Source organism: Pleurodeles waltl, chromosome 3_1 (assembly GCF_031143425.1).
Source record: "Pleurodeles waltl isolate 20211129_DDA chromosome 3_1, aPleWal1.hap1.20221129, whole genome shotgun sequence".
Taxonomy (NCBI): Eukaryota; Metazoa; Chordata; class Amphibia; order Caudata; family Salamandridae; genus Pleurodeles; species Pleurodeles waltl.
Genome location: NC_090440.1, coordinates 934,528,821 through 934,817,178, shown reverse-complemented (window position 1 = coordinate 934,817,178; position 288,358 = coordinate 934,528,821). Strand labels below are relative to the sequence as shown.

The 288,358-nt window shown below is 44.4% G+C and overlaps 1 protein-coding gene across 2 annotated transcripts; it reads left to right on the top strand.

Moving 5' to 3' along the window:
* Nucleotides 1-85,652: 85,652 nt before the first annotated feature.
* On the top strand, nucleotides 85,653-237,728 carry MTFR1L (mitochondrial fission regulator 1 like). Of its 2 annotated transcripts, none has more exons than XM_069223945.1 (8): nucleotides 85,653-85,787; nucleotides 123,093-123,248; nucleotides 145,408-145,506; nucleotides 151,805-151,909; nucleotides 203,106-203,215; nucleotides 215,998-216,200; nucleotides 228,513-228,828; nucleotides 237,311-237,728. In XM_069223945.1, exons 3-8 carry the CDS (start codon nucleotides 145,492-145,494, stop codon nucleotides 237,435-237,437), a joined length of 876 nt encoding a protein of 291 aa, XP_069080046.1. In that variant the 5' UTR covers nucleotides 85,653-85,787; nucleotides 123,093-123,248; nucleotides 145,408-145,491; the 3' UTR covers nucleotides 237,438-237,728. The 2 variants fall into 2 exon arrangements, with proteins under 2 accessions (XP_069080046.1, XP_069080047.1); XM_069223946.1 differs by having other exon boundaries at nucleotides 85,662-85,787; nucleotides 123,164-123,248; nucleotides 237,311-237,576.
* The last annotated feature ends 50,630 nt before the right edge of the window (nucleotides 237,729-288,358 follow it).

Genomic DNA, 288,358 nt, shown 5'->3' with positions numbered 1-288,358 from the left:
GGCCATCCACCCCTGCAGATCTAGTTTCATCAAACTTGAGTCTGGGCTGTCTAGGATCCGTTTTGCCAATTTCGAGGATGCCACACTTCAGTGAGATGAACCAGTAGCAGGAGGGCACCCCACACCCACCAATGCCATTGTCCAGGAGCGAGGTCTTGGACAGGGGGTGCAAGCTAAAGTCCCAAATCTCAACAACCGCAGGTGTAAGTTCACCAAGTGGTGCCACAGGCCAGAGCGTCGACCACCGATGGGCGGTGTAAAAAACACTGTACAAATTTGAATAGGCAGGGGCCAGTGAAGTGGAGGCTAAGGAAATGAACACCAGCAGGAGGGTTATTGCATAAGTTGGTCAGCGGCGTAGAAAAAGTCAAAGGGCCCCCAGTATACCTGCGGTGCGGGCATCTAGATGACCAGGGCTGGGGGTCAGGGAACCACAGTCATTCTGGATATGGCATGGCCAGGAGGGTCCTGACGATGCCACCAGATGGAGAGAAGAGGGCACAGCCCAGCAAAGCAAAAGTCACGGGACTGCACGTCCAGGCAGAGTTAAAAGGCTGGACCACCGCTATGGCACCCCCGGAACACCCGCAGGGGAAAGCTGGGAAGAGAAGATGCAGGGCGCTATGTCCACTCACCGTGCTTCTCAGTGTGAGGCAGGGAAGAGCCTCCAGGCTCCAACGCAGGGGTCCAGCACCTTACGACTTTCTGCACGGTCCTCTGCAAAGGCCACCACCACATGGTCCACAGCAGCCGGCCATCAGGCCCAGTCCACCAGTGGGCCTGACCGGTGAGGCCACGGACAGTGCAGGCCAGCTATATTCTCTCAGAGTTGGGATGCACTGCAGTGCAGGCTCATGTGGCACCCCATTGCCGGCTGCAGGATGTTCTCAGCAGGGCTGCAGTGGGTCTAGCGCCTAGCGACAAGTGGCACGCTCCCCCACAAAGGCCGCCATGGGCATTACCACACCGGCCACGGCAGCCATTTCCAGGCCCAGACCACCAGGTGGCATGGGGCCTGGCCGACGAGGCCACAGGCAGTGCTGGCCAGTGTAGTGCTCTCGGAGTCAGGAAGCGCCGCCGTGTGGGATTGTGTGGTACCCTGCCACCGGGAGTAGGATGTCCTTGGCAGGCAGGGGCCCCACGACAGATGCAAGCAAAGGCCGGGGTCCTTCCGGCCAGTGCCAGTGAGGACTTAGTAGGCACCCCCTGTGTTGTCCAGATTCCACCACAGCGGCGGCTATCAGCAGCGCTGGGCATGTCAGTGTTTCCAGCCACAGTAGGCCCACAGGGCAGTCCAGGCCACAAACCGCCAGGAGCCCAAAGTGCGGTATGTTCTGGGGTCTGGGGCTCCAAAACTGCAGACTCTGGAAGGTTCTGTCTCAAACAGCCTTAGCGCAATGTTCACAATGTGAATGAGGCGAGGAAGGCAGCGATTTACACATTCATTGGTCTGCCGGAGCCTCACAGGATGTCAACCTTCTTGGCGGCAGTCGTGGCCACGTCCCCCGAGACTTGGAATTATTTCTGATTTTGCATTTCTCTTATTGAGAGCCTTCATGGCATTGACTCTGCACAGCTTTATTTTTAAGTTTGTAGTAAACTCTTTCACTTTTATTGATCTAGAACTCAGTTATTAAGTGGGCCCATTTATTAAAATTAGTGTTTCCTGACATTTTGATGCATTAGGCGGTGCATTAAAGTGGGCACATATATACCTGCCAACTCACATGGTGGCACAGTGTGTCACATAATATAGGCTTACTTCACACGGTCTCCCGATGAAGACCGATATCACACGGCATATTCCAGATTGGGCGATCTTCCACACAAATGAGCTTATTCGTGCAGGAAAAAAGCACCACTGGCGGTCGCAGGATTACTGGCAGGGTTTAGAAAGTATGTAAGATACACTTTTGGTGCCAGAAACAGTCCGTGTGGGTTCCTGCTTCAGTGTAAAGGCAGCAGCTGAGCGCTACCAATGACAGTGCGAGTTAGGGCTTAGAAATACATTTGCTGGTCCCTCCTTGGTTATTCAGAAGCCTCACTGTCCTAAGTCTAGACAACAGATCTGCATCCTCCCCATGTTCTCCACCCTAGCATAGTGCGCAGCACGCCTCTAGTCAGTCAGAGAGTGACAGGAGAAACAAGCAGCAGCGTGTCATTTGCTGCAGCAGCACTCTGCACAGGCCTCAGGCTCACTGACAGTAGTAAGTTATTTAAAAAGTATTTCAAAATGTGAAAAATGTTTGTCTGAATTGGGCACATTTATTTAAATGTACATAATCATTATCCAGCGCTCTTGAGCCAAGGAGCCTTCTTAGAAAACGACGTACACTACACACTGACGGTACTAACTGAGCGCTCTTTAAACTGAAGAATTGAGGCACCATGCACATGCAGGTAGCTACGGTACATGTGGACGACGTGTCCTTGTGGTTTAAGTACACTGAACTGGATACATGCACAGGATCCATTTTAGGACATCCTCATTCCTCACTCCTCATCCTTACTTCTCATCCCTGCTTCTCATCCATCACACATCATCCCTACTTCTCATCCAGCATCCCTACTTCTCATCCATCACCTCTGCTTCTCTTCCATCATCCCTTCTTCTCATCCATCATCCATCATCCCTACTTCTTATCCATCATCCCTATTTCTTATCCATCACCCCTACTTCTAATCCATTATACATCATCCCTCCTTCTCATCCCTCATCCCTGCTTCTCATCCCTACTATTCATCCATCATCCCTACTTCTCATCCATCATCCCTACTTCTTATCCACCATCCCCATTTCTCATCCATCATCCTTAATTCTCCTCCGCCATCCCTACTTTTCATCCCTCATCCCTGCTTTTCATCCATACTTCTCATCCATCTTTCATCATTCTTACTCATCATACCTCATCCATCATCCCTATTCCTCATCCATCATCCCTACTCCTCATTCCTCATCCCTCAGTTATACCAACACATTTTCAGTTTTGTGAAACACACCTTCACACTGATTTGTTGGCAACAGCCAATCATAGTTATGAGAGAGGCCTGCATTCTATTTCACTGACAAACAGCCTTCTCATTGCATGTGCTGGCTAAAGACAGAGGACAGGAAATGCAACTATGTGTTTGTTTCCAGTGAATTCAAGGCTATACAACATTTAGGGGGTCATTACAACATTGGCGGTAAAAGCCGCTTACCGCCGTGCAGAAGACAGCCAACACACCGCCACGGCTGCGGAATTCTGCCACAGCTATTATGACCCACAGCTCGGAATCCGACAAAATCCAGACACCCACACAAGACCACCACACCAAAGGTCAGTGATAAACTGGCGAAAACAAAACCTCCACCGTCACGCCAACAGAAATACGCCCACACTATCACGACCCACGAATCCACGTGGCGGTCTTTCAACCGCGGTATTCCATTGGCGGTACACACCGCCGCGCTCAAAATACACACACATTTACAAAACACAGCCACATTGGACAATTCGAAATACACACACCTGATACACATACACACACCACTCCCACACACCCATTACAATATAAAACACACACCCACAAACCCCTACGGCCACCATTACAGAGAGAAGGCCAGAGAGAGAGAAACCACCATCCACAAACTAGCAGCCACAGGCACTCAACACCATCACCCACACTACTTCCACGCACAAAACACCACTCACCACTACACATCACCACACTTATCACCACATACACCACCCCACACATCACCTACACCACCCCATGGCACGGCAAAGACACCCCAGGTTCTCTGAGGAGGAGCTCAGGGTCATGGTGGAGGAAATCGTCCGGGTAGAGCCACAGCTATTTGGAGCACAGATGCAGCACACCTCAATTGCAAGGAAGATGGAGCTATGGACAAGAATAGTCGACAGGGTCAACGCAGTGGGACAGCACCCAAGAAATCGGGACGACATCAGGAAGAGGTGGAACGACCTACGAGGGAAGGTGCGTTCTGTGATCTCAAGACACCACATCGCGGTACAGCAGACTGACGGCAGACCCCTACCTCCTTCCCCACAACTAACAACATGGGAGGAGCAGGTCTTGGAGATTCTGCATCCTGAGGGCCTCGCAGGAGTCGGTGGAGGAATGGACTCTGGTAAGTCAAATCTTAACTTTCATATGCCCCAACCTACCTGCATGCTATCACAGACCCCGACCCTCGCCCCCTCCCCTATCACTCCAACTCCTCACAAATGTCCCAACATCACAAAACACATATCCCAACACCAAGCCCTGCATGCAGCAACAAACCACCCATCACTAAATCACTAAAGCATGCCCACTGCACATACCCATACACCCCCCTCAACCATCTTCACACAACCCCCCACACAGGAATGCTAGCACTGGGGTACACGTTCACCCACCTATTGCACACCATGACATACACAGATGCAATAATCATGCTTTTACACCCTGCAGGACCACTACCCAACGTCACCATACAGGAGGGTCCGGACATCTCCACCCCACCCACTGAAGAGGCCCACACTGATGACAGCAGCTCTGTCCAACTGGATCCAGATGAGCAGCCCGGACCATCGTGGGCCTCAGGACAGTCGGTTCCCCACACCCAGTCACAGGCCACCACAGAGCTTCCACCCTCTGGTAACACCAGCACAGCACCCACCCAGCGGGCCCATACCTCCTTCCCCAGGACACGTCAATCAGCTGTGTGTCCACCACTACAGGGATCCCAGGATAACCCACCACCCCAACAACAATAGGGACCTGGGGGCAGTGGTAGTGGGCACACGGTCCAGGGGACGGAGGCCCAGGAACACAGGGGAACTGGGAGGGCTGCTGTGCGACAGGGGGCGGACAGGCCAAGGGAACCCACTCTCCACGAGGCCCTCTCATCCATCATGGGAGCATACCACCACTCCCAGGAGACGATGGCAACGGTACTGGCCAAGTTTCAGGAGACCCAGTGCATGCAGGAGGAACAGAATTTGGGGTTCAGGGAGGAACTCAGAACCATCAGCTCCGCCCTGGGCACCATCGTAGGGGTGCTGAAGGAAATACTTAACACCATGAGGGACACTGTGGCACTACAAGGGGCCCCTGACACTAGCATGGACGATGAACTGCCCACCACCTCCGCCGGCGCTAGTGGACAGGAGGTAACGCCACAGGACCACCACACCAGCACCCCACCCCCTGCAGATGGAGAACCACCCCGCAAACGGTCCCTGAGATCCAGGAAAAGGACAGAGCACGATGCCAAGACCCCCGCCAAGAAATGAGACCACCCTGATTGTCATCCCACTGTCCCACTTTGTAACCCTGTCCATATTTAAACTGCCCCAGCTCCACTTCCTATGCCCATATGGGCAATGCACCTGTGAGACTACTAGACTGGACTCTGCCATGGACATTCCTCTGGCATCACCCCTCACCATTTAACTTCCCCCTCCAATATTTTGTATTTAAATAAACACCCTTGAATCACAAAACAATCTGGAGTCAGTCTGTGATTTCGAAAATGTGTATTAGCAATTACAGTGGCAAAATGCTCTTTCAAATGTAATGTCAACATACCTATGTCACACATCTCAAGTCTATGAGGAATGTAAGCAGATGACACACGTTGGAAACCACACCTGTGGAACCGTAAGGGAAACGTACAACTCAGTTACCATATACTGGTAGAAATTGACAGACAGGATAGAGGTAGAAGTGTGAAAGTACTTGTAGTAGGCAGGAATGTGTTCTCACCTGTGTGTCACTGGAAATATTGCTGGATAACTGAGTCCCTGTTGTCAATGTCTTCTTCCTCTGCTTTCTCCTCATCACTGTCCACAGGCTCCACAGCTGCCACAACACCGTCATCTGGACCATCCTCCTGCAGAAAAGGCACCTGTCGTCACAAAGCCAAGTTGTGAAGCATACAGCAGGCCACGATGATCTGGCACACCTTCTTTGGTGAGTAGAATAGGGAACCACCTGTCATATGGAGGCACCTGAGTCTCGCCTTCAGGAGGCCGAAGGTCCGTTCGATCACCCTCCTAGTCCGGCCATGTGCCTCATTGTAGCGTTCCTCTGCCCTTGTCCTGGGATTCCTCACTGGGGTCAGTAGCCATGACAGGTTGGGGTAACCAGAGTCCCCTAATAGCCACACCCGGTGCCTCTGGAGTTGACCCATCACATAAGGGATGCTGCTATTCTGCAGGATGTAGGCGTCATGCACTGAACCAGGGAACATAACATTTACCTGGGAGATGTACTGGTCTGCCAAACATACCATCTGTACATTCATCGAATGATAACTCTTCTGGTTCCTGTACACCTGTTCACTCCTGTGGGGGGGGGGGAACCAGAGCTACATGGGTCCCATCAATGGCACCGATGATGTTGGGGATATGTTCAAGGGCATAGAAGTCACCTTTAACTGTAGCCAAATCCTCCACCTGAGGGAAAACGATGTAGCTCCGCATGTGTTTCAGAAGTGCAGACAACACTCTGGACAACACGTTGGAAAACATAGGCTGGGACATCCCTGATGCCATGGCCACTGTTGTTTGAAATGACCCACTTGCAAGGAAATGGAGCACTGATAGCACCTGCACTTGAGGGGGGACCCCTGTGGGATGGCGAATTGCTGACATCAGGTCAGGCTCCAACTGGGCACACAGTTCCTGGATAGTGGCACGGTCAAACCTGTAGGTGATGATCAAATGTCTTTCCTCCTTTGTCGACAGGTCCACCAGCGGTCGGTACACCGGAGGACTCCGCCATCTCCTCACATGTCCCAGCAGACGGTGCCTAGGAATGACAACAGCGACCACAGAGTCAAACAACTCAGAGGTATGTACCCACAGTCTACACAGAACACCATTCATGCACAAAATCTGTCCTGTATTTGTTTTGTGCGACAAGGCCTAGGTCTGGGTGACGCAGTTGGTAATTAGGGCATGTGGGCCCCTGAAATGGTGGCTGCCTGACCTGTAAGGTGGGACAAGGGGATATGAGGTAACTGCGCTGGCGTTGTACACCGTCGCGGTAGGCGGTCGAAGACTGCGGCGCAATGCTGCATTGGTTAACATTGGACCCTATGGGTCCCAGGAGCCAATGACGAAGTACGCCGGCGGTGATGTTACGCACCGCCGCGGACGTGACCGCCACGGACGTGACCGCCATTTTCTATCTGGTCAATCACTCGATACCTGATCTTCGACAGGAGAGGACCTACACTGCAAGTGCTGCTGTGACCTCGGTCTGGAAGAGACAATGGCTCGTGCGTCTGGGGAAAGGGCCCCTGCCTTCACTGCAGAGGAGTTGGAGAAGCTCGTGGACGGGGTCCTCCCCCAGTACACGCTACTCTACGGTCCTCCAGACCAACAGGTAAGTACACAGGGAGCATGTTGTATGGGCTATGCCTGTGTGGAGAGGGCTGGTTGTAAGAATGAAGGGGGCACAGTTCTGCATGCATGATGGAATGTGAATGCATGTGCCACATGGCAAGGGTAGGGATGTGGGCCACTCACTTAGATGGTGCAATTGTTAATGACTTCTCTTCTTCCCCTGTACATGTCATGTAGGTCAGCGCCCACCAGAAGAAGGATATTTGGCGTGCCATCGCCAAGGACGTCCGGACCCTGGGGGTCCACCACAGACGGAGCACCCATTGCCAGAAGAGATGGGAGGACATTTGCCGCTGGAGCAAGAAGACGGCGGAGGCTCAGCTGGGGATGGCCTCCCAACGTGGGAGGGTTGCCCGTCGAACCATGACCCCCCTGATGTTCCGGATCCTGGTGGTGGCCTACCCTGAGTTGGATGGACGCTTGAGGGCATCACAGCAGACACAAGGGGGTGAGTACAACATCATTCAGCGGACTTTGCGCGCAGTGAAGGTGTCTGGGTGGGGGAGGGGGGCTGTGGGTTTCCCTAGGCCAGGGCGAGTTCCGTTGGCTAGGCCCCTCCGTAATGCAGGTCATGTGGCACCCCAGCCCACCTCTGTAGAGTGCCAAGTACAGGTATTCATGCGCCTGTGTCATCTATGTGTGCAGATGTCGTCCATAGCCTTGTAGGCCATATCCCAGGAATTGCATCTGTAGAGCCCAACAGCGCGACGTAGTGCTGCTGTGTCTGTATTGTCCGCCAACGGTAGCAGTAAGCCATGCACTCAACCTGTCTTTCTTCTGTCCCCCCCCCCTTTTTGTGGTCTCCCTGTTGTTGTGTGCATCAGCATCATCAGGCGGAGGTACAGTGGCACCGGAGCACGAGGGAGCTGCATCCCACATGGCCATGGAGGGACACACCACGGACTCAGAATACACCAGTGGGACGGAGGGCGAGGGGAGCACCACGGCGGTCACAGGATCTGCAACCAGCGACACAGACTCGTCCTCCAATGGGAGATCCCTTGTGGTGGCGGCAACATCTGTGCCCCCCACTTCTACAGGTACAGCCGCCACCCCCCCACTACCAGCACTGCCCTCCCAGCAGCCCCTCAGCGTGTGCCCGCTTACCCAGGAGGGTGGGAATCACCTTCGCCCCAGGCACTTCAGCCCCTGCCCCTGTCACCTCTGCTGCCCTCAGTGAGGAGGCCATTGACCTCCTCAGGTCCCTCACTGTTGGGCAGTCTACCATTTTGAATGCCATCCAGGGTGTAGAAAGGGAATTGCAACACACTAATGCCTTCCTGGAGGGCATTCATTCTGGTCAGGCTGCCCTTCATCGAACCCTGCAAACTCTGGCCTCAGCACTGATGACAGCCATTGTCCCCGTCTCTAGCCTCCCCCCTCCAACTTCCTCCACCCCGACCCAATCCCCTGTACCTCTGCCTATCCCAAGCATACCATCAGACCAGCCTGCACACACCTCACCACACAAGGGAAGCTCAGGCAAACATAAGCACCACACATCCCACAGGCACTCACGCAAGCATCACACACATACAGACACACCAACATCCACTGCCTCCACTGTGTCCCCCTCCTCCTCGTCTCCCTCCTCCCTCCCAATCTCGTCTACACTCACACCTGCATGCACTACCACTACAGCCACTACGTCCCGCACCAGCACACCCACCACCACACCCCGCTCACGTGCACTCACCACTCCCACTACCATTTACACATCCCCTGTGTCCTCTCCCAGTGTGTCTGTGAAGTCCCCTCCGAAGATACACAAATGCAGGCACACACCCACCCAACAGCCATCCACCTCACGACAGCCTCCAGCCCATGCACCTGCACCCAAATCCACAAAACTTACACCTCCTACAACCACCACCTTTTCCTGGCCCCCCTTAACCTATTTCCCACCACCACCACCCCCTCCAACTCATAGGTCCCGTACTAGCACCTCAGCCAAGAAATCTCCGGGACCAGTGGTGCCTGTTGTTACAGGTATGTGGAGTGCACCGGCCACCAGGCCAGCCAGTGTGGCACGGAGCCAGTGCACAGCCAGTCCCCCCCCTGTGAAGCACCAGAAGTTGGACAGTGCCCAGCGGGAGAGGGGGAAGACTCCAGCTAGCAAAGCCCGGGGGAGTGTCGACTCAGCTGTGACTCCTCCCAAGGTAGGGGAAGGGGCAGAAGAAATCTCCAAAGTCTGGGAGGAGCAGCACGGCGGAGAGGACCGCCATCATCCCGCTGCCCAAGAGGCCACCGCCAGCCCCATCGTCACTGGCCAGGAGGCCACCGCCAGAGTCACTGCCCAAGAGGCTAGCCCCATCGTCACTGGCCAGGAGGCCACCGCCAGAGTCACTGCCCAAGACCGCCAGAGTCCCTGCCCAAGAGGCCAGCCCCATCGTCACTGGCCAGGAGGCCACCGCCAGAGTCACTGCCTAAGAGGCCAGCCCCATCGTCACTGGCCAGGAGGCCACCGCCAGAGTCACTTCCCAGGAGGCCAGCCCCATCGTCACTGGCGATGAGGCCACCGCCAGCCACAGCCCAGCTGGCCAGGAGGGCCCCGCAAGCCACAGCCCAGCTGACCCATGAAGGACCGCCAGCCACAGCCCTGCTGGGCAATTAAGGACCACCTTGGCAAGCACTGCTGAACAGGCCAGGAACCGCTGAACAGGGCAAAGACCGCCATGGAATGCACCGCTGAACAGGTCTAACACTGGCAACACAAGCACCGCTGAACAGGTCTGACACTGGCAAGGCAAGCACCGCTGAACAGGCCAGGGACCGCTGAACAGGGCAAAGACCGCCATGGAATGCACAGCTGAACAGGTCTGACACTGGCAAGGCAAGCACCGCTGAACAGGCCAGGGACCGCTGAACAGGGCAAAGACCGCCATGGAATGCACCGCTAGCCCATTTGCGGCAGGGGCAGTGACGCAATTGGGACCGTCACGGGGTGTGTGCTGCACTCTGGGCACCAGTCCCCCTCCAGCACCAGTGGAGACTGTTATCCACTTGAGAGACTGTGGCTTTGCACTCCCCAGGTTTGAACAGTGGGCAACCCACCCACTGTAGAGACTTGAGAGACTGTGGCTTTGCACTCCCCAGGATGGAACAGTGGGCAACCCACCCACTGTAGAGACTTGAGAGACTGTGGCTTTGCACTCCCCAGGATAAAGCAGTGGGCAACCCACCCACTGTAGAGACTTGAGAGACTGTGGCTTTGCACTCCCCAGGATGGTACAGTGGGAAACCCACCCACTGTATAGACTTGAGAGACTGTGGCTTTGCACTCCCCAGGATGGAACAGTGGGCAACCCACCCACTGTAGAGACTTGAGAGACTGTGGCTTTGCACTCCCCAGGATAAAGCAGTGGGCAACCCACCCACTGTAGAGACTTGAGAGACTGTGGCTTTGCACTCCCCAGGATGGAACAGTGGGCAACCCACCCACTGTAGAGACTTGAGAGACTGTGGCTTTGCACTCCCCATGATGGTACAGTGGGCAACCCACCCACTGTATAGACTTGAGAGACTGTGGCTTTGCACTCCCCAGGATGGTACAGTGGGCAACCCACCCACTGTAGAGACTTGAGAGACTGTGGCTTTGCACTCCCCAGGATACATCAATGGGCATGGAGCCCCCTTGTGGATCTGGCGTGGTGCATTCATCCGGCTGAGGTGCCCCCCCCTTCCCTTCCCCCTGAGGTGCCTGTTGTATTTCTATCTGATGCCCCAGCAGTGTTCTCTCCATTTTGATCAGGTATCTTGTGTGGGCCTCGCCCATGCATTTTGGGCCCAGTGGTCTACGGACAATGAATGGTGCATTACCTGCACTACTAATCGTGGTGTATATTTTGTTTAATATGTATATATATCTGTATATATTTGCTGACTGTATTTTGATATATTACAATGGTTCCACTAATTTCCTTTTGTCTTTGCATTCTTCCACAGGGGTTTGGGGGGGGTTACTGTAATGTATAGATAAGCATTGGTGTGTGTGTTGTAGTGGGTGAGGGTCGGGGTTGGGGTTGGGATGTTGGTTGTGTGTGTCCCTGTGTTTTTGCCTCCCCCATCCCCTATGTCGTAGGTGCAGTACTCACTGTGCTCTTCGCCGCCGGCGTTGATGATCCTCGAATAGGAGCAGGAAGACCATCGCTGGCAGAATATGGAGTTCCGGCTCCATGGTGTCCTGATTCCTCATGGGATGTGTAGAGGTGAGCGTTTTCCCTTTGAAATGGCTGTTTACGCCGTGTTTTTATCCGCGGTGAATCCGCCCCGGAAAAGGTGGCGGATTGGTAGGTTGTGATACTGTGGGCGGTACATTGTATTCCGCCTGTCTGTTGGCGGTGACCGCCACGCTGTTTGTCTGTACCGCCATGGCGGTCTAAGTGTTAAAGTGGCTGTCTTTGTTGGCGGTTTCCGCCACGGTCATAATTCAAATTTTTTTACCGCCGGCCTGTTGGCGGTGTTACCGCCGCTTTAACACCGTCCGCCAGGGTTGTAATGACCCCCTTAATTTTATTTAACTAAGTGTTTTTCTGTTGCACAGACCTCTGCAGAAAGTTCTGCTGGTTTGGGAAATATAGGGAGCCCACAGCTTGGACCATAAATCAACTCTTGGAGAAAGGGTTATACAGTTCATCTACAGTTCAACCGAAAACCTATCTAGTTTCAGTTTCATATGTAGAAAGAAAATGTTTAAAATCAACTCCGGTGACTGCAATCCAATGCATCCAAACCTTTTCTGGTTTCATTTTTATTTGTAACAAACAAAATGTTTAAATCTGAGGCTGCTTTTATGGCTGAGAGCTGTTTTTTTCTTTTCTGAAACCAGAAAGGTTTTCTGAACTGCAGATGAACTGTATAACCCTTTCTCCAAGAGCTGATTTATGGCATTTCCCTTACAGAAACTGTGAAAGCTCCATGCAGCTGCTCTTTTTCAGGAGGATGGTCAGTCAGTAGCACACATTAAATGCAGCATTTCTTGCCTCGTGCTGTTTGACAGACAAAGTGCCATTTAACAAGGTTAAGTAGGTTCAAAAGAACACTGTGAGACTGCTCGTCTTCATTTTTATTTGGAGCTTTTTTTTGGAAAAGCAGGAATTAGCCCAACAAACATGCAATTTAAAAAAACACTACCCTGAGCAATATTACCTTCATTAGTTAGGAAGATATTTTAGTTTCACGTTAGCAGTGCCACTCTGTAAAGGCATCACTATCAGCGTCAAAGTTAAGTGAAATACGTAGGTATTCACATCATGTACTTTCCCACTTATGTGTGACAGTAATATAATGTACCCTTTCAGGGAATTGTTTTATATAATTGCCACTCCAAGCATGACTTCTTATCTATTGTTTGGGAACATACCTGCGTCAGGGGTCCTACCAGATCTGTATAAATACATCTCACACAGACAAGATTATCAGAGAGAATCCTACCAGATGCCATCAACGCTATCTATACTACACATCGCCCTGATGCAGACCCAGCCTTTGTGTCCCCACAGAGTCTGAGCTAGAGACCTCATTCCAAGGTAACAAGGGTTGGGGGGGCTCTTCTCATGGACATGGTACTGGCAGATTAGGTTTATCACACGTTGCTCTCTTTAGGTTAGAGATTAGGTTCATATTTCATATATCATGTTGTTGCGAGGCGGTGGGGGTCTTTGTATTCATGACTCATTTTTGCAATTCTGTTTCTTGCATTGTTCATTATCCTAATTATTGCAGCCCATACAACTTACAGTAGATTGCAGGCTTGTTAATAAAACCTATTGAAATCTTCACTGCATCTCCTTCATTGCCTGTGTGTGACTGAGACCTATTGCTCACGTCAGAAAAGGGTAATCGCTGTTTAACCACGACTCCCTTGACTCTTGAGTCCATGCATAAAGGCTGCCACAAATCACCTTTTAATGTTTGGGTTTTTGGTGAGATATTGCTTGTGAACCAGGAGAGTTGGCCAACAGTTGTGTCTTGTTGTAGGATTAGCCTAGTCACCTACATACAAAAGTGCTGTCATCCTTAAACCAGCAGTCTTGCCTAGAGCAAGAGTCCAACTACAACATGGCACCACCAGAGATGGTGTTTAGGCACTAATTTATGGATACCCTGAGTATCACTGTCTCACACACAACAGGTACCCTAAGGACCATTATAAGTAGTCCTGGGGATAATCCTCCTCAGCTGAACAATGTCCACCTAACTAGGCTGTAGGTTGTTTGAGTTCAAACTCTTAAAAGGACTTTATACCCATTTGGTGTTCCATCTCTCTACTAATTTCACAATTTGGCTAACGCCATAGACATTCCTGAGAATGCCAGACAAGCATTAACATTACACCTAGTAGCGCACGGCTTAATAGAAGAAGGCGGGGATATCACATTCATCGTAGAATCTAGTGAAGCTTATCAAACAGAAACATTTTACTCCTGGACTACCCTTCCTCAAGAAGACCCTAGATCATTCACATTCCACACATACAGAATTGCGAACGTACCACAACGGCACCACGCATATCAAGATCTTGAAATACCGATTACTTATCAAGAACACCACAACTGGTTTAATGGCGCCCTACCACACGTAATACAACCCACGAGATTAGGTTCCTTAGGTAATGACGGACCAACGTGGCCCATGTTTGCCACATATATACCTCACTCTGATGTACAAAACATGCAGGCAGCTGATCTGCACAATCTATAGATTGAGCTCGTAACACTATATAGACGACTTTTTCAGTTCGTAATGTGAACTTTGAACACAACACCAGCGCGTTCAGCACCACCAGCACCCGCTGGATACCAATTGGCTACTACTGGGATTAATGCACAAACAGTACATTCTATCATGGGCAAGGTGCCCATGGAATAAGAGAAAATCCTGTTCTGGATAACCCAGAAAACTAATCAGCTGGAAGCTGTATTCCCCCATATGGGACCACAGGAAAAACATAGAATTCTCACAATGTGCTTGCCCTTCAGAATGGTTCCCTCAGTGGATTACTGTGCCACATGGGGTACAGTCTTTGCTGCTATTTATACTACCATACATGGTACCCCAACATTTGCCAATTTAGCCGAAGTGTTAAATCCAGAAAGAGCACAGGGCTGCTCCAGCCCTAGATTTGGAGATGAAATTAATGCGTGACTTTGTCACACTCTTCCCAATAATACGCAGTAACATAAAAGGGGAAGTGGTAGAGTTGGCTATACGCCAGCGGCTGCGAGAGATTCCACACTTGGAACAGGAGAAACAGGTACTGAAAATTATTTCTCATACCTATACCAGTATAGGATGGGATAGTTTGGGAGCCAAGCCAAAGAAACCTGAAACACATGGTACCACCCCTAAGGAAGGTATCAAACAAATACAGGAGGGTTCTAAAAAGCACTGGGATAAACAAAAGTAAATTAAAGACAGACGAAGTCCGAGGGCAGACTCTCCACACCCGGAGAACTCCGAAAGGAGATATAGGGGGTAATTCTGACCCTGGCGGTCACCGACCGCCAGGGCCAACGACCGCGGAAGCACCGCCAACAGGCTGGCGGTGCTTCCTGGGCCATTCTGACCGCGGCGGTAAAGCCGCGGTCAGAAAAGGGGAAACGGCGGTTTCCCGCCGGTTTACCCCTGGCCCAGGGAATCCTCCATGGCAGCGCTGCTTGCAGTGCCGCCATGGGGATTCCGACCCCCTTCCCGCCATCCCGTTCCTGGCGGTTTTTACCGCCTGGAACAGGATGGCCGGAACGGGTGTCGTGGGGCCCCCTAACAGGGCCCCATAATAATTTTCAGTGTCTGCTTTGCAGACACTGAAAATCGCGACGGGTGCCACTGCACCCGTCGCACCCCAGCAACTCCGCCGGCTCCATTCGGAGCCGGCTTCATCGTTGCTGGGTCTTTCCCACTGGGCCGGCGGGGGCCTTTTGGCGGTCGGAATGACCGCCATTATCTCGGAAATAGAGAAAATAAAAAAGCTCCTGACAGATATACTGGATCATGTCCCTCTCGTTTCTTTCAGGATGCACCGGATAGACATAAGGAGAGAGTGGGCCGATCAGATCAATGTCCTGACTATGAGAGACAGAAGAAAGACTCACCACGGTCTTCAGACAAAAAAGAAGAGTCAAGTCCCCCCAACAAAAGCCACAGTTTAAAAAGAAAAAGTTGGCAGCACTGTCAATTAAAAATGCTATTAAACTTGAGAACATTGCTAAAGAACAAGACGTGGGCTGCGACCCTGCTAGACAGTGTGACAGAAGTCACAGTATTTCGCCAGAGTCTTAAAGATCATGCAGATGCAACAGAAACTAGTGACTTTATTGCAGTTGAGACTGTGGAAGGGTGCGTTCTCCCACCCGACAGGGTTTATGATTTAAATATCCAGATTGAGGGAGACATAGAGCGCACTGTTAGTGATATATTCTGGGATGAACTTAGTTGTGATATCCTACTGGCCAAAAGGGACTGGCCACCTAAGCACATCCGTAAGCTCCCATATGGGAATGATGTAATTTGCCTTCTTTCTCTAATCTTGTTCCAGAAGTGGTAAAACAAGCCTACACTGTCAACTGGGCTTTAGCGCAGGCACCTGTGCTATACCGCAATCATGTAGGTTGGGACAGGGATTCTCCTTCCTATGTAATACTTGTTAAGTGTACACCCCAGCCTCAGCCACAAAATCCTGTTATACACAAAGCTAAAGCTCCGGTAAGGGAGATCCTCACTCAGCTCGGGTACCAGGGAGTAATTGAGCCCTGTGTCTCAGCAATGAATAACCCGTTATTCCTCGTTGAAAAACCTGACCATTCTTACAGAATAATCTTAGATTACAGACACTTAAACAGTCATAAATGCACATACTCCATACAATATTCACACAGCATAGCACTAATTAACAAAATAGTGTGTAAAAAATACAAATCAACCTTGGATATCTCCAGAGCCTTTTCTGCCAAAACTTAGCACACGAACGTCGGGACCTGAGTGCGTTCTCATTTGGCTCACAAATACGCCTCTGTTGTTTGCCCCAAAGCTACAAGAACAGCCAAGAGCTGTTCTTAGCCCGTGTAACATCAATATCGCATGATATTGAGCCTGAGGCTTTGCCCTATGTGGATGACATTTATTTCACAGATGACTACCTCAACATTAATCTTTCCAGGGTCGATCGGATCGTTCTCGGATTCGCAGCCCTTGGTTACAAATTTAATTTTAGGAAATCTTAAATAGCCTTTCTCAGTGAATTGTTGCTGGGATATGGCAGGAGCCTGGCCACGCACTTTATAGAAAAATTTGCTCAACTCCAGCCACCAAATACTATCAAGAAACTACAGTCTTTAATTGGTTTCTTCAATTTTGGCAGAACATACCTTCCTGGCTATGCACAATGCATCAAGCCACTTTATGACTAAATACGCCCCGATTTTTCTAGCAGACACTGGACAGTAGAACAAACATGCATCCTTAGAGGATTGCAATAGGACATGCTAGAAGCAAAACACTTACACACTTGTGACAACAAAACAAATTTGGTCATTAGAATAATTGCTGGTGCCATTGGGTTCACTTATGTCACCTTTAACGAGAGCAACACAGTGCCCATAGCATATAAATCACATTTATACTCCAATGCAGAACAACGTTTTGCACCCAGAGAAAAAATTCTAACTGCTGTATAGATGGCTGTCTTTTAGGAGAGGCCACTTGCCCAAGGGAAACACATTATTGTCGTTATCCCGGTGCCAGTCTTTGAGGCCGTCACCAAAGCAAGCGTTCCTAACGCTAAAGCATTACATCCACGCTGGATTCAATAGGCAATCTCCCTGACTGCCACCGATGTTGATTACATTTTTGATCCAAAACTTCAAACGAAAGAATTTCTCCAATACGAGCAGGAGTACCCCTCACCTCTAGACATCTTACCACTTGACAGATACCATACTGTCATTTACACTGATGGTTTAGCACAACCCGCTGTACGTACTAAACATCGGTACTCAGCCGCTTGCAGTATGTTCCATCCTCACAATACCTACAAGCAGACCCTGGGGAATTCCACAGCTCAGCTGGCTGAACTTAAAGCCCTTATCCTAGTGCTAGAACATACAGAATCAGGAAAGCCCACGTTGATTGTCTGTGATTCGTACTACTGTGTCCAGTCCTACAGTGATTACTTTAATCATTGGCAACTGAATGAGTTCAGAGACTCAAAGGGGAACACCATAAAACACTGAACTCCGTTGGAGACGGTGGCTGATCTGAAGGATAAGCTATTGGGTGTTCATGTAGTCTGTACATTGGGCCGCAAACGTGTAGGTGTACACGTTATTGGCAACACTTTGGCTGATGAAGCGGCCAAATCTGCAGTAGTTACAGCTTCTGTTGTCGCAGTGACTTGTTCCCCTTGTTGGATAATGAAATATTGGCTGCCGTGAAAGCTTTGGCTGAAGGCAAGCTTCTCCAAAAAGTATACCCTACAAAATACTCATACCACATCAGTGCACAGAATGTTGCCTATGCAACACTTTCTGGGGTTGGAGATCAGGTGATCCCCAACCAAGACCTGAGATTAGATGTAATAAAAGCAGCAGATGAGGGTGGTGATTCTGCACATGCTGATGTTGCAGCCACAATAACCCTCTTACAGAAATGCTTCTGGTGGCCAGGTCTATACAAACAAACCAAGCAATATGTCCTTTGTTGTGACATTTGCCATCAGATAAAGGGCTCAAAAATCAAACGCCCACCGCAGACATCACTTTTAGTGTCCCACATGCCACTACAATGTGTGTACCTGGACCATTGTGATCCCCTTCAACTGGAGGTGCATACAGATACATCTTAGTCGCTGTAGATTCTTGTTCTAGATTTCTGTGGGTATGGCCCCATTGGTCGGCTGATGCTCGAACTGTTATAAAAGACCTGCTGATGTTTATCTGTACATATGCGGTTGCAGCATTCCATTTGGACCAGGGCCCTGCCTATGCCTCTAAGGTATTCAGAGACACCATGAGGACGATAGATGTTGAACTCCATTACTCCTCACCCTACTATCCTGAGGGAAATTCGGTCGTGGAGAGGAGGGATGGAGATCTAAAGCAGTCCTTAACAGCTAGAGTATTAGGTTCTGGCTGCAGTTGGCTTCATCATCTATATGAAGTCAAGAGAGCACTGAATAATCTGCCAAGACGGTTCTTGGGAGGATGCACTCCTTATGAGGTTCTCTTTGGGATACCTATGTATGTCCCAGATCTTGATGGCCCTGGTTTAGTGGCAGCAGATACACCTTTTGCATAAATGAACACCTCACTGTTTTATAGGCGCTTCAGCAACTTTGTTGTGATGTCATCTGCCTGTGCTGCCACCTTTTGAATAAGGGATTTGCCAACAACTTCTTCTGGCTGGATTCCTAGAGTTGGGGATCTGGTTCATGAGAAGATTGTTGTCAAGAAGTATCCCCACACCAGCAAAATTCACCAATTGGCAGCAGTGGCGGCCGGCAGCTTTAGGAGGGAGGGGCGGGCGGGGCACACACACACACACACACTCATTCTTTCACACACAGACACACACGCACGCACATTCATTAACAACACTCATACCATTCAAACATGCACGCATGCACCAAACATTCATTTTAAAACATCACACACACTCATTCTTTCACACAAGCACGCACATCCATTAACAACTTTCATACCATTCAAACATGCACGCATGCACCAAACATTCATTTTAAAAGATCGCACACACTCGTTCTTTCACACACACACGCACGCACATCCATTAACAACACTCATAACTCTCAAACATGCATGCGCGCACAAAACATTCAATTTAAAACATCACACACATACACACACACTTACATTCAGCCTCCAGGTCCCAGGAGGGTTGGGACTGCTGCCTTCCCTGAGATCAGCCAATGAGGGAAGGCAGCAGTTCCAGCCTCGTCACAGAGTGGGATGGGGTCAGTGAGACTGCTGACCCGACCCCACTCTGTGACAAAGTGTCACTGTTTGACACTCACCCTGGGCGCTTCAGGGCTTAAACCTGAAGTGCCCAGGGCGAGTGTCAATGGGTGACGCTTTCCTCGTCACCCAGGGGAGGGCCTTGAGGCACCTTTGCTGAGCCGAGAAGGTCACGCTCATAGGAGCTGTGACCTCCTCAGCCCAGCAAAGTTCAGCTCAGGCAGCCAGGAGTCTGCGCAAATCACGCATGTCTCACTCCTGGCTGTCTGAGCTGAAAATGAAGAATTTCTGTCAGGCTGGCCTTTGTTCAGCCTGACAGACACTCTTCATGAGGGGCAAAAGGTGGGGGGGCGTGGCCCCTCCGCCCTAAAGGACGGACTGCCACTGATTGGCAGTCCTTAATGAACATTACCGAGGAAGAACTGGATGCAATGGTTCAGGCTGGTACCTATCATTCTTCACTTTCCAGTCTCGGCGGGTGGTTATGGTGGCCAGTAGACATGAATCGGTGTCAGGCGCGTTTTGTGAATTCCTCAGGGGGCTTCAATAATAGGCAGCAGGACCCTTGCTTTGTCTCAGGTCAACATTCGGGTAAAGTTACTACATACGGTGTGGGTAAGCTATGCCAACAGTGGTTACAGACTAACACCTTAGTAGCAGTTAAAGAACATCTTAATACTTTTTCTGAAGATATAGATTTGCAGGACTTCATTTTAGGTCCAAAAAAGCCACGCTCTAAAAAATTAATCTATCCCATATATAATGAGATATCAAAGCTTTCTCAACTGGGAGCTACTGCACATTTAAGGCAGATAGATAAGGAAAATGTGGAAAAGGTTTTAGCTGTTGTCGATAACGGCATGAACACTCTGTCCAACAGGATATATTCCCTTAACAACATAGTGTCATCTGCAATAGATATCATTCAGAATGACATGTCCTCTTTACATCATGGACAAAGTAAACTGCGTTCCATCATGCAGTTAGGTTGGACACTACAGATTTTGAAAAATGGCCGCATTCCATGGAAATACATTAACAGTAGTGACCTGTTTGCTGCTTTTAGCTTATCCAGGGAACAATAGACAATGCCTTAAAGGGAGGCAAGTTTCACCATACTTCACATAGAAAAGTTACAAAAGTTGCCTTTCAGGGTTGCAGAAAGTCCATGAACAGTATGGCTCTTGCATGGCATTATAAATCTGCCCATTTCCAACTTTTTTGGGGGGAAATGCTTGAAACATTTTGCCGTGGGCAGATACGAGTGGTTAGGCGATACCTATATTAAAGATGAGTGGAAGTTGCCCTTTGAATATAAATGTTTGAACGGCGAAACAGAGGTCTTTATCAGCGGAAGTGAATGTGAGACTTCTGTTAGTTATTCAATGAATTGCAAACAGGTGTCCCTTCATTGCCTTTGCAATGCGGGGGTCATGAACTTTGCTTGTTTTCTGAAGGGTACGCCTGTCTCTTTGATTCGTGCAGCATTTCATCTACTTTTGAATGGAAGTTATGTGGACCTGAATGAACAAAGCTGTTGCGGTATGAGACCAGGAATTGCCTAATAGATTTCAGTCTATAAGATTGTAACATGTTGCAGACATGTTTTATTCCGCCCCACACAACAGATAAGGGTTGCAGAAATGTGGACTCACATTGATACTACTAATGTACATTATGACAATCTGAGCAGACTAAAGGTGCTACTGTTCCAGGAACAAGTTTTGTTGACATCAGCTAGAGAAATGTATGCTCTCCAGATAGCAAGATCATCAGCTGAGATACAATCCCTATTAAATACCAACTTCCCAAACACTTTGGAGTGCTAGTATCCAGAATATTCAACGCTTCAAGCACCACAGGCATTGTGCACTTCTTTAAGGCTGTCGGTCTGGATTCGTGTCCATCTTCCAGACTGTCGTCTGAGTCATTCCTTCGGCCATCCATTCACTCTTTTCCAGTGTACTGCTGCTATTATTCCTGATAGGCAGTGGTTGTGCTTTCCCAGCTAAGCAGAGTGATGGAGCTACTACCACCAGCCCAGTTGTGCAGAGATCACATGGTACAGTTTTTTGGTGCTCCATTGCTGGAAGAATTGGAGCATTATTGGTCACTGTCATTCCGAACAGTCCTAAGGTGTGTGCAACCAGTCTTTCATTGCACCTGGTGCCTGTTCAAACATCTACCTTCGGTATGTCTTGCTGTTCTGCCAGTACCTCCTGTGGACCAAGAACTGCTGATCTTCCCGATGAGCGTTCATTCACGATCGTGCCCCATGAGGCTGAGGCTGATTCGCAAGGCCACTTACAAGCTGCCCTTGGTGGACTATCTGGCACCTTCAGGCACTTTGGATAGTGCTGCCCTTGCAGGAGATCCTGCATCTGGGGCTGCTGTGCACTACCGCTCCGTGGATCCGAATGCCAATCCTGTCATCAATCTGACATCTGATGATGTGGTTTCTTTCTTCCCTGAATGCCCTTCCTTTTGATGGCTTCAAAGACATTAATCAACATCATGAATATTGTTAAATAAATCTAACCGTTGGCTTATTCTAAAGTTTCAAAGTTTGCCAACATTGCATTTAACTTTGGCCTGCTGTGCTTGTCATGGTCGAAATTTTGTCTCTTTGTATGTTTTAGCTATTTTTAACACGTTTTTAGTTAGATTTTAGTTATGTCTTAATATGATTTTAGCTTGTTTTAGTCCAGCGCATTTTAGCTTGGGTTGATTCACTTTCTCTGGCATCATCATGATGGCATCGACAATGGGGAAGGTGTAGTGGTTCCTATTTAGTTTTAATGGGAATCAGGAGTTTAGCTTAGCATTCTTGCTTGAAGGCCTGTGCCCCTGTCACCTACTGGCTTTTAACCTACTTGGCTTGCTCTGTTTTTACACATTTATTCAATTATTTCTTCCAAAATGGCTGCTATGTTTATAGTTAGGAAGATATTTTAGTTTCATGTTATCAGTGCCACTCTGTGCAGGCGTCACTATCAGCGTCAAAGATAAGTGATATACGTAGGTATTCACATTATGTACTTTCCCACTTATGTGTGACAGTAACATAATGTGCCCTTTCAGGGAATTGTTCATATAATTGCCACCACAAGCATGACTTCTTCTCTATTGTCTGGGAACACACCTGCAACAGGGGTCCTACCAGATCTGTATAACTACATCTCACTCAGAAGAGATTATCAGAGGGATTCCTACCAGATGCCATTAATGCTAGCTATGCTACACGTCGCCTTGATGCAGACCCAGCCTTTGTGTCCCCACGGAGTCTGATCTAGAGACCTCATTCCAAGGTAACAAGGGTTGGGGTGCTCTTCTCATGAACATGGTACTGGCAGATTAGGTTTATTGCACCTATCTCTCTTTAGGTTAGAGATTAGGTGCATCATGTTAGGGGATTAGGACCTATTTGACATCTATTTCATATTTCATGTTATTGCAAGATGGTGGGGTTCTTTATATTCATGACTCTCATTTTTACAATTCTGTTTCTTGCATTGTTCATTATCCTAATCATTGCAGCCCATGCAACTTACAGTAGATTGCAGTCTTATTAATAAAACCTATTGAAAACTTCACTGCATCTCCTTCATTGGCTGTGTGTGACTGAGACTTATTGCTCATGTGAGAAAAGGGTCATCTCCGTTTAACAACGACTCCCCTGAGATGTTGCGCTCCTGAGTCTATGTGTAAAGGCTGCCACAAATCACTTTTTACTGTTTGGGTTTTTGGTGAGGTACTGCTTGTGAGCCGGAAGGGTTGGGCCGACAGTTGGGACTTGTTGTAGGATTGGCCTAGTCACCTACATACAAAAGTGCTGTCATCCTTCAACAAGCAGACTTGCCTAGAGCAAGAGTCCAACTAAGACAAAGCTATATTTTAGCCTTTGAATTGTTACAGATGGCCATGAGTCCCGTCTCTCACTTTCTGTTCAAGATTTGGAAATCAGGGAGGTCTCACAAATGGGAACCATACACATGAGGAGAGGCATACTACAGTAAAAAGATTTGCATGCTTGCCATAATGCTCCTTTTCATGCCCTATCAATCCAAATCCCATCAACAATCAACTGTATAAAAACAAGATTATTTTTGTGAATGTACATGATTAGATGCAGTCAGAGGTCATTAGACAATTAAGGGATAGTAAGAGAGGATGACTTTTGGAGTGTGACCAATATCTTTTTAACTTTATTTCAGTTTGGCGCAGAATGTCGGTAGCAGAGAGTACTACAGAAGGATATTTGTCCAGTTCTGAAATCTCGATTGATGGTGAAGATAGGTGTCCTATGCCAAAAAAGAGAAAGAGTAGCCAGGAAGGAAGTGATCAGGCTATTAAGACAAGGAGGTTGGATGGCACAACAAAATACAATTTAATGTGAAAAGAGCACATCTTGTCACAAACCACTGTGAGGTTGAGTCTAGACAGTGCTTGAGCTGTCTCTTCTGAGACATGCTGTGTAAGTACTTTGTGGCTTTACAACCAGCCTACTGCATGTTTGTTTTAGTGCCCTTTAAAAATCCTTGCTATCAAGTAGGTATTTGTTCCCATTTATCCCTCCTTTTCCTTGTTTGTTACCTCCCATGGAGCAGGTCCGCAGGACTTGTACTCTTCCACTTTCCATTTCGGCTTCTTCCTGCGCACTATTTTTTTCGTTTTTGGGTGCAGCATGGAAAGGCTCTCTGGTCACACAGTTGCTCCTCCTGCCTTTCTACTTGAGTACGATTGAAAACAGGCATGTAAATCTTGTCTCAGCACCTACTTTCATGTTTCACCATCACGCAACAACAAAGCAGACATCCTCACAGAGAGGAAGCTGCTTTGAGCAAACATCAATAAGGTCACTTTAAGCCACATTTGCATTCGTTGGGCTCAAGCAACTGACGGGAGCCTTTTATCACAGTGCTTAAGAGCAAACATTCATGCTTAATTAATGTAACTTTTACATATATCAGACCAGCTTTGAATTACCTCGAAAAAATTTTCATGTTGCCTATTTTGTTCTGTCATTTATCAGCAGACAAATCTTCATTGATTGAAAAGTGGATGGCGGAGTGAATGAATCCTTGTCTAAACAAGCATTTGCAATGCAACGGGTCTAGAGCTGATAGCGTTGTAAACTCCTAACCCGACTTTTGACCTATCGGCAAAAGTGAATTTATGTACGTAACCCGAAAAAGTGCAATTAACTGTGTAAAGCGATTGACTTCTGCCATCGAAATCGCGCTAGGAAAATAGAGAAAAAGTAGCCCACGAGCCGGACAGAGAACAGCGAGCCTCGCATGTTTTCTGTACTTCGTCGAAGCGCTCGAGGAGAGCTAACCACCGGAAAAGGCATGACGTATGCATGCCTTCGACTAATGAAAGCAAGCAGATTTTAATAGGCAAGCCCACGAACCAATGAAAAACACTGACCTGACGTCGACAGGGCTCCTAGCCCTTTTCTAATACCTAAAGTGTCTCGCTGCGATACGCATGCGCAAGCGCATGCGACGCAGGCTCGACCCTAAAAATAGTTATCCGCTTTGGCAAAGGCCCGCCCCCGCAGGGGGCATTAGGGGCCGGCGCATTAACTGCCGCCGGGGACCCCGAAATGGAAACAAGGATTCAAAGCCGCCTCAGCGGCAAAACAGCAAAAGGACAGCATCCGGTATTCCCCCTCAGGGAGAGGGAAGAGCCCCCAGGGTCATCGGGCCAATGGGGGTACGACATGAGCAAGGATAAACAACAAACCCTCCAATGGGAGGACACCGCCCCGCCCGCAGCTTGGAGGGCGGACCAAAACTACTCTGCTGCCCATGCAGAAATCACATGTGGGCCACGAGGGACAGCGCCAAAGATGGCAGGGCACAAAAATGGACAGACAAGGTAGCGAGTTGAGCCTAACAGCTCAAAGAGGTTACCCCCCTCCCGATCAGAGTAAAGAACCAACAAAAATGGATGACCCCAAAAAGCAGCATGGAGGATGGCCTCAACTACAATAGGTGTCAGAATTATGACAAGCAAATGACAAGGACTTGATTGATTTACAACAGAGGTGACGTCATGCAGCAATGTTATGATCCTGGAGAAATGATGTATGTATGACCTATCAACTATGAGTGATGACCTGTCTCCAAAGTATGATTTGCAATCATAACGAAAGCAATGCGTGACACTCAAAATGATTTATGACATGTAATAATTTATGGCCTTGGCATTTTGATTTATGACTGAACAAAGGGAGTGGTGAGGTCATAAGGTTGTGTCGCAAAAGTCTATGCAAGTAATAAAACTGCGGCCCATTATTCCCAATAGAATGCAAACACACTCGGCTTTTGTGTTTTTATTCATAAATGTATTTGGAAATAACAGTAATTGGAGTTGGCCAAGTGCGGGGTTAGTGAAAAGGTAGCAGAAGTTAATTGAGGGCACTGTTGTTAATATTAAACACTTTGGTGTGTGGGAAACAACATTAATTATGTTTTTTTTATACTTCAGAATCACGCGAGGGAGCATTTGAATAATGGGAGTGATTTACAGCATACTCCAGAAGCCCATCGGCACTGGGGACGACTTTAACTTTCCGTTTACTGTTTAATTGCCAATCCATGTTTTCATCCTGATGGACTCCTCTGTCGGGGTTTCTGAAAGGCAGGGGGGGCATGCTTAGTGGACAAGGGGCCACTGCACCCTCTCCCTGCAACAGACTAAGCTCCTCACCCTTGAAATAACCCTCACTTCAGCAAGTTTTCCATATGTGCCGCACACATCCTAATTAGCAATATATACGAACCCCAGAGCCAGATATACACTGCACTCGACACACACACCGCTCATATAATGCCCTCGGGATTGTTAAAGGTTAGCTCCACAGATTCCCTCAAACACATTCCTAAACTTGAATAGAGCAAATGTAGCACTTTCCTCAACAACACGGTATGTAATTATTTCAGGCTCCCATTCCTTCGCGTTTCCTTCCTCCCAGCAAGCGTCTGCAGGACAGACAATTAGCACCTCCTCACATGAAAGCTCCTCTTGTGTCGCTGTTTCTGCCTCTTCTTGATCAAACACAGTGACAGACCACAGAGGAAAGTAATATGAAGGTGAGAATTGGAGTCATTGAGACACTCCGAAGATCACTACACCTTCCAGAGACCAGAGTGCATCTTTTGTAGCTGGCTCTGTCCTCTGCTCCCTCCCTTCCATTGTCAGTGTCCACGTGTTCCATTACACAAGGACACATTCATTTTATGTAGGCACAGGGATATTAAGTTAGCTTTTTTGCAGAGGCCGCCCTCGAAGGGGGGCATCGAGTGCCAGTCCCATAACATCCGCCTTGGACCCGCAAGGACCGATTTGAGCAGTTGGTGGCCCGATAGCGGCCACATTGAAGGTAGCGCCACCCTCAACCCCCCCCCCCCACACACACCTGCGGCATCTCCCCACAAGGGGGAAGCGGGCTAAGGTAGGCGCAAAGGTCAAGGGCCAATAGGGGACCGAGAATTCTTTAAACCCCCCCCCCCAATAGGGGGAGTGGGGTATAATTGGGGATTATAAAGCGCACTCTCCCCTCCACTGGTTGCATTATTATGAATGGGGACAGTGCGTGTTTTGTTGGAGGACATTGAAACCCACCCACCCACTCCAGGACAGCAGCATTTGTTGCAATGCTAGCAAAAGGGGGGTAAATGGACAGAAATGGAGTATAACCATTGCTAAGGCAGGCACACATCGTAAGATGGTGTGCCAAGGAAAGGCCTGGGGATGCCTTATAGCAGGGTGAATGTAGCCGTCAGGGGGAGTAAGCTGAACACGGCACTCGCAGCCCAGACCCGCCGGACGGATGGCAGAGCGCAAAAGGACACAAGTGAAAACCAGAGGCTACCTCCCTCACAAACATGGTTAACCAACAGTATTTCGAGAACCCCACTCCAAAGCAGCATATAGGATTGCCTAACGAAGAAATTTCCAGAAAACAGGACAATCAGAGGCCAGGAATGGAAGGAAATGTAACAGCAGTGTATGATGGTTAATGACAGATCAATCACGATTGATTTAAGACAGTTTTGACAATGATTTATGATACCCGGGACTAATTTCTGACCATGTGTCAATGTTTATGATGCCTCTGTGACATATGACAATCAGTGGTTGAGCTGGCGATCTTGCATGTGTGAATGAATAATTGCGCCTTTTTATATTCCATAAACAATTGCATTGTTTGGTTATTTGCTATATATTTGCATATGACAAATATCAGGCGGTATACCAGAATGGGACTGGAGTGATCCAGGTGCGGGAGTTATGTGTGTCACAGTTTTATATAGCGCCAACCTGACCCTAAAGTATTTGGAGCGCTTTACACAAGCACCAATTAGATTACACATTCTCACCAGGTATTTCAGCTTTATACCCTTGTATCCTGCTTTTAGACGTTCTAGAGTTTAGCCATGCATGGACTTGTGGCCAGCTGAGATGGGCGTTTATCTTACAGACATCAGGTATGGCTCCATGTGGGATGGGATTACATTTTAAACGTTTATAGCTATATTTATATATTTCAAATTGTATTACCGTTTATCCACATTTAAAATTTAATGAGAAAAAAAGAAGGTTGCATCTACTATAATCCACATTAATTTTATTGTGAAGAATGACCCTGTGCATCGTCAATATGGCAGTAGTCTGGGAGCCTCCCCTCCAATGAGAGTCCAGCAGCTGTTAGTGCTACAAGCTGCCACCAGCACCCACAAAGTACTGTAGATAGTATGAGCACCTCATGACCTGAAGTTTCTCACAGACCCCTTGGGTCCTTTCCACACCAGGCCACCGGCCGCCTAACAGGTAGGCGCCCGTACAGCAGTGGAATACTCCAGGGATAGAGGGTGGGATACAAGCCTTGATCCCCTGGGAATGTTTTCCTGAGCTAAGCTGTGCAGTTCTCCATTTCTGCGAGGCCCACATATAGAGGTTCAGCCTGAAGCAGGCAGTAGCTGGAAGCAGGGATTCCCGGGTGCAGTCTTGCAGTAATTCCTATGGGGCTATGGTTTCCAGTTAACATCTTGATATTTGAAATCAACCCTTGCAAAGAAATAAACCACAATACGAAAGGTGCTGCATGCCATACCAATGGCAGAGTGTGCGCAATAAAAGTGACAACTAACAATAACTCCACCACCCTATTCTGGGCAGTGTCTATTCAAGAGCACCAGCCCCTTGTAGTGGGGACTGGAAGAGAGAGGGAGGGCTCAGACCTTCTGCGAAGGTTTTGTTCTTTTTAAAGCTACAAGTCGATGTGCGAAGCTGAAGACCTTCAAGGACACTTTTGTTTTTTAACACAAACTTTATTGGCATTTTGATGAGAATTCCATTACCATTGTACTAGACAGGTATGTTGGTGTACATAAAAGTGGGAGGAACCTGTATTACTTATTATCGGGCAGTTAAATGGATCAGACCAACATCAGCACAGTACAACATTGTCATAAAATAAAAAGCCAACCCTCACCCACCCACATTGCCAACTAGCTTCTGCCAACTGATTTAGTAACAAAACCAATGTGTGTATCAAGTCCAATTTAATCCGCAGAAAAATAAAAAAAAAGTGGAGGCCTGTATAATTAATAATTATTCGTGTTGAGGACTGTATGAGGCTGTCTAAGTGCTAATAACTAAGCTGGGAGGGGTGTAGGAAAGTACCATCTTGCCTGGCATGTTACCCCCATTTTTACTTCTGTGTCAGTTTGTTCTTGCCTGTCTCACTGGGATCCTGCTAGCCAGGACCCCAGTGCTCATAGTTTGTGGCCTAAATGTGTCCCCTGTGTGGTGCCTAACTGTGTCACTGAGGCTCTTCTAACCAGAACCTCAGTGCTTATGCTCTCTCTGCTTTTAAAATTGTCACTACAGGCTAGTGACCATTTTTACCAATTCTGATTGGCACACTGGAAGACCCTTATAGTTCCCTAGTAAATGGTACCTAGGTACCTGGGTTTCCAGGAGATCCCGATGGGCTGCAGCATTTCTTTTGCCACCCATAGGGAGCTCAGACAATTATTACACAGGACTGCCACTGCAGCCTGAGTGAAATAACGCCCACGTTATTTCACAGACATTTTATACTGCACTTAAGTAACTTATAAGTCACCTATATGCCTAACCCTCACTTAGTGACGGTTAGGTGCAAAGTTACTAAGTGTGAGGGCACCCTGGCACTAGCCAAGGTGCCCCCACATTGTTCAGGGCAATTTCCTCGGACTTTGTGAGTGCGGGGACACCATTACACACGTGCACTACATATAGGTCAATACCTATATGTAGCTTCACCATGGTAACTTCGAATATGGCCATGTAACATGTCTAAGATCATGGAAATGTCCCCCCATGCCAAATCTGGTATTGGGGTGCCAATACCATGCATCCCTGGGGCTCCAGCATGGACCCCTGGTACTGCCATACTAGCTCTCTGGGGTTTTCACTGCAGCTACCGCTGCTGCCAACCCACAGACAGGTTTCTGCTCTCCTGGGGTCTGGGCAGCCCAGTCCCAGGAAGGCAGAACAAAGGATTTCCTCTGAGAGAGGGTGTTACACACTCTCCCTTTAGAAATAGGTGTTAAGGGCTGGGGAGGAGTAGCCTCCCCCAGCCTCTGGAAATGCTTCTTTGAAGGGCACAGATGGTGCCCTCCTTGCATAAGCCAGTCTACACCGGTTAAGGGATCCCCCAGCCCCTGCTCTGGCGCGAGACCGGTCAAAGGAAAGGGGAGTGACCACTCCCCTGTCCATCACCACCCCAGGGGTGGTGCCAGAGCTCCTCCAGTGTGTCCCAGACCTCTGCCATCTTGAATGCAGAGGTGTGAGGGCACAATGGAGGCCTCTGAGTGGCCAGTGCCACCAAGTGATGTCAGAGACCCCTCCTGATAGGTGCTTAACTGGTTAGGTGGCCAATCCTCCTCTGAGAGCTATTTAGGGTCTCTCCTGTGGGTTTCTCTTCAGATAACGAATGCAAGAGCTCACCAGAGTTCCTCTGCATCTCTCTCTTCGACTTCTGCCAAGGATCGACCGCTGACTGCTTCAGGACGCCTGCAAAACCACAACAAAGTAGCAAGACGACTACCAGCAACATTGTAGCGCCTAATCCTGCCGGCTTTCTCGACTGTTTCCTGGTGGTGCATGCTCTGAGGGCTGTCTGCCTTCACCCTGCACTGGAAGCCAAGAATAAATCTCCCGTGGGTCAACGGAATCTTCCCCCTGCTAATGCAGGCACCAAACTTCTGCTTCACCGGTCCTCTGGGTCCCCTCTCATCTTGACGAGCGTGGTCCCTGGAACACAGTAGCTGGATCCTTACAGTCCAGTGGTCCTTCTGTCCAAATTTGGTGGAGGTAAGTCCTTGCCTTCCCACGCGTTACAGTAATCCTGTGTACTTCATTAACTGCAGCTGCTAGGGCTTCTGTGCACTTTTGCAAGGAATCCTTCGTGCACAGCATAGCCCAGATCCCCAGCACTCCGTCCTGCATTGCTCAACTCGCTGAGTTGACCATCGACTTCGTGGGACCCTCCTTTGAGACGACCGCCGTGCTCAGATTTCTTGAATGCCTGTTCAAGTGCTTCTGCGGGTGCTGCCTGCTTGTGCGTGGGCTCTCTGTGCTGCTGAGTGTCCCCTTTGTCTCCTCCTCCAAGGGGTGACCTCCTGGTCCTTCCTGGGCCTGGGCAGCACCAGTTTTCTTCAACAGCAACCTTTGCAGCTAGCAAGGCTTGTTTGCGGTCTTTCTGGGTGGAAACAACTCTGCATCCTCCAGCACGCCGTGGGACATTTTCTGTGCAAAGAAGAAGTTCCTGGTATCTTCCGTCGTTGCAGAATCTTCAGCTTCTTCCACCCGGAGGCAGCCATTTTGCACCTTCATCGGGGGTTTAGAGGGCTCCTGCCCCCCCTGGACTCTTTCGTGACTCTTGGGCTTGGTCCCCTTCCTTTACAGGTCCTCAGGTCCAGGAATCCGTCTTCAGTGCTTTGCAGTCAATTGTTGTCTTTGCAGAATCTCCTATCACGACTTTAGTGTGTTTCTGGGGAAGTAGGGTCACTTTACTCCTACTTTTCAGGGTCTTGGGGTGGGGCTCTTGTACACCCTTAGTGTTTTCTAACACCCCCAGCGACCCTCTACACACTACACTAGGCCTATTTTTGGCCTATTATCAGTAAAATAAAGTACCTTTATTTTTAGTAACACTGAGTATTGTGATTCTTATGATATAGTGCTATTTGATATACATGGTATAGTAGGAGCTTTGCATGTCTCCTAGTTCAGCCTAAACTGCTCTGCTATCGCTACCTTTATCAGCCTAAGCTGCTAGAACACTACTAATCTACTAATAAGGGATAACTGGACCTGGCACAAGGTGTAAATACCACCAGGTACCCACATTAAGCCAGGGCAGCCTCCTACATTGGTGGTGTAGCGGTGGGATAAGTACTTGTAACTGCTTTACCACTTTGTCATTGGTGCTTTTCACAAGAAAAACATATACCAAATACTTCAGAATATACACAGTTAACCTAAACAGTTTAACTTTCTTTCTATAAACTTTCTAAAAAGTTTCTGAAAAGTTTTCAAAAGTTTGAAAAAGTTTTTCTCTTTTCTCTAAAAGTTTCTAAACTTTTTTCTCTCTGTCCTAAACCCTTTCTAACAGTCATGTCTGCAGTAGAACTTACTCCCACAGTTGTCCAGGCAACCTATGGTAGTTTAAACTTTAAAAGTTGGCCCATCCCAGGATCAGGAGGTAAAGGAGGGAGGTACCCAGCAAGACTCAGAGGAGTCCCCTGAGGATGCTGGGGCGGGTTCATCCAAAGACCTGCCAGCTAACAGGCCATCTAGGGACACTGGTAGAGAGTCACACACTAGTAGGGCACCTTTCACTCCAAAAGGCCAGGTTACTAGAGTCCAGCCAGTTAGAAACAGGTCACACTCTGCCAATTCCCACATTTCGTCTGTGTCTCAGAATTCTCAAGCCTCCCACCCTGAGGATAACACTATTGAAAGGGAACTCAGAAAGCTGAGGTTGGAAGAGGCCAGGCTGAAGCTAAGACAGCAGCAGCTGGCCTTAGACAGGGAATCTCTAGATGTAGAGTGGGAAAGGCAGAGGTTGGGGTTAGTTCCCCATGGTGGTAGAAGCAGTGTTTTTGATAGCAATCCTGTGAGAGAACAAGATTCCAGAAACCTGCATAAGATAGTCCCCCCTTTCAAGGAGGTAGATGACATTAACAAGTGGTTTGCTGCACTTGAGAGGGCTTGTATGGTACAGTTGGTCCCTCAAAGGCAGTGGTTTGCTATCTTGTGGCTATCTTTCACTGGTAAGGGTAGGGATAGGCTTTTTACTGTCAGAGACAGTGATGCTAATAATTACAAAGTTTTGAAAGATGCACTCTTGGATGGATTTGGCTTAACCACTGAACAATACAGGATAAAGTTCAGAGACACCAGAAAAGAGCCCTCTCAAGACTGGACAGACTTTGTAGACTGTTCAGTGAAGGCCTTGGAGAGTTGGTTACATGGCATAAGGTGACTGACTATGATTTAAGATTATTTTGACAATTTGAATTGACTAACAATATTCCAAATAGTTATGGTGATTACCTGTATCTTCATACTTAGGACTTTCTGTTATTGGACATGTTTGAGCCATGATTTAAGTTTGTCATGAATAGTTTGAATGGATTTATAATCCTTGAGATATTTATACTTGTTATGTATGACATGTCATCTATATCTATACTTAGTTGACTACACAAGCCTGGAACACTGATGCTTATCGCTATCCCGATGGGGCCCATTCTTTAATACAAGGAGGGTAAGGATTCATCCTCTGAATTGAGAGGAGTCTGTTTGATTTATATTTCACTGTGTGATACACTGCACATTAGTGTTTCTCACCGGAATGAGCTCACTGTGCACATGGTTATATTTGTATTTTGAGTCTTTTTTTTGCTCTTTGTAGGTTTTTGTGGTACGAAGAAATCCCGTATTGGGTTATAACATGTGGATTAGGAACGTTTTTTGGTCCTGACGAATCGCACCGATCTTAACAGACATTTTTTGCGAGAAACATGTTGACCCCGATGATAGAAGTATAGTTAGTTCTGTACTCTAACTCTCCACATTCCCCTAATTCAGGGACTGAAAGTTTTGTTTCTGAGGGTGGACTAGACATTACTTCTAATCCTTACCCACACTCTGTTTTTAATCATGACAGGGGTCTGGGTTGATTAAATACGATATTTCCAGACCTCTAGCCATTTTTATTTTCACATACCCATATACCAATCCTACATACTAGCACTCAGCTACCGGCATTCTTTACACTCAAAAGATCTCCAGCCAAGAGCCCCCACGAGGGGCCCGTCAGGCATTGCAGTGCCGGCCTGACGAGGAGCAAAAGCCTGATGATGAAGCATGTCACCATTTGGTGAGTGAGGGCTCTTGTTCTAATAAGAGCAGACACATAGACTCTATTACTTACTGTTTACATTTGTACTAGCCTATTGGCTGGAACTGTGTACTTTTGTTTTTTTGACTGACTATGAAAGCCTGTATAATCTAATCGTGAGAGAGCATATTTTGAACAATTGTGTGTCTGATTTGTTGCACCAGTACTTGGTAGACTCAGATCTGACCTCTCCCCAAGAATTGAGAAAGAAGGCAGACAAATGGGTCAGAACAAGAGTGAACAGAAAAGTTAATTCAGAGGGTGACAAGGATGGCAAGGAGAAGGATGGTAAGTCTTCAAGGGTGGGGATAAAAATAAAAAAACATTCTGAGTCTTCATCAGGCCCACAAAAATCCTCTGGGGTGGTGGGTCCAAATCCTCTTCCCACAATCAAAAGAAGCCATGGTGTTACTTATGTAAAAGTAAAGGCCATTTGGCAAGTGATTCCACTTGTCCAAAGAAAAACACCAAGGCTCCCACTACCACAACCCCAAGTGCAACCTCTAGTGCCCCTAGTAATAGCAGTGGTGGTGGGAAGTCTTCTACAAATAGCTAATCTAAAGGTGTAGCTGTGCTCACCATTCGTAGTGTAGTTGGGGTTGGTCTTGTTAGGGAGACCACAGAGGCTGTTTTAGTCTCTGATGGTGGTATTGACTTTGCCACCTTGGTTGCTTGTCCCCTTAATATGGGTAAGTACAAGCAACTTCCCCTAATAAATGGTATTGAGGTTGAGGCCTACAGGGACACAGGAGCCAGTGTCACTATGGTGATTGAGAAACTGGTTCAACCAGATCAACACCTACTTGGTCAGCAGTACCAAGTGACTGATGCTCACAATAACACACTTAGCCACCCCATGGCTGTTGTGAATCTCAACTGGGGGGGGGGGTTACCGGTCCAAAGAAAGTTGTGTTAGCCACTGAATTACATGTAGATTGCTTACTAGGCAATGATTTGGAGACATCAGCTTGGGCTGAAGTGGAGTTGGAGGCTCATGCAGCAATGCTGGGCATTCCTGGGCATATTTTTGCTTTGACAAGGGCTGAGGCCAAGAAGCAAAAAGGACAGGGAAACTTGGATCCTGGAACAATGGACCAAGTGCTCACAAAAACTAGGGGTAGTTAGGGTAAATCCTTACCCACTATTCCTCCCTCTCCAGAAGATTCCCCTTTTGAGGAAGATGAATCCTCTCCCTATGCAGAACCTACACCAGATGAGCTGGCAGCAGACACTGCTGAGCTTTTGGGTGCAGGGGGGCCTGCTAGGAAAGAGCTGAGTGTGGCACAGCAGACCTGTCCCACACTAGAGGGTTTGAGACAGCAAGCTGTCAAACAGCAGAATGGGGATGTCACTGATAGCCATAAGGTGTATTGGGAAGACAACCTCCTTTATACTGAGTCAAGGGACCCTAAACCTGGAACTGCCAGGAGATTGGTTATCCCTTTGCAGTATAGGGAGTTTCCTCTGACCTTGGCACATGACATTCCTTTGGCTGGGCATTTGGGCCAGAGTAAAACTTGGGACAGGCTTGTTCCATTGTTTCACTGGCCTCATATGTCAGATGACACTAAAGAGTTTTGTCGCTCTTGTGTGACCTGCCAAGCCAGTGGCAAGACTGGTGGCACACCTAAGGCCCCCTTAATTCCACTTCCTGTGGTTGGGGTGCCATTTGAAAGGGTAGGGGTTGACATAGTTGGCCCCCTTGTCACTCCAACAGCTTCAAGCAATAGGTTGATCCTTGTGGTAATGGACTATGCCACTAGGTATCCTGAAGCAATTCCCTTGAGGACCACTACAGCTCCTGCAGTGGCAAAGGCCCTCCTGGGAATCTTTTCCAAGGTGGGCTTCCCTAACTAAGTGATGTCAGGCAGAGGTAGTAACTTCATGTCTGCATAACTCAAAGCTATGTAGAAGGAGTGTGGTGTAACTTACAAGTTCACTACTTCTTATCATCCACAAACAAATGGTCTGGTTGAGAGGTTCAATAAAACTCTCAAAGGTATGATTATGGGACTCCCTGAAAAACTCAGAAGGTGATGGGATGTCCTGTTGCCATGCCTCCTTTTTGCTTAGAGGGAGGTACCCCAAAAAGGAGTGGGCTTTAGCCCCTTTGAACTCCTCTTTGGGCACCCTGTGAGAGGTCCCCTTGCACTTGTGAAGGAGGGTTGGGAACAAACATTTTACTTGTGTGTCAGTTTGTTTTTGCCTGTCTCACTGGGATCCTGCTAGCCAGGACCCCAGTGTTCATAGTTTGTGGCCTGAATGTGTGGTGCCTAACTGTGTCACTGAGGCTTTGCTAACCAGAACCTCAGTGCTTATGCTCTCTCTGCTTTTAAAATTGTCACTGAAGGCTAGTGACCATTTTTACCAATTCTGATTGGCACAATGGAACACCCTTATAATTCCCTAGTATATGGTACCTAGATACCCAGGGTATTGAGGTTCCAGGAGATCCCTATGGGCCGCAGCATTTCTTTTGCCACCCATAGGGAGCTCAGACAATTATTACACAGGACTGCCACTGCAGCCTTAGTGAAATAACGTCCACGTTATTTCACAGCCATATTACACTGCACTTAAGTAACTTATAAGTCACCTATGTGTCTAACCCTCACTTACTGAAGGTTAGGTGTAAAGTTACTAAGTGTGAGGGCACCCTGGCACTAGCCAAGGTGTCCCCACATTGTTCAGGGCAATGTCCCCGGACTTTGTGAGTGTAGGGACACCATTACACGTGTTCACTACATATAGGTCAATACCTACATGTAGCTTCACAATGGTAACTCCCAATATGGCCATGTAACATGTCTAAGATCATGGAATTGTCCCCCCCATGCCAAATCTGGTATTGGGGTGCCAATCCATGCATCCACGGGGCTCCAGCGTAGACCCCGGGTGCTGCCAAACTAGCTCTCTGGGGTTTTCACTGCAGCTACTGCTGCTGCCAACCCACAGACAGGTTTCTACCCTCCTGTGGTATGGGCAGCCCAGTCTGAGGAAGGCAGAACAAAGGATTTCCTCTGAGAGAGGGTGTTACATCCTCTCCCTTTGGAAATAGGTGTTAAGGGCTGGGGAGGAGTAGCCTCCCCCAGTCTCTGGAAATACTTTGAAGGGCACAGATGGTGCCCTCCTTGAAAAATCCAGTCTACACCAGTTCAGGGATCCCCCAGCCCCTGCTCTGGCACAAAACCGGACAAAGGAAAGGGGAGTGACCACTCCCCTGTCAATCACCACCCCAGGGGTGGTGCCCAGAGCTCCTCCAGTGTGTTCCAGACCTCTGCCATCTTGAATGCAGAGGTGTGAGGGCACAATGGAGGCCTCTGAGTTGCCAGTACCAGCAGGTGACGTCAAAGACCCCTCCTGATAGGTGCTTACCTGGTTAGGTGGCCAATCCTCCTCTGAGGGCTATTTAGGGTCTCTCCTGTGGGTTTCTCTTCAAACAATGAATACAAGAGCTCACCAGAGTTCCTCTGCATCTCTCTCTTCGACGTCTGCCAAGGATCGACCGCTGACTGCTCCAGGACGCCTGCAAAACCGCAACAAAGTAGCAAGACGACTACCAGCAACATTGTAGCGCCTAATCCTGCTGGCTTTCTCAACTGTTTCCTGGTGGAGCATGCACTGAGGGCTATCTGCTTTCACCCTGCACTGGAAGCCAAGAAAAAATCTCCCGTGGGTCAACTGAATCGTCCCCCTGCTAACGCAGGCACCAAACATCTACTTCACCGGTCCTCTGGGTCCCTTCTCATCTCGACGAGCGTGGTCCCTGGAACACATGAGCTGGATCCAAAAGACCCCGACAGACCAGTGGTCCTTCTGTCCACATTTGGTGGAGGTAAGTCCTTGCCTCCCCATGCCAGACAGTAATCCTGTGTACTGCGTGAACTGCAGCTGCTAGGGCTTCTGTGCACTTTTGCAAGGAATCCTTTGTGCACAGCATAGCCCAGGGCCCCAGCACTCCGTCCTGCATTGCTCAACTCGCTGAGTTGACCACCGGCTTCGTGGGACCCTCCTTTGTAGTGTTGAGACGACTGCCGTGCTCAGATTTCTTGAACGCCTCTTCAAATTCTTCTGCGGGTGCTGCCTGCTTCTACGTCGGCTCTCTGTGCTGCTGAGTGCCCCCTCTGTCTCCTCCTCCAAGGGGCGACCTCCTGGTCCTTCCTGGGCCCGGGCAGCACCCATTTTCTTCAGCCGCGACCTTTGCAGCTAGCAAGGCTTGTTTGTGGTCTTTCTGGGTGGAAGCAACTCTGCATCTTTCAGCACACAGTGGGACATCTTCTGTGCAAAGGAGACGTTCCTGGCATCTTCCGTTTTTGCAGAATCTTCAGCTTCTTCCACCCGGAGGCAGCCATTTTGCACCTTCATCCAGGGTTTAGTGGGCTCCTGCCCCCCCTGGACACTTTTGTGACTCTTGGGCTTGGTCCCCTTCCTTTACAGGTCCTCAGGTCCAGGAATCCATCTTCAGATCTTTGCAGTCAGTTGTTGTCTTTGCAGAATCTACTATCACGCCTTTAGTGTGTTTCTGGGGAAGTAGGGTCACTTTACTCCTACTTTTCAGGGTCTTGCGCTGGGGTATCTTGGACACCCTTAGTGTTTTCTAACACTCCCAGCGGCCCTCTACACACTACACTAGGCCTGGGGACCCTAAGTGGTTCGCATTTCACTTTCTTAGTATATGGTTTGTGTTGCCCCTAGGCATATTGCATCCTATTGTATTCTACAGTGTTTGCACTACTTTTCTAACTGTTTACTTACCTGATTCTGGTTTGTGTGTATAGTTTGTGTATTTTACTGACCTTCTAAGGGGGTATATCCTCTGAGATATTTTTGGCACATTGTCACTAAAATAAAGTACCTTTATTTTTAGTAACACTGAGTATTGTGATTCTTATGATATAGTGCTATATGATATAAATGGTATAGTAGGAGCTTTGCATGTGTCCTAGTTAAGCCTAAGCTGCTCTGCTATAGCTACCTCTATCCGCCTAAGCTGCTAGAACACTACTAATCTACTAGTAAGGGATAACTGGACCTGGCACAAGGTGTAAGTACCATCAGGTACTCACTATAAGCCAGGCCAGCCTCCTACAAGGGGGAGGGTGGGGACTTCCTGAATCTGTAAGTTTAAAAAACTGAGGATCTAAGGTCTCCACTTGCCTAGAAGACTTTGCTAATAGCACTGCTAGTGTCAGTATTCCGACCAGTTCGTCTCACTCTGTGTTCTAAATGTCTTCAACAATGTGTCCCATTCCAATGATATCGGTTTCTTTCGTAGCCATCTGTATTCTTCGCGTTGGAGTGCCAAACTATCGGCTTGGCCCCAGCCCTGTACTTCTTCTCTCCAGGAGGTAATGGATGGAGCATGGGGTGATTTCTAACGACTTGTTAACTGTTACTTCACTAAGAGCTTAGCAAGATCCACAAAGCGTGAAGTCACTTTAGAGCCTCGTGGTCTAGGATATAGTCCTAATAGAAAGTAATCAGGTGCTAGCTCTATAACCACACCTTTGATATCTGCTAAAGGTGCTCCTATTGCAGACCAGTACTGTGAGAAGGAAGGGCATGCCGAGATCATATGAAGGAGGTCAGCATCTGGAGTATGACATCGAGGATAGTGAGCCGATGCCGTGGGATAAATCATGTAAAGTCTGTGAGGTGTGAGATATGCATGATGAAAGAGGAAAAATTGTATCAGTTTGAATCTAGAATTGCAGGAAACTTTTTTTGCATATCGAAGTAGGAAGGCCCATTCCTTAGGTGTGATGTCCCTTCCAATATCAGCTGCCCATTTTGTTTTGAGCAAATCTAAAGATGTGTTGAGATGTGCAGGGAGTCCCAGATATAGACATCTGACTAGATGCCTACTGTGTCCCATCGTAAGAGCCTGTAGGAATTCATGTGTTACCAGTTTCTGAGCCATCCAGAGCCCAGTAGCTGGGCACATAGGCTAGTATTTTAGCATGGGTCAGAAGAAGAGCCTCAGGCAGTCCATGAGCCTTCACAAAGTCAGAATGTGGCATTAACATGCCATCTTCAAACAGATCTCCCGATGAATGGCCTACTTGTTGCTCCCAGACACAGAGCATGGCAACAGTAATAGTCCATGAGAGGTGGGAGCCTGCAAAGTGGCACATTTGGGGCATATGGGACTGATGAGGCTATGTATGGCACTGTTAGCTTCCAGTATGCTAGAGCAATAGCCAATCTACAATTTTAGAGTGAGAGACACTTCTCTCTGGGTTGCAGAACAAGCCCTTCCTGGGTGGAGGTGCTAACACCCTCTCCCTCAGGAATGTGCACTGCCCTGCCAGCGAGTCTCAAAGGGCTACTGCCTTTGAAACTTCACCCCAAGGCCTGCTGCCAGCAGCAGATGGCCGCCTCTGTTGCGAACCCCCACTTTTGGCGGGAGCAATGGCGGGAAATTCAGACAAAGGACAGGAGGAATGGCCCTAACTGGCATGCACCACCCCTAAGATGTTGCATGCAAGGTGCACCCTCCATTTCATTTTCCTCCATCTTGTTTGGAAGGAAAATAACCAATCAGGTGTAGGGAAGTGGCCCCTGCCCCTACGAAGTGGTCACTTAGTCGGTGTAGCCACCCTAAGGTAGATGACCCATTGGTCACTACCAGGTTCCCCCCAAAATGCCCACTAAAGACAGTATTTAGAGGGTATCCCTAGACCAAGAAATCAGATTTGATGGACAGAAGACCAGCACATAGAAGATCCAAGGCACGAAAACTGTTGACCTGCTGCATCAAAGAAAAGATGCCAAACCCTGCCTGCTGCACTCGGGACCCAAAAATCGCCGCTGAGGAGATGCTAGACAACTGGGAAAACTCTAAAGAACCCCAGAGGACCTCCAGGCTTCACAAATCACCAGAGAACTTCCTCCAGAGTGGTGGTAGCACTCTAAAACCACAAGGAACCAACAAGACAGTGAGGTCTGCTTCACTGACCAGCTGCTAACTCTGGATCCGGATGCCGCAGTTGGATGAAACTTCACACCAAAGACTGCAAGAACAAACCCTGCTATTGTGCAAAGTTTGGCTGCACTGCAGCCTCTAGCGGCTGAATCATATTAAAACCCTGGGTACTGGTCACCTAACTAAGGGCATCAAGGAAAACAGACCACATGGGACTAAAAAAGGAGCAGGACGAAGCACTAGTCGAGGGACTTCAGAAACAACCTGGGTCTTCTGCCAGAGTACCTCCGGTGTCCTGCAAACGACCCCTGAACTGACCTACCTCCTGCTTCTGTGGGCATCCTTGCGCACAGCTCCTGGCTCACCGATTTGCTCTGCACTTGCCGCCCTGTACCCTACACCGAGGAACTAGCTGTGCCCTAAGAGTCCCCCACCCCTTGCCACATCAACACTCTAAAGGGACCCCCAGCATTCACCTTTAAACTTACCTGTGGAGAACTTTTCCAAGTGGTCCCTCGCAGTGGCCCTGCACCAACTCCAGAGACCTTCTCCCGCTGCTCAAGTCGGGTTCGGGAGCCGCACAAACTTCTCCAGGCTAGCACAGTGTGCCCATCCATGACCTCGAACAAGCTGCAAAAGAAGATTTTGGTAAAACTACGGTGTGATTTCATATGTATTTTTAAAAGTTATCCTCCATTGATTCCCATGCTGCGTAATTACGCACAAAAAGACTATTTTTCTTAAACTTCACAAATTCATATCTCAAAAAGTACTTGATCACTTTTGATGATCTTAGTCTTAAAAATTACATAAAAATCTGAAGTATTTTTATAAATTGGTCTCGATTTACTCCTTTGAGTGTTGAGTTTCAAGATTGATGCTGTGAGTACAACAAATGCTTGCACTTCTCCAAGATTGGCCTGACTGCTCGACCAAGCTACCTTAAAAATTAGAGCATTAGGTGATCTAGATCTTACCCCTGTAAACCAATGTGTGGTTGGCTGGACTCCCTGCCTAGCTTGACACACTACATAGAGGGCTAGCCTCCTACAGTAACCTACAAAAATAGTCAGATGAGCAGGTGAGTGCTTTGCTTCTTGCAATGCTGATACCTGGAGATAAGCTAAGATAATCAACAATGGTTCATTGTAGACTTGTTCAAAGCACCATTCTTTGATTACTTAGTGGATGCAACCGCTATCCACCGAAGATATATAAATCAAACAAATATATACAATCTTAAACACTGAATGGCTTGGGTAAAGAGTTCATAACCCAACCATAGTAAGTGAAAATAAGTACAATTTATTTACAGAATTTCACAGGTAAGATCTGTAATAATTATAAGTGATAGAGTGCTCACAAATGTGAAAAGATGTCAATGTAAATCAAGAGTGAAAATGCATCAGAATAAAAGAACCTATGATTCACTACTGCTTGAGCGATTTCTAGACAGACTTGGGTTTGAAGGATAGAGTATATATAACATCTGTAGTCAATGATGTTTTGACCTCTGGACAATATGAGGCCATCTTCAGTACATCAAAATAAGGTTGAGCACTAATTATACAGGTCAAGCCTCTGATGAGAAGAGGGATGGCGCCAATCCAGGAAAAAACAAGGAACTACTGTTAAGTAGAAGCAAGCCGAAGAAAATCTATGGAGTTCTCCAGGGTAACAGGAATCGCTTCTGGACCCAGACTGGATCAGAGTTGAATCAACAAGGTAAATCAGAGACGCCCACTCATGAGTGTGAAGTATCTGACAACACTGAATTACGTGGTTGCTCACCAGATTGAATCTGGATGCGGCTGCTGCCGGAATAAGGAGTGCTGAGTGCTCAATGCACGCACTCAGGGAGATTTAACCTAGGAGTGGCAGCTGCCGGTGCAAGGGATGCTGTGTACCAATTGCAAGCACTCCTCAAATAATTCCTCACTCACCGTGGAGATAAGCATTGTTTAGGCAAAGTTTAAGCACTTAGGACCTCATTATGACTTCGGCGGACGGAAAAGCCCGTCTGCTGAAGTTCCAACGGGTAGGTTGCCTCCAGTGTGGCAGCCTCCCAGCTGGGCCCATTACGAGTGTCGCACTGGGTCAGCAGGCGAAATCTCAGTTTCCGTGCGCTGGCCAAGCGGGAAACGGCCTACAGCATTGTCTCCGGGCTTGTAATAAAGCTGGCAGCAATGCTGCAGTGCATAGGGTGCTCCAGCATCCATTGCAATGTTCACTGTCTGAAAAGCAGACAGTGATCATTGCGACAGTGCTGGCCAAGGGGGGGGGGGCTGCAGTGCCCATGCCAAGTGCATTGGCAATGCAGGGTCCCCTTGGGCCTCATGCCACCATCTTCCCCAGCCTTTACATGGTGTTGTTGTTGCCATGAAATCGCTGCAGGAGAAGGGGGTTGTAATCTCCAGGACAGCACTGCCCTGGCGGATTAGGACCGCCACGACCTCAGGGACAACTAATCCTGGCAGTGCTGGCGGTCAGTACACCACCAGACCTGTAATGATACCCTTAGTTTTCAGAAAGAGAAAGAAAAGAATAACTTAACTGGAGCTGCATTATTGAAAAAAGAGGCTAAAATGTCAGTGTTTTCTGATGTTATGGATTATTTGCACCATTCAGGATTGGATAATAATCTCATGTGGTTTTTAGTTCTTATTATTACTCCTGTTGGGATTTGCAGTTCTGATTGTACTTTGGTATGACCAGCTGTGTAAAAAGTAAAGAAATACACAGCATGATATTTGCTTTTGGGTCCTGCACAGACTTGCAAACCAATCATAAATGTGTCCTACTACCTTCCTTCTTGGACACACTAGTGTTTTGAGACTGCCCTTTTCTACCAGACTGTTCATTCCTAATTAACGTTCACACACAGAACACTTGCAAAGTGAATCATGTCAGACACTCCCATAAGGGGGGACAAATCAATTTGCACAATTCTTGCAAGTGGGGGAAGCAAGGAGTGTCAGCTGCTGGTCTAAAACACAACTCATTATTGCCCCACCTTCCTGAATCTGTTATAGTCAGAAGAATGGAAACATTGGTTGCATATGGAAGCATCAAAGTGGTCAGATCTTTAGACATAATTCTTCAGGATACAACACCTCCCCAACAACAATGTTTAAAAGGCATTTTTTTAAAACAGAATATGTCCTCTTTGGTTTGGCTATATTAATGTTTCTGACTTTGCCACATAAATGTCTCACTTTTTTATACTTGCTCCTATTGCAAGCTGAGTGCAAATTACTCTTACTTGTATTTTCTACCTCATTTTACCCCCAGCTACAAGCTGGGGAAAAAACAGAGCATGCACTGATGCAATAAAAAATGCAGAAATATTATGTACTCTTGTTATTGTCGATAGTAATCAATCTTTGGTGTTTTACTGCCCAAATTAATTCAATAGCCAAAGAGTAAGAGAGCCCCAAATTAAATTTAAAAGGCGATGGCAATAGAATGGTCAGCCATTCTGCATCTTGCAGGTCTGCCCTACAATTGTGGAACGTGTCCTACTGACTAATAAACACATGCACTGTGTGATGCAAGTTCTCACTCTTTCAGCCCTTTATGAGCTCTAATAGATATGCCTGTCAGTGGCTGGAAGGAAGGCACGGAGGCACTCTAGGAGTCCAGGATAATGCAACTTTGTGTGCATGCTCAGCAATAGAGATAGAAATATAGTCACCTGTTATTAAACAGCCCTGAACGTGGGGGTGAAAGCCATGGTGGTGTCCTCTACTGGGAATAGGTGACGCTGCGAGGACCTGCGGTGCCCCACCGCGTTCAGATCGGCGGTCCGTGTCCTGGATGGCTGTTTCTGCTGTGGGCCGCGTTTTGAGCCACGTTTCGGGCTGCTACCTATTTTTCGGTCCACATCGCAACCAGTACATCTTTCTTTAGGTGCTAATTCGTGCTGCGCCCGCTTTTTGCCCCTTTAATCTCTCTTACCTTTCCTTTTTTTCTTGTTTTCTCTTTCTTTATGGTTTTCCTATAGCCATCTTTTCGTCTTCTCAGGAGTCTGTGTTTTCTTCCCTACATGCTTTGCTTCCTCTTTACACCATGGCTATTTTTCCATTCACTCAAATGTGGCTTTTCCCAATTCAAGATGGTGTCTTCTGAACTTCCTGCGTGTCACTTCCTGTTTGCCAGTATATAAGCACAGTTGGTCTTCTGTTCCTTGCGTTGCAAACACTTCTGTTTTGGTGGTGCTCCTCGCTCCTGTATCCGGTGATTTTTTGGACTTCTGTTTTTTCTTGTCTGTGGTTTTTGCTGTTTCCAGTTCGTATTACGCTTCTTTTTTTTAACCTTTTTTTCAGGAGTGCCTTGCTTTTGAGGTTTTTCCCAGGATTGTTTTTTTTCCTCTGGGACTTCTTCTGGAGGTCATGGTCTGCCTTGTGTTACTCTATCAGCAGCACTGTGGCTACTGGAAAGGGTCGCCCTTACCTTGGTCAGGCAAGAACCAGCACCTCGAGATTGACAGACAATTGCGGTAAGAAGCATTCATATCGTAACAGATTGCAACGCCAAAAGATTCCGCTTTGCCCTGGAACCATTGACGTCCTACCTGATGATGTTGTGGAAACTGCACAGTCTATGCTTCATACTATACAACAACAGACACAGGAATTACAACAACTGCGTACTGAGAACACAGCTCTGAGGCAAGCATTGGTGTCAAGGTCCAGTGATGTACCTGCTATATCTGTCTCCACGCCTCGTTATTCTGGAGATCCAAACAAGTTTAAGGAATTTCTGGACTCCTTAATGGTATACTTTGCATTTCAACCCTCTCAGTTTACCCAGGATAAGACCAAGGTTGGTTAGCTGATAAGCTCTTTGTCTGGCGCAGCCCTAGCTTGGGCAACCCCTTTGGTAGCTGCCAATGATCCGATAATATCCAATTATTCAGACTTTCTGCAAACCTTTAAACAGATCTTTGAACGACCTGGATTGGAAGCTGCTGCCAAAGAGGCGTTATGTGAGATACAACAAGGAAATCAGGATGTTCTGACTTACATAACCCGATTTAAACAACTAGCGGCTGAAACCACATGGGCTGAACGCACCTTTGTGACACTTTTTCGTCTAGGGTTACGAGACAAAATAAAAGATGAACTGGTGCATTCTACTCCAGTAGAATCATTAAAGGCACTGATGGACCTGGCCCTTAATACTGAGTACCATTTATGGGAACATAGATTAGAGAAACGAAGATCCAGGGTCCAGTCTCCGACAGTGGCTATTCACCCGTCTACACGTCGTCATGAAGAAAACCGAGCAGAATACTCCGCAACTACGAAGGAAGAACCAAATGCAAAAAGACGTTGCCCGTGGTCCATTATCAGAAGCAGAACGAGAGAACCAATGATGTAAAGGCTTATGTCTTTCTTGTGGCAGTGCAGGTCATTTCATTTGAATGTGTCCTATCCGCCCCCTCAGACCTTCGGGAAACGCCACCTCCCGCCCTCTGTGAGAAGGAAGGGGACGGGAGGTATTGAAATTCCTTCAATCTGCTCTCCAGAGAAGACAACTCTGCTCTTTTTATCATGTCAGTGATTCTTCAGTGCCCGAACCAGGAAGAACAAGCCTTTGCGTTATTGGACTGTGGAGCCAGTGGTATGTTTTTAGATGAGAAATGGGCTAAAGAAAAAGGAATACCTTGTGTTCCTAAAGAAATCCCAGAACACGTCCAAACGGTAGATGGTTCTCCTCTAACTTGTGGACCAGTGGTTGATACCACACCCAACCTTTGCCTGCAATTCAGAAAACATAAGGAACATATGGCCTTCAACCTGACATCTTCCCCAAACCATACTATGATTTTGGGTATCCCTTGGCTGGCAAGACATAATCCATATATAAACTGGGAGACACGGACTATCTCACTTTCCTCTAATTTTTGTCAGTTGCATTGTTATTCTACTAACTCCATTTGGTCACCAAAAGGGTCCATGTTTTCCTCCAACGAAGCAAGCAGTACTATTAATGTGATTCAAGGAGTACCCAGATGCTATCAGGGGTACTCTGACGTATAACAGAAACCTCAAAGACCCATTTTGCCTCCTCATAGGGACTATGACTGCTCTATTCCTTTGATACCTGGGGAAGTGGTCCCATTTGGAAGAATGTATTCCTTATAAGAACAGGAAAAGAAGGTACTCAAGGAATACATAGAGGAAACCCTGCAAAGTGGATTGATTGCTCCCTCTTCATTACTAGCTGGCTCTTTTCTTTGTACCTAAGAAGATTAAAGATCTCCGCCCATGTATAGACTTTCGAGTGTTAAATAAGATTACCATCAAGGATAGGTATTCCTTACCCCTTATTAAGGATGTTCTGGAAGCAGTCCAAGGAGCTACAATATTCACTAAGCCAGACCTAAGGGATGCCTATCATCTCTTACGAATTAATGAAGGTGACGAATGGAAGACTCCTTTTCATACCCCGTTGAGACACTTTGAATATTGTCTCATGCCTTTTGGTCTTACCAACGCACCTTTCATATTCCAAAGATTTATGGATTAGGTTTTCTCTGATCTTTTGAACCAGAGTGTCGTAGTCTATTTAGATGACATTCTAATATATTCTCGAAGTCCCGAACAACACACTAAACATGTTCTTCAAGTTTTGGAAAACCTGCGAAAAAATAATTTGTACTGTAAACCGGAGAAGTGTGAGTTTAACAAGACTGAAGTTCAATATCTAGGTTTTTGTATCAATTCAGTTGGAATCGGCATGGACCCTGAAAAGGTACAAGCCATATTAGATTGGGCTTCTCCTACTTTTGTCAAAGAAACACAGTGCTTCTTAGGGTTGTCCAATTTCTATTGGCAATTTATAAAGGACTTTGACCAACAACAAGGATGTATAACTCACACCATCAAAACAGAAGGCCTAAAGAAGGGGTTCATTTGGACAGAAGAAGCAGAAAGGGCTTTTCAGATTCTAAAGCATGCCACTACTAAGAAATTTATTGTGGTTACGGACGCTTCAGATCGAGCCATTGGAGACTTGTTACTTCAAAAACGAGACAATGCTAACCTTGAACATCCAATCTTTTACCAATCCCACGTGTTATCCGACGCAGAAGGAAACTATTCTGTATTGGAAAGAGAATTACTGGCATTAAAGGCTGCCTCCAAGGAATGGAGGCATTTCCTAATGGGTTCTCAGGAGACTTTTGAAGTATGAACTGATCATCGCAATCTACAGTGCCTCCGCAGTTTTCAATGCTGGAACAGTCGTCAAGCCAGGTGGGCTTTCTTTTTTAGTCAATAGGATTTAATTGTTACTTACTTTCCCGGATCTGAAAATATTGTGGCAGATGCTTTATCCCGGCGATATCCAGAGAGCAATATTTCTATTTCTCCACACATCATTGAGCCATGTTGCATTGTGGGACTAGTTCAATCTTTTCTTGACTGGGTGAAGACCGAGTATCAGAACGTATCCATGGAAGAATAGAACACTTTAAGTCCCCACTTAAAAAAGCATCAGGAATATTACTTTAATAAAAACACCATATTTTTGCCTACTGAGAAGGTTCTGACAGAAGCTTTGCAAATGTGTCATGACTATCCTATTGCTGGACATCGCGGAATTAAGAACACACAGGAACTACTCCTTCGATCTTTTTGGTGGCCCACGTTAAAGTCCGATGCCGAAACATATGTAAGATCTTGCCCAATGTGTGCTCAAACTAAAGCACTTCGGACTAAGCTTGCAGGTCTATTGATGCCCCTACCAGTATCATCCGTTCCATGGCATACGGTAACCACAGATTTTATATGTTCTTTGCCATCTTCTGCAAGTTATCAGGTGATAATGGGTACAGTGGACTCCTTTACTAAGATAGCTCATGTTTCAGCCCTCAAGAAATTACCCACCACTAAAGAAATGAGTCACGTCTTTATACAAGATATCTTTTGATTACATGGTCTTCCTCAAGTAATTATTTCTGATCGAAGACCTCAATATGTATCCCGTTTTTGGAGAGAGTTTTGTAAATTTTTACATATTGATGTGGCCCTATCTTCCGGTTTCCATCCGCAGACTAATTGTCAAACAGAACGCCTTAACCAAGGACTCCAACAAAATTTGCACTGTTTTTGTAATGCGACTCAGAATAATTGGTCTTCTTACCTAACATTGTCTGAGTTTTCTTATAACAATACAGTCCATTGTGCAACTAAGTCTACAGCTTTCTTTTGCACTTATGGTTTCCACCCTACTGCTTTTCCTAATGTCCCTCCTAAGGACTCCCCTGTTCCTGCAGTTACCTCATTTGTTCGTCATCTCCATCAGGCCCAGAACCTGCTACGTGCCAATCTCTTGGCCACAAAACGATATATGAAGAAGGTAGCTGATGCTCGGCGTACTGCTGCTCCATCTTTTCAGCCCGGGGGCAAGGTCTGGCTTTCCTCTAAATTTCTCCCTTTTCCCTTATCTGAGAACAAGTTCAAACCTCGTTACTATGGGCCTTTTTGTGTTTTGCATGTGATTTTTCCAGTCTCTGTTCTACTTCACCTGCCATTGACTTGGAAAGTGCATCCTGTCTTTCACGTATCCCAACTCAAGCCTTTTGTTTCAGATCCCTACCAGAGAACTGCCCATGGTCCTCCTCTTTTGGTTGATGGTCATTCTGAGAATGAAGTACAGGAGATATGCGATTTGTTGTTTGCCAGTATATAAGCACAGTTGGTCTTCTGTTTCTCGCGATGCAAACACTTCCGTTTTGGTGGTGCTCCTCGCTCCTGTATCTGGTGATTTTTTGGACTTCTCCTGTTTTATCTTGTCTGCAGTATTTGCTGTTTCCAGTTCATATTATGCTTCTTTTTTTTAACCTTTTTTTCAGGAGTGCCTTGCTTCTGAGGTTTTTCCCAGGATTGGGTTTTTTCCTCTGGGACTCCTTCTGGAGGTCCCGGTCTGCCTGGTGTTACTCTATCAGCAGCACAGTGGCTACTAGAAAGGGTCGCCCTTACCTTGGTCAGTCCAGAACCAGCAAGAGACCAGGTGGTTCCTCGAGACTGACAGACAATCGCGTTAAGAAGCATTCAGATTGTGACAGGATATGCCTTTGGTGTTTATTTATTTTATTAAGCTGATCTTGGAGTGGTCAAGTATTGTCTAGTTTGTAGGCAGAGTCAGGGGTTACAATCCGGCAGAGTTTTTACAGGCCTGGCCTGTATTTTTAATTCCAGGCTGGGACAACATATTGGGAAAACAAGTGAATTCCAGTATTTTTCAATTCTGACACACAAACTTAAAAAAGCAAACCCATAAAGAAATCAGTTAAAAAGTATTTGAGTGCTAAATAGTTTCACTATGATGGATAGAGCAAACAAATGTCTAATTACCATGCTACTAAAGAATCCTGAAAATTTGATACAAATTATTTTTAACCCACTAGCTCTCATCTGTTTTAGAAGAGCAAACTATAAACAAATGGACATTATTTCGTTCTTAGAAAGGTGGCAACCCTAACTGAGATACAGGGAGAATAGAATTGCCCATGGTCGAACAGTATGGTAAAATATGAGACCTGAGAATGCACCATGCTGGCACTTGCTCCAAAGGCTATAAATATACCGTGAGTATAAAATGAGGCCATGCACAGTTCACCCCCTCTTCCTGGAAATATCCAGTCCATATTTTAACCGTACACTTACTGGCAGCTTTTACATTGATTCTAACTACTCCCAATCCTGCCCATTTTGAGATTAGAGAGTTTATTTCCAGCAGATTTAGATGAAGTGTTAATGTCAAGTTCAGATGTCAAGTATTCTAGTTGGATGACTAAAACGTAACCACTGGACCACATCTAGTTCTGTTGTCTATCCACCCCAGTGACTTTCCCATGTTGTTAGGGGACTTGTCAAGGATATTTTTTTATTACTAATAATAGCTCTCCCTACCTATATAACCTTGTTTTAAAGTTCTGCCAATATGTTCACATAGTCGCACAAACATGAGTAAACTGCAAAAACTTTTCTTTTGGTCCCTTTGCAGTCAGTGATTACTTGTCAGTACCAAGGTGGATACGGATATTTACCATTGGTGTTTCAGGGCAAAATACTATTTCATTAAATAGTGTTAAAAAAATGTTCATCTTGAAAACTTGTCTCTCACAAGTGGCAAAAGCAAATAAACATAGCTGACTCTAGCAGGTGGTAAATTATATTGGAATTCAAATACAGCATACATAGTAATCACAGTTGATAATATGCATGCCTAAACACCCGATTCAGTTGGGTGACTCAAGATTTGTGTGAAGCCAAAAATAGATTTATTTTATCTGCCTCCCACCTGAAATTGCATTCGCTTCAATGGAAGTCAATGGAAAGTCTCCCGATGTTTTCGTCTGCAAACGCTCCCTCTTTCCTTTAGCCAAATGCTGGCAACTATGCACAATAAGCAATTTCTGGCAGAGTTATATACTTTAAGATGGCCTTGTTCAAGGGAGTAGAATATAGGATAAAACCCCACAAATGAAATTCATGACTCATAGCCCTCAGCTTCACAACAAACATCTTCTAATGTCTTCACACAAGCAAATGTTCTCTGCGCATGGAAGATATCCTGTAAAATGATAATGTAAAGTTTGGCCACCCTTTATGGTATTCTTAGAAACATAATGCAGACCCCTGTTGCGCTGGGTGGGGGTAACTCACCCTTCAGTGGGGGCACAAGCTCTGGAAGTAGGGATGCGGTGTTGCTGCAGCACCCCCAAAACATCCATGCTGGAGTTCAGAAGGTAAATGAGCAATAAAAATGACTTTCAATTGTGTTTTTGTCTTCTCAGTTTTGTTGTGCTTCAGAGACAGAGGTCAAATTTCAGGTTATGCCTTCTGGCAAATTGCTGCCTACTCTTGTAACATTGAAATTGGTGTTTACTTTCTCTGGCTGCAAAGTGAGAGAATTTTGTAAAGTGAACTCAGTGACAATCTTGCAAGGGTACAGTGAGCGTGAGTGTGTAACGCACAACAAACTTTAAATTCCTCTAAATAAACTATGCAAATATATATCAGCAGGTAGGGAAGAACAAATGAAATGCACTTTTGTAGTTCGCAAAAATGTTAATAGGATCAAAAAAATCACTACACTTTTACTTGGTATTGCGGAAATAATAAATATGTGCAAAACTCGATTTCCCCTCATTTTCATTTGAGCGCTTCATTTTATTACTAAATCTATACATCTAAGCAAATTTAGTGGCAATTTCAACAGAATGTGTACTGTCTGCAGGTGTGCCATGCCCATTGGGATGAAAGGGCATTAGCCACCCCCCCCAACCCGAATCGGGATTCTATGTCAGGACCGGAGGCTCAGATTATGCTTCTCTTTCCATGCTTTATTTTAACAGCAGCCAATGAAAACTATGGAAAGTAAAAAACTACATAACCCAACACAAGTAATATCACTTGATGAACCATAGAGGAGGAAGCCTATAAAGTGTTACATCACACCCAGCCACTCCTCTTTCTTTGCTGCTTCACAGCCAGATAAGTGCTATTTTCTTTCTTGTTTTTGGTAATAACGTGTTTGGAGCGGGCTTTTCCCCTCCTTGTAAAGCGTTCTTTATAGATCGCTTTTCTAATAGTGTGGAGCGGGAGCAGGGGAGCTAGGACTCGCGCTTCCAGCGCAGTCCTATATTTATGCCGGATGAAAGGTCTTATCTTTTGATTTATTGTTTTATTGCTCGCGCTCTGCATGAGCGCGTTATTCGAGGCAGCGCTGTCCCTGCGCTCCTCATTAGAGTCTGTTTGCCCTTCAGAGCACACCACGTGTGTTCCCTTCTCCGTAGCCTGCTTTTAACTCGAGCCCGGTTGTGTTTTGGCGGGCCGAGTAAGAGATTTGTTTTCCCTAGGGGGCCTGCCTCCAGCGCTCGGACAGGAGCGCTTTCTGCACTTTGTTAATTTAACGCTCGTCGAGAGCGTTTTATTGGATTTAGAATTACGCTAGTCCGGAGCGTTTAAATTGGATTTCCTTCCCACGCTTGTCGAGAGCTATTATTAGGGGCTCTGCCACTTATTGACATTAGCACAGCTGCGCTATATAATCAGAATTTTACTTCACCGGCTAAGCTCCCATCTACGCCCCAGTGCCTGGACACTGGGGTTGGAATAATTTCCTACTCAGGCTGGGCCTGATTTCAAGGGTTGTTAACCCCTGCAGAGCAGCTCCCTCAACTTCCTAATTTTGACTGTTTGCTCTGCCCTGATTTATTACTTTATTGATTATACTGCTCCTTTGGAGCCTCATTTCTGCTGATTTTATCAGTATGGCTGGCTATGATGACCAAGCCGAAGATTTATTACTACCTGGATGATACTGCTGGTACTTTTGACCAGGACCTAGTCTATGCTCTTGACGCAGGAGTGCGTAATTCAGTCAATCAGGCTTTAGCTCAGGCCATTCAACCCATCAAGCACCACCTATTGGGCTTGGTGGATCAACAGAGCTGGGTGGCCCTGGGGGGTGCTCACCCCACTGGGGAACCTTCCTTTGCGGCGAGCTCTCAGGCTCCCAAGTAAACTTAAAATCCGCATGCTGCGGACTTTGAATCCCTTTTAAGGAACATGGCAAGGGAACACAAAAGAAGACTGTTAGTGACCCAGCTTCTTCTTCTTCTTCTGAGCACTCCTCCAACCAGGGTGATGCTCCCCCTCGTAAACGCAAGAAGAAAGCTCACCACAAGGAGATTCCTACCCCTAAGGTGCTGACTTTCGAGCCAGAGGACATCGTACACCCCAGATCCTCTCTATGGTTACAACCCCCTGAGCTGGCAGATTATGTAGAAGCCCATATCAGACACGGCTTCGATAAAGACATTCGTTCTAGACTGAGATCCGAGTGTCCCAAACCTGATTTCCCTTCCAAAGTTACCGAGACTCCAGAGTTGGATCCTACTCTAGTAACTTTCCTCAAAAAATCTGCGAAGGATCCTAAGAAGGGTAGTGATCGTGCCTGGCGCGGATGCCAGGATAAGCTATTAGACATTTCCGGACCTCTAACTAAGATTCTGGAATTGGCTTTTCAAGCCAAAGAGTCGGGTGAGCCTATTAACCCGGACATTCTGGTAGGCTGGGCTCAGAGAGCTCTTTGTTTTTTGGGCAATGCCAATTGCGCCATTTCTTCGGAACGTCGCAGATCTGTTTTGATGAAGCTAGACCCCAAGCTGGCGGACCTCGCTGCCTCTGAATCAGGCCCCATGGCCCAAGGTCTACTTTTTGGATCTCCATTTATGAAGGAACTTTCCAAGTTCGTATCCACTTACGCCAGTCTGGACAAGGCACAAGGTTCCATCCGGAGAGTGCTACGTCCACTTTTTCGTGGGGCCGGACGCTATAGAGGGCGTGCATTCGGCCGCTTCAATCAGCAAGGCCCCCATCGTGGCTCCTACCAGCAAGGAAGAGGAGGTTTTCAAGATTACGACTCCTCCTCCTCTACCTTCTACCCGTCAAGACCGAGGTACGGTCGGGGCAGATTCCGCAGGGGGAGATCCAAAGGACAACAATCTTTCTCCCAGGAGTCGGGAGCCACAGGTGAGCTTGATTGTGTATTCAGATGTAATGCTGGGGGGCAGAACTCAGAACTTTTTGGAGGCTTGGCGCCTGATTTCCTCAGATGCTTGGGTCTTAGAGACCTTACAAGGGTTCAAGCTAGAATTTTACGAGTCCCCGTATCAGCAGTGCCTTCCCAGGCAAGTGTATTTTTCCAGTCAAGATCACAGTCTCTTTTCCGCAGAAATTTCGGCTCTGATCAAGAAGGGCGCCGTAGTCAAGGCTCCCCATCACCCTTCAGCTTTTGTCAGCCCAGTGTTTCTAGTAGACAAGAAGGGTGGCGGCTCCCGCCTAGTGCTAAACTTAAAAGACTTCAATGGGTTTTTGGTGTATCGCCATTTCAAAATGGAGGGTATCCATTTGTTGAGAGACGTTCTCCAGGAGGGGGACTAGTTAGCCCGTCTAGATCGAAAGGACGCCTATCTGACCATTCCTATTTTTCCTCCGCATCGGAGGTTCCTTCAGTTCTATTGGGAGACCGAGTATTACGAGTACAAAGTTCTCCCCTCTGGCCTGTCCTCTGCCCCTTGGTGTTTCACGAAGGTAATGCGACCAGTCGTAGAGTTCCTTCGCTCCCAAGGGGTCAGATTAATAATTTACCTGGACGACATCCTGATCATGGCTCAGGATCGAGACCTTCTGTTGTCTCATCTGGAATGCTCGGTGTCTCTACTTCAGAGGCTGGGGTTCATAATCAATGCCCAGAAGTCCATTCTGGTTCCCGCTCGGCGGATAGATTTCCTAGGCTTCCGGATAGACTCAATGCAGTCTCTACTTATTCTTCCCCCCGGGAAGATTCACTCGATCAAGAGAGAATTGAGATCTCTATTATCCAGACAGACTGTCTCATTGAGAGCGATTGCTCGCATGGTGGACCTGCTTTCTTCTTCGATTCAGGCGATATTTCCGGGTCCTTTGCATTACCGAGCCCTTCAACGCTTGAAGATATCTCATCTTCAAAAAGGCCTAAGTTATGCAGATCAGGTTCCCCTGTCAGAGGAGTCTCGTGCGGAGTTGCATTGGTGGATGGAGCATATGGAAGCCTGGAACGGCAGGGCCATATTCAGCTTTTATCCGAACGTAGTGATAGAGTCCGACGCCAGTCGTTGGGGCTGGGGAGCCCGATGCGGCTCAGTATCTACAGGAGGCAGATGGTCCAGCACGGAGTTGAGTCTCCACATCAATTGCTTGGAACTCCTTGCCGGATCATTTGCAATCAAGAGTCTCTCTCCCACCAGAGCAAATTGTTGTATTCTCCTTCGCATGGACAACATCTCGCATGTGAGATATGTCAACAAGCTGGGGGGAACTCGATCCCGCATTCTGGTGGAGATTGCCAAGGAGTTCTGGCACTTCTGCCTTCAGCACAGGATTTCAGTGGTGGCGGAATATCTTCCTGGAGCCAACAACTTAGTGGCCGACTGGAACTCTCGTCACCTGAGAGACTTCAGCAATTGGAGGTTGCATCCCAGAGTTTTCAGAACTCTTTCTGCGAAGTGGGGTCCCTTTTCTATCGATCTGTTTGCGTCTCGCCTCAACCGGCAGATGAAACGTTTTTTCAGTTGGAGACCAGATCCAAAAGCATCAAAGACGGATGCGTTTCTTCAGGACTGGTCTCAAGAACAGAGTTACGCGTTTCCTCCATTCTTGATGATACCCAGGGTCATGGCCCATATCAGGCGTCAACAAGCGGAGTTAGTTCTGGTAACCCCCCATTTGGAGATCCCAGGCATGGTTCCCAGTGGCAATGGAGCTGAGTTGCGATCATCCGATTCTTCTTCCTTTCCGGGAGAATCTTCTCCAGGACTCTCAGGGGTTGTTACACCCTTTAATCCTGTCGGGTCAACTATCATTGATGGCTTGGCGTCTTTCAGGGAAAGATGGAGCATCCCAGGTCTTTCGCAAGAATCTTCAGAGTTCATTGCGGGTTCCTGGTCCTCCAATACTCACAAAAGATATGCTTCGGCTTGGAAGCAATGGAGTACTTGGTGTAGTTCTAGGAGTGCAGATCCTTCTTCAGCAGGTTGCTGTCTGGTCCTAAATTTCCTTTCTTCCCTGGCAGCGTCAGGTCTAGCATATTGTTCCATCAATAACTATAGGTCTGCTATTTCAGCAGGACATTTACCAGTGGAAGGTAAACCCATCTGAGAGGTCACCTTTAGTGTGTAAGTTAATGAGGGGTATTAGATTGGCTAACCCCCCTCGTCCCCGTTATTCGTCCCTATGGGATGTGAATATTGTCCTTCGTTTTTTAGAATCCTGGCCTTCTAATAGGTTTTTGTCTAGGAAACAGTTGTCAGCTAAACTCACCATGCTGTTATGTCTAATTTCGTGTAAGAAAGTTTCAGATGTTAGAGCTCTGGATTTGGCCGGGAGAGTTTTTTCTCATGAGGGAGTATCTTTTTCCATTTCGCGTAGAACTAAGTGCAATCTGAAGACTGTGTCTTATCCCTGTTTTGTGGACAACCCCAAACTTTGTGTGGTGCAGTGTCTTAGAGCTTACGAGGTGAGTACAGAAGAATTTCGTTCTGATATGGGGGGGCAGTTACTCATTTCTTTAGTTAAATCTTATCATCCTGTTTCCTCAACCACTCTCGCTAGATGGATGCGTTGGTTGCTGAGTGAAGCAGGTATTGATATTTCTAAGTTTGGGGCACATTCTGCCAGAGGAGCTATGGCTTCTAAGTCTTTGGCTTTGGGTTCTCGTTTAGAGGACATTTTAAAGGCAGCAGATTGGTCTTCCCCTTCGACATTTAAAACGTTTTACTATAAACCTATTGTCGATATTGCATCTGTGGTTGTGAATCAGCTTTGAACAAGCATAATCTGAGCCTCCGGTCCTGACATAGAATAAAACAATTTCTAGCAGTCGCGCTAAGAATTTTTCAATTCTATTAAGGACACGGAAATACCCGAGACAATCTTACCATTGGATTTGGGCTATGTAGATTACAAGTCCTTGTGCATGGAGGAGTGATGACAGAAAGAGGAGTTTTCTAGCTGCTGCAGCTGTATACAATAAACTGTTGATTGTCCTTGCAGCTCCTCAATCCTTTGAACCAGCAAAGTTCCAGTGTTGTTTTGACAGTTTCTTCTCTTCGGGGCACACAAGGAAAGAATGGGCTTAGCTTTTGCTACCTCTGGCCAGGGGTCTCCAACAAGTGGATCTCTGGTTACCAGTAACTTGGTAAGGTTGTCTTGGAGTAGCTTGCTTGTCAGCGCAGTTCAGGAGTCTGCTCTCCGTCTATTGATTCACCTGAAAAACTCGCACCTGATTATGTGAGGCTTCCAAAAGGTACAGTGCAGGAGCAGCATACAGCACACACTCTTATTAAATTAACAATGTCCAACTGCTTCCTGGTAAGAAGCCTGAAAACAATTAAATTCTTCCCAGCAAACTCTTTGATGTGTTTTTCTATTCTTTCTTTGCCTACTTTTTTCCATTATATCTTCCTCTCTTCATCTCTTCCATCCTTCCTGTCCCTTTCTTTCTCTTTTTTCCTTGTGCCTCTGTCTTCTTTCTCATTCATTCCCTTTCTAGCTACTCTTTTCTGGGTCTCCTTTCTTTCTTTTCTTTGTTGTTTCTATTGTTCTTACGTTCATTCTCTCCTTCAATCCTTTTTTGTACTTTCTCTCCTTTGTTTCTTTTTTGCTTTCTTTTCTTCATTCTCACTTTCACTATTTTCATTGCTCCTTCATTTCTGTATTTCTTGTTTCTTTCTTACTTTGTTTTTTCTTTCCTTCTTTATTTCCTTCTTCCATCCCTTCTTTCCTTTCCTTCTCACAGTTCTATTTCTTCACTTTGTATCCTTACTTCTTTTATTACTTTTTTCATTCATTTCTACCCTTATTTCCTCTCTTTCTTTTATTCCTTCCTCTCCTCGCCTTCCTGCACTCCACCCATCCTTCCTTTCCCTCTTTTATTGCTTGTATCAACAATATCAATCCTTCAGAATGTATGACAATTAATGGCCCTAGTTCAAAATGTAACGTGTTTAATAAAATTGTGCTTTAGTTGTGAGTGTACAGTGGATTACTTGGGCATTTTATCCTAGGCCTATAAAACCCATGCTTATTAAACCTATACTGTCCCTGCCACTAGTAATTCTTAATCTTGAGTCATTAAGGCTGGGTGTGTTTCTGCCCAACAACCAATGGACTTCTGCACGATTAACTAGAGGAGTAGGGTCTTTTGAATCCTATTTTACATAATCAGAGCAGTGTCATCTAATTTATTTCATGAGAGAGGCTATAAACCCTATTGAAACACACCAGTCAGTGACAGTTCACAAGTAAAAACAACAAGACAAAACTGTTTCACCCACAGGTCAACTTTCTAGAGACAGCTCTTGTGGTATTAGCGCCCTGTGCCAATTACATTAGGACTCAGTACTCTAAAAGGGCAGAGGCTAAGTTGTGTGTCTTTTAAGTACCCTTGTCTTATCCATGTTAGGGTGTAGCTCAGAAAGCTTTCCATTGATCAGAATTAGCTCCCACTGGTGAAAAGGTTGGAGACCTTTATGCTACACTACCCCACCACCAGGCTGCAGGAATCAGCGCTTGGTTTTAGCATCATTGATGTACATGTGACGCCTCAACATACACCTGCTTCATGAGTCTTAATCACAAATGTATGGTGGGGCCATGCATCTTCTGATCCATGCCAGCACCACCTGCATTTCCACCTGTAGCAGTTATCTCCTCAGTGCCTGTTTAGAGATCCCTGGCAGCATCTTAGCAGACTGTGTACCATCTTTTGTTGGGTTCCTGTGCCAACCTGTTTCCTGACACCAAATTTCCATCATCTTCATTTTTTGTCTTCCTGGTGCAGCTTCTTTCTGGTGCTTCTGTAATTGTACCTAACACATTGCTGAATCTCTATGGAGATCATTATGATGGAATAGGCCTGGCGGCTGCTTGTTGCTGGAGGAAGGCCTTCTAAATTGGGGACTGCAGTGACTTCCCAGTCTTTTACGTCTTCTGTTATCTTGTTTCACTCCTTGTACTGATTGCAGAGCACTTGCCATCTACTAGAGTGCTTCTGCTCCTCCTATTTCTCACTTTGAGACCTGCTGCCTTTGGCCCATGACTGTTTTTAACACCTTGGCTGTATACCATCTTGTCTAATAATAGACATACTGTATTTTCAACTAGCAGGATTTGCCTCTCCTTCAGTGTGAAAATGAGTTGAACAGCAGAAGTTTAGACAGGCTCTAGCTGATGTATTTGAGACACTTCGAAACGTCTATGGAGCTTGTTGCCATAAACCAACACTAATCTTAGTCACATGTCCACCTCATCCCACATGAGTGCTCTCATGTTGGTGGTAAACTGTTTTGGGAAGTTGACTCAAGTCTGAGTTCCAAACAGAAAATAAGTATTTCGCACTGTCCTTTTATGGTGGGACTCCTAATATAGCTGGTATTCGTGGGGGGAGTACAGGGAAAAATATATGTTAAAAAGGCAGAAGAAAACCCTCCATTCTGTCACTTGATGCAGTGTCATTACATTTATTCTTGAACTATTGACTCAAAGTTTAAACTCATTTTTTTCAACCTAGGAAGTTAAATGAAACCCTTTGTGGCTAATAAGTCCTATTAAAGACTTTTGGGCTTATTTACAAGCATCGTAGCGCAGGGCAGCACAGCAAGGGACCTTGTTGTGCTGGCCTACGCCAATTCGAAAGGGCAGAAATGCACCATATTTACAAGATAAGGTGTGTTTCTGTCCTTTCCCTGGACTGGCGCACAAATTGCTGCATAGCGTCAACGCAGGCACCCTTGCACCATAGTGCAAAGGTGTCTGCATTGTCAGCAGGATTGTTTTTGTGCAGGAAGGGACACCTTCTGGCACAAAAACAATCCAGAGAGGCATTATCCTCTTTCTACATGGAATGAGGAAACAACGAGGAGAAATAAAGATATTTCTCCTCTTTGCGCCTGCCCTGGGGAAATGTACAGTTTTGACGCATTCCCAGGTTTAAAGATTCTTGTAAGTCTGGGAATGCATCAAAACCCATGGGTGTTGCATGGAAACTCCCACCGCAATACTCATGGTATGCCTCCCTGATGCAGTATAAGGCAACGCAGCGACTTGCCCTGCGTTGCCTTACACCGTATGTATAAGGCCATCAAAAGCCATGCAAAGTGGCTTTGCATGGCCCTGTAGATATGGGTCTGCGCCATGTGCCACGGTGAGTCACAAAAAGTGAGCTTGTAAATAAGCCTATATATATATATATATATCCAGGAAAGAAGTGACTCAAACAGATGATCTCACTAAAGAACAAAAATATATTTAGAAATATATACATACATATATATATACATCTTCATATGGAGTCACCCATCATGTTTCTGTCCGTATACTATAAGTAGGCCAAATAGACGATGAAGATGTATTGTTAACTAAATAAGAAGCAAAAGAGCTATTATATCTCCAGGGTACCCCTGGATTTCCCACAAGTACATGGATAAAAACAAGATGAGTAATCCCATATGAGGTATGATTATCTGTATAATTATCTGTATAAGTAATAATTGAGTTAAAGTATTAGTAAAAAATTAAACATTGAAAAATCATAATTGAACTATTCAGATATGTGTATATATATAGAAGGAAATCTGTTAGTATAATTTGTGGTATGGGTGCAGAAAATAACATGTAGGAATTGTGGGTTTAAGAGTGTTATATTAATTTTAGTTACACTGGTTATTGCAAGAATTATTTTTAAGATGGCTGCCACTGTTTCTGGTAGTACTTGTAGTCCACTTTTTATGTTTATTATGTGTATTATGTTAGTTATAATGGAAAGGGAAAAGGGTTTCTGAATGTCTCTGTGATCAAGGGAGCAGAGTCTCCTGAAACGCGTTGGAGAATATAATTTTTGTCTTTTTCTGTGCTTTTCTGCCTGATTAAAGAACACTGGGACTGTAGCAAGTAAGTGGCTGCGACACTGTCTTCTTTTTTAAGAAGTATCTTGGATGATATATATATATATATATATATATATATATGTTAAAATAAAGGAGCAATACACCAAATCTTGAGGAACGCCACATGTCCACATGTGATGGGCAGGGATACAGAGAAAAAGGAACAAAGCTAGACTCACTGTGTTCTGCCTGTCAACAGGAGCGGAAATGACATTACACCATTTGACTGGCAGTGACATCACACACATGTTGACAATCAATGTCATCATACGAGTGACTGTATGATCCACCCTTCACTATTCAGGAACCACCTATTCACTGGCCAAAGGCAGGCCAGAGACAGCAAAGTGGATATAAAGAAAATACATCTGGACTTTTGGAGCTGTGTTTACTTTCCTATCCTGACAATGCTTTCACGAACCCTGAAACCAGTAGTAGCAATGCCAGTGCTAGGGGTATCAAATGGCAAGCCAATTGTAGCAGCTTCTACTAGTGGTTGCCTCTGATTAAGATCAATGTGTGCTGTGAAGGCACCATGGACATCTGCATCTGTCCACTTTCTGATTTTTATGTCACTAGTACCAAAATATTTCCAAATGTGGGTTACAGTTCACGTTCTGGTAGTGACCAAGCAAATCAAAACCATGAATAATTGATGGGAGATTGACATAAGGGTTTTCCCGTAGCACCATAGAGCACAGCTTCAGCAGTCAATGTAGTATAGAGCACTGGCATGAAGGATCGTTCATACTGACAGCAAGAGGGTTTTCTCCTGTAATAACATCCTATCTACAAACAATTAAAAGGTAGTCTCTGCTGCCAAATGCAGTATGAGCAAAACAACGCTTAAAGGAATATTTGTATACTGCATTATTTGCTAGCATTTTTCAAAAATATTATTTTGGGGTAGATTCTTAAATATCTAATAAAAGTTGTTTTTGAAGGTTGAGACCAATGCAACTTGCTCAGTGTATTTAATAATGCACCAATGATTGACCCTGACACAAGAGCCTCAAATTCAAATCCTGCTCAGTCAGCTAACTCCATGTGTTTAAAATGCAGTATTTTCCATCCATTCTTTAACCACTCATTCAGAAAAACCCTTATCCTCTGTAAAGATAGTATAACTCACACCACTGTTAGGGGTCCTTAGTGCATCATTGACCAAATATTGCCCAGAAAAGGGCCACCCTTATTATGCAGTGTGTCACAAGAGTAAAAGGAGCTCCCACAAGTCATTTCCACCCTAGCTCTGAAGATGGCCCTCCCACAGTTTGAAGTGTTAGCCCCCCCACCGAACTATGGGTCTAATAGTGCCCCTGTTTGTAAAGGACAGTGACGTACAGCACCAGGCTTTAGTAGTATATCTGTGACAATGTGCTTCAAAATGCACCACCAGCTACATACAATGCACGTACTGTTTCTGAATAAATTTGCTACACCGGTTATCTGTCTCGCTTGGATTTTTCAGAGTCCATATAACTGCAGTAATGTAACATTGATGGCAGCACGCCATTCTGAAAATTGATCCAGGGCCACTGAACCTGGGGTCAGCATTGAGCTATGGCCTATGAATGTGAGACAGAGTCAAGGGGGAACTCATCACATACTTCAAGGGGGCACCATAATTTCGAGTCTCAAAGTCAGGTCAACATCCTGTGATTCAAGGCAAATCACTTCATCACCCTGAGAGAGCGTAGCCTACATAACCTATATTAAAATGAAACGTCTATATATTAATGTGTGACGATGCTGAATAGAAAACTATAATAATAGAGATTTGCTTAAACGCGCACCTGAATTATGACCACGAAGAATGGCCACCAATGTATACGCAAACTAATAATGATGAATAAAATGTTTATGTTATGATCAGTTAAGCTTATATTAACATCCATACTGTTGAATCTGTATCGAAAATCTTTATAGGCCTTAAGTTAGCGTGAGCTGCAGTTTAGCTGCCGGGCTCTCATATTAAATGCATTTTTCTGTTTTTCCAGTGTGCTGACTCGCAAGGGGCCATGACCCTGCAAATGTTCTTTTCTTCAAAACTTGGAAGATGAATGTAACCATGTTAAATCCGTTCCCAAGCGCATGTTCGGTGCCTTGGTTTAAAAGTTATGAGTAAATTGAAAAAAATGTAGATTAATGAAATGTACAAGTTCACTTAGACCGATGGACAATGAATCTGCTGACCTTAAAGACGTACTAAGGAATGAAGTAACGCCGGATGTGCCACCTCCGAAGACGTCAATTATGAAGACCAATCAAAGACCCGTGAATTAATGTGAGGTGACAATTGGGATTACCAAATGTTAAATTTGATAGGTTAAAGATAGTGGGGTATAGTAAATGTCCAATAGAATTTTGGGGGAATGTACTATGAAAAAGGGATAAAAACTCATGTCACAGAAAGGTTGAGAGAATTAGTTAGGGAATGCTATTGATTTTATCCAGAAACTCTGTCACTCTGTTTGGTGAATTGAGACTTATTAGAAATCATCCTTGCACTTAGACTGCCCATTTACACTTTTCCTCCTTATGAGGAAAGTGTCCCTTATTCGCCCTTAGCTTAAATCCTGACTGATGGAGATTTGATTGATGTCCTGAAGACGAAGACTGAGCCTGTGCGCTGACCTAATCCTTGGAAGGTAATTATGACAATGCAATTGTAATTTGTCTATTTGCTTTTCCTTTCTAGGTACCAACTGCTTGCTTTTGACAGGGACCATAGCTAGATGTTTTCCAAATTGGTGTTCTAAATTGTTTTGCATGAAGCCCAACATGCCAATGCTAATTAGTGGTTAGGACAGGTGATCATCAAATTGACGCAAACAGACAAACGACCGAGTCAATGCTTTGTTGAACTACGTGATATCAATACTCTGCTATATTCTGATCTATGTTCACACCGCGTTATATTCTAATGTTTATGATTTTTGCCGTATTGAAATCTTATCAAAGTTGCCATATCGTATCTATGCTGTTGTGTTTCTTAGCTTTGAGATTGACGCATTTAGGGCCAGATGTAGCATTGTTCCAAATTGCGAGTTGCAATTTGCGAGTCCCAGCGACTCGCAAATTGCAACTCGCAATTTGGAATGCAGAAAGGTGTCTCAGACACCTTCTGCGAGTCGCTATGGGGTCGCAAAGACCCACCTCATTAATATTAATGAGGTGGGTTGCAATTTGCGACCCCATAGCGATTCAGGGCACTCACGGGGATGGTGGCCTGCTGGGAACAGCAGACCACCATGTCCGTGACTGCTTTTAAATAAAGCAGTTTTTTTTTTCAAAGTGCAACCCGTTTTCCTTAAAGGAAAACGAGCAGCACTTTGAAAAAAATCCCGAAACCTTTAGTTTCGGTATTTTTTAGGGCAGGTAGTGGTCCATTGGACGACTGCCTGCTCTGAAAAATTATTTTTAATGCCAGACACAAAGGGGACCCCTTCCCGTTTGCGACTGGGTTACCATCCACTTCAAGTGGATGGTAACTGCGAGTCCATTTGCGACCGCATTCGCGGTCGCAAATGGAATTACATCGCATTGCGAGTCGCAAATAGGAAGGGGAACACCCCTTCCTATTTGTGAGTCGGAAATGCATTTTGCGAGTCGGTTCCGACTCGCAAAATGCATTTCTACATTGCAAAGTGGCTTTAGCGACTCGCAAATGGCGATTTTAGACGTTTGCGAGTCGCTAAACCTTTGCTACATCTGGCCCTTAATCTTAGATTGTAACTAATAGAGAATAAAACCCATAAAATTCTATTAACTGGTGTGGTTATTTATGGCTGAAAGGCCATGGTTGCATCGCCAATTTGATTAATGGCTCTGCCTAAAGTGAAATGTATTGCTGTGATAAATATTGATGACATTATTGATATATTGATTGATATATAGATTAGCTATCTCGTCCTACGGTGTCCCTCAACTGGGTCAAAAGATTCATTGGCCTAAAACGAGTCCTAATGTGTAATAAATTAACATAAAAGGACGCGTTAACAGTTCTGGTAGCAAAGCAGCGGTTTAGTCCTTTGGGGCCCTAGGACGGAGAATCATTGTTTAATTTATTTTTCTGTGATAATGCAAATTGGAGGTATGATGTGTTTCTAAATTCACCATGACTTTCCCGGGATCTCGGAGCCTGCCTAAGTGAGTTAGGGATGTTCTCGGCATCATAATGTGTGTGGTATAGGGTTTTGCGTTTGCTCAGCTTATGCCTTTCTGCAGGTGATCAGTGAGGTTTGTGTGTATCTAGGCCAGGTAAATGTTGTTTTAGTAGGAGTGGGCGTACTCCACGGTATGAGAGTAGGGAAGTCGGCGTACTTCACATGAGTGTGGCGCTTTGTGCTAAAAAATTATCCACGTGGTTGGTTGTTTTGTACGAAGCCATCGTGGTCTAAGACTCCGGAGTATGTTGACAAGTGTAGGAGACACTTGGGTTTATGTTGTAATCTGTACGGTTTAATAGGTCAATCGGGCGTGGTTGGCAAGTCAGGTTTGAGTCAAAAACCGTATGTGTGAAACCTTCGATGGAGATTTGGCAAGTTCTAAAGTGCACTAGGACGAACCATTGACAAGTCGAGAGTAGAATTTGCGGGTAGAATTCTGCTTGCGTATGCGGGAGCTGAGAAGGAGAGAGTAGCGGCCGAGGCTTCAAGTGAAATCTCTGTAAAGTTCTGAAGCGAATGTGTTCCCATTCCTGTAGTAAACCGGCAGATTTGTGTTGTTATTAAAGGTGCTCGCAATAATATTGCATTCGTTTGTGTGGATTCAGTGAGGGGCGGACGAGCCGCAAGACTTTGTCAGCTGCAGTGTGTGAGTGTGACGTCAGTGGTGCCGTGCTGAGATAGGTCAGTTGTCGAGAGGGGTCGCACACAGATTGGCTGCCGTCCGTGAGAGGCAATAGGTTGAGAAAGGTGGGTGAAGAGTGTCCTGGGAACTAAGTCACTTTCTGATTAAATACAAATAAGAGGAAACCGTAAAAAATTAATTTTGTCAAGGCATTTAAGAGCGCTCTGAAAGGAGACGCATATATTATGGAAACTGATGGGGAGCCTGCACCGCCTGAGGGTACTCCAGCTTACATGGTTATGGAGGAGAAGGGTGTTGCGCCTTGTTTATGGATGAAACAGTGGCGCAAATTAACAGAGAAAGAGGGATGTTTAGCGTTCCCAGAACATGGGACGTTCAATCCGAAGGTATTAGAGAATTTAAGGTGGATGTTAAGTACACAAAAACCACCTCCGAGGCCAGCTCAATATGAGGCTCTGGCGATTTGGGATTTGATGGCTCTTAAACATAGACAGGAAAGGTTCCAGAGAAGGCTGAAAAGGGCAGAAAAATCTTATGCAGAAGCTAGGTGGGATAACGAGAACAAAATGTGGAGACGGGGAATCGTTGACGGATTAAAGTTGTTCCCAGCAATAGCTCAGGGAGAGGAGTCACAGGGAAAGAAAGCCTCCTGTAAAACAGATAAGGACTCTAGTAAGCCTAAAGAGAATAAGAGACCTTGGGAAGAGGAAGATGATTCAGACGATGAAGAATTCATGGACCGATTATTACATGATCGCCCGCCACCTTATGCGGTGAGCAACAGTGTTCCAAGCACTAGCGTGGGTCCTGGGAACCAGACGCAGGAGAAGGGAACTACTGATACGGTACAGACTAGTGATATTGCTTCGATACAGAATGGTGTCACTGTACCCACTGCGCCAGACATGCAGATACAGTTGCAACCTCCACTGCAGATACAGAGAATCTATCCAGACATCCCAGTACTTGAGACTACTACAAATCTGATAGTGCCGCCAGACCCGATATATACAAAATCAAGGTTAGTGCAGATTGAGTCAACTCCGAAATTACTGTCCCAGCCGCAACCAAAACTGATACCAGGGTACAACCCAGTAGCTGGTCCACCATTAGTACCGGTCCCGGGTACTTTGGAACAGACTTATGGAGTTACTGCTCCATGGAGTTTGGGACCAGGTCAGACACCTGCTGCAATATCATTACCAATCACTGTTGGTCCTCCGGTGCCATTATATGCACAGGGCAAAACTGGCGTATGTGAACAGGGAGTAATGACCCAAGATGCAATAAGAGGAGGGTCTACAGGAACTCCCCAGATAATGGCCCCAGGAGAACAAGCAGTTGAAAAGCCGAGAGCACCCTTGGAAGCAATGCGTCAGGCAGGGTTAGGGGTCTTAACTCCACAGACAATAAGTACGAACACTTCACAGTCGCCAATGATACATGCAGGGAACATTTCACTGCAGGGTTTTACAGTGCAACAGCTGAATGAATGGCTAGAAAAGACTTATACTTCACAAAAGACTACAGTGACTGCAGTGGAACCGGAAAAGGTAGGGCAAGATGATTACCTAAATTTTGTAAGACTGGGAGTGGAAGCTGCTGAACTAGTGGACAGGCCCATGGGGGTAAACATTGGAGTCATACACTGAAGCAGAACTGAGGTTCCTGTGCCCCAAGATTACCAAAGAAGTCGGCAAGGTGCATCAGAGATTAGCAAACCTGGCAGACAAATACAATATTGACATTGAGAGCACTAAACATTTGAAAAGAAGCTACAGATTAGACTTTGATTCAAAAGATTTTGAGCACATGAGGTCTGCCGGAATGAAGGCACATTTAAAAGAACTATTGCAAAGTGCGCAAATTTGGGGTGCATTAGAAAAATGGGAAGGCAGATGGGCAAAGAAAAGAGATAAGGAAAAAGGTGACAGTCCAGGGTCAGGTCAGACCAAAGCCTCACCGATACAGAATCGGTAAAAATACTACCCATGAGAGAAACAGCTGGTGGTGTTTTAGTCCACGTGCCGCGGACCAGAGGAGACATCCTATCTTTTACTAATGATTATCCTAGATTGAGGGAGAAACCAATCGAGTGGTATCAGCAAACAGACAGATTCGTAAAACTTGCAAAGTGTCTCTGGGAAGACTTGAATACCTTGTTTGAGATCATTGTTCCGCCTGATTTAAGGCTTGAGTGTAAGAGAGGGGTAGACTGGGCGACAAAGGAGCCGGCAAGAGATAAGGTGACCAGAGCTCCCTCTGAGGAGGTGATGAAGTACTATCATAAAGTGATTGAGTTTTTGAAGCAAAAGGTGTCGCCGAAAGTGACTGATTGGCGGAAAATTTACCGGACATCACAAGAGGTTAAGGAATCTATGCATGCTTATTATGAGAGGTTGTTAAAGGCATTCAAACATTACAGTGGTACTGAGGCCATCGAGCCAAAGGACATGAACCATCTTGTGTTCAGATTTGTTGAAGGGCTGAGACCAGAGGTCAGTCAGATGATTAAGAATCATTTGATTTGTTGGCAAGCAAAGCCGATTGATGAGGTGTTGCAATATGCAAAATATTGTAGCGACGAGATTGAGCTGAAGCAGAAAAAGCTGAAGGAAAAAGTGATGGTGATGCAGATAAGGGCTGCACAGGCAGGAATACAGGGAAATGGAATTCAACAGATGATACAGCAGCAGCCGCAAATGAATGGTGTGTTTCAGGCGCAACCGAGAGGTCGTGGCCGAGGGTTTGTGAATCGCGGTCCAGACTTGAATACCGTTGTGGTTCAAAATGATGCACAAGGGATGAAAAAGATGTCACCATGTCACGCGCGCGGGGGTGTGGGGCACTGGAAACGGGAGTGGCCAAATGTGATGCAGGATGGTGTCGTTCAACAAAGCACTAATGTCGGTACATTGAAAAATGTAAGAGGTCCAAAACTGAGACATCAAAATCCGAATTTTCAAAATAACCTGGTACAGATGCCAGGGGTACAGCCCATGCAGCAGATGCAAATGCCGCGTGTTCAGCCAGTACAAGTGCAACAAGTACAACAGCAGATTCCCATTGTACCTAGACAGCAAATGCAATTACCAATGGCTCCGATGGGACAGCAGCAGGTGATGCTTCCTCAACAGGTCACAGGTCAGGTAATGAGTCAAAATAATACAGTACAGCAATTCCCATTACGAGGTGAAAATGGCATGAATGAAGAGTGGTCGGATGACAGCTCAGATAGTGAAGAGTGCAGGCTTGCAGCATCCCTAGAGGTAGACCAGAGGGGTCCCTATGTGGAGGGGAAGGTAATGGGTTACAAAGTCTCGTTTTTAGTCGATACCGGAGCTACACGCTCTACGGTCAGGAATGCGGAGGTTCCGAAACTACCACTTTCGGGGTGTACCATAATGGTAGTCGGAGTAGCAAACCAGTACCTGACAAATCCGATTACAGATCCAGTGGAAGTTGAGATGGGCAATTTCCAGGGACTGCATAGGTTTGTAGTCTGTGATTCAAGTCCGGTATCCCTATTGGGAAGGGACTTACTGTGCAAGACAAAAGGTTCGATTACCTGTTCCAATGACGGAATTAAAGTACAGACAAATAGTGATGATGAAGGAGATGAAGGTCAGTTCTCAGAGGAAGAGACAGGGACGGCAAATGAGGATTATCCTTTGATTACTTTGTTTCAGGTGCTTACAATGATTGACCTACCTGTCGAGTTACAGGGAACTGTGACAGAGAAAGTGTGGGATTTGACAGGAAAGGAAGTGGGACTGATAAAAGGTGTGGAACCAGTTAAAGTACAAGTGAAGCCAAATGCAGTGTTTCCCCAGGTGCCACAATATCATATGGCACAAGATGTTCTTATTGAAGTGTCACAAATAATTGCAGATTTTCTGAAACAGGGAGTCCTAAAAGAAGTTTTGAGCAGTCCATGTAACTCTCCGATAATGGGTCTGAAAAAGCCCTGTGGGAAAGTCAGAATTGTGCAAGATTTGAGGAAAATAAACGAGATTGTGGTAAAATGTTGCCCCATAGTGCCAAATCCAGCAGTAATCATGTTTCAGGTTCCGTGTGATGCTGAGTGGTTCACCGTTATAGACCTGTCACAAGCCTTCTTTTCGATACCTCTTCACGAAGACAGCCAATTTTTGTTCAGTATTAAATTCCTGGATAAGATGTACAGTTGGTGCAGAATTCCTCAAGGGTTTTCTGAGTCACCGTCCATCTTCAATCAGATATTGAAAAAGGATTTGGAATCCTTAGTACTGCCTTTTAACTCGACTCTAGTGCAGTACATCGATGACTTACTGATTGCATCCAAGACAATGGATAGCTGTAAATATGACACAATTGCCTTACTGAATCATTTGGGGAAAAACGGACATATGGTGTCACCTAAGAAGCTGCAATACTGTCAGAAAGAGGCGAAATACTTAGGACATCTGATTGAAAGAGGGTCCAGGAGAATATTGAAAGAAAGAATAACAGCCATTCTGCAAATGAACCCTCCAACGACAAAAAGGGATGTCAGAATGTTTTGGGGTATGGTGGGCTACTGTCGCCAGTGGATACCCAACTTCTCGATTATCTCAAAAACTTTGATAAGGCTAACAGGTAAAGAGATCAAGGATGAGCCATATACCGTAGCCTTGTCAAAAGAAGAGCTTGAGTCATTCATGGAATTGAGAGAGTGCATGTGCAGGGCACCAGCATTAGGTATGCCTGATTATACGAAGCCTTTTCTACTATTTTGTCATGAACGTGATGCTTGTTCTTTGTCTGTTTTGATACAGGTCCATGGAGGTGCAAATCACTCTGTAGCGTATTTTTCAGCTACCCTGGACCCCGTCCCAGCAGCCTTACCAGGTTGTTTGCGCGCATTAGCAGCAGTTGGTCAGAGCCTTACGCAATGTGAAGGCATAGTGATGGGATTCCCCCTAACAGTTATGGTTCCACATTCAGTTGAAATTCTGTTGACTCGAACCAAAACCCAGCACATGACAAATGCTCGACTTGCCAAATATGAGACAATTATACTGGGGTCACCAAATGTTTCTCTGAAACGATGTACTGTGTTAAACCCGGCAACTCTACTTCCTGCTGAGAGTACTGAAGTCAATAATAAAGAAGAATTTGAACATGATTGTCTTGAGGTAACGGAATTATGTACCAAACCACGACCTGATATTAAAGATACACAGTTAAAGGAAAATGATTGCATTATGTTTGTGGATGGGTCTTGTTTGAGAGATTCCATTGGAACACTGAGAGCTGGTTACGCTGTATGCACTATAGCTGGTATCATTGAAGCTTCCTGGCTCGAGAAGGTGTTTTCTGCACAAGTGGCAGAGTTAATTGCCCTTACTAAGGCATGCCACGCAGCTGTGAATCTGAGAGTCACTATCTATAAAGACAGCTGATACGGATTTGGAATTGTACATGATTTTGGCCAACTGTGGTCGCAGAGAGGTTTCATGACCTCTTCTGGTTCTCCTGTGAAAAATGGTGAACAAATAAAAGATTTGTTACATGCGATTCAGTTACCTCTTGAAATTGCCGTGGTGAAATGCAATGCTCACGTTAAGTCACAAGACTTTGGCCCTCATTCCAACCCTGGATGTCGTCGGAAGCACCGCCAACAGGCTGGTGGTGCTTCATTTGGCATTCCGAGCCGCGGTCGCCCAGCCGGGTCCGGCGGTTTCCCGCCAGATTTCCCCCGGCTGGGAGAATCCTCCATGGCGGCGCTGCAAGCAGCGCCGCCATGGGGATTCCGACCCCCTTCCCGCCAGCCTGTTTCTGGCGGTTTTTACCGCCAGGAACAGGATGGCAGGAACGGGTGTCGTGGGGCCCCTGGGGGCCCCTGCACTGCCCATGCCACTGGCATGGGCAGTGCAGGGGCCCCCTAACAGGGCCCCAGCATGATTTTCACTGTCTGCATAGCAGACAGTGAAAATCGCGATGGGTGCAACTGCACCCGTCGCACCCCTGCAACACCGCCGGCTCTATTCGGAGCCGGCTTCTGTGTTGCAGGGCCTTTCCCGCTGGGCCGGCGGGTGCTCCCTTGGCGGGCGCCCGCCGGCCCAGCGGGAAAGTCAGAATGGCCTCCGCGGTCTTTTGACCGCGGAGCGGCCAAGTGGCGGTTCACGCCAGGCGGGCGGCGCCCGCCGCCCGCCGGGGTTGGAATGACCCCCTTTGTGTCCATGGGAAACGGTTATGCAGATCAAGTCGCAAGGTTTTGCGCATTGAACTGTATATCGTTCAAGGAACAGTGGGAATTGTTACCGCAAACTGAAAATGACACATGTTTGAACTTTGCATTGAGGGTGGTTGACACCCTAGATGAGCTAAAGACATTACAGGGTCGTGCTAGCAAAGAAGAAAAACGCTCCTGGCAAAGAATGCAATGTGTACAGAGGGCTGACGACTTGTGGGTCTCAGTGGAGGGGAAATTAGTTTTGCTAAACAGCCTTCTGTCACAGTTCGCAAGGTTATATCATGGACAGGCTCACCTTGGGAGAGATGCAATGATCAGGTCATTCAAAATCGATTGGTTTAACCCAAAGTTCAGACATGCAGCAGAGGTAACCTGTCACAGGTGCATCATCTGTCGACAGATGAATACTGGAAAAGGGACTGTGGTAACTTTGAGCCACATTGGGAGAGCTGGTGGTCCATTCAGCAAAATGCAAATGGATTTCATTGAGATGCCTGTTTGTGGAGGATTGAAGTACGTGCTGGTGATTGTGTGTGTTTTCAGTCACTGGATTGAAGCCTACCCCACACGTAGAAATGACAGTCTCACAGTTGCAAAGTTGCTACTTAGGGAACTAATACCAAGGTTCGGGTTTCTGGTCTCTATAGAATTAGATAGGGGCAGACACTTCGACAATGAGGTGATTAAACTTCTGTGTGCCGCAATAGACATCGAACAAAAGCTGCATTGTAGCTACCGCCCTGAAGCATCAGGACTAGTAGAGCAAATGAATGGTACTCTGAAATCAAGAATGGCAAAGATGTGCGCAGCTACCAATATGAAATGGCCAGATGCATTGGCCTTAGTGCTGATGTCAATGAGGAACACCCCTGATAAGAAGACAGGACTGTCCCCCCATGAGATCCTCATCGGCAGAGCTATGAGGTTGCCAGCAGTACCTGCAAATGCTCTAGTGAATATCACAGAGGATATGGTGTTGGACTACTGCAAAGGTTTGGCTGATGTGATTCGCTCTTTCTCTCACCAGGTAGAGGCTAACACATTGCCACCGATTGGAGATCCAGGTCACACCCTACAGGCCGGTGACTGGGTGGTTGTCAAGAAGCACATGAGAAAGTCGTGTTTGGAGCTGCGCTGGAAAGGGACGTATCAAGTAATCTTGACAACAACTACTGCTGTGAAATGTGCAGGCGTTCCAAATTGGATACATGCCAGTCACACAAAGAAGGTAACATGCCCAACTGACGAGGAACTTGAAGTTTCCGGCATACAGTTCCAGGAAGAGAAGTCTCAGGGCCAGAAAGCAGCCAAGAAGGAACTGAGACTGCAGGAGAGCCCACTGAGAACAGCCTCGTCCCTCAAACAGTGAATGAGTTCGAGAGAGGTGACAGAGTGCCTATCTCAGTAGAGGCGGCAGGAGAACTAAGTCAAGGAGAGGTTCTCCCAGAAGTAGACGGATTTGGGTCAGAACTCGAACCCGTTACAGATCAAGAAGAAGAAGAAGAAGATGGGGAAATAATAGAAAGAGATCAGAGTGTACCAACATTCCCTGAGCCAGTTGTAAGTCCATCAAGTGAAAACACCATATTACAAGAGGAGGGTGTTGTCCAGCGTCCTGAAAAGACAAATCGGAAGAAGACGCATAAGGGTGATAACTGGCCAGAGAAACCAGTTCTAAGGATAAGAAGCATACCAGGTGAAACAATAACAGAAGAAACTGATACATCCCGAATGGAAGATCTAAGTGAAGGAGAACATCAAGGTGAACGCAAATTGAAAAGAAAGAGAGTCGCAAACAGAAGATATACAGGTCCTGAATGCTACAACATCTGAATGGCAACAAGAATTCCTAGCATTCTGTTTTGATTGAGAAGTACCAGGTCAATACTACAGCACCTGAATTAACTCAAAGAAAAGACTTTGTTGAAAATCAAAACTGAAAACCAAGAGAAAGAGACTTATAAATTACCGAATGTGACATTAGAACCTGATTTGACTTTGAGAAATCTGATTGTGACAAGCTGCTAACCTGATTTGACAAAGGGGTCCTGGAGCGAGTGAAAACGTTGTAAAATACACGCGAAGAGCAAGAGAGAAAAAGAGTTCTATATCATCCTTGAGTTGATTGTTATTCTGCTATCTGATTCTATACAGATATGGCTTATAATAGAGATAGTAACAAGAAAAGTAAGGTGTGTGGCTGGTTAAGCCTTATAATAGGTATTGTGTGTGCAATAATAATTGTGGGAGTGATCGTGGAAATGCCGTGGTTAGATAAGAAGACTAGTAACGCTACTTCAAAACCTGAAACTACAACACTAACACCGTGGGAGAGGTTTGAGCAGGATGCAAGACATTTGCATGAGGGAACTAATTCAAAAGGGGAACTTTCTACTAATGTCTTCTATCGCTTGCTGAATGAGTATGTCGAGACCATGGATGCCAAAGACTGTTATGTGTGTACCAAGATTCCTTCATCTGTGCAAGAAGGGGTTACCTATCATAGCCTTCCTCTAACATACAGGATTAGCTGTAGTTTGCTACTAACCAGATTCTATAATCAAGAGCATGTGCAATACTTTTATTCAAATCTGGACATTGTGTTTTCCTTTGTGCCTGTGACTGAGTTCTTGAACAAGTTAGCTAAAGAGCATGACATAAAAATAGTTAGAGGTTTCTTCGAACCGACGCTTACATTTGGAACTGCTTATGCACATCGCAACAATCTGACCTGTTTGCTGTCACCTGTAGAGAAAAGCTTCTTAGATCACACTGATGATAGACGCAAAGCATTGAAAGAAAGATTAGAAAAAGGATTAGAAAAACACACATATGCAAATGATTATGCTTACACCGCAATCAAAACGCAAGGCAAATTAGCTATAGATGCATTACATGTAGGTAGGCTTTGTATATATAGGCCGAAATCCAAGCAGGACAATTTGTTTGTGGGAACGAGTGAATGTAGACATGTGTTTTTGTTTCAGAGTAAATGGACATTTATGTTGAATGGACAGGATCCAGCAATCCCTGGGATCTATTATATCTGTGGACTTAGGGCCAGATGTAGCAAACGGCAAAATTTGCCGTTTGCGACTCGCTAAACGCGTATCCCAATGCAGAAATGCATTTTGCGAGTTGTTACCGACTCGCAAAATGCATTTCAGACTCGCAAATAGGAAGGGGTGTTCCCTTCCTATTTGCGAGTCGCATTGGGATGCAATACCATTTGCGACCGCATATGCGGTCGCAAATGGCATCGCAGTTACCATCCACTTCAAGTGGATGGTAACCCAATCGCAAATTGGAAGGGGTCCCCATGGGACCCCTTCCAGTTTGTGACTGGACCCCAAAATATTTTTTCAGGGCAGGGAGTGGTCCAAAGGACCACTCCCTGCCCTGAAAAAAAGCCGAAACTAAAGGTTTCGGTTTTTTTGAAGTGCAGCTCGTTTTCCTGTTAGGAAAACGGGCTACACTTAAAAAAAAAAAAAAAACTGCTTTATTGAAAAGCAGGTCGCAAACATGGAGGTCTGCTGACGACAGCAGGCCTCCATGTTTGCGAGTGCCTATACTCGCAATGGGGCCGCAATTTGCGACCCACCTCATGAATATTCATGAGGTGGGTCATTGCGACCCCATTGCGAGTCGCAGTCGGTGTCTGAGACACCGTACTGCATAGCAATTTGCGACTTGCAAATTGCGAGTCGCAGGGACTCGCAATTTCAAGTCGCAAATTGCCGACTTGCTACATCTGGCCCTTAATGCTTATTACCGTCTCTCTAAGGGATGGTATGGGACATGTTATTTGGGAATAGTTTTCCCAAAGATTTACCAGATTGATGACTTGAAGCAAATACCTAAAACGTCTGAATTACAACATGCTAGACAAAAACGTGAATCAGTGGCTGCTGTCATTGGTGATATATTTGGAGCTATAATCCCTTCAGTAGGGGTTATCTTGAATTCTATGAAGATTCAAAAGTTGTCTACTATTGTAGATAACATGCTGACAAATTTTACAGGGGCTATACTTCTGATGGATACTGAACTTGCTGCAGAAAGAGCTATGACTCTTCAAAATCGGCTTGCTTTAGACATTCTTTTAGCAAAGAATGGAGGGGTCTGCAAGATGCTCAATGAGCGTCATTGTTACTCATTCATTCCAGACAATAGTATAAAGATTAGAGGTATGCTTACTAACCTAACTAGAGATAGTGCAGATTTGAAGGAATTGAAGGAACTTGGAGTGTGGGAGAAATTCGGAAAAAGGAGTTGCTAGAGTGGGAAGCTGGTTTACCAATATTTGGAACGGGGTACTTGCAAAAATACTAGGGGGTCTATTAATTGTTCTGGCCTGTCTATTACGATTTTATGACAAGACCGGAGGCTCCTATTATGCGTTTCTTCTCTTGCTTTATTAATACAGCAGCAGTCAAGAAGAACTACAAATCCCATAAGGCTAACACAGACAGCCAATGGGATTGAAAAAGTAGTAGAAGACATCACAACCAATAGGAATGACCCCATGCCATTGTGATGTCACTTGACTGCAAGCAGCCCTCTTTTCTTGCTGCTGCAGTCAAGATAAGTTCAAAAACAAATTCCTCTCATGACGCTACTTTATTTCAAACTGTTTGTTTATAATTATTAATTTAACTGTGTTCCGCTTTCATATTTTGTTGTCGGCATGTTGCCGCATTGATTTAACAGCGTGCTTCTCTCGCGCTCGCGTTCCCTTCTCGGAACCCAGGTAGCAACGTCGGTTGCTCCTGGGCCGAGAATCTGAACAGTTTTGTGCGCGCCTTGCGCATGGCATTCTAAACGCGTTTCCTCGCGTCTGGGAAATAACCGTCATTCGGTTTTTTCCTGATGCGAGGAATAAACTCCTCATTACCGCTCCTACCTTGCTCTGCAGTTTGTCCGACGGCTGCTTCAGCTATTTCCCCAGCTTCTGTCAGTCCTGAGTAACTCGTTCCTCAGCCCCGCCCAGGGGGAGGAGGAGTTTTTTCTGCTCCAACTTTGGTTTATTCCTCTGTTAACCCTCGGTAGCCTGGGTTTTAGCCCTATTTGTTATTTAGGCATATTTTTTCTACCTATTGCTTGAGATCTTTTTCCCTATATTTAAATAATATATATTTTCTTTATAATGGAACCTAATACCTCTCCAATGGAACAGAGTGTCCCCAGTGTAGAGGAAATAAGGAATGAACTTCGTAATTTTATTAAAAGTTCTGTTCAGCAGGCAATGGCGTCATCGATTCAAAAACTTGGAATCAAATTTTTCTAACTTATTAGCTAAATCTCCGGCCCAGACTGCGGGGGAATGCAGTCAACGCCTGCCAGTCAACCCCTCGGGTTTGACTCAAAAGGAGAGTGTGTTTAACGCACACATGACAGTGGACGCGGTTCCTCCTACGGCTCCTGCCAAGGAGTATAATAATATGGCTTCCATACTCTCTCTAAAAAGAAAATCTAAACAACATAATATACCCCCTTCTATTCCCACGGCCTCTGCTCCAGATACTGATGAGGACATGCCAGACGCTGATTCAGACTACTACGTTTCTGATAAAGACGATGATGATTCTTTTAAGGCTCCCACTCCAAAGAAACCTAAAGTTCCCTCTGTCTCCCCCCTCTTGGATGCAGAAGGTTTTCCTATGTTCGATCGCTCCCACATTCTACATCCCAACTCTACAGAATGGTTCCCAGCTGAACATGTTGGCTGTTATGTGGCTCAAACGTTATTCTCCCCCCTTGATAAACAAACCAGAGCCAAACTGAAATCAGGATGTCCACGTCCAGTGCTTCCGCACAAGGCAACCACTACTCCAGCCATTGACCAGCAGATGTTAACCTTTTTTACTAAGCAAGGCAATGACCCTCACAAAGGGGTAGATAAAGCATGGTCGTCCTGCCAGGACAAGTTTCTCGATGTAATTGGCCCATTAACAAGAATCTTTGACATGGTGGAGGCGGCCAGACTGGATGGTACCTTTTTAGACCCAGAGGAGCTTTCCTTGTGGGTCCAACGTTGTTTTTGCCTTTTAGGGACCTCAGCAAGTATGTAGCCACTTTTACCTCCTTGGATAAAGCACAACAATCCATGAGGAAGATGTTCAACCAATGGGTTTTTGCCAGGGCCGGTAGAGGCAGGGGCCGCTTTACCGGCTGTGGTTTTTCCAATCAAGGCTCCAGAGCTTACTATAATTCCTACCAACAAGACTTCAGACCTCAATTCTACCCCCAGCGTGGCAGAGGTTATCGTGCCAGGTCCTTCAGACACCCTAGAGCCTCCAACCCTACAGGTAAGCCCTCAAGTTGGTCTCCTTCCAACAGGGGGTCGTATTTTCCATTTTCTTTCAAATTGGTTAACAATTACGGCAGATGTGTGGGTTCTAAACACGGTACAGGGTTACAACATAGAGCTTTACTCTACTCCAGTGCAAACATTCCCCCCCCCTTTCCCCATTTTTCTGCAGAAATGAACGAGTTGATATCTGCCGAGGTAAGCTCTCTCTTGCAAAAACAAGAGATTTCAATCACTCGTCCTCATCCCTTGGGTTTTACCAGCCCAATTTTCCTAGTTCAAAAGAAAAACAAAAAGATGCGTCCGGTCATCAACCTAAAACATTTCAATCGGTTTGTGGTATACCGACATTTCAAAATGGAGACAATTCTTCATCTCAGAGATATACTTCTCCAAAACGACTGGATGGTCAGACTGGATCTTCAGGACGCTTACTTAGTGGTTCCCGTACATCCGGATTCCAGAAAATTCCTTCAGTTCCTATGGTTAGATCAAACGTATCACTTTACCTCTCTACCCTTCGGTCTATCGTCTGCCCCTTGTTGTTTCACCAAGCTTCTCAAGCCTGTAGTTGCTTATCTAAGGGCTCAGGGTATAAGGCTCCTAATCTACTTAGACGACATCCTCATTTTGAATCAGTCTCCTCAAACTCTGCTACTCCATTTGCAGATGGCTTGCTCTCTCTTAGAGGACCTAGGTTTCATAATAAACAGAGAAAAATCTCTCCTAACTCCCTCCCAAGTCCTAGAATTCTTGGGTTTCCAGATCAATTCCATTTCGGCTACTCTTCTTCTTCCTACAACGAAAATAAAATCCATAAAGTCGGAAATTCTACAGATTCTTCGCACCTCTCTCATCTCTCTCAGAACATTAGCTCGAATAGTAGGTCTGCTTTCCTCTTCCATCCAAGCAATCTTTCCAGGTCCCCTTCATTACCGCTCACTTCAAAGGCTAAAGATCCAACACTTGAGGAAAGGGCTGTCTTATTCCGACCTCGTTCCCTTAGATCTCGAATCTCACACAGAGCTTCAGTGGTGGATAGACCATTTAGACGCTTGGAACGGGAAAAGTATATTTCCTTCAGCCCCAGATCTTGTGTTAGAATCCGATGCAAGTCATCTAGGCTGGGGGCCCGGTGTGGTCCCATCTCGACTGGGGGTACATGGTCTATCGAGGAGTCCAAATTGCACATCAATTGTTTAGAGATGCTTGCCGGCTCCTTTGCAATCAGAAGCCTGGCAAAACACAAGGTACATTGTGCAATTCTTCTCAGAATGGACAATGTATCCGCAGTCAGGTACATAAATCATCTCGGAGGTACAAGGTCCAAACCTCTGGCGGATTTGGCCAAGAGTTTTTGGGAATTTTGCCTTTCAAACCATCTTTCGGTTCATTCAGAATACCTTCCGGGGGTCCTCAATTCAGTGGCAGACTGGCATTCTCGTCATCTTCGAGATTCCAGCGATTGGAAACTTCATCCTTCAATTTTCCACAGGATACAATCATTATGGGGTCCGCTCTCCATAGACCTATTTGCGTCCCGACTCAACACACAGCTTCCTCGATTTTACAGCTGGCGTCCAGATCTATTAGCCTTAGCATCAGATGCTTTCTTACAAGATTGGTCTCATTCGCTCAATTACGCCTTTCCCCCTTTTATCATGATCAACAGAGTCTTAGCACAAGCCAGACGTCAACAGGCTTCTCTTATTCTCATAGTTCCGTTTTGGCAATCCCAGGTATGGTTCCCTATCTTACTGGAACTCTCAGTGTATTTTCCCCTGCTAATTCAGCCCTTCCCAGACTTACTTTTAGACCCTCTTCATCGTCCTCACCCCCTCATTACGGACAATCTCCTTATTCTATCCGCCTGGAAGATTTCAGGAATTCCCAACCTTTCCCTCTCATTTCGTCAGAAGCTTCTCAATACATCGCAAATTCCTGGGCCCCTGGCACCAAGAAAGCCTACAAGGCAGCCTGGTCTTTATGGGACGGCTGGTGTTTGGGAAGGCACATTAATCCCTTTTCAACAGATATAATATTTATAGTCAATTTCTTGGCCGCAGAAGCCAGCAAAGGCAAAGCTTTCCGTACTATCAACCTTTACAGGTCAGCTATTTCCTCTAACCATACACATGTCAATGGGAAACCGGTCGGCGAACACCCACTGGTATGCCGATTACTAAAGGGAGTAAAATTTTCCAAACCTCCTCTACCGAAGTACAATAAATTGTGGGATGTTAATTTTGTTCTAAAATATTTGAACTCTTTGCCAGACAACTCAATTTTATCACTAAAAATGTTATCTGCCAAATTAACAATGTTATTATGTTTAATTTCTATTAAACGTCTATCGGATGTTAAAGCATTGGACGTCTCCAACTGCCAATTCACTCCTTCGGGGGTGTTGTTCTCGGTTGTTCGACGTACCAAGACCAACTTATCGTCAGTTTTTTATCCTTATTTCCCTCAACATCCGAAATTATGTGTAGGCCAATGTCTCAAAGTTTATGAACAAAAAACTGCAGAGTTGAGAACATCCTCTTCCCAACTTCTTATCTCTTTCAGGAAACCTCATAACCCGGTTTCTTCGGCTACTTTAGAGCGTTGGGTTAGATGGATCATGTCTTTAGCGGGCATAGATATTTCCAGATTTGGAGCTCACTCTGCCAGAGGGGCTATGGCTTCCAAGGCCTTCTGGGCAGGTTCTCGTTTGGAGGATATTCTCAAATCTGCAGACTGGTCCAATGATAATACCTTTCGAGTTTTTTATTGCAAACCTGTTGATAATGTTTTGTTGAATGTAATTAATATGCTTTAAACTCGCATAATAGGAGCCTCCGGTCTTGTCATAAAATGTAGATTTTCCTAGTTTATGACGGAAAGTCTTAATTTTATTAAAGACACGGAGGCGAGTATTATCCCACCTCTGGATTAAACTTTGTTTTGTCTCCCTCCCTTTCTTCCAGCGCCAGTTTCGGCTACGCAACCAACATCCTAATTGGACCTCCTGGCATCATGTGGAGTTCCCACTCACTTCAAGTTTGGAATCGAATCCCTCGGATTTAATGTAACATCCCTTCCTTTACAGGATACTTGACTTTTGTTCTGACGTTTTTGCTTTTCTTATGGCATTGTTTATCCTTTGTTCTCTATTCCCGTTATTCTTCAATGATTGACTCTATTCGCAAGAAAAGAGGGCTGCTTGCAGTCAAGTGACATCACAATGACATGGGGTCATTCCTATTGGTTGTGATATTCTTATACTACTTTTTCAATCCCATTGGCTGTCTGTGTTAGACTTATGGGATTTGTAGTTCTTCATGACTGCTGCTGTATTAATAAAGCAAGAGAAGAAACGCATAATACTCGCCTCCGTGTCTTTAATAGAATTAAGACTTTCCGTCATAAACTAGGAAAATCTACATTATGGGGGGCATGCAAAATTAATGATAAAATTAAAAGAAATTGGACCAAAAGAACCAGGAGAAACGAAGAAAGTGAGAGAGAGAAAATGTTCAATGAAATTTGGGAAAGCTCACATAAGGGACAAGATGTTGAAATGCGTATTATGCGTAAAGTGAAAAATTAAAAATGAAAGGTTAAAGGAAAGGTTTGTGTGATGACGAGAGTCATCAGAGTAGGGACTGAGAAAGCTTACCCTACATAACCTATATTAAAATGAAACGTCTATACATTAATGTGTGACGATGCTGCATAGAAAACTATAATAATAGAGATTTGCTTAAACGCGCACCTGAATTATGACCAATGTTCCCTGTAAGGCGCGAGCGCGCGCGCACCTTTCCTTCCCCCATCGCGCAGGCCCCTTCGGCAAGCGCGCACGTTAATAAATAAGCCTTTTAGAGCGATATACGTGCTCCCCTAAGGCAGATAATGCTCATATTTGAATCTGGATTGAAGTGAATGAAAACAGCGTTTAAATGCCGCGGGGAGTGTTTTAAACATCATTTGGCGTACTTTAGCATACAAGCGAGCAAGTGATATTTATGTTGAAAATTAATGGTTAATGAGCTAGGAAATGCTTCAGAACGGTAGGAAATGTGCTGTTATCAACATTTCCATCATTGTCATACTTCATAGTTGTTTATATGCATTATCACTTTCTCAGCTCAAATAAGCCTTTTAGAGCGATAGTCGTGCTCTCCTATTGCAGAAAATACTCATATTTGAATCTGGATTGAAGTCAATGAAAACAGCGTTTAAAGGCCGCGGGAGTGTTTTAAACATCATTTGGCGTACTTTAGCATACAAGCGAGCAAGTGATATTTATGTTGAAAATTAATGGTTAATGAGCTAGGAAATGCTTCAGAACAGTAGGAAATGTGCTGTTATCAACTTTTCCATCATTGTCATACTTCATAGTTGTTTATATGCATTATCACCTTCTCAGCTCAAATAAGCCTTTTAGAGCGATAGTCGTGCTCTCCTATTGCAGAAAATGCTCATATTTGAATCTGGATTGAAGTCAATGAAAACAGCGTTTAAAGGCCGCGGGGAGTGTTTTAAACATAATTTGGCGTACTTTAGCATACACGCAAGCAAGTGATATTTATGTTGAAAATTAATGGTTAATGAGCTAGGAAATGCTTCAGAACAGTAGGAAATGTGATGTTATGAACTTTTCCATCATTGTCATACTTCATAGTTGTTTATATGCATTATCACTTTCTCAGCTCAAATAAGCCTTTTAGAGCGATAGTCGTGCTCTCCTATTGCAGAAAATGCTCATATTTGAATCTGGATTGAAGTCAATGAAAACAGCGTTTAAAGGCTGCGGGCAATGTTCATCTGTTTTCTCTAACTGGGGTGTAGGTGGCACTTAACAGGTCATGTCCTTGGGGTGTGCAACCAGGTCACAAAACTGCCTTGATGCCCTATTGCATGGAGCAATGATATCCCTTTTTTGCTTTAGTGGTATGGAGAGGCTAATGCCAAAGATCTTGGCTAGTTATGCGCTGCGTGCGCGTGAATGGTCAATTTCTTGGCGTACGTATCCTTGGCTGCAGCGCACAGAGACAGCACACTGCCGCACACAGTGGAAAAAAATTAGAGGGAACATTGATTATGACCACGAAGAATGGCCACCAATGTATACACAAACTAATAATGATGAATAAAATGTTTATGTTATGATCAATTAAGCTCATATTAACATCCATACTGTTGAATCTGTATCGAAAATCTTTATAGGCCTTAAGTTAGTGTGAGCTGCAGTTTAGCTGCCTGGCTCTCATATTAAATGCATTTTTCTGTTTTTCCAGTATGCTGACTCGCAAGGGGCTATGACTCTGCAAATGTTCTTTTCTTCAAAACTTGGAAGATGACTGTAACCATGTTAAATCCGTTCCCAAGCGCATGTTCGGTGCCTTGGTTTAAAAGTTATGAGTAAATTGAAACAAATGTAGATTAATGAAATGTACAAGGTCACTTAGACCGATGGACAATGAATCTGCTGACCCAAAAGACGTGCCAAAGAATGAAGTAACGCCAGATGTGCCACCGCCGAAGACGTCAATTATGAAGACCAATCAAAGACCCGTGAATTAATGTGAGGTGACAATTGGGATTACCAAATGTTAAATTTGATAGGTTAAAGATAGTGGGGTATAGTAAATGTCCAATAGAATTTTGGGGGAATGTTCTATGAAAAAGGGATAAAAACTCATGTCACAGAAAGGTTGAGAGAATTAGTTAGGGAATGCTATTGATTTTATCCAGAAACTCTGTCACTCTGTTTGGTGAATTGAGACTTATTAGAAATCATCCTTGCACTTAGACTGCCCATTTACACTTTTCCTCCTTATGAGGAAAGTGTCCCTTATTCGCCCTTAGCTTAAATCCTGACTGATGGAGATTTGATTGATGTCCTGAAGACGAAGACTGAGCCTGTGCGCTGACCTAATCCTTGGAGGGTAATTATGACAATGCAATTGTAATTTGTCTATTTGCTTTTCCTTTCTAGGTACCAACTGCTTGCTTTTGACAGGGACCATAGCTAGATGTTTTCCAAATTGGTGTTCTAAATTGTTTTGCATGAAGCCCAACATGCCAATGCTAATTAGTGGTTAGGACAAGTGATCATCAAATTGACGCAAACAGACAAACGACCGAGTCAATGCTTTGTTGAACTGACGTGATATCAATACTCTGCTATATTCTGATCTATGTTCACACCGTGTTATATTCTAATGTTTATGATTTTTACCTTATTGAAATCTTATCAAAGTTGCCATATCGTATCTGTGCTGTTGTGTTTCTTAGCTTTGAGATTTATGCATTTAATCTTAGATTGTAACTAATAGAGAATAAAACCCATGATATTCTATTAACTGGTGTGGTTATTTATGGCTGAAAGGCCATGGTTGCGTCGCCAATTTGATTAATGACTCTGACTAAAGTGAAATTTATTCTTGTGATAAATATTGATGACATTATTGATATATTGATTGATATATTGATTAGCTATCTCGTCCTACTGTGTTTCTCAACTGGGTCAAAAGATTCATTGGCCTAAAACGAGTCCTAATGTGTAATAAATTAACATAAAAGGACGCGTTAACAACCCCATTCCTAACAACAAAAAACATGAATGTGTTATATAACCGGTGCACGCACATATGGGTTGAGATCGCGCTATAAAAAAATGCAACAAAAAAACAGGAGCTCGTGAAGAACAGACGTTTTTAAAGAACGGCCCATTATCAGAGGCAATTAGGTCATAATTCTGTAAGCACAACTGGAAAAGTAAAGGAAAGTCTCACAAAATTAAATTTAGCCCTTGTGATTCCTACTTATGCTGTCCTCCTTATTTGGAAACGTTTCAGATGTCAAGTAGCGCAAATTCACTACTGCCTCATGGGGGCGCTGTTCATAATGCATTTTTTTGTCTAGCTTCGGCGCTGGCGTTCCTTCCTCACTTCCGGGTTTCATCTCCATTGGGCGCGTCAGCAGAGCTCGCAGTGCAAGCAAACTCTGCATATTGACCAATCAGGGAAGGAAAAAAATGAAACTTGCAGTTTTTCGCCATTCAGCTGACCCAGTAAGGGTACAGCGTTTGTGAATGGCTGCAGGGCAAGCAAGGAGAAAGTGACAACATGAAAGGCAAGTTAGTTACCAACAAACAACTTCTACGGTTGCAGTCCCCAAGTTAGGTAAGTGGCAATTAGAATGGCTTTCGTTTCAGTGGTATTAATTTGTAGAGGGGCTGCGTGTAACTGAAATAAGCAAGAATAGGGCTCTGCACTGGTGATGCGTTGGACATGTGAATGAATCAATTTAAAGGGACCTGACAGCAAAAATAGTTTGACATGGGGATCGTGCTCCACCCCATGCTAGGGACGTAAACAGTCCCCAGTAATGTACATTTCAGTTTCAAACAATAGAAGCTTAAGAAGGGTATTGAGTCATATTTTTATAATAGTTTAACATTACTGTTTTCTTCGACGTATAATGAAGCGTATTAATTATTTCAAGGGACAATGCCAAAAAGACACATAATACGTGGAAATAATTGTCTCTCTTTCTGCTAACCCTAAGGGGGAAAGATCTTTTCTGTGGTTATACCACAGCACAACAATGTTTGTTTTTATGTTACTGCCTCTTTCGAGAGGCCACCCGTTAGTCTCCGTTGCTCGCGACAAGATTTCAAAATGAATACAAATGCGTTGGTTTCGTGAACTTTAATGGAAAGGCTCAGTTAAACCACATTTCCCCGTGAAGGGACCCTCATACCGACTTTGGCAGTTTAAAAAACGTGTTTTAGTGAGAGTCACACGTGTTATATTCACTCAGCCGGGTGTTTTTTAGTTGTATTAGGTCTGACGTTATCCAATACCCCTTTGTTATACAATATACTCGCAGGGACCTTGTACGTGCCACTATTCAGGTGGGAGACTCCCGATTTTTTTAAGCCAAAATGAGTGTATTGCCTTTGAAAACTCTCCCAATATCCTCTTATAGTAAAATGATAGCATGCGTGGGGGCTTTAAGCCACCCCTCCATTGGTCGTTTGGTCTTTTTCCTATTAACGAGGGAATGCTGGTTTCGCCAGCGATAAAGGTTTGCAAAAACCATGACAAGACAGAAGCACTGACAAACCATGGCAGCCAATGTCAAACCTATTGGCTGTACCAGAGCCTATTTCATTTTCTGTTATTGTGCTTGTTTTGCTTTCAGAATTACAAATCTGCATAGGACAAAGGGGTTTGAGGAGTTATTCCCATTACCGAGGACCTTGAAATCTCCATCACGTTTCCTAAAATGTTCTGGGTCCTCGCCCGGTAACATTTTAAACATAAAATAACACTTCTATAATACTTATTCACGTGTTGATTTGTTATTCTAATATCATGTCTGGATTAATAAAACCCATTTTAATTTCTGCTATAATATGTGTATTTAATAAGGTTGCCAGTATGGTGTTGGCTCTCTGCCTTTAGTCTTTGCTTGCTTGATTTCTTTTGCTATGGTTTTAGTTAAAAAAAATTGTGAGAGCTACTGGACCGTCACCAATATTTTTTTAAACAAAAAACACATTGTAGAAGAAAAAACAAAATATTTTTACCGTCTCAAAACGCATTGCCATCGTAGTCCTTGGCATTGAAGGGAGCTACTTTGGGTGCTTATGAGCCTCTTGTGAAAGAGCAGAATGCTGTCACTCGCATGAGGGGGCGATAGTCCATGGCTGAAGTGCATTTGCTAAGGCTGTCAGTCTTTTATGGGAAACGTCTAGTACACTCTATGTCCCCCCCCCCCCTTTAAGAGATGTCTAGCAGGGTCATCTGTTAAATGGTGCACTTTAATGCCCATTTTCTAAATACTCTTGTTAAATTGAAATATACATTGATGTAATTATAGAGGAGGAGCGAGTGAAGTACACATTTCTAACCATGTCCCAGAGTCATTCTTTTGTACCAGAAAGTCCTTTCCATGCTGAAGAGAGACGTGACCAAGCCATAGACTAAAACTAAAGGAGTACATTACAATGTTCATAAACAAATAAGGTACATTTAAGTAAATCCTCCACAAAAGGTATAGCCTCTCCGACTGTTGTGTAGTGAACAATAGCTGCATTCCTGCACCCTTCCACTCACACACACTGGACGATTTAGTCATCCTTTTGATATTAGCAGGTAAACAAATGTAAAGTGTGTGAAGAGTAGACAGTGCGATCTAGTGATTAAGTTTAAAAGGTCAGCATGATGAAAAGTGTTTGAATCTCGGCTTCCTTGCTTGACTTTTTTGGGTGTTTTTTTGTTTCTCTTTTTAAGAGCGCTTAGATGCAAATAATTTTTTGTGTGGTATACAAGAAATTATATTAAACTACAATATTCTTTTATGAAGCGTCACGGTGTGCATGAGAAGACGCATTCGTTGAGTGGTTTGACTCAGTCTCTTTTATTTTTAGACAATTACTAGATATTTTGAGTTTGTTACTTGTCACTTTAACATTATGTTAGCATGTCACATGCCTTTATTTTGGTCGCAGTGGCTTATACATCAGTTAAAGGAGCGTTTTTGTATTTTTCTCACATTGATATTAATATGGAGTCATCACTTTTATCGTGGAAACTTGGCAGTCCATGTAGAATAATGTTTCCACAAATAACATTTGCTAGTAAGTTAAATCAAAAGTACTAATATATACTGCCTTGTGAATTCTTTTTGCAAAACATGAAATTAGTGGAGGCTCTGGAATTTGATAACCTATAAGCTCTATTCGGTTTATATAAATAGAACAATTGTTAGTAGATGAATCACTCCAAAGATTATACTGACAGTTTTAGCACATCACAGAGACTTTTGCCACTCTGCCACTAATTTCAGTCCACCTGCTGACAGTGAAGGGCACTGCACCTTCTATAGTGGTCCCTGATGTCCTCTTCTCAGATGATAATGAGCTCCACAGCCTGTCACGCCAAGAATATAGCTCACTTAGTGGTGGACACGGCACTAAAATCTGACAGAGTATGTGAAAAACAAGAAAAAATCAAGAAGCGGCTTGTTTAAAAATGTCACTGTTTTATTGTTTGTTAAAAAGCTTGGATCTAAACAGTCTGCCGTATTCCCCTACTATTTCTAATGCCTTACCTTTTCAGCAGTATATTTGTTGACTTTCATTGTAATTTCAGCATTTTGACAGTGGGATAAGTCATATGGCACATGAAAGTTAATATCACTGCTCGAGGAAACATATTACTGTTAAGGGGAGGTATATTAAATTGTTTAATAACTGCTGTTAAACAAAAATATCCTGGGAATCTAAGCCTAATTGGCACACACTACTCTAAAAGGAAGATGTATTTTACGTTCCCTGACACAGTCCCAGACAAGTGTTTGCCTCCAGGAGTCAAGTATGTGACATACACATGGATTTTTGAACTCTTGCTAGTTTAGCCACGTTTTCAATCCTCAAAAATGAAATATCCTGCATTTATAATGGAAGAATACATTTTCATACTTTTCAGACGGGGTACTGCTTAAAACGCAAAACCAAATACGTTTTGAGGAATTTATGAGACAGCATGTTAGCTGTCTGATGGTTTAATAGCTAAGCGGATCTTGGTTGAATTGTTGGCACTGTTCAGCACATGAGACCACTAGATGTCTCTGAGCAGTTAATGATATGGTTTGACTTTTTTCTTTATTATTATTTTTTATACATTTTTGGTAACGGGCAGAATAATAGACATATTGACTCCATCTGTGCTCAGTAGGACCAATTCTTCACCAAGTTGAATTGCTTTGCTCAGTTGGAATATTGAGTACATCGAAATACATGGGTCCGAACTGCAGTAGGACAGAAATATTGGTGGTGGTCCTGTGTGCTATCCATAAAACTACTGGTAGCTGTGATTATATCTTGGGTGGAGCTTTGGGGAGTCTTTGCAGTTAATTTCCCCAATCCGAATTTGTATTATTGTAACCCTCCCCCCACCCTTCAGCTGAAGACTTGTCGAAAAGCTCTGCCTTTATTACTACACAGTAGCCACTTAGTAGTGGCCAGTGATTGCTTTAATGCTCCTTAGGATATGTTGACTCCTTCTTTTTTTAGGCCAGGTCCTCAGCTTATTAAAAAAAAACATGGGAAAATAGGAAGGATTTTTGAGAACTTTTGACTTTTTGCTATTCCTAGCTTTTTATAAGCTAAAAATAAGATGGTAATGTTCTACATGGAGTTTACAAATGGCTCATTTAGATTTGACAATTATTCCATGAGCCACGATTTGTAAGCTGAAGCGATAGATGTAGGTCTTTTGTAGACTGTAAACTATTGAGTGCTCACTCACTACGTTAACGTCAGTACACACCCTTGAGAGGTTCAGAATATTGCTGAATGTGTTTATGATATTCAGCAATTTGCTCTTTTGATGCTCACTTTATGCCACATAGAAATGCATGTTTAACATGCTGGTTGAACCTTGTATATCACATCTATTGCCCCGTACTCCCTTTCTGTGTGGGTCTCCCTTTTAACATTTTATGTTACTGCTTTTATATATCCTAGAGCAAACAATGTGAACGTTTTTTATTTAATGACTGTTGCACAGCTTAACCTGAGTACGATATAGTACAATTAATTACATTGTGTTTGCTTGTTTTGTAATTTGACATCTACCTCTAGTACCTAAAACCAATTAGCTTTGTAGCCTACGCTTGTTTAAGAGCTGTCTTTGGCGTGAAGTAGCAATGACCCTGCTCCTTTCTCCTCTGGTTGCAACCACATTGTTCACAGACACTGCTCAGTATGTCCTATTCTTCTTGATAGGCAAGAGGCGGTTCCTGCGTTGTTGGATTATAGCACACTAGCACAAAACTACCGTGTTTCATTAGGGAAAGCAAACATTTCTTTTGAAGCTAAAGGTTTTGTTTTGTAGCTCAGTGCTTCATTACGCAGAGGTCCACCTGTGAAGAAAGACCCTTATTGTATTATTGTTTTAGTAAACCTCGGTCGTTTGTATAATTTTGTACTAGTAGATTAACAATAAATATGAAACCCTGGCTTCTTAGCCTAATAGGCACGTATTTCCCCTTTTGTACAAAAAAGAAAGTTAACTAACATTCTCAAAGCATTTTACAATGTCGCCACACAATTTTCCATAATAACATTTAGTTTAATAAATACATATGTAATATATGACAAGTGAGATTTTTCAGAGCTAGAGGAATGCACTCTTAATTCATGATCACTGACTCATGCTTCACAATTTGAGATCAGAAAGCATGGTGTTTCAGGTGACTAGATATGCTTTTGTTTTTCCTCTGTTGTTGACATTTTCATCTTTATGTGTATCTTACCTCCACCAATGCTGAATGCACACTACGAGTTCTTTTATGGTATATTCTTCAAGTACTACAGGAAGAACAGGCTCGCAATTATATACTGTACATAAATGTTCTATGTCTTTTTTCTTTTTTTACTATGTAACAATCTATTCGGTTTGTTTTTTTGTAAACAGTAAAAAGCATAAGTGCATTCAACACAGAATAATTTGAAGGTATTCACCTGCGATGACCCATTACAGGTGTAATCTGATTGGAACTCCTTTGTCTATTATCAGTAATGTTACAGGATTTAGTAGGATTTATTCTTGATGACAGACCTGTTCTTCATGTACACACAAGTGATTTACTGGGGAATGTTTATTTTTAGCTGAGACAACGTTGAGGAATCGAATTTTTTGTGTATGTATCCGAATTCAAAATGCAATGCTGTCACTAGTCCTTTCAGTGCTAGATTATCCAAATTCTCTCCTGCCAGGAATAAAGAGCATTAATAATGTCCCTTTCAAGGTAGCCCTCCACGCAGAAGAAAAGTTAGTTAGAGGAAGGAAAAAACTCACTATAATATTCACATTCTGATAGCATTACAGTTTTTCAGTTGATGCCAAAAGTATGTAAGAAATGTCTTGCCAAGTCAAGCTGTGCACCTTGAGTCATCCAACTGTCTGAAACAAAAATCATAATGGTGTCTTCCTCCTTTAGTAGGTGGGAGCCGGCCTGATGACGCATGTGCGTGTAGGTCAACGCCCACCTTTTCTGCTGGGGTTTCACAGCATCTGGAAGAAACATTTTGCAACCCTAGTAGGTCCCAAAGGCGGACCTCTTTTCTTTACCAGTGCTTGTTGTTTATATTACATAACACGTGCATGAACCTTAAATAGAACCAAGAAGAAATCTTATCCCGACATATTTGTGTGTTTCAACTGGTTTAATGCGTGGTTTAATTTTCCTTTGGTCTTTTAGTGATTAATTGAGCCAAACTATCACTTGAGACCGAGAGTCCTTGTTTCCATCTGAATAAAGCCTCATCCCTTAAATTTGTAATTTCATGCAAAGCACCCAGAAACTTTTTTGATGTTCGGAGTTAAATGGCATTTGCTGTAGTACTTAAGTAAGCATTATTTTAAGTTATTATGGTAACGTTATTCGGATACTAGGTCTCTTCAGTGCAAAACTATGTCTGCTCCTTTGTCCTTCAGTGGCGATCTTGCTCATGAGGGACAAAGGAGCAGCGAACACTCAGTTCCTGTACCTTACATTATGAAACTGTCTGTGGTCTATATTAATCCCATGTTCTCTCTACACCCCACAAGACTTTCCCATAGACAGTTTTACTTCTTTCTGTTCTTCCCTCTTTGTTACTGTTTTTGCAGGTCTGTCTTGATAGTTCAGCTGCCTATATTATGTATTGTTACCAGCTCTTAAAATGTACACAGAGTTTGCCTTAGCTATAACAAAGAGGGTGGGGGAGTGTCTCACCTCAGGGTATTGCCGGTTTGACTTATTCCTTTTTCCAGTAAGCGTTTCTGTTGAAATGCAGAAGGGGCTTGTCACTTCATCTTGTTTCTTTCTGTTGAAATCTTTGAGCAAGATTCTTTCTTTTATAGCTCCATTTGAATTACAGAAATAGGTAATTATAGCCCTGGTGCTTTTCGGGTTGGATTGTTGCAATACCCTTTACACAGGCATTTATCAACAATCTTTGAGTAAGCTACAAATCATACAAAACACAGTAGCTCACCTTTTAGCAGAAATTTCTAAGTTTAGGTCTGTGTCACATGTACAGTTGGAATTACACTGGCTTCTATTAGGAAACGAGTAGCTTTTAAGGCCTCATGCACAGCCCACAAAACCCTTCACAATATAGGCCCTGAGTACCTTAGGAAGAAATACAGATGTACACGTTGAGGAGGACAGTCCGCTAGGCCACCTCCATTAGAGTTGAAGTACTCAAAATAATCGAGGTCTCTTGGGGTGGTAGAAGTTTTGTTTATTCAACATGTAAACTTTGGAATAGAATGCCTCAGCATCTTAGAGTCCAGTCCAATTATACCCATTTTAGAAAGCAGCTTAAAACGTGGCTTTTTTTCGGCCACATTGATTGATTAGGGCTGTTACAGTGGTACTTCTAGCCAGACATTAGCTCCAAGACGCCTCTGGGCAGTCGCACCCTCTATAAGCAATTAACATTATATCTGAAAAGTACACTGTCATCGCACTGTTTATCAGATTCATATTTTTTTTATCTCCTAAACACATTCTATAGAGAAAGTAATTCTTTTTTGCTACTTTTCCTCCGATATTGCCCAATAGTGTATTCTTTATTGCGATAAACATTTGTGCATGCAGTATATGTAAACATCATGTGTTAATGCCAACGTTTGTGTGTTGATATATTTAAGCTCTATTTATTGGCTTTGCCAATGCTTTTTTGGTCTGTGTTTTTTTTTCTTTTTAGTGTTGTATGTGGCACCCTCTACTTTCTGTTTCTCTGCTTCTCATCTAGCAGCTCGCTTCACTTCTCCTGTTCTAGTTTATTTTTGGCCTTACATTGTTAAGTGCCTCTCTCTTAACCGATAATGTCCCCTTGTCATGGGCCGTCCCGACGCATTGTAATCTCTGCAGCCACCCAGTTATCCAGGTGGTCAACGGTCCTGCCTCTTATTGAGGCCTACTACTTAGTACTATAAATTGAGTTGTATTGTAGAATTTGTATTGCACTATGAACCTCTGCTGTTGTGCTACACTGGAGGGGGAGTACGTGGTTTGCAGTGTATTTTTTGTTGTTGTTTTGATCCTGAGTGTAAATTGTTTTCATGCCATGCGTCAGTGACAGGAGGTGCTTTTATCTTGTCTTGTTGTGCAGTGCCTACTAGCATGATAAAGGAGGGGTGTGAGAGATAAGTACTCAAATACTAATTATAGCTAGGCCTAAAACATGGCAACAACATAGCACTGAGCGAGCCAGAGTGGAAGTGGACTTCTGTGTACATGTATATAAGAATGGGATGGTAAACGAGAAGGCCTGTAATCCATATGACGTGCAAAGCAGAGATGCTCTCACGTGAGTAAAAGGATACCAGATGGGGGTTGGTAGTGCACTATAGCCAAGCACCTTTAAAAAAATAATAATAATACTCCATCTTTCTGTTACAAACACACCTCGTGAATTGATAAAGAAGAGGAGTCAAGGTTGGCATCCTGTTAAAAAATGACACGGTCTACACACATTTACCTACCCCTAGGCGGAAGGAAGACAAACGTTTTGCGCAGGAGTTTGCAACATAATCCTTTCTTATGCTTCCAAAGGCTGACCACTTGTTCGGTGACTGCTCAGACCCTAGGCAGACCTACCTATGAGAGGGTGAGAGACTAAGCGCTTAGCAGGTTTTTGACCTGAAAGCACAAGAACGAATCCCATATTTGAGGAAATATAACTTCCTTTTTGGCACACAACGAAATGGATTGTCCGTGTTTTTAGCATTGTGCTTACCATCTGCTACTGATCGTGGCCTGCTAGTGATGTAAACAGCAGGTGTCACAATTCCCCAAATTAATGGTACTCATATTTTTGACCTCAGAAATACGAGACTCGGCCCAAGTCAGGTTCCATAGACACCATTGCACACATAGGTCAGCTTAGCTACCATGCAAGTGTGAATACCTTGCTCCGGCTTTTTGTGTGTGTACAGCCTCCACCAACTTCCATACACAAAAAACAAACACGCACACAGCCCACACACTGCACCTTGCATATACACACAGGCCTGGTTGGGTCTCCTAATATTACGCTAGAATGAAACGGTTGCAGGGAGGTATTACTCCTTGGGAACTTTCGTTTTCCTTCTCATCAGAACATTACTTGACCATGCTTATTAACCTCGACGTGGAAGGAAATGCCCCTCGGCGATTGTCTTGACAACCACAGAAGCGGCGGACACATTTTCCGGTTCCGGCAGACTTGTGTATTTTGACTGTGATTACTGCTTTGACGTAACCTTCCTGCCGCAGAGTCTGCGGAGAAAGCGTGGCACGAGTGGATGTAGTTTGATACAGCGTCTGTACTTCCGCCGCCGCCTCCCTGGGTTTCTGCCCACATATTCATAATGCACTGCACACGGTCCTTCTGCTTACTGGAACGTGCTCACTCGGCTTGCTGCATCGTGCCACACCGGCGGGCTTATTCACAGCAATAGGGGACCAGAGCACTGGTCTTCCTGCCCACCCTGTCGTAACTGGATCTGGTTTGGAACAACTGGTCTCGTAAAATTGTTGATAGTGGTAGATTTATCGCCTCCTCATCGAGCCTTTACCTTTTCACGAGACGTACTCGTGTTTCTTGTGCAGAAGAGAGGGCATGCTGCATTAATTCTTGCAATTCAGGGCTGACTGTGTCTTCGTTTTGCTGCTAGGTGCTCCCGTTGCATTTCGGTTTTAACTCTGCAGTGCTTGTTTGTTAGCAAACCAAGTGGGTCACAAGCAATCGAGCAAACGGGAGAATGGAAGTGTGGTTTCAGCAGCATGCTTTTAATCTCAACGCACGTCATCCATTTTTTCCCCCTCATTTGTTCTCACGTAAGCAAAATTACTAATTCGAAGCTCTGCTTTCATTTTCTTTAGAAAATCGTCATTATGTATCGGTGCTTATGTACTTTCCATATAAAAAGGGAGTCTTACATAACGCGCATAGCGCTTATAAACACTGCAATTAAAACAAAAATGTTTTGTGGAAGATCTATTCATTTTTCCAGTATATTTTTATTGATTTTCAACATTGAAGATAATCAAGACCAAGTGCATATTTGACTAAAGTACTGTCAATATCAATCACAGTTTAACATTATAGGTAGCTTAACCACCAGGACTAGCTGCCAGTAAACACCACTCTTACCCAAGAACCCACAAAAATGTCACGAGTTCCAGCCAACAATATTTCTAAAGCAAACGGTTGTCCATATGAGGTCCCATTTCCAAGTATCAGTCCTCTTGTGGCCTTCTCACTCTTGCTCCCATCCAACATCCAGGTCCAGTCAGATAGCCACATTAATGACAATAAGCCTAACACTGATACATTTTGTGTATGGAACAGTGCTGATGAGCCTTTAGACTTGTCTTCCACCAAGGCTTTTCATCAAATCAGATTGAGGCCATTCCCCTCATTATTAAGGTTGAAGCGTTCCATCCCTTCGAGTTTTCAGTGACACCAATATGAGATGGTGGGTCTATTTTTTTTTATTTTTTAAATTGGGTCAAATACTGGCCAGCTCTGCTGCATATAAGTTGTGCCAACGAAGTGCATCAGCCTCTCCTCCCCCGAACTAGGAGATCTAAGGCCCATTAAAAGTATGTGAGGCTTCTCCAGCATTTGGGTAGCCACCTTTTAAGGCACTGAATACCTCCTCTCCAATGTCGCCATACATGAGCAATATCTCTCAATACCCACAACCTGAGCCACAGCTGGGACTCTGAGGGTAACCTGCATTATCTGGCATGAGTATAAAATAGTCTTGAGACGGAACTCCTTATTCTGAATACATCCCTACTTTTAGCAAAATTGCTCTACAGTTTCCAATTCAGTATCTAGTATACCCCAACCATAAGTTAGTTCAATTTGTTTGTTTGAAACCTTGGTCAACTTTGTGTTCACTTTAAAAGCACAGAGCAGACATTTGAAATAAAGTCTCTGGTACCTTAGAACGTGGCCAAGAACTTCTCAAAGTGAGTGTATTTCCTGGTTGTAACTGCCTGCATAGTCAAATGCAGGACCCGATATCTAAACTGCTTGTAGTGCAGTCGTACCCTGACATTTAAATAAAAAGAATGCTACGCTGGTCAAAGGATTTAATCACATCACTGGTGAACACATCAAAGCTAGTCCTAGATCTAGCTTCCCTCCATTTGTCAAAAGGACCTATAAAATCGGCAAGGCAGAAACTGTATGTGAAAGTGTTTTGGAGGGTAATGTGGTCAGCACGTGCCCTGCTGCCATTTCAATCTATTCACTGAGTGTGTTCTTCATCAGGGTACTCAGAAAAGCATTGACGGATCTTTAAACCCTGTGTCACTACACTACGTCCCAAAGCATCCTCCACATTACAGTCTGGTTGATGTTATCCAAGTTAGTCCTGGGCCATTCCTCCAGAACCAGAAACTGCACTGTTAGTTATAACACAATATCAGGCAAGTAGATGGCACCTGAGCGACTTACCTTTTTGCAAAACGTTGTAGTGGTAGTCTGTGAAAGAGGCTCACCTGGCAAGGTGGCAGGAGTCCCCTGTAGGTGTTTGGCCTGTTTACAGCAGCATCAGCCTAGACGAAAATAAAAACAAGACTAATATTAGGCAAGGAAAAGGCACAAAGAAACAAAGTTTATAGGACACGTTAGGGGAAACAAGACACAGGAATCACACATGTGTGATGCCCAAAACATAGCGTGGAAATCGGGAGGTGTGTTCCAGGAGGTAAGGAAGAAGCAGGAAAGTGCAATGTCGGAAGGAAGGAGACTCCACTGAAAACACCAGGGTGGGGCCCGTCTTACACTATGAGTCTGTAACTGGGCTTGCAGAATTTCCACATAGATTCCTATTCATCATTGGTGCAACTGTCACTGTTTATATCTCCAAACAGTTAGGCTTTCACTGCTTAGCCTAAAGACTGCTGCCGTTTTCAGAGGTCCTTCCTTTCTTACAGAGCTACAGGGGCTCTTCTCTTCATCCTGCTTTTGCTTCTTCGGAAGCACAGAGTGCCTACAAATGTACTACTGTTCGAGAACTAAATGGTCCTTGTGGCCCTCACTGATTTTCTTTTTTTGTTTTTGTTCCTTATTAGGTATTTATTTCCTGCTCCATTACACATCACTTCAAGTCTCTTCCCTCTTCTCTTGTTTTGATTCTCTAGTGAATAATGACGTGGAGTAGCAGATATCTATTTTTTTTTTCAGCTTCTACCTCCTCTCACCGCATACAAATATAGAATTGGGGTATCATGCTACATTGTGGGTTGTACTGGGTTATTTTTGTTCATCTGACAGACTCACATTTCACTTGTTGACTTGGTCATTATCTATTTAAAATTCAAGTACAAAGGGCATGGCAAGATGGCCGTTTGGATCTGTAATGCGATCAGCCTCCCCATATCTGAGGACGAGGTTCATTTGGGTAGGTGATATCAGCTGTAGCTTGGATTGGCAAATGAACAAATTCATCATTTTTGAGGAGGTACATATTTTTGGTCGACTACCCCCTTCCTCCCCACTCCGTTCCCCTCACAGAGAGAGGAAATTATTATTCAGATTTCTAAAGAGGGGAATGATCACTACCTGGAATCAATACACTGACCTTTGTCAATGCTGAATACGGATGTAAAAGTGCATATCAGAGTTCTAGCAAACATACTTTTGTGGGTGGTAGTTTCATTTATCCATGAAGACCAACAGGGTTTATACCAGGTAGGAGTACAGTTAGACAAAAATGAACATCATGTGCTCATTGAAGACCTCCAGGGAACAGTATGCTCTGGCAAACTTAAATATACAGCTCGTCTTTGATACTGTGAGCTGGAACTATACATGCTTAGTTATGGGACAAATGTTTTTTGGTTCTATCTTTTTTAGGTTGGGTCAGACTTTTGTATGCTAAACCTCAGGCTGGGCTGCGCACATGGGGCTTGATTTCAGATTCCTGGATGTTGGAAAGAGGAACCTGTCACAGTTGTCTGTCGTTTTCTTTTGTAGTGAAGCCCTTGGCCTTGTACGCTGAAAGAAGTATTGAAGCACTGGGGCTTTCAGATTGGGACTGCGACACACACCGTGTGAATGTATGCCCATGATGCATTAGTTTGTTTAATAGATCCTGTCCAGTCAGTGCTCCTTCTATTCTCTAAATGAGAAATTGTAGAGGAATTTCTGGATTAAAAACGAACTAGGATAAATCAAGAATCTTTCCTTTGTGTGCAATGGCTTGGCACATAGTTGCCTCCCTCCCTGATCTGGGGATGGACGAGGAAACCACGAAGATTAGATACGTAGGGATTCAGGTTATAGTTGATCCCACGGCTCAATACACTTGAGAGAGTCCTTAAGGGACTTAAACACTCTGACATTTTGGGGGCCTCTTCACCGGTCTATAATGGGTAGAATATCACTGACAAAGATAATATTTCTTCAATGCTCTGTTTCGTGCTGCAGAATTCTGTGTTTTGGGAGCTCGATGGAAGAATGTGCTCTGCCTGACCGTTTTTTATACTATGCAGCAAAGCAGCTGCAGCAGGATGTACACTGGTTTGATGGTTTTAAAAACCGGTTAGACCCTCTTGGCGACCTCTCATGCGCAATGCAAATTATCAAAAGTCCTCTTGATGTCTACAACATCTCCAATGTTATCCTATAAGATAAGTAGGGACGATCTGGCAAAGGGTTGTAATCTCTATATGCAAAAGACATCTGTTCGCATTAGACATTTCACAGTGATCTTTTAAGCCTTTCAGAGATGTGACTAGAGACATCTTGATTGTCAGATGGAGGGAGGAGAACTGCCGCACAGTAGGTGACTTGTTTCTAAATGACAGCTTTCTGTCCTTTGAGTAGGCACTAAGAGCATTCCAGCAGTTCTCTAGTACGCTCGGTTGGCTTACAACACCAAGTAAATTTGGAACACATTCCTGGAAGTTCCGCCAAAAACAAATGTTATGACAGATCTCAAATATGCCTGCTAGTAGGCAGTCGTCTAGCTCACAGGAGGCAGTTGATCACAAAACCATGTGCAGCTTTAGTGCAGGATGGTGGGAAGACGGAAAGTAGTTGCACGAGAAATGGACTGAGGATTGCCTGAAACTGTAGCCGCTTGCTGAATCGGACTGTTGAAAGTTTACAATCAGGTTAAACGAATCTCTCCTAATCCACGTTATAAATCAGCGCAGTTTATTTACATAAATCTTACCCCCTAAGAAATTTACATTAATGTATCCTTGCAGACAGCTTTTTTTTGCAATAGGTGTAATTCACAGAGTGCAGACTTCCTGCACATGACATGGAAACATCCCATGTCCTGAATTGCTGGGTTTTGGGATGAAATGGTGGAAAGATTTTGCATGCGATGGGCACACTGCTCAAGATATCCATAAAACAATGTTTATTGAGGATATTTCCTAGTGGAAAAGACAGCGTTGTTCTCTGCTAGGTGTCCGAGCAAAACTGCACGCAGCAATCAATCCCTGTGCCCCAGACTTCACCACGTGGAAGAAAGATTTGATGGAATGGGCCATAAAAGACGAACATCATATAAAGACCTCAAGAAAAGGTGACAAGTCGACTGAAGAGCATTCTGAATGGGCAGAAATATTAGCCAAATTAATTGATCCTCCGAGTAGTAGATCACCTCAAAAGAAGTATGTGACTATCGGAGCACGATGAAGTGGGTTATTACCACTGTAAATTATTCCTTTGTTTGAATATAAACTAGATGATGCGTAGATGTCAAGAACCTCTGTAAATGGTGTAATGTTAGCAATGCTCCAACTGTACTGATGGATGTTTTTGGCAAAACTCGCTAAAAAGAATAAAAAAAATAAAATCGAGAACAAAAAGGGATGGGCTGCATGCTTGAGCTTTAATTAATCGCAGCCGCTAGTAAGTTCTCTGGGCCAATTCCGCTCTGTATGTTTTTTTTGTTTTTGTTTTTGTTTTTGTTTTTTTGCTCAGTGTCCCATGATACCATATGGTTTGCCCCCAGACAGACAGTTTATCCTGGACTGTGTTACCATGCCCATCTTTAAAAGACCACGTTAACCCCAAGGCCTCATCAAAGAGGTACGGCTGGAGTCCTAAGGCACAGTAAGCAACTGGAGCTGCTCCAAAGTGACCTTACCGGACATATGTAATTTGCAGTGTATAAAATGTTATGATTTTATAGCCCTTCCACTTATTCTGGCATGCTTGCTGACTGCTAAAAGAAATCATTTCACCTTTTATCTACAACACCTCAAGGAAACTATGTTCATTGGAAGGTATTCCCATTTGGTGCATTTATCAGGAGAAATATTACAAACACGACCACTTTCGTCATTAGCACATTTCTTTTACTTGAAGACGAGTTTCCTGCTGATAACAAAAATTATATACATTTATATATCTCACTGATGTCATAAGTCTTGTGTCACTTAAAACACATGGCAGCCAGGAGCAAGGCCGGGTGCAGCTCCCTACTTAGCTCTGTGGAACCCACAATCATTTAGACACCTCTTTTGCTCGCTCCAGTCTCACAGTTGGAATATGCCATGTGTAGATCACAGCAGAGCATCAGCAAGGTTTGCTTGATTCCTCCATCTCTCTCAGGCACAATGGTCCCAGCACGGCTTGAGGGGAGGGAAGCGCTACATGAAGAAATCCCATGGTAGAACAGCCGGATGCTACAGGGGAGCTAGAGGTGACAGACCTGTAAACATCAGTCCTCCTGGCCTAAAGCTGTGATTGCTCTCTGTGCACCACCTGGGACTTATCCCATACATGATGGAGTGATGGTGGTTCCTCCTGTCCAGCACCTGGGCCAAGGGATCCATAACAGACTTTGGAGATGCAGAGAGATTTTCCTGACCAGACACAATGGCGTGGAAACCTGGTATCGGTTCCCTTGTGAGTTCATGCCAACAGCCAGCTGGAGAGCTAAACAAAGTGCTTCAGTGGCAGCAATCAATTTTGTTTCTATTTATCTCTTTCTAAAGAGAATTTCAAACATATTGTTTTACAGTTCTCAACCATCAGCATAATTTATATTAAACATGTATCCTATGTGTCTACACAAGGATGGGCAAGGCATAGTAGAACTATCTCTGCAGAGTACTATAAACTCAATCTAATCATTGGCGACTGTAGTTTCAGTGTTGAAACCCTCTGCCTCTAAACAAACGCAATCACACGCCCTTCCTACCATCCGCTTCCATTCGGGGCCTACTGTGGCTCATTATAGGCCAGAACCTAATCTCATCCTCACCCAGGAACATTGATAGAGTTATGTAGGATACTAAACTAATCCAACCATTCTTGAATGGCTCTCAGGGGTGAGCATATAGTGTGAATTATTTGTGAGTGGGTAAGTGAAGCAGGTAATCAATGTCACCATTAATAATTCTCACATATTGCTCTGTGTTCTAGATATTATTGTATTTGCTATCTTTGTGAAGAAAGTGTCAGGTGATAGTGGGAGACATATTGAGGGGGTACCCTACAAGTCAGAAACTGTCTGTGTGCTGCTGTCTAGTGGTCGTTCAGCCCACTGAGGTGAAGAGCATTTATGGGGATTTCGGGGATTCAGCCTTGTTTCCTAAATCTTGTTCATACACTATTAGTGTGATCATAATTCCCTCAAAGACTCTAGCTATATTCATCTTACCCTTACTCCTCTTTGCATTTTTGGATAGCAGCACACCTTTATTCCTCTTATTTTAGCAGCTAAGTTTTCCAGCAGCTAATGGTAATTTTTGCAGCTATTTTCCATCTCCTGGTTATTTGACATTTGGCCAGCACCAACACTGGATCTATAAACTTATTTGTTACTTTATTTTTTTGGGATGGGGGAATATTCCCAATATACAGCTGTTGGGCCTCTAGGTGAATTATCTACCTGTGGTTGTTGCAACGTATTGTGTTACTTCCATTAAGAACTGTGCCAGGGAGCACAACCAAACCATACGGAATGGGCCTGCTCCCTCCTTATTACATTGAGGGCATTGCTTCTCGGCACAGGAAAAATATATCTAATATATATTTTGTTTTGGGTGATGAGGTGCTTTGATATATGCTGAATGTATTTACTTAAAGTGAATGTGCTTGAATCGGTGCTCCGAGATACTAGAGGGGCTTTTTTTTTTTCCTGAGGACACCAACCCACTCTTCCCTGCTAATAGGTCTATTCATATCCTTAGCCCATCGCTCTCTCAAGCTATATATTGTAATTAAGACCTAACTTGCACGTGTTCGATGTAATTGTGTGAGTGTTATGTGTTTACCATCAATTGTGTATTTCAATTCCACACTTAGATGCACAATTACCTACATTCTGTATATGTCTTAGTCATTATCAGAGACCTGTGAAGGAGAAAAGTTCCCAGGGATAACTCAGTCATCCATCATCTCTTGGAAATCATGTAGCATGCTTTCCTCTATAGAGGTCCCATATTGTTTGTATGTCTTTAGACAGGGGTGTGGAATTTAATAAAATATCTACTTGTCCATGGGACAGGTTGCTTCTTTAATCTACTTGCCCTGTAAAAACAAATCTACTTGTCCCTTTGGTGTCATGTAGTGCTGCAACACATTTTGGCAGCAATCTCAAAATGTAAGAGCTCTGATATCAGCCTCTCTGATTATGCTAGGGCTACTACTATGGTAGGGCTTGAATACTTACAAATTAAATCCCTACTATAGCAATTTCTTTATTTTGTCACCTTTCTGCACATCTACATACTGGGGCTGGATGAAGCAGTAAGCAATATTTCCAGGTCTGGAATGCATTTAGTCTGCAAACCTACTAATTAGCATGTTTTAAGGATTTTCACCAGCTGTTCTCTAATCTTTTCCCATAATGAGATAGGTTGAAAATTTACTCCTGACAATGGCAGAAGTAGAAGTTCTTCCATGGTTAGGAAAAAAGTAGTTGGAAGGAAAGTGAACTTGTAAACGCTCAATGGATATGCACATGAGCAAATCTACATGTGTGCATTTGCTCATGCTAAAATACAGTTCACAAATATTTTCTAGGAATACAATTTCTTGGTCTATTTCTGTAAGTTCTTGTGAATTAAAGAAAGCCACTAATTCAAAGACATATACCATGGGTGCACTTTTGTGAATTTCTTTAAGAACAGGGTCCCTAACTAGGTCTGGCGTTTAAAGAATAAAAAAAAACAAAAAAAATTCTATTTCTTGCTTTATCGGCTGGCTTTTTTTTTTTTTTTTTTTTTGAGTGACCACATTCTGCTCTCCTACAAGGAGCATGTTGGCATACAAAGTTGTTTTCTTCAGCGCCAGGAACTACTGTGGTATTCAGTGATGTAACTAAACTGGAGGGGGCTCCCCTGCAAAGAACATGGAGGCCCTTCCTCCCCCCGACTCACTCAGGGCTGGTGCTGTGCCTTTATTACACTACTGGTGGCAATGTGTGCTTTTTGAGACCAAAAACTTTTTATTTTTTATTTTTGCCAGTGTTTGTTACAATGGTGAGGGCTTGGCAGCTCCCACAACAATAACGTTTTACAAAAGCCATGTCAAGAGACACATTGACAAAACCAAAAGACTCACAAAAAATGTCAGATTGGTTGGCTATGCCAGTGCTTGTTCATTTTTATGCTTCCCATAATCTTGCTGAAAATGGCTACACTGATTTTCCATTAGAAATATTTTTTGGAAATACTAGCATGCATCAACACATTTTACTAAATGACGCTTCAAAAAAGAGCACCTAAAATTTTTATAACTTTTTTTTTTTCCTACTAGCAGTTTTTTCTAAACATTTTATTTTAAAAATAGAATAATCCCTCTTGCTTACAAGCTTCTGCAAACATTTTCATCTAATCTGAAAGCATTCTGGGAGCGTCATACTTAGCCGCTTATTGTTAAACTTTTCAAATGTGCATGTACACTTTTTTTTTTTTCTTCTTTTTTCGTTTTGTTTTGTGGAACCACTGTCAGTAGTGCAGTGTGAACTTAAAACGTTTATTTACATAGCTCACCCTAATGACGAAGGCTTTTCATTAATGAACCACAAATACAAGTTCGAACAGCATTGTTACCTCAACTGCAGACAGTTCCCTTCTCTGTAAATTGGCAGCCAACGGGTTTGTGCTGTAGGGGGTTGGGCCTACTTGTCTCAAGGACAAAATAAACATGAACACTTGTTGCCCTTCACCCCAAACGATATGTCCCAGGTGTCTGGCGAAAGGAAATCCACATCCCTGCTTTATACCATCAGATCTTTATGCCTTTCCCACAGTGTGCATGTTGCAAGGCCGGCATACACTCAGTCAAAGTCTGGGGCATAGGGTACTTGCCCTGCAAGTCTGTTGTTGATATATTGTTCAGCAGTGTTTCATCACCCTCCACTATCTTAGTGTTGCTGCAAACCCCTCATCTGAGCCATAACAGGGTTGTAGTCAATTCTCGTAGAGTGGGCTCATGTTGCAGTATCCCTCTGGTCCCAGCAATCTTCTCTGCCACCCATCTAAGGAACAACTGCAGTTACACAGCCAGGTAATAAGCTTCCATATCTGGAGCTGACATGCCTCCTTCCGGGGTTGGAAGCTGCAACTTGACCAGAGCCACCCTATGCCTGTCTAATGAACATAATGAATCAATCAGTATGGTATCCAACTCCCTATACCAACCTATAGGTGTGATGATAGGAATTGTGCTAAAAAGATGGAGCTATTGGGGAAGAGCCATCATTTTTTTTTTTTTTTTTTTGTGTGCAATTGTCATTCAGCTGCCTATATCGGCAGAGCCCTCCAGAACTGCACGATTTTTTGAAATTTCAAGATTGCCTGTTTCATGCAGTCAAAAATGTCAGTTTGATATCATGTTGGACCTGGCTTTTTGACAGGGTCATCCCCAAACTTTTTGCCTCCTTCCTCCTATTTTTTTTCTGACCTGTTGTTGTTGGCTTTTGACCTCTGGGCACTTTACCACTGCTAACCAGTGGTAAAGTGCATATGCTCTCTGTGTAAATGGTACTATTGATTGGTTTATCCATGATTGGCTATTTAATTTACTTATAAGTCCCTAGTAGAGTGCACTATATGTGCCTAGGGCCTGTAGATTAAATGCTGCTAGTGGGCCTGCAGCACTGGTTGTGCCACCCACTTCAGTAGCCCCTTAACCCTGTCTCAGGCCTGCCATTGCAAGGCCTATGTGTGCAGTTTCACTGCCACTTCGACTAGGCATTTAAAAGTACTTGCCAACCTTAGAACTCCCCTTTTTCTACATATAAGTCATCCCTAAGGTGTGCCCTAGGTAACCCCTAGAGCAGGGTGCTGTGTAGGTAAAAGGCAGGACATGTACCTGTGTAGTTATATGTCCTGGTAGTGTAAAACTCCTAAATTCGTTTTTACACTACTGTGAGGCCTGCTCCCTTCATAGGCTAACATTGGGGCTGCCCTCATACACTGTTGAAGTGGCAGCTGCTGATCTGAAAGGAGCAGGAAGGTCATTTTTAGTATGGCCAGAATGGTAATATAAAATCCTGCTGACTGGTGAAGTCGGATTTAATATTACTTTTCTAGAAATGCCAATTTTAGAAAGTGAGCATTTCTTTGCACTAAAATCTTGTTGTGCCCTTCAATCCACGTCTGGCTAGGTTTAGTTGACAGCTCCTTGTGCATTCACTCAGACACACCCCAAACACAGGGTACTCAGCCTCACTTGCATACATCTGCATTTTGAATGGGTCTTCCTGGGCTGGGAGGGTGGAGGGCCTGCCCTCACACAAAGGACTGCTGGGACTCTGGCAGACAGGATTGAACTGAAAGGGGGCTTGGTGCATTTCTTAGACACTCTTTGAAGTCACCCCCACTTCAAAGGCACAACTTAGTATAAAAGAGGGCCTCTGCCCTACCTCATCAGACACTTGCTGGAGAAGAAACCTGAACCAGAAACTACATCCTGCCAAGAAGAACTGCCTGGCTGCTTAAAGGTCTTACCTGTCTGCTTTCTACAAAGGACTGCTGCCTTGCTGTTGGCCTGCTGCCTTGCTGAACTCTTGCCTGGTTGTGAAAGTGCTCTCCAAGGGCTTGGATAGAGCTTGCCTCCTGTTCCCTGAAGTCTCAGGACCAAAAAGACTTCTCTTTTTCACTTGGACGCTCCGTGCGGCGAAACTTTAGACGCACAGCTTGTTCCGCGGCAAGAAAAACGCCGCACACCAACGCTGATCGACGCAACGCCTTCGGGACGACCGAAACTTTGACGCACGGCCTCGCAAGGACAATGCCGCCCGACTTCCAAGGAGAAATCGACGCAACGCCTGCCGTGAGATCGAAACTTCGACGCGCAGCCCCGCAGAACGACGCGCAGCCGGAAAACAAGCAGGAAAATCCACGCACAGACCCGGGACATCTGGTAATCCCCGCGATCCACAGAAAGAGACTGTCCGCGCGCCGCAAAACGACGCACGACTTCCCCACATGAAAAATAACAATGCAAGTCCGTGTGTGCTGGGGAGAAATCGACATGCACACCAGTTTTCCACATATCTCTTCTCCTGTGGCCCTCTGAGGAGATTTTCCACCAGAAACCAGGTACTTTGTGCTTGAAAGAGACTTTGTTTGCTTTTTAAAGACTTAAGACACTTTATATCACTTTTCAGTGATATCTTTACAAATTCATATTGCAACTTTGATCTTTTTGACCAGAAAATACCCAGATAAATATTATATATTTTTCTAAACACTGTGTGGTGTATTTTTGTGGTGTTATATTATGGTGTTGTATGATTGCACAAATGCTTTACACATTGCCTTCTAAGTTAAGCCTGACTGCTCGTGCCAAGCTACCAGAGGGTGGGCACAGGATAATCTTGGATTGTGTGTGACTTACCCTGACTAGAGTGAGGGCTTTTGCTTGGACAGGGGGTAACCTGACTGCCAACCAAAAAACCCATTTCTAACAGATATGTATACTGCAACCCCAGATGTCTAGCAGTTGTTGGTTCCCCTGATAGCCTTGCAAGGTCCTCTAGTATGGCTTCTTTGTGGAATGCGCTAGATTTACTCCAATTCACCTGAAGCCCAGAAAGATACCCAGATTTAACAGCATTTTGAAAAGAGAAACGTATTACTGGCTGGCGCTAGCAGAAAAAGTCTTTCCCCCCCCCCCCTTTTTTTCTTTTTTTTGCACTCCGACTCACTAGCATACTAAGGGGAAATGTTGCTGTTTTTATTTAATTTTTTTTAAACGTTGACAGGTGGCACCTTTTCAAATCTTACTGCATTTATTAGAAATGTACAGGATGGTAGAAAGAGTGAGGAAAGAGACCATTACAAGTCCTCCACAAGGAACACCAATAGATACTCGTTTGCAGCAAAGTTCGCTCGACATGGAGGGATGCCAGGGGTGTGGTTGTACCACCAGGCGGGTTGAAGCCTAATTATCCACAACTTCACACCACCTTTCCTATAAGTGGATGGAAAAACATGACCACGGCAGACGCAAGCAGCCTGTCGAAACCCTTACCAATAGTTTCAGGCGACAAGGAGGGTGAGTATGTTGGAAAGAAGAAATTGTTGCCGCTCAGTAAGGCAGCTTTGAAAATGGAGTCAATAAGCAGAAGCAATCTTTAGCTATAATCCTTTGATATTTCACAGAAGTAAACAAAGGTTTGACTTGGAAAACTTGCACATTACTGTAGCCTGGATATTTATAACACAGCCAGTCTCCAACCAGCAGTATTATGCTCAATATATACTGGGATCTCTGCAAGAAATTAGTGTATACCCATGAGTTCTGTACTCTCACCAATACAGTCTGCTTTCACATCAGCCCCTCAACCCCCCCCCCCCCCCCCCCCCCCCCCCCACCGCTAGCCAGAAGAAGTAATCTCACTCTAAGACCATGGCCAAGACTTTTGGGACCAACTTAAAGAGCAGCTTAGAGTCTAAAGATCAGAATGAATTAACAAAGTCCACATTTAAGACTATCCTGAAGGAGATTAAAGACATAAAGAGAGCCCAAAGTGAACAGGCCCAGAAGATGGAAGCCTTGACAAGGAAAGTGGAGGTACTGGACGAAAGGCTAGGGGCTGTCTTCAAGAATCGCCAGAAAATAGAAAGTAGGCTAACCAGGCTATAGGAGCAGCTTGGCCCATAAATATGAGGATCCTGATAATAGAACAGGCTCCTCCAGTATCTGCATATTTGGAGTCCTGGTGGTTATTGAAATGGGTACCGCAGATATGAGTAGTCCGGCTATTGACTTAATAATTTAAATGAACAGCTCTGAAAATGAGAATACTACTCCTGGTCTGTCAATCGCCAGAGAGCATAGAGCCCTAGCCAATGCAAAAGAAATCAAGTCCATAACGTCAATTGCCTACTTCCAGGACTTATAGGATCAAAGAGGTGGTTTTGCATATTGCTCCACAAAGGAGGGAAATAACATCTGAGTATGGTTTTACATTTGTCATGTTTTCTGACCTTGCTTGGGGATAAGGAAAGAATACAGAGTGAGTTGCTGTCTTTACTTCCAGAATTTAGGGGTCCTTATTAATATATCTACATTAAAGGCTTTGTGCATAAAAATTATTTGGCAGGAAGGCTTTGGGACTTTTCAGAGCTATCTGATGCAAAATAGTTTGTTTTACAACCGAAAGCTCATAACAAGGGATTTAAGTTACAGGAAATGATGTCATTGGGAAGTTAACTTGTGAGATTCCAGTTTAAAAACCAAGGACTCGGAATGGCAGCGTGAAGTGGGCCATAGCCGGATTTCTAGAATGCAGACATCTGAGGGAGGAGCTTCTTCCATCCAGACCGGTGCTCGAGGTAGACAAAGGATGAGGGGAGGAGAGTTGGGTGGAGAGTTGAGAACATTGCGGTGGATGAGGGCATTGCAGGGGAATGTAGGGAGGACTTTCAGTTAGAAAGCCCATAAGACTAAATGTTGCAGATTAATATTGTTACTCTGAACGTCAAGTGACTAAACTGTAGAACAAAGTTGAAAAGGATTAAGCAAGGAAAAAACAGTTTCAAGACTTATATTACACGTTTACAATTTACTAGAGTTACTGGTAAGAATAGATCACTATATGAAAGATTCAGATGTGTACACTTTTGCAGATCAGTAGAGGCAAATATTAACTTAGTCGCCATGCTCTTATCTGGAGCTAACTGCCAATAGGACTTAGGGGGAGAGTATCTGGGTCAGGGTAGAGGGCTTATTGTTGAAAATATGAACTTTATATGGCCGTTACTCTACCATATATGGAGAACTCAGATATTCCTTTTTACATTACCCTTCAACAATACAGTAGTAGGGGACTTTAATGGCATTCATCTATATCCAGTGATGCAGCTAATAACTCAGGCCATGCTCAAACCACCAAAGTTAGGAAAGCCATAGATTTACTGAAGGCCATTCTATCCCTTGTTGACCCTTGGAGATGGCAAACCCCACACCTTAGAGCATACAATTTCTTATCCCCGGTACACAAGCAATAGTTATAATTGACTTCTTCTTAGTAAGTAGGGAAATACCTCCGAGGTCAGTAGTAGGGTTCTATCCTGTTTGGGTTTCTGATCATGCACCCCTCACACAGACAGTAGCCAAAACTGATTCCACACCACGTTATTTATAGATGATCCTTTCCCAAGTTTGTACTTCTCAAAAAAGCATATATCATGAGAATTAAGGAGTTTGTCAAAGGATTCAATAATATAAATAATGGCATGCTAGTGTGGTGTAGGACACTTTAAAAGCAGATATTAAAGTATTCACACGAGCATATATTTATAATAGATGGCAGAACTGACAGGAACAAGAAATATGTCCTAAATCTAAGCTAACCTCGTTGAAGCGTAAACATGCCCTCCAAGCAGCAAACATGGATAACCGGTAGCAACATTTTTGGCACAAGGTAAAAAGTATCTTAGCAATCAGCAACAAAAAATTAAAACACCTGATCCAGAGTTGTACATTTTTAAGAATGTAACCTCATGATAAAATCTGTCCACTTTTGGCAGAACAAACTAAATCACGATAAGCAAATCAACGAGTATTGGAAATACGCAGGGGAGTGGGTGCTCACTTACTATATGAATTCCGCAGGTATTTTAGCTAACTCTATACTTCTTCTGTGACAAAGGTTAATGATAGGAATACTAACCAACTCCTGACTCTGATCTGGCTGCCTAAGCTCTCCCACTTTCAGCCAGCAGAGATTAAATTGCAAGAACTCACTGACTCCATTTAGGGGAAATCTGTTAGGAAAGCTACAAGTATGGACTCCATTCTCAACAAATTATGTACGTCTAATTTCAGAAATATCAACACTTTTTTGAGCTGATTATAACCAGCATGAGGGGAGGCCCTCTACCTGGTTCATAGTTACAAACACGTATTGTATTATTATTTTTTATATATATATATATATATATATATATATATATATATATATATATTTTTTTTTTTTGTAATGAGGATGAGGACCCCACTTGTGTGGAATGTTATAGGTCAATTTCCTTGTTACGTACTGACTATAAACTCTATGTGCACATTAAAGTCACAAGCAATCAGCAATTTTGTTACCCTGTGGCAGTATGGATTTATTGCTGGGTGGAACACTACTTCCTATACCAGTGTAGCTGCAGTTCCAATTGATTGGGTGGAAATTACACATAGCCCTACAAACTGACAAAGCTTTTGACAGGGTGCAGTGACCGTTTCCTTGGGCCGTTAGGGCACCATGAAGCTGTAATTAAATAGTTGCAGGCTATTTACTGGTACCTAGCTGGGATGGTGACTGCTCACAGGACCTCTTCTAGTATATTTGTAGTTACTAGTGGGACTTTGTTGGGTTATCCTTGGTTACTTTCCCTATATTCCTTTATATATTGAACCCTTTCTGAGATTGCTTATTGAACACCCTGATATTATACCTATTAGAAGTTCTTGGTTGGAAGCTAAGTATATGGTTTAATTGGATGATGTATTAGATATTGTAGGCGATTCAAGCACCAGTCCCCCCTCTATCAAAGAGCTAGTTATTAAATATGGAAAGGTATTTAGATACAAGCTTGATTCTGAAAAGATCGAGATATTAAGTATAGGGTCCTATTTTACTCCGACTGTACTTAAAGTGAATAGCTTGAATTACCTTGGAATTAGACATATAACTGACTATAAGGCTCCAAAAGAAGCTAATTCTGGGAGAATATTGAGAGGTCTCCTTTTTACTAGGTCTCGGCTAGACAGCGTGTGTGCTATCTCTTCGAGACTATTGTAAACTTAGAGTGTGCTTTGAGCTGGCCCGTTGCTTACCGTTTGTTGGCTAGCATGGCACTCATCTTTACAGCCTTGTAATTGGTCACTGCAGGTCTAGCATCATTTCCGTTACTTTCTGTGGAGCAGGGACCAAGCACTGATTGATTCACCTTAATCATTTCCAGTACGCTATTTTTTTTCTTTTCTAGGGCCCTACAAACAGAAGGTGTGTGACTGACAAAAACGTTCCCAGAATGGAAAACAATAGTGCAAATTTTATTTTGTTTGGTTAACTTGTTTCTTTAATTTTGCCAGGTCTTTTCTCACTTTGCATTCATGTTTTGTTTTTGCTCGTGGGCAGTCTTCTCATCTGTGGGCTCTCTTCTCAGAAGATGATTATTATCTTGTCCCAAATATTGCAAAGTGACATTGTTTGTTTTCTTTCTTACGTGTAATTTCACAAATTATGCTTTAACACATAACCATGCAGCACACCCCAGTCCAATCCACTCCGCCCCAGTCCACCCCAGATCACCCATACTCAAATCCAAACTACTCACCCCAATTCACTCCAATCCACACTCCAATCCTCCCAACCTACCCCACTCAGATCTGCCACACTCCAGTCTAAAGCAACCTGCACTGCTCCAATCCAAAACCATTTGCCCCACACCAAAAACATCTGCCCCCTCCAATCCAAAACAATCTGCCTTACATCAATCCTAAATAGTCTGCCCTACTCCTATTCAAAACAATCTGCCCACTCCAATATAAACATCCTCACCCACTCTAGTCCAAAACAATCTATCCCACTCCAGTCCGCCCCACACTAATCCAAAACAATCTGCCACAGTCCAGTCTGAAACAACCTGCCCGCTCCAGTCCAAAACAATCTGCCCCATTCCAATATACTCCACCTCCATCCAAACCCATCAGCCTCACTCCAATCAAAACAAGTCTGCCTCACAGCAATCCAAAGCAATGTGCACCACTAAAATCCAAAACTATCTGCCTCACACCCTCCAAAACTATCTGCCTCACACCCTCCAAAACTATCTGCCTCACACCCTCCAAAACTATCTGCCTCACACCCTCCAAAACTATCTGCCTCACACCCTCCAAAACTATCTGCCTCACACCAATCCAAAACTATCTGCCTCACACCAATCCAAAACTATCTGCCTCACACCAATCCAAAACTATCTGCCTCACACCAATCCAAAACTATCTGCCTCACACCAATCCAAAACTATCTGCCTCACACCAATCCAAAACTATCTGCCTCACACCAATCCAAAACTATCTGCCTCACACCAATCCAAAACAGTCAGCCCCACTCCAATCTGCCCGACTCAATCCATAACAGTATACTCAAATCCAAAACAATCTCCTGCGCTCCATACCAAAACAATCTGCCTCGCTCCATACCAAAACAATCTGCCTCGCTCCATACCAAAACAATCTGCCTCGCTCCATACCAAAACAATCTGCCTCGCTCCATACCAAAACAATCCATCTCATTCCAATCCAGCTCACTCCAATCCAATCCACCCCACTACATCCCAATTCACCCCACCCCAGTCCACCCCACACCAATCCAATCCACCCCAGACTAATCTACACCACTTCAGTCCAGTCCCCCTCAAACCAGTCCAGTCACCCCTCTGCACTGCAATACAATCTACCCCACTCCAGTCCATTCCACCCCATTCCAATCCAACCCACTCCAGTCCAAATCACCACATTCCTTTCCAATCCAACCATCCCTCTCCAGTCCAACCATCCCACACAAATCCATTCCAGTACAGTCCTACCCAATCCCATCTACTCACTCCAGTCCACCCACCCTACTCTAATCCATCCCACTCCAGTTCCACAATATTCCACCCCAGTCCAGTCCAGCTTAATCCATCCTAATCTAGTCCAGTCCACCCCATGCTAAACTACCTTAATCCGATCTACACCAGTCCAATCCATCCCTCTCCAATCCGATTCACCCCATATAGATCCAGTTCATCCCACTCAGTTCCACACCACTCAATCCACTTCACCCACTTCAGTCCACCCCACCTCAATCCAGTCCATGTCATGCAACTCACACCATCCACGCCGCCCCACTCCAATCCACCTCAATACAATCTAGTCCAGTCCAACCCACCCCAGTTCATTCAACCCCACTCCAGTTCTAGCCCTGTCCACCCCGTGCTCGCCCTGTCATCCCCACCCCAATCCCATAAATCCACCCCACCCCAATCCCATAAATCCACCCCACCCCAAACCCATAAATCCACCCCACCCCAAACCCATAAATCCATTCCAACCCACCACAATCCAATTCACCCCACCCAGTCCTATCAGTCCACCCACCCCAATATAATATAATCCACCCTTCTCCAATCCACTTCACCCATTTCAATCTACCCCATTCCATTTCAATCTACCCCACTCCAATCCACCCCAGTCCACTCAATCCACTCCACTTTACCCTAACCCCGTCAACTCTGCTCCAGTCCAATCCAGCCCACTACCTAAATCCACTCCACTGAACTCAACTTCACCCTACACCACTCCACTGTACAACTCTGTAGCTCTGACTCCACTCCTCTACTCCACTGTACTCCAACAGAACCACTCCACGACACTACTCCCCCACTCCACTGACACTTCCCACCACTAACTTTTAGACATACCGAACAGCGGCCACAGTGGTGTAGAACATGGCAAAACACATTGCCAAGCCAGAAACTCTTGTATAGGCGAGACATATTGACTTTGCCAGTGCTTATTAAATAAGTGGGTGGTGGTCCCCATCTCTATTCTTTACAGTATTAGCATTATTAAAATGACCATGCTGTCCATACTTCTGTAGTTGTTCAGGGCATCACCCATTTATCTCCCACCTATAATCTTCAAACAATTAGATGCTATCATCACTTCCTTCATAAGGTAATGGTGAAGGGCATGACGTTCTTTAAGGTACCTGCAACTGCCAGTGAAGAGATGTGGATGGGCTCTTCCTAATTTCCAAATGTAATATTGGGCAGCAATTTTTAGGCGGCTAATGAAATTCTTGGAGTAGGATAGCTTTCTGGTTCATGTCAGGGCTATGATGAGTAAAGTGCCTACCTAACACTATGAAGGCACTCCTACCATATTCAACACCATAAGCATGTGAAAAAACATTGTATATCTGATCTGGGACACGTATGGGAAGATATGCTGAGATATATAGTCATGTTAGTTGGATGTTTTTAAAATATATCAGTCTGGTATGCTGTAGATACTACAATGCAAATCCCCCGTGTGTTGCCATGGCCCAGTGCACTTGTATTACATCAGCTATATGCTGATGGGTCATTTAAAATGTACCAGCAGATGACGGGGGAGTTTAATATCCCAGAATGATTTTTACAGGTACTACAGATTTGAGTGTCAAAACAAGAAACAGAATGTTTTTGTATTGGACAGCTTACCGCAGATATGTGTAACATTGTTAGAAAAAGGCCTGTTGATGATTTCTGGACATTAACAAAATTTCTGTATTGCAAAAGAAGAACAAATACCTAGGTGGATGGAAAAGTGGCCCAGATGGTTGGGAGAGAAAATTACTCCAGAAATACTTATATAGCCTGTTAGAATGAGACATTTAGCAATGTGGCTGCTAAATATAGACTCCACCTCTATGATAACCTGTTAGACTTTATATAATCAGATTTCAGGAGACTTGTATACATTCCTGGCCATTTTGATCAGCCTGTTACAAATAACCCGAGAATAAAAAACTCAATCCAGACATAGAGACTTGGGAGCTCAATTTATCAGATATTTATCTATAACCATGAGAAGTTGAAAAACTTGGACATGGCCATGAAAATGTTCATGCAGCTTTCGGGGGGGTGGGGGTGGGGAGTAACACTATTTAACCTAGGGATCTGGTGGGAGAGCGTGAAGCCCAAAGAATGGATGTTAATGATGAAACACTGCTGGGCTGCTTACTGTACATAAGATGGGCTGAAGCACAGTGTGTATTTCTCTGGTTGTAATGTATATTGATATGGAGCCTAATCTTCTAGCTAATTTTATAAAAAGTGTGGACATGTTGTGCTGTTTACTTGTGTAAGAAGGCCATGTGGGCTTCATGCATGCATGAATGGCAGTTGTGTCAAGTAATGTGACGTATATTGTAGTGTTAATGGGTGGATCAGAGATGGCTCTGATCATTTCAGCCCCTTTGAGGCATAAATGAGTAGAATAAGAGGATACATTGAGAGGAGCACTTAAGCAGGAAGGTGACAAAGCTGGAAGTTTGATTGGCAGGCTGGGAGTTCTTGACTGCGCGAACATGGAGTGGGTGCCTAATGTAGATGATAGTGCATCGAGCAAAGTATGACACCTTAGATATTGGGCAAGATAAGTTGCATCATGATAATCGGATAAATGTTACAGTTGGAAGTTGCCCATGACAACACCCAGTGGTAATGATTGTCTGGTGTTCAAGGAACCTGTTATGACTGTGTTTTTGCTTCTGCCAGGACTTGTATCTTTGTTGCTGTCTCCCCCACCACCCTTTTTGTAAAGTTCCATTTGAGGAGGAAAAGGTACTGTAATGCATTCTAGTGTGCACAGTCACTTTTTAGCTCTAGTGGCATACATATTATTTTCTTTAAAATGGAAGGGTCACGGCTAATATACTTCCTTAGACCGAGTTTCATCCAGCCCTTTTCATCCATTGGTCTATGTCATTAACATATTTCTTCCTCCCACTACTGTAGACAACATGAGGCAGTGGTTCAGCCCACTTCAGTCATTGGGTAACTTGTCTGTGAGTGGTGGTGTTCTGCCCTTTCACAAAGAACACATCCATACACAAAGTAGCTCGCTTAAGTTCCTCAGACTGCTGAAGCAGTGTGGGTTTCTGAGACCAGAAATTATTTCTGCTTTTAGCCAAGCCCTTCCTTTTTTTCTAAGGATAAAGAGGAGCAAATCCGTTTCTCCTACAATAACGTTTTGTAAAAGCCATGGCAAAACAAAATAGAGAGAAGGTATGAACTGTGTGAGGTCTATGACTTGGCAGGAGCAAAGACAGCTTTTTATGGAGCATGCTGAGGGACCGTAGAAGGTTCACATGTGAGGTCTTCTTCTTGAGTGTTACCTGTAGTTATTTTCATCTTGTGAGGAGTGCTATGAAATGGAAACACAGAGTTTGGATGAACAAGGGTCCTAATTGGAGAAGAGAAGCTTGTGACTGTTCCTGTGAGTGCTGTGTGGAAAATGTTAGAATGATTTGCTGTTGTAGTTCAAGGAACCTTTAACAGAGACATTGCTCAACAGAATCCTAATTCTCATTATTGTCTTTAACACCTAATTCCTAGATATTTAAGGTTTTATGATGGTAGTCTGGATTTGCACCAAAGATAGTTTAATTAGTTCCAGTATTTGTAAAGTTCAGAAATTATTTCTTGAAAAACCCATTTAAAGTCTATGGGGATTTATCATTATGTGCTCTGTCTTGAAATTTTAAAGCAGACTCATAATACAGCACTCGCATGATGCAGATCAGCTGGTGCTATTATTCAAGACCATGATGGTAAAATTTAGGGAACAAAATCTGGGACTAAGATGCTAAAGACAAGATTGAAAAATTTGACTGTCTTGAGAAAGTGGTTTCCTGCAAAACACGTGTTAGATGATTGTGATATGGATGAAGTACAACTGGTTTAAAGTGATGATTTGCTAACCCTATCAATAAAATAAAATACATTCTTATAAATCAGATGACATGACATTCTTCTACACAAAACCAGAAGGAAGGAGAAAGAAGCCATTGTTGGGGATCTATTCAGACGTGGGTGGTTTGTGTACTCAAGGAGGCCTCGTTAATTGAAAATATTTGTGTGGGAAATCTGCTTTTCTGCGTGATCACCCTGAATTTTTCGCCTTTTGCGAGACCCTATATTTTTGCTGTCTTTAGAACTCTGTGTACTTTACCCCTGCTAACCAGTAGTAAAATGCCTTCGCTCCCCCTTTAAACATGACTGAATTTGCATATTCCTAATTGATTTATATATTTATATTTAATTTACCAAGAAGACGCTATTATTAGATACATGGCGTACGCAGGACATGGAAGTTACATAGTGATGCAAACATGGCGTCAGGCCTACAATTGTAGACTGAATGTAGCAGTGTAAAAACTGAAATTCAACCTGTCAAAATAACCTTTTGTGACAGGTTAAAACCTTTTTTAAAAATTTTACTGACCTCCCATGTAGGCCTTGTTAACCCCAAGGCAGTTCCTACAGTGACTAGCGCTTGAAGCTATTTTCGCTGAGGCTTACATTGCTGTCCTATGTAGAAAAGCAGAATACATATTAAAATATTAATACTGTATTGTGGGATTAAGGCACAACTAGAAAAATATTTAGACAACTCTTCTATTGGTTATCAAAAATCAAATTCAATTGGGAAGTCTGATTTTTAATATTTTCGCAAAGTAACTTGTTGAAAATTACCATTTACCTGACTGAACTGTTGGAAAGCTAATTAATGCTAACTTTCAGACAGTATTTAGCTTTGAATTGGTGTGAATGTGTGTGAAATGCAATAGGCTGATCTGAATGGTCAGTGAGAACTCCTCTGAACTCCAAACAAATGATGAGGGATGTGGGCAGCACTTTTTTGACACAACAGTGTTGCATGCTAAGTTCACATATAACACTAAGAGCACACTTGAAAAGGGGAGAGAACAGGATGCCAAGGCAATTCTTGTGGATTGACTGGACAGTTGCTGAAGAACTCTGCTTGTATCCCACCAGATTTTTCTGTGGGTTTTTGTGTGTACCATGGCTGCATCAAACTAGATTTTAGTGGTAGGTGTGGGAAAACACTAGGATTACCATCCTATATCCCCACACAACCCCAGCACTCCGAGCCAGAGTTTAGTGTGGCCAAAGACTTTAGCCATCTTGAAAATGCCAGAAGTGGGTAGAGTTGGCCCTGCAGTGTTTTACCCTATTAATTATGGTGCACCCAGGAGTCATTCCGCTCCACTAGCTATTGCCAGGCGTAAATGTGGCATCTACAGGCACCAACTTCAGAGTAAGTCCTGGAGCTTTAAAAGCTCAGTAGAGAATAGGACCTCCTGTCTGTGACCTAAGAGCAACCCTGCAGGGCTGGAACTACTCCCTCTTGTACCCTGGGCAAAGCATTGGCCTCCTAAGGTCATAGAGCTGATCTCCTGTTCAGCTACTGGGATACAACAAGCTACAAGAGGCCTGGACAAGCTACCTGGAAGAACACTGCTGACCATTTGCAGCTGGACTATGCTATTAGCCTCTATCTGCCACCCTGTAAATCTCTAAGTGCCTCCCACGAGGTCCTAGAGGGCTTTAGAAATCTACTGCTGTGTTGGACTGGCGCTTTAAGTACTAAGTCAGAAGATAAAATCTTTTACCAGGACAAACCTGGTGTATGTATTCTACTCGTCCTCCATTGCAGTAGACTCAAATTGTATGTAGGTCCTTGTTTACCGCAACTGTTGGCTATCATTGGAGCATTGTGCTTTTGGAGTCGATTTCTCTTTAAAGTGGTTGAAGTTCATATCTCCGGTTCTTTTTGAATTTTTATTATTTAGCTGTCATTTTGTTTATTACATTTTACTCTCTTTTAGCAATTGGGTCTAGGGCTTTTATTGTTCTGCATTCTGACTTTAGTACTGGTTTGTTACTGCATAAATACTTTACATGTTGCCCTACGTTAACCCCTTCGCAGCCAAGGAAGTAATGGTTATGTCCTTGGCTGCGGCGCTGAGGCGCCAAGGATGAAACTGTTAAGTCCTTGGACCGGCTCATGGGCTCCCCTATGAGCCTCGCCTCCACGCCCTCAGAGAAGGGATGGGAGGGGAATCACTTCCCCTTCCACCCGCCCCCCTGTGGGGACATCAGCACGCTGATCTCATCAGAGGCTGCCCCCGGATCGCATTTCTCCTCCGATCATGTGGCGGGGGCGAGAGAGGCATCAAAGGTAAGGTCTTTCCTTTCCTTTGATGTAGAAATGCCCACTAGACACCCGGATGTTAGTTTTTTTATTTACTTACACATAAGGGGAGCGGCCCCTTGGGCAAGGGCTGCTTCCTACGGGGGCAATTTATTCTAAGGTCATTTCTGCCCCACTTCAGGGCAGATCGGCCTATTGTAATTCGGCCAATCTGCCAAGGGGGGCAGAAACCTCTAGGCACCAAGGATGATTATTTTTTTTTTTTTAAGACGTGGATTGCGACCCCTTAGGCAAGGGTCGCTCTCCTGGGGGGGAAAATATTTTTAGGCCATTTCTGCCTCCCTTGGGAGCAGATCGGCCTATTTATTTTAGGCCAATCTGCCCCCAAGGGGGGGGCAGGAACCACTAGGCACAAGAGAACATTTGATTATTTGGGGTTTTGGTTTTACATTTGGGCCATGAGAGCTTGTTTAACTCTCAAAATCGTCCCAGCTGGAATGGTGAGGGCTGCACTTTTTGGACTTTGGGACGCTGCCATGTAGAAAAATCCACAAGACCTAGACACATCTGAAAACTAAACATCTGGGTGAGTCCAGGGTGGTGTACTTCACATGCACCCCACACCACTTTCTTACACACAATGCCCTGCAAACCTCTAACTTTGATGGAAATCACACATTTTCCCACATTTTTGTGATGGAACCTTCTGGCATCTGCAATAATCCACAAAATTCCTACCATCAAACATTGACGCATCTATTAAATCTGCCCCACTTTTCAGCCTAAAAATGTTTTTTTTTTCTTTCCAAACTGCCCTTTTGGACCCGCTTTGGTTCCCCCTTATTTTTGACATGTCACAGGCACTTGGCCCACCTACACAAGTGAGGTATCATTTTTACCAGGAGACTCAGGGGAACGTTGGGTGGTAGAAAATTTGTGCCGGTGCGGTGATCCCACACAGAGATGTGGGAAAAATATGATTTTTGTTTTTAGCTAAATTTGAGGTTTGCTCAGGATTCTGGGTAAGAAAACACTAGGAGATCCATGCAAGTCACATCTCCCTGGATTCCCTCAGGTGTCTAGTTTTCAGAAATGTTTGGGTTTTGTAGGTTTCCCTAGATGTTTGCTGAGCCCAGTACCAAAAACCAGGTGCCGTCCCCTCCACCACTGCAACAACAGGTAGTTTTGTATTAGTTTTGTATTTGATAATTTTATTGTGTCCACATAGTGTTTTGGGGCATTTCCTGTCCCGGGCTCTAGGCCTACCCACACAAGTGAGGTACCGTTTTTATCGAGAGACTTGGGGGAACGCTGGGTGGATGGAAATTTGTGGCGCCTCTAAGATTCCAGAACTTTTTGTCACCGAAATGTGAGGAAAAAGTGTTTTTTTTTTTTTGTTTTTTTTGGCCAAATGTATAGGTTTGCAAAGGATTCTGGGTAACAGAACCTGGTGAGAGCCCCACAAGTCACCACATCCTTGATTCCCCTAGGTGTCTAGTTTAAAAAAAATGCTCAGGGTTGGTAGGTATCCCTAGGTGCCAGCAGAGCTAGATGCCACAATCCACAGCTAGGCACTTTGCAAAACACACGTCACATTTCAATGTACAAGTGCGATGTGTTCATGTTTCGTTTCCTGTCGCGGGCACTAGGCGTCCCCACACAAGTGAGGTACCATTTTTATCAGGAGAGCTGGGGAAACACAGAATAGAAAAGCAAGTGTTTTTGCCTCTTGTCTTTCTCTACATTTTTTTCCTTCCAAATGTAAGACAGGTTGTAAAGAAGTAGTCTATTTGAGAAATGCCCTGTAATTCACATGCTAGCATGGGGACCCCGGAATTCAGAGATGTGCAAATAACCACTACTTCTCACACCTTATTGTGGGCCCATTTTGGAAGTACAAAGGTTTCCTTGATACTTATTTTTATATTTCACCAAATGAATTGCTGTATACCCGGTATACAATGAAAACCCATTGCAAGGTGCACCTCATTTACTGGCTCTGGGTACTTCGGGTTCTTGATGAACCTACAATCCCTATATATTCCCACAACCAGAAGAGTCCAGCAGACGTAATGGTATATTGCTTTCAAAAATCGCAGGAAAAAGTTAGAGTGAAACATGGAAAAAAATGGCTGGTTTTTTTTCACCTCAATTTTCTTTATTTCAGCTGTTATTTTCTGTAGGAAAACCTTGGTGGATCTACACAAATAACCCCTTAGTGAATTCAGAATTTTGTCTACTTTTCAAAAATGTTTAGCTTTTAGGGATCCAGCGTTGGTTTCATACCCATTTCTGTCACTAAGTGGAAGGAGGCTGAAAGCACAAAAAATAGTAAAAATGGGGATGGGGTATGTCTCAGTAAAATGCCAAAATTGTGTTGAATAATGTGTTTTTCTGATTCAAGTCTGCCTGTTCCTGAACGCTTGGAAGATGGTGATTTTAGCACCACAAACCCTTTGTTGATGCCATTTTCAGGGGAAAAAAAACACAAGCCTTCTTATGCAGCCCTTTTTCCCATTTTGTTGAAAAAAATGAATTTTTTGCTATATTTTGGCTAATTTCTTGGTCTTCCTTGGGGGGGGGAGCACAAACTCTGGGTACCTCTAGGATGTTTGAAAAAAAGGATGCAAAATTGGCATGGGTAGATTATGTGGACAAAAAGTTATGAGGGTCTAAGCACGAACTGCCCCAAATAGCCAAAAAAAGGCCTGGCACCTGAGGGGAAAAGGCCGGGCAGCGAAGGGGTTAAGTATTCTGCACTGTGCAATAGCTACCAGTAGATTGAGCATAGGTTAATTCTATGACTTTAAGGGTTCACCCCCAAATAATAATACAGTTTCTTACAATTTGTAGAAACTAACACTGATGGGTAAACCGTGTGTGTGAGTACACCTATGTAAAGCGAAGGCCCGAGACTGTGTGTGTGTGTGTGTGTGTGTGTGTGTGTGTGTGTGTGTGTGTGTCTGTCTGTCTGTCTGTCTGTCTGTCTGTCTGTCTGTCTCTCTGTCTGTCTGTCTGTCTGGAATGTTCCCTGTCCCTTGGTTCGACCAGTAACTTAGCCACTGCAGTAGGGACTGAACAAGTTCAACTTTTGTCCCTGGTGGGACACATACTTGTAACCTCATGTTTTCGTATCTTTCCTGCACTACGTAGTAGACTGCTTCATAAGGAAGAACTCATTCTAAATTCTTAGCATTTCTATTTTTGCTATTTCCACCCACAGAGCCGCTCACTCAATTAAGCCTTCGAATCGCTGCTGCGCAGTTTCTAATGTGCAAACTGTTCTTTCACCAGCTAAGAGCCGACAAGCGGATGCCCCTTTTCTGTGCTCAGAACATGGATGCTTCCTAGAGGCTGGACCGAGATTTTTCAGTGCAAGGTATGCCCCACAGAACGTTTCTTTTTTGTGATAATTGTGGGGGGATCGGGAATGGTTCTGTCGTAGAGATTTCCTGCGTCAATTTTGTGTTGGGTATGTGTTCTAAGCCCACGCACTATTGTGAGCACGCTTTTCGAATTGTGGTGTTAACAAAGGAGGCAGACTCCAGCTCCAGGAGTGTACAGTGCGAGACCACGAATATGAAAAATAAGCTTTGTTACTCACTGCAGTAAATAACAGCATTTGAAAAGCATGTTTAGCATGGTGGGTGGGCTTGGGCCATTGCAGAACAATGGCATTTGTTATAACCAGGTCAAATATAGAACTACTCTTCCTGAAGGCCTTTCAGGCGCAAGACAAATTTGATTTATTGCAAGACGAAAAGTATCTTACATGCTCCTTCATTTGTGGCTGTCCAGTAAGGATTGTTTTCCCCACTATGTTTCTAAAGGCAAAATGATCCCTATTCACAGTTATTTGAGTGAGTTCATGAAAAAATGGCGCGCACAGGTAAGTAGCCTTTTTTTTTTTTTTTTTTTTGCGCAAAACAACTTTGCCAGTTTAGAAACGTTTTTCTTTAGTACGCATGAAAGGATTTACCTGCTTTGCCTTTTCTCCTGTGAGTGTGATGTGGTTGTTCTGGAGCGAAATACCCTGCAAGTGAAATGATTTTCTGACATCTTCAGAGTAATGGGAAAGGTCCGATAAAAGGTGCGAAGCCAGCACCCCCGAAATCGGTAGGGGTGAAGTGGAAGAGACTTCCCCCATTGGGGAAAAATGCATTTCCCTCTGGAGAGAAGGCTAGTGTAAACTCACTAGTGCCGCATAGTTTATCATCTGAAAATGTTCGTGTTCAATGAGTTTTACATTTTAATGCGAAAAATACGAAGTTTTTCTAAGGGCTCGGCAAAAAATCTGCGACTGGAACACTTATGGACATCTTTGTGGGTTCCCAAAAATCGTAAAATCTGTATCCATAAGAGAGGGGTAGGTACGTTGGGATTCGGGACTGCCGTTTTTATGGGCGAGCGCAAAACGCTCAGTCCATTCTGTGATCTCTCTTTGGGCTTCAAACCACGCCCTTGGCACGTCAGTCACTTACATTGGTTCTGGGCTTGCCTTTTAAAATCCACTTGTTTTTATTTGTGAAAGGCATGCATACGTTATGCCTTTTCCAGGGGCGTAGGAGACAATAAATTTCTGGGGGGGACAGGGACAGCCTTGGGGACTTTCAATCAACCCTATACAAATCGCTCGTTGTTTACGACCTGCAGGCTCCGATAAATATACACAATCATATATATTGGAAGTGAAATAGGGAGAAAGGAAGGCATGTTTTCACAGTCTGAAAGTATCTTTTATTGTTATTTACATTCACAAAGTAATTAACTCAAATGTGAAAACAACATGTTGATTAACCTTGCATCTTCATGCACCAAGCAAATCAAGGTAGGAGAGTTAAAAGGAAGAACATACCCTTTGCGCCCCACACCCATCATGCCCTTCGCCTCATGCCAATTGGAACCGCACTGGAGAGATCAAAAACGATTAGGTACAACAGCTGTAAACTGTGCTCGGAAATCATAGTTCTAATAACACTTCTACTCCTGTGTGTGATCTTGGGAAGCTCAGCTCCACATCAGTCATAACTAGGAGCATTTCAACTGAAGAAGCTCTTGGATTTACAGTCTATATAAACATGGATTCTCTAATCTCTGTATAAACTGCAGTCACTAATTTATTTAGAAACGGCTGTTTGTGATGCACCAAGTCACAACGTGTAAAGAAAAGACATTTACTGATTATAAAGAAAAGGCATCAGAAAATGACTAGGATAGGGTTATTACAGTCAAGTTCTGACATTACAATGCCTTCTGCCAGAGCTAGCAGCCAAGGTAAAAGGCAGATCAGGTCACAGAGCATAATTAATACAGCTGTTTAAAGCAAAAAATGTAATGTTGCTTTTCTTTCTTCTGCTCTACTTTAATAGCTTGGAATGACAGAAGCTATGCACTAAGGTTTTAAGTGGTTTGTGGGAAAGTTGGTGGTGTGACCATGTATTTTATGGAGTAAAATACCCCCTGTGTACATAAGGATATTGCAAGTCACCTTAAAGGTCATACCTTCTAAACAAGCATTGGCAAAGCCAATAGGTCTCGCCTATGCAAGTTCTATTGCCTTTGCCAATGTGTTTTAGCTATGCTGTACACTAGTGAGACTACTATTCAGCATGGCTCAAAGTTAATGGCATAAAGGAGAATGATGTGTCATCGACTGGTGTAGCGTAGTATCATGGAGTAAGTAGAGTGTCCTAGAATGGAGCAGTAAACTTAATTTTAAAGGAACAGGGGTCCCTTGAAAAAAATGCAACACCACTCCCATAAACAATGATATTAAAGTAGTATGCAAATGGAATGTTTTATGCATTTATTCAATCAAGATATAAAAGATCAAATGTAGTGGGAAAACATCAACACAGGAAATCGAGAAAGACTGGTATTCGGGCATTACACAAGTTATCTGGATGACCCAATGTCGCCAATTACAAGAAAAATTTAAAAAGTAACCTGTATAGTACAGTGGTTTGGAGGAGGCTGGCCTGGTTTGTAGTGGGTACCTATGGTACTTACACCTTATACCACGTCCAGTTATCCCTTATTAGTGAAATGTAGGCAGTGTCTAGACGCCAGGCTCTCTAGGGGTGGCTGTAGCCAAGGCTTATCTAGGAGACATGCAATACCACTGTAGTCACACAGTACTCACACACATGAAAGAAAATACTCAGTGTTCCAAAAATAAAGGTACTTTATTTCAGTGACACAAATGCCAAAAATACCATAGAGATTATACTCCCTTAGGAGGTAAGTAATACACCAATTATATACACTAGTATGCAGCAATAGCAATAAAAACAGTTAGAAAACAGTGCAATTAGGGAAAATGGTTAGAAATGGGCCTAGGGGAAACACAAACCATGTACTAAGAAAGTGGAATGCGAATGTCGGTTTCCCACCTAGGCAAGTGTGGTGTGTAGAGGGGCGCTGGGAGTATTAGAAAACACCAAAGGTAAGTAATAGAACCCACCTCAGAGCCCAGGAAAGCAGGAGTAAATCACAGTAACTTTCCTAGAACACACAAGAACACGAGAAAGAAGAAAATGCATGAACCAGAAGATACTTCAAGACGCAAAGGGTGGATTCCTGGACCTAAAGACCTGTGGAAGAATGGGACTAAGTCCAAGAAGCAGAGAAGAGTCCAGGGAGGACAGGAGCCCCTTCTAACCCGAATCAAGGTGCAAAAGAAGAACCACTGGTATAGAACAACAGTCAGTAATGCACCCAAGAAGATGGAAGCGGGTTCGTGGTTGGTGCAGATGATATCCCACACAGGATGGATGATTGCAGTCTGGTTTGCATCGCTGGATTCCACCAACAAGCCTTGGCACACGAAAAGCTCATGGTTAGCGGAAAATGGCACTGCCCGGGACCAGGAGGGACCTGGTGGACTCTACCCAGGAGGAGGAGTCAGAGAGGGCTCTCAGCAACTCAGAGAGCCCACAGAATACCAACCAGCGCACACAGGAGTCCCCCAGCACGGAGACAAAGGAGTTGCAAAAGGAGGCCCACGCAGCACAAAAACAAAGGATCCCACGCCTCCAGAGAAGCACTCAGGAAGCTGTGCATCTCAGGAAGGAGTGCTGGGGGCCGGAGCTACATTGTGCACAAAGAATTTCATAGAAGGATGCCACACGCCTTGGCAACTGAAAAACGTGGTGCACAGGGTACTGTCTTGCGTGAGAAGGCAAGCTCTTACCTCCACCAAAGTTGGACAGTAGGACGTCAGGACCACTTCATTCTACCACCCGTGATGCAGGATCCATGCAACTCGTCAGGAGAGGGGACCCATGCAGATGGTCATCGTTGCAGAGAGGTGCCTGCTGAAGCAGGGGAGTGACTCCTTCACTCCAAGGGAGATTCATCCATTCTTCTGGTGCAGACTGAAGAAAGGCTCTTCTCTGAGGATGCACGACCGGGAAACAGCTGCAGTTGCTGGCAGGAGCTGAAGTTACAATGTTGCAGAAGTCGTCTTTGCTTCGTTGTTGCAGTTTGTGGTGTTCCTCGAGGGTCCAGATGCAGTTTCTTCGGTGAGAAGGTGAAGTAAAGGATGCAGAGGATTCCTGCTGGAGTCTTGCAATCTGAATCTGAAGGACCTCCCAAAGGAGAGACCCTAAATAGCCCTGAAAGGGGGATTGGTCAGCTAAACAGGTAAGCACCTATCAGGGGACGGCTTTGACACCACCACCTGCTGGCACTGGCCACTCAGATGCTCCCAGAGTTCGCTGCCAACTTAGAATCCAAGATGGCAAAACTCAGAGACCCTCTGGAGGAGCTCTGAGCACCACACCTCGGGTGGTGATGGACAGGGGAGTGGTCACTCCCCTTTCCTTTGTCCAGTTTCGTGCCAGAGCAGGGACTGGGGGTACCTGAACTGGTGTAGACTGGATTATGTAAGGAGGGCACCAAATGTGCCCTTCAAAGCATTTCCAGTGGCCTGGGGAAGGAAGCTACCCCTTTCAAACCTATTTCCAAAGGGAGAGGGTGTAACAGCCCTCCCCCAAAGGAAATCCTTTGTTCTGCCTTCCTGGGCTTGAGCTTCTCAAGCAACAGGAGGGCAGAAACCTGTCTGAGAGGTGGCAGCAGTTGGGGCTGCCTGGAAGACCTCAGAAGGCTGGAATGGCAATACTGGGGGTCCTCTAAGGAGCCCCCAGAGTGCATGAAATCATACAACCAATGCTTGCAAAAGCCTTGGGGTATGATTCCAACATGTTTGATATCAAACATACCTATGTTCAGAGTTACCATTATGTAGCTGGGAATAGGGAGTGACCTATTTCCAGTACCCGTGTACAATGGCATCCCCGCACTCCTGAATTCTGGGAAAATGGTCCTGGAGGTCGTGGGGGCACCTCTGCTAGTGCAGGGATGCCCTCACACACAGGTACTCTGCACTCTGCCCTCAGGGCTGGGGGGCCTGCTATAGGGGTGACTTATAAGTTACCTGGTGCAGTGTAACTGGCAGTGAAAGGGTGCATGCACACAGGCTGCAATGGCAGTCCTGCAGAAGCCTTTGCATGGACTCCCTGTGGGTGGCAAAAGAAATGCTGCAGCCCATGGGGATCTCCTGGAACCCCAATGCTCTGGGTACCCAAGTACCATATAATAGGGACTTATAAGGGGGCACCAGTATGCCAATCTTGGGTGAAATACTGGGTTACCAGTATACAACAACCATAATTTAAGGGAGTGAGCATAACTACTGGGATACTGAATAGCAGGATCCCAGTAGACACACTCAAACACACTGGCAAACAGGCCAAATGTGGGGGTAACCAAGCTAGAAAGAGGCTACTTTCCTACAAGGTTAGCATCCACAATAATGATTTACAAGCTTTTATACACCCACTTTTACATGAATGACTCAAATCGTGAATCAAGAAGTCATTAGCTCATAGTACCTTTGCTTATGGCAACTTATGTACAATATCACAAATTCAAGTCAAGGTACTTTGGCCGACGATATTTTGATCCCCTAGACAGGTATCAGGATCATCCTAAGCATTCGTTAAGCTTGAGTTAAAAGGGTTACAGAGTGCTTGTAACCAAAACGGCGAAGATAAATCTGACTCGCGTCTCATATGAGTGACAAGGCAATCAACGGAGATCTGAATCTCTAATCAAGCGTCAATGCCATAAAGTAGTAGTAGAGTGGAGTAGTGTCACAGTGTAATAGAGTGTCAGAGAGTGGAGTGGCAGAGTGTCGTAGAGTGCAAAGGCGTAAATAAGAGTGAACTGGAGTAGAGTGAAGTAAAGTAACGTGAACTAGCATAGAGAAAGTTGGGTAGAGTGTTGTTGAGCATAGTACATTGTTGTATAGTGGAGTGGCATAGAGGGTTGTGCAGTGGCGTTGAGTAAAGTATCGTAGATTGAAGTGGCATAGAGTGGAGTAAAGTGGAATGGAGTGGCGTATAGGGAGTTGTGTAGGGAGTTACAGAGTGGAGAAAGTGTTAGAGTTTAATGGAATAGAGTGTCAGAGTCTAGTATCATGGAGTATAATGTCCGAGTGAAGGGTTATAGAGTGGAGTTGGATGGTCTAGAGTGAAGTGGCATGGAGTACAGTGGTGCAAAGTAGATTGTGTAGAGTGTGGTGGTATAGAGTGCGTTGGTTTTGAGTAAAGTGGTGTAGAGTGCATTGACGAAGACTGCACTGGTTTAGCATACATTGTAGTAGCGTAGAGTGGTGAAGAGTCGAGGGGTGCAGAGTGGAGTGGCACAGCATAGATTGCAGTGGTTCAGAGTGATGTGTCATAGAGTGATGCGGTGCATGGTAGAGTGGAGTGGTGCAAGGTAGAGTAGACTTGTGTAGAGTGCACTGGTGGAGTGCAGTGTTGCAGAGTAGAGTGGCATAGAGTGTAGTGGCATATAGTACATTGGTGTAGAGTGCAGTAGAGTGGCATATAGTTGAACGGTGCAGAGTAGAGTGCCGTGGTGCAGAGTAGAGAGGAGGATAGTTCAGTGGCAGAGTGCAGTGTTGCAGAGTAGAGTGTCATAAAGGGCAGTGGTGTAGAGTAGAGTGGCACAGAATGCATTGGTGTAGAGTGCAGTGATGTAGAGTGATGCAGAGTAGAGAAGAGTGGCTTAGAGTACAGTGGTGCAGAGTAGAATAGAGCTGCATAGAGTGCCGTGGCATAGAGTAGATTGCTGCAGAGTACAGCATAGTGGTGAAGAGTAGATTGTTGCAGAGTGGAGCATAGTGATGTAGAGTGCAGTAGCTTAGAGCGGTGCAGAGCAGATTGGAGTGGCACAGGGTACATTGGAGTGGTGCAGGGTAGATTGGACTGGCATAGAATAGAGTGGAGTTGCGTAGATTGCAGTGTCATAGAGGAGATGATTTCAAAGTAGAGTGAAGTGCCTACAGTGGAGTGGTGTAGAGTAGAGTAGATTAGAGTGTTGTGGTGCAGAAAAGAGTGCAGTGGGACAGAGTACAGTGGCATTGAATGCAGTGGTGCAGAGTAGATAGGCGTGGAGTTCAGTGGCAGAGTGTAATGTTGCAGGTTAGAGGGTCGCAGAGTACAGTGGTGTATTGTAGAGTCGCCTAGAGTGCTGTGGCGCAGAGTACAGTGGCATTGAAAGCAGTGGAATAGAGTGCTGTGGTGCAGAGTAGATTGCCATAGAGTGCATTTGTTTTGAGTAAAGTGGTGAAGAGTGCACTGGCAGAGTGCAGGGGTGTAGTGTACAATGGTTAGAGTAGAATAGCATAGATTGCAGTGGCGTAGTGTAGAGTGCTTCAGAGTAGAGTGATGTAGAGTGGAGTGGTACAGCATAGATCGCAGTGGCGTAGATTAGCACAGAGTGGAGAAAAGTGGTGTAGGGTGCAGTGGCATAGGGTAGATTGTTTCAGAGTACAGTGAAGAAAAGATAGAGAAAAGATAATATACTTCAATATGCTGAAGTATGTAATGATAACAACAACATAAATAATAATGCTAGGCATAACGGCCCAAAATGAAATATGGTGTCTCCCTGTTAGCCGCGCTATAATCAAGCCCTTCATTACCCAGATAAGAAAACATTAAACATAAATGTTAGAAAAATATACCCTTCTAATAGCTAAATTGTTGTGTGCAAAGGTAAAATCTGGGCCCAATCTTGACTTCACTGTTTCACCAACTGGTGTGATCTCAGGCAAATACAAATATTGTGTTTCACAGAGTCTCCTTTCTAGCCTGCAGGCACCAGGCTGAGTGTGACTCTGTTTCCTCTTTAGATCTTCCTCATTGTCCTGCAGCTCCTCTTAAAGGCCTCCTGCAGTGCTCCTCTTCAAGGCGGCAGGTGATGCAGACAGTAATCATCCAAAACCCTTCTCCTCCTCGTGCCCTTTGTTCTCATGAGCACCCTTAATGCCCACAGCTGTAAACAGGACAAACAAAAGGGCAGAGGGCGCAGGGGGCCTCCTGACTTACCTTCATTCTGTTACCATCAGATTGGAGGATGGTCGGTACAGGGCTATTATAAATAGCGCTTTTGTGCGCTAATGGCCCTCTGAATAATAGATGTAAAAGGGGAAATTGTTTTGTCCCCTTGTCCCCCCCACCTTCGTCCCCCGTGTCCCCCACCCTCCAAAATCTGGGGGGGATACATCCCCCGCGTCCCCCACACTTCCTACGCCCATGGCCTTTTCCAGTGTTTAGTAAACTACCAAAAGCATACCTGGCTCGATGTTTTCAGCCTGGGGTCTGGACTACTTAATCTGTTTGTTTTCCACGCAGCGCGATCGCGCTGCATTTTACATAGTGCGATCGCACTACGTTTTTTCCCCTTACAACGCTAATAGCTTTAACTCGAGCAAATGCGAGACCCGTTGCATTAAAAATGCTTGTTTTTATTGTACTTCTGTAGTGCGGCATGCTGCCCAAGTGATATTGAGCACTGTCACCTATAATAAGGGATAAAGGAACCTCACACAATTCAATTGTTACTAAACATAACCTACCCAAGTACAATGAAAAAAAAAAAAAAGAAAATACCCACAAAAATCAAAATGCAAGAAAAAACATTTTTGTTGTAAATGTAATTGTTTTGCTTGTTGCATGTTGTGCAGGTTTTATTGTTCTCCTCTGTGCTCGTAATCATGCAGCTTGTGAAAGCCATGGCTTGATGTTGTTTTTTGGCTTCTTTTTAGGTTGAGCATAGCAGCGCGCTGGCGCTGCCTTTCTGATGTGTTGGTGTCTGTGGGCTTTTAACCACACCCACCTCAGCCCATCACTTTCACTCATTTGTGGGCTTACCTTTCAAAAATCATTTGATGACATTGGTAAATGCTTTACGTTTGTCGCACCTTGGGGCTGTTTTGTTACCGCCTTCGGGATTGACCCTGTTGAATGGATAATTTCACGTTTGCTGATATGTTTCACTGCAAGTGAACTTCTTTTTCCTTTTGTGTCTCTCCCGTGTGGTCATGCTCATGGCGACCATGGCGCTTTGAATTGACTTGCTTATGTCAACTCTTTACTTGACATTTTTAATTTATTTGGCAAGTAAGGCCAGTTAGGAATTTACAACGCCAATAGCTCTAACTTGAGCAAACGCGAGACCCCATTGTATTGCAAATGCTTGTTTAAATGGAGGCGAACAAGAGCATCATTTACCTGAAATTAACCTCCATCTCCATAGTTGTGACTACAGTTTTACTCCGATCCAGATAACAATGAAGTTGCTAAATTAGTATAGAATATTTTCTGTAGGAACTTGTAGGCAACCCTAGTTCTAGTTCTTTAAAATTAATTTGTTGGCTGGTTGATAAAAATCTGAGGAGTGATTTTTAGGGTTGCCACAGTCATTCCGCACCACCTGCACATGACATCCCTCACCCAACCAGCCCTCGCAGAATCCACAGAACATGTTAGTCAGACCACATTATTGGCAAACTACAGTTCCAAATCTTCTCAAAACTGTGCCTTACATATCTGACGAAAACCCTAGACATATTTGGCAAATTTGTTCACCACTGACAGAATATGTTAATTGCAGCTATCAATACCCATTATGACAAAGGATAGCATCATAGCCTTGACAAAGCCACACCACATTTTCCTCACACATATTGTCCAGATTGTGCAAGCACTGATCAGTTGGTGTTGAGAATTTCAGGAGATCTTTTTTGAGTAGGCAGGGACTTTGGCCCATTCCTTCTTGTGGAGAGCCCTGCCTTATTCGACCTTTCATGTTTTCGCTCAACTTCCGCAGTGAGGTCTGGGTGTGTGCTGTCAGGGCTCTAGTCATCCAGCTGACCAGCTTGTAGCCTTTCATGAGTGTGTGCAGGGTTTGGAGATGTGAGTGGGCAATTGTATCAGAGTCCTAGATTCCCCAGAGGTCTCTGAACGCGCCAGTAAGTGCTGCATTAGGTAGGTACTGGCCATCGTGGAGGCTGAACTGGTCAATCATGGCTTAAAAGGTCAAGATTTGCCCATTTTGAAAAAGGTCTCCCACGGTGTTCAGTCCTGCCTGAGCCCATGGTGTCAGCTTATCCCTGCTGACATGGCTGCTATGGGTCCTGAAGCCCAGCAGCGGGTTAACAGGAGCATAGGGGGTCGTGTGGGCTGGTGAGCCAAAAGGCCCTCTTGCGGCACCCTAGAACCACAGGTAGGAGGTGTGGGGACCTGGACTGGGGTTGTGTTCACGATGTAAGGCTTAAACCTCCACTGAGGCTCTACCCTCCAGCCCTTTAATTTTATGTTCTGTTTTTAGGTCAAGCGTAAGCGTTCAACCTCATTCATACTTTTAGTATACTTCTTAGGCTTAAAGCGATTTCATTTGTTGGTTGCAGTGTCCTTTAAAAATTGTTACTCGTTACTGGTCAGTTCTGCCTTTTTCTCCCTCCTTTTTCTGTTTCAGAGCAGTGGCTGTATTATTCCGGATTGGTTTCTTTATCGGTTGCTGTGACGGACTACTGATGTGTTTTTCTTTTGTGCTCCCTTTTCACTCAGGGTGTCCTAGGCTGGTAGCTGCCTGGGTTATATTGCAGCATTACATTCCTCCCACCTCCTCCCATGTCGCTGACATTTGTTTTAACTTTATTCCAGTGCTGTCCTCAACTCTGGGTCCCAAAATATATATATATATATATTTTTTTTTTTTTAATAAACAAAAACAAAACACCTGGTTGCTTAGCTCACAAAAGCCACAATATGCCCTTTCTGGTATAATGTAGCTAAAACTAGAAGCAATGTTGTGAAACTTGCTTAGCCTCTCATCTGGAGTCTCTCCTTCAGGCCCCGCCAGCACTCAGGACATCGCACACAGGGCATTGCTTATCTCCTTTATTGGGGCCATAAATCTTCTCAGTCTGCTTTGTTATTGTTAACCTTATTAGAACTTTTTTTAAATGTGAGGCAAGAATGCTTGCAAGACTTCATTTTGTTAAAATGAAAATAAAATACTTTTCCAGCCTTATTTTCCATCGGCTCATCTGAAGGGCTTGTGATTTCTGATGTCAGTAGCCACCAGTGACAACCAAAACATGGCAGGAGAAGATGAAATTATGAGACTGGGTTGACCAATTTATGTGGCAAGAAGAATCCAGTTATGAATTTTCAATGCCATAGCTCTAACTCAAGAAAATGCAAGACCTATTGCATTGCACATGCTTGTTTCTAATTGCCCATAGATATTGGTCAGGATGCTAGTACGCTTTGCAATCATTATGCCTCATGTACAAACTTTAAATTCCTCCCATAGTGTGTCATATTGTGCTACGGCTCCAAGATCCTGCTGAACAAAATATACCATTGCCATTTGCACCTCCTTCTGAAACACCAAATCCACCAGGAACTTCACAGGAAAAACTCCAATGTGGAATTAGGCACAAAAATGTTAATTTTCACTGGAAAGTGGTCTGGGAGAGTCATGGCAGATATGTAATGTCCAGTACCCACAGCACCATCTCCTGCGTCACCAACTAATAGTCTATACGCGATAGTGTTGTGAAAAGTGGAGTAAAAGGAGTGTCCCCTGCCTGAGCTGTGTCAGTGTCTCCACACAATCAGATACATCATATTCATGGTGTCATACTGTTTCATGCGATCTAGCATTATGCAATCCCCTTCCTTGGGATCAGTCCAGTTTGAAGGTTAGCGCCCCCCCCCCCCACATTATCTCCTTGGTTCCAATGTGTCTGACCATATTAAGAAAGGCATCAAGGAACTTGGGCTCTGTTTATAGGGCACACATGTTAATCAACACTACCTTGTTATTCTTTAGTAACCCTACCAACACAATATATCTGCTGTTTGTCTTCCAATTTCTATATGCAGCTTAAAATTGAGCGAGCTAAGTATTAGTATACACACTCCTTAGGAGTAGGGTACTATAGGATCAGAAGAACTTCTGCTTTCCCTATCACCTAGCAAAGTTAGCAGGGTATTGTGGGTTCAGTTATGTTTCCTGGAGTATGGCTATGTCTATGCAGTGCATATCTAAGTATATCAGCACTTTCCTACCTTTCTACAAATAATTCAGGCCCCTTATGTTCCTGAATAGAAGAGTTAACTTTTTACTAGTGGAATCATGTGGTAAGGTCCCTACCACATTGCAGGACCCTAATTAAAATGTTGTGTATTGGATTAACTGTGCATGCCTGTATATTGGTTACATCGCACTCACTTGCCCGAAGGATAACCCCACTCCCTCCACCCAAACTGATCTCTTAAACTATCAATTTCACATTGTCCACCTTAGCAACAAACCCCACCCTCAAAACAAGACAACAGTGACACCAAAGGGGTGTTACATTCCTGCCAAAATCTGAGTTCTGCAAAGAAAATTAGTGGTGCGGCACGTACTATGAGAAAGGATATATGGTGCTCAGAGTATCTTTGTTAAGAGGGAATCGTGGAACATTGCAGCCATTTATAAATTGGTCCCTCTCTTTCACTTCCTGCCCTATACTGTTCGACAGGACGTTTCTTGTGACTCAAACATCAATAACGTTCATTCAGTCTCATTTGCCTCCATTTTGGGCCCAGTATTTCTCTTCAGCAGCAATTATGATTCCAGTATCAGAGATAGTTTATGTGAATTGCTCAGGTTTTTCAAAATTTGAGTGCCACTGCCATGACTGCAACAAAATCTACCTTCAGTCTGGCCAGGTAAAACATTGCATATTTCATTTCATTAGATCTCAAGACGAGCTTAAGATTTCCTTTTTTAGTTTTAAACCTATTATGATTGATACAACCCCATCTAAAGGGAAAAAGCCATAATCTGTGTAAACATATAAACACCTGCACAAACGCTAAAATAGTTTTCAAGCAAAGTTAGGATAACTTAAAATAGTCAGACAAAATAGTCCGTTTTAATTCTTTTTTAGAGGCCAACAAAATGTAACTTTTTAAATGCAAAGTAGCAGCAAAGAAGACTGATCTAAGATTATTCTGCTTGAACTTTGTTTTTTTAGGGATGTCGCTAACATTTTACTAGCTTCCTTTTGTTCCTCTAGTTTTGTGTGCTTGGTTAATGTTACAGGGCTAAGAGGCATGTGTTATGTCTGATCGAATTATTTCATACAATGTAAAGAATCTGGCAATATAAAATTCATATTTGAACTTTTGGCAGTGTATGTGTATATATATATGTGTGTGTGTGTGTGTGCATGTGTGTGTATATATATATATATATATTTATTTTTTATTTTACTAACTGGTGAAATGGCTGGCCTGGATAAGAATCATGGCTAATGTGTGCTATCGCAATCACATTTACTAACGTTCAGAGAACTGGTGAACCACCTTGATACTTCATCCCCCTTTTCTAACAAGTCACTGTTGATAGCTGGTCAGCTGCCAAACACCCAAGGCTTCAAATATTCAATGTAAGGTGTGGTGTCAGGCACCTGCTTACAAACTGTCGCCACCATGCATTTGGGACATTAGTGAAAACATAATGCCTGACACAAGGCTTTCCACATGCTAACATAATTCACAGCAGCAAGGTATCCTGTTCTGTGTAATATCTCAGGTAATCTTCACGTTTGAACTAAGTGTGCTTTACTGTTGGCGGTTTTGAGCCCACCGTTACAATGTTAACCATAAAACTTAATGTGTCAGAATACATGATGCCTGTTAAAAGGGCAGAAATGACTTAAAGTAGGCATTTGCCATGGTGATACTTGACAGTTATAAATGTCCACACAACAGCATCAACTTATTGAAGTCAGGCAAAGAATGCAGAAATGCAGTGGCAAGCATGCTTAAAGCATCAAGTTTCAAGTGCCTTAGAAAGCAGGGTTAGAAATTAATGTGCAATTCCATATTTTAAAGGTTTCACAAGGTATTGTACTGTTGGCAGGGCTGACTGCTAGTACGTTGTCCCAATATTCAGTAAATAGTAGGTGAATGACCCGCAAACATGTCTAGGAATTTGTTTATTAAAACACTGGAACATAGACCTCTTACTTGTTTTAATCCATTAATAATCATGTAAACCAGACAAAGACCTGACAGTGTGTGAAAGGTAATGAGATGTGAGAGAAGAAAATGAGATGAATGCTAGTTCAATACACAGACTTTCTACACTAACATAATCTAATCTAACATAAGTCTGTTGGGCACGCAGCTAATGGCACTATATACCCGGCATCACTTCTCCTTTAAATTAAATATGTACTTCATAACAATCGCTGCCAAAAAACATGTTTTGTGAACACTGGAAAAAAAAAATGTAATGTATTTTTGGGGGGTGGGGGAAGAAATATTCATAAACCATGATTAGTTTTTTTTTTTTAAATCTGTTTATTAAAGTTTTCCAATTTTCCAATACAAAGACTTAGCAAATGGTGGTACCATAGTGTACAGTGGGTATCATAATGACGTGCGATCTGGACAATATATGTTAATCATGCAGCATTAATAATACAGGCGAATCACAACAATATGTAAATATCAGAAGGACAGTATGCCATGAACAGCACTAGAACTTAGATCCGAAATCAAATCATGTATGCACATTACATACACTCCCATATCAAATAGAATGATTGTATGACACCTCCTGTAATAAAGAGTAATGAAGGCGGGTCATCAGTAATAATATAGCTGACATTAGAAGCAGATCTATATATATATATATATATATATATATATATATATATATATATATCTCTCTCTCTCTCTCATATATATATATATATATATATATATATATATATATATATATATATATATATAATTCCTTAACAACCCCTTTGTCTGTCTGTCACCCAACCTGCTTTCTTTCATATCTGCCGTTTACTATGCAACATATATGCTGCTAACATGATCAAAAATAATTTGTGTGAGGGGCCTCAAAATGGACATAGTAGGTGTTATCAGCCTACAGCTGTTGTCTGTGCTCCCAGGGTTCGATTATTGTATCAAGGTTTTCGCTTAGTGCAAACGAATGAATAGATTGCATAGTGTGCATGATATTGTCCCAGTAGGTAGCGATAGGGTATTTTCTCAGTCCGTGTGTGTCTTCTCTGTGTAGGGGTATGCTTTCTGCTTGCGCCCAGTTAAGCATCTAACATTTCCATGCTGTGACTGGTAGAGGTTCCAGGTATTTCCATCTGTAAGTGATGAGTTGTTTTGCCACTATGAAGCCTAAGTCCAGGAAGCTGTTGTCACCCTTTGCCTCTTTCTCCTGCAGAAGAGACCCAGATGACATTTTTCCCATCAATGTAGTTCAGGATGTTCTATACAACACGGGTCGCCCAACCTTACCTAATATAGTTTTGGGCCATACATACAAGAACAAATAAAGCACTATAGAGGGATAGGTACACATCATATTTTTTCATAGTAATATCTTATTATTGGATCATACCAGGTTAATCTTATTGTGAGATTTCTTTTAGATTTGTTTGCTACAAAATAACCCCAGACACAATGAAAGAAAAAAGGATACAAACCATTAGCTTTCTCACAATATCAAAGCAACAAGCAATGTGTTCCAATCGATCAATGCAAATTTACAATTAAGGTATATCCCACGCTTATCCTTACAAACATTTCGTAGAAATGAATGACCAATATATGCAGGCTAGCTTATTTGGTCCGTGAATAAGGTAGAGAACCTTTCGCCAATTACCACACTTTCGTCACATATAATGTGGCATATAGTTGAAGTTTCCTTGTTTAATACATTATCTTGACTTGGTAAATTGCAACTTCTTTATAGAAGAGATGTCGATGTGTTTCGGCCTAAATAGTTGAAGGCCTCTTCAGGACAGTATAAGGAGCTTGTGTTTCCTTTCAACTTCAAAGTGCCCACACAACCCTCTCACCCTCCCGGTCTAAAAGCGTGTCCTCCGCCACAAATGTGGGCCCAGCCTTGACCCATATGAGCGCCCCACTAGCATAGGTGGAGTAGTTGGTAGCAAATACCTGCCCTCGCTGCTGTAGTTTAAAGCTTTCAGCATGTACGAGATGAGTTTCTTGTAGCAGTGCAGTGTGTGTGGAGCAAAGCTTCAGGTAGGAGTAGACCGAATAACGACGTGATGGAGTATGCTGCATTTCACGTTCCATATAAGTATGTTAAAGTGAGTCATGGCTGATGGTGCATGTGGCCCCCCATACCATGCATAGTTTTAAGAGATACCCAAAGGAGAGCTTCGCATAGGGTGTTCATAAAATACTTGTAGTGGAGGTCTGGGCCAGGCAGATTTATGGGTCAATACAAAAACCTTTTGTGTAACAATAACATTTAACTATGAATTCCAATAGAGAGAAAGAACAACGTGTTTCCATCCAAACTGTGAGAGAAACAACCTTAGTAGGAAGTAATCAGTCGTGAGAACTGGTGGGTGGGAGAGGGATAGGCAGCAAATGTGATGCTACTCCATTCAATTAAGGAGGTATAACCAGTGTTCCGTATTAGAAGTACAAGCACCCATCATAGAGGATCACTGATGCACCTGCCAGTATAATGCTGTTTATCTAAAAGCAGGTCTGCTATCTAGCCTACCCCCGACTCCCTATGTTCCTGTAACAGAAGAAGAAAACAAGGCATTTATAGCGTGCCCATAGCAAGGTATGTAGCACAAGTGAGTTTTATATATTACAATGGCGGTCATCACAACTGGTATCCCTGAGTTTACAGGAGGAATGACAGCAGATAGTGTTACAACTTTATAGATATCTAATAATGTCATCAGATGTTTGTGCCCCGACTTTGGGAATCTCTGTTGAATCCGCCCGAGAAAGACAAGTGGTTGAGGAACCATCTATATTCATTGACTTGCTCATGTCATCATCTAAGTCTGATCCCGGCCATTCTCGCTCAAAGCTGCAGAGTTTTGTAATGCTTGCCAAATCTTTCTTATGACCTGTTCCAAGTCTGGTACCGCTGTCTTTCGGGGATTACACTGTTATTTGGTTCCATTGCTTTGTGGAGATGAGCCGCCTTGGGTCCTCGCACCCGCCCATGCCACGCGTCCATCTGTTGAATGCCCTGTTGCCTCCATCCAATCCTATATATCTTCTGGGGCGTTGAAGAACAGCATCTTCCCCTCAGCCATCACCCTCAGCCTTGTTGGAAAGAGGAGGGTATACCCGAATCAGCGTTTGACTTCCAGAAAGGAGCAGTGCCTTTTCTGCACCATGATAGTGTAAACCAGGAAAAATATTATTTTGGCGTTATCTACCAAGATCTCCTGTAACTTTCATGTCTCAAGTTGGACAGCATCCCTGTCTTTATAGTGTAGTAGGCGAAACAACAAGCGTCCAGGACCACAGCTGGTGGTGGTGGACATGTCGGTCCTCGATGAGCACGACCCACCGAGAAGAACTGTGAGAAAGTGTCTGTGTGTAGCAGTCATCTCTACCATTGTTCCACGTATGTGACTGCGTCTGACCCGTCCGACCCTTCTGGCAATCCCACCACACGTTTGTTCTCGCAGCAGTAGCAGCCCTCTGCGTCCTCCATACGGCGCTCCAGAACGTTCGCTCGGTCCGACCAAAGGCACAGTGAAGATTCAAGTTTGCAAGTCTTCAGTTGTAGCTCCGCAACAACTCAGCGGGTGTGTACCTTATCCGCCAGTTTGCGGTGATCTGCCTGTAGTAGCGTTAAATCTGTCTTGACTGCATTAATTTTACTTTCTAGGGATGTGTGCATGGATTCCAGTGCAGAACCAATTTTATCTACTGCCGCAAGGACAGCGTCCAGCTTGTCACTGAGGACGTGGGGAAGTGGGAACCTCAGTAGGGTCATTGCAATCTGGCAGTTTGTCATGTTCAGCAGTGGATTTTGGGGTTACAGTCTGTGTACCTGTGCGTGGATGTCCCATTGTGAGGTTGATCTTCCTGCAGTCCAGCTGGACATGTTTGTACAGTTCCGGCTAGGACCTGATTGCCAACACTGGACAGGAGAATGATTTTGGCAGCACAAGTAGTCCCAGTTCACCAGTTGTGTGGTAATGGTTATTCTTCTCAAAAGGGAGATCGGCGATAACAGCATTCTAGGTAGTATAATCAGCGTGATGATTTTTTTGGCTAGAGTACCTGGCGATTGTTGCAGGCCCAGTGAGACTGTGAATACCCCCTATGCAGCGGAAAGGGCCCACTTGCTTGCGCTTTGCAGATTCCCCAGGCAGCATGTGCAGCCCTGTTAGCAGCAGTTGCAGCAATCCATTTTATTCATTGTAACAAAGAAAGGACAGCATCAATGGCACGATTGATCACCAGAGGGAGTCTTTCCTTGTTCTAATTAGAAGGGAGGGCCAGGAGCGGACAGGTGCGCCCACCATACAACTATTTTTATGTGGGGCTGTTTTTGCATTCGTATAGTGGGTTGATTTTCAAGCTCCTTGGGGCGGTGCTTTGTTTTTTAAGGTGTTCTACCTTGCAGTAGCTCAAGGGCAATACTGCACTCCAGCTGTGTTCTCTCGGGCACATTCTTCATGCCAGCGGAGGTCAGGCGCAGCATTGGGGAGCCCCAACTTGAAGGCCCGCCTGCGACGCAGCAGGTCAACCGCAAGTGGGCACCAGTAACAGGGTGACAGCCTTTGGGTACAACATGTTGCTGCCTCAATCCAGATATGAAGTCAGCTGATCCACATTCAGGCTACCTCCAAGCCAACCCAACAAGGCACAGCAGTTCCCCCACTCCACTGAATGCACTCTCAGCCAGCCATACATTGCTGGGGCACACCTTTCAGGACTCCACTATTCCCCAGTGACAGTGTGGGCTCCCGGGATAGAGTCTGCACCCCAAGGGCCGAGCACAAGAAATCGAGGTGTCGCAAACGTAGGCGACAGCATCTATTTCAAGTCCCTCATGACGGCAGCATTAACATTTCAGGCATCATCACGGGCGTGGAGGGTAGTCAGTAGTGTGCAATGGTTGGCTCTAGATAGGATAAATACCAGATAATCAGAGTATTTAGCGGAGCTCGCTTAAGACATGTCCGCCATGATGGCGGCGCAAGCCCTAGAGCCTATTCATAAACCCTGATAGGTACCGATTTCAAAAGGTTGGAAAACACTGAGAAAACTCCACTAAATCCACAAAAAATAAATACTGAAAACAGGACAGCCTAGGTAAGCCTTGCCTCCAAAAAAGTGTGTCTGGATTTCTGGAGTCCAGTTATGTAACCCGGATATATGGACAGGGTTGTACCTTAATAATGGAGTAGGCCTTGTTCCTTTTTCTGTCTAAGTGCAGTATCTTGATCCCTGTAGTTGAAAAGTTGTGTAGTTAATGGATTAGAAGGAGTCCCAGGCTGTGCCAGGGCCCAGTATGCATGTTCCACCAGAAATGCCTCAGGAAGGCTGATTGTACCAAATAAGTCAACTAATAGGTTTTACACAAGTGTCAGGGCAACTCATATTTGTGGATTCAGCAACACCCACAATTATCTGATTGTTATGTCACAAACCCGCCTTCAGATCTTTATTTTGGCAGTTATGGTAGCAACCAATTTCTCCTTCTTTAGTACCTTCTTTATAGTGGCTATGCCATCATCTTCTGTATCAGAAATCCAATGCACCACTTCATCCAGTGTGACATTCTGTGGGTTAGTACCTTATGTGAGACGATCCAGATGGGATTTCGTGGTGTCAGTCTTGTCTACTGATTGGAGGCTGGCTTTAAGATCAAGAAGAACTGCTGTGGGGGTCCATATTGGTGTCCAGCCGATCTGAATCTTTAGCTATGGGGCTACTGCCGGCCATTGAACATTTTGATGGTGTTTGTTGTTCAGTGACTCTTTAACCATGTCTCTGATCACCTTTACCTATGATGATAAAGATGTGGGTGTCTGAAGTTGTGAGGCACTGCCTCTGATGTGTTAGTGAGGTTCTCTGTATGGTAAGTTCCTGCCCAGTATCACAGCATGAGGTATACAACGGAAATCTTCTCACCCGCACTTAAGTATGTTTAGTAGTCTCTCTACTCCAGTGATTTTCAAACGTTTTAATGCTGCGCCCCCAGCAGAAAATAAATAAATAATTATTGGGCCCCCACTCAAAATGCTTCACAATTATTCTAATAATTGGGCAATGTATTTTTTTAATGCCTAGACTTAGTTAAACATAACAGTTAAGTTCTGTTACATTTTAAAAATTGTAATACATTTGTGTCTGCTTAAAACAAAGCCCTGTTATCTGCACATTGCTTCTTTTGGCCAGAGCCTGGCACCCCCTCTGGGATCCCTTGATGGGCTCGTCCCTCCGGTTGAAGGCCCCTGCTCCACTCTAACAATCAGAGGTTTAATCCCACATTATCGATCAAAGGGGTATCTCATGCATCCCCAGTATGTTCGGGGGCAGCTCTCTTGGAGTGATTATGCAGGCATTATGAAGGATATATCTACCTGATAAGGTAGGTGATGTGCTCTTTATCGGGTGCATTGTTTCCTGGCCTGTAGTCCCTATTGTACAAGAGGGCTTCCAATCTTTATGCAACTGCTGCGAGAAGAGCAACTGGCTTCCTAGCCATAGGAGTATGGCTGTAAGGCTCGAATGTGGAATAATCAGCAAGACTTCCTGGGTTGTGCACCACTGGGCCTGGCCCAAGACTCCAATCCGTTGAGGTGCCTGTGGAGTCAGACCACTATGAGAGGTGTGCTGAGATCATAGATCTATGGAGCTGAGAGGGGTAACTCCCCCGCCACCCTCCCAGCCTCCAGTCATCAGTAAAGTGTCTGCAGTAGGCCCTTCCAGAAGTGCTCTAGGTAATGGGCCCTCACATGTGCACCTGTAATTTTTAAGTGATGCTTTCCAGCGATGTCTGTTGGAGGCTTGAGGTGACCAGGACCCTCTGTAGTCACTGTGGTAGTGGGTGTACCAAGAGGAAAATATACGCACCTACCTGCCTCGGCGAGTGGGTAGCAGGTGAACCTCAGGCTGAACAGCTGCCCTTGTAGCAGCAGGGCCTCCAAGGCTCTCCCGCTCCTCTTTGGCCACAGCTGGCTCCGCAGCTCAAGCCTGGACTCTTAGACTTAATTCAGCCACCCCAGCTTCCTCCCACTGTCACTGGCATATGTTTGGGCTGCACTAGATGAGACAGTTGAGCTCTGGTCCAAAGCTCTGCGCTATGTAGCCATTTTGGCTGTCTGCATATCTACACCTCTGAGCCTCCCATATTTCTAAAAGCTGTACAAGGCTTGTGCCTGATTAAAATGCCTTGAATATGAGTGCAGCTGAATTGATGCATATAGTTTTAGGGTTGAAACTCTGGGACCCTTTTAGGGTCTCTGGGAGTCCTAGCTAAACCAGAACTCCAAAATCTTCTGATTGATTTAATGACTTCTACGACCATTCTAGATACCAGCTGGGGGTGCTTGGAAACGTCCTTGATTCCTGATATCGCACTCAATACTGCCAGTGTTGCAGGTTTCCTTTCTCTCCTGCACATTCAGAGCAAACACACAGTTTTTCAGTATTTCAGTTAGTTCCGCCTGCTTGGCTTCTAGAGCTAAAGTAGGAGACAAAGAATTTATGTGGATGCGCTGTGTAAGCTCTGTGTGCTTAGGCAGTGTGTCACTAGTACCCCTGGGATACACTTGCTTGTTCTAGGTCTTACATGCATAATGAATGGTTTGCATGCTGTGTGCAAAATGTGCATGTCATGTGTAGGTAGTAGGGTAGATTTTGAGGTGTGTTTGTATTTAGTTTTCATAGATTTGTTGGGTATTTGAGATCCAGTGCTGAATGTAACGTTTGCACCTTAACAACTTATGCAGAGTGCAGGAATGAGTGAAATGGAAAATTGTTTCTCTAAAAAGGGAAAGTTGTTTTACCATTTACATATCTACTTTATATTCTTGACTGTGCTTGTGGAGTGTATAATGCCAAAGGATAGGACCGAACTCCCTTCCTGTCACCATTGAGAAAGAATGGAAACCAGGATAATGGATTGTTGGATTCCTGCTGATGATCCCATAATAGTAACCATCTAAGCCCAGTGTAGATCAAAAGTTAGTCGGTATGGTTTTTATTTTGAACATGTGAAACATTTCTGGAGTATTCCGTTCTTTAAAATTGACAGCGTATGCATATTAGTTATTGATTGTGTACGCACACTATATTACACTTGGAAGGTTTTCACTCTTTACTCATTTTTTTCATTAGAGAAACATTTCCACGAATGGTTAGACGGAAGGTCGTCCTTTTCTTCTAACACATTGTTTGCTGTCAACGTCTGTAGCAACAGACATGGAAACAGATTCAGTAAGTATGAGAGAAGAGACGTGAGCTTTTAATTATTTTTCCAAATAAAAATGCCAAATTATTACCCAAATTGTCATGCTCGTTGTTCACTCATTGTTGGTAGATATCTGTTACAATTACATCCCCACTTTTTATGTGGGGATTTTTAAATGTCCTTTATGAAGCCCAGAATGTAGTATTAACAACTGTTCATGATCTTCTAAATATAATGACATTTAGTAAAAAATGATAAGTATTTTTGAGACTCTTACTTCTTTGCATACTGTTTGTTACCATCTTTGTACACTTGTGCTCCCGCTTGACACCAACCACTAAATGAGTAAAGCTAGAGAAAGAAAACCTCAAAACTAAACCAATGATGCTCGCTAATGCCAGTCAGAAGGTAAAGGAGGCACTAGAAAAAAAATACAGTCCAGATCACTATATGTCATACAGACTCCACTTAGGTTGATGCCCGCCATGGAAAAAGCTTATAAATAAACACTTATGGTCTCAGTCATAAGGTGGATGTATAGAACATAGGGTGTGAATCTGGAAAAGATTTATGCTGCAAACAATTCTTAAAGATAAGTAACAGGTTTTGTTTCTTAGAAGTTAAAGCCATCTGATGAAATAATATTGTACTTAAAGACTACTGTAGCTGAGCTTTTTCAGAAGTAATTACATTTTAATGTACCTTAGCAACAAAAATATATCTTGCACTTGTTTGGAAAGGGAGACTTTGGAATCCATTTTGCCAACTAAACTTTATTGGGAATACGAATTGTAAATCAAATATGGTCCACCCCTTTATTGGAGAGGTTGTAATGTCCAAATAATTTTAATAGAAGCCAAACTATTTGCAGACTGTTTATGAAGCATCCACTCTATGTAGATCTATTTTGGAATGTTTTATTATCTTTTTGGGAAAGGTCATTCCTTCCTTCACCTGTAGCAGTTCCTAAATACAAATGTAATAAAATAGTTTCAAAGAAAATTACCATTACTTAAAGCTGTCTGAAATTAAAATGTCTTGAATCCACACCTGCCTTTCCCTCCTAGGATACCACCTTGAACATTTTTCTGTAAGTGGTATTGGTTAGAGTTTCAGTGCTGCAAAGACTCCAGATGGTGACGTGGGCACTATATAAAACAATTTAATGTGAGTTTAAATGACTCATCTTAGAGCCTGTGTCTTTTTTATATTTTGCTAGTAGGCAATTTATGTTTTGACATTGATAAACTAGCACTAAACCTATACATAACTTTTCCATGCTCCTACCTGGCTGCCCCTTGCTGCCATATTATATTCTTTTATGCCCTTTACCATTTTGTCCAGATTTGATATGTCCTCATACCACCCCTCCTTAATCCTGCACCTCTTCAGGTGCACATTGTTTTCAGGAATGAGTGTAGAAAATTAAGCAGTGTCACATGACCTGAAGTATACCTTTCCAGATATTGCAATGGAAGGATGTTTCACCTAGTTATGTCCATTCTCCAGAGTGCCTAATGGAGTGATCTGTTTTAAAAGAAATTGTGATTATTGTTTAAGCTGTCTTTTCATAGAAATGTTGAAAGAGTGGATTTCCCAGCTACCCCTTTCCCTAGTTGGAATCCAAATCAAACGTAATGCTTGTGGCACTAAGACAATATTATTAGCACACTGCAGTCCCTGGAAAGTGAATTGAAGGATGTGTTCAGTGAAAGGTGCAGGCTAGGGGACCAAAGGCAGATTTCCATAGTAGTATGATGAATGCATGAATTGGTCTGTTGTATGAGATTAGACACACAACAAAAAGATATCTTAAGATGAGACGCTGAGTCACAACTGGTTATCCCAAAAGAAGAGCTTCTGTGGCTTAACTGTAATTCTTATTACTGTTCAAAGATGAAAACGTCTGTTCTTCTTCCCTTGCATGTAATGGAGCTCGTCATAGAATGTAGTTCACTGTTTTTGTTTGCAACCTTAAAATATATATCTGATAGAGACTTCTAGTTTCAGATTTCTTACCTTAAAGTTTCCCCCAGGCATCACTCGGCCGAAGCGACAAAGGAAGCGTGTCAACACTCTAGGCCTCTGTCCACAGAGCCTACTTTCTGAGTCGGCTACGCGCCTCCTCGACTTCACACGTGCCAGACCCACATCTGCCCAGCTGAACTAGGTTTACAAGGCCATGTGCCTCACATTTGGGGAGATCTGTCACCCCCCCCCCCTCTCCTCACCATCAGCAGCATCTTTACGGCCCGGGAGATCAGATAGGGGCCCCTCGGGTTCTGTGCCGGCAGCTTTAGCTCCGGCCACTGATAGCCCTTCCGGATCTGTTGTCGAATCCGTGCCGACGCTCTTGATGCCGGTTGGGCTCGCGATCAACGTCAACCCAATCCTCATACTCGACAAGCCAGAACGGCGTTGCTCGATGCCAGATCTGACCTCAATGGGGTCTTCTCACCCCAGCTTGGTTTCTGACCCTTATTTTTATGGGTCCTCATATGGGGAGGGATTGGAGGGGACCCTGGAGCCTTTGGGATACCAGCTAGACAACCCTCACTTGGACTGGGCACAGAAATTGAGCGAGGCTAGTGGTCTACATACTTCTCCAGATGCTGGCATGCTTTCTCCTCCTACTGTGGCTACGGTGGAGGGAGAGTCTTACTCCATGGTGGTCAGTTGGGCGGCTGAGGTCCTTGGCCTTGAGCTTCCTTCTGTTGCAGTCAGGACTAACCTCCTGATAGAGGTGCTTCAGCCTGGGGCTTCCACTTGCGAGCCTTTCCTCCCATTAAATGAAGCCCTCACCAGTGTCCTTCTGGGTACTTGGTCCAGACCCAGCAAAGGGGCTTCTGTGACTAGGACAATCCACCCCTGCCACAGCCTCCAAGCCCTCCTAGTCTGTTCCAGCATCTCGGACCAGTTGGGGGCAGGATCGTCCATCACCTGCCCCACTTGGAATCCATCACGATGGATAGGTGGGTTTTGCAAATAGTGTGAAGGAGCTCCTTCCCCCACTTCTAGACTGCCTCTCCGGCCATGCCTCCATCTTATGGCTGCTTACCAGAGGATCATCTGGCACTTCTCCGCAAGGAAGTCACAGCTCTGTTGACTTAGGGTGCCATAGAGAATGTCCCTGTGCCAGAAGTAGGTTGTGATTGTTATTCCCACTACTTTCTGTTGCCCAAAAAAGGCTATGGCCTACGTCCTATCCTAGATCTTTGGGCCCTCAATCTCTTCCTCAAGAAGGAGAAGCTCAAAATGCTCACTCAGGCTCAGATCCTGCCTGCCTTGGACCCAGGAGACTGGATGGTAGCGTTGGACTTTTAGGATACTTACTTCCATATACCTGTCTTGCCTCCCCACAGGTGCGACTTGCGATTCGTGGTAGGTCACAACTACTTTCAATTTACTGTGCTCACTTTCGGTCTAAACAGTGCTCCTCGGGTGTTCACGAAAGTGACGGCGGTGGTTGCAGCTCATCTGCCCAAGTTGGTGATCTCAGTCATCCCCTATCTGGCTGTTTAAAGTGAGCACGCCCCAGAAAGTTGTCCCCCACCTTCAGACTACAGCAAACCTTCTGCAGTTGCTGGGGTTCACTATAAACATGATAAAGTCACACCTGACTCCTTCTCAGACGATCCCTTTTATCAGAGCTGTTCTGAACACAGTACATTTTGGGGCCTATCCTCCCAAAATGCGTTTCCAGGGTATTCAGGCTACGGTTCTGATGTTTCAGCCTCTGTCCTGGCCTCCTGCATCCCGCCGATGACACATTCCAGATGGCATATGCGGGCTCTGCAGTGGGACCTGAAGTTACAGTGGGCGCAGCATCAGGGAAATCTCTTAGCAGTTGTCCAGATCTTGGAGGGAACTGCGAAAGACCTGCAGTAGTGGCTTTCAAATCGTGATTGGCTCAACGGCAGATCCCTTGCCCTTCCCCCCAAACAGATCCTACAGTAGTGACATATGCGTCTGTCCTAGGATGGGGTAGCCATATGGGAGAGGCAGAGATCAGAGGTCTTTGGTCTCTGGCGAAGTCCAGACTCCACATAAATCTTTTGGAGCTCCGGGCATTCAGGCTTGCATTGGAAGCATTCCTTATCTCTCTAAAAGGGAATGTAGTGCAAGTGTTCAGACAGCACTACAGCCATATGGTACTGCGACAAGCAGGACGGAGTGGGGTCATGGACTTATTTTCAAGAGGCTGTGCGCCTCGGAACGTGGCTGGAACAACGGGGGATAATCCTGATAGTTCAACACATAGGGGGATGCTGTCTGAACGCCAGAGCAGACGAACTCAGCCTTTGATGCATCCTCGATCACGAATGGCGTATCCATCCGAAGGTGGCGGTAGGCCTCTTTCAGCAGTGGGGAGAACCTTGGTTAAATCAGTTCGCCTCCACAGAGAATGCACAATGTCAGCTGTTTTGCTTGTTGGTGTTTCCAAGGTGGCACTCATTCGTTGACGCTTTTTGTCTCAAGTGGAATGCAGGCCTTCTTCACACTTTTCCGTCTATACCTCTTCTGTCCAGAGCTCTGAAGATGATCAAGAGCGACCAAGCCCAAGTAATCCTTGTGGCTCTGGACTGGGCACAAAGAGTAATGTATTCAGAGCTACTGAGCATTGCTACAGATCCTCTGATCAGACTGCCCCTTTGTGAAGATCTTCCATTGCAGCAGCAGGGGTTGGTTCTCCACCTGAACCTGTCCAGTCTTTGCCTTTTTGCATGGACATTGAGAGGAAGCAGTTGACACCTTTCAACTTTCCGCCTGAAGTCTGTGATGTTATTCTGCCAGCCAGGCATCCCTCCACCAAAACAGTTGATCCCTTTTTTGCAACTCTCTCTGAGGTTCTCTTGTTCATTCTTTCTTTGGCCCAGCAGGGCTCTGCTGTGGGCACCCTTTAAGGTTACTTATAGGTTGTTTCAGCCTTTCTTAGATTGCCAGACCAACCTTCCTAATTCAAGTCTCCTATTGTTGGAAGGGACTCAGTTTGTTTCCTCTGACTCCCTTCATTGTGCCCCAGTGGGACTTGAACCTGGTCCTAACTTACCTTATGTGTGCCTCTTTTGAGCCACTGTACAATTGTCCCCTGTGACTCCTAACAGTCAAGACTGCTTTTCTTATTGCCATCACCTCTGCTCGCAGAATAAGTGAGCTTCAAGCTATTTCTTCCAAGCCACCATTTTTGTCCGTCTAGCCTGACAAAGTGGTGCTCCGTACAAGAGCCTCCTTCCTTCCTAAGATTGTTGCACCTTTTCATGTATGCTAATGTATCACTTTGCCTACTTTTTACGCACCCCCACATCCCTCTCATGAAGAGGAGAGACTCCACAGTCTGGATCCAAAAAGAGCACTGGTGTTCTACCTTAATCGTACTAAAGAGTTCCGGGTAGACAATTGACTCTTTGTTGGATATGTGGGGGCAAAGAAAGGGAAGGCAGTGCAGAAGCCTACCATCTTGCAATGAGTACTGCTTTTCATCAAAATGTGCTGTGCTTTGGCAAATAAGCAACCCCTTGAGGGCTTGCATGCTCATCCCACCAGAGCAACTGCTGCTACCACGGCGTTAGCATGCAGAGTTGCTGTCCTGGATATATGTCAGGCAGCAACGTGGGCATCCCCACACATGTTCACTAAACATTACTGCCTGGACAGTCAGGTCCACAGAGATGGCTAGTTTGGCCTTTTGATCCTGTAGGACTTTCTAGTATGATCTTGGTTCGCAGCACACCAGTGAGGATGTTACTGCTTCGACATCTATTATAAGGTAAGGAATCTACAGCTAGAAATCTCTGTCCGATGAACAAGTTACTTACCTTTGATAACAATTTATCTGGTAGAGACATATTCTAGTTGCAGATTCCTGACCAACCTGCCCATCCTCCCTCCACTGCGAGCAGATTTCTTGAGACCGGGATTCCCTTTTCAGGGCCCTCATTCTGGCGCACCATTGTCAGTGTTCTTCATGATTCTGCGCTACTGGTGTGGAAAGTCGTGAAAAGAAACTGACATCAGCGCACCGGGGTGGTGCCTATATACGACTGCAACGTCATCACTGCGACCCTGACGCACACGGAGTCGGTCAATGCCAACTGATGGCATGCCAGGATACTGCTCGAAGAAACAGTCTCCAGATCCAGTCTGACGCCTGCGGGAAATTCTGAGATGAGGACTCTGCAAGGGAAGGAATCTGCAACTAGAATATGTCTCTACCAGATAAATGGTTACCAAAGGTAAGTAACTTTTCTTTTAAGGACAAGCTCGTTTACTCATTTATTATTTCTGTACTAAATAGACTTTTACTTTTATTTCCATTTCTTCCAGACCGTTCCATTATGGCAGAACAAACCCCACGGGGCATCGCGCAGTGTCGTTAGAAGGATTGGGTCACATCTTCCCTTAAAACCATGTCACAGAGCATCTTTTGAGGTAGATACTAAGTGTGTGTTTCATATTCTGTGTTTGTATTCTGTGGATGCATTGGTGTCATTTGTTAACATTTAGAGATGTGACTATATTAGCGGATGGGTGATCTTTTGACTGATTTTAAAGTAAATGTTTGAGATGCATTCCTAGAGAGGAATGCTAAGCAAATGTGTTTTTGTCCCTAGTGCTCCGCTCATCTCAATAAGTCAATGAGAGGAGCGTGGAGAATAATAATGTCTGCATTCAGCTCAATAATCTGTGTACTTAAGCAGAGCATAACTCAAGGCAAAAAAGAATGCAGTGTTTAAATTAGGTTCAATAAACTACCATTCTTCCCTTTTCGAGATGTTGTGTACAAACTCTCAGCCTGCCCTCCTTGGAAGGGGTTCTATGGTTAAGAGTGAATGAATATTTTAGGTGCTTTTCCGACCTCAAAATAAGCCAGTAGTTGAACTATATTTTCTAACCTCTCCCTCACATACTTTTATGTCACCACTTACCAATTGTGTTTTTCGCAGTGACATTTTCCAATGATTACATCTCTAGTTTACATTTTAAATCGTTTGAGGATGCTTATCTTTTCTCTGCTGATTTACTTCAATCAGATGTTTTGGCTAAAACGATCTCTGGTTTTACAGATTTAACTGATTCACTCTCCCCAAATGACCAAGGATGCTAATAACTCAGTGTTTGATTCAAGCCAGTGGCACAATTTTCCATTAAAAGCTTTTACTTCTAGATTGATGGAGTTCGATTCACCTTTATTGAGTAATATTCGTAAATGGTGATGTTATTTTTCTTAGCTCCTGTTTATCTCCCCCATATTCCATTGTGCCCTAATTGTGCCTCTTATAACGTTTCACCTTGTTAGAGGGTGCCTTCTTAACTGTTACACATTGTACTAGCGCACCCACTGTGTACTATTTTGGAAAGTGTAAATAGAGTTGCATTGGCAAAAAAAGTAATTCTGGAGTTGTCTGCAGAGCATTTGGTTTTGCCAATGTTTATTTTCTTTGGAAATATTTTTTGAAAACCCTTGTTAGAAAAAACATTGCAAATGACCGAACTTGTGTTCACACATGCACTGGTGGCCATTTTGAAATGCTTTTATATTAAAAAATATTCAAAAACCATTGAAATTTGCACCAACTCCTATGTTTGCTTGTGCCTCAATAGGTGGCCCTCTTTTAGGTTTAAGGTATGTTTAGTTAGTTTTAGCAGGATACCAAAATATAATAATAGCCCACCGACCGGTGGGAACGTATGCTGTTGACAGCCATGGGCTAGAAGAACAACAAGTTAAATTCACAGCCAGAAACGGGTATGGCAAGGCCAGGAAGAGTGAGGGGAGCGGGGAAGAAAATAACAAGCATTTGCAATGCAACGGGTCTCGCATATTTTGAACAAGTTAATTGTCATCTTTTGACAACTGTGCCCACGAGCAAAAACAAAATAAAACATGCAAAGAAACTAAGCAAAGACGACTCTGCAAAATAAAAATAAAAAGTTAGCTTCAAAAAATAAACCTTTGCAATTTTGTGCCTGCTGAGCATGTTTTTTGCCAGTCACAAGCCTTCTGTTTGCAGGGCAATCGAAGTAAAAAACAACAAATAGTACCTCGATCACTCCGGGAGCAGTGAACGGGCACTAATTAAGTTGCATCAATTAGTGCTTGATCCCTGCTCCTCACAGAGAAACGGAAGTGATGCCAGGTGCGCCTTGACAGATTACAAGGCTGTTAATCAGAGTGCCACACAAACCAACAAATGGTGAGCGACAGGTGGGCTCCAAGCCCTTTACTGGACACAACAGCCTCTCCCAAGCAAAACGCATGCACTAGCGGACTCGACCCTGAAAAAGAATGGAGAGAGAAAGGGGAAGGAACATTAGACACCAGTCTCGCTGCTGGGATGGCTTGAATGTGTAGAGGTGGAGGAGGCCATCAGTTCAAAGGCACAGGGGTCTCTTTGTGCGTTTCAGAAGGAGCATCTGCAGGTATAGCGAGCATTACAATTCATGGAACTCGTTCGAAGGATGGCTAATACAGGGGCTCCGGGCCTTATAAAAAAAAAAAATGGATAGATTTTGAGTCGCCATTGTGGTCACTTTATCCATTCCTAGCAATCCCAATAGTTTGTGTAGCCAATCCAGATGTAAAGGAATGTCATTTGTATCCCACCTAGACAGAAGAAGAACCTGTATAGCAGCGCCTAATGCTAAAGTGATCGCCCGCCCTCAAGGATACTTCAGTGGAGATGTCAAGGGATTAGAGAGTCCTAATAAAACATATCTGGGGAATCGTGGAATGTCCGTTTTGAACATGTTGTTCATTGTAGCCAGAACCTCATTCCAAAACAAATCAAGTTTGGAGCATTGGCATAGCAGTGTTCCCATTTGTCCACAGTGGTGCCAAAATGCACAGTCCTTGCTCGCATTCCATTGAACAATCCTGGCTGATGTGTAATACCAATAATGAGCGATTTGTGAAAACATCTCTTTGCTTGTGGTATTGCGGGCCGAGACACAGGCTTTCGTGAGACAGTAAGAAAGGCATATATATCGGACAGGAGTCTCTTGTAAGAGGTGCAGGTGAAGAGCCATTTTTCGAAGGGGTGAGGGATCGGTCAGCATGAGGGCGAAGGCAGGGTTGAGTCAGCTAGTGGTGAACAGCCAGATATTGCCAGAGGGCTGTTGAGAGGATCCCAAAAGCTGCCTGAAGATGTGGGAAATTGATGAGACCAGTCTCGTCAAATAGGTCACCTAGCCACTTACAGTTAGCCTGCTGCCAGGCCAGGAATGAAGAGCCATGGCGTGCCAGGGGGGGGAAGTCTGGGTTCCCTTTTATCGGGGTCTGTGGGGAATGTGGGAGTGGAGAGCCCTTGCCAATGTTGTACCTTATTCCACACTCCCACAGTGGTGCACACCACCCAGGACATTTAAACACCCACAGGGCGATGGGGTTTCGGCAGCCAGGGCACTTTCCAAATCAGAAGGCCCGCGTCTGCCTGATCGATAAAGCACCAGTATTTTTTTGTGGTAGGCCGGAACCAGTCCACCAGGTGGCCCTCTTTTAATAGTTTTAAAGATAATTCAAAGATGCTTACCCTTGTGTGCATATGTGTATGTGTAGGCGGCTGATTTTTGAATGCTTATAAATACTACTCAAAGATGGCAGCCCTTCCATGGCCATCTTTGGTTTGAAGTGCATTCAGAAATGTACTCTGCTTGCGGGGGCCACACAGAATAAGGTAAACTACACACGAGGGCCTGGTAGGAGTATCTGGGGAGCTACTGGGCCCTTCCTAAGATTACTTTTCTTTGAGTGTAAACATAAAAGGATATTTAAAAAAAAGACACATTACAAGTCCCTGGCTCTGAACTACTACTTCTGCGTAAAAGCAGAATGCTGTTACTCTGAGTGAGTTAGGCCGCTGGCTGAAATGAGCTCACTCTGTGCCCCATGATGTATACTGTGGTGGAAGAAAAATGTCCATTAACCACCAACAGACCAATGGATAGAGAGAGCTGGCTGAAATTTCCCACAAGTAAGTATAATACATTTATAATTTTAATAAAATCAAAAAGGTATTGGCTAATGCCAGAGCTAACATTATTGTACATGCTGCAGGTTTTTCAGCTGTTAATTTATTGCACAGAGGTAACACTTCCATGGATGGCTTTGTTGAAAGTAGGCTCTCCAGTATTGCACATTGCACTCTTCGATTTTATTCCTAGAAGGAAGTCATAGTTCCAGACTATCAACAGTTACCTGCCATTCCTCAAACAAACGCCTATAGTCCGACACCAAGGCATAAGGTGTGGTGTTGTAAACCCCAGACTTCATAAGCCATGCTATCTGTTAATCTTCAGAAATTGTGCCCATTTGAGGAAAAATGCAGATCTCGTAATTTCCTTCCCTTAAAGCAGTAAGTTGAAGTTGCTTACTTTGGCCCAATAACCCCAACTAGTGCTGTGTGCCCCAGTCCTAAACAACAACTGTGACTGATATCCCTGGGAATGATCTGGGTCAGTGTTTCCCTGGCACATGTTTTTCTTGTGGGCAGTTCTGAAGGTTATTCCTTTTGATGCTTGATTTACATTGACAGTATGGTTTAAACGTTTTGACAAAACCACATCAGCTTCCTGATTTTGTTTTTTAATTGTCCTGTTTATCAGTTCAAGTTTATGACTGTTCTGTTATATAGGATTTTCATAACATAGGATTTTCATGTTTCTTCAGAAAGGGGATCTACTGTCTCAGGGGGCCTGGATTATTTTCCTGTGCCACCTATTGGAATAAGACTGCCTCCTGGGTTAAATCTCTATGTATGTCATCTATATGTTGTATCTGCAAACATGGGTGTCTTCTACATCCTTTGTGGTAGGCAATTACTCTGTTTTAGTCGTTGGTACTTTGTTACTTGAATGAATGAGTTAGCTTATATTGGAGACCAGCTTCTAAACGATGGAGTCTTGCTTATATTCACAAAGGGTATAATATACCCGTGCAGGTGCAATATCCCGGGAAACCTCTTGGAAAAAATAATGGTTTCCAATCAATTCCAGTCAGACACACGCCCAAGAAGGCTAGTTTTACTGACATTAAAAACTATCTATTCAAAATAACAGTACATCTTTCTGGGCATTTTTGCACACTGTGCAAGGAACCTGGGGCCAGATATACAAATCATTGTTTTCAGTCGCAGACGCACCGATTCACAGAATCAGGCCATTTAAGACCAGAAAATGCATTTTGGGATGTACAGAGGCCAACTTGTGATACGTTCACATGTTACCAAATAGCAATTTTGGTTTTGTGATTCAGTATTTGGGAAGGGCGTATTGGGGGCAGCCCTTCCTAATACTGAATCTGAATTGTAAGGAAATGCCTCCTTGGCATGGTTACCCCCTGACTTTTTGCCTTTGCTGATGCTATGTTTACAATTGAAAGTGTGCTGAGGCCTGCTAACCAGGCCCCAGCACCAGTGTTCTTTCCCTAACCTGTACTTTTGTATCCACAATTGGCAGACCCTGGCATCCAGATAAGTCCCTTGTAACTGGTACTTCTAGTACCAAGGGCCCTGATGCCAAGGAAGGTCTCTAAGGGCTGCAGCATGTCTTATGCCACCCTGGAGACCTCTCACTCAGCACAGACACACTGCTTGCCAGCTTGTGTGTGCTAGTGAGGACAAAACGAGTAAGTCGACATGGCACTCCCCTCAGGGTGCCATGCCAGCCTCTCACTGCCTATGCAGTATAGGTAAGACACCCCTCTAGCAGGCCTTACAGCCCTAAGGCAGGGTGCACTATACCATAGGTGAGGGTACCAGTGCATGAGCATGGTACCCCTACAGTGTCTAAACAAAACCTTGGACATTGTAAGTGCAGGGTAGCCATAAGAGTATATGGTCTGGGAGTTTGTCAAACACGAACTCCACAGCACCATAATGGCTACACTGAAAACTGGGAAGTTTGGTATCAAACTTCTCAGCACAATAAATGCACACTGATGCCAGTGTACATTTTATTGTAAAATACACCACAGAGGGCACCTTAGAGGTGCCCCCTGAAACTTAACCGACTATCTGTGTAGGCTGACTAGTTTTAGCAGCCTGCCACAAACCGATACATGTTGCTGGCCCCATGGGGAGAGTGCCTTTGTCACTCTGAGGCCAGTAACAAAGCCTGCACTGGGTGGAGATGCTAACACCTCCCCCAGGCAGGAATTGTCACACCTGGCGGTGAGCCTCAAAGGCTCACCTCCTTTGTGCCAACCCAGCAGGACACTCCAGCTAGTGGAGTTGCCCGCCCCCTCCGGCCAGGCCCCACTTTTGGCGGCAAGGCCGGAGAAAATAATGAGAAAAACAAGGAGGAGTCACTGGCCAGTCAGGACAGCCCCTAAGGTGTCCTGAGCTGAAGTGACTCTAACTTTTAGAAATCCTCCATCTTGCAGATGGAGGATTCCCCCAATAGGGTTAGGATTGTGACCCCCTCCCCTTGGGAGGAGGCACAAAGAGGGTGTACCCACCCTCAGGGCTAGTAGCCATTGGCTACTAACCCCCCAGACCTAAACACGCCCTTAAATTTAGTATTTAAGGGCTACCCTGAACCCTAGAAAATTAGATTCCTGCAACTACAAGAAGAAGGACTGCCTAGCTGAAAACCCCTGCAGAGGAAGACCAGAAGACGACAACTGCCTTGGCTCCAGAAACTCACCGGCCTGTCTCCTGCCTTCCAAAGATCCTGCTCCAGCGACGCCTTCCAAAGGGACCAGCGACCTCGACATCCTCTGAGGACTGCCCCTGCTTCGAAAAGACAAGAAACTCCCGAGGACAGCGGACCTGCTCCAAGAAAAGCTGCAACTTTGTTTCCAGCAGCTTTAAAGAACCCTGCAAGCTCCCCGCAAGAAGCGTGAGACTTGCAACACTGCACCCGGCGACCCCGACTCGGCTGGTGGAGATCCGACACCTCAGGCGGGACCCCAGGACTACTCTGATACTGTGAGTACCAAAACCTGTCCCCCCTGAGCCCCCACAGCGCCGCCTGCAGAGGGAATCCCGAGGCTTCCCCTGACCGCGACTCTTTGAACCTAAAGTCCCGACGCCTGGGAGAGACCCTGCACCCGCAGCCCCCAGGACCGGAAGGACCGGACTTTCACTGGAGAAGTGACCCCCAGGAGTCCCTCTCCCTTGCCCAAGTGGAGGTTTCCCCGAGGAATCCCCCCCTTGCCTGCCTGCAGCGCTGAAGAGATCCCGAGATCTCTCATAGACTAACATTGAAAACCCGACGCTTGTTTCTACACTGCACCCGGCCGCCCCCGCGCTGCTGAGGGTGAAATTTCTGTGTGGACTTGTGTCCCCCCCGGTGCCCTACAAAACCCCCCTGGTCTGCCCTCCGAAGACGCGGGTACTTACCTGCAAGCAGACCGGAACCGGGGCACCCCCTTCTCTCCATTCTAGCCTACGTGTTTTGGGCACCACTTTGAACTCTGCACCTGACCGGCCCTGAGCTGCTGGTGTGGTGACTTTGGGGTTGCTCTGAACCCCCAACGGTGGGCTACCTTGGACCAAGAACTAAGCCCTGTAAGTGTCTTACTTACCTGGTTAACCTAACAAATACTTACCTCCCCTAGGAACTGTGAAAATTGCACTAAGTGTCCACTTTTACAACAGCTATTTGTGAATAACTTGAAAAGTATACATGCAATTTTGATGATTTGAAGTTCCTAAAGTACTTACCTGCAATACCTTTCGAATGAGATATTACATGTAGAATTTGAACCTGTGGTTCTTAAAATAAACTAAGAAAAGATATTTTTCTATACAAAAACCTATTGGCTGGATTTGTCTCTGAGTGTGTGTACCTCATTTATTGTCTATGTGTATGTACAACAAATGCTTAACACTACTCCTTGGATAAGCCTACTGCTCGACCACACTACCACAAAATAGAGCATTAGTATTATCTCTTTTCGCCACTATCTTACCTCTAAGGGGAACCCTTGGACTCTGTGCATGCTATTCCTTACTTTGAAATAGCACATACAGAGCCAACTTCCTACATTGGTGGATCAGCGGTGGGGTACAAGACTTTACATTTGCTGGACTACTCAGCCAATACCTGATCACACGACAAATTCCAAAATTGTCATTAGAAATTCTTTTTTGCAATTTGAAATTTTTCTAAATTCTTAAAAGTCCTGCTAGGGCCTTGTGTGTTAAGTCCCTGTTTAGCATTGTCTTTTTAGAGTTTAAAAGTTTGTTAAAAGTTTGAATTAGATTCTAGAAACAGTTTTAGATTCTTAAAAAAGTATTCCAACTCTTAGCAGAATAATGTCTGATACAGAGATGCAGGTGGTGGAACTCGACACCACACCTTACCTCCATCTTAAGATGAGGGAGCTAAGGTCTCTCTGTAATATCAAAAAAATAACCATTGGCTCCAGACCTACCAAAATTCAGCTCCAGGAGCTGTTGGCAGAGTTTGAAAAAGCCAACCCCTCTGATGATGACATCACAGAGGAAGAAATTAGTGACTTGGAGGCCAATGTCCCTCCTCCAGTCCTAAATAGGGAGAACAGGACCCCTCAAGTCCTGTCTCCAACTGTGTTAGTCAGAAATAGTGAGTCCCTCACAGGAGGGTCCCACATTTCTGAAATCACTGAGGATGCTCTCAGTGAAGATGACCTCCTGTTAGCCAGGATGGCCAAAAGATTGGCTTTAGAGAGACAGCTCCTAGCCATAGAAAGGGAAAGACAAGAGATGGGCCTAGGACCCATCAATGGTGGCAGCAATATAAATAGGGTCAGAGATTCTCCTGACATGTTAAAAATCCCCAAAGGGATTGTGACAAAATATGAAGATGGTGATGACATCACCAAATGGTTCACAGCTTTTGAGAGGGCTTGTGTAACCAGAAAAGTGAACAGATCTCACTGGGGTGCTCTCCTTTGGGAAATGTTCACTGGAAAGTGTAGGGATAGACTCCTCACACTCTCTGGAAAAGATGCAGAATCTTATGACCTCATGAAGGGCACCCTGATTGAGGGCTTTGGATTCTCCACTGAGGAGTACAGGATTAGGTTCAGGGGGGCTCAAAAATCCTCGAGCCAGACCTGGGTTGACTTTGTTGACTACTCAGTGAAAACACTAGATGGTTGGATTCAAGGCAGTGGTGTAAGTAATTATGATGGGCTGTACAATTTATTTGTGAAAGAACACCTGTTAAGTAATTGTTTCAATGATAAACTGCATCAGCATCTGGTAGACCTAGGACCAATTTCTCCCCAAGAATTGGGAAAGAAGGCGGACCATTGGGTCAAGACAAGGGTGTCCAAGACTTCAACAGGGGGTGACCAAAAGAAAGGGGTCACAAAGACTCCCCAGGGGAAGGGTGATGAGACAACCAAAACTAAAAATAGTAAAGAGTCTTCTACAGGCCCCCAAAAACCTGCACAGGAGGGTGGGCCCAGAACCTCTTCACCAAACAATGGGTACAAGGGTAAAAACTTTGATCCCAAAAAGGCCTGGTGTCATAGCTGTAAACAGCATGGACACCAAACTGGAGACAAGGCCTGTCCCAAGAAAGGTTCCACTCCAAACTCCCATCCAGGTAACACTGGTATGGCTAGTCTCCAAGTGGGATCAACAGTGTGCCCAGAGCAAATCAGGGTCCACACTGAAGCTACTCTAGTTTCTGAGGGTGGGGTGGATTTAGCCACACTAGCTGTCTGGCCGCCTAACATGCAAAAATACAGACAGCAACTCTTAATTAATGGGACTAGAATAGAGGGCCTGAGGGATACAGGTGCCAGTGTCACCATGGTGACAGAGAAACTGGTTTCCCCTGGCCAATACCTGACTGGAAAAACTTACACAGTCACCAACGCTGACAATCAGAGAAAAGTACATCCCATGGCAATGGTTACTTTAGAATGGGGAGGGGTCAATGGCCTGAAACAGGTGGTGGTCTCCTCAAATATCCCAGTGGACTGTCTGCTTGGAAATGACCTGGAGTCCTCAGCATGGGCTGAGGTAGAACTAAAAACCCATGCAGCAATGCTGGGTATCCCTGAACTGGTGTGTGTGAAAACAAGAGCACAGTGCAAGGCACAGGGTGAACAAGTAGAGCTGGAGTCTGGAAGAATGGCCCAGCCTACCAAGAGGAAAGGAAAGTCAGTTGGGAAACCAACTGCAACACAGCAAAAGAAAGGGAACCTCTCTTCTCAGGAAGAAGTTCTGCCCTCTGAGGGAACTGAGCCTTTGGAGCTTGAACCTTATCAGGTTGAGCTCTTAGGCCCAGGGGGACCCTCAAGGGAGGAGCTGTGTAAGGGACAAGAAACCTGTCCCTCTCTTGAAGGCCTTAGGCAGCAAGCTGCTGAAGAGTCCAAAGGCAAGAAAAATGGAACGCATAGGGTCTATTGGGAAGATGGACTCCTGTACACTGAGGCCAGAGACCCCAAACCTGGTGCCACTAGGAGAGTGGTAGTGCCTCAGCTGTTCAGAGAGTTCATCCTAACATTGGCCCATGACATTCCCCTTGCTGGACATTTGGGACAAACCAAGACGTGGGAGAGGTTAGTCAACCACTTCTACTGGCCCAATATGTCCAACATGGTTAAGGAGTTTTGCCTCTCCTGCCCCACCTGTCAAGCCAGTGGTAAGACAGGTGGGCATCCAAAGGCCCCCCTCATTCCACTTCCAGTGGTGGGGGTTCCCTTTGAAAGAGTGGGTGTGGACATAGTTGGTCCACTAGAACCTCCCACAGCCTCAGGAAATATGTATATCCTGGTAGTAGTGGATCATGCTACCAGGTATCCTGAAGCTATTCCCCTTAGGTCGACTACTGCCCCTGCAGTAGCCAAGGCCCTCATTGGTATCTTTACCAGAGTGGGTTTCCCTAAGGAGGTGGTGTCTGACAGAGGTACCAACTTCATGTCAGCATACCTAAAGCACATGTGGAATGAGTGTGGAGTGACTTATAAATTCACTACACCATACCATCCCCAAACTAATGGCTTGGTTGAGAGATTCAACAAGACATTAAAAGGCATGATCATGGGGCTCCCAGAAAAACTCAAAAGGAGATGGGATGTCCTCTTGCCATGTCTGCTTTTCGCTTACAGAGAGGTGCCACAGAAGGGAGTAGGATTCTCACCCTTTGAACTTCTGTTTGGTCATCCTGTAAGGGGACCACTTGCCCTTGTTAAGGAAGGCTGGGAGAGACCTCTCCATGAGCCTAAACAGGACATAGTGGACTATGTACTTGGCCTTCGCTCTAGAATGGCAGAGTACATGGAAAAGGCAACCAAAAACCTTGAGGCCAGCCAACAGCTCCAGAAGTTTTGGTATGACCAAAAGGCTGCACTGGTTGAGTTCCAACCAGGGCAGAAAGTCTGGGTTCTGGAGCCTGTGGCTCCCAGGGCACTCCAGGACAAATGGAGTGGCCCTTACCCAGTACTAGAAAGGAAGAGTCCGGTCACCTATCTGGTGGACCTGGGCACAAGCAGGAGCCCCAAGAGGGTGATCCATGTGAACCGCCTTAAGCTCTTCCATGACAGGGCTGATGTGAATCTGTTGATGGTAACAGATGAGGATCAGGAGGCAGAGAGTGAACCTCTCCCTGATCTTCTGTCATCAGACCCAAAAGATGGCACAGTAGATGGAGTGATCTACTCAGACACCCTCTCTGGCCAACAGCAAGCTGATTGTAGGAGAGTCCTACAACAGTTTCCTGAACTCTTCTCCTTAACCCCTGGTCAGACACACCTGTGTACCCATGATGTGGACACAGGAGACAGCATGCCTGTCAAGAACAAAATCTTTAGACAGTCTGACCATGTTAAGGAAAGCATCAAGGTGGAAGTCCACAAGATGCTGGAATTGGGAGTAATTGAGCGCTCTGACAGCCCCTGGGCTAGCCCAGTGGTCTTAGTCCCCAAACCTCACACCAAAGATGGAAAGAAAGAGATGAGGTTTTGTGTGGACTACAGAGGGCTCAATTCTGTCACCAAGACAGATGCCCATCCAATTCCAAGAGCTGATGAGCTCATTGATAAATTAGGTGCTGCCAAATTTCTAAGTACCTTTGACTTAACAGCAGGGTACTGGCAAATAAAAATGGCACCTGGAGCAAAAGAAAAGACAGCATTCTCCACACCTGATGGGCATTATCAGTTTACTGTTATGCCCTTTGGTTTAAAGAATGCCCCTGCCACCTTCCAAAGGTTGGTGAATCAAGTCCTTGCTGGCTTGGAGTCCTTTAGCACAGCTTATCTTGATGATATTGCTGTCTTTAGCTCCACCTGGCAGGATCACCTGGTCCACCTGAAGAAGGTTTTGAAGGCTCTGCAATCTGCAGGCCTCTCTATCAAGGCATCCAAATGCCAGATAGGGCAGGGAACTGTGGTTTACTTGGGCCACCTTGTAGGTGGAGGCCAAGTTCAGCCACTCCAACCCAAGATCCAGACTATTCTGGACTGGGTAGCTCCAAAAACCCAGACTCGAGTCAGGGCATTCCTTGGCTTGACTGGGTATTACAGGAGGTTTGTGAAGGGATATGGATCCATTGTGACAGCCCTCACTGAACTCACCTCCAAGAAAATGCCCAAGAAAGTGAACTGGACTGTGGAATGCCAACAGGCCTTTGACACCCTGAAACAGGCAATGTGCTCAGCACCAGTTCTAAAAGCTCCAGATTATTCTAAGCAGTTCATTGTGCAGACTGATGCCTCTGAACATGGGATAGGGGCAGTTTTGTCCCAAACAAATGATGATGGCCTTGACCAGCCTGTTGCTTTCATTAGCAGGAGGTTACTCCCCAGGGAGCAGCGTTGGAGTGCCATTGAGAGGGAGGCCTTTGCTGTGGTTTGGTCCCTGAAGAAGCTGAGACCATACCTCTTTGGGACTCACTTCCTAGTTCAAACTGACCACAGACCTCTCAAATGGCTGATGCAAATGAAAGGTGAAAATCCTAAACTGTTGAGGTGGTCCATCTCCCTACAGGGAATGGACTTTATAGTGGAACACAGACCTGGGACTGCCCATGCCAATGCAGATGGCCTTTCCAGGTTCTTCCACTTAGAAAATGAAGACTCTCTTGGGAAAGGTTAGTCTCATCCTCTTTCGTTTGGGGGGGGGTTGTGTAAGGAAATGCCTCCTTGGCATGGTTACCCCCTGACTTTTTGCCTTTGCTGATGCTATGTTTACAATTGAAAGTGTGCTGAGGCCTGCTAACCAGGCCCCAGCACCAGTGTTCTTTCCCTAACCTGTACTTTTGTATCCACAATTGGCAGACCCTGGCATCCAGATAAGTCCCTTGTAACTGGTACTTCTAGTACCAAGGGCCCTGATGCCAAGGAAGGTCTCTAAGGGCTGCAGCATGTCTTATGCCACCCTGGAGACCTCTCACTCAGCACAGACACACTGCTTGCCAGCTTGTGTGTGCTAGTGAGGACAAAACGAGTAAGTCGACATGGCACTCCCCTCAGGGTGCCATGCCAGCCTCTCACTGCCTATGCAGTATAGGTAAGACACCCCTCTAGCAGGCCTTACAGCCCTAAGGCAGGGTGCACTATACCATAGGTGAGGGTACCAGTGCATGAGCATGGTACCCCTACAGTGTCTAAACAAAACCTTGGACATTGTAAGTGCAGGGTAGCCATAAGAGTATATGGTCTGGGAGTTTGTCAAACACGAACTCCACAGCACCATAATGGCTACACTGAAAACTGGGAAGTTTGGTATCAAACTTCTCAGCACAATAAATGCACACTGATGCCAGTGTACATTTTATTGTAAAATACACCACAGAGGGCACCTTAGAGGTGCCCCCTGAAACTTAACCGACTATCTGTGTAGGCTGACTAGTTTTAGCAGCCTGCCACAAACCGATACATGTTGCTGGCCCCATGGGGAGAGTGCCTTTGTCACTCTGAGGCCAGTAACAAAGCCTGCACTGGGTGGAGATGCTAACACCTCCCCCAGGCAGGAATTGTCACACCTGGCGGTGAGCCTCAAAGGCTCACCTCCTTTGTGCCAACCCAGCAGGACACTCCAGCTAGTGGAGTTGCCCGCCCCCTCCGGCCAGGCCCCACTTTTGGCGGCAAGGCCGGAGAAAATAATGAGAAAAACAAGGAGGAGTCACTGGCCAGTCAGGACAGCCCCTAAGGTGTCCTGAGCTGAAGTGACTTTAACTTTTAGAAATCCTCCATCTTGCAGATGGAGGATTCCCCCAATAGGGTTAGGATTGTGACCCCCTCCCCTTGGGAGGAGGCACAAAGAGGGTGTACCCACCCTCAGGGCTAGTAGCCATTGGCTACTAACCCCCCAGACCTAAACACGCCCTTAAATTTAGTATTTAAGGGCTACCCTGAACCCTAGAAAATTAGATTCCTGCAACTACAAGAAGAAGGACTGCCTAGCTGAAAACCCCTGCAGAGGAAGACCAGAAGACGACAACTGCCTTGGCTCCAGAAACTCACCGGCCTGTCTCCTGCCTTCCAAAGATCCTGCTCCAGCGACGCCTTCCAAAGGGACCAGCGACCTCGACATCCTCTGAGGACTGCCCCTGCTTCGAAAAGACAAGAAACTCCCGAGGACAGCGGACCTGCTCCAAGAAAAGCTGCAACTTTGTTTCCAGCAGCTTTAAAGAACCCTGCAAGCTCCCCGCAAGAAGCGTGAGACTTGCAACACTGCACCCGGCGACCCCGACTCGGCTGGTGGAGATCCGACACCTCAGGCGGGACCCCAGGACTACTCTGATACTGTGAGTACCAAAACCTGTCCCCCCTGAGCCCCCACAGCGCCGCCTGCAGAGGGAATCCCGAGGCTTCCCCTGACCGCGACTCTTTGAACCTAAAGTCCCGACGCCTGGGAGAGACCCTGCACCCGCAGCCCCCAGGACCGGAAGGACCGGACTTTCACTGGAGAAGTGACCCCCAGGAGTCCCTCTCCCTTGCCCAAGTGGAGGTTTCCCCGAGGAATCCCCCCCTTGCCTGCCTGCAGCGCTGAAGAGATCCCGAGATCTCTCATAGACTAACATTGAAAACCCGACGCTTGTTTCTACACTGCACCCGGCCGCCCCCGCGCTGCTGAGGGTGAAATTTCTGTGTGGACTTGTGTCCCCCCCGGTGCCCTACAAAACCCCCCTGGTCTGCCCTCCGAAGACGCGGGTACTTACCTGCAAGCAGACCGGAACCGGGGCACCCCCTTCTCTCCATTCTAGCCTACGTGTTTTGGGCACCACTTTGAACTCTGCACCTGACCGGCCCTGAGCTGCTGGTGTGGTGACTTTGGGGTTGCTCTGAACCCCCAACGGTGGGCTACCTTGGACCAAGAACTAAGCCCTGTAAGTGTCTTACTTACCTGGTTAACCTAACAAATACTTACCTCCCCTAGGAACTGTGAAAATTGCACTAAGTGTCCACTTTTACAACAGCTATTTGTGAATAACTTGAAAAGTATACATGCAATTTTGATGATTTGAAGTTCCTAAAGTACTTACCTGCAATACCTTTCGAATGAGATATTACATGTAGAATTTGAACCTGTGGTTCTTAAAATAAACTAAGAAAAGATATTTTTCTATACAAAAACCTATTGGCTGGATTTGTCTCTGAGTGTGTGTACCTCATTTATTGTCTATGTGTATGTACAACAAATGCTTAACACTACTCCTTGGATAAGCCTACTGCTCGACCACACTACCACAAAATAGAGCATTAGTATTATCTCTTTTCGCCACTATCTTACCTCTAAGGGGAACCCTTGGACTCTGTGCATGCTATTCCTTACTTTGAAATAGCACATACAGAGCCAACTTCCTACATGAATGATATGTACAAATGGTTTGCGACTCTAATGCGGTTGCAAAAGATTCACACTTCACCAACAACTCAAAGCTGATGGTAACCCATTCGCAAATAGGAAGGGGGGCCTTTCCCCTTTGAGAATGATTCCAAAAATATTTTTGAGAGCAGGCACTGGTCCCACAGATCACTGTCTACCAAAAAATGAAAAGAGAACCTTTTTTTTTTTTTCTTTTTTCTTAAACACATCCTGTTTTCTTTTGAGGAAAATAGGCTGCATTTCACAAAAAGTTTGGTTTATTTAAAAGCAGTCCGATATGGTGGTCTGCTGACCCCAGCAGGCCACCATCCCTGTGATTTTTGATATTCCCAATGGGTCACAAACTGAAACCTACTTAATAATATTCATGAAGTAGGTTTATTTGTGACCCACTGTGTATTGTGAAACGTGTAAAACACACTTCAGCATGTTAGTGTTTGTGATTACCAACTAGCAAATCGCATAAAATCGCTATTGGATAATTGCAGATGCTAATGTTAGTATATCTGGCCCTTAGGTTGTTAAGCTGGAGTATTGCCACAAAATAAGTGTGTATAGATGTCCAAGCATAGTGCGATCTTTTAAGTTTTGCAACGGAATTTGACTAAAGATGCAGCTTCCAGTCTCACTATTATGTAGCAGGTTCTCCAAAAGCATGTTGTGTTAGGGAATCAAGATGTACTAGCCTAGGCATAAAAGCAGCTTCCTTTCCTCTTTTCTCTTCTAGGGTTATGCCAGAGACTAAATGGTGCATCTCTGTGCTCCCAGTAGTCTTTGTCTGCTACCACATTTTTGTATGAACTGCATATAAGTATCCATAGGCTTTGAGTAGGTAAGGCATCTAATGAAACTTAACTTTCTTGGACCCTTTCTTAAAGGCCCTTACTCACCAGAGTCCCCAGTCATTTGTAAACCATTGTTGCTCCAATCCAGTATTTTAGTACCATGTCACAAGTGATTTTCAGGCTTGCTAAAATAAAAAATAAAGCCAAATTACATTGAGCCACTCTTCAGTGAAGAACTCTGGATTGGAATAATGTAAGATAACTTAAAATGCTCTTTTATGTTCTTATGCTCAGCTTCTTACCTAGTCCAGTTCAAAAGAAGGTTGAACACCTTTGTTCTAGGTAGTTTATTACAGTTATTGAAGTCACCAAGAACTGGGATAACCCACGCTTTCAATGTCAAACTTGACTGATATCCCGTCCGCCATATAACAAGTTCCATTATATCCAATGTGTAGGAAGCTGGGTCTTTAAATACTGTATCAAAATGAGATATATTGGGCACAGGGGTTCCCCAGAGTCTTAACAGAGGCTAAAGTAGATCATACTAATGCTCTCTTTTGCGGTAATGTGCTTGAGCAGTTAGGCTTATGACAGGCTAGTGCAAAGCATTTGTTGTACACACACAGGTAATAAAGGAAGCACACACTCAATGACTAACTACAGGCCAGTGGTTTTTATATAGCAAAAACATATTTCTAGAACTACAAGATTAGTATGTTAGGTAAGTACCTTTGCAAGTGAGTAGCAAGCATATGTATCAACCTCACTTTGTTTCAGTTTGGTAAGTTACACTGTTTTCAAATAAATAGCAATAATCTGTTTTAAAAGTTGACATACTATAATTTTCAAACACAGTCCGGGGGTGGGGGGAGAAAAGTTAGTACAGTTTCGAGGTAAGTACAAGATTTACAGTTCCAGTCTCCCGGAGTTAGGATGTCCACAGGTTGGGGTTCAAGTTAACCTCAAACACCAACCACCAGCATCACGGGACCGGCCGGGTGCAGAGGTCAAAGTTGGGCAAGATTTCAAATGGGCTCCTATGGTGACTGGGGGCACTCGGAATTGGATCTGCCAGCAGGCAAGTAGACCTGGGGGGTTTAAATGAGCACCGGGGCGGCCACAGGTCAGCACCAAACACACACACTCAGTGGCACAGGGGCAGCAGGGTGCGCAAACAGCGTCGGGCTCCCGATCCTTTTCAATAAGGGTACCCCAAGGGTCACAAAGGTGCTGCAGGCTTAGGTCCAGGGGGTTGATTCTGGAAAACCAGAAGGTGGACCGCCTGCTGGATGTTGCTGGACCGGTGGTCGGATTCCACAAGGCCAGGGGGCTGCAGGTGCAGGGTGACCTTTAGGCATTGGGAATATTCGTCCAGTTCTCTAGAGGTCGGGGGGGGGGCTCCCAGGATGAACACTAGGTCTGAATCGCCTGGGGACCTGCTCTAGGCTTGTGGGCCACCTGGACACAGGCAATGGGCGTTGGATGCAGAGTAGACAGGACTGGCTGATCTGGGGCAGTTCAAGAGTCCTTTGCTGGAGTTTCTTTCTAGACAGCGCCTCTGTCCACAGGAGATCTTGGCCCTTTGGGTGCAGGTGGTCCTCTTGGGGCTTTTAAGATGTTGCTGGTCCTGCAAGATTTGTCCCATTTTTGTAGCAGGGGCTTTGGAAGCTGGAGACCGGCCTATAGGGTTGGGACCAAATCAGTTGTTGTCTTCAGTCTTCTCTGCTGGGGGTCAGCTAAGTAGTCCTTATCCTTTCTTCTTGTTGTCTTCTTGAGGTCACCAGGAATCTGGTGAGCTAGGTTCAGGGGTGCCCCTAAATACTAGATTAAGAGGCGTTTGAGGGGTAAGAGGGCAGTAGCCAATGGCTATTTTCCCTGAGGGTGGCTACTGAGTTCATGTGCCCACTCCTTTTGGGGAGGGGGGCACATTCTCCTAAACCTATTGATCCCTGTCCTCCAAAGCAAGATGGAGGATTCTGCAGGGAGGTGGTCACTCCAGCTCTCGACACCTTGGGGGTGGTCCCAGATGAAGTGGTCACTCCTCCTTGTTTTTCCTAACTTTCCCTCCAAAAAAGGTGCTTTGTCTGGGGGGCGGCCATCTCCACTAGCTGGAGTGCCCTTGGGCACTGTAACAAGAGGCTTGAGCCTTTGAGGCCCACCACCAGGTGTGAAGCACCTCCACACAATGCAGGCTTTGTTTCTGGCTTCAGAGCACACAAAGGCTCTCACCCCATGAGGTCAGTAACTTGTCTGGGAATGGCAAGCTGGCACAGACCGGTCATCCCTGCACTAGAAGTTTGGCTAAAATACAGGAGGCATCTCTAAGATGCCCTCTTGGTGCATTTTTCAATACATCCAACACTGGCATCAGTGTGGGTTTATTGTGCAGAGAAGTTTGATAACCAAACTTCCTAGAGTTCAGTGAAGCCATCACAGAGCTGTGGAGTTTGTAAAAACTCCCAACCCATGTACTTTATATGGCCACACTGCACTCACAGTGTCTAAGAATGGACTTATTGCTCATACAGCTATGCCCTCACCTGTTGTATAGTGCCCCCTGCCTTGGGGGGGGGAGGAGGGAGAGAGAGACTAACCATGCCAAAAGCGGCACTTTCATACACTATGGAACTTGTAAAACTGCAGGTGGGATATGATACATGTTTTTGATGGAGTATACCATCCACCAAGGTCATAATCATATACCATCCACCAAGGTCATAATCAGCCCCTAACTGTTTTTTGGTTTCATAATTGTTGCAGCTTCTTGGTTCAAGTAAGTGAACAGTCATTGTCTGTCTTCTGTAATTTACCGTCACTTGACATTCACCGAGAATTGCAGGCTTCTGACCATGAAAACCATGAAGTGGGTGTAAAATGCTTATTGCTGATGTTAATATATTCATTATTCCAGGATTATCATGCAAATGATTGTGAAAGAATCATCTTCTCTTACTCAATATCCAGGATTTATTCATGAATAATCAATTGAATTAAGACAATTGGGTTAGTATTTTATAGGGGGATGGTAAAAAGATTTTCTCCGTAGTTGTTATGATTGGGGTGTCCAAAGTCCGTTTCAGAGGGCTTGGCATCGCCAAAAGTGTAACAAGCGCAATTAATCTAAACCTAAAATTATTCTATAATGAGAGATCTTCTGAAGAATGAACATCTCTCTGAGCTGCTGTCTAATACCTGTATTGGGTTAGGGTACATAAAGGCTAATCGGTTTAAATGTTGCCCTTACAGTACCCACGTCTTGCTGCAAAGAGCACGCAGCATTAATGGCATAAGACCTGTATCAGGAAAGGTTTCCCTATGTGATCCCCACAGGCCTGTACTGTACCATTTAGTCTTATTTATGAATCAACTCTGTGAGGTATCTCATTGGGGCTTGTTTCTGTGCCATACAGGACCAGGGATGGAACCGCTTTCATTTTGAGAGCTAACATCCAAAAGACGTCATTGCTTGTCTAATGCCCATTGATTGATGTCCACAAACTGCTGTGGGTCTAATACCTCTAACTTAATAATAATGATTTTTAGTGGCAGAAATGGTCCATGATTGTCGGCAAGACCGATCCTAGAGTATTTGTTCCCCTAGCTGAAAATGCCCAAGTATAGCACTTCACAGCTTTTCTTTCCAATCATGCATACACACAAGAAACCACATCAGAAAGTTGTTTTTTTAACATACTCTAGCATCCTAAACTAGGATCACTAGCAATAATATGATTTGCAATCTACATATAGACATCATAGATTTCTACCAGGATTATTCCTCTGCAGGCACAGAATATTGTTTTAAGAAACTAAACACTGTTAAAAGTATGGAAGAAGAAAGAGAGAAAGGGGGAGGTTGGATGAAATTAAAAATTAGGGAGAATAAAAGTGAAGGGAGGCTGAAAGCCAAAAAAGGAAAAGGGTCGGGAGAAAGAAAGAGAAAGTAAGAAAGAAAGGGAGAAAAAGAAAGTGAGAACTAAAAGAAAAGACAAAAGCAAGGGAGAAAAGGAATATACAAATAAAGGGAGAAAGTGAGAAAGAAAGGGAGAAATGAAAGAGCAAAAAGAGAAGGGGGTGGAAGAGCAAGGAAAAGAAATGTGGAGAGAGGGAGAAAGAATGAGGGGGATGGGAGGACAATGAATGAAAGTGAGCACCTATGGCTGCAATTGAGGACTGCACGTCCCAGGTTTCAGCAGGGCTAAGGAGGAGACCCTCTTCATCACTCTCACCTGCCCCTGGTGCTAAAAAGCATAATTAAACAACCTGCTGTTATTGTGCCTGGGCCAGGAAGAGCAGGGCTGGGCCACCCCCCTTGGCTCTACAATTGTGCTTTGACTGCCATTTCTGGTAAGTTTACACTTAATGCTAGGAATTCATCCCTCACGTTTGCCGTTGTATTTCTCAACCGCTCGCTGGGGTGAGACTTTGTCCTCATAGTGTGCCCAAACTTGGAAGAAGTGAGGCTGGGTGTGTCTGTGAGATACCCTACTTTTGTTTGTTTTTACCTCAGCTTCACTCCTGCCTAATTTGTTTTAGTTCCCTGCAATGAGTAGGGAGGCCAAAGTACACACATGGATGCCGGCTTCCAGTTGCTGGGATTCATTTCTCTGGGACTGATTTGAGGACACTAGCCATATCCCACGGGTAACCCCTTTCCTAACTTGTGGCACGAGAGGGTTTGTAACATTAAGCTGACAGTTGTAGGAGATGGGACAGTTCTACAGGTTTTGCAGTGAGGGATGGGGGATGCATGAGGCCTTTTCTCTGCAGCCTAATTGGGGGGTGGGGGTGTCTTCTTTCCTGTCTGACCCTAAAGACCTTGTAAGTTGACAATCATGCTTGCCAGAAATCTTTTAGTATTTTTTTTATTGTTATGTTATTGCTGTTACTCGAGGATATATTGAGAATCACTCCTTGGTGTTGTTCACTGGTCGAAGATCGACTAGACTGACAAGATTGCTTAGGTTGCTAAGTTTGCCACCAATTGCTATTGCCCTCATACTGTTATATTGTTGTTATATTGCTATATTGTGTTGTTGTGCTACACATAGATGACGTCCCAAGGGTCCGTTTATGTTTAGTACTATTTATATTTTACTGTGCAAAGGTAGTGTTGTTGATCTTATCATTAAAAAGGGTTCTATTTAAAGTCAGAAGTAGCAATGGGGAAAGGAAAGTGTAGTGAAAAACTGCCAGGAGAACCAATTAGTAAGAAAACTCCTGCCCCAGCGCCAAAAAACTGTACCCTGTGAGACATTGACAACCTCATTGAGAAAGTTGAACAAATTCTATTCCTTGGTGTTTCCAATCGATCAGGTGTGAAACTAAAAAAAAAAAACAAAAGCAACCACACTAGTCAATACATAGGGAACTAAAAATGAAAAAACATTTTTCCATTTATGGGAATTTTCCAGATTGACCATCTATCAGGTATGTTGCCCTTTGCCAACCAAAAAAGAGTATCCGCGGCTCCCTTACACCCGGTTAGGAGTAGTAGCTGTTAGCCTTGACTGTGCCTCTCCACTTACAGGCAGTCAAAGCCATTACCATTTAATGCAGTTTCCTTGATAGCTCCTCCGGAACATATCCAGGAGAAAAGGGCCAGAGCAACAAAATTACCATCTTGTTTGGAGCCCTCTTGCCCAAGACTCTGCATGCAGTTAATTACAATTATAATACTATTTCCTTTAAAGTGCCTGCACCTCTTTTGCAGCACCCTTTGTACTCTACTGCATCACCAACCTGCTTTCTGAGGCCATCCAGGGGAGGCCTCAAATATTGCAGGCCTCCTTTATGCCAGGACTATCTACATAACAGGTGTCCCTAAACTACAGCTACATGCTAGAGAAAATAAGGCTTCTCTAATCAACAAAGTAATCCATTGGATTAGAGATGTCCAGAAGTGCTGCAGTGTAGTCCACTCAGACATCCTCGGGGCTACTCAATTGTTTTCTGTAAGTGATAACTTAAGATTCCATCAAATTAGCATTCGAGCTTCCCTTTATTGTAAGCTGCCTCCTATTGCTTGAGGCCTGAACCCTTCCACTGTCTAATTCCAACATACAATTTAAAGCCCATCCACCAGTTCAACAAAGAGCTGATCACGCACAAGTTTTTTCCTGCACATCCCTTGTTGACTGACTGGCACCTTTCAGGAATCCTGCTTCCAATAGCCCTACAAGGTCCAGTGCAAGATCTAGGCAGAAGATCCCTTTAGATCCTGCTGTCATGACCATAAGCCAGTCCTCCTAAACAGCCTCAAACAAATTGTTCCTCTTTAAGAAAACCATCCTCAAATGCCTTCCCGTGTCTAACCCATAAGTTGACTATAATATCTTAGCAGGAAACTGTTTCAGGGATTCTGCTTTTGCAGAACTGTGCCATGGGTCCACAGAACGTCAGAATTCAGAGGCTGTGCCACTTCTGTCAAATCAGTACTGTCGTACCAAAATACCTACCTAACTCAGTGCCTTACTTGCGCTCCTAACCTCACAAAGTGGCAAGCAATTATGGCAAAAAGCATGACACTCTAGCCCCCTTGCAGGGAACTTTAGTGAGACAGGTAGTCCTTTTCGTATATTATCTCAGTCATACATATCCATAGAAACAATAAAAAGGACACAATGAAAATACACAATATATTTATTGCAACTAACATAGTCCATTATGAAGCAAATTAGATGTGATTAAAACCCTGTCAATAATTGTAAAAATCAGAGTAACAGTTAGAAAACTGTATAACACAAATAGTGCCACCATAATTCAAATCTAGTGGCCTAAGCCTATTCGGTTATGGTATGCACAGGAAGAAGATTATTATTATTCTCCTCCTTCTCCTTCTCCATCATCTCTGAGAGCAGCGAACCCCATACCTCTGTTTGCATAGTCAAGTGGTCCTCATGGGGAAGCGTAAACCCAGTTTCACAGACTGCATTCCCTGGAGGGAAAAGCTACTGTTATGTCTATAGGAGCATGGGAATGATTGCTGGATGGACAGAAAACAACATCTAGCACTTGTTGTGCCCACTGAGCAGGTGGAGAATGTACAGACAATACCAGGAAAGTTACAGCACAAGTTTCATTACAGTGTGTTTCAAAACATTGACATGAAAGAAAAATGTTCGACAGTACAGAGCAGAAACATCATAATTACTATAGTGGTAAGAAATAGGGCATAACTGTAGTGAGTCCATGAATGGACCTCATGATGCCCCCTACCCCAAATGGAAGGGACAGCAATGTAGCAAACAAAGAGAATGAAACCAAAGTATAAGCCAAGCAAACTCAATGCAATATTAGAAGGCCTAATATACAAAAATTATAAAAACTATTTACAAAAGGGCTGGTGAGAATTTAGAAAAACAGGCCAAATTAGTTGGGATTGGAGGCACCCGAGATCTCTTCCACCAAGTCAACAATTGGTGAATCCAGTACGGATTCCATCTCCGCACATGATTGCTGAACAGCCCCATTTAATAACTTAAGAGAACATATATGATCCTCATTCTCAGATCTAGCCGAAGGCTCTCGTTTCACCTTGATTCCAGAAGAGGCAGACGTCTTCAACTGGTGTCAGTCACCAGATCCTCGGGGTCTGTGCACGTTCCCAACACGTCCACCACTGAACAGCTCCAAGACTCTGATAGATAAATCACAGAGACGGAGAGAGTTCAAGAGGGGAAGAGGGGATTAGGAAGGGAACAGCTGGGAAGGAGACCTGTAGTAAAAAAAAAAGGTTAGAACACACAATATGAAAATTATATCTCCTGAAATCAATACTAGACTATGATTATAACCCTAGTCACTCTGAAAACATGAACAATCTAAGAGTTAAGTTTAAAATGACTAACTTTCAAGATGGCCGGATACCTGTAGGAGAATCACGATGAATGAAATGAAAACTTTCTTATTCAAGTACTTTCCTTTACATGAGAATCAGAAAAACATTCTGACTAAATTTTAAACCAGTCGTATAAATCCTGTTTTGAGAATGTATACTAGGACCATACAATATTGCATCTAGAAACTCTGGCCTTCTGTGTACTCTTAAAATGTTTCAACACAAATTGCGCACATTGCAGATATATATATATATAGTAAACACCATAAAAGGATTGTGCACCATGAATAACACAATATGGATTTAGGAAACAAATCACATAACTTGTCAACTCGAATATTACATAATAAATATCTTAAAATAGTGGCATACAATAAACAACATGAACTAAACTTGAGGAGAGAATTGTGCGTCTTGCTGATTCGACTGGCACCATGTAAAATACCAAGAAATGGTAGCACGCAATGAATATCAAAGTCAAATCATCATTAATCGAATCGCGCGTCTTGCCGATTCCTAAAACACAATGTAAATGTCAAGAAATAACAGCTCACAATAAATAACAAGATCAAAGTACAATGAAACGAATCGCGCTTCTTTTGCTGATTCTTAAGCCACCATGTTAACGTCAAGAAATGGTAGCGCGCAATGAACAACAAAGTTAAATCCTCATGAAACGAGTTGCGCGTCTTGCCAATTCGTAAAACATCATGTAAATGTCAAGAAATAGTAGCGTGCAATGGATAACAATGTTTAAACACCATAAAACAAATTGCGCGTCTTGCCAATTCTTAAGCCACCATGCCAATGTCAAGAAAAGGTAGCACGCAATGAATAACAAAGTCAAACCTTTATGAAACAAATCGCGCGTCTTGCCTATTTGTAAACTACCATATAAATGTCAAGAAATGGTAGCGCGCAAGTAATCTGTTACTCATTTAAGAATTAAACCAAGAATATGAAAATTCTCAATAACGGTGTTGGGACAGTCCAACCACCGTCTTACCGCCTGGAACAATGATCACCAATGAAGGATGAAGGGCAGAAGACTGGAAGATCCAAATAGGCCGCCGGGACAGGAGCTCAGGAAGAAGCTGCTGCTCTGCACCAGGACCTCTGAATAGTGAGCACTGGGGTTGGGCTCGCTCTCTTTTATAGAGTCTTGGCCCAGCCCCAGAACCACACCCAGGCATGTTGCAGGGAAAGTCTCTGGAAGGACCTGGAAAGGGGCCACACCCTAACACACTCTGAAAACCTGCAGCAATACATTGTAAAGGAACAGTATTTGTAAGCATATTAAAAATAAGTTTTCAGGATTGAACTCTGCAATGCAAAAGGTTAAACCACAACATATCAGCACAATGCATAAATTACGTTGTTTTGAGAGTGCTGGGTTTTTGCATTTTTGCCGCCAATAGAGTGCGTACTGCTCTGGTGTTGACGGTACTCCCCTCTCTCAGACGCGCTCTAGGGCCTGGTTTGCTTGGATTAAGACGATAAAAGCGTCTCGCAAGTACTGGAGCATGAACATCGGATGCGGAAACCCATGAGTTACTTTCATGACCATAACCTTTCCATGAGATTAAGTACCATAGATTACGCCCTCTCAGTTTAGAATCCAACACTTTCTGGTGTTGACAACTGGTCGCTTGTGTGCGAGTCACGAAAGTGTTGCACAAGTACAACAATCATTTACCTCAAAGGTATGGCAGCTGTCAAATTGTCTGGACAATTAAGGTCTGGAATATACATAGCAAAGAGGACCTGGTATGGAGTCTACACCGCCAGATATTATTTTGGGAGATTATTAAGCATTCGTTAGACCCCGTAGAGATGGTGGTTCCAACTGCATCCTGAGCCTAAAACCCTTGTTATCAAGGACTGCTTTAAGTCACTGTTCATTCTTTCCACAACAGAGTTGCCCTCGGGCCTGTATGGTGAAGAATAGTGCACCTGTACCCTTAACAAAGCCATTTTTCTTGACCTGTGTGTTTGTCATGCCACTAATAACACTGCTGTAGCAGTGAAATTGTAGTTGCCACACTAGCTTCAGTAGAAGCAACACTTTCATGCACAGCTATTACAAAAGCTAGCCTGTGATCTAAGTTGGGAATCAGCCGATCACCAAATCCAGGGAGTGTAACATAGGGTATATTATTTTCACTCAATGGTATGTGTATTTAGCTGGAACGCATTTAGGGAAGGGAGTGCCATTGCTTATAGCATTTATGGCAGCCAATATATCGGTGTCAATGCGTGTTTGTGAACTTGTAATCGCAGCTACAGTAGCAGTTGCAACTGCCGGTTTGGCTGCTTCGTCTGCCAACTTATTCCCTACAGCTCGTGTTTAGGTCAATTTCACGGAAGGGGAGCGATCCCTTAGGCAAGGGTCACTCCCATGGGGGAGCAAATTTATTTTAGCCCATTTCTATTATTAGGGCTCATTTGGCCGATCTGCCCCCAGGGGGTCAGAAACCACTAGCACCAAGGATAGTTTAAGAAAAAAATAATAATAATAATTTACAGGTGGGGAGCAACCCCCCTAAGGCATGGTTTGCTCCCCTGGGGGGCAAATTAAGCCTATGTGTCGTAGACCAATCTGCCCCCAAGGGGAGAAACCACTAGACACCAGGGTTTTTTCTTTTTGTGACAGTTTCACCCAAAGGGAAGCAACCCCTTAGGCAGGTTCGCTCCCCTTGGGGGCAAATTTATTTTAGGCCATTTCTGCCCCCCCTTGGGGGCAGAAATCATTAGGCACCAGGTTTTTATTTTTATTTTTTACAGATGGGAGCGACCCCTTAGGCAAGGGTCGCTCCCCTGGAGGGCAAATTTATTTTATGCCATTTCTGCCCCCCATGGGGGCAGATCGGCCTATTTCTTTTAGGCTCATCTGCCACTTAGGAACCAGGGATTGGTGTGTGTGTTTTGTTGGGGAGGGCAGCCCCTTGGGCAAGGGTCGTTGCCAATGGGGGCACATTACTGTTGGCCATTTCTGCTCCCCTTGGGGGCAGATCAGCCTATTGTTGTAAGGCCCATCTGCCCCCAAGGGGGCAGAAAGCCCACCAGACCCCAGGGAAGATTTATTTTCACAAACAGAGGGTGGGGAAATGGCATCCCCCCATCCCAAATAAATGGGTACAAAGTTGTTCTGCCCATTGGTGGGCAGATGGTGCAATTATCCCCGATCCACTCCCCAAGTGGGCAGAAAGCCTACTAGAGGCCAGGGAATTAAAATAAAAAATAGTGGGGTGGTAGCTACCAACCAGTTTGGGCATGGTTATGCCCCCACCCCAACTGAAGGGGTAACAGTCTTTCAGTTCTCCTCCTGCACACTACAATATGTTATCCCAATGGCAAGCAAGAGGACATTTGATTATTTTGGGTTTTGGTTTTACATTTGGGCCATGAGAGCTTGGCAAACTCTCACAATCGTCTCACTTGGAATGGTGAGGGCTGCACTTTTTGGACTTTGGGACGCTGCCATCTTGAAAAATCTACGAGACCTAGACACATCTGAAAACTAAACATCTGGGTGAGTCCATTGTGCTTTACATGCACCCGTGACATTTTCTTAACCATACGCCCTGCAAACCTCCAACTTTGCTTGAAATCACACATTTTCCCCACATTTTTGTGATGGAACCTACCGGAATCTGCAGGAATCCACAAAATTCCTACCACCCACCATTGTCACATCTATACTGATAAAAATTCTGCCCTACAAAGTTTTTTCCAAGGTGTCCATTTGGACCCGCTTTGATTCCCCTTCAATTTCGACATGTTTTTGGCTCTTCCTTGTCACAGGCACTTGGCCCACCTACACAACTGAGGAATCATTTTTATCAGGAGACTGAGGGGAACGTTGGGTGGTAGGAAATATGTGCCGATGCGGTGATCCCACTCAGAAATGTGGGGAAAATTTGATTTTTGTGTTTTTAGCTAAATTTGAGGTTTGCTGAGGATTCTGGGTAAGAAAACACTGGGGGATCCATGCAAGTCACTCTTCCCTGGACTCCCTTGGGTGTCTAGTTTTCAGAAGTGTTTGGGTTTGGTAGGTTTCCCTAGATGGCTGCTAAGCCCACGACCAAAAAATGAAGGTGCTCCCCCCCCACCCCATTGCAAAAACTGGTATTTTTGTAATTGATAATTTTGATGTGTCCACGTAGTGTTATATTTCAAAATGCACCAATACACGCTTGTGTGAAAGAAATACACAAGCGAGTGATAGTCAAGTGCATTAAAAGCCCACTGGCTGAGTTAATAGAAGTGGATCACCTTGGTAGTTGTGTTATAGTGACCACTGTTTAAATGTGTAGGGTATGATGTTTTGTTAGTTTTGTTACTGTACTTTGTGCAATGTGTGGCTCATTGTGGTTTATATATGAGTTTTGTAAATAATAGTGCAGCAATTTATGTTATGTGTATTAGACTTTGGATTACACTACCATAGCTTCCTTTTTTACTATTTAATTTTTTGAAATAAATCTGAGAAAGAAATTAAATCTAGGATTAACAGAATTAATGACTGTTTATTTAATTTAGGATTTAATTTGTCCCTACCTGTCATTTTCTTTTTTGTGACGTTGTATTAACCCTAGATAGGGTAGGGTGATAGGGTTCCCCCTGTGGATTTGCAGATACGTAGTGTTTTGGGGCATTTCCTGTCGTGGGCACTAGGCCTTCCCACACAAGTGGGGTAACATTTTTATCGGGAGATTTGGGGGAATGCTGGGTGGAAGGAAATTTGTGGCTCCTCTAAGATTCCAGAACTTTTCAGCACTAAAATGTGAGGAAAAGTTTTTTTGGCCAAATTTTGAGGTTTGCAAAGGATTATGGGTAACCGAACCTGGTGAGAGCACCACAAATTACCCCATCATGGGTTCCCCTAGGTGTCTAGTTTTCAGAAATGTCCAGGTTTGCTAGATTTTCCTAGGTGCCGGATGAGCTAGAGGCCAAAATCCACAGCCAGGCACTTTTCAAAAAACACAACAGCTTTCATATAAAAAATGTGATGTGTCCATGTTGTGTTTTGGGACATTTCCTGCTGTGGGCACTAGGTCCACCCACACAAGTGAGGTACCATTTTTATCAGGATACTTGGGGGAATGCTGGGTAGAAGAAAATGTGTTGCTCCTCTCAGATTCCAGACATTTCTATCACCGAAATATGAGGAAAAAGTGTGTGTTTTTTTTGCCAGGTTTTGAGGTTGGATTCGGCTAACAGAACCTAGTGAGAGCCCAACAAGTCACCCCATTCTGAATTCCCATAAGTTTCTAGTTTTCAAAAATGTATAGGTTTGCTAGCTTTCCCTAGGTGCCGGCTGAGCTAGAAGTCAAAATCCACAGCTAGGCACCCTGCAAAAAAACAGATTAGTTGTCTTTGGAAAATGTGATGTGTCCATGTTGTGTTTCCTGTCGTGGACACTAGGCCTACCCACACAAGTGAGGTACCATTTTTATTTGGAGACTTTGGGGAACACAGAATAGAAGAAGTGTTATTGGCCCTTGTCTTTCTCTAAATTTAATCCTTCCAAATGTAAGACGGTATGTAAAAAAAAAAAAAAAAAAAAAAAAAAAAAAAGTCTATTTGAGAAATGCCCTGTAATTCACATGCAAGTATGGGGACCCCGGAATTCAGAGATTTGCAAATAACCACTGCTTCTCAACACCTTATCTTGTGCCCTCTTTTTCACTCTTTATATTTCAGCAAATGAATTGATGTATGCCCGGTATACAACGAAAACCCATTGCAAGGTGCAGCACATTTATTGGCTCTGGGTACCTACGATTCTTGATGAACCCCCAAGCCCTATATATCCCCGCAACCAGAAGAGTCCAGCAGATGTAACAGTATATTGCTTACAAAAATCTGCCATAGCTGAAAAAAGTTATAGAAGAAAACGTGGACAGAAATGGCTCTTTATCTCACCTCAATTTCAATATCTTTTTTTTATTTTTATTTTAGCTGTTACTTTCTGTAGGAAAACCTTGAAGGATTTACACAAATGACACCTTGCTGAATTCAGATTACTTTTCAGAAATGTTTAGCTGTCCAGGATCCAGCATTGGTTTCACACCCATTTCTGTCACTAAGTGGAAGGAGGCTGAAAGCACAAAAAATAGTAAAAATGGGTATGTCCCAGTAAAATGCCAAAATTGTGTTGAAAAAATTAGGTTTTCTGATTCAAGTCTGCCTGTTCGTGAAAGCTGGGAAGATTGTGATTTTAGCACCGCAAACCCTTTGTTGACGCCATTTTCAGGGGGGGGAAAAAACACATGTTTCTTCTGCAGCCCTTTTTCCTGTTTTTTTTTACAAAAAACTAAATGTTAGCTGTATTTTGGCTAATTTCTTGGTCGCCTCCAGGGGAACCCACAAACTCAGGGTACCTTTAGAATCCCTAAGATGTTGGAAAAAAGGGACACAAATTTGGCGTGGATAGCTTATGTGGGCAAAAAGTTATGAGGGCCTAAGCACAAACTGCCCCAAATAGCAAAAAAAAAGGCTCGGCACAGGAGGGGAAAGGGTCTGGCAGCGACGGGGTCAAGGACTGAATACAATAATATTGAACCATGCACTGTGAGTGTGGGGAATTCAGGATCTGTATTTCTAGTGCCAAAATCTGAGCTTTCAATTCAGCTAACTGTGCAGTGCAGTCTCCTAGGGATTGTGTGTGAGTTTTCTGGGGTTAAAATTTACCATCCAGCATAACACCATGAACGGAGGCGCACACAGCCGAATACTGGTACTTAGTCCCTATAGCATGTTGAGTTGAACCATCAATGTAAACTATACATTTATACTGTTCAAGAGGCAAAATATCAATGGGCATGGGGTAAACTTGCTCATATTTCAAAAATTGTCTGCAAAGACGGGTCAAAGACAAAGTCTACATCCATGGCTGTTAAGGATGTTGACCACTGAAACCATCTAGGGTGCAGGGCTTTAGCATTTGGAGCTATAGCTTTTGTGACAGCCTCTAAAGCTGCAATTGGTGTAGCAACAATTATGTATTTTCCTTCTGCAGGAGGGCGTTCTTTTAGAATGGCCATTTGCAGTGCAGTCAGAATTTTCTCAGTGAAAGCAAAATGCATTTCCGCATTGGAAAATAAATGCAATTGATGTGCAATCAGCACTGTTTCACCCTCCTTGAAGGAAATGTAGGTAAACCCAGTGCCACCCCCAGTTATACCGATGACAAGGTTTGTAGTGTTGACACGAGTATGTAAATGTTGTATAGCAAGGAAGTCAGATTGTAGTGATCGGAGTATGTCATTGTGGCCAGATGACTATTGTGAACTGGAAAAATATGGATGTATTAATTCATACAATGGTTTTATGCGTTGATCATAGTCAGGAATATATGTCCTGCCAGGATTAAGGAAACCCAAGACTGATTGTGGTTTCCGATGAGTATTAGGTGGTTGAAGTAGTGCACACTTCTCTAAGAAGTGAGGTGCAAGGCTTTTGCTTTGTTTGTGAGTTCATATCCTAAGAACATGACAGTGGAAAATGCAGTGTGAGATTTTTGAAAAATAAATTTGTAGTCAATGGCAGCACACTGCAAAATAATGTGGTCCATTCTGGTTAAGTGTGTGGCCAACTCATCGTCCTTTAGATAGATATCTTCATAAGACAATGTGTCTGGGTCAATATCATGAAGAATTGACACTATATGGCAGGAAACAGTCCTGGACTGTTCTTGTACCCGATGGCCAGGTGTGCAAAGCAACTTGAAGTCAAGCAGGAGAAGGCAGTTAAGTCCCTACTCCCAGGAGCTAGATTTTGACTTAAAAAGAATCAATTTTTCTGCAGACAGTAGTATTAATAAGCATGATGCTGTGTGTATTTTGAATTGCAAATGTGCGTGGTTGGCTATTCAAGTGTCTATAGTCGAAGACAATTCTATATGAATTATTTGGTTTCAAAATAGGAAAACGTGGAATCTTCATTTGGGAGATAAAGGGTTCAATCACTCCCTGGTACTCTAACTGAAATAGGATATCCCTAATGGGTGCTTTTGATATTGGGCTTGCGGGCTGGCATGTAGGGGTATTATATGATAAGGAGAGTCCTTATCCCAGCCTTCATGATTGCAAAATAATGCTGGGGCTTGTACAAAAGCTCATTTCACTGCAAGAGCTTGTTTGATTTCCTCAGGGACAAGGGCAGAGAAAGAAGGAAGGATTACTACTGCGGGGAAGAGCGGACAAATCTGGTGGCCTATCAACCTTCGCTAAGATAATGTCATAGGATTATGTTAAATTATCCCCAAAATGACATGAATTGTGTGTAGAATAACACCCTTGATTTTAAATTCAAAATTATAAAGTTGATCGCAATGTGAGGGGTGTCAACACACCTATATGTGGTTTCAGCCATCACATATTTAGCATTTTCTTTAACTGCCAGAAACTCCTGGAGAGTTCGAGGGACTAACGTGACCTCTGCCTCGCTGTCGAGGAGAGTCACCCCCCCTCCCCCCCCCCCAGTCTCCTTCAGGAGAAGGGTTCTCAGGATTTGGGGCATGTTTTGTTGCTATAACCACCATTTTCTTTTGAAGCAGAGGTTTGTAGTGAGTTTTTTCCTCCGGTTCAATCTTCATGTCTGACGCGTGTTGAGTCCTCTCTCGGTTTCACGTGCTCCTCCTGTCTGCGATCAGACCTTCCACGACTCTCGTACTTTCTGTCAGACGAGTCTTGGAAGGAACAAGAAGGACGGGTATCAGTGTCCTGAAATCTGTCTGGAGTTTTAATCTATATGCGATCACGCAAATTATATTTTCTCTCAGAAGTATCCGATGGCGGAGAACCTCCTTGAAATTTAGCCTTTTTTTCGGTTTATTTTTGTCCAATTGTTTTTTTTAACAAACTCCGGGTTCTGTTTGGCAGTGTCCTTGTGCTAGGTTTGTCAAGTTGTGGTTTAGATGGTCTGGTCCCCAAAATATTGCGACCAAGTGAAGTATAAACTTCAGTTATAATGGTCGCAGCTCATGTTCCCAGTTGGCAGCAGCGACTGCAGTGAGCCTCTGACGTATAGCCAGAGCTGCACCTTCAACTTTGATGGTTCATAGAATCATCTCAGAAACAACAGGAAAATTTCCCATTAATGCCATACCCAAATGAAGCGCTGGGACCGCTCCATACTCATCCTGCACTTGCTTCAGGACATCTGGTAACACTGCTAAAGACGGCATGCTGTGAGTTAGGGTATAACAAATACAGAAAATGGTCAGTAGGCAGGGATAAATTCAAACATTATTATTCAAGACTGGTACTTAATTCTATCCTTATGGATCAATTACTTTCCATTATTTATTACAATTAATTTTTGTACAAGTTCAGCAGTGGCTCATCAGTGAGATATATACACAACACAATTATTTACAAAACAAAAACATCCAATCACATTCAATACCGATTTCTTTTATCTATAACTAAGAGATCTTTATACTTTGTACATATTCTAACCACTGGCAGTATGCCAGAAGAAGATAGTGCCCAACATTGTTTTCTTAAATGGTGGTTACCATTCCAAGATCGTAATTGTTATCCACTCAGTTGCGATGATTGAAAGTTCAAATATCAGCTGCAGGCAAATACCCATTTCTTTTTTTAGGGTATTTTGCAGTGCTTATTAAGTTTTTTTTTTTTTTTTTTTTTAACAAAATCACTTGAATTAAAGAACACAATCTCGCGAAAATATGTGTCAACGCGTTTCAGCCTCCTCAGTCAGGGCCTCATCAGGACTATCAGGGGGCAACGAAGCCTCTTTTTATATTGATATCAAGATTGCTCACGAGTCACTACGTTCTTTTCAAAATTTGTTGTGCCGGGTAACATAAAAACTCAATACCGGGAAACGCGGTAGACTACAAAGTATTTCACCACCGTCTATGCTGCAAGGTTGAATCGTATGTATCAGTTCATGCCTTTGCAAACAACGGACCTCGCGCAGTCTTGGCGGTTCTATTTCCGCCTTGAGACGCCACTGTGAGTTAGGGTATTGACAGCTGTAAAGGCTGTTCCCCATGTGTTGCAGTCCGTTATCTGGAGTACCATCCCATGTGGTAAACACACAGTTAATATTCTATGCTTATCCTGTGGTCCTGTAAGGGGAAACACAGGTACAATCTCTTTCTTTTTTTTTTTTAAGCAATCCAAAAGGGAATTTCCTCATGGACTGTGGGTACTTTATCCGTAATTGCATTGATAATCACAGGACTAATTATCAGAGCTCGTACAGAAGCAACCATCAAAGTGCATGCAAGAAACTGAGCTAGGCATGGGTAGAGTTGAACAAGGTTATTGTTTAGCTGTAGAAGATTGGCAACAGCTAAGTTACGTAAATCAGGGTAAGGTGTATAACCAGCAAAGACTTTCCAAGTGGCCCCTTCATTACTAAGGGGTCTCATGCGTACTGGGACAAGTACATGTTCTAAAGCGCCTCAGAAACCAATTGGTATTGTTCCCAATGTGTAAGTGGTGTCTCTAGGAGCACATATGCTCTGTATGCATTAGGTGGTGCAATATTTGTGTGTTCACGAAAATGATCAGTATTAGCATTCACAGGCAGAAAGCTGACCTAGGAATAAAAAACTTCTGTTCTGTAACCATCATGTACCTCAACCACGAAAATAAAATCACCACCCGCAATAGTGAGGCTGTAAATGGTGACATGTTGATATACAGTCTACCTGCAGTTTAGTGCAGTTTGAACCAGCTGTGGTGGAACCGCCATCTTAAAAACAGAAGTTGTAACAAAGCGGTAACACCAAAAATGTGTAATCCTTTTAAAAGTCTGAGCTCAAACAACTGCTTGTTTAAAAACTACCGTGAAGGATAAATCCTACAGACCATGGACATATCTGTTGAAGATCTGAGGGCACTATGAATACTGAGGAGTACTACTCAGGTGACCTAATATGTAAGTATGAGACACATCGTTGGTAGCGCCATGTCGCAGGGATTCTGCTTTTGTAGAACTGTGCCATGGGACAACAGAACAAAATCAGTAATCATACCAAAATATCTATGTAACTGTAGGAGGCTGGCCTGGTTTGTAGTGGTACCAAGGGGTACTTACACTCTGCACCAGGTCCAGTTATCCTTTATTAGTGTAGAAGAGGTGTCTAGCAGCTTAGGCTGATAGAAAAGGGTAGCTTACCAGAGTAGCTTAGGCTTAACTAGGAGACATGCAGAGCTCCCACTATACCACTGGTGTCATATGCACAATATCATAAGAAAACACAATACACAGATATACTAAAAATAAAGGTACTTTATTTTTATGACAATATGCCAAAAGTATCTCAGTGAGTACCCTCAGTATGAGGATAGCAAATATACACAAGATATATGTACACAATACCAAAAATATGCACTAATAGCAATAGAAAGCAATGCAAGCAATGTACAGTCACAATAGATTGCAATGAGAGCACATAGGTATAGGGGCAACACAAACCATATACTCCAAAAGTGGAATGCGAACCACGAATGGACCCCAAACCTATGTGAGCTTGTAGAGGGTCGCTGGGACTGTAAGAAAACAGTGGGGGTTAGACAAATAGCCCACCCCAAGACCCTGAAAAGTAGGTGTAAAGTGCACCTAAGTTCCCCAGAGAGCACAGAAGTCGTGATAGGGTAATTCTGCAAGGAAGACCAACACCAGCAATGCAACAAAGGTGGATTTCCGGACGAGAGTACCTGTGGAACAAGGGGACCAAGTCCAAGTGTTGCGACAAAGTCGAGATTGGGCAAATGCCCAGGAAATGCCAGCTGAGGATGCAAAGAAGATGCCACCAGATGGTAGAAGCTGTGGATTCTGCAAGAACGAAGAGGACTAGGAACTTCCCCTTTGGAGGATGGATGTCCCACGTCGTGAAGAAGCTTTCAGAGGTGTTCCCACGCAGAAAGACCGCAAACAAGCCTTGCTAGCTGCAAAAGTCGCGGTTAGGGTTTTTGGATGCTGCTGTGGCCCAGGAGGGACCAGGATGTCGCCAATTGCGTGAGGAGACAGAGGGGGCGCCCAGCAAGATAGGGAGCCTCACAGAAGCAGGCAGCACCTGCAGAAGTGCCGGAACAGGCACTACGAATAAGAGTGAACCGGAGCTCACCCGAAGTCATAAAAGAAGATCCCACGACGCCGGAGGACAACTCAGGAGGTTGTGCACTGCAGGTTAGAGTGTCGGGGACCCAGGCTTGGCAGTGCATGAAGGAAATTCTGGAAGAGTGCACAGGAGCCGGAGCAGCTGCAAATCACGCGGTACCCAGCAATGCAGTCTAGCGTGGGGAGGCAAGGACTTACCTCCACCAAACTTGGACTGAAGAGTCACTGGACTGTGGGAGTCACTTGGACAGAGTTGCTGAGTTCCAGGGACCACGCTCCTCGTGCTGAGAGGGGACCCAGAGGACCGGTGATGCAGTCTTTTGTTGCCTGCGGTTGCAGGGGGAAGATTCCGTCGACCCACGGGAGATTTCTTCTGAGCTTCCAGTGCAGAGAGGAGGCAGACTACCCCCACAGCATGCACTACCAGGAAAACAGTCGAGAAGGCGGCCGGATCAGCGATACAAGGTTGCAGTAGTCGTCTTTGCTACTTTGTTGCGGTTTTGCAGGCGTCCAGAGCAGTCAGCGGTCGATTCCTTGGCAGAAGGTGAAGAGAGAGATGCAGAGGAACTCTGATGAGCTCTTGCATTCGTTATCTAAAGAATTCCCCAAAGCAGAGACCCTAAATAGCAGGAAAAGGAGGTTTGGCTACTTAGGAAGTAGGATAGGCTAGCAACACAGGTAAGAGCCTATCAGAAGGAGTCTCTGACGTCACCTGCTGGCAATGGCCACTCAGAGCAGTCCAGTGTGCCAGCAGCACCTCTGTTTCCAAGATGGCAGAGGTTTGGAGCACACTGGAGGAGCTCTGGGCACCTCCCCTGGGAGGTGCAGGTCAGGGGAGTGGTCACTCCCCTTTCCTTTGTCCAGTTTAGCGCCAGAGCAGGGCTGGGGGATCCCTGAACCGGTGTAGACTGGCTTATGCAGAGATGGGCACCATCTGTGCCCATCAAAGCATTTCCAGAGGCTGGGGGAGGCTACTCCTCCCCAGCCCTGACACCCTTTTCCAAAGGGAGAGGGTGTAACACCCTCTCTGAGGAAGTCCTTTGTTCTGCCTTCCTGGGCCAAGCCTGGCTGGACCCCAGGAGGGCAGAAACCTGTCTGAGGGGTTGGCAGCAGCTGCAGTGAAACCCCGGGAAAGGTAGTTTGGCAGTACCCGGGTCTGTGCTAGAGACTCAGGGGATCATGGAATTGTCTCCAATTCCATGATCTTAGACATGTTACATGGCCATGTTCAGAGTTACCATTGTGACGCTATACATAGGTAGTGACCTATGTATAGTGCACGCGTGTAATGGTGTCCCCGCACTCATAAAGTCCGGGGAATTTGCCCTGAACAATGTGGGGGCACCTTGGCTAGTGCCAGGGTGCCCACACACTAAGTAACTTCGCACCCAACCTTTACCAGGTAAAGGTTAGACATATAGGTGACGTATAAGTTACTTAAGTGCAGTGGTAAATGGCTGTGAAATAACGTGGACTTTATTTCACTCAGGCTGCAGTGGTAGGCCTGTGTAAGAATTGTCAGAGCTCCCTATGGGTGGCAAAAGAAATGCTGCAGCCCATAGGGATCTCCTGGAACCCCAATACCCTGGGTACCTCAGTACCATATACTAGGGAATTATAAGAGTGTTCCAGTATGCCAATGTGAATTGGTGAAATTGGTCACTAGCCTGTTAGTGACAATTTGGAAAGCAAAGAGAGAGCATAACCACTGAGGTTCTGGATAGCAGAGCCTCAGTGAGACAGTTATGCATCACACAGGGAACACATACAGGGCACACTTATGAGCACTGGGGCCCTGGCTGGCAGGGTCCCAGTGACACATACAACTAAAACAACATATATACAGTGAAATATGGGGGTAACACGCCAGGCAAGATGGCACTTTCCTACACAACCCCCCCCCTTCCCCACAAACGAAGTACAATAAGACTAGCCATGACCTGATGAGTCTTCATTGTCTAAGTGGAAATATCTGGAGAGTCCATCTGCATTGGAGTGGGTACTCCCAGGTCTATGTTCCACTGTATAATCCATTCCCTGTAGAGATATGGACCACCTCAACAATTTAGGGTTTTCACCTTTCATTTGTTTTAGCCAAAGTAGAGGTTTGTGGTCTGTCTGAACAATGAAGTGAGTGCCAAACAGGTATGGCCTCAACTTCTTCAGTGCCCAGACCACAGCAAAGGCCTCCCTCTCTATGGCAGACCAACGCTTTTCTCTAGGGAATAAAAGCAACAGGTTGATCCTGGCCCTCAGAATTGAGTTGTGATAAGACTGCCTCTACCCCTACTTCAGATGCATCAGTTTGAACAATGAATTTCTTGGAGTAACATGGGCTTTTTAGGACAGGTGCAGTGCACATGGCCTGTTTCAGCTCCTCAAAAGCTTTCTGACAGTTAGCTGTCCACAATACCTTTTTAGGCATTTTCTTAGAAGTGAGGTCATTAAGAGGGGCTGCTATGGAGCCATAGTTCTTTATGAACCTCCTGTAATACCCAGTGAGGCCTAAGAAGGCTCTCACCTGGGTCTGAGTTGTAGGGCGAACCCAATCTATGATAGTTTGGATTTTCCCCTGAAGTGGTGCAATCTGTTCTCCACCTACAGGGTGTCCAAGATAAACCACTTCTCCCTGCCCTATCTGGCACTTTGAAGCCTTGATAGTGAGGCCTGCCTTTTGCAGGGCCTCCAAAACTTTCCATAGGTGGACCAGGTGATCATCCCAGGTGGAGCTAAAGACAGCTATATCATCTAGATATGCTGCACTGAAAGCCTCCAACCCTTGCAGGACTGTATTCACCAACCTCTGAAAAGTGGCAGGTGCATTTTTCAAACCAAAGGGCATTACTGTGAATTGGTAGTGCCCTCCAATAGTCGAAAATGCATTTTTTTCTTTAGCATCCTCTGATAACTGATCTGCCAATGCCCTGCAGTCAAATCAAAGGTGCTTAGATACTTGGCAGATGCCAGTGTATCTATTAGCTCATCTGCCCTGGGTATAGGGTGAGCATCAGTTTTAGTTACCTGGTTGAGACCTCTGTAATCCACACAAAATCTCATTTCCCTTTTCCCATCTTTGGAATGAGGTTTTGGTACAAGAACCATAGGAGAGGCCCATGGACTTTCAGAGTGCTCAACCACTCCCAGTTCAAGCATTTTCTGAACTTCTTGTTTTATGCAGTCCCTGACATGGTCAGGCTGCCTATAGATCTTACTTTTGACAGGCAAGCTGTCTCCGGTATCTATAGTGTGCTCACACCAAGAAGTGGTGCCTGGCACAGTAGAAAAGAGTTCAGAAAACTGACCTAGGAGATTTATGCAATGGTCTTTCTGCTCAGCAGTAAGACAATCTGCTAAACCTGCACCTTCCACTAGAGCATCTTGTTCTGTGGAAGAGAAGAGATCAGGGAGAGGGTCACTCTCTTCTTCCTGTCCTTCATCTGTTGCCATGAGCAGGGTGAGATCAGCCCTGTCATAGTAGGGTTTCAGGCGATTGACATGGAGCACCCTAAGGGGACTCCTGGCAGTGCCTAAGTCAACCAAGTAGGTGACTTCTCCCTTCTTTTCAACAATAATGTGGGGTCCACTCCATTTGTCTTGGAGTACTCTTGGGGCCACAGGCTCCAAGACCCACACTTTCTGCCCTGGTTGGTACTGAATCAGAACAGCCTTCTGGTCATGCCATTACTTTTGGAGCTCTTGGCTGGCCTGAAGGTTTTTACTGGCCTTTTTCATATACTCAGCCATTCTGGATCTTAGGCCAAGTACATAGTCCACTATGTCTTGCTTAGGAGCTTTTAAAGGTTGTTCCCAACCCTCCTTTACACGTGTTAGAGGACCTCTTACATGGTGTCCAAATAGGAGTTCAAAGGGGCTGAAGCCCACTCTTTTCTGGGGTACCTCCCTGTAAGCAAAAAGGAGGCAAGGTAACAGGACATCCCATCTCCTCCTGAGTTTTTCAGGGAGTCCCATTATCATTCCTTTGAGAGTTTTATTAAACCAGTCCATTTGTTTGTGGATGATAAGGCGTGGTGAATTTGTATGTTACACCACATTCCTTCCACATGGCCTTCAAGTATGCAGACATAAAGTTGCTACCCCTGTCTGATACTACCTCTTTTGGGAAACCCACCCTGGAAAAGATTCCCAGGAGGGCCTTTGCCACTGCAGGAGCTGTAGTGGTCCTTAGAGGAATTGCTTCAGGATATCTGGTGGCATGGTCCACTACCACCAAGATAAACCTATTGCCTGAAGCAGTAGGAGGGTCAAGGGGGCCAACTATGTCAATCCCTACCCTTTCAAAGGGAACCCCAACCTCAGGTAGTGGAATAAGGGGAACCTTTGGGGTGCCACCTGTTTTGCCACTGGCTTGACAGGTGACATAGGACTTACAAAATTCCTTTGTGTCCTCTGACATTCTAGGCCAATGAAACAGGGAGACAAGCCTATCCCGTGTTTTCATCTGCCCCAAATGTCCAGCCAAGGGAATGTCGTGGGCTAGAGTTAGGAGGAACTCTCTGTATTGCAGGGGAATAACCAATCTCCTGGCAACTCCAGGTTTTGGATCCCTTGCCTCTTTATACAAGAGGTTGTCTTCCCAGTAAACTCTGTGAGAGTCACTGACATCCCCATTTTGCTGTTTGACAGCTTGCCGTCTTAGACCCTCTAGTGTGGGACAGGTCTGCTGTGCCACACTCAGCTCCTCCCTGGCAGGCCCCCCTCCACCCAAAAGCTCAGCAGTGTCTGCTTCCAGCTCCTCTGGTGAAGGTTTTGCACAGGGGGGAAATTCTTCTTCCTCAGAAGTTGAATCATCTGTAGAGGGAGGGCTAGTAGGTAGTGATTTACCTTTACTAACCCTAGCTTTAGGGAGCACTTGGTTCATTGTTCCAGGATCCAAGTCACCCTGTCCTTTTTGCTTTTTGGCCTGAGCCCTGGTCAAAGCAAAAATATGCCCAGGAATGCCCAGCATTGCTGCATGAGCCTCCAACTCCACTTCTGCCCAAGCTGATGTCTCTAAATCGTTCCCTAGTAGACAGTCTACAGGTAAATCTGAGGCAACCACAACTTTCTTTGGACCCAGTAATCCCCCCCCCCCCCCCCCCCCCCCCCCCACAGCTGAGATTCACAACAGCCATGGGGTGGCTAAGAGTGTTGTTATAAGCATCAGAGCATCAGTCACTTGGTACTGGTGACCAAGTAGGTGTTGTTCAGGGTGGACCAGTTTCTCTATTACCATGGTAACACTGGCACCTGTGTCCCTGTAGGCCTGAACCTCAACACCATTTATTAGGGGAAGTTGCTTGTACTTATCCATATTAAGGGGACAAGCAACCAAGGTGGCCAAATCAATGGCACCTTCAGAGACTAACACAGCCTCTGTGGTCTCCCTAACTAGACCAACCCCAACTAAATTACCAAAAGTGAGCCCAGCTACTTCCTTGGTTTGGCTATTAGTAGGTTTGCTCCCACCACCACTGCTATTACTAGGGGCACTAGGTGTAGCAGTAGGGGTTGTGGTAGTGGGAGGCTTGGTGCTTTTCTTTGGACAACTGGCATCAATTGTCCAATGGCCTTTTACTTTACATAAATAGCACCATGTTTTTTTTACTTGATTAGAAGAGGATTTGGACCCACCACCCCCACCAGAGTGTTTTTGTGGGCCTGATGAAGACTCATTTTTAGATTTGTCCCCACCCTTGTCTAAAGACTCATCCTTCGTCTTGCCATCCTTATCACCCCCTGTATGAACTTTTCTGTTCACTCTTGTTCTGACCCATTTGTCTGCCTTCTTTCCCAATTCTTGGGGAGAGGTCAGATCTGAGTCCAATAGATATTGGTGTAACAAACCAGACACACAGTTATTAAGAATATGCTCTCTCAGGATTAAGTTATACAGGCTTTCATAGTCAGAAACTTTACTGCCATGTAACCACCCATCCAAGGCCTTCACTGAATGGTCAACAAAGTCTACCCAGTCTTGTGAAGACTCCTTTTTGGTTTCTCTGAACTTGATCCTGTACTGTTCAGTGGTTAAGCCATAACCATCTAGGAGTGCATTCTTTAAAACTGTAAAATTATTGGCATCACTTTCCTTCACAGTAAGGAGCCTATCCCTACCCTTTCCACTGAAAGATAGCCATAGGATAGCAGCCCACTGCCTTTGAGGGACCCCCTGTACAACACAGGCCCTCTCAAGTGCAGCAAACCACTTGTTAATGTCATCCCCCTCCTTATAAGGGGGAACTATCTTGTGCAGATTCCTAGAATCATGCTCTTTTACAGGATTACTATCGGTAATACTGGTGCTGCCACCATGGGGTCCTAACCCCAACCTCTGTCTTTCTTTTTCTAAGTCTAAAGATTCCCTGTCTAGAGCCAGCTGTTGCTGTTTAAGCTTCAGCCTGGACTCTTCCACTCTCAATCTATTGAGTTCCCTTTCTAACATTCTGTCATCAGTGTGGGTGGGTTGGGCATGCTTTGACACAGAAGAATGGTGTGAATGAACAGAGGGAGACCTGTCCCTAACAGTTGGCACTCTAACAACCTGGCCTGCAGGAATGACATCCCTACTGTGATGAGAGCTCACATTAGTACCCGTTATGCTAGGTGGCCTGCTAAGGGGCAGGTTGGAAAGAATACCATCTAACATTCTTACTGGGGCCATCTGCTAATTTCTCACCTGATGTACCACCTAAGGCCTTATCATTTTCAATAAGCATATTAATAACAATTCTCTAGAGGGATTCTTCCCTACCCCTAAACCTCTATCAATGCAGAGACTCCTTGCACCTTTCCAGCTAAGGTGGTAATAAGCAGTGCTGGCCAGATCAAGAGTTTGACCTGTACCAGACATGATAGAAAAAGGTTTAAGGGACAGAAAAAGAAAGAAAAAGTTTCTGAACTTTTTAAGGACACAGAAAAAAAAACTTTTTCAACTTTTAAGAAACTTTTTGAAAGTTTAGAGGTACTTTTCAGCACTCAGCAATAGAGTAAGAGAAGAAAAGCAGAACATTTTGGTTAGGTGTACATACACTGAACTTGTTTTGTATATTTTTCTCTTATGAAAAGTACAGAATGACAAAGTGGTAAGTAGTTGCAAGTACTTATCCCACCGCTGCACAACCAATGTAGGAGGCTGGCCTGGTTTGTAGTGGTACTTGCACTCTGCACCAGGTCCAGTTATGCCTTATTAGTGTAGAAGAGGTGTCTAGCAGCTTAGGCTGATAGAAAAGGTAGCTTAGCAGAGCAGCTTAGGCTGAACTAGGAGACGTGTGAAGCTCCTACTATACCACTGGTGTCATATGCACAATATCATAAGAAAACACAATACACAGATATACTAAAAATAAAGGTACTTTATTTTTATGACAATATGCCAAAAGTATCTCAGTGAGTACCCTCAGTATGAGGATAGCAAATATACACAAGATATATGTACACAATACCAAAAATATGCAGTAATAGCAATAGAAAGCAATGCAAGCAATGTACAGTCACAATAGATTGCAATGAGAGCACATAGGTATAGGGGCAACACAAACCATATACTCCAAAAGTGGAATGCGAACCACGAATGGACCCCAAACCTATGTAGAGGGTCGCTGGGACTGTAAGAAAACAGTGGGGGTTAGAGAAATAGCCCACCCCAAGACCCTGAAAAGTAGGTGTAAAGTGCACCTAAGTTCCCCAGAGAGCACAGAAGTCGTGATAGGGTAATTCTGCAAGGAAGACCAACACCAGCAATGCAACAAAGGTGGATTTCCGGACGAGAGTACCTGTGGAACAAGGGGACCAAGTCCAAGTGTCGCGACAAAGTCGAGATTGGGCAGATGCCCAGGAAATGCCAGCTGAGGATGCAAAGAAGCTGCCACCGGATGGTAGAAGCTGTGGATTCTGCTAGAACGAAGAGGACTAGGATCTTCCCCTTTGGAGCATGGATGTCCCACGTCGTGAAGAAGCTTGCAGAGGTGTTTCCACGCAGAAAGACCGCAAACAAGCCTTGCTAGCTGCAAGAGTCGCGGTTAGGGTTTTTGGATGCTGCTGTGGCCCAGGAAGGGACCAGGATGTCGCCAATTGCGTGAGGAGACCGAGGGGGCGCCCAGCAAGATAGGGAGCCCTCACAGAAGCAGGCAGCAACCGCAGAAGTGCCGGAACAGGCACTACGAATAAGAGTGAACCGGAGCTCACCCGAAGTCACAAAAGAAGATCCCACGACGCCGGAGGACAACTCAGGAGGTTGTGCACTGCAGGTTAGAGTGTCGGGGACCCAGGCTTGGCTGTGCACGAAGGAAATCCTGGAAGAGTGCACAGGCAAGGACTTACCTCCACCAAACTTCGCCTGAAGAGTCACTGGACTGTGGGAGTCACTTGGACAGAGTTGCTGAGTTCCAGGTACCACGCTCGTCGTGCTGAGAGGGGACCCAGAGGACCGGTGATGCAGTCTTTTGTTGCCTGCAGTTGCAGGGGGAAGATTCCGTAGACCCACAGGAGATTTCTTCGGAGCTTCTAGTGCAGAGAGGAGGCAGACTACCCCCACAGCATGCACTACCAGGAAAACAGTCGAGAAGGCGGCCGGATCAGCGATACAAGGTTGCAGTAGTCGTCTTTGCTACTTTGTTGCAGTTTTGCAGGCGTCCAAAGCAGTCAGCGGTCGATTCCTTGGCAGAAGGTGAAGAGAGAGATGCAGAGGAACTCTGATGAGCTCTTGCATTCGTTATCTAAAGAATTCCCCAAAGCAGAGACCCTAAATAGCCAGAAAAGGAGGTTTGGCTACTTAGGAAGGAGGATAGGCTAGCAACACAGGTAAGAGCCTATCAGAAGGAGTCTCTGACGTCACCTGCTGGCCCTGGCCACTCAAAGCAGTCCAGTGTGCCAGCAGCACCTCTGTTTCCAAGATGGCAGAGGTCTGGAGCACACTGGAGGAGCTCTGGGCACCTCCCCTTTCCTTTGTCCAGTTTCGCGCCAGAGCAGGGCTGGGGGATCCCTGAACCGGTGTAGACTGCCTTATGGAGAGATGGGCACCATCTGTGCCCATCAAAGCATTTCCAGAGACTGGGGGAGGCTACTCCTCCCCAGCCCTGACACCTTTTTCCAAAGGGAGAGGGTGTAACACCCTCTCTCTGAGGAAGTCATTTGTTCTGGCTTCCTGGGCCAAGCCTGGCTGGACCCCAGGAGGGCAGAACCCTGTCTGAGGGTTTGGCAGCAGCTGTAGTGAAACCCCGGGAAAGGTAGTTTGGCAGTACCCAGGTCTGTGCTAGATACTCCATTTCATGATCTTAGACATGTTACATGGCCATGTTCGGAGTTACCATTGTGACGCTATACATAGGTAGTGACCTATGTATAGTGCACGCGTGTAATGGTGTCCCCGCACTCACAAAGTCCGGGGAATTTGCCCTGAACAATGTGGGGGCACCTTGGCTAGTGCCAGGGTGCCCACACACTAAGTAACTTAGCACCCAACCTTTATCAGGTAAAGGTTAGACATATAGGTGACTTATAAGTTACTTAAGTGCAGTGGTAAATGGCTGTGAAATAACGTGGACATTATTTCACTCAGGCTGCAGTGGCAGGCCTGTGTAAGAATTGTCAGAGCTCCCTATGGGTGGCAAAAGAAATGCTGCAGCCCATAGGGATCTCCTGGAACCCCAATACCCTGGGTACCTCAGTACCATATACTAGGGAATTATAAGGGTGTTCCAGTATGCCAATGTGAATTGGTGAAATTGGTCCCTAGCCTGTTAGTGACAATTTGGAAAGCAGAGAGAGAGCATAACCACTGAGGTTCTGGTTAGCAGAGCCTTAGTGAGACAGTTAGTCATCACACAAGGAACACATACAGGGCACACTTATGAGCACTGGGGCCCTGGCTGGCAGGGACCCAGTGACACATACAACTAAAACAACATATATACAGTGAAATATGGGGGTAACATGCCAGACAAGATGGTACTTTCCTACAGTAACTCACAGTGCCTTACGTGCACTTCTAACCTCACGGAGTGGCAAGCACTAGTGGCAACCTAAAAGGCACGACACTCTAGCCCCCTGCCAGGGAACCGTGGTGAAACATGTCAGTCCTTCTCGTACATTATCTCAGTCATACATATCCATTTCAACAGTAAACAAGCATTTGCAACTCGATGGGTCTCGCATTACGTCGAGTTAGAGCTATTAGTGTTGCAAAACTCCTAGCCAGACTTTTCTTGCCACATTAAATGGAGAAAAAAAACGAGTGCGATGCTCTGGGAAATAAAGAGGAAAAAGTAGTCCAAAAACCATATGGAAAACATGGAGCATCGTATGTTTCCAGTAGTATACCAGTGCTCTCCAGGAGGGCTAAACACCGGAAAAGGAATGACGTATGCATACCTTTCACAAAAGAAAAAAAACGTATTTGAAAAGGCAAGCCCATGAACCAATGAAAGTGATTCACGTAACATGGGCGTGGTTAAAATCCCCCTATAGAGAGGTTAGAAGAGGGACGGAGCGCTTTGCGCTCTTCCCCTAAAAAAGAGACAATGAAAGTACACAATATATTTATTGCAACTGACATAGTTGTAGGAAGATGGCTCTGTTTGTGGTATGTGAATACTGTGTAAAGTGTCCAGGGGTTCCCTAGTGAGTGGACAGGGCTTGCTATGCAAGCCCAAAGTGCTTTATTGAGGGGTATGGTCGAGCAACCTTAGGCTTAATCCAGAGGAGTGCATGGCATTTACAAATGCACACAATAGTTAATAAATGAGACACACAACTCTAGAAGACGATCCACAACAAAAATAGTAAGTATCTTTATGTATGTTTAAGCATCAGAGAAAAATTGTTCGGGTAAGTACATTTTTTACATAGGAGTTATTTTCACTTTAAAAGTGGACACTGCAATTTCTGAGTTCTGCAATTTTATCCAATGGGAGAAAAAACAGTTCTGCAGACAGGTAGGCTACAGCAACATAGAAGAGCAATTTCTTGGGATTAAGGTGACTAGTGGGCAAGGTATAAGGCAGGACCCACAGTACACCATCAGCGGCACGGGGTGGGTAGGTGCAGAGTGCATAACAGCGTCAGGTGCCGAATCAGTTACAATGGAGATCAGTCACTGCGAAAAGAGGCGCATGCTCTGGCCAGGAGGCTAGTCAGGCTGTGCCAACAGTGGTGCTCAGGTTTCGCGCTGCTCAGGCACAGGTTGGCACCTTTGGTCCACTTCTCCATGGCTTAGGGATGACAGGTGAAGAGGTTTCCTTAAGTGTCTTTTTTTTCTGACACACGCAGTTGCGGTAGAGGGATGCTGTGTGCAGGTGTTGTCTGGGAGTCTAGGAGGGGTGAAACCACGATGAACTCGGACTCTGGAGGACCAGGGAGCTGAGTTGGCACCAGTAGTTCACTTCAACTCTGGTTGCAGACGGAGGGTGCCGTGATGGTTTCAAGTGTTGGGTTTTGTCGGTTCTAGAGGCTTCAGAGTCCCTTCTTTGGAGGTTGTTGGAGAACAGGACCGCTATTCATAGGAAGTCTTGAGTCTTTTTTTAAGGCAGATATTCCTCCTGGGTTTCTGGAGTCACAGCTGCAGGATGAGTCACCTTTGGTGCAGATTGCAGCAAGGGATGCAGACAGGCTGGCTGGGTTGGTACCAGGTTAGCTGCTTCTTTTCTCCTCTTCTGCTGTTGCAGCTCTTCAATGTCCTTGGTCTTCTTAGGTCATCGGGATCTGTTTCTCTGGTGCCAGGGGCTCTCCAAAATAGTGAATTTAGAGACATTAGGTATGTGTAGGGTAGTAGCCAATGGGCTACTGACCCTTGGGGTCAGTACGCCCCCCATAACCCTGTCCCAGAATGCCTAGGTATGCCATCTCAAAGATGGCTGCCTCTGAAAAGTTGTGTTCACCTTGCAGTAGCCCACCTTAGGGGTGGTACTAGCCTGGAGGTGGCACTCCTACCTGACTAGCTAGTTTTCTCACCTGTCCAGGTGCCAAATGGGTTCTGGACACAGGGTTGGCTTACTCTCTTGTGTGGGGAGTCAGATTTGCATTTCAAAGGCAGCAGTCCTTTGAGGCTTGCTGTGTTAGGAAGGTTAATCGGCAATCTGCAGGTCATCCTGTGGGAGTGGGTGTTACACCCTCTTTCCCACACAGGCTTTTGTTCTGGGCGTCTTGGGTGGCAAGCTGACAGAAACTGGTCAGCGAGCACACCAGAGGCTGGTAGGGTTTCAGGGGAAACCACTAAGGTGCCCGCTGGGTGCATGTATTGGTAAATCCAACACTGGCATCAATGTGGGTTCACCAATACAAGATGTTTGATACTAATCATCCCAATCTTCAATGAAGCCATCATGTAGCTGGTGAACTTGTGTTGACCAGTGTCCAGCACATGCATGTAAAACGGCTTCCCTGGTCACTTAGGCCCTCATTCTAACCGCTGGGGCCATTTCAACTTTCCCGCTGGGCCGGCGGGCGCTAGCCAAGTTAGCGCCCGCCGGCCCAGCGGGAAAGGGGCCTGCAACACTGAAGCTGGCTCCGAATGGAGCCGGCGGTGTTGCAGGTGTGCGGCGGGTGCAGTAGCACCCGTCGCGCTTTTCACTGTCTGCTAGGCAGACAGTGAAAAGCAGGCTAGGGCCCTGTTAGGAGGCCTCAGCACTGCCCATGCCAGTGGCATGGGCAGTGCAGGGGCCCCAAGGGGCCCCAGGACACCCGTTACCGCCATCCTGTTCCTGGCGGTAAAAACCGCCAGAAACAGGGTGGCGGGAAGGGTGTCAGAATCCCCATGGCGGCGCTGCTTGCAGCGCCGTCATGGCGGATTTGGGCAACTGGGGGAAATCCGGCGGGAAACCGCCGGACCCGGTTTTCTGACCGCGGCTTTACCGCCGCGGTCAGAATGGCCCAGGAAGCACCGCCAGCCTGTTGGCGGTGCTTCAGTCATCTGTGACCCTGGCGGTTTTCTACCGCCAGGGTCAGAATGACCCCCTTAGTATGTCTGACAATCGACAAAGACATAACAGGGGCATATCTTCTCATGCAGATATGCCTTCACATGTTCTAAAATTAACCCTGCCTTAGGGTTGTAAGACCTGCTAGAGCGGTGACTTGCAGTGCAGTGTTAGGGGACATGACACCCAGGCTGTGTGCCATGTCGTGTTTTCATCTTGTCTGCACCAAGACACGCAGCCTGCAATGGCAGCCTGTTATGTGCTTGGTGAGGGGTCCCCTAGAATGGCACAACTTGGACCTTCTTAAGTACTTCAGGCCCAAGGTACCAGTAGTACCATTTGCTAGCGACTTATAGAGGGTGCTAAAGATTTTGCCAATTGAGGAAACAACTGTACAGTTTTTGGAAAGAGATCTGGCACTGGGGACATGGTTCGTAGGTGCCAGTGCACTTTCAGTCAGAATCACATAAGATACCCGCCAAAAAGTGGAACTGATGACCTTCTGTTGTCCAGTCCACACTAGACAACTTAAGCGCTGGACACTGGGAATCTGCCAATACAAAGTTGCACTGAGAATCTGAAGGTCGAATAGGACTCCATATAATGTATTTTCATTTGCAACGTACCTTGAATGTATCCGGCCGATATGGTCCAAGCTTCAGCTCACGTTGGCTCTCTTAGTAAAGGGTACCCTAGGTACCTATGATCTTTGGCCATGGATAATGAGGCAATATAGTGGGAAGATGATAATATAATCTGGTTGGAATTAGTATCCATTTATTCGGAAAATGGTTTATTTATTTACCTTTGTATCTAAAACTTCACACTATTTTACCCTGGACTAGAGGGGTCCAAACTACTAATTTTAGCCAAAACATTGACTATTTGGATCACTTTTGTCTTCTTTTTAAAAACCGCAAAACCAAGCACTTTATTATATTTGAATGACAAGTTATAGAGATTTTAGGATGTATCTGTGCAATTGCACCTACTAAAATACTTTACTACATTAGTCCTACGTGCGAGATTCAGCATGGGATCTATATGAATGTATTTTATGAAATGCTGTCGGATTTTAATTTTAACGATACATCTTTGTATCTATGATGTTCCATTACATATTTATTATTATAAATTCGAATTATTGTTTTATTCTTAAAATTGCAAAATCGCAGCACTTTACTACAATTTAATGATGTGAGTTCCTATGGACATCCTAGGGTGTACCTGTACATTTTGACCAACTTAAGCGCTTTACTACATTAATACATACTTTTTATGAATGCGATTGTGACATGTTGGTGCATTTGGATTTTATTGAATAGAAGTGTTGTTTTTAACTGAGATTCAACATTGTATTTTACTTATGTCACTTTTAAGGTTTTTGACCGAAAAAAGTGTTTTGAAATATCATATCAGAAAGTGAGAAAAAAAGAACGAGTGGGAAAAGGGAGAAAGAAGTAAAGAATGGAGGGACAACGGAAGTACAAGGGAGAAAAGTAGAACAAGAAAGAATGTGGGAGAAAGAAAGGGGGAAGAGGGAGACATGGTGAGCGGAAGAGGAGAAACAGAGGAAGGAAAAAATAAAGGCAGGGAAAAAGAATAAGAGAAAGGGGGGAAGACTGCGAAAGAGGAAGGAATAAATGGACTGGGACAAAAGACGAGGAAAAAAAGAAAGAGGAAGAAGGAAAGATAGAGAGGAAGGAAAGACAGCAAAGAAGGAAAGAAAAACAGGGAGAAAGGAGAAAAGCAAAATGACAATAGAAACATTGAAAAGGAAAGAATTAAGGAAAGGAACAAAATAAGATAAAGAAAAAATAGCAAGAAATGACACAAAATGAAGCATAATGAAGATATGAAAGAAATAAAAGTAGAGAAAGAATAAAGTGCAACAATTTAGTGCAAATGTTGAAATATACTATGTGAATTCAGAAAATCTTGACTGCAATATGTGTTTTCTCGTGGTGAAAGTTTTCAGTGTGCTGTAAAAGATGATGCATTTTACGTGTGTCAGGCTTCTTACTGAGGACAGCATTTTCTTGTGAAAGGGAGTGCTGTTTGCTGCTCCTGCATGTCAGCTTACAGAATCCAGCAAATATATTATAAAGTGCAGCCGCGGAAGGAAGGGAATTTACGAACCTTAGATTGGAATCTAACTGACAGACTGCAAGCTACTGGTACATTAAAAGATGTGTTTGTTTGCAGGTCCTACCAGACATTTCAGAGCTGTGTGCAGCTAATGCCCCCATGGTGCCCACGTTAGCAGACATTGCTTGGATTGCTGCAGATGAAGATGAAACTTATGCTAGAGTCAGGTACTGCTCGTGTTTTTTTTCGTATGACTTTCAGTTATACAATGGATGTGATCAGGCAGGTGGTGTATGCATGATTTGATTGAAGATGTATGTATATATATTTTTTACATTTAATTGTATTTTTGTGAGAGTTGTACCATATTGCTCTATGTGCAGCCAGTGCACATCAGATTGTCAGGATCAGCACATACTATATATATAGTATCAGTTTAGAATAATTGCATGCAAACGTATCCTTTAAATAACCTGAAGTCTGGTGTACATCTGGCCACAAATGGTCCAAAATTGGACTGCCTACCCCAACATTTACCTTTTAGTAATTTAGGGACATTAGGTAATCAATTCACAGCTGGTTAGGCCATACCAAGAGAACTAGGCCGAACATTCCGTGCTTCATTACTCTCCTTTCATGTCTACTGTGCCAAATGGATGATGTGGAAAGAGGACAAAATCTTCTTGCGCTGTTAAGCCTCTTTGAAAGACGCATATATTTGTTTGTCGAAGTGACCTTTAAAGTTTGTCACTCTTTCTTAAAATTATTACATTTCTTTGAGCTTTCACCAGGAATAATTGAAAATCATAAGTAGGCGTTCTGAAAAAAAGAAAATTTGCACACGTGGTTTTTGCTTCTTAAATCATATACAAATTCTGTGATTAAGGGCTGCAGGGGCGGTTGCACCTTTTGCACCTCTACAAATCACATTAGTGGAATAAAATAGGAGACTTGGTACATTCCTATTAAACCCCTTGCTTTTTTGATTACCTTTGCAAAGATTTGGTCTATTACTAAATACCATTCCCTTTGCTTTTTGTTAATATTTGTAGCTCCTGAATAAGTCAGTGTAATTGGATCATCTCACCGAAACCCAGGCGCTTTGTGCTTTTGGTAGAACAATTGTGCGAAGCACTCTGTGTACTTGCCTGCTATTGAGGGCTTTCTGCTCATCTTTTTTCTAATATCCATATGTGATAAATTATCACCATGGTCTCAGATGATTCATGCTGTATATTTCAGTGCCAGGCATGTTTCAGTTTATCAACAGAACCTGGCTCACATTATGGTAAAGCCATTTTTATTGTGAGAATTGTAACACCAAAACCTTTAGCTTGTCAATGGAAGTAGCTGGAAACAAGCCTCCCTTGAAATATTGTTGGGGAATAAAATCCCTAAATGTTTATTAAACAATAAAAATAACAAAGTATGACGAACCAAAATCACTGAGCTTATAGGAGCATGATATTTAGGACTTCATTGATGGGCGAGACTCTTGTGAATATATTTTATATTAGGACCCCCCACTTAGGTGGCATGCTTCATCATAGGTTTCCGCCTTACCCAGACATGTGAATGTTTTGTCAGGATGGACTCTTATGTAGTAGTCTCTAGAGGTTCAATGTTTGAAGCCTGTGGAGAAGTAAATGCTACCCTTAGTGTCTTGACTTGAAAAGGGGCCAGGCCCAGTAATTAGTTAAATTTACCTAGTAGTAGTATGCTATACTTCATGTATTATTGTCTCCCTGTAGTAAAATTAAAAAATATGTATTGAGTAGTCAAAGGTAAGCAAGCATCCATGTTTTTGTCAACATGTTTCTGCCTCATAATAGCCTCATATGATGTCTGATATTTTCTTCACAACTGACGTCCCTGTTATTAGTGCAACTTACTATTAAAGTGTGTCCTGTATGGTGCAGAAAAAGATTGAGAGTAAAAAACATAAGAATACGTATGCTAGACTAATTATTTTACATTCAGTCTGGTTCCTACCTAAATGAATAAATGTATCACATCATTCATGCTTAGTTCTAAATAGTTCCATCACTTTGTTGCCGAATGCTCTTCTTTTTTATGCCTATATCACCACACTGTACTGAGAGTAAGAAATGAGCCAACACAGATTGTGTGCACTGTGAAAAATCCCCATTAATAACAGTTTTTAGCACCTATTTAGAAACCCCGCGAGCGGTGGGAGAAGGAGAGAAAATATAAGTAACAAGAAACTGTGTGACAAGGAAGAGAACAAGCAAAATTCAAATATAGGCTATCACCATACACTTAGGATCATCAAACAATATTCCAGTTTTGATTTCCTGCTTCATCTAGGGCCAGTGGAGTGTCCCTGAGGTTTGCCTGAGGGAAAGCCACAGAACAGAGAGCATTGTTCTGAATGTCATTCATAAAAGATCAAGCACAGTGGTGCTGAGTGAATTCAGTGGACGTCCTTTCATGTTGTACTTTCAGTCTTGCAAGGTGGCTCACAGTTGGTGATATTTCTATTTTGGTGGTCGCTCTACAGACTGCTTCAGCTGTCCGTCAGAAACAGCTTTGGATGGAATACTATAAAGCCAGTCCTTACTCAAGATTGGATGGCTTTCGTGTCTGTCTGTTGCCTTGCTCTTAATTGTTGCTACCCTCCTTTAATGTGTTTGAAACTCCCACAGGTGCCTTTTGATGTTGCTGTTGATAGATTCACCATTCGCCCTGCTCTAAACTGAAAATTGCATCCTAAACACCACATCTTTGAAACATTTCAGTGCTACTAGAAAAACTGCAAAGGAAATGTGGAAGATACAACACTGATCATGACACATGCCGTAGAATACTGCATCCAACCTTTGACAGTGCCTATTGGTCTCACTGTATGTAAATGTAAGTGAGACTGATTGGCATTGAGAGTGCTTAGTATTGAGTCCCTTCTGATTGGCCCCCCTCCCCCACCTCCCCAAGCAAAACATTTTCCATTGCAGGAAGACTGGGCTCAGATCGGAGAACAAATAAGCTTGACTGTTTTCAAATGTCAAATCATTTTTCTTTGGCATCATTCTCAGAATGCTGTCTCTATCTCTGGCATTCTTTAGGACCAGCATGGTGCTGCCACCACCTTGCTGTCTTTCAGATTATCCCTTGGTGGGCAGCCTGAAACCCTATAAATCTGTGCCTTCCCACTTGCTCTTGTTGTCCCAACAGATTATCTTGTAGGTCATGAGGGACCTTCTTAAGGGACATGCTTACTGTGTGCTCATGGGAACCGATGCAGACATTTTCTAAGGTCTCTAATTGACACTATTGACCAAGGTGTGAAAGATAGTCACAGAAGCGTGAGATCCAGGACTAGTGTGGGATAGCTTCAGCATCTCCATACCGTACTCCCACTTTCTGCCCAAGTTGCTCCACCAAGACATCCCTACCTGACAGCTCCTCCATTATTGTTTCAGAAGTTTTATTCACTGCAGTATTTTTCCTTCTTTGTGTGTAGAGGGCAATACAGAGGCAATTAAGAGAATCATTTAGCATCAGTAAACTCTAACGCTTGGACTGCCCATTCTCATGTAGGAAGTCTCCAGACCCTTGAGTGTTCTAAAGCTGCACATTAAATTGGGCTTCTTTCATATTTTGCATGCCACTGTGTCATCTTGCGGGAGTCCTGAATTGCTTTCTGATGATTTGAGTCAATATATGCTTTTCATGATAATTGTTCTGGCTTGGACTGCAGCCTTCAATACAGTAGACCACTTCATAGTGTGTGAATATCAAAGACAGGATCTGACACTCCCTTTTCATCTTTCTGTTGCTACCTTAACGTATGACCAAGCAATTCAGAGTTGGGAAACCATTCTGGCTAATTGTAGCCTTATGATGTCTTTTAGTGATGCTTCCTTTTTCAGTGCTATGAGCTATTTGTGAAAATACTTTGATGCCTTTATCTGGCAATACAGCTTTCACTTGTGCAGAAGAAATGCAAGTAAACCTGCATATCAAATGTTTTTTTTGAGGATTCAGACAGGATCCTGGTCTGTCTGCTATAACCTCTATAAGACTCCTCTTATCTTTGTTGCTTTGCCTTAAAAGTCAAAACGTTTGCGCAGATTTCGATCCCGTCTCACTTCTACTGTCAATTCTGTCACAGGTGAATCACTGTTCCTTTGGTTGTTTTCCAGCTCATCCTTCTCTATTTCATTTAGTGTAATTGAAATCAGTGAATGAGCTCCAAATAAGTCTAGAGTACTCTGATGGATAGAGTTGCTTCTTTCCAAATGGTTAGAATTGCTGCCATTGTTAAGCTTCTTTTAAAAGATGCTGTTCCCATGCACAATGATCCTCCTCTTGCTCCCCATACTCAAATCACAAGTATACCAAAAAGCGATGGAGTGCTTGAAATAATCTCAGCCACTGTTAAGTCTTTGGGGCCGCAACCCAGTCCATCATATTTTGGACACCGCGCCATCTCAGATTGGACAACACGCCATCTAAGATTGGACACAGCCATATGCAAATCATTGTTGACCCTGCTCTAGTGGGAACAGTCCAGCCTGAACTGCCAGGCCAGGCCCTCCCTGAACTGGAATACAAGCAGCCCAAGAACGGTTTTGACCTAGATAGAGCTCATCAGCCAGGTATAGCTTGGTTCCAGTGACACAGTGTGCATGGGACCCACTTTGAGGCATAACCATCTCACTTTGGGCGACACACTAAAGTATACATAAACTAAGGATACAAAAAAAGTGAAGGTGATGGATGGATGGAATGCTTGAATTAATCTCAGACACTAGTAGTTACTCGTGCCACAACCCAGTGCATTGTTATTTTGCACACCATGGCACCTCATGTTCTCAACTCATGCATCGTCAATTATCACTGTGAGTTACATACACAAAATGCTTCAATCTTCTAGGCGGCCTTTGAAAAAGCTTCTTCTGACTCATTCCTTTTTATTTGTTTGGCAATAAAAAATCCTTCATTATCCATTGTGTTGCCTTAAAATACTTGATGGACCTAACCTGGAATCTACTTAACAAACTTCTTGCTAGTCAAACCATCTAGAGGCATGCAGTCAGCCCAGTGTATTTGTTCTACCATGCCTAATTCAGACGGAGAAGTAGAGAGAATGAAATAAAGTATTATCTTTTAAAAACTCCCTTCTCATATCAATGTCATAATCTCCCTCACATCCTTAAATTCTCACTTCTTACTTATCCTGCGTTTTCCTTCTACTGTAAATGGTAAGCCCCTGGAGGATCTGTGTGAGCTCCATAGCTTCCTAAAACTATTAATGAAACAAAACCAGCCAATCTTAGGAAGGCATTCTAGTCTTGTTTTATTATTTGAATGAAGTTTGCTCCACGGCTATATTGCCTGCTCCATGTCAGTGAGGAAAACCCATTTGTACTTAAGCACGTAGGCAGAGACCCTTGCTGGACAGGTAGTTCATAAGTATCGTTAAGTTAATTTGTCATTAAAATGGTTAGTTACCTCTTATAAAAGGTCAGGCTTTTCACTTGTCCCATGATTGTGAAGGGAGTGTGGCTTATTTGTTCAGAAAAGATGCAGTCTGAAGTTGAAGTGACTCTTGCATTGATCATTCTGTGTCTCCCCATCCATTCCTTACTCCAGGCTAAATTGTCTATACCCCTTGTCTGTAGGACCAGATAGAGGGAAAATGACAGATGCATGTGAGTCAAATGTTCTGGATTCAGCTTCTACACATGTACCCAGAGTCCTTTTCAGATTTGGGACAACTCTGCACACCAGACCAGATCTGCAGACCAGTTTTATAATTATCAGTAGTCAGTGATCCAAGGGAATTTTAAAATGGGGCATTACAATAGAAATAAGATACATCCCTGTATACCTTGCCCTGTGATGAAAATGTAGTTTTATTCATTCAGTGATCTTACACTGTTCCTATATGTAGTGCTCTGAATCTGTGCGTAATCAGTCATGTATATGTTAATAGATATTGGCATGTAAATAATACTGCCCCCAGCATTCGGAAGCATATTTCCTTATATTAGTTTGTACTCTTATGGTCATGCTATAAACAAGACAAGGTTTGTTTCCTCCTTATCTAGTCCATATCAACACTGCATAACCACCACTATTATTTGTACGTATATGTACTTTGTATCCTAGCTTAACTAGACACAGACTGTTTCCCGGCATTGTTCTCCAGAATCATCACTTACATTCATTAATTTTTTTGTTGGGTTTTTACAAAGACCCACTAACAATCCTATGGTGGCCTTGGAGTGTGTATCCTTATCTCATCTTCAATAGTAAACATCTGATATGCTGTGTAATACTTTTCTTTCCTTTGCTCACTCGTAGTCTGTAAAGTATCCCGGAATCACATGATTTCTCAGACTCAACTAAAATGCATATTCAATTATATCCCATATTGTCCTGTTCACATATCATTTTTAAACATGCCCACTTTTATTTAAATATAATATGTTGATTAGACTCACCTTGAATCTCTACATTCATCCATTCCCCTCTTCCCAAGTGGAGACAAACAACACTGAAAATAGATTTTCACCACAAAGTGATGCAGGAACAATACCCCTCTGGCTTATCCAAGGAGGCTGGAAAAACCATCAAGCAGAATTCCTTTCTCACTGACAAGTATCGTAATGTTAGGAGTGGCTCTTTTAAAATGGACTTTTTTTTTATAACTTATTAACATATCATTGATTTTGAACAGAAATGATTAACTGATTTATAACTAAGATGTTGGGAATCCGGTTTTTAACCTCCTTATCTGTTCTCAACAATGGCAAGATTATTCTCCGTTCTGTAGACAAAAATTACAACATTTTGACCTCAATCTAAATCTTAAGATTTAAATCTAGCGCTACTTTCTCTGTCCACCCTCCTCATAAACCCTTATTTATTACTTCTAACACCACTGGCAACCAAACTGACTTCTAGTCAGTGACCACCACTCCAATGATCTAATGTTTTCCCTTCTTACCCTGTTTCCCTATGTACCTATAGAGCCACTCTTCCAACACCCAATACTGTCCTTGTTGATGAACCAGTCCGTATTAATTTTGCGTAAACAGAATCTCTGGCTAGGCTTGTCCCTTCATGCCTCAGTTTCATGCTCCAACATTGCCCTGCCCCTAGTATCAGCTATGGGTTTCTTTCTTAATGATGAGCTGCACCCTGAAGTTACTCTTACTACAATAAACAAATAAGCATATGCACATACCCGTCTTCTCCCCTTCATTCCCCACTCAAGTTATCGAACCACCATCAAAATACACACCCAAGAAACTTTCTATTTTAAATGTTTCTATGTTTGGCACCAAGTCCCACCAAAACTAGAACATAGCCCATTATGAACAAATAACTTGATTAAGATTTGCTCAGACTGTCTTACGTGTCCTAAAAATGCTATCAGAGGTGCCATGATAAACTGTAGGTCTGCAAAATCCAGCTCATGAGCCATCTGCTACTTTATTTTTGTAACAACCTTGACTTGCTCACACTCAAACCTTTAGTCAGATGCACTGAACCATTTTGCTGTTGCAAACCTTGCAGTTCACAAAATCAGTGCTTGCAACTGCAAGAGAGAAGGTTACCATTTTACAAAACCCATCTTAAAATCTATAAAGCCTTTCCAAATCACAAACTGGGTGTTACCCCCATTTGAAAAAGGAAGTTATTCCATAATCAGCCTTCCCTTTGGGAATTATGTAGCCACAGAGGGGTAGAGGGGGGAGTATGCAGTTGTAAAGAGGATCCATATTCTAAGACTAATACTACTCCGCTAACTTCAAAGCTTCAGCTTTTGAATATTTGAGCACCAGTGTAATATAAATTTATATACAACAAATGAACTGCATTATAAGGTATCAACCCTGTTCTCTTTATGGAAGGGAAAAGTGTATGATTTAGGAGTTGTAACATCTAGGTCCTATCAACATTGTCATGCTAAATATCCTAATTATAATCAGCATAGTCAACTGGAATTGATTTGTATTTGGAAAATGTGATACAGATGACCATTATCCTAGAAATGACTATATCAATATGTATACATTACTTTATTTCTCTCAGAAAAGTTAAAATATACCTATTGTGACTGTTGTATTTTTCATGTTATCCACTAAGTATTTGACCCACCAAAGGGGATAATGGATTTATCATTAAGATTTTCTTTGACAGTTCATGTTTTGACATTGTAATTGGAAATGGTTTGAATATTTTGAAGTACTCAATGAAGCTTTATTGTATTCTTATCATATTTCTGGTGTGTATGATGATTCTGGTTTTATTGATGTAGCATATTATTTTATATTTATTGAATATCTGTTTACACATGTTTTGTAGCCCTAAAGAAGTTCCAAGAGAATAAAACTCGTTGGCTACTATCCAATAGATTTTATTATTAAAAATAGATGACAATAAAGGATTTAATATCTAAAAATGTTCTGAATTACTTCCCTGTGAGGAGGACATTTGGTGGCTGCTCCTGTCATAATTGTGCACCTGTCTAAATTTGACCTTTTGTGCGTTGATTTGCAAACAGAGTAGGCAATACTGGTAAGTGCAGTTTCTTTTGGTATTGCCTCAGTCATCCATTGTAAATCATTTGTTGTAAAGAAAAGACCCGTGCCTACTCCTACCGATACCTTCCCAAATGTTTTTGATTTCTTTAAAGCATCAGTGAATCCTCTGAAAAACAGGAGATGCTTTAAAACAAATTCCAATCCATTTTGAAATGCAAATGCAGTGTTGGTGACCTGGTGGTGCCTGTAGGCTACCATCACTCTGCGGCAAATCATAAATAGTGACCTGCCTCAGTAATATTTATTAATCAGGTTGTTCTGCAACTGGGGATGTAGTGACACAAACTTTTAAAATACGTTGCATCGCAAAATCGCAGACAGAACGTCCGTTCGCAGTTGGTGATCTGTTTGTACATCAGGCTAACATTTCATACCCAGGCCACTGTATGCCCACTTTCTGCCACCCAGCTACATTATAAGTCATCTCCCTAACACTGATAACATAGGGGTATAGGAACTTTTGTCAAATAAATCATTATGCGGCACACTGAAAGATACCCTGTCATTTATGACCTTCTAGAATTATACCAGTTGGTGAAAAGAAAACATGGGAAAACCATCTGGTCACAGTTCAAAAACATCCATGCTGAAGACCGTATACAATTAATTACAGGTATTCTATAAAGGCTAACAAAGCATGCTTGTACACTATGGCCTGTGTACAGCTTTAAGTACCTTTGAACACAACATAGTCCTCACATTATGCAATTGGATGGGCATTGATGGCATAGTACTCAACTGGTTCACATCCTGCTTATCTAACAGGACCAGTGTATTAAGGAAGTTGTCTCTCTCTCTTCCCCCAAACATAGGGTGATGCACAAATTTGCCTTCTCCTCTCTCACATCCTCTGCAATACCAAGGTGTTACCTCACACAAAACTTGGAACTGACTGGTTAAAAAAAACTTTAAAACAAATCTAAACTGCTTCACAAAACACTTGTTTAAAAAAATAGTGTCCATCTCCAAGTGCACGCTCTGAATGCACCCTGAATCTGGAATGCTCTTCCAACTCCTGCAAGACGTGCTACTACATTGTAAATCTGCAAAGCCAAATTAAAGGGTCATCTGTATATCCTGCCTTAACATTGCTCACTTTACTCGTGTCTGCTGTATGTATAGACTTCCCACTATTGCACTACATTTGTACTGCTGTTAACCTCAAAGGTATACGATCTGTCATTTGCACACTGTGCGTACAGGGGTGTGGAATTTAACATAATATCTTCTTGTCCACGGGACAGGTTGCTTCATAAATCTACTTGTCCTGTAAAAAACAGCTACTTGTCCCTTTACTGCCATGTAGTGCAGTAACAAATTATGGCAGCAATCTTAATATGTAGGAGCTCCGATAATAATCTCTCTGATTTATTATTCCAGGGATAATACTATAGTAGGCCTTAAATACTAGCAATTTTAAGCCCTACTATACCAATTTCCTTACTTTGCCACCTTTCTGCAGATCTACATACCAAGGCTGAAGGAAGCAGTAAGCAATAGTTCCAGGGCTGGAATACCTTTGTCTGTGCAAACTTACTAACTAGCATGTTTTAAGGATTTCCACTAGCTCTTTTCTAATCTTTTTCCATACTGAGAAAAGTTCGAAATTTACTCCTGATAAGTAGACGTTCTTCCAGAGTTGAGAGAAAAGTGGCTGGAGGAAACATAAACTTGTAAACACACAATAGATTTTCGCATGAGCAAATGTACACATGCATATTTGATTGTGCTAAAATACAGTTCACAAATATTTTCTAGGAATACGATTTCCTGGTCTACTTCTGTAAATTCATGAAAGTCACTAATGCAAAGACATACACCATGGGTGCACTTTTGTGGCTTTCTTTAAGAATTGGGCTCTGAATTAGGTCTGCTGTTAACCAAGACATTTTTAATTAAGATTATATTTCTCTATCCATCTAGTGACTGGCTTTACTATGAGTGAAAGGATTCTGCTCTTCCACAAGGAGCATATTGGCACACAGAGTAGTTTTGTTCAGTGCTCGGAGCTACTGTGGCGGTGTGTGCCTTTTAAGACCAATTTATTTTTGTTTTTTGTCAATGTTTGTTACAATAGTGAGGGCCTGGCAGCTCCCACAATAATAAAGTGTTACAAAAACTATGTTAAAACAAGACATGCGTTGACAAAACCAAAAGACTGACGACCAATGTCAGATCAGTTGGTTTTGCCAGTGCTTGTTTATTTTCATATTTCCCATAATCTTGTTGAAAATGGTTACACTGATTTCCCCTTATGAATGTTTTTGAAAATACTAGCATGCATCAACACAATTTACTTCATAATGTTTCACAGAAATAGTACCTACAATTTCCCAGTAATTTAGCAAAACATTTTTTCCTGCTTGCTTTTTTTCTGAACATTTGTTTTTTGGAAGCAAAGAATCATCAATCTTGCTTTTGAGATTCTGCAAACATTTGCATCTAATCTGAGAGCATTCTGGGAGCTGTGTACATATACTCATGTTGTGAAACTTCAAACGTGTCCACATTTCTTTTTCCTGAAACCACTTCCAGTAGTGCACTGTGACCTTTCAATGTTTGTTTAGATTGCTCACCCTAATAATAAAGGCTTTGCATTAATGAACCATAAATACAGGTTTGAACGGCATTAAGACATGGACACAAATATTACCTCAACTGCAGACAGTTTCCTTCCCTGTAAACTGGTAGCCAAAGGCTTTGTGCTGCAGGGGGTTGTGCCTACTTGTCCCAAGGACAAAATAAACATGAAAAGTTGTTGTCCTTGACCCCAAACAATATGTCCTGGGCATCGGGCTATAGGAATTCCACACCCCTGATGTTAGTCACATGTCAAACTTAAACATTTAATATGTGAATGCCCCGCAGACCTGGCCTATCGGGGGGGCTCCATTGAAAAAAGCGCTGGAGCCTGTGCTTTCTTTTAAATTTTATTTTTTACAATTTTTGGCAGAACCACTGCTTCTCCCGATTTAAACATTTTTAGAAAAAATGCTTTTTTGATCAGGAGGGGATCCCCTTGGGACCCCAGCACAAAAGCTAAGGGGTTATGGTGTCCCTACCCCTGGCATCTTTTCTTATTTTTTACGTTTTTGTGATCTCAGTACGAGATCGGGAGGTTTCGCTGAGCTTTGGGTACATATATATACAAATTTGTTTTTTCTTTAATTACTAAAAAAAAAAAAACTACTGAACGGATTTACACCAAATAACAAAAAGGTTGCTTTCTGGACCAAGGGCTACCTTTCTGCCAAATTTGGGGTAATTCCGTCCAGTGGTTTGGGCGCAATTCCTGTTTAAAATCTCTATGGAAAAATGAATGGGGGAAAAGTGTTTTGGTACTCACCCTTTTTCTCGGCCGTATCACCCCAAAACATTCCAGACAGCAGCTCACATGAACGTCAAATTTATTTGGAAAATTCTGTGACGATTCGTCAACCAGCGCCAAAGATATAGGTAGGAAGAAAAAAATGCTTTTTCTATAAAAACTAGGTCCTAACAAGAACTTCCTAGTGGCAACCGCCACTAGGCTATATATATATATATATATATATATATATATATATATATATATATATATATATATATATATATTAATCTTACATACTTTACTTTTGTACCGTTGTTCTCTATATATGTATTTAATCAGAGTTATCTACAATTTGCTATCATTTAAACGTTTGTGGGTTATATTGATGCCAACTATGCCTGTATATGGGGCTTATTTGTCTCATTAATGTGTTAATTATGTAATTTCTGGTCTGCTTGCATGTTGTTCAAGCATATCCTATTACCCTTAGTTGTAAAATGGTCTGTCACTCTTCCAGGTCTAGCAGTGCAATATCGAAAACTCTAAAACAAACAAAACATGGGACCACAAATATAGTGGGTTGGTGTGGAATAAGTGGAAATAAGCATAGGATGAACAGGACATGAAATCGTCAGTGAAATGAAGCATCAAGGAAATTGGTGAGGGGACAGTGGAGAAGGATAGGAAAGCAAAGATGGTTCAGCACACCAGTACAGGAAATCAAAAGTAGTTTTATGGTGCGCGACATGTCTTTGGATGTAAATGGGTCATTGTAAGGGTTGCTCGGCATCAGGAGCAATAGTTAAGTATTTCTTCTATAGACCACAGCATTGCATGTTTGCTGGAGTTCAAGGTTAGGCACTTGAACCAAGCAACTGTCCACATTTTCTTTTACCAGGACAAGTAATTCCTTTTGGGCAGTGATTGATCAGCTTCTGTTGATTCGAGTTGACTTTTGAGATGTTTCTAATCTAATTGTTCTCAATTTTGTATGGCAGTTCAAGGAGAGACCCACATGTGGGTTTTAAGGTCATCATACAGTACTGCATAGCATTGTGAAGCCCTGGGTCTGTCAAACCTTTCTGAAGGCTACAGTAATGTTGTTAATGCTTTTTTTTAGGACTGATACAAGACCATTAAAATACAAGTGGAAGCCCAGTGCTCTTTTGGTAATGCACAGAAACTCCTCTGTTCCTAATTTAAGACTTAAAGAAGCCAAAGTGAATGCTCTGAAGAATCCGAGTTTAAGTCGAACTACGAATCTTCAGGATGAACTCAGCCATATACGAAGCCAAATCGCTAAACTTGTTGCTGGGGATAGAGGTACAGTATGAACTGTCTGTAAACATATGTGGACCAAAAAGAAAATGTACACTTGTCCCCCTAGTGATCCACAGTAAACTGTAACTTTGTGACCAGTGTAGAACTAACCTGGGTGATAAACTAACTTTGACACAATAATGTACTTTTGGTCATTCGTGTGCATTTCCTTGTAACACACATGGGTGTCATAATATGCATGGTAGTATGTATAATATTCACACGCAAAGGTGACAACCTCCCATTATTTGAAACTGTGTGTTAGCACGATGTAGGCCATCTGTATATTACTTGTGTATTTAAAAAGCACTTTGGAATGTTTTCCAGAGTACTGTAGAATTTTGTCTGTTCTGTTGTTAACTCACGTTTATGCACACAGTGGCTTCTCTTCCGTCCATATTGTGAACAAATGGGACTGTTTGATGCACATGTTAAAACTTCGGCTCCACTTTCTATGCCCAATAAACTATTATTTACTCTGCACTGAAGACAGCTGCCCGAACTACAATCCTAGATGTTTGTGAAACCCCACAACAAATCTACTTTGTGTGAAATAAATTAACTTGCATTGCCGCCCTGCTAACGCTGCCATGGGATGCCTATATTTCCAAATAGTTTGAAATCACACGTCAACACAGTTTCCATGAATTGCATAGGTTACTCATTTATGCATACACATTACTTGCATTTTTAAATCGTGTTTAATCTTTACATGCTTTATACGCTACACCAGATGACACAAAGTGATTTATCCCAAAGTGTACAAGGATGGGTAAATGGATAATAAGTGTCTGCACTTGCGGTAGGAGTAGGAACCTTAGTTCCATATTATTTGGACTATGGCACTAAGCCTCCTTTTTCTTGTAAAATATATCCTGCCCTATTGCGAATGATTCACTTACGGAAATACAAACGTTTAATGATCTGTAAAGCAGATAAGTAGTCTGAAGTGTCCTGTACTGTTGTTCCTGTATTGTGAATTGAAGCAACTAAATGTAACTTGACCCTGTTCAAGTTGTGATGTTTTTCATTTGTGTGTTTTGTGTTTTTTGTATCTGTGGGCCAGAATAGATGAATACAGTCTGCATAGAATTTTGCATTAGAGACTACATAAAGAAAAATGAAAAGGTCTAAACTGTTCGGCTATATTGACACATAGTATGTTGATTTCTAGTTTAAATTCTCAAATTCCCATGGATTTTCCAACCTAAAGTCCCACTTATGACATCCCAATCATTCACAAGGGTCTCTAAATTTCAGTTTATCAACATTACATTAGTATTAACACAGTGCTGAAGTGTGCAACTTGCTATGAAAGTGCCCCAACAAGGCCTCGTTTTAAACAGGTTTACGAAAGGAGTTTCTCAGATTTTTCCATGCAGCGATAAAAAAAAGGTCGATTTGCATTATAAGCCTAAGCCAAAACTGGTTCCTTTTTCCACAAGTAAATTGTTTGTTTATGGTTGAACATACCCATAAAAAAATCTAAGATGTTTGTAAATTTCCATGTGCAAGGAAAGGGAATTTTGTGAATCCTTAAAAACGACTAACTTTCCAAAGATTTTATTATAAGTCTGTAACTATTTTGTTTTCTGAATCATTCTGAAAATGCTCTATTCGTTCTCAAAAGTGTCGGTGGAAAAGAAAAGTTTAGCAATGAGTCCAGTGATGAAGCCTTTGTGATCGTGGGGAGAAATGAGAAAGTCTTCCACTCCCTCATTTCTCACATTTCGTGTTTTAGCAGCAGCTGCTGCAAAAATGAAGAATTTGTTTTGCGATTAATCCTGTTGATCTCTCTCAGCCTTTACCTAGCCATCCCTGTTTAACGCTCCCATTTGTTCTTTCTTGCTTTTAAAACATGTCTTCAGTGGCTCCCTGCTCTTAGTGGCACAGACCTATACTGCCTGGTGTGCAGGCCATCTGTCTGCTCAAACTACTGTCCCTAGCAAAGGTGGTTACTGTGGCGCATGAGTTTGATGGATGCACACAAACATATTTGGAGCAAACTCTCCAGCAGTGAAGCCAAAGATAGTAGACATTTCACACCAAACCCAACCCAATCAAAACCCCCTAAGAATCATTAAAATTACCTCTCGCAATGTGTTTGAAACAGTTTACTGTTTTTTTTCCTGAACTACCTGAAAAATGTACTTCTCACAAGAGCTTGGTAACTAGACTAGAACTAGAAGCAAAAGTTACGACTGAGCACACATTATTCTGATTTTCCATTTAGAACTGTCATCTTTGCCTCTTGTGGGTTTGGTTCTCCATGGGTTTGAAATCCATTGACTTCCTGGTGTGAAAACATGGCACAATTAAGAAACAAACTTTTTAATTAAAAGTGAGTGCAAAAGTCATGTATGAATTCTTTCAATACCAAATAGCATATAGAAATAAATACATAATGTATGAATCGAGAAAAAGTAATTTTTAACGAAAGGTCGGTTTATTTCTGCCAGTGTGATTTCCACCATTTGCCTGGAGAGTGATTGTGAACTTGATGAAAACAGCATACCTCTCCATTTTTGGATCCAGGAAGACCGATAGAGCCAGTGAATATATTTGAATACAAATGGTGGAAACTAAATAACAGCTTTTGCTCTATTCCATTATACTATTACTCATCGTAACCATAATCTTTTGTGGCATACATTAATTGTACGAAAAAAAGTAATGATTCTTCCAATCATCTAATGTCAAAACAACGTGCCTCAAGAACGCTCAATTACGTACTCCAAAAGAATGCAGGAAAATCTGTTACGTGATAAGAAATAAAACTATTTGTTGTGCTTTATTTTCCTTTAGATAAAAACAGTTGTGAGGGTGAACTATTTTTAAAGAAAAATGTGGAATGCTAAAAGTAGGGACCCTCACACTAGTCAGGATAAGGGAGATACCCAGCTCAGATAACCCCTGCTCTCACCCCCTTGGTAGCTTGGCACGAGCAGTCAGGCTTATCTCTGAAGCAATGTGTAAAGCATTTGCACATCACATGCAGTGATACAGTGAAAACGCTAAAAGAGGACACTACACCAGTTTTAGAAAAATAGCCAGTATGTATCTGTGTAAAACAAGACCAAACAAGAAAAATCCGACATACAATATTAAAGTTATGAATTTTGCAAGATTTAACTTACAAATACAGTTCCTTGTAGCCGATAGCTCCATGTGTGGTTATCATAGCGTCGTGAACAACAAATCCAAAAGTTCAGGCCAGCCGTAACATCGTGGGCCAGCTACGGTGTTGGGAAGACCCCCAAATAGTACCTTGGAAATGCAGGGAGTTGTGATCCTTGCGATGAGATCCAGAGCACTGCATTGCAGGCATCTGTTCAAGAAGTTGGTGCAGGGGTCGTCGATCCCTGGAAGTCACACGCGTTGCAGATCGAACTCTGGGCTGATGAGGAAGTCAGGAGCACTGGCGTTGATGGCGTTTGGGCTGTGGTGCGAAGCGGGATGATACACTGAGCGGTGCCTACAGGTCACGGTGCAGGCAGAAGCTCAGTGACGGCGTCTTGTGGCACGGTGAGACCAGGGCTGTTGTGTGAAGCGGGCGTGTAACATGCGGTGCCTCCAGGTCACGGTGCATGCAGCAGTGTCATTGTTGCTGAAGCACAGCCGGTAGGCCCAAGGCGGTGGGGCGGGCTCCATGCAGCACCCACGGGTCGCGGTTCAGCATTGACAATGCTGAAGTCGACGGTGCTGGTGTCTGCACCAGGGCTGCGGTGCAGGACAGGATGGTGCTTAGTGTGCCTCAAAAGCGGTGTCCTCAGGCCACGGTGCAAGCAGCGGTGTTGTTGACAACATGGAGTGGCGTAACCGGGGATGCCAAGCCTGGGGTGTGAGCAAGACGATGCGGAGTGCGCGGCCCACAGGTCAGGGTGCAAGCAACGTCTGAGTGATGGCTTCTGGTGGCAGCGTTGGTGAGCAGAGTTGCGGTGCAAAGCGGGGCACAGCTCTGTAAACCTTCGTCAGGTCACGGTGCAGTCAGCAGCATAGTTGACGGCATTGTGGTGGTTTTTCTTCTCTTGCAGCACAAACAGTTTCTAGTGCTGTAGACTGATGAAACCTTAGTCTTTGATATCCCTGAGACTTCTAACAGAAGGCAAGCTCTACTCCAAGCCCTTGGAGAAACTTCGTAAGCAAGATCCACGGCATAGTCCTAACTTTGCCTCTTTAAGGCAAAAGCAGCAACTGCAGGCCAACCCAGCATAGCACACTCAGCTCTTCTCCTTGGCAGAGGTTCCTCTTGATCCAGAAGTGTTCTAAAAGTCTGGGATTGGGCCCACTACTTATATCAGTTCTGGCCTTTGAAGTAGGCAAAGTCTGTTTTTCACAAGATCCTGCTGTTCCCAGGGCAGGCCCCAGACACTCCAGGGGGCCGGAGACTGCTTTCTGTGAGGACAGGCACAGCCCTTTCTGGTGCATGTGTCAGCTCCTCCAGGCAGAGGCACAGAATGGTTAAGAAAGAAAATGCCCACTTTCTAAAAGTGGCATTTTCAAACATTCAATTAAAAAAAATATCTCTACCAAAATATATATTTTTAAATTGTGAGTTCAGAGACCCCAACCTCCAGATCTCTATCTAATCCCAGTGGGAAACTGCACTTAAAAGATATTTAAAGGCAGTCCTCATGTTAACCTATGGGAGAGATAGGCCTTGCAATAGTGAAAACCGAATTTGGCAGTATTTCACTATCAGGACATGTAAAACACACCAGTATGTAGTGAATCCTAGTTTGTTTTAATGGGAAACAGGAGTTAGCTTAGCCTTTGGCTTGCAGACTCGTGCCCCCATCACCTAGTGACTTTTACCCTACTTAGCATGCTCTGTTTTAGCACATTTATTTAATTATATCTTTTAAGATGGCTGCCTCATTTCTAGTTAGGCCAATGTTTTAGTTTCACGTTATCAGTGCCACTGCGTTAAGGCGTACACATCAAGTGATAAAGATAAACAAACTGTAGGTGTTCACATTAGGTACTTTACCTCTTCAGGCCTTCCAGGGAATTGTTTACATAAATTGCCGTCCCAAGCATATCTTGTTATCTATTGTTTGGGAACAGACCTACGCCAGGGGTCTAAGCAGATTGGTATAAGTGCACCTCACTTAGACAGATATAGGGATTCCGACCAGATGCCGTTGCTGCTATCAATGCTGCACGTCGCCTTGACGCTGACCCAGTCTTCGTGTCCCTACAAAGTCTAAGCTAGAGACCTCATTCCAAGGTAACAAGGGTTGGGGGGCTCTTCTCATGGGCATGGCATTGGCAGATTAGGTTTAACACACCTAACTCTCTTCTAGGTTAGAGATTAGGTACATGACATTTGGGTATTAGTACATATTTCACTTCTCATGTCATTTTATGTCATTGCAAGATGGTGGGGGTCTTTGTGTTAATGACTCTTGTCTTTACCATTCTGTTTCTTGCATTATTCATTATCCTAATCATTGCAGACCATGCAATTTATCATAGATTATAGTTTTTGTTAAATAAAACCTCTTGAAACCTTTCTGCATCTTCTTCATTGGATGTTTTTGATTGAAACATGTTATTCATGTGAGAAAGGGGTTATCTCCGTTTAACACTCCATGAGATGTCCCACTCGAGTCCATGCATAAAGGCTGCCTCAAATCACCTTTTACTGTTTGGGTTTTTGGTGAGGTGCTGCTTCTGAGCCGGGAGGGTGGGGACAACAGGTGCGACTTGTTGTAAGTTTGGCTTAGTTGCCTAGAAACATAAGTACTGTCATCCTTAAACCAGCAGTCTTGCCTAGAGCAAGAGTCAGACTATAACAAATACATGTCCTACCTTTCAACTACACTGCACCCTGCCCAAGGGGCTACCTAGGGCCTACTTTATTGGTGACTTACATGTGCAAAAAGAGAAGGGTTGAGCATGGCAAGTGGGGACCCTTGCCAGGTCGAATTGGCAGTGCAAGACTGTGCACATAGACTCTGAGTGGCAGGCCTGAGACATGGTTACAGGGCTAGTCGTGGGTGCACAACCAGTGCTGCAGGCCCACTAGTAGTGTTTGATTTATATGCCCTGGGCACACATTGTGCACTTTACTAGGGACTTATTAGTAAATCAAATATGCCAATCATGGAAAACCAGTCACAGATACCATTTACACAGGGAACACTTGCACTTAAGCAATGATCAGCAGTGGTAAAGTGCACAGAGACAATAAACCAGCAAAAACAGAGTCCAGCATACCATTAGAACAGGAGGTCAGAAGGCAAAAGGACAGGGGAAACATGCAACAAGATGCCAGGTCTAACACATGTTCCCTCCAGCCTTAAGGCGGAAGAAACTGGACAGAACATTAGCGTTACCGTATTCTGTGCTAGGATAATGTTACACCCTAAAGTCCACCCCCTGTAGGGAAATGGGACAACCTCAACAGGTTTTGGTTCTTCCCTATCATCTGCATTAACCTCTGAGGGGCTGCCCAGGTGCGAATGGCATCAATCTTGATTTGTAGGGGTCCCACCCAGCTTCTTCCTACCCGGTGTCCCAAGTACACCACCCCTACCCTACCAGACACTTACTGGCCTTGATAGGGTGGCCTGCGGCTTGCAGCACCTTAAAAACGTCCCTAGAGGTGGTGCAAGTGGTCCTCCCAACTGGAGCTGAAAACAGCAATGTCGTCAAGGTAGGCGGCACTGACATTTTCAAGCCTAGCCAGGACCTGATTTGCCAACCTCTGGAAGGTGGCAGGGGCGTTCTTCAACCTAAAGGGCATGACCTGGAACTGGAAGTGCCCCTCTGGCGTGTGAGAGCACTGACCTCTCCTTGGCCCCATCAGTTAAGGCAATCTACGAGTACCCAGACGTTAAATCAATCAGGCTGAGGAACTTGGCAGCCCCCAACCATTTGATGAGTTCATTAGCTATGGGGATGGGGTGGGCGTCAGCCTTGGTGACTGCATTGAGCCCACAGTAGTCCACACAAAACTGAAGTCCTGGTGTGGCACCAGGTGGAGCAGCCTTAGGTGCCTACACCACTGGGCTGGACTAAGGGCTGCTCAGTCACCCCTAAAGTCAACATCCTGGATACCTCAACCTTGATGCTGGCCTTCACTCTATCAGCTAACCAGTAAACTTTGTGTTTCACAGGCAGGCTGTCCCTAGTGTTCACATCATGCGTGCATACCTGGGTGATACCTGGAGTGAGCGAGAACAGAGTTGAGAATTGCCCCAGTAACTGGCGGCAGTCATTCTACTGCTCTAGAGTCAGAGAAGGGGGAGAGGACCACACCTTCTACTGATTCATCCTGCTCCCCAGCAGACAGGAGGTCAGGGAGAGGTTTGCTCTCCTCTTCCACCCCATCATCCCTAGCCAGAAGCATCGTTAACTCAAACCTCTCAAAGTGGGGTTTGAGAGGCAGTCCAAATTTAGGACCCTCAAGGGGGTCTTTGGAGTCTACAAGTCCAGTAGTAGGTGGCATCACTCTTGCGCTCCTTTACCTCAAATGGCATGGCGTCCACTTGTCCTGTAGAGCACAAGACTCTACTAGAACCATGACCCACAATTTCTGGCCGAGCTGAAACTCGACCAGAGTGGTATTCTGGTCGTACCAGCATTTCATGTCATCCTGGCTTGCCACTAGGTTCTGTTGAGCGAGCTTCCTGAAGGTGGGCAATATGGTTTCTGAATGCCAGCATGGATCTAAATGCATCATGGGGTATTTTCCTAGGAGCTTGCACCCAGCTCTCTTTCACCATACTTAGAGGTCCTCTGACCGGGTGCCCATACAACATCTCAAAGGGGCTAAAGCCAACAACCTTCTGTTGTGCGTCCCGGTAGGCAAAGAGAAGGCATGGCAAGAGGATGTCCCAGTTACTCCTCATGGAGTCTGACAGACCTCCAATCATGCCTTTCAGGGTTCAGTTAAATCTCTCAACCAACCTGTTATTTGGGGGGTGGTAAGGAGTGGTGAACTTGTAGTTGACTCCACATTCCTTCCACATGGCCAGTATGTATATGGACATAAAGTTGGTACCCGGGTCAGATACCACCTACTTGGGGAGACCCACTCTGGTAAAGATTCCCATCAGTGCCCGGGCCACAACGAGTGCCTTCATTGTCCTCAGAAGGATAGTCTCTGGGTACCAAGTGGCATGGTCCACCAAGACCAGGGTGAACCTGTTGCCCAGGGCTGTCTTGGGGTCCCAATAGGAAAGGGTTGGAAGGGAGCTTTACATTTCCCTCCACTTTTGCCACTCGCTTTGCAATTCTGGCAGGTTCTACAGAAAGCATCAGTATTTTTTCTCATTTAGAGCCAGTAGAAATGGGTGGCAAGCCTGTCAAAGAACTTGCCCTGCCCCAAATGTCCTACCAGAGGCACATCGTGAGCCGAACCCAGTAGGAAGGCTCTGAAGCGTTGGGGTACCACCAGCACATGGGCTGCCCCAGGCTCTGCAGCCTTAGGCTTGCTATACCGGTCACAATTCTCCCAATAGATCAGGTGATTCTTGGGCTTAGCGCCAGCTGCCTGGTCCTCGGCCTGCTGCCTAAGGCCCACGAGACCAAGCCACACCTTCTGCTCTGCACAGAACTCCTCCCTGGTGGGGCCCCCTTCTTGCTGCCAATGCATCAGCTCAGGAGGTCTCTCAGTTCGGCCATTTGTTCCCCTGTAGGTGCCGGGGCATCCCCGTAGAGGCCAGCCTCCTCCGGGACCATAGGGTGGGTTTCCCGCACCCCTTGCCCTTTTCCTTGGTAGGCACCTAGGCCACTGTCTCATGCTCCAGGTCCTTCTGATCCCTCTGACTGGTTGCCATTGACAGAGTGGTCACATACGCCCACTCTGGCAACCCCAAGTGGAACCTGAGCTCCCCCTCCTTCTAGGTGGAAGTCTCCAGGTCGTTGCCCACCAGACAGTCAACATGCATGGTGGGACTCGCAGCTACCCTCAAAGAACACGAGACACCAACCCCTCCTTCCCCCCTCTCAAAGGGAACCTGTGCCACCTTACACTGGCGCTCTGAGTTGTCAACTGCAACTACTTGGTGGAGTACACCAGGGACTATCTGCTCTTCAGACACCAGGTGACACTGGACCTTGGTCACACTGGCTCCAGTATCTCAGAGAGCCTCTGACCATTGATGGTAACCGACTGCCTGTATGTTTTAGTGTTATCCGGCATTAGGTTTCTCTGGGCTATCTCACTGTCCCCTAGTGAGACAAGGGTCATCTCATTTGGCTCCCCACATCCACCTGGGACCAACTCCTCCCCAAGCGCTACACTTGCCAACCCCCTGCTCTGCCGTCCGGTGGGTGGCAGTATCCACTTGTGACATTTGGTGGGATCCCCCTTCATGTGACCCACCTGGTCACAGGCAAAGCATTTACGGGGTCCCACCTCTGTAGGTTTTCCCAAAGAGGCCCATTGTCTATCTCCTGAGGGGCAGGAATTCTTACCCTGGATACTAGATTGGGGCCCTTTGGAGGACACCTTTCGTTTACCCCCCAAACTCCCCCCCCCCCCCCGCCCACCTTTGGCGGAGTCTCCTCCGTACACCTTCTTGTGGACCCTTGTACTCGCCCAGCAGTCCACCTCTATAGCAAGCTTCCTGGGGTCAGTCAGCTTACTATCAGTCAAGTGCTGGCACAGCTCTGCAAAACACTGACTAGACAAGTGCTCCCATGCTATTAAGTTGTAAAGCCCCTGAAAATCTGTGATATTACTGCCCTTCACCCAACCATCCAGTGTTCTGAGAAAGAATCCACACATTCTAGCCAGGCTGTTAACCAGTTTTCTTACTTCCCCAAAACAGATCACTGTACTTGTCATGAGTAAGACCTATACCTGTTGAGAAGGGCCTCCTTCATGTCAGAATAGGTGAGGTTGTACCTCTTGCCCAAACCTTTCAAAGTGTCCCTCCCCTGCTCTGTGAAGTGGTTTCACAAGACTGCTCCCCAATTCTTCTCAGGGACCCCGTTCATGTGGATAGATTCCTCATATCCCTGAAACCACCTCTGGATATCATCTACCTTCTTGTACTCCCTTCCTACATTCTTGGGAATGTGAACTATTCTGTCTGATTGCTGCCACCATTGTTGCTGGATCTACTCCTCTGGTCCAGCTCCTTTACTTTGAGCTCATGATCTAAAAACATCTTCCTCTCTTCCATTTTTAGCCTCTCCAACTCCATCTGATGTCTCCTGGCTTTTCTCCTGTCTTCCAGCTCCTCTGGAGTCAGGCCCTTTGAAGCACCACACCACGGCTGCCTGGTCCAGAGCCAGCCCCCCCACCCCCCCGCCCCCCCACCCAACAACTGCTGCACCTTGGATTTGGCTCCACGGTCTCCTGGCTGCTACTCAGGCCCTCAGTGTTTTTTTGTAGCTCCTCTGTCCTGGTGAGGCCTCCACCTTGGACTTTGAGGCTTTTGCAAACTGACTTGAGTTCCTTCATGTTGTAGGTTTCCAACCTATCCCCCTCAAAAACGAAATCCAGAGATGTAACTGAGGATGCTCTTGACTGAGACATGATGTAGTAAGAAGTTCCACTTGAACTCAAGACAAAAAATAGACCAAAGAAAAAAATCTAAAGCAAAAAGCCTGTATGTGGTACGTAGTGGTCTGCAATATGGTAGTAGTGTACACTAATTACTGTAGGTCAAGTGCAAATGCAAGTTCTGTCCTCTCCGCTGACAACCAGTGTTAGAAATGGGGTCTCTAGATGACAGTCGTTTTGCACCCTGTCCAAGAAGGGACCCTCACTCTAGTCAGGATAAGGGAGATAGCCAGCTCATATAACCCTCGCTTACCCCCCCCCCCCCTTAGTAGCTTGGCACAAGCAGTCAGGCATATCTCAGAAGCAATGTGTAAAGCATTTGCACATATCTCTCAGTAATACAGTGAAAACAATACAAAAGGACACCACACCAGTTTTAGAGAAATAGCCAATATATATTTGTGTAAAACAAGACTAAAACGAAAAAAATCCAACATACAATAATAGGTATTAATTTTTCAAGAATTAACTTAAAAATATAGTTCCTTGAAGTCGATATCTCAGTCTGGGGCTATCACGGCGTCATGAACAACAAATCCAACAGTTCAGGCCGGCGGCAGCATCATGGGCCAGCTACGGTGCCGGAAAGACCCGCAAACAGTACCTTGGAAATGCAGGTCGTTGTGATCCTCGCAATGAGATCCAGAGTGCAGCGTCGCCGGCATCTGTTCCAGGGGTTGGTGCAGGGGTCGTTAAGCCCTGCAAGTCACACGTGTCGCAGATCGAACTCCGGGCTGATGATGAAGTCAGGAGCACTGGTGTTGATGGCGTCTGGGCTGCGGTGCGAAGCGGGACGATGAAATGTGCGGTGCCTACAGGCCACGGCGCACGCAGCGGCTCAGTGACTGCATCCTGTGGCATTGGTGAGAACAGGGCTATGGTGTGAAGCGGTGGCGGTGTCTCTAGGTCACAGTGCATGCAACGGCGTCATCGTTGCTGAAGCACTGTCTGTAGGCCCAAGGCGGTGGGGTGGGCTCCATGCGGCGCCCACAGGTCGTAGTGCAGACAGGGGTGTCCCTTGACGATGCTGAAGTCGACGGTGCTGGTGTCTGGGGGCTGCGGGCAGGACGGGACGGTACTTTGTGTGCCTCACGAGTGGTGTCCTCAGGCCACAGTGCACACAGCGGCATCAGTGTCAGCGTGGAGCGGCGTCATGGGAGATGTCGAGGCTAGGGTGTGAGCAAGTTGATGTAGAGTGCGTGGCCCATGGGTAAGATTGCAAGCAGCGTCTCGGTGACTGCTCACAGTGGCAGCGTTGGTGAGACCAGGGTTGTGGTACGAAGTGGGGCACAGCTCCGTAAAGCTTTGGCAGGTCACAGTGCAGTCAGTATTAAGAAATATCAGATGAATAATTTAGATTTATGTATACCTAGTGAAGAGTAATTAGACTGAAATGTTATTAATTAGCACATGCGTAAATACATAATAAAAACTGTGCACATTGTTGTCTTTTTGTTAGATCTTGATGGCACAGTTCAACTCAAAAGTTAAGATGTATTGATAGAGTTGTTGAGAAAGTTGTTTTAAGGGTGATTTCTTGGTAATACATTTTTTTGTTAATTTTCTCAACACAATTCCAGCGCTACACTACACTGAAAGTTAACAGCTGTACAGATTATGCTAGTTACCTGCCCTTGTGTGTTGTCTGCCTGCACAGCCACTCCATTTCACGGTCACCCCTACTCTCACTTTTCCCTGCATACCTTTTAAATTCACTTTGCTGCTGCCCTCCCCAGCTTCTACTATTAATAGAGCTATATTGTTTAAAGCTGCATATGTTTTTACTTCAGGCACCACTTCAATGATGACTGATCTAGTGTCAGAAAGGTCAGACCTGTCATCCCTCCCTTGTCTTGGATCACCTGTTCATTCCTCCGCCTCGTTTGCAATCAGTGACATCTCAGAGGAAGAAGAGTTGGACTGCCCCGACATTCCATCAGTTTCTATGCTGCTTTCATCAACATCAGAATTTGGTTGTCGAGGACTAAACGATGCAGGCACTGCTGCCGACGAGGAAGAATCCGTATCTATGTCAAAGTCCAATAGTTTTGCAGACATGATGGGCATTCTTCAGGATATACACAGGATGAAGCAGAGCAAAGATTGGTATGTCTGAATCATGGGCAAACGTTTTTAATAATATATTTGAACCTGCTAATGTAAATGATATGCTTGCATATAGTCTACGTTGCTGATGATTTTTATATTATGTTATGTATAGCACATATTCTGTCATTGATCTCCCTTACAGCAATAACTAGTCTGATAACTGACCATCTGGTTCCAAAGTTACCCTCGCCGAATGAAGTCTCATTTGGCTTATGATTGTTTTGCGTCTGGGTTGGTTCTCAGATGGGTATGCCATATTCATTGAGGACGTAGCTGCCTTCCTTCACACATCTGTTGTCCTGCCCATTGCAGGAAGTAGTGGTAGAATGTTTATAGAAAGGAAACCCCAAGTGCATACACATGCTTGCCTCTGGTCTAGCCATCTATTCGGCTGACTGGCCTCCTCGTACTTTGATTCTCTGGTCTGACCCAGAAGGCTCAATTAAAGGTGCCAGATCTCCTGTATCATAGTTGTACCTGTCTAACAAAACAAGCATTTACAATGCATCGGGTCTCGCGTTTGCTCATGTCAGAGCTGATCGCGTTGTAAACTCCTAACCCAACTTTTCACCTATCGCTATCGGGCAAAAGTGCATTTAACCCGAAAAAGTGAAATCAAGTACGTAAAGCGCTCGACTTCTGCCAAGCGAGATCGGGCTCGTAAATTAAAGAAAAAAAAGTCCACGAGCCCGATGGAAAACAGCGAGCCTCGCATGTTTTCTGTACTTGGTCGCTGCGCTGGAGGAGGGCTAGCCACCAGAAAAGGCATGCCATATGCGTGCCTTCGACTAATGAAAGCAATCAGATTTTATTAGGGAAGCCCACCAACCAATAACAAACACTGATGTGAAGTTGACAGGGCTCCGAGCCCTTTTATAAATACAAAAGAGTCTCCCTGCAAAACGCAGGCTCGACCCTAGAAAACGGACCAAAGAAGTAATATCAGAGTTTTCATATCAATCCTCCGTCAGAGTCTCAAATAAATATTACAATATTCTTGATGCCCTTGTTTGCTTAAACGGCCCACTAGTTGTCAAAAAAAGGATTCTAAGAAACAAAACTGAAGATGATCCAGACCGATTGCTCTTACATTATGGTCAGGGCCCCTGGAATTGTGTTATCACCTTATACTAGGTCCAGGTATCCTCTATAAGTGGGGTGTAGATAGTGTCTAGGAAGCCAGGCCTCTCTAGAGGTAGATGTGGATGAGCAGCCAAGACTTATCTAGGAGACATGCAGAGCTTATGCAATACCACTGCAGTCACACAGCACTCACGCACATGAAAGAACCACACACTGTTACAAAAATAAAGGTACTTTATTATAATAACACAATCACTAAAATACTGTATAGGCAATTCTCCACTAGAAGGTGAGTAAACTCACTATTATATACACATTAGAAGTCAGGGATTGGCACTGAAAACAATAGATAACTGTGAAATAACAGAAAATAATGGAGAGCTTAGGGGGAGACCAATCCATATACTAAGTAAGTGAAATGAGAAAGTCAGTCCCCCACCCAAGGGGGGTTTCTCCAAACTCACAAGTAAACTTTGAAAAAGGACTGTGAAAGACCCAAGCAAGACTGGAAGAAACCAAAGGCGGATCCTGATAGAATAGGACTTAAAATGAAGGGGGCCACACCCAGTTCGGGTTGCAGTGTCCAGTTGAGGCAGGAGCCACTACCCACCCTTGTGGAGATGCAGGACCAGGTTGACAAGGAGTCAGCTATGCAGCACAGGAGCAGGAGAAGAGTTCTGGAAGTGGAAGTGATGCAGATGATGTCACACGTCAGAAGAAGAGTTTCAGTCAATGGTGTGGAAAAACCACAAACAAGCCTTGGCAAAGGCAAGAGTCACAGATGAAGAGTTGCAGAGTTGCCGGGGACCAGGAAGGTCAAGGGGGGACTCAACCTAAGGAGGGGAGTCCCAGGTGACCCTCAGCAGTGAGGAGAGTCTGAAGACGAGGATGCAACCCCCCCAAGGGCACTCACAGGCAGCAGGCACAGGAGTCGCAGTGAGGCCCACTCAGCACACCCGAAGAGGAGTCCCACGTCGCTGGAGCAGCAGGCAGGAGACTGTGCTTTGCAGGGAAGAGTGCTGGATGCCGAGCTACATGGAGCCTGAAGGTCCCTTGGAAGAAGTGCTAACAAGCCTTCATAGCTGCAAGAGTCATGGTGCACAAGGGTGCTGTCCTGCAAGGAGAGGCAAGGGTTTACCGTCTCCCAAGTTGAACAGCTGGTAGAGAGGACCAAGGGGACCACTCCAGACCTCCACCTGTGATGCAGGATCCATGCAGTTCCGTAGGAGAGAGGATCCACACAGCCGGTCGTGGTTGCAGTAGGTGCCTGCAGATGCAGGGGAGTGACTCCTTCACTCCAAGGGAGATTCCTTATTGCTTCTTGTGCAGACTGAAGGCTCATCGCCCTTCGAGGATACCCAGCCAGGGGAATGTTGCAGTTGCTGGAAGGAGCCGGAAGTTGCTGGAAGGAGCCGGAGAAACAATGTTGCAAAGCAGAGTCCTCGCTGGAGTTGCAAAATGTCGGTTCCTGGAGGGTCCAGTTGCTGTCCCCGTGGTCAGAAGATGAAGTAAACGATGCAGAAGAGTCCTGCTGGAATCTTGCATGTCGAATATGAAGACCCACCCTGGAGGGAGTCCCTAAATAACCCAGGAAGGGGGATTGGTCACCTAGCAGGTTGACCACCTATCAGGAGGGGTCTGTGACATCACCTGCCTGACCTGCTCACTCAGATGCCTCTGCCTACCTTAGATTCAAGATGGCAGAATCAAGTGGCCACCTCGAGGAGCACTGGGCACCACCCCTGGAGTGGTGATGGACAGGGGATTGGTAGCGCCCCTTTCCATTGTCCATTTTCGCGCCAGAGCAGGGACCAGGGGTCACCGGACTGTGCAAACCGGTTTATGCACGGAGGGCACCAAATGTGCCCTTAAAAGCACACCAGTGGCTTGGGTAGGCTACCCCTCCCAAGCCATGTAACACCTATTTCCAAAGGGACAGGGTGTTGCCTCCCTCTCCCAAAGGAAATCTTTTGTTCTGCCTTCCTCTGTCTGAGCTGGTCAAGCAGCAGGAGGGCCGAAACCTGTCTGTAGGGTGGCAGCAGCACAGGCTGCCCAGAAAATCCCAGAAGACTGGTAGGAGCAGTGCTGAGTGTCCTCTAAGGAGTCCCCAGAGTGCATGGAATCATACAACTAATACTGGCTACAGTATTGGGGTATGATTCTGACATTTTTTATACCAAACATGCCAAGGTTCGGAGTTACCATTATGTAGCTAGACACAGCTGTGTCCTGTACACGGGTAAAATGGCTTCCCTGCACTTACGAAGTCCAGCAAATTGAGCTGGAGTTCTTTAGGGCACCTCTGGTCATGCAGGGGTGCACTCACACACAGGTACTTGCACCCTGCCCTCTGGGCTAGGAGGGCCACACATCTACTTGCACCATGCCCTTTGGGCTAGGAGGGCCTGCCATACGGGTGACTTACAGTGACCCCTAGTGAAAGGGTGCATGCACCTTTTCATGCAGGCTCCAAAGGCAGGCCTGCAGACACATTTTTCATGGGCTCCCATGGGTGGCATAATACATGCTGCAGGCCATTGAGATCCCCTGGTGCCCCAGTGCCCTGGGTACCTAGGTACCATATAGTATGAGCTTTTATGGGGCACCAGTATGCCAATTGTAGGGTGTGCCAAGTCCTAAGTAACAAATTTAGAGGGAGAGAGCACAGTCACTGGGGTCTGGTTAGCAGAATCCCAGTGAACACAGTCAAAACACACTGACAGCAGGCAAAAAGTGAGGGTATCCATGCCAAAAAGAAGGTACTTTCCTACACAGCGTTTTTCACATAATTATGGATGTGCCATATAATCTGCAGATTTTAACAAAAAGGAATTTTGTGTTTAGCTCACATGATTCAAAAGTTAATAAAAACTGGGGCTGGCTTTAGGGCGATGCAACCAATGCAGCTGCATCTGATGCTGACCTCAGGGACCCAGTTGATAAAATTAACTTATAGGCTTAAAAGTGCCCGCTGCTTGGTTCCTTGCATGTCCAGCAGTTTTCAGGCAAAAATAAAAATGTCAAAGTAACTCTGATTAATTTCCATGCTAGAGAGAGATTGGAGTATTGTCTGTTGGCAGCTTTCACTCATATAAAAAAGTAGCATAGAGGGTTAACATGCCTACTGCAAAGAATGCTACCATGCAGATCATACAACTGTATTTTATGTGGATATCTCAGTGGGTCACTGCTTTTATCAAAGAGATCCTTTTGATACTTGCACTTCATAAGTTACAATCTTAATATAGCCCAGTGACCTCTGAACTGTCATCAAAGAGCTGCATGCATACTGCATACACATGGTATAGGTTAGAGCTTTTTCCCAGTCTTTCATCATCCTAAGTGGGCTAAAAAATGTTTTTTGTGGGAGGAAATACTTTCTTATTAGTAAAGCCAACCCCAAACCCTAAGGTACATTTCAGTTCAAGAGTTTGTACTTTCTCTTGACCAAACACTCTTAAAATATGCCAGGTACTAGAACTGATGATGTGATTCCTACACCTTGTAAGCGTCATTGTCTTGTATAGCATTTTCTGTAGACTGATTAAATCACGTAGGATTTATTGTCTCTATATGCAAAGTGGAAGGCCCTTCGCAAAAGCTGACTGTTTACCTTTCTGTTGCTTGTTGCTATATTTGGCTGTAAGACTGGTACTAATAATGTGTAACCTCTGCCCAGACAGTTACAAAAAATAACAAAATAATGAAGTATTGCTATCAGAAAATATGCCATGTTATGCCGCGTAATCAGGGTTGTAGCAATGTCATGTTGTTTCCACTCACTGCCATGAATTTTCTGGTGGTATTTTCACATTTTATTGTGGCATTGTGCAGAGTTACCTTCATGTGTTCAAGTTAATGAGTGCTTCACATTATTAGTAATATCTCCCTACCTAAAATACTAGTTATCATGCTGTTTGTGATCTAGATACCATTTAATTTTTGCATGGTATTTAGATCTATCATTTGTGGACAGATTTTCCTATGTAAAATAACAAAGTGCTGTGTAGCCTAGTGTCTATAGTCTTGTAAAGATACAGGGTATAGATATGTGTTTTGACAACAAGTACGTTTTATTTAAGAGGACTCAATTGTGTGTTTATAGTTCATTTATCTTTAAGGAGGATCCTAGTTACAACTGACAACCAAGTATTATTCTGGAGGTAAAAAGTACGCAACTATGTCACAATTTCTCAAATAAGAGGAGATGATCCCTAAAATTAAGGAATGGTGATATCCACCATAAAAAGCACACGTGCACAGGAGCTGCAGTTTCAGTGAAGTTGGTAATGGATTATACCTACAAGCAATAAGCCCTCAAATAGAGACTGCTGCAGGTACCCAGGGGAGCTTGTAGTGGGTTTTACATAGTGAAGTCCCTTACTTTAAGGTTTAGTGTGGAAAGCCCAACAAAGATAAGTAAAGAATGAGATGTATTGAGTAGAAGTGTAAGTCAGGAGTTTGTGGCTGCATGCCATCTACAGGCCCACACAGGTATGGTGCCCTTAAGCTGCTACCTTCAACCCCAAACGTGTGATGCCGTTATGCTACTGATCGTTTGCTGGACGCCCTTGCCTGGATGCGTTGGGAAACTGGTCTAAGTATGGGGAAGAGTTCTAGAACATCGTCACATGACCAGGGCCTACGGACCTTACAGTGATCCCAGTGTTAGGAGAGAAGTTGATGGCACTCATCACAAGATCTTGCCCTAATGCTTTACAGTGCTAGGGAAATAGTTAAGAGCCAACGTCACACGACCAATCAAGCTCTAACACCTTCTAGTGATCCCTGTGCTGGAGGAGGAGTTGAGAGCCCTTGTCACCTGACCAAGCCTTAAGGAGAGAATCATGCACAAATGTACCATTGTGTAATGCTGGTACTTGAGAAGTAGGGCGTCTGGCCTAAAAAGGGAGGGCACTACAAGAGGACACACACCCTTAACCTTTCCACCTACCTGGCTGCCTAGCCTGGACATCCAGTGAGGAAAGGTGAAATGGGCTTATTGGGTTGGAATGGGCCTCCGTGTATGCCTTGATTGACCAGCAAGAGGCCACTCAGGCATCAGCCAGTGCCCACGTGATTAGGAGACCAGGAGGAATGGGGAGCTCTGCCAAGACTTGAAAGACGGCTACTGTTGGCAGGTCCGCAGTACTGAGGACAGGCACCACATAACAAAAGCACAGGAATAGCAGATCAGTAAATTGCAGCCTGTTCCTGTTTCACTGTTAAAAGCCACCAGTCTGGCTTCCACTCACTAGGTGCCGAATGTGCTACATACAGACTAGGCACAATTTTATTATTCCGCAAAAGTAACAAAAATTGCATTGTGTAAATGCACTTTATGAAATCTAGGCTCAGGGAAAAAATAAAACATATATCATATGTTGGTTCAGATTTAGCAATGTGCTGATGTTGGAGAGGACTGCAAGCTGTTGAGTGGGTGGGGGGGTGCAAATTGGAAAAAGATTCCCAAAGTCCCTTGCGTGCTTTATTTGGTAGGGCTTATCTCCCTCTTTATATCTGGAATGAAGTGTAATCACACTCTGCCTGGGCATGTCAAGCCCAAAGGTGGAGCTGGTGACCGCGAAGGGCGCATCTCTGCACAGGACAAACTATACAAAGGTGATTGGGTTTCTGAGTCTGGCTATGCAAGGATTAATTACAACAGTGCCTCTCCACTGCCTTAACTGAAACAACTGCGAGCTACTGCATGGGCCAGACCTTCATGTAGCTGGAGGGGCCCTCATGGAGAAAGACATATTTTGGCCCAAAGGTGAAGACAAAGCAAATTGCACCAGCAGGAGACTGCCTGATCAGGTGACAAAGTGAGCCTGCACAACAGAGTTATGAGTTATTCTGTTGTGGCAGTCCTCTGATATGAGGGAATAGCAGGCACATGATAGATAAGCACTTCCATTGTGGCACATCCATTGTGGCCCTACCATACAGTGGAGGCTGCAGGGAGGCAGGCATTCATCAAATCAGTTTGGAAACTGAACAACCTAAAATATTATTTAAACACACCCTTAGATTTTGATGACATAAAATGGGCAATACAACATCAGGGGACTGCAAAGACACCAGTTGGTGATGGCCTACCAGTGGAATGCAACAAGGGATATATAGAGCTGTTGGCTAAGGTTCACATGGAGCTAATAAAGAAAAGTTGCCAAAGTCCTTGAGTTAAGCAATGTTAATTGCAGCTAAAAATCAAAATATTTTCCCCAAAAAACTGAGCACCCACAGTTGAAGATGGTAACGTTGGTACAATTCATGTCCTACTTTTAGCTGCAGTGATGGGGGGAGAGGGGATGTTAGAGGCTTGCAGGTTCCTCTTTTGACTTTGTAATAAGACTGCTCCATCTTGAATGTTCTTTAATATGTAGCTGTAAAGATGCACTTCCAATTAAATATAATCCATTTTGCATGAGCTCCACTCCACCAGTTAATAATGTTGCCACAGACCGCTTAGGTGGGGTGGCATCTACACCAGTCCCTACACGGATGGTTGGTTAATTTGGGTTTCATCAGTTCATTACTTTTTTTTAGTCGCAGGAGGAAAGTGACTGCCCTGCTGTTCAATCTGGGTTTGTCAGCGAAAAAATGCTTTCTGAGATCATCACGCAGAAAATTCAGTTTTGCCTGAGAACTTAATGTAGAGAATAAAGGGAAGGCTTTATTGCCTTCAGGGCAGATTTTGAGGAGCTAAGATTGCAAAATCGAGCAATTGCAGATGGCTACAGTTGGTCTTCTCTGAAGATGTCCATGGCCTCCGATAATTCAGAATATATTTATCTATAGGTGCATAACATATTTCCAGGCTCATATCTAGGGGGCTGGAAGCTCATTATACGAATATACGTTTCCTGGAGCTGTAGATCATCATCTGAAAAGCCCTCTATGGTTTAAGGAAAGCAGATGTTGATTTACATGGTGAACACCATAGTTTGTCCTTGTTTGCAAGACACACAACATAATAGACTTTAATCAGACTCAGGGGGAAATCATTTTTGCTTAAATGTGGTATTTATCTTCCTTGCTGTACCATAGCTCCACGCAACTATGCTACTCACCTATGAACCACATTAGATCCTAGGACGATGGGCAGATTACGCGCACCTGAAACATCTATTTTCAAAAATAGTATGTAAGAACAGTATGTAGTTTTTTGTTTTGCAGCATAGGTCTTAGTAAATGCTCATGCTTCGCAAAACTTATCATGAAATGTTGAAGGCGGGCCAAAACATTTTTAAAGCTGTGTGCACCATCATCTGGATTGGCTTTTATCCAATAATTTATATGCGAAAATAATGGTATAGATCTCAAAATAATGATAGTTAAATTACAAACTATTTTCTTCTAGACGTATTGCTAATATTTATAATTGCTGTTGCAGGTGTAGCAGGAGTCGAAGTTCTGTCCAGGAAGAAGATCCTGCCGGTCTCATATCGGAGGTTTTACGACAAAAGTTTCTTCTTAAGGATGTGAATGCAACAATGAAGGACATTAATGCCAGCCAGTAGTTTGACCACTGAATGCTCTCACATTATGCACGCCAGAAAAAGCCTTTTATAGACACCCATAGAATTTTGAACAATCAAGTTAAAGTTAACCTATATTCACTGGTTACAAATGAAGCAAGATCGTAATAGCTATACTTTTTTAAATTGAAGGTTATACTTGTAAAATATTAGTTTACACAAACTTCATTTCAATGTTTCTTGTTAAAAAATGATCGTTTTTTGAGCGCTGTAAAGAAGCTGTGCAAAAGTAGGCATTTACATTTTTACTGATTAAATGAAGGTTGCAGTGTTGGTTGTTTTTGCGTGTTCTTCATAAGGATGCTTTGGAGACGTATTTCTAATGGTGATGCTCATATTTTCATTATGATATTTTCGAAAACTGGTGAGAAGGCTGTACTCCCAACATCCCATTGAGGGTCCATGCTTTCAGTTCCTATGGGTAGTGAATCAGTCCTGTGTTTTTAGTGATTATTGAAACAATGTCCTTGCTTTTTGTGGTTATTGAAATAAGCTTTTAGCTTCTAAGATATAACCTAATTTCCCAAAAGAACCATTGTTAAATCTAACGATGGGAGAAGCACTCTGTGGTTGTTTAAACGTGGCATTGGTGGTCATTGGTTACTGAAGCAAGGTCTTGGTGTCCTATTTAGGTCACCACCTGACCTGTAAATTCGAATGCTGCTGTTGGAACAACATGGGACCACAGTGTTAGAGGCAAATCCTATGTGAATCTTTTTTTTTTGTCAGTGTCTCAAGTTGTGGAATATTAAGAAGTGCAATGGGAACAAGAAAAATCTCATAACCGTTCGTTTACCTCTTTTTATATTCTTACTTTCCCAGTGATCTCACATGATCGGAGATTTGGATGTCTTTGGTGCCTCTCCTTAAAAAGGCCCAAAAGCTTCTCTCTCATTCTCACTTTGGCAAGATGGAGGACAGAAAGTGCTGTGACGAGTGTCAAAATGTGAGATATAGGATGAAGTAAAAGTTAGTTTTTTCCGTCTCCTATTCTCAATTCCAAGATTTAATCTCAAAGCAGTATAATCCGCTTTGGGATCTAAGTATGCCCCACCCTGCCATGGGGGTTGGGGTCATGTCCCTGGATCCGTCCTACTGTGGCTCTGCAAAACTGGTCCAAGTACATCTCCTTCAGCACTTGACTGTCAGTGTTGGCAAGAGAGAGCAGTCAAAGGCTTCTAAGTGAGGTAGTGGGGGGTGCTCAAGCTCAGAACTTCGCAATCTCACAGCAGTACAGTAACTGGTAGTCCAGCCCATAGTAAGATTTGGGTGCCGATTACACATCAATTCTGGTTACAGCGCTCGGGTATTCAGTTTGTCTCCTTAACAGAGTCTCACCACTGTGCGGTCTGCCAAATTCTTTTCCTAGTAACCAGTGGGTACCTGCAGCAAATTACTCTTCTTATGCCCATAAGAAGGCATGCCATTTGGAGGTATGACCCCGTTCAAGCAGAAGGCCGTTACAGACAGCTGAGGCCACTTTCCAACATCCTGGCAGATGGATGGTTTTTCCTGTGGATGGTGGACGTGCTTCTGGGTCTAAGGTGAGGTGTAGCATTTGGGCTGCCCAGGGTCAAACGTCATGGCAGAACGAGGGCAGCCATTGCAGTCTTCAGCTGCAGGTTATTTTGGATGCTTTTCTAATGCTGGCTGGAAGATCTGCCTGTGGCAGAGGCTCTTACTGGCATTACAGCCTCGGGCATAGTTCCTAGACACCGTTTATAGGTGTAGTGGCCCATGCTTTTCAGGGCTTGCCGATTGCTCTACAGAGCTGGCAGACCAACACACCACTGCATCCAGAGAGCGTCATAAGCAGCTGACACACTCCTACCTCCCACAGGGTTGGTAGGATCCTCCCCTCTCCCAGGAGGCAGGTTGAATACTAGTCTTCAGATCAGAGGAACACCTTCTACCATCAAGGCAAACTTCAGGTCATCCCCTCACCTCAGGGAAGCTGTCTGTCAGGAAGGCACTAGTTCTGGTTTCAAAGCAGTCCTCTGAGAACTCTGTGGAGCACGTCCTTAGTCAAAGCGAACTTGGAACTGGAACAGTTGGGTCAGTGGCTCCCACTTTTAAGCAGTCAAAGCAGATTGGCGATGTGGGTTCCCTGTTTGCACGTTGAGAAATGGTTTGGAGTAGTTCTCCAATTTCAAAGATCCTTTCAAGGCTGCTCGCATAGCTTTTGTGCAGGGTGGTGCTCCTTTCAGCATGGTTGTCTCCAGCCTGGAATACTCAAAACAGAAGCACAAAGCCATGCACTGGGCTATCAACAGCCACTATGATCAGTTGTCAGGAAAGACACAAAGGAGTGGCCTCACCTAAAGGGTCCCTTTTACCTGAACAGCAGAGACTGCAGTAGCACCCTTAACTCCACGATCTACCAAACGGCAGTGTCATAGGAAGACTAATCAGTAGCTCTTCTGAGCAAAAAGGCCTACTTGGCATTTTCTATGGAACCTTGTGCCCCCTGTCCCCACTTAAGTGTTTGTCTAGATCTTCGCCATCCAGCTTTTGGTATGTTAGCAATGCACTGGGAAATCAACCTCACCTCCATCAAGTGCACAGGGACAGGTCAAATATCCCAAAATACAACCTGCAAGCCTTTATTACTCTAGCTCAGTGGTCTTCAAACTTTTTAATTCCGCGCCCCCCCAGTTGAAAAATAAAAATCATTGGGCCCCCCCTTTAGAATTTTTCACAAATATTTTTGAAAGATGGCAATATTTAAATAGGTCTAAACCTATTTAAACATTGCAGTTAACTGCTGTTACCTTTTTAAAACTGCAATAACATGCTTCTGCTTAAAACAAAGGCATGTTATTTGTATAATATTTCTTTTGGCCAGAGTTTGGCGCCCCCCCTGGGATCACTTGAGGCCCCCCTAGGGGGGCCCGCCCCCCAGTTTGAAGACCTCTGCTCTAGCTCATTCTTCCGCACAATGCATGTATTGTACAGACCACCTGCACAACATACACGTGGGATATTAGCGTTGGATAAGAGAAGAAGTTTAAAATGGATTGTGGAGAATGCCAGTCATCCCTTCTTGTATTGCACCATTAAGAAAGCAGAAGTGTCAAAAATCTTTCCTGACACCAAAAACATCTTTACATCAAAGTTTACCAGACTTCCGTGTATAATCAGGTTTTTTCCTACTTTATAGCTATGGTATATTTTGATTATAAAAGCTTTATAAATGTATGAAGTAGCAAGGCAGTTCTTTCTTTTTTCCTGTTTCATGAATAAGGTGCCAGCTAGCTCACCTCGCCCTTACAAAAGCTTGCCTACACTGGCTATACCAAACCACACTCTCCAAGACACAAAACTTTCAAAAAAGGGTTGCTTAAGAGTATAATAGATTACATATTAGTGAGAGCTTTGCTATTTGCAGAACAGTTAAGGAAAGTTCAGAAAGTAACCACAACTCCTTAATTCTCTAGTTACTACGCCACACCTTTTTGCAATTGTTCAGGCTCCCGGTAGCAATAACAATATTCATGTTTCCAACAAGAAAGAAAATAACAAGGGATCAGGTGTTGCTGAAAACTATTGTAAACTCAATAAAGGCCTTCGTAGCTAGTGACCTAGAATTTGCAAAAATGCCATCACTTGTCCCATAGCATAAAATTGCACACATCAACCTTTGATTGTATTGCTCTATAATTTACTAAACCTACCTCCAGTTGTCTAATATGAGATCTGGCCACCATCTCTTGTTTGACAAGGATTGCAGGCGAGCAGTGTTATTATGGCTTGTGGCAACAGAAAGCAATAACAGAACAAAGTTCATAGATAACGGAGCATGTTACAAATATCTAATGTATACAAAGATGATTAAATGGGAACACATTAAATGACAGGCTCATAAGAGTGCTGTCAGCAAGGACACACACACTTTTTAGCATATTCTAACCAACAGTAAGGGTGTATGGTCTTGGAGCCGAACACCAATATTCTTTTGCACCCCAAAACATCCAAACTTTTACCTCCGGAATTCTGCTCCTGCTCTCTTGATCTACTGTTAAGAATCACCTCCATTCTCACCATCAGGACCAATTAAGAATGACATCAGCAAAGACATAATAACTTGTGCCATTCAATAAATGAATCCTAGTCCAGGGGAAGTCAAATTATTCTATTACAGAATTTAATTTATAAGCAGTACAGAACATGAATAAAATGTCATACAGACATACAGCAAATGCATAATCATAATAAATCTGATAGAGACTTCTAGCTGTAGATTTCTTTCCTTAGAATTACCCCCAGGCATCAGACTGGATCCAGAAATGTTTGTGAGCAGTACCCCTGGGCGCCAGTAAGTGCCGTTGCTCTGTGTGGCATCGGCTGCTTAGGAAGTGACAAGCACAGTGCCTGTATTGGCACCACCCCAGCACTCTGACAACACTTTTCTTTCTGCGCTTATCGACCCCTAATCTTTTTTTTGATTGACTCTTTTTTTTCAACTTTTTATTGACTACTTTTTAAGACTGTCTCCTGGTGTGGCTGGGTTGTCCACAATGAAGTCTGATTACAAGCTCTGTGACACCTGTAATTTGCAAATGGCAGTGACAGACCCACACGTCGTCTGTGTTTGGCCTTTAAGCACGACCGTGACATAAAGACTTGTGTTGACTGTTGCTGTATGCACCCCAAGGTCTCAAGCTTCTTGCTGCTTGCCGTGTGATGCCATGACGGTCTCGACCCCAGTTAAGGGGAAGATTGCGGAATCGGTAGCAGAGCACTTCACGGCACTCACAGTCACGTTCTGTAAAGTTCAAGAAAAAGAGAAGAGCAAGAAGTTGAACAGGTCTTTGACCCATCTGTCGAAGTCACCCAACAAGATGAAGGAGCGTCTGCATTTGAGGCCTGGCTCTGCGTTTATGCCTGAGCTTGGTCCGACTCTGAGTTACCAGGAGCTGGAGCATTGCCTGCCCAACTTTGTGAATTTTATGAGGCATGCACCTCATATTTGGGCTGTCCATCCCTGCTGGACTGCCCTCAGGCCCTGTGGGCTCAGAAGGGGGTCATACTGGTCTTCTGCCAGTCGGGTCTCTTGGATCCATTGATTGATCTTGGAGTAGTGCCAGTCAAGCAACCCCAACCTTCCCTGATGCCCGCTCCACTGCCAACAGCGTCAGTGCTGTCTCTATACTCATCCCCAACTCCATTGTGGAGCCAGATGTGAATCATCTGACACAGATTCCAGAGCTGACTGGGGGCAGACCAGTTCGGAGCCTGTGCCCTATTCCTTCGGGCGAGGACTTGGGGATGACTGAGAGAGGTCACTGAACCAGAGGAGTACCAGCTAATAGATGTCACCGAGCGCACCTGCTGTGAGGATCTGGCAGATGGCAGTCAAATTGATACCTCCCCAGATACTGGCTTAGTTTCTCCTCCTACCGGCTATTGAGGAAGGAGCCTTATTCGCTATGGTGGTGGTGAGGACAGCTGATGTTCTAGACCTTCAACTACCCATTGTCTTGACTGAGGTGTGTCAACCAGGAGTCACCACATCTGTACCACTTCTCCCATTTAACAAAACCCCTAAGGAGATCCTATTCTAGGCTTGCTCCAAGCCCTGCAGGGGAGCTCATGTAAATAGGTTGATTGCCCGCCATCATTGCCCTGCCCCAGGGACCCCAGTTTTCTCAAACCGCACCCCAGAGAGTTTTGGTGGTACAAGCCTCCACTTCCAAATTAAATTCTGGTGCATTCCCTACCACTCTCAGACAGAATCCACGAGGCTGAATACCTTGGGGGAAGAAGATGTTCTCTTCTTCCAGTCTGGTACTGCAGTCGGTTAACACCACATGCCTTTTGGGCCGATACTCCCACTCGCTCTGAGACTCACTTGCACAGATGCTGCCTGTGGTCTCTGAGGAGGCCCCAGACATACTTCACCAGGCTGTTGCTGATGGGCGAAAGGCTCTAAGTTCATCATACGCTGTTCACCAGACCTACTTGCTAGGAAGAGCGATTTCATGGTCACTGGTCTTACAGTGCCACGCCTGGCTGAGGATGACTGGTTTTTCTGAGGATGTCCAGGCATCACTCATGGACACGCCCTTTGATGGCTTTCATCTCTTCGGAGACAAGGCAGGCTTGGTGCAGGAGCACTTCAAAGGCAGCCTGGCTATGGCCAGGTCCTTGGGCCCTTCCATGGTCCCTCACCAACCACTGTCCGCTTTCCACTCCCTTCATGGCCAGGTAAGGGGCTTCCAGCTACGTCTTCAAGTGCCCCGCTACCACAGCCAGCAGACTTCTCAGTCTTTACATGGCAGAAGACCTATTACCTTCGCCTCTTTTAGTGACACTCTAAATAAAATTATTTTTTTTTAATAGAATTATGGCACAAGACATTGTTGTACAACCCATATCACCTAACCATTCACTAGCTTTTGCTTGCAAAACACTTCAATTAATTACTAAACCAAGAAACTACACTTTCCCATAACCCAGGTTCCACAACTCATTTAATCACATTAGACATATTAGTAATCTAAGCTGTAATTACTTCACTGTTATCTGGTGTGTGTGTGTGTGTGTGTGTGTGTGTGTGTGTGTGTGTGTGTGTGTGTGTGTGTGTGTGTATGTATGTATGTATTTTAAAAAATATATATATTTATATATATAATATGTTCGATGGCATGTGTAGCTGCAGATACACGTGCTGTGCACTGTTCCTGCCATCTAGTGTTGGGCTCTGAGTGTTGCAAGTTGTTTTTCTTCGAAGAAGTCTTTTCGAGTCACAGGACCGAGTGACTCCTCCCTTTCGGCTCCATTGCGCATGGGCATCGACTCCATCTTAGATTGTTTTCTTTCCGCCATCGGGTTCGGACGTGTTCCTCTTCACTCCGTTATTCGAATCGGAAAAAGACTATAAATCCTCGAAAAGCGTCAGTATTGTTTGCGATCGGGAAACATCTTGCATCGACACAGACGAGAGACAGTTTCGGTGGCCCTTCGGGGCTTCCGCGCCCAGCCGAGGCCTGGTCGGCCCGACCACATACGTCGTTGAAGCCTAATGGACCGGACCCCTTTCCATTTCTGCCCGAAGTGCCACGCTAAGTATCCCTATACCGACCAGCATCGGGACTGTCATCTATGTCTGTCACCTGAGCACAGAGAAGATACTTGCAAGGCCTGCAAGCCCTTTCGATCAAAGAAGACCTTGAGGGATCGGAGGGCGAGAGGGATGCAGATGGCTTCGAAAACTTCGGAACACCTTGACGTCGAAGAGGAGGAGATGGCTATCTCCATCAAAGGATTGGACTCGGACGACTCCGACGGAGACCGACCACCTACAACAGGCCAACAAGTGAGTACGCCTGCCCCGACACTAGCCCACAGTCAGCCTAAGTAACATAAGGCCTCTGGGACGCGACTGCCTGAAGGCCATGGCTCGACCCATAAAAAACAAAGCGGTGACCAAGCAACACCTTCGGCACCGAAAAAGGCCAAAATCGTGCCAAAGTCTTTGGACCCGGCGTCGAAGAACAATCAGAGACTAATCAGCCAAGAGCTAAAGTGGCCAGGGAAAAATAGCCAACTCGCCATTTTTCACCAGAACTTTCTCCCTCACATTCGCCACAAAGGACAGGGTTACCTATTGCCACGCCCACTGCACAGTCACCCACAAACACTGTGCAGGAAGAAGTACAATCCACCCCCGTCGGACCCAGTGTTCATCACACAACAGCTGCCCCCGGACTCTGTAGTGGTTGGAGCTGCAAGAAAAAGAGCCAACTCACAATCATCAGGAGATGCATCACCTCCAGATAAAGAGTCGGAAATTCGACGCAGCAGGAAAGAGAGTGGCGTCACAGGTTGCAAATCAGTGGCGTATTGCAAATTCTCAAGCCCTCCTCGCACGTTATGACCGAGCTCATTGGGACGAGATGAGTATTATCATCCAGCATCTCCCCAAGGAATATCAAAAACGGGCTCAACAAGTGGTAGAGGAAGGACAGGCAATATCAAACAATCAAATTTGTTCGGAATTAGATTCCGCAGACACTGCTGCAAGAACAGTGAACACAGCAGTCACATTTAGACGACACACTTGGCTAAGATCCCCAGGGTTCAAACCTGAGATACAACAGGCAGTACTGAACATGCCATTTAATCAGCAACAACTGTTTGGGCCACAAGTGGACGCAGCCATCGAGAAGATGAAGGAGGACACTGACACGTCCAAAGCCATGGGCGCGCTCATCCCAATATAGAGGGACATTTAGGAAACCGCAATATAGGGGAGGTTTCAGACAACAGCCTTCAGAGGCATCCACCTCTCAAGCAAAACCCACCTACCAATCCCAATATCAGAGAGGGGGGTTTTGCTGGTCCTTCAGGGGACAATTCCCAAGGTCAAGGGGAAAATTTCAGCCCACTAAGCAGGCCACTAATAACAAACAGTGACTTGCCTGTCACCCTTCCCCAACACACACCACCAGTGGGGGGAAGACTAACACTTTACCACAAACATTGGTCAGACATAACCACAGACACATGGGTCCTATCAATTATCCAACATGGTTACAGTATAGAATTCACACATTTTCCTCCAGATATTCCCCCAAGAGCGCACAAAACATTTGGTGCTACATCTAGAGATGTTACAAATAGAAGTGCACGCACTATTAACAAAACAAGCCATAGAACTAGACCCTCACCAACAAAAGGGAACAGGGGTTTATTCCCTATATTTCATTATTCCCAAAAAGGACAAAACACTAAGACCAATTTTAGATCTCAGGACTCTCAACCTATTCATCAAATCAGAACACTTCCACATGGTCACACTACAAGATGTAGTTCCCTTACTAAAACATTGAGAATACATGTCAACACTGGATCTAAAAGATGCGTATTTCCATATACCCATCCATCCATCTCACAGAAAATTCCTCAGGTTTGTCATACAGGGGAAGCATTACCAATTCAAAGTATTGCCCTTCGGGATGACAACAGCCCCCAGAGTATTAACAAAATGCCTCGCTGTAGTAGCGGCCCATATAAGGAGACATCACATGCACGTATTCCCATATCTCGACGATTGGCTAATAAAAGCCAACACTCAACAACGGTGTCAAAGTCACACACAGTATGTAATAGATACCCTACACAGACTAGGGTTCTCTATAAATTACCAAAAATCACACTTACAACCATCCCAACTACAACAATACTTGAGAGCAACACTTAACACTCAAAAAGCGATTGCCACTGCAAGCCCACAAAGAGTACAATCATTCCAAACCATGGTATCAAACATACAACCAAATCAGCACTACACAGTCGGATTTGTCATGAAACTCCTAGGCATGATGGCATCATGCATCGCAATTGTCCCAAATGCGCGGCTACAAATGCGGCCCTTACAGCAGTGCCTTGCAAAACAATGGACGCAGGCACAGGGTCAACTCCAAGATCTAGTGTTGATAGACCGCCAAACACACTATTTGCTTCAATGGTGGAACCCTGTAAATTTAAACAAAGGGCGGCCTTTTCAAGACCCTGTGCCTCAAACCATTCTCACAACAGATGCATCAATGATTGGGTGGGGAGCACACCTCAACAATCACAATATACAAGGGCAATGGGACAGTCAACAAAAACAACTACACATAAATCACTTGGAACTGCTAGCGGCCTTCCTAGCACTAAAAGCATTTCAACCTCTTCTAGCTCACAAACACATTCTTGTCAAAACAGACAATATGACAACAATGTACTACCTAAACAAACAGGGGGGAACACACTCATCACAACTATGCCTCCTAGCACAAAAGATTTGGCATTGGGCAATTCACAACAACATTCGCCTAATAGCGCAATATATTCCAGGCATTCACAATCAATTAGCGGACAATCTCAGACGAGATCACCAGCAAACTCATAAATGGGAAATAAATCCCCAGATACTACAAGAATACTTTCACTAGTGGGGGACACCAGACATAGATCTGATTGCAACAAAACAAAACGCAAAATGCCAAAACTTCGTGTCCGGGTACCCATACCCTCAGTCCAAGGGCAATGCTCTATGGATCAATTGGTCAGGGATATTAGCTTACGCTTTTCCCCCTCTCCCACTCATTCCTTTTCTAGTCAACAAACTGAGTCAAAACAAACTCAAACTAATACTCCTAGCACCAACGTGGGCACGCCAACCGTGGTACACCACACTGTTGGACCTCTCGGTAGTACCTCACATCAAACTCCCAAACAGACCAGATCTGTTAACACAACACAAACAGATCAGACACCCCAATCCAGCCATGCTCAATCTAGCAATCTGGCTCCTGAAGTCTTAGAGTTTAGCTATTTAAATCTTCCAAATGAGTGTATGTAAGTCATTAAACAGGCAAGAAAACCTACCACCAGGCATTGCTATGTTAATAAATGGAAAAGGTTTGTTTTCTACTGTTAAGCAAACAAAATCACACCGCTAGATGCCTTCATACAAGAAATCGTGGGTTACTTACAACACCTACAAAAAGCAAATCTCGCTTTTTCTTCCATTAAAATTCATCTCACTGCAATCTCTGCTTACTTGCAGATTAAGCACGCAAAATCACACTTTAGAATACTGGTCATTAAAGCCTTCATGGAAGGGCTGAAACAGATCATACCACCAAGAACACCACCAGTACCCTCGTAGAATCTTAATACTGTACTTACACGACTCATGGGCCCACCTTTTGAACCCATGCATTCTTGTCAAATCCAATTCTTAACTTGGAAAGTGGCATTTCTAGTGGCTATCACTTCACTATGAAGAGTTAGCGAAATACAGGCTTTCACTATCAAAGAACCCTTTATACAAGTACACAAACATAAAGTGGTTCTCCGCACAAATCCAAAATTTCTACCAAAAGTAATTTCACCGTTTCATTTAAACCAAATAGTGGAACTTCCAGACTTCTTCCCACAGCCAGACTCAGTAGCAGAAAGAGCTCTGCATATATTAGACATAAAAAGAGCTCTAATGTACTATATAGACAGAACAAAACCATTTCGTAAAACTAAACAATTGTTCGTCGCATTTCAGAAACCCCATGCTGGTAACCCTATATCCAAACAAGGTATAGCCAGATGGATAGTTAAATGCATACAGACTTGTTAGCTAAAAGAGAACTACTCATTACACCAAAGGCACACTCCACTAGAAAGAAAGGAGCAACAATGGCCTTTCTAGGTAACATACCAATGACGGAAATTTGTAAGGCAGCCACATGGTCCACACCTCATACGTTCACCAAACACTACTGTGTAGATGTGTTAGCAACACAACAAGCCACAGTAGGACAGGCTGTACTAAGAACATTATTTCAAACAGCTTCAACTCCTACAGGCTGACCACCGCTTTTGGGAGGATTACTGCTTTGTAGTCTATGCACAGCATGTGTATCTGCAGCTACACGTGCCATTGAACGGAAAATGTCACTTACCCTGTGTACATCTGTTCGTGGCATGTTCTGCTGCAGATTCACATGCGCCCTCCTACCTCCCCGGGAGCCTGTAGCCATTTAAGTTGCAATTAGAAATTGTATATATGTAAATAAACATTCCTTTAGAGCAAGCTACGTACATACACATTTATTCCATTGCATGGACATCTTTACTATTCTCATTCTACCACTCCTACCTCACCCTATGCGGGAAAACAATCTAAGATGGAGTCGATGCCCATGCGCAATGGAGCCAAAAGGGAGGAGTCACTCGGTCCGTGACTCGAAAATATTTCTTCGAAGAAAAGCAACTTGTAACACTCCGAGCCCAACTCTAGATGGCAGGAACAGTGCACAGCATGTGAATCTGCAGCGGAACATGCCACAAACAGATGTACACTGGGTAAGTGACATTTTCCATACATATATATATATTTGTTTGATGGCATGTGTAGCTGCAGATACACATGCTGTGCACATCCCGCCATCTGGTGTTGGGCTCGGAGTGTTACAAGTTGTTTTTCTTCGAAGAAGTCTTTCGAGTCACGAGATCGAGGGACTCCTCCCATTTCGGCTCCATTGCACATGGCAGTCGACTCCATCTTAGATTGTTTTTTTTTCCGCCATCGGGTTCGGACGTGTTCCTTTTCGCTCCGTGTTCGGGTCGGAAAGTTAGTTAGAATCTCAGAAAAATCGTCGGTATTGTTTGCGTTCGGTATCGGGTTAGTTACAACAGATCGACACCGACTTTTGAAGAGCTCCGGTGGCCCTTCGGGGTTTTATCGATCCCCCGTCGGGGCCTGGTCGGCCCGGCCACGTGTCTCTTCAAGGCTGATGGAACGGACCCCATTCCGCTTCTGCCCAAAATGTCATAACAAGTATCCGTATACAGATCAGCATCTGGTCTGTAACTTGTGTCTGTCTCCAGAGCACTAGGAGGATACCTGTGAAGCCTGTCGAGCGTTTCGGTCGAGGAAGACATTAAGAGACCGAAGAGCGAGAAGACTGGAGATGGCGTCGGCGCCAACAGGACAAGGGCATTTCGAGGAGGAAGAAGAAACCTTCTCCATCCAGGAATCGGACTCGAACGAGCTCGATCCCGAAGAAACGCCGAAAACCATGAGAGACGTCAAAACATAAAACTCACGAGAAGACAACCAAAGCCCAGGGGACGCCACCGCCAACAGGCCATGGCTTAACCCGAAAAATAGGTGACCAATCATCGGCACCGAAAAAGGGCATGCATGTGGCGAAGTCATCCGACTCCGGTCGAGATACCGCCACACAGCAATCTCGGGCCCGAGACAGCGGCTCCGAGCAGATTCGGCACCAAAACAGTGGCACCGAAATGGTTCGGCACCGAGACACCACGACGCCGAAAATAAAGAAGGTTTCCTCGGAGCCCAAAAAGGCAACCGAAAAGATTTTGATTCCGAAACATCCAGCCTCGGAACCGAAAACAGGTTCCTCCCAGATGCAAGGACATAAGTTCCGAGAGGAACTTGAATCAGTTGAGCCAGACTACACTCAAAGAAGGCTCCACATTCAAAAAGACACAGGGAAGATAAGCACTCTTCCCCCAATTAAGATGAAGAGAAGACTTGCTTTTCAAGAAAAGGACAAGCAGCCACAGGCAAAGGTGGCAAGACAAACAACTCCACCACCATCTCCACCACCATCAATGCACACATCACCGGTAGCCACTCCAACACTGATGCAATCCCCGACTCATACTGCAATGAGTCAAGATGATCCCGACGCATGGGACCTTTATGATGCTCCTGTATCAGATAACAGCCCAGACTGTTACCCTGCGAGGCCGTCGCCACCTGAAGACAGTACATCCTACACGCAGGTGGTCTCAAGGGCAGCTGCTTTTCATAACGTCACCTTGCATTCAGAACCAATTGAGGATGACTTTTTGTTTAATACACTATCCTCCACTCATAGCCAATACCAAAGCTTACCTATGCTCCCGGGAATGCTAAAACATTCCAAACAAATATTTCAGGATCCTGTAAAAGGCAGAGCCATAACTCCAAGGGCGGAAAAGAAGTACAAGCCACCGCCAACAGACCCTGTTTATATTACGCAGCAATTAACACCAGACTCTGTGGTTGTCGGGGCAGCTCGTCAGAGAGCAAACTCTCATACCTCGGGAAATGCACCACCTCCAGACAAGGAGAGTCGCAAATTCGATGCTGCGGGTAAAAGGGTTGCAGCACAAGCAGCAAACCAATGGCGTATTGCCAACTCACAAGCACTTTTGACAAGATACGATAGAGCTCATTGGGACGAAATGCAGCATTTCATAGAACACTTACCCAAAGAGTTCCAGAAAAGGGCACAACAAGTGGTAGAAGAAGGTCAAAGTATCTCCAATAATCAGATACGGTCAGCAATGGATGCAGCAGATACGGCTGCAAGGACAGTAAATACTGCAATAACGATAAGGAGACACGCATGGTTGCGTACGTCAGGATTCAAGCTGGAAATACAACAAGCCGTGCTGAATATGCCTTTTAATGAACAGCAGTTGTTTGGGACGGAAGTCGACACTGCTATTGAGAAACTCAAAAAAGATACTGATACGGCAAAAGCCATGGGCGCACTCTACTCCCCACAGAGCAGAGGCACATTTCGCAAAACACCATTTAGGGGAGGGTTTCGAGGTCAACCTACAGAGCCTACAACCTCACAAGCAAGGCCCACTTATCAAAGCCAATATCAGCGGGGACGTTTTCGGGGGCAATATAGAGGGGGACAATTCCAAAAGAATAGAGGGAAGTTCCAAAGTCCCAAAACTCCTCAAAACAAACAGTGACTTCCAAGTCACACATCCCCAACACATAACACCTGTGGGGGGTAGACTAAGCCAATTTTACAAACATTGGGAGGAGATAACAACAGACACTTGGGTACTGGCAATTACCCAGCATGGTTATTGCATAGAATTTCTCATATTCCTTCCAAACGTCCCACCGAAAACACACAATATGTCAAAACAACATATAGATCTTCTAGGACTAGAAGTTCAGGCATTGCTACTGAAAGAAGCAATAGAATTAGTACCAAAACAACAGAAAGGAACAGGAGTTTACTCTCTGTACTTTCTCATACCCAAAAAAGACAAAAGTCTGAGACCTATATTAGATCTCAGAACATTAAATACATACATCAAATCAGATCACTTTCACATGGTGACATTACAGGACGTAATACCACTGCTCAAACAACAAGACTACATGACAACACTAGACCTAAAGGATGCATATTTCCAAATACCGATACATCCTTCACACAGAAAGTACTTAAGGTTTGTATTCCAAGGGATACATTACCAATTCAAGGTGTTGCCATTCGGAATAACAACTGCACCAAGAGTTTTTACAAAGTGCCTGGCAGTCGTAGCTGCACATATCAGAAGGCAGCAAATACATGTGTTCCCGTACCTAGACGATTGGTTAATCAAAACCAACACGCTAGAAAGGTGTTCACAACACACAAAGTATGTCATAGAAACCCTCCACAAACTAGGTTTCTCAATCAACTACACAAAGTCACACCTTCTGCCGTGTCAAACACAGCAATACTTAGGGGGGACAATCAACACAGCAAAACGGATTGCCACTCCAAGTCCACAAAGGGTTCAGGCATTTCACAATGTAATACAGGCCATGTATCCAAAACAAAAAATAAAAGTCAAAATGGTGATGAAACTCCTAGGCATGATGTCCTCATGTATAGCCATTGTCCCAAACGCAAGGTTGCACATGCGGCCCTTACAACAGTGCCTAGCATCACAGTGGTCACAGGCACAGGGTCATCTTCTAGATCTGGTGTTGGTAGACCGCCAAACATACACCTCGCTTCAATGGTGGAACAGTATAAATTTAAACCAAGGGTGGCCTTTCCAAGACCCAGTGCCACAATATGTAATAACAACAGATGCCTCCATGATAGGGTGGGGAGCACACCTCAATCAACACAGCATCCAAGGACAATGGGACACTCACCAAAAACAGTTTCACATAAATCACTTAGAACTATTGGCAGTATTTCTAGCGCTGAAAGCATTTCAACCCATAATAAGCCATAAACACATTCTTGTCAAAACAGACAACATGACAACGATGTATTACCTAAACAAACAGGGAGGGACACACTCAACACAGTTGTGTCTCCTGGCACAGAGAATATGGCATTGGGCGATTCACAACCACATTCGCCTAATAGCACAATTTATTCCAGGAATTCAAAATCAGTTAGCAGACAATCTCTCTCGGGATCACCAACAGATCCACGAATGGGAGATTCACCCCCAAATACTGAATACTTATTTCCAGAGTTGGGGAACACCACAAATAGATCTATTTGCAACAAAGGAAAACGCAAAATGCCGAAACTTCGCATCCAGGTACCCACAAGATCAGTCTCAGGGCAATGCGTTATGGATGAGTTGGTCAGGGATATTTGGTTACGCTTTTCCCCTTCTCCCACTCCTTCCATATCTGGTAAACAAGTTGAGTCAAAACAAACTCAGACTCGTACTAATAGCGCCAACATGGGCAAGACAACCTTGGTACACAACACTACTAGACCTCTCAGTAGTGCCTCATGTCAAACTACCAAACAGACCAGATCTGTTAACGCAACACAAACAACAGATCAGACACCCAAATCCAGCATCGCTGAATCTAGCAATTTGGATCCTGAAGTCCTAGAGTTCAGACACTTAGACCTTACACAGGAATGTATGGAGGACATAAAACAACCTAGGAAACCTACCACTAGACATTGCTATGCAAATAAGTGGAAAAGATTTGTTTATTACTGCCATAATAATCAAATTCAACCCTTACACGCATCTGCCAAAGACATCGTAAGATACCTACTACATTTGCAAAAGTCAAAGCTAGCTTTTTCTTCCATTAAGATACATCTTACCGCAATTTCAGCTTACCTGCAAATTACGCACTCAACTTCTCTATTTAGGATACCAGTCATAAAAGCATTTATGGAAGGCCTAAAGAGAATTATACCACCAAGAACACCACCAGTTCCTTCATGGAACCTCAACATTGTCTTAACACGACTCATGGGTCCACCTTTTGAGCCCATGCACTCTTGTGAAATGCAATACTTAACATGGAAAGTTGCATTTTTAATTGCCATCACATCTTTAAGAAGAGTAAGTGAAATTCAAGCATTTACCATACAAGAACCATTTATTCAAATACACAAGCATGAAGTAGTTCTACGGACAAATCCTAAATTTTTACCAAAAGTCATATCACCGTTCCACTTGAATCAAACAGTAGAATTACCAGTGTTCTTCCCACAGCCAGATTCTGTAGCTGAAAGAGCACTACATACATTAGACATCAAAAGAGCGTGAATGTACTACATTGACAGAACAAAACTAATTTGAAAAACAAAACAATTATTTATTGCTTTCCAAAAACCTCATACAGGAAATCCAATTTCTAAACAAGGCATTGCTAGATGGATAGTTAAGTGCATTCAAACCTGTTATCTTAAAGCAAAAAGAGAACTACCTATTACACCAAAGGCACACTCAACTAGAAAGAAAGGTGCTACCATGGCCTTTCTAGGAAATATTCCAATGACCGAAATATGTAAGGCAGCTACATGGTCTCCGCCTCATACATTTACCAAACACTACTGTGTAGATGTGCTAACAGCACAACAGGCCACAGTAGGTGAAGCAGTACTACGAACATTGTTTCAAACAACTTCAACTCCTACAGGCTGAACCACCGCTTTTGGGGAGATAACTGCTTACTAGTCTATGCACAGCATGTGTATCTGCAGCTACACATGCCATCGAACGGAAAATGTCACTTACCCAGTGTACATCTGTTTGTGGCATTAGTCGCTGCAGATTCACATGCGCCCACCCGCCTCCCCGGGAGCCTGTAGCCATTTAAAAGTTGATCTTGAACATTTGTAAATTTGTAAATATATTACTTTAAACTACATTATGTACATACGTATTCACTCCATTGCATGGGCACTATTACTCGCATACACAACTCCTACCTCACCCTCTGCGGGGAAAACAATCTAAGATGGAGTCTACGCCCATGCGCAATGGAGCCGAAATGGGAGGAGTCCCTCGATCTCATGACTCGAAAAGACTTCTTCGAAGAAAAACAACTTGTAACACTCCGAGCCCAACACCAGATGGTGGGATGTGCACAGCATGTGAATCTGCAGCGACTAATGCCACGAACAGATGTACACTGGGTAAGTGACATTTTCCATATATACACTCACACTGCCTCCTTCCCCCCCCCCCCAATTATTTCTCTTAATTGCCTTGCAGACTGCTCCTTTCTTTACCAGGATAATATCTAATGCTAGACTATTTTGCATGGCCATTGCCCACATTGCAAGCATTTTTCATTAACTTTTCTAAAAGTTCCTGTCATTCTACCTGCTAAAGTTGAAAGACTCCTAATCTCAACATCATTTATAGCAACACCTATTGAAGGAATAATTGTTCCTAATATATTTAAAACTACTGAACCAAAACTCATTTTTGTTGTACAAAAATCAATTGCATCATCAATCTGTTTTATATGATAAATTCTAGGAAACACAAAACCCATATAGCAAGCACCATCCAAAGGTTTTAGGCAAATTAAAACGACCATTCTTTCATCACACATAATAAATTCCTCTCAAAATATGCTTTCCATCTATTTAGATAGCACCTTTAATGTCATACGTTTGTTCACACACACTCTCCTACATTTTCTACTTTATCTCTACTTTTCCCTCTTGGACCTAACACAACTTAACCTTTCTATCCTGCTTCATTCTCAATTTAGGATGTTAATTTGTCCTTTTCAATTCTCCCTCCTTCATTTGTTCATCTACAATTCCTCCTTCTTCTGCATTCCCCATAATTTTAATTCCTTTCCCTTTATATTCACTAATAAACTCCTATTTATCTTTTACATACAAAATCCCCATTAATTGAGTTAGTGGTACGCTTAATTTGTACCATCCTTTTAATACACTTGCGATAGAGAAAATTGTGTGTTTCCAAATTAATTGTAATAAATTCAAGGGAAACCAGGTAAGGACAAAGGGCGTCATGTGTGTAAAATATGGCTACTAACACAGGACAGGACAAATGACATGATGGAGACAATTGACTGTAAGTAAGGAAAAAGTAGGAAGTAAAGTGTACAAATAACAATTGTTAATGTTGATAGTGTCTGTATAATCTCATAACCCTAACTTATCTTTTCTCATAAAAACCACTACTGGTAAAATCGTTATGCTCCATTCTATCATTTCTAATCTTACCCTGATCACTTATTATTTTTTCTGTAAAGAAACGTATTTCACAGGAAATATTAAGCACATTAATAGTTGTACTAAAACTACTAATATTGTTAATATTATTATTGCCCCTACAGTGTTACAGATTCTGCTGTTACCCATCTTCAGATTGAAACAGAAATGTCTATTGTGGAACCAAAACTCAACTATTGTTTTTGTTAGAACAATATTTTCTCTTTTTTTATCCTTTTTTAATAAAAATAAAACAAAATCATAGTCTTCTTCGAGTCAGTTCATGGGTTATTTTCAAACATTTCCTTCAAAAGTTTCTATTAGTTCTCCACTACTTTGATTTTTCTTCAGTGTGATTCAAAAATAGGAAAAAGAACTCCAAAAGTTCATAAGTCTCTGTTAAATAAATCTCTTCAGGTTTATCACAGTCTTTTACAATTTCACATCTAATTTTCTATAGTTGTCAGTTTTAGATTTCACTTTTATTCAACAGTTTCTTTTCTTATTCAAGGAGGTTCTACATGAGCCTCTAGTTCACACTCTGACTCTGTCAAAATCTATTATTTCTGCTACTGCTGCTTTTTCTGACACAGCAGCTAGATACACCCGTCAAGGCAAGGCATACTTTCTATTTGTCATTTTTCTTCATGTTGCTCTCATAACATCTGGCGACTACCACTAGTTTCAGTCTCTGTCTCTCAGATTTTCCACTGACTCACAATGTTTTCTCTTGCAAGTTCCCTTTCTTGGAATATCTTCCTCATGTTTTTGTTTCTTTGGCAACGGCCTTCGTCATAATTGTTTGATTTTCGGCTGAATTCATACTCTCTCATTTCATTGTTTTCCTATTCACTAGTTTCACAATTTTCATCCCCCTCTGGATCCATGCTGCAAACTCAAGCTTAACTAGAGTCGTGATCTTGTACTTGACTCTACATGTGATTCTGTGATGCTATCTCTCCACTAGGCGTCAGAGTGTGACATGGAACATCTCTTGCATCTACTGTTGCAACATTCACCTGAAAAGAGACTGATTTCACCATAACAGCCAGACATTTGCAGTAATCTGGAACAATGTAGTCACTAATAGAAACATGTGCAGCTGCTTGGCATAAGCAATTCTCATTGCCTTTCTTATAATTATGTCAGGGGGCAATAGACCGGTCTTATCTCTAGCATACTTCTCACCAAAACATGAGGAAGTGCATCTGGCTATTTCATTCCTGTCAAAGCACAGATTTTCGCCAGTTTATCTTTAAGAGTACCATTAGCCCTTTCCATAACTGCAGAAGATTGAGGTCAATGAAACCTCTGCCTGATGTCAAAGGGCTCACAAATTATATACAGTACTTGTTTTTCAAAATGGGTCCCCATTTTGTCTCAATCAATTTGTCTCTTTGAGTATGAATTCCTTCAACAACAATTTGGCAGCTGTTAGTCTGCCTGATCTCTTAGTGGGATACGTCTTCATCCATTTAAAGAATACACTGGAAATTACTAAAATTTACTTTTATCCGTTGTAATTCAACACCTAAATAAAATCAGCTTGAAGCCTTGTAAATGGTCCTTCCGGCCATCCAATGTGGCTCACCAGTGCCTGAGTTTGTTTGCCATGATTATTCAGCTGTCAAACCAAACACCTAGAACACACATCCTCAGCAACATTCCTAAATTTCGAATGTTCCCAGTTCTTCTTGAATATTCTGGTTAGGCTGTCTCTCCCACCAAATGCTCTGTTACACAGATACGTGCAAATGGAGTGCAGCATTTAGTCAGGCAATTTATACGTCTTCTCATTATTTACATACAACTCCTGATAGTGTTTCTTGTGTCCTAGTCCCTCCCATTTATTTTCTCTTCATCTGGAGCATCATCCAGCAATCTCTCCTTTCAGGTAGGGAAGTCTGAATTGAACTTGGAGAGAAACAGTTTACATTTTCTGTATCTTGTACTGAGTTCATTCTCACATCCTGATTTGTCTCATTCTTATGCATCTTGTATTCGTCTTGTACTACAACATTTCTTGCCGTTGTATCTGCATAGCTATTGCCAAGTGTCACCAAATCGTTTCCAGATTTATGAGCAGCACACTCGGACACAGCTTTTTTCTTAGACGTTAATATGGCTTTCAGCAAACCCAGAATATATAGACTGTTTTTATTGAGGCTTCAGAAGATGTCATAAAACCTCTGTTGACCACAGCTGACCAAAATTATGCACAACTCCAAATCTGTACTGGCTGCCTGCATAATTATCACATCTGAATTTGTTTAGCCTTCAGACTGTCTGTTTTTGTTGACTTTGTTTTTGTTGGCCTTAGTATTCCCACACATACCACTGTTAACCAGTGTTAGTGTTTGTGTTCTTTCCCTAAATGTCAGTAACATTGGCATATTTATTCTACCTATAAGTCCCTATCCCTACTAAAGTGTATTACATGTACCCAGGGCCTGTAAATTAAATGCTACTAGGGGGGCTGCAGCACTGATTGTGCCACCCACTCAAGTAGCCCATTAAACATGTCAGGCCTACCATTGCAGAACCTATGTGTGCAGTTTTTGAACTGCCATTTCAACCTGGTGAAATAAAGCTTTTGCCAGGCCCAACCCTTCCTTTTTAATGCATATGTCACGATTAGGGTTGGCCCTGGACAGCCCAGAGGGCAAGGTGTAATGTATTTAAAACGTACAACATGTAATTTTTAGTTTCACGTATTCTGGTGGTGAAAAACTTATTTGTTTTTCACTGCTGCAAGGCCTTTCTTTCCCTTAGGTCAATATTGGAATCCCCTTATTATACTTTATAAGAGTAATTCCCAAATGGGAAGCAATAACCACATCAAGTTTGGTGTTTCTTGAATCACAATTGAAAATCCTTGGATTTCAAGTTGCAATTCTGAAAATTCCACTTTTAGGAAATTCACATTTTCTTGCCTTAGTCATTTTGTGCCTGTCTCTGGTCATATGACTGGGTGTATTCCTCCTAGACAGCCACACACAATGGGAGCTTAGGTATGAATTGATGGGCTGTCCTAGGCAGGAGGTGAGGGAGAAGCTGGACACAGTCTCACTTACACCTGAATAGGATGTGTCCTGTCCTCACAAGGCTACCTACTTCCTCTATTTAGTCTTGGGCCAGGGTAGGGCAGTCAGGACATCTGTGCGCCCCGTGCGCATCAAAGGTATGTCTTTGAAGTCTCCCCAACACACAAGGCACCACTGGGTATAAGGAATGGATATCAAACACCACCACTTCAGTACACTTCTGGACCTGTGGATACTCTGCCAGGAAGAAGGACTGCTGTGCTGCTGAAGGACTGCCATTCTGCTAGGTTCCTGCTCGGTGGTGCTGACTGGTTACCTGCTGCCCTCTTGCCTGGGAGTGAGAAGGACTGGACCTGCATCTCTCCAAACCAGAGTGACTCAAAGGACAAATTGGCTGGCCTCCTGATCCGAAGTCTTAGGACACAAGACTTCAACCACCTTCAGTCTGCCCTGCCAAGTGGTACCACCCCAATCCTGGACCCTTAGAAGTGGGTCTGAGAAGTTTACCAGTGGAACTGATGCATTCTTTGCTAAGCGCTGCTTCCCTGAGCAGAACTTGTGCATCTCCTCGGCTGGACGGTGCATCCTTGATCATAACTGACCAAGATTTAAGGTACTTTGTTCAGCGGGCCTAACTCTCTGCCCACATTCCATCACAGTCAGCTTTAATTTTGACTTTTGTTTTATTTATTAAACTGAGTTATATTTTTCTAATCTTGTGTGGGATCCTTTTTGTGTGGTGTTTTTACTGTGCTTTCAAGTTAAGTATGAGAGGGGAGCACAGGTTAATTTGGGGTTTGCCTGTGCCTTTCGCTGACAAGAATTGTGGTTGCTGCTTGACTAGGGCTCACACTCAAGTCAACTAATTCCCAATTTCTAACAGCAACCTACTCCACTACTTGTGCTGAAGTCTACCTTTGCAGAGAAGATGCTTCCAAAGTCTTGGAAACTATAGATAGTACATAGGCACCTCACAATGCACCATATTGGTCTCGTAAACAGAACCATCAACAATTAACTTCAAATTCCACATTTCAAGTGGAGGTATTTTTAATATCCGGTCTTTGTTATGTGCATAACTCAGTCAACTTCGGGCAGTCATGATCTGGTTCATTATCTACTTCACTATCTTCCCTGTCATCAGAATATATCTGAAATAGAAATCAGTATTGCAGGGTTTAGATTACATCTCTAAATATAGATGTTCTCAGCAGCAAATATTACTGGCTTATAATGATTTGACTGACTATTCATTAAATGCTATGTTCTCATTCTTGCCAACAAAATCTGAATTGAATGAGTAACATAGACAGCTAAAGTATGTTCCATCACATTAAGTTCACTCTCTTCAGTGGCAACACAAAGTGCTGCAACTGATTTGACACAAACATCCAGGAAGAATTACAGCTACTGTATCCAACACAGTTGATAGATAAGCCATTCGGAACCCAGATTTCCATGCTTCTGAGTAGATATTGGAAGCAAACATCCACCTCTCTCATTACAAAATAGGAAAAACGTTAAACTGTTATTGGGCGTCCTGACTGCGGGTGAGCAACGCAAACTCTTTCTCAAAAGCATTACGGCACTCTTCGTGAAGTGTTACTGGCTCTTGAGCATCACTGCAGGTTAACCTAAGTCTGGAATCCTTCGACAATTGTAACTAACCATTCCAAGAAACATCCAGACTTCCCTCTGGTAGATTGAGGACTCAATTTCTTACTAGTAGAAACAGGTTCTATTGAGAGTTTCCTCACATCCATTTCAATAAATTGTAAAAGATAAATCACTTCATTTTTACAGTACTGCATTTTAGTTGGGGAAACGTCCATTCACAGCCAAAGATTCAATAGGACAGTTGTATCTTGTCTGGTCCTGGATGCAATCAGTAGTTTGTACATATACTGGACTTGCACTGATTTGCACAGTAGCCTCAAGCTCTAGATCTTTCTTTAGTATTTGCGAGAAAATTGAAGGACCTTTGATATACCCTTTTGGGGTCCTACACTGCACAAGAACTTTATTCAAAAATTTAAACGCAAAGAGGAACTGTTACTCCTCAGTCAAAGGAATTGAAAATAATGTGTGGCATAAGTCAATGACTGCATACCATTCTGCCTCTAATGGAATGTGAAATAAAATCACTGCAGGATTTGGTACCAATGGACAACATGGAATCACTATCTTTCTGACGTCCTGCATAATGTGCCATTGCCATTTATGTTTTTATGTCCATCATAGGAAAGTTACAAGGACCAAGTACCTCTAGGAGGATTCTCTGTGCAATCATTTTCTCAACTTGTGGCTTTAGTCCTTCTTCTGCTTCTTTTGTCAGCTTGTACTCTTTAGTTCTTGGAAACTCTGCATTGGATTTAACTTTAATTTTGACTGGTTTTCTTCTTTTAATCAATCCAGTTTATTTTCCTGAAAAATCCCCTACCTCATCATTGACAGTATGTCTTAAATCTAGAGGCAGGTCATCTTGTGTTTGTATTGCAAAACTACCCGGTGTACAGTAAATTACACAATTCATTTTGCAAAGCAAATCCCTCCCCAATAAGTTCACAGGACTTGAATCACACAAGAAAAATTTGTGTTTATTCTCCATCTGCCCAGTTCTAACTGAAACATCTACTAAAGCTTGATTAATAATTTATTACTGATCCCTACAATTTGGACCCCTCTTCCAGTGAGGGGTAGGTTCGAAATTTTCATAGAACACACTGTACATCGGGTAGCCCCTGTACTGATTAGAATGGAAACAGTATGACCATTGACTGCTCTGTCAACCTATGTGCCACTTTGGTCTACCTGTAGGACTGTGCCAACCAAGTACGCAATCCTCCTTTCCTCTTGAGCACCACCATTGTGAATACTCCCTGCCAACCCATCACACAAAATTACTGAATTCTGCTGATACCCTGCTTTGTAGTGCATTATGTTTCTCTGATTTTTGCTGCATCAATGGAGCTGTAGCCACTAACATTCGAATTGATATCTGCCTGCACTCTGCTCAAAATTCTGTAGATTCAACAGTCTCTCTGAATTTGTGGAACTATTTCCTCATTCTCTTCAATTCTGTTAAGATTATATCTGCTTCCCCTCTCCCAATGCCTGATCTTCCCATAGAAGAGACCTGCTGTATTCTTTTTCAGCATTTCAACACCCATGATCAAGCCATAAGTCACCATTGCAGTATCTTGTATACCTTGCAGTAATACTTAATTTCCAATTCTACACCTTGTGTTTGATTCATTCCAGACTGCACAAACTTAATATTTAAACCCATTTGATTCAGATATCCTTTTTCAAGCTGCTTCACTCAGCAATCGTCAGCTTCTCTTTATGTTTTCTTTTTTCTGTTTTGCATCAAAATGATCACTACTATTTTTTGCCATGCTCATCTATGCTGTTTGTCTGCCAACAACCATCACTCTGTTGAATGTGATTACTAGTCTCTGGTCTCAAACCTGTCATAAAAGAAGCCACAAAATCACTTTTGGGTTTTTTGACTCCAAGGTGTATCTTAAAAATGTGCATAATCCTCTCATAATATGCATGCACTGACTTGGCTTTTGTGTAGTTCTCAAAATCTCTTGTTTATTTATATCCTTCTCGGGAACTTATTTCTTCAAATGCTCAATCACAGCCTTTTATTTGTCCATTAATTCTGCAGACAGTGTGTTATTATGACCAACTGAATCTGGTTCTTGTACTGGCCGTCCAGTTTCCACTTTACACTCCGCCCACAAATCACTACGAACCACAATCTCAAACAATTAATTTTGGAAAATTGATAGAGAAATTGAAGCATACAAATCAGCTTTTGACCAACTCCATGCACAAGATTCCCTCCATGAATTTCCATCAAAGGAAATGCTAAAATAATTCATGATGACATTTCTGTATCACTAGCCACTTTTCAAATCCCACAGTCTGCCCCTTTTGTCATTTTTTTTTTTATTTTTTTTAGTCATCGTCCCTATCTTCCTTGCTATTTCTTCAGGTCACTCCATTCTCTCGTTTTCTCAGTTAAATCCACAATATGAGCTCTCAATGTAATCAAGCCCATTTCTTTAATTCCATCACGTCAGATCTGTTTTATAATTGTGTTGTACATTTTTCATTTTGCTGATGTAAACTGCTAATTCCTCTATTTTATCATAAGATTAATTTACAGATCTTGCTGCTGCTTTAATCAAATATCTAATTTCACCAACATTGTAAATCAATAATCTATTTCAAACAACATTCCCCTGCAGCATTTCACCAGATTGAATTTTTAGAATGCCAATATTAATTTATAAAGGCAGGTGGCCCTGTCTGCATCTTATGGTGCTCTTCAGCCTTAAATGGCGGTGCAGCAGGGCCCGCCGATAATATTTTATTTTAATAGAGAGAATCTTCCTGTCTTACATTACTAAAAGAGAGATGAACCACACTCCAAGGTTACTCAATTCAATCAGCTGTTTTCTGTCAGAATGATCTTATGAAATAAATTCCGGATTGAACTGAGTAACCTTGGAGTGCAATATTAAATAATCTAGGAACCTTTTCAACTACCACTGTCTGTACAGGTGTAGCAGCTTAACCTCGAATTTCTAAAGGCACATCTCTGCTTGTATTCGGCACTGCTGTCATTGCCATCTCAGGTGAGGCATTCAATACCACTCCAGTAGGAGCTTGCAACACAGTACAATACCATAACCCCCAGCACCTGTATCTGGTTCCTCACTAGTAGAAACAGTACCCACTTCTCAGTCTGTATATTGAGGAGATCTTGAATTCAAAAGTTAATCAATACAATTTTCATCTGTTTGTATTTTGTTTAGTTTTAGTTATACTGTATTCCTCTTTCTCAGTTACTATAGCCTGGGATGTTTTTTCACATTGATGCGTAGCCTCCCTCCAGCTCTTCTCTTTCCAATCCATTCTGATGTCAAGCCAATGGCTAGATGAACTTTTAGGCTGCTTTGTGGTTTTCTTTTGCCCTATATCATCCAATTTATTAAGTGACTCAAACTGTGTAGGTCTGGGCGTTGGCTTCATGCTAAACATAGCTTATCAAGAAATCTAGCCTCTTAGTATTGAAGGTATTTTCTAATGAAAACTGTAAAACTTCATCATGTGCTGTGTATTTATTCCAGTCTGAAATCCAGGTACAAGTATTGTACCCAGTCTGTTTTATCATTTCATATGCTGACCTGACATTACTTCTGTTGGTAATTTCTGACTGTCCCCGAGGATTCACAAATTTACAATTTCTTTTGCTCAAAACAAATTCAAAACAAGCTCAAAATCACAACAAACGAACTAGCAAACCATAACCAACCACAGTGTGGCTCTGACAAAGGTCAACCTATTACAGCACAGCTTTGTCAGCAACCAACCAATCAGAGTATTGCTTTGTGTTGGCGTCTCACCAAATCCAGTGTGCTTTGCTGGCTGAGCAACCAATCAATGTGCGACTTCTTTGTGAACAGGAAAACAAGTACTAAACCACTTTTAAACCAAATAATAAAAAACACTTGTATATTCACCCTAGAACAGAAAGTACAAGCCAGTCAATCAAGTAAGAGAACTCAGAACACAAACCATAAAAATTCAGAAAACAACAGTTCGAAGACAAGAACAAAATGAAAAAATAATCACAAACTTTTTAAAGGCAATCCATTCTAGACAGACTCCAGTCGAGGTGAAATCCACCTGTGCACTAAGGACCAAGTTAAACCAACTCAAATTAGGCACATCACGTGGAAAAGAAAACTCATTAGTTCAGAATCCCTATCAATGTGCATGCTTCGCCTCGCATTACACTCCACAAAGACAGACAAGTAATCAATTTATCTTGACATCTTGGATTTCGATGAATCTGGTGACCAAACCAATAGAACCTCAAATGAGTAACAAATATGAATAATACCACATCACAATGGTAATCAGTCCATCAACTGAAACCACAGTCATCATCACTTAAACAACTAATTGATACATGCAACAGAAATCTATTCTATGAAAACAAGTTCCAGTGTGGACTCATAAAATCAATATACCCTGTTCATACTTACTCTTCAGATCATTCACAAACGCACAGCTTGTGACATCTTTGAAGTCTCCGGCATTGGAACTCTTGGCAAAGTTCCAAAAAACTCCTCTCTCCCTCGGACTTGGGCAGTAAAGATCATGAACATAGTGACCCTTCAGAACTCCTGTAAGGGTCCCAGTCAAAGAGAGGGTGCTCTCGCAGTGCCTGCATTCTCCCACAAACTTGTGGAAGCAGAACCCCAATGTTCTGTTGCACTCCAAAATCCAGAACACCCAACATTCTACCTGGAAATTGTGCTCCAGCACTCTTGATCTACTGTTTGGAATCATCTCCATTCTCACCATCAGGACCAATTAAAAATTACATGAGCAAAAAAATAATAAATGAGGCCTCTCAATAAATGAATTCTAGTCCAAAGGAAAGTTAAGATTTTATTACAAAATCTCAATATGCAGTACAGAACTCACAGCAACTGACACCGATGTGGTCAGATCCCTCCTGACACAAGTCCATCTCCCTTGAATCTTGCTTGTCACCAGAGACTACTTAGATGAGTATGTATCAGTTCCACAGATTAAACAGGCCATCTGAACCCTACCTGGAAACTAAACTCCAGTGCTTTACCATTCCACTTGCAACCGGGTTAGGTGAAATGTATAACGAAGAACTGAGGGTTAGGAAACTGCCCCATCACTGCGAGAATCCCTCCTGGTGTCCATATTTTGAGCCTGACCTAGACCCCAACCTCCTGGCACCCTATGGACTGATGGCCATTTTGGACACTGACTATAAAATCCTGGGAAAGATCCTGGCTGAGATATGCTCAGCTATTATCAACCCTAGTACACTCAGACCAAAATGGTTTCAACCCGGGATGCAGCACATCTCAAACAATACAGCGCCTGTCCACGTAATGGATCAGGTCCCTAGACAGTACCCACTTGCAGCTTGCAATACTAGACCTGAAGGAGGCCTTTGACAAGCTGGAGTGGGACTAGCTTTTTCAGGTGTTGACCACTATGGGAACACGCAACCGCCTCCAAGCATACACTAAATTGCTCTATGCTGACCCCACATCCAGGGTCTGTCTGGGAAGGCTAGTCTCGCCAACAATCCCTATGCGGAGAGACACCTGACAGGGACGCCCTCTTTCCCCCCTTACTATTTGCACTAGCCATGGAGATTCTCGCTATCAGGCTTCGTCTGGAATGTGAAGCATGATGGGTACCACTAGATGGCATGACCCATGCAGTGACCCTCTATGTGGATGACCTGCTTCTATACATTTGTGACAACCATTCAGACCTCACCTATATCATGCTACAGATGTTTGCAAAAGCATCCAGCCCCTGGCTCAACTATGCCAAATTGTGTGTGTGCCCATTGAGCTGTAGCACAGCCCCACTTGAGCTGTGACTGGGGGAACATTATTAACATGGCAAAGCAACACCATCGGATATCTCGGAGTGCACCTCTATCACTCTCCAACCAACCTCTTTGAGGGTAATCTGAGGGGGGGCCCTTTCAGCCCTGAAATCGCAGATACAAGTTTCTAAGATTCTGCTCTTAGACATGATGGGGAGAATAGCCCTGTCCAAAATGATTGACCTCCTGCTGGTTCATTATTATTTTTTTTTCTACCAACACACCTGTTGTCTCCCCAGCTGCTTCTTCCATGGCCTGGCCACAATGCTGGGGGAGCTCATCTGAGGTACCAAGCACCACTGATTGTGTTAAATAAACTGCAGTTCCCAGTATGTGAGGACGGACTTTGTGCACCATCATTTGAGGCCTGCCACCTAGTGCGCAGCTTCAATGGGTCTCGCAATGATTGGCAGGGCGCTAAATGGGAGAAACCTGCTCTCGATTTGGCCCCCGATCCCTATCACTCTCCAGGGCTTTCTTTTACCCCTGGCCACACTTCGGACTCCTCAGTCACTGCAGGCAACGGTTTCCCGCAAATGCCTAAAGTCTCCTGCCTTATGCTCCTGCATTCCCCTTAGAGGGCCTGCCGCGCTTCTCAGGCTCCTACTCTGTGGCTGACTTAACGAACTGGCATGCCTGCTCCTTGTCCATGGTTGGCAACCTCTTTGCAGAGGGATGCCTCCCAGTGCTTAATTTGTGCTTGTTGTTTCCGGTGCTGAGCACCGGCACTTACTTATGAGGGCCGGGGCTTATTCTTCTGTCCCACGCATTTGCTGCGAGTAAAAGACACATATGGGAAAGATGGAGGAAGGGAACGTGGAAAAAGCGTCACAAAGGTAGGAAGCAGAAAGCTGCCAGAGTCAGCAGAGTGGCTTTAAATGGATTGAAGAGGCCCGAGATTGCTTCAGGGTTACGCTGCTCCAGTATTCCGTGCTCGCACATTTAAATGCAGCAGCTGCGTGTTCAAGAGGAGGGCTTTGGGCACCGGCAATTTACAAATTAAGCACTGATGCCTCCTTTCCTCCGACCAGCTCATAGCTGGCCATTCCCTTTCCAGACCTCAATACCTGACATAGCAACAACTACGCTACACATTTCAAACTCTTTAGTCAACACTAGCCAAGGAGCACCAAACTAATTACTTCAAACTCTTTTCTATCTGGGGGACAGGTCGGCACCTGATAACCTGGCTACACAAAGCTCTGAAGGGACATACAGGGATCCCATTAGCAGCACCACAGGGCAAGTGTGAGGACGAGTTCTGATGGGCACTCCACGACTCTGAGTGGCATAGGGTGCTGGAATTCTCCCAGCCGGTATCCCGGAACGCACGCTTCAAGAGTATACAATTCAGAATCCTACACAGAACCTACCTGACACCAGAACAACTCAATTGCTATTTCCTCGCTGCACTCTTAGGCTGCCCTCAAAGTCAATCACCTTCTGCAGGCCTACGATATATGCTGTGTGGTTATGCTTGGCCCTTACCACATATTGACACTCAGTACAATGCGGTGGCTGCCTGGCATGGGGTACTGCGATGGTGATGGGGACGGGGGGAGGGGGGCTAGGGCGAGGCCCTGAGCTACGAAACAGCCCGGCACCTCTGCCAGGGCCCCATTTCCATAGCCCGGGGCGTGCTCCTAGACCATTTCCTACAGCTCGCCCGGAATGATGACGGAATCCCAGTCCGCGGGCCACTGCCTGCGATTCCCTCCAGGCTGGGAACAAGCCTTTCAGTTTCTCCAGTGTGTTGCCCCTCGCCGATGCCGCCAGACACAGTGGTGCTTACACTGTTCTCCATATTCATCTCGCACTACCAACTCCCTTATAGTCACCTTAGTATATTAGCACTGCCCTAAACACTCTTAAGCTGCAAAGTGGCTAAATGTACAACTGAATTTTTTTTAACGTATTGTAAATGTCAAGGAATGTGAAATTGGACAATAAAAAATAATATCCTCAGATTGATTTGTGTGAGCAGTACTGGTGCATCCACCAGAATACAGTAAGAATGATGTGTGTCTTCAATTGAATTTATAAAAGCTCCACCCTTCCTATTAAAATGATTTTTTAAAGTATATTTGCAAATAACACTTTATGTAATCATTTGTGTATGTGTTTGATGGAATGCTTGTTTCTGTATTTTTGTGTATTGTTTTGCAGTTCAAATCATCAACAATGTATAGGCCTGGGTCCCTGGCTTACAGTAATGGCTCAGTGAGGGGTCCCGGATTCCATTAATGATTCAGGTGGGGCTCCCCCGGTTCCAGTAATAATAATGTGATGGTCCACAGAAGTCAAAAGGTTAAGAATCACTGGCTAAGGGAAACCAATCAGAGTCTGTAAAGGCTAAGGGAAAATCTCTGTCAGAATTACAAGGGACACACATAGCATGTCTAGCAACAAAGGAAAATCTCTAATAAATCATGCAGAACCCTTGGAGGGAGTCGGAAAAGTCACTCCAAACCCCCACTAGCCATAGGTTTTTATATAGTTGCTATGCACACATAATAAGCAAAGACTGCAAATTGACAGTAGTATGCCGGGTGATAAACCATTTCTAACAGATCACAACATTAAACATCATTAAAACCACGTTAGTAATAACCCACCTTTACATAAATCTCCATCAGTTTCTACCCTGTTGCCCGGAGATGCACAATGTTGGGAAACATTTATTTAAACAAAACTCTTCAAATTAGTTAGTGTTGACTGCTAGGCCCAAAGGGCCTTCAGATTTAGATACATTACAATACATAGAGAAAAGTTTCATTTACAGTACATGAAAGTTACCAAATACGTCAAAGTGGCCTGTGTGTTCAGCAATGTCTGCATAAACCATAAGGACAGAAGACAATCGGGTTGGCGCGGAGGTTTTTTTTTTTTTGGGGGGGACGGGACTGCAGGAGGGCTGTGGTAGGAGGAAATGAGCAGGAGCAGTTTTGCATGGTTCATCAGAAACAACATCCATGTTATTAAAATGGGATTTAAATAGGAAAATGTGCATAGCTAAAAGATGTTGGTAAACACACCTCTACATGAGTTAGAAATATAATTTCAAGTTCATTGCTATTAATTTATTGGTTACGACTATAATTCATCATAAACACCATTAGTATCAAAATATGTTGTCATCCACAACTGCACACTAAAACAGTGGCAGCCCAGGAGGTGTATATCACAGGGAGTCACTGGTTTGAACACTTCACATCTATGTATTTTGACACTTCAGCCTTGTCAGGAAGTGAACTTCACTGCAGAGCTGTATCAGACAGACCCCGCAAGGGGAGCCATTTATTTAAAACCTTTGTAGCAATTAATAAACCAGAAAGGAGCAACGCTCTTGGCCCTGACAAAATACTGTCCAGCCTTTACAAAACTATTCACATTCAAGGGTAACACTAACTGGAGCCCCAATACCACCTAGTCTTTGCGCAAAAACTGTGTATTATCTAAGAAGGGTGACATATACAATACGTTCCAGCCAGTTATTGTCCAACCATCCGCTTAGACAATCCTTTCCTTAGTCAAAACCAATAAGGTCCTGTCTCAGATTGTCAATTTTAAGAACGAAAATTGGCACGATTGGCATAGTTTTAAGGCTTTACCTGATTATGGAAATGTTTGTCAACTTGTCAAGAGTACCCTTGCATGCGATATTTATGGGTCTGCAATCCACATTCGACAATATTCCAAGCCACTTACTTTGGACATTTTCTACAAGATAGGGGCATTCCTTTGGACCTTTTGAATGCCCTGATTCTGCTTCATGACATTAATCTTGCCACTTTCTGGTAGAGGCCAGAGGAGAGACTACAAAACCATTTTTGGTCAACAAAGGTGTCCAGCAATGTTGTTGTTCAGCTCCCGTTTTGTTGTGGTTGTATAAATGAAGTGGTCAAAAGATTAGTAACTGTATTAACGATCCCTTTTAGTTAGGAGGGACCAAGATTGCCACATTAATATCTGCTGACAACACCCTACTAATCTCTAACACTCCCAAAGGCCTGCAGAACGTACTTCAAAAGTTTGCAGAGTTTTGTAGACTTAATCTTAATTGCTTACCAATTAACAGATAAACCAAATGTAATTATGTTACAACTAATTAAAGGTGCGAAAACAACTTTATTTTGAACAATTCCACCCTTGAACAGGTGGAATAATCCATGTACCTAGGGACTAGCTTTTCTTCAAGACTGAGGAGGAAGCCTCATATTTTTAGAAATAGTATCTTTCTGGCATAAAAAGCAGATTCAACAGCTAGTTTCACAAAAGAGTGTGGGGCGACATGAGGTCTCCTGCTCTTGAGGTATGTGAGGGGCAGTGGCAGAAAATCTCTTTGTATGGAGCACAACTCTGAGGTTCCCCCAACGTAATGCAATTGTCTTTCAGTGAAAGAGGGTTCCTCAAAACACTTCCGCCTGGCAAATCTACTGTTCCCTTGTATCTGGACTAGGCCTGGGAGGAAGTTCAATTACACCGGAGTAATTTTGGTAATTCCGCATTACTCTTGATGTGGAAGTAACAATAATAGCATGATTATGTCCGCTTGTGTAATTAAGAGTAATTTGGGAGAAAATATCCTACCACAATAGCATATTTAGCGAGTGTGAGTGGTTCTTTGCGCTTCTGTTTATTTTCTATTGCATTTTGTGCTGTTTTCTTAGCTCAAAATGCATTCTTGTGTACACAAGGGTGTATTTTGGCCTAAGAAACTAGCACTACATGCTGAGAGTGAGTTGGGGGAAAATCCTACCCCAAGTGCACATTTAGTGAGCTGCTGCCCAAGCTCTCTATTCATGATCTGTTGCCTTTAGCACTATTTCTTAGTGCAAAATGCAACCTCACATACATTTTGGATGCAAGGAAACATTTTTGTGCTAAGAAAATAGCTCTAAATGCAGAATTACTCTTCTCACGTAATTCTACGTAATCTTGCAGATTTATGCAGGTAATTCCATGTCATTAAACGACATGGAATTACACGTGTGATGCCCATCCCTAATCTGGACCTTGGGATTACAAATATTGTTTTCCATGCTAAGCTTGGCCCATTGTATTGGATTAGTTTACGGAACACACCTGTCTTTAGTCACTTCAAGGATGCACTTTGTGGTGTACTGGGCTACACTGATAGTGGATCACTGGATTGGATTAGGTATAATGTATGCTGGCCTAAATTAGTTTTTTTCACCTCTTGGAATTTCCCAGCACGATTATACCTGACACAGGAGAAGCAATCCCTTAAAGTGCACATGGTAGTTTGACCAAACATTCTGGGCCGGATGTACTACCATTTTGTATTGCATCTCGCAATTTGCGAATTCTTGTGAATCGCAAATTGCAAGTCGCAATACAAAATGTACAACAATGCCCTCTACACTGTTGGCGATTCCCTAATGAGTCACAAGGGAGCTACATCATTAATTTTCATGAGGCAGGTCGCAAATTGTGACCCATTTGGGCATGGCCGCACTCAGGGAGATGTTGGCATGCAAGGGTCAGCAGACCACCATGTCTGTGACTGCTTTTTAAATAAAGCAGTTTTTTTATGCAGCCTGTTCTCCTTAAAGGAAAATGGGATGCATTTCAAAAATAAAATATTTATGTTTCATTTTTTAAGAGCCTGGTCTTAAAAATTATTTTCAACTAATTTGCAAAGGGAAAGGGGTCCCTTGGAGATCCTTTTGCATTTGAGAATGGCTTACCACCAACTTGTTGGTAACTGCAAATGTTTTGCGACTGCATTCCCGGTTGCAAAACATTGTTACATCCCCTTGCGAGTGAGTCGCAATTAGGAAGGGACGCCATTGGCAGGAGGCAAGTCATAAACACATTTTTGGGGGTTGGTACATGCCAAAAGTCATTTTACTGATCGCAAACAGCCACTGCGACCGGTAAAAAGCTTTGTACATCTGGCCCGCTGTTCTCTAAATGGACACTTAAATTCTAACCATTATTTCGACAACGTTACTCCATTATTAAGCAAAACGCTTTATCTTAAACTCAGGCCTAACCCCCTACAATGGACATCTTTTACCTAGAATTGAGGGACACCACATATTTTCAAATTAGATACAATTGTGTTGAAGATGAGATGTACCCACTTTTTTTTCCATCTGTCGCCCTTTTTTCAAGGTAGTTTTTTTGTTTTGCTTAAGACTTCGAATTTAGTTTGAAACAGTCTTCTGCTACAATATATGCTGTTTACCACTGGCTTCAAGAAGTGCTTGCGTGCAGCAAATAGTTCTAGTGGTTGGTCCTGACAAGGCATGCGTCTTGTGTCTGAGGAGCCAGCAGCAGGCAAATTCCTGTTTCCTACTGGAATTTATGTAAGGTCACTGAGGAACATGTCTTGTTGATGTCCACGAAAAGGGTGATACCAATAGAAACCCTGCACTTCATTAGGCACTTCATTAGGCAGAAGCTGTCACAATTGGTTATAAAGAATCTGAGTCAGTAACACCTATTAGTACTGACAAGAAGCCCTGCACTCCATGTCTGAAACCTTCCACAAACCATTCCGAATGACAGGCTACATTGTACTTGCAAATGCTTACTGAATAGAAAGCACCAAGACACAATTAGTACCTGTTCAAACTAGAACAGGTACGCGAGTTTGCGACTGCCATGGGGGCAGGACATTAATTCTAATACAGTGCATTCTCCCTTTGAAAGATGCTCACAGCACAAACAAGTAAAATATGCTGTATGTGTAATAATGCCCAATTGGGGGTGGGGGTGTGTGGAGCTACATCCCCTTCTGTAATACCAGAGTCCTCCGGGGGCATGCAAAGGGGGTGCAAATGCTTGTTCTGCTCCTGGGAACTTTGTATAATATGGCCCCAGGTGTCTACTTTTTCCCCAACTAATAAATGGAGCAGAAAGGCTATTCAGCCAAGTTGTCAAAATGCTACTACTGAAGTTCTTCTTTTCAGACCAATTCTTGGTTAGTTTAGTGGTGCATCTGAAGAACTAAACTCCTTTGTTCCTAATCTTATTGCTGTACTAACCACACAGCAACCAGTAGGGGATTCCAATATTCTGCATCCTTATATTAAAACACCTATACCCCCCACCACTTAACATCACAAAACTGAAGCTGGATAACAATCAGAACCCCCCTGATTCGGATTTTGAACTGAACTTATATTATCAACTGGCCATTTTTACTTTGCTTTGAAAAAGGCAGTTACGTCCTTTGCAAAGTAGACTGATCCACATTCTGAGCTTTATGTTTATTAGTCACTGGATGCACAATCAAAATTCTCCACAGATGATTCATCCTTGTGATGTGGTAATCTTCTTTCTCAGTTACCAGTGATTGCCACCACTCTTAGAAAGGGAACTTCTTGCCTTCCCTCTTCTGCATATTTGGATTGGATAAAAGAGACCATGTCCTGAGAGAGCCAAGAGGAAAAATCATATTGAAATTTGTCTTGCTCTTTGCTGAATCAATGCACCATTTGCATCATTTGTGGTCAGAGGTACAAATGTCCAAACTTACAAGACTTTAAAAAAATGCCTAATTTTTTCCATGTGATGCCAAGGAATTATTTCCGTACTGGCTAGCAAAGTGTTAAAAAGGTAGCCATTCCACAGGTCTTTAAACATCTGATTGATTCGCTGGCTGGGGCTATCACTGTGCTTGTCTATGAGTAGAGGCATAGTTGGGTGCACACCACTTTCCTCATCAGTACACCCATGACAAATTAAGACATTTGGTGGCCCGTGTATTTTCAATGGATGAGGTGCTTGAAAAGTGCAAAGCTGGTATGGTGGCAATCATGTGTTTGATCTCTATAACCAGCAGCAAAGTACTTTGTTCCTGTGCATTCTGTTAAGGTCTTCAGTTCCATGAAGTTGTCCAAAGGAAAGCAACAAACGTAGATTTCGGTCCAAATCATAATTTGGAGCTTCCCTTTATGCAACCTCAACAGGTTATGCAAGCTCTCCGTTGCACATATTGGAGAAGGCATTCCCAGTTAAGAAGGAGATCTTTGTCTTTTTTACCATAAAGGAACTCCCATCACTGTGGACCAATGTGCTCTCTAAATTTTAAAGGAAGGCTGGGCTGTGAACCTTCTACCAGTCTCTCCTTTGTGTGCTCCAAATTTCAGAGATTTCACCAGAATGGTTAGAAGACATTCAAAAACAGCTTCTTCTGGGACAAACAGAGCTATTTCCAGAGATCAAAAAGGGTCTGAGGTTTTATTTCAGTTATTGTTTCTGATGACACTATCCTGCTAGTATTAGAACATTAGGAATAAAACACGTTTCTCTTAGAAGACACCTTCCCCATGAGGTTCAATATTTTCCTAAGTATTTGGCACAATAGCCTTTGCCAGTATGCAGAAAAGGTTATCAGTAGTCATAACAGGTATTAAACAGAGAAGGAAAGGTAAAAAAAAAAAAGGAGGGAAAGTAAGGGGAGTAATAGAAGGTGAGACGGGAAAACGTTGGTTGGATTACAGAAGTGGGACCGTACAGAAACAAAAAGAAGTCTTCCAAGGCATCAGGGTACGTCATACGTTTGTGATCATGCTGTACAGTTCTATCTTAACCTTTCCTTTCACAGCATAGAATGGAGAGTGCATTTCTTCAGTGCCTTTCAGGTTTGTGTTTGCCTTGGTATTAAAATACTTCAAAGCCTTCCAGAATCCTCAGCTTACAGCATGGAAGGGGTGGGAGGAAGTAAATCCAGAAAAATGGCATAAACAGTTAATTTCAATAGAAGTATTAACATACTTTCTGGTTATGAAGATAATTGGACCCTCAATGGATTTGTACTGAATTGGAATGAGTCCCGGTGGATCAAATGGACAATATTAAATATGAAGTCATCTTTGGCTCATGGTCGACTAAGATGACGTAAACTGTGACTAATATCAATCAGATTTTCTACAGATGTGATATCTCTCAAAATTGCTCTTTTATTTTTGTAAAGATGTAGATTTTCCTTATAGTAACTTGAAATTGGTTAGCCAGCACAAAACTTGCCGTCTTGTGGTAGCTTCCGATTATGAGCTATAACACGATTCACAAGAATAGGAATTTTCTTGTGTGTTCACCAACTACAGAAAAAAACCAGAATGTGATACAAATCTGTGGTTAAAGAGTCACAGAGACAGCAGGTAACTTCAATGGAATCCCTTCTGTTTTTTAGGGACAGATGGTCCCGACTTGTTAAGTATGGCCATCAAGAACATAGCATCTTTGTTCCAGGTCCCCCTAGCTCAGAAACTGGATGCCATTGAAATCGAGTACTGGATGGTATCAGTGAATGTCTCACATGCATACTTTCATATACCAGTGATGGGACAGAAAGGTCTCAGTAGTGGGTACCCATCTTCATCTTAAAGAGACCCATCATTGACTCTCAATTAGATGAATGGCTGGCCAAAACACCATCTCTCACTTCTTATCAAGAGACTATGTTGTGTTTTGAGAACTGTCTTCAGTGTGGGTTTCTCAAGTAACCAGAAGTCACCTTGTATCCCATCTCAGAAACTTCATATTGTAGGAGCACTGATAGACTTATCTCTGGACGTAGCCTACTCACCTCAAAGCATGCAATAGAACATTTTGTAATGGCCTATAACTTTGATGTGGTGGTTTCAGAGACTCTTGCGCCTAATGGATATGTATTTGCATATTTTTTCATTAATTTATTTATAAGGTTAGAAACCCTGCTTCGAAGTGCACATTACACATTAGTACAGTAACATAGACAAAGAATACTACAGTTTGAGTAACTATTAAAACTGAGGTTATACTGATTCAACAGTCTCCTTAAGTAGCAGAATTATAGATTGTCAATTGTGCCTGGTACTTCTGCCTTTTAAACTTTTTCAGTGGTTTTTAAAACTGTGTGGGTCCTCAGGGAGTTATCTGTTAGCTTGCCGCCCCCCTGACTGTCAGTGCCGGATGCCTTTTTATCACTACATATATGCCTGCTGAGGTACATGGGTCTGGTAGCACCCTGAGCCCAGAGAGAGAGGCCCACCGCGTTCTTCTTCGTTGGAGTGCTATACTCTGTGCCCAAGAGTTTGCTTTATTTTGTGGTGTTGGGACGGTTGAAGCTTTGTCAAGTACTTGTCTAGTTGTTGTACACCGTATTGCTTAATGTGTGCGATGCATCTGAAACTACCAATAAAGAATTATTGCTAAAAAACTGGGTTAGTTAATTACTATATAACTGTAAAAGAAAGTGCAACACTCGGCACAGTGCATAAAAGTCTAACAAGCGTTTAAAGCAGTAATAGACAGCAAGCGTTTAAAGCAAGCAAGGCAATTACCTAATGAAAGGACATGAGCTTCTCCCTGGATCGGTTGGAGCATTTAATACTAAAATCCATACACTTTGGTGCTATGTTTATAGACTCTCAATGAAAGTGAATTGAAGTGAGAGCAGGTAATAGAATCCAAACTGAAATATAGGCACTAATGAGCAGCAGCCAAGCACTTCTCGTGGGAAGAATGCAAGAATACCTTGATGGAAAAGATACAAGTATCACTAGCAAAACTTATTGCTGCTACTTTCTGAAATCCTTGCCGTGATGCGCCAACCTAGGAATGAGGCTAAGTTTACTGGAATGTGCAGTGTACAACAACGAATAACAAAATTTTGACTCATTTAACGTGTAAATGTGCAGTAATTCTAAAGATATGGTGGGCTTCACACAGGTACAAAAAATTGCAAGTGATTAATAAATATAACAACACATTAAGACATATGTGAACTTGCAGAAGCAATCCTTAAGGCATATTGATAAATGAATTTACATCATCATATACTCGGAGAAAGTTTTTCCTTAGACTGGTTTCAGTCATGCTCAACATTTTCCCACCATATTAGGCCAGCTTCCAAATCGGGAGGACTCTAGGCAGCCATCTATCTATGTAGTGTACCAAATACAGGGGTACACTAAGCAGATAGTACACCTGAACCCTATTTGTCGATAGAGGTTATAGTAATAACCACAAATTCTCTCTTTTGTGGTAATGTGGGCAAGCAGTTTAGACTTATCAGATAGTAGTGCTAAGCATTTGTTGTACACACAGAGTCAATAAATGAGACACACACGCAAGAAACTTGAGACCAATTTTAGAAAAATAGAATACATTTTTATATTATTTTAGAATTAGGTAAGTACTGTTTGAAATATTGCTTGGACAGTGAGGTAAGTAAATCACACAAATGTGCTTTTACGCAGTAATGCTTTTCAATTGAAGAAGACCATATACTGAACATATACCCCATACAGGTACGTGCACTAGTCTCTCGGTGGTCTCCTTTAAGTCTTAGAGTACTCAGGGGGTCAAGGTCAAGAGAAACACCAGCAGTTTGGTTTTACCTGCCCTCAGGTGCTGGACTGGTTAGGTGCCTTGTGTGCTGCATGGCTGGCAAAGAGGGGGGCCACCAAGAAACAAACAGGCTGCGGGGGTGGCTTAGGGACAAGTCCGGGAGCTCCAAATGGGGGATTCAGTTCATGAGGGTCCTGAAAGCAAAGGAGCACAGTCGATAGTCCTGGGCCTGGGCTGGGGTGCTCAAGTGTAGAGGGTTTTGGACAGCTGGTCCTGTGTGTCAAAGGCATTCACGGTATTGGGTTAGACTTGCAGAGGGGGGGGAACTCTTGTGGGCTGACTTTTTGATTTCGTTGTCCCTCGTGTGCAGGTCATCTATTTGCAGCGGTGGTATCTGGCCTACACACAAACAAGCCTTGGTGCTTGCAACTGCTCAGTACCACGGGTATTGGTGCAAGGTGACTCCTGAGGGGCTTGGTTTTTCAAAAGTTCATGGGGAGACGGGTCTGTCTGGAGCATGATGACTTCTGAGGCTTTTGGGAGGTGCACAGCTGCAGGACAAGTCAGGTCAGGTGATTGTTGGGACAGCAGCAGTTAGGCCTGGTTTAGCACCAAAAGTCCAGGCTGGTCCTCAGTTCTTGCATTGGTCAGCTCTTCTTTGTCCTACTTTTCTTTAGTCCAGTGAATCTAAGTTCCTGGTATCAGGGGGCCACCTAAATACTCAATTTAGAGACTTTAGGGGGGTGTATGGTAGCAGTCAATGGGCTGCTTACCCCTGGGGTGACAACACCCTCTGTATGGCCACTTCCTGTGGGGAGTGGGCATAACCGCGTCCCAGAATTCTTAATTCCACCAAAAACAAGATGGTGGAACCCTTCGTTCGTGAAGCACATCAGGCAGCCCACCTTAGGGATTTGACTAGCTTGGTTTTGCAACATGCCTACTTGCATAGCTGAATAGCTGATTTCCAGCTTGTCCTGATGCCAAATGGACCTCAGGGCAGGGGTTGGCATTTCCCAAGTCTGGGGGAAGCCGGGGGTTGAATATCAATGGCTGCAGGGACTTTGAAGTCCCTGGTCTTGGTATGCATATCCACTAGCCATCCTGCTGGAGGAAATAATAACACCTTCTTCTGGAGCAGGCACTGTTTATGGCCTCTGGGGGGGTCAGAAGCTCATTTGTGGTGGCAGTCTGGTTGGTACCAGTTGACCAGCACACTAGAGGTCTCATAGGTGGCACCTCTAAGGTGCTCTATGAGTGCATGTCATAATAAATACAATGCTGCCATCATTATGGACTTCTTAAGATGAGGAGTTTGATAACAAACATCATAGGTTTCAGTGAAGCCAGGGGGGCGTGGCCTGGGGCCGATGGAGCTGCACGCGTAGTGCGACGCTCCCGGGCCACAAACCAGGCCCGAAGCATAAATCCTGCCATATTAACGACCGGAGGTCTTGAAAATTGAAGAGAAGTGATCGGAGAACATGCGGCACGAGTAAGGACCGCGGCGACCCCACTTTGGGGTAGATTTTGACAGAAAATCGCCCCGACAACTCCGCGGCTGCCGCGATCCAAAATGGTGGCCGCGGCCCTCGGCTGGGAGAGAGCAGCGGACCCGTGGAGCTGAGGACCCCCACACCATCCATCGAGGAGCACTAGGGGTACAGACACCTTTGCCACCAGCGGCAAGAGCAAAAATACGAAGCAGAGCATCAGCGGACCTTGGGGGAGTGGAGAGGAGCCGATGAGGTGCGGAGTCCTGGGAACTTTGGGTGAGAGAGAGACGGCTCCGACGAGTCAGATCCCTGGCTGCCACGAGGTCAGAGAGAACGTGAAGGCCGCCTGCTGAGACGGGAGCTAATACTGGCACATTGAGGGGAATCGGAGACCGTGGCCCCATGTACCCCAGAAATCCATGAAATCTGGCACAACGGATGCCCAGTTGGGGGGAGAGATCAGGGACACCGGTACAGAGCTCCCCCCCTGTTGCCAGAACAGTATGCAGATGTCGGCATCCGAAGCCCGGCCGGAGGTGAGATTTTAGCACTGCCTTTCTGCATTCACAAGCTGCCCTAACCGGTGACCAACACGTGCATAACTGTGGGAGAACCCCCTCGTGATCAAACTGCCCAAAACAGAGAACATCTCACAGTGCTTTCCATGTGAGAGTACCAGGACTGGGAACAGGCGACATACAGGCTGGACGACACTGACGAACGATACCACCTTCTACTAATACGAACGGCCTTCGCCTACCTGAGACCTATTACAATGGTAAAACCCAAAAAGCACGACAAGCCGCCAGCGGGGGACTCCTCGCCCACTGAGAATCCGCCCCCAACGCCTGCCAGAGAAACACAAGCTGGACACGAACAACAAGAAACTACTCTGGACACTGTGCTGCTGGCCATTAAAGATTCCCGCGAAGCACTTGAACGCAAAATCGATAACTTTACCGCAGACCTTTCCCTTTTACGAGATGACCACCGTAAATTAAAGGAAATAGTGGGTTCGCACGAGAGTACGCTGACGGGGGTGTTAGCGGCACACAAAGACTCATCCTCAGAAGTTAAAGACCTGGCCACCCGGCTGAAAACATTGGAGGCAAGGGCAGAAGATGCAGAGAACCGAGCCCGACGGAACAACATCAGATTGGTGGGGGTTCCGGAGGGGGCAGAGTCCATCGCAACTAATATAGAAACATTCTTGGAACAGTGGCTTAGAGACACGATGGCCTCAGAGGGCTTCTCACAGTTTTTTGCAGTGGAACGAGCCCACAGGGTCCCCGGCGGGCCCCCTCCACCGGGAGTCAGACCACGGCCGATAATCGCCAGATTACTCCACCACAAGGATAGAGACTACGTACTGTCACAATCCCGCCAGCAAGGAGAGATTCAACTGGACGGTCAAAAAGTAATGATATTCCCAAACTTTACAAGAGAGACACAGTTACAAAGGGCATCCTACATTGCAGTAAAACGCGCCATGCGTGAGCATGGTATAAAGTATGCCATGCTCTTTCCGGCTAAACTCTGAGTGGAATACGATAACAGGACCCATTTTTTTCCTCACCCCTCAATTGGCGACGGATTGGCTTGAATCACTGAACATCCACTGCAGATCAACCCGCAATCGACCATCTCGAAACCCCGGGAAGAAACGTAGTAGATCCCGGAAGAAGACCACAGAGGCGGCCCCATCGAAACATCAGTCACTTCAGGAGATGCGTGATATGGTGGAAACAGCAGCAGCGCTGAGCGGAGGAGACTTCCACACGCGTCGGACCCCGGATGCTACATCGGATGTTGATTCAAGCTGCGAACACTCCTCAACATCCTCCCGAGACACTCTTATTGGCTTGCCACCGATCACCCCAAGAACAGCGGACGAGCTTATATGACTTCACTGAAGGAACAAGCTGGCAAGTGAACTGGCGCCTGTGGGAGAACCTCTCTCTTTTTGGGGGCCCTGCTGGGTCCCATCCGTGAATATAGAACGATATGACCCTGGATAACACTTCCTAACCGGCACATTCCATGTTGTCGGGCCTGAGGAACGGTCCGGAGCGCTACCTCTTGGTCTCTGGCGCACCTCCTTCCAATAAGTTGATAATTAAGATTACAATAGTTGTAATGGTTTGGATGGGGAGAGTTGTAGGTACTGGTCCTGGGGAGAGAGAGTTGCAAAGGGGTTTTGATTTTGTTTTTGTTGTTTTAAGGGTACATCATGCACATCTACTTCACGGCCCAAATGGTTCACACCTTAAATTACTGGACTCGATAGGTATATCCAGTAGTAGTAACAGAGCGGCGTCGGCAGGCCGCCTTTACGTTCCTCCTTAAATTATGGCCACAGAATACAAGATAATCACATGGAATGTTAGGGGCCTAAATAACATGTCCAAAAGGTACAAGGTTCACAGTTTCTTTAAACGAAGGGGAGTACACATAGCTATCTTGCAAGAAACCCACTTGTTCAAGCCTTGAAAAAGCGCTGGAGGGGACAAATATTCGCCACTGCCCACTTGGCGTTTGCGAGGGGAGTGTTGATATGGATCCGACCAGGCGTTCCATTACAGGTTCTCCATACCTTGATTGACACGGAAGGGGGATATGTAGTGATTTCTGGTAGATAGGACGGAAGAGAGGTAACCCTTGCGGGACTATACGCCCCAAATCACGAACAGGGGAGATTTCTAGATCGACTATCGCTGGTCATGAGCACGCTCCTCACCAGCACCACACTAATAGGAGGGGACTTTAATTGTGTAACGGATGTCGCAATGGACCCACCATTGTTACAATCCGCAATCCATAAAACAGCACTGCACTTCCGGCAGTGGCAAGGACACTGGCAACTGACGGATTGTTGGCGCAAACTTAATCCCCTCAACAGAGAATATTCTTTCTATTCAGCAGTCCATGACCTGCCCTTAAACTGAATAGCGGAAGCTAACATTAGATTGTCTCGTTTCGATTACAAGCAATTTTTGCAGAGGCAACACGCAGAGGGTGACAGAGCGGGTGCCCTCCTGGCCTGGTTGGCCAAACCACTCCAGCATCAAACCATAGTGGTAGAGCTGGAGGCTGCCCCGGGTACTAAAGTGTATGGGCAGAAGGAGATCAATGCTACCTTTCTTGAATATTACTCGGAGCTATATGCCCCCCCAACCGAAGTACTTAGCGACGCCCAATTAAAGAACTGGGAGACCTCAACCTCCCAACACTAGGAGGGGAGGATAGAATAGCCCTGGCGACTCCCATATCGCTTACAGAAATAAAGACTGCAATTCAGAGTAAGGCCAGGGGCAAGGTCCCGGGAGCGGATGGTCTCCCCTTGGCCTCACCTTACGTACCAGGATTCATTAGCCCCCCAGCTCAGCATACTATATGCGGAGGCATGGAATAACAACAGGTTGCCTCCTTCCACTACGGAAGCTATAATGATTCCTCTTTTGAAACCCACCAAATCCCCCACGGACGTTCGATCATACCACCCACTATCAATGTTGAACTTAGATTATAAAATACTAAGCAGGGTGCTAGCTAACAGACTTCTACAGCACATGTCCTTGTTAATCCATCAGGACCAATCGGGATTTATCCCACAGCGAAGCACTGCCCAAAATATTCATCGATTGATTTCACTCCTTCATGCCCTGCCTTCTGATGCATCTAGAGCAGTAATCATCTCGATTGATGTCGAAGGCTTTTGATAGCCTGCGATGGGACTACCTAGAACGAGTCATGCTGCAGTTGGGACTAGGGGAAGGTTTTGTTAAATGGACGAGGCTTCTTTATACAAACCCCACAGCGAGAGTGCGCACAGGCCGTACAATATCCCCTTCTTTTGCCATAGGTAGGGGCACCAGACAGGGCTTCCCGCTGCCACCTTTACTCTTTGCGTTGGCAAGTCGGCTAGATCCCAGAGGTTCTATGAAGGCATTACAATCAATGCCTGGACACATCATACTGCCCTATATGCGGATGACATGTTACTCTTTCTCCGGAACGTAGAGGCCGACCTGCCAGGAGCAATGACAATGTTAGACAACTTTGGTGCTGCATCCGGGCTCCGGATAAATTGGGGGAAGTTGTCCATTTTTCCAGCTACTAGGGGTATCAGAGAACCAACGGACAATCGGGGCCTCCCGTGGTCCCCGTCCACAATCAAATACTTAGGGCCATATTTATACTTTTTTACGCAAAGCTGCGCCGGCGCAGTTTTGCGTTAAAAAAAATTACCGCCGGCTAACGCCATTTCAATGCGCCGTGCGGGCATCAAATTTATACTTTGGAGCACGGCGGCGCAACCAACGGGTGGGAGTCATTATTTTGTGACGCACACAGTGGCGTCAAGTCGTAAAGGAATACAACGTTAACGCGACGCAAATGACTGTGGGTCGATTTACGACAGCGCAACCCGGAAAGCGCCGTTTTTTTTTACGCAATAGTGTCAAATTTACCCGCGAACACTGCCCTTTCAGCAGAGGAGAGCCAAAATGGATCCCAGGTGCCACAACAGACCCCAGGAAGATGACAGTAGACCAGGAACCAGCCAGGATGATCCATACAGGAACCAAGACATATATAGAAAAAAAAGAAAGTGTCGCTTCAGTGCAGAGGAGCAGGAAATCCTGGTTAAAGAGGTGACGGAACACCAGCACCAACTGTTCATCACCTCTAAGTTGCCAATCAGCAGGAGAGAGGCCATATGGCAACAAATTGTTGACAAGATCAACAGTGTGGCTGAAGAACGCAGAACAGTCACCGAGTGTAAGAAACGCTGGCATGACTGCAAACGTAGGACAAAGGAAAAAATGGCCAGGAACAGGAAGGCAGCACTGCAGACTGGAGGTGGGAGTCCAGCACACCAGGAGGCCCTGGACCACATGGAGGAGATGGTCGCAGCCGTCATCCCTGAGGAGATCGTCACAGGGATTCAAGGACAGGACAGCGCAGACTACCACGAGACAACGCACATGCAGGGTAAGTCGCATGGGGAATTATAATGCAATAATGATAACTGCAACCGGGGTGGGGAATACCTACTACACAATGCATGTAAGTCAGCATATATATGAAGTGGCATGGGTAAAGGGGCACGGCAGGGGGGCATGCCCAGCACAGACAGAAGCTGGGGCACGACTAAACACAGCACCAACAACAGTCCCATAGGGGCATCCTGTCATGACAACAATGGAGCCAAGGGAAAGCCGCGACAGGTGGGAAGGCCACTACGTCAAACTTACATCCAGGCACTCGTCAGTCAAAATGTATCCTACATCAACTAGGTCCCTATCAGTAATCCAGTAGCCAAAACAACAACTGCAATGTAACTGCGACAACAGTTGACACTAACACCTCTGATCTCTGTGCAGCTATAGTAGCTAATGGCAGTAACCTCCCCATGGAACATACATACCTAAATTAGGGGGTGAGGATGACATCTGCAACTATTTCCAGAAATAAGACAAAGGCACCAGTACACTCAAATGTCAGTGCCCATAGTTGACACATACATCAGCCAAAGTAAACAGCAATAGGAGCCACACAGCACTAAGGACACACACATGCTGCATACGTCAGGGTCCCTCACGTGCCTGGCTAACAAGGCAACATCACTAATGTCATACTGCTCAGACAACAACATTGAGGAGGGGACACATGCAACTGGTCACTGAAACACACCTGCACAGTCTGAGAACCAAATAGGACATTGATACGATAAACAGGGCAATCCAATTAAACACACATTACCCAACATCAGCTGGAAACATCAACAATGTCTACATCCATTTCACATGGTAACATTGCCATGCATAGGATATGCCACATAACAATTACAATTAGGTCAATGTGAATAAAAAGATTTTGGGGCAGGTCCTGAGAGGCAAGTGTGCTGCCAGGGCAATCACAACACCCACAGCCAGTGAAAGGTCTCACCATAAGAATAGATATACACGGAGGGACGAGTAGGACAAAAAGATGGCTATTCCCTAATTGGTAAAAAGCAACACCTAGAGGCAATTAGGCAGACAAGTCTGATAACTCTATATCATACATGTGACACACAGGTGGGCCATAGGCCTATACCAATGCCCATATGAAGGACAGCAGATACCAATACCAAACCAGAGCACAAAGTAAAGTCATCAAAAGGCTTGCATGTTACGGCAAAATTGTCACAACACAGACACACTAATTGTACCCTGTTTCATTGCAGAGAAACATGGATCTCCTGCCGATATGCCTGTCCCTGATTTCCCTGATGACATGGATGACGAGCCCATAAACATTTCCCAGAAGACCATCCAAAAGGTCCTTGAAACCCTCCAGACCCCACCTTCAGTCACAAGGAGGAGCACAGAACAAGCAGCCATCACAGAAGAACCACCCACCACCCCAATTGTAAGACCTGCCAGCTCCAATACAGCTGAGGACTCTGACGACACTGGCACCAGCTTTGAAAGAACTGTAGTTGGTGTACAGATGGAGCTGGCCAAGGAGGTGCGAGTGGGGATGCAAAATATGGCAGCCAGCCTTGAGGGGGTGCGTTCGTGCATGACGTCATTTGCAGATCAGGCAGCAGCTATGCAAGCCCTAACATCTATCTTGCAGGAACTTGCGAAAACACAGAAGGAAATCAGCACAGCTGTAATACAGTTGACACAACACCTACAACTGCAATCCAGTCAACGCGTGCACGAATGCAACATTGAACCCCTCAGGGCCGACCTGGCTGCCTACCATTGTGATGTGGCTGCTATTCTCAAAAACCAGCAGGCCCTCCTTGCAGCAGTACTGCCCTTAAGAACTTCACAGGGAGCAGCCCCCGGGATGTCTGACTCCACGTCTTCTAACACTGAGGTGTGTGTTGCCCCTTCACAACCAACAACAAGGACAAACCAGGCAAAACACACATCAGAAGAAGAAGACATGGAACAGATCACATTCTCACGGAAGAGTACCCGGAAGCACTAGTCCCTGCACCATGGCCCACTTTGACCAAGGTCCTACGTGTTGTCAAATGCCAGTCTCACTACAACTACACTCAATGACTGTTCTGCTAACCACTGTATGACTTGTCACCATTGCCAGTGAATGTCTCTCTCCTACTATTCGGCAAATCCTGTCCCACCCCAGCATGTCAGGAGCATCATCCACACCCCTTCTGTAGGATCACCATGTAAGAATGCACCAGAACGGACTCAGCAAACATGGACAATGGACATTTTGCACTACAGCACCTATCAATAAATAGCACTTGCACACCTAATATGTCTCTGTGTTATTTGACACATCAACTGTGCAGTAGATAACTCTAAAGTGCCTGTGTGACAACCATGTAGCTTGTCAATACAACTGTTCTGACATCATGTAGTCTGATACATCTGTGCAGTGGCCAGGATTGCATCATAGCCTTACCATCCTGAGGAGAATAACTGATGAAGGGACAAACCACACACAATCATGCTGTGTTGGACAGAATAATGCTCCATCTATAGCAATTCAAGTCAACTAATGGTGGCTGATAAATGTAGGCACCATGCAATACTAAAACATGAAATTATGCAGCATAATCTCAGCAAACACAAATAAACACTGCATCAATCACCCTTTCTGAGTATACTTCCATGAAGGGAAGTCATGCTGAATTTTTACACACATGATCTATGTCAGCAATGAAGGCAACAAGACAAGAGTGTTAACAACACCTCATCTACAAAGATCTCCCTGAACATCACACTGCAGTCCAAGCTAATAAATTACCCACAATACCAAGTCTGGAAGCACACTTTGTGATGTAGAATACCTACTCATCAACACAAATCCTTGGTGATCGATGTAAACTACCAATGGTGGGTCTCCCAAATGGTGGATACTTACCAAGTTAGCACAGGGGTAGCTGCCATGTTAAACCTCCATTTTCTGTGGTGTGTAGCATAGGACACAAATGTCATAGAAAAACATTCACCTACCCTGATGTCAAGGCCATGATAAAGTAGCAGTTAACGCATAATGCAAAGGGTTAACTATATGTTTATTCCTATGTATTCACACCAGAGGCAACTAAGGGAAAAGTCATACCTACACTAATCTAACCTGACTACTCCTAACCCACACTGTCCCTAACCAACCTAAGCTAAACTTACTCTACACATATAACGAATCGATCTAAACATCAACCCCCCACCCACCATTATGAGACAAGACACATGCAGGACAACACATACTAACCTACACACATACTATACTATCCTAAACAATCATATATTTTTTTTAATAACAAACAGGAATCCCAACATTGACCCCCACCCACCCACACAAAAATGAAAAATAGAAAGAATAACCAACTATCAGTACAAAAAAGGAAAGAGGAGAGAGGGGAGGGGTAAATGTAAAACATGCAATAAAGTCCTAGAGGTTGGCCCTCCGTAGGGTCCGCCTGATGGACCGAACCCTTTTCTTAATATATGCCACATCCTGGCTTAGCTTGTCCACCTTTGAAATAAATTTGTCAATTTTACGGTTTAATGCCAGGAATGCCGCTGGGTCAATAGGAGGGGCTGCTGCAGTCTGTGTGCTGGCCGAGGTGGACGGTGTGGCAGTAGTTGTTTGCCCACTGGACTGTCGTGCGTGTTGGAAATTGCTGGGTCCAGGTCGTGCTGACAAGGCAGGGTCAACTGTCCCCGCCGTTGCTGGGGCCACTTGGGGAGACCTGGTGGATGTGGTGGTGGTGGCTGTTGTGGGCAATGTAGGGCCACCCTGTGGTGAGGCCCACCATGCCCCGGAG

What these genes read in the sequence shown, in the direction of transcription:
- MTFR1L (XM_069223945.1), top strand. An exon ending in GAAACTTATGCTAGAGTCAG is followed by an intron (nt 203,216 to 215,997) that starts GTACTGCTCGTG and finishes GCTTTTTTTTAG; the next exon opens with GACTGATACAAGACCATTAA. An exon ending in ATGAAGCAGAGCAAAGATTG is followed by an intron (nt 228,829 to 237,310) that starts GTATGTCTGAAT and finishes TTGCTGTTGCAG; the next exon opens with GTGTAGCAGGAGTCGAAGTT.